The sequence below is a fragment of the Cupressus sempervirens genome, chromosome 2 (genome assembly GCF_028749045.1).
Source record: "Cupressus sempervirens isolate cs-2001-9-10 chromosome 2, ASM2874904v1, whole genome shotgun sequence".
Lineage (NCBI taxonomy): Eukaryota > Viridiplantae > Streptophyta > Pinopsida > Cupressales > Cupressaceae > Cupressus > Cupressus sempervirens.
Window position 1 is genome coordinate 382718598 of NC_143119.1, and position 288358 is coordinate 383006955.

At 34.1% G+C, this 288358-nt stretch overlaps 1 protein-coding gene across 1 annotated transcript; it reads left to right on the plus strand.

Annotated features, from left to right (window-relative positions):
* The first annotated feature begins 174211 nt into the window (after positions 1–174211).
* LOC149572728 (7-deoxyloganetin glucosyltransferase-like) lies at positions 174212–176027 on the plus strand. The gene is made up of 2 exons (XM_089813824.1): positions 174212–174920; positions 175003–176027. Exons 1-2 carry the CDS (start codon positions 174434–174436, stop codon positions 175947–175949), a joined length of 1434 nt encoding a protein of 477 aa, XP_089669950.1. The 5' UTR covers positions 174212–174433; the 3' UTR covers positions 175950–176027.
* Positions 176028–288358: the final 112331 nt, after the last annotated feature.

Genomic DNA, 288358 nt, shown 5'->3' on the forward strand with positions numbered 1-288358 from the left:
CCTTAAGACATGTCATTAAATATAGTTAATTGTATACTTAGATTTTAAGGCATTAAAAATTTAACATATACATAAACATGATTAAATTGAAAACATACATGTCTACATTTAACATGGACACATTTACATGTATATTTATGAAATAAAATATACATTAATCTACATTCTTATGTATAATTGAGGATCTCCCCTTAAGACATGTCATTAAATATAGTTAATTACACTTAGTTATAAGACAAATTAAGATCAATAGTTAACATATGTACATATAAAAATGTGAATATTGAAAACATGTACATGTCTACTTTTAACCATGAACAAATATACATACATCTATGTTCAAAATAAAAAATACATTTTAATCTACATTCTTATGTATAGTTTAGGATCTAGACCCTTAAGACATGTCATTTAATTACACTTAGATTAAGACATTAAGATGAATTTGACATATACATAAACATGAATATTGAAAACATACATGTCTACATTTAACATGAACATATATTCATATATCTATGAAATAAAATATGTATATTTTAATCTACATTCTTATGTATAATTCAGGATCTCCCCTTAAGATGTATGCCATTAAATATAGTTAATTACACAATTTAGATTAAGCCATAAAGATGAATAACATATACATAAACATGAATATTGAAAATATGAATAAGGCATTAAGATGAATAATATACGTACAGAAACATGAATAAAACATATACGTAAACATAAAAGATTAAGATGTATTAAAAAATCAATAACATGTACATTAACATTAATAAATTTGTATGAATATTGAAAATATTTTTCTAAATTTTATTTTCTACACTATTGTGTTTTAAATGTTTTTAAATATTCTTCTAATGTTTTCTATTTTCAAGACTAATATTTTTAAAAATATTTTCTAATGTTTTTTCTAACATTTTCTATTGTTTAAATCCTAATTTATTTTCTCATAGTTTTCTAATATTAAATTCTAAACTATTTTTTAAAATACATTTTCTAATATTTTTCTAATATTTAAATGTAATGTTTTTTTCTAATATTTTTCTAAAAAAAATTTCTAATGTTATATTATTATAAATTTTCTATTTTTTAAAATGTTTTTCTAAATTTGTTTTCTAAATTTTATATTATTATAATTTTTCTAATGTTTTTTCTAATATTTTTCTAAATTTGTTTTCTAAAATTTATATTATTATTAATTTTCTAATTTTTTTCTAATATTTTTTTTCTAAATTTATTTTATAAATTTTATATTATTATAAATTTTCTAATTTTTTCTAATGTTTTTCTAAAAAAAATTTCTAAAATTTATATTATTATAAAATTTCTAATGTTTTTTCTTAGTTTGTTTTCTAAATTTTATATTATTATAAATTTTCTAATTTTTTCTAATATTTTTTTCTAATGTTTTCTAAATTTGTTTTTAAAATTTTTTTATAATGTTTTTCTAATGTTTTCCAAATTTGTTTTCTAATATTTTTTATATAATATTTTTCTAATGTTTTATAAATTAATATAATTAATTTTAACATAAATAAACAATAAAAATATTAAATTAACATTAAAATATGCTTTGAAAACATTAAAAAATGCTTTAAAAATATTTAAAACTTAAAAAATATTAAAATAATAATATATAGACATACCTGAAGATGAGAATCTCAAGGAAAATGACAAGGCAATGCTGACAAAAAGCACACGTTCGCTTCAACCCTTGCTTGAATAGGAAATGCCATAAAAAATGATGAAAATAGGAGAAAAATGACGTTTTAAAACACCAAAAGTCAATGTTTTATATGTTTGTAGCGAACATATTTATTATGTATGTTCACTGCGAACATAGGAAATTATTTTTAAATATGTTCACTACAACATTGTTTAAAAATATGTTCACAACGAACATATTAAGTATGTTCGTAGTGAACATATGCTAAATTTGATTTTGCATTTTGCAATTTTTTTCCATTTTTGTTTGTCCCACTAAAGTGAAACCCATTATTGTGGGTTCACCCCATGCATGAATTGTACCTTGAATCCAATGTTGATTAGTTGTGCTACACTTGGCAGATTATGTTCAACCCAATAGGCATTGTCACATACAAGTTCATTGGTTAATGAGATTCGGTCTTTCCCTTTTATGCAACAAGGTTCATTGTTTCCAAACCTTACACCATCTCCATTATAATGTTCAAAGTGTTCAAATTTTGTTCTATCTTTAGTCATATGATGTGAACATCCACTATCTATGATCCATGTATCATTTTTACTGACATGAGAGATAAGTGCCATCTTATCTTCTTCTTCATCATATTCATCTTTTACAACAATGTATACTATTTCATCCTCACTGTTATTAGAATCCTTAGCCATAAAACAAGTTTTCTTACCTTTTTCTTTGAATGATTTGTGATTTTTGAAATCTTTTTTGCCTTTGTACTTGTGACTCTTCTTCTCATCCTTGCTCTCTTTATTTGGGCACCTGACAACAATATGACCAAATTCTTCACATGAAAAATAGATTAGGGGAATTTTACCTTTGTATTTTCCTCTACTTCTAGAATATTTCTTTGCAAGTAAAGCTTCAACAACTTCAAGATCACTATTTGAGCTTTCCTCTATTTCCTCTTCAGTGTTTGACTGAATGTCCTTTATTTTCTTGCCTTTTTCTTTGAGTCAAGAAAGTTTAGCTTCAAATGTAGACTCAATATTTTTGGAAGCTGAAACATAATTGTCAAAGTTGTCTAGCTCAAAAGCTATCAATCTTCCTACTAAGGCATCCAAACTTAACTTGTGATTTGGATCACACATCTTTTCTTGAATAGCAGATACTCTAATTGTATAGATAGGAAGAAATGTTATGAGAACTTTACTCACAATAGTTTGTTCCTTGATTTCTCCTCCAGAAGCTTTGATTGCATTGACACTAGCTTTGATTCTTTCCATATATTTGGCAACATTTTCATCTTCTCTTATTCTCATTGGGTCAAACTGTCCTCTAAGGCTTTTTTCTTTGGCTCTCCTTACATTGTCATCACCACCATAGATGTCCTTTAGCTTGTTCCACATATCAAAAGTAGTTTTATAGTCTATGATCTCATCAAATTCATTATAGCAGAGAGTAGATGCAATATCAATCATCATGATGTTATGGTTCTTTTTCTCAGCAAGATCTCCAACAGATAATGTACCAGCAGGAGTTTTATATTCTTCATCAAGGTATTTATAGCTTGAATCACTAATGGCGGCTAGATGAAGTCTCATGAGTCCCTGTCATGCTAAAAAGTTGTCTCTATTTAGCTTTGGAATCTCTCTCTTGTAAGACATCTTGATCTTTAGCTTAGGTCCTTGAAACCCTCCTTGCAAGAACCAAAAGCTCTAATACCAATTTTTGGAAATATAGGAGTAACTGAGAGGGGGGGTGAATCAATTACCACTAAAATCAATTTCAGATCCTTTAGATGTCAACAAAAGTAAACTGATAAAACTGATTACTGCTATAGCTCGGTAAACATATAAAAATTGTTGTAACTTGGTAAATCTAGAATGTCTATTACTTTAGCAAATCTAACATTAATAGTAGTAACTTGCAAACATGAGAGAAAGGAAATGAACACATGAGACACTAGAATTTAATGTGAAAACCCAATATGGGAAAAATCACCAAAGTAACTAGTTACTATTTTTCACTCTTCTAAGGCGAGTCCTGTTAGGAGCCAACTCTATTAAAGGTTACAAAACACACTATTAGGTGTGACCTTCTTAGAAGATTTAATCACCTTGTTAGGAGTGGCCTTGTGAGAGGTCTTAAAACAATCCAATGGAACTATCACTTTGTTAGAGGATTTACATCTGGCAGTTAAACCAACTTTGTTAAGAGATTTTATATCACTGCTACAATGGTTAGAGAGTAACAATGAAAATACCTGATTGTGATGCAACTGAATTGCTAAATCCAGATCTCTATTCTACTTAAAATTTGATCCTTCCTAATCAAATATTACTTTTCTGCTCCACAAGGATATATGCTTATCCTTCAAGTTTGCTCCCTCTCTTTCCTTCTTAATCCAATCAACACACTTGCAAACACTTGAAAACCACAACTTAGCCTTACATTTATATCATTCATATTGTCAAGCTAGCTCACTACAAATTAAAATGGCCACTAATCATTACCATAGTCGGCTAGAACCAATACTTAAAATAATTAAGCTTCTCATGCCAAAACAACAAAATTCTTTATTAGCCAACCCTACTCGGTAAACCCTAGTTCTGAGATGAATTTCTATGTTAACCAATAGAAGCTCAGTTAACACTATGAACTTGCAAAAATCCTTTGGTAACCAAGTGAACTCCATTAGCGCTAACTCTATCCAACTTTCCGTTGTTAACCATGTGAACTCAATTAACATTATTTTATGCCATAATTTCCTTTGACGCCTGAGTGAGTTTGATAAACACTATCTTCGTAGAGTAAACTTCAAGATTGCTCTGTGGACAAGGAAAACTGTCTAGTTGACCAAATGAGCTCGGTAAGCACTAACTAACAATTGATATGACATTTGTGTAACATCAAAGACAACACAAAATTAATCAATTGTATCCAACAATTTTCATCATGCATGAATCCATAAGATTATGCAATCACTTAAAACTTATATGTTACTATCAAATTAATCTGCAAAAATGTAAACATGAAAGATAACAGATTCAATTACACACTTGACACAATGATTTACATAGAAACCTAATTTGGGAAAAACACCAGTAACATGCTACTCTTTCTTACTCTTCGAAAGAGATGCCCCGTGAAAGGCCAACCCTATTAAAAGTTACAATACACACTATTAAATGTGACCCTGTTAAAGGATTTCAATCACCCTATTAGTAGTGAACCTTGTTAGAGGACTTTAGACCATTCAATTGGAATGTCACCTAGTTAAAGGAATTAAAAATGACTATTAGGTCAACCTTATTCCAAAGAATTTACCCTAGATTGATAAAATTATTAGAGAGTAATAGTAAGGCTTGATTTGATAACAACTTACAACTCCATTTGCAAATTATAGATCTATGTTTTGGTCCTCCATTGCACTTGGCTTTCACACAATTTAGCTCTGATAGCTTGTTCACCCTTTAAGCATCCCTACCCTTAAGCCTTCTTGCTCAACTCACTAATGCATAATCTTCTCTTAGATCACTGAATGAAGCAATACTCTAGACTCTCTGTCTTCCTTAGGTTTTCACACATGACAACCTTTTCTTCTAACTAGCCATCTCTATAAATAGTGAATTAAGATAATTTTTCATTCATCCTCCATCATCCAATTTAGGGCTATGAAAAATTAGGTAGGATTCAATGAATCTACCGCTTATTTTGTTTTATTCCCTTCTAAAAACTTCTCCTTCAATCCTCTTTGAATTCGCCTAAAAATGGTTTACCATGAATTCTGTGCCACTAGCTCATCAATCTTATCTTCCACACTATTCACATAATCCAAGAAATTAACTTTGACAACTTAGATTCATTAAACTTATGATCTTTCTAATAATATTAAAACTCAACATTAACTAGCTTTTGATGCTCGACACATACAACATTGCTCTACATCCACTATAAAATCACTCAACACTAACTAAAGTTTGTTGGTGCTTGGCATCAACTAAACTTTAGTTGGCATCAACTGTTTCACTTAGCTTACACTAAAATAGACTTTTTCTTGGCTCCAACTGATTTTTTTCTTGACTTGCACTAACATTGGTCAACACCTACCATGCAAATTGTCAAGCTTAGCATACTAACTTCGTTTAACTTGTTCTTCTAAACTTGCTCAATGTAACCAACCTTTGTAAACTTAAGTATATTATCAATGCACTATAATATCACTGTCTTAGTTGATTCTTGTACACCTTTTCTATAACTCAACCTTTCCTCTAGGTGTTGTTGTTACCTCATTTGATCAAATCCTCTTCATCAATCAAAAAAATGATAGTAATTTAAATCTTATAAGAAATTGTCTTACTAGTAGATAACAGGTTTGACATCAATGAAAAAATAATATTTGAAACATATTTATCATACTTGTACCTATCTATTTTCAATAATCTCCCTCTTTGGCATTGATGAAAAACCAAACCAATTAGCCAAACTAACTAGGTTTAAATAGTAAGGCCAACAAAATACCAAAAAAGAAAATTATTCCTTGTATTGAAATCTCTCCCTCTACCAACAACTTTCATCTTATAAATAGGTTAAAAAGTTTTGTTCTTTCATAATAAATAGAAAATCAACTCATCCTTATGACTTCTCAATAACTTCTTATATCTCTCTCTACATTATCTCCCTCTTACTAGGCAGATGTAGTCAGCAGATACACTTTCTCTTTTAGTAATCAGAATTTCTCCCTTATATTGTGTGTTAGGATTTGTCCCTCTTTTTAAAGTTCCTTTATGTGCTTTCACCAATGTCTCCCTCTTTGATAACAATCTCTATCTCCCTCATAGGATTTCTCCCTTCAATATCTCTCAGGTTTCTTCTTAGTTTCCTTGTATATCTTCCTCTTTGACAACAATGCCAAAGACTCATCATCTTAAATATGCAGATATGAACAATTTCAGTTTCTCCCTCGATCACTTTGCTTGTGACTAATTTGTAAATCCAACTCTTTGATTACCTTTGGCAACTCCTAAACTAGGATGCACTGCATCAATGTTTAACATATGTTAATCAACTTGTTTGATGTAGGGTACTCCTCTTGTTTCTTAGATAGCCTTTGATAAGGGTGTCATTGCTAGTTTACCTCTTAGATACTCATGAGCATCCTTGGGAAATTCTTTTATAAAGATATCAACAATTTTTTCTTCTGTGTTAACATATTTCATCTTCACCTCTTTATCTTGAACTAATACCCTTAAGTAATGATACTTGATTTCAATGTGCTCAGTCTTTGTGTGCATCACACGATTCTTTGATATATGTATACCACATATATTATTACAATAAAGTATCACTAGTTCAGTGATCTCTTCCTTCATACCTTTGAGTAGTTTTTTGATCCATACAATATTTGTACAATTTACTAGAACAACAACATATTCAGATTCAATAGTAGTTTGAGAAATGTAGTTTTGTTTCTTTCTAGTCCATGTAACCAACCTCTTGCATAATAAAAATGCTCCTCCACTGGTGCTCTTTCTGTCATCAATATTTCCAGCCCAATCAACATTAGTATAGGTTCTCAATTCAAATTCATCATTTTTCTTATAGTATAGACCATATTCCTCTATTCCTTTATGATATCTCATTATTCTCTTTACAACCATCAAATGATTCTCCCTAGGATTAGCAGAGAATTTTGCAACTATCCCTACAGATAATGCAATATTAGGTCTACTATGTACTACATATTGTAATTTGCTAATCATAGACCTATATAATGTTTGATTCACCTTAGTTGAATTATCATTCTTTGAAAATTTATGTCTTGTCACCATAGGTGTACCTACTAGCTTGGAATCTTCCAATCCAAACATTTTTAGTAATTCCTTAACATACTTTGACTAAGTGATGTATATACCATATTTGATCTTATGTACTTGCAAACCCACAAAGAACTTAATCTCTCCAAACATAGACATCTCAAATTCTTGCTTCAATTGATTTTCAAAAGCCTTACATAAAGTATCTTGACCTCAAAATATTATATCATCAACAAAAATTTTAGATAAAAAAAATACCTTTGCCTTTCTCTATCTTCAAGTACAAATTGTTGTCATCAATGGTTCTCTCAAATCTAGTCTTCACAAGAAAATTATGAAGTCTCTCATACCATGCTCTTGGTGCTTGCTTCAAACCATATAAAGCTTTGTGTAATCTACATACGATGTTTTTGTTGTTGGCATCAACAAATCCTTCAGGCTATTCTATATAGACTTCTTCCTCTAATATGAAATTTAGAAATACAAACTTAACTTCCATTTGATAAACTTTGGAACCTTTGTATGTGGAATAAGAAAGCATAGTTCTTACTCCTTCCAATCTAGCAATAGGGGAAAATGTTTCTCCATAGTCAATCCCTTCTTCTTGTGCATATCCTTTACAATCTAATCTTTCCTTGTTCCTTGTGACTTCACCATTTTCATCTAACTTCCTTTTGTATACCCACTTGGTGCCAATCACATTTTTTATCTTTTGGTCTAGGAACTAGAGTCCATGTTTTATTTTTCTCAATTTGTTCAATCTCTTTTTCCATTGCTTTACTCCAATCCACATCTTCTAAGGCATAATTTCACTATTTTGGGTTCTTTCATGCTCAAAAAACATAAATCATTTCTCAACTTGTTCCTTATCATTGGTCTAGCATCTTTATCTCAAATGGTTTGTGCAGTAGGATGATGTCTCTTTATCTTGACATATTTAGGCAGTCTCGATTCAGCTCTGGTTTCTTCATTTAGTCTCTCAACTTCTAAATCACTATATACATCTTTGTTAGGTAGTTCAACATATCTTTCATTTACACTAATCTCATAATCAAAATGTGCCTCAACTTCATTCTATAACTCAGCACTTGAATGTAACTCGGTTCTTGAATATAGCTCGACATTCATATTATGTGACTCAAAAGTCACTAAAACTTGTTGTTGGTTGGTAACTTGAATTGCAACATCTTCTTCAATAGGCATAACTTCATAAAAGTATACAAATGATTTGAATTCTTCTAGTTCCTTCATAGGTTCAACCTCATATACTTTTGTATATTCATCAAATTTCACATTTGCACATAGTTCAAAAGGTGTTGAATGAGTACCTTTCTTGACTTGCACATGATTCAAGGTATAGACAATTGTACTTACAATTTCTCTCTGGTATTTTAAAGTAACATTTTTTCCATCATAAGTGTCCTAGCACAGTCCATTATAGAGATGTTCCTCCTTTTAGTAATTCTATTTTATAGAGGGGTTCTAGGAGCAGATGTCTATCTTTTGATTCCTTTTTCATTATAGAACATCTCAAACTCATTTGATGTGAATTATCCTCCTCTGTCAAATCTCAAACATTAATTTTACCTATTTCCTTTTCAACTCTTGCCAAGTACCACTTTAACATTTGAAAAGCATCAAATTTTTGTTTTAGAAATATAACTTTCATCATCCTAGAATAATCATTAACAAATAACATTATGTACTTATCTCCCTTGTAGCTTTTCACTTCAATTGATCCACACAAGCCAATATGAAAAATCTCTAGTGTTCCTTTAGAGGTATGAGTTTTACTTTTTAAAATTGACTTTGTCATCTTTCCTAACTTATATTGTTTGCACATTATATTGTTAGGCTTCTTCAACTTAGGCATACTCTAACCTTTCTCATGTTACTAATACTAACCAAGTTATCAAAATTAACATGACATAACCTCTTTTTCCATAACTACACATAATAAAATTCTACAACTAAATAAATAGCATCCTTTAAATCAAGGTAGAATAGATTACTTCTAGTTTGGTCACCCTTTCCAATCAGTTTTACATCAATATCATATATCTTAGCAATTTTGTTTTCAAACTCAACCTTACATCCTAAATTATTCAGTTGTGACACACTCAACAGATTATAGTTAAGTCCTTCAACATAGTAAGAATTATCACGTAAAATATTTTATGTGAGTTTGATATAACCTTTTCCTTTTATTAAACATGGTGCATCATTGCCAAATCTTACATTATTTCCATCATAAAAATTCAAGGTAATGGACTTACTTTTATCTCTAGTCATGTGATGTGAACATCCACTATCAATGATCCATCTATCATTCTTGTTCATACAAGACATAAATTTAGTTGCCTCATCTTCATTAGATTCATCCTTCATTGCAACATACAACACTTCATCATCATGATCATCAAATTCATATTTTTTTTCCTCTTCAACAATGTAGCAAGACTTCTTACCTGTTTCTTTATAATCTTTGTTGTCTTCATCTCTTCTACTTGTGTAGTTGTCATCATCTCTAAAATTCATCTTCACTAGGTATCTAGCAACAATGTGATCAGCCTCATTGCAATTGAAACAAATGATAGGTAATTTACCTTTGAACTTGCCTTTACCTTTGTGAAATCTCCTTGCTGGTAGTGCTTCAAGTTGATCTACATCTTCCTCATCTATATTACTATCACTAGACACACAATTTTTCTTTTTCTTTTTCTTCTCATTTGATTCCTTCAATGACATCTTAGCTTTGAAAGAAAATTCAATGTTTTTAAGTTTTTAATTGTCAAAATTAGATAGTTCAAATGTAGTGAGCTTGCCTACTAGACCTTCAAGAGTTAGGTCATTCCCTAGCACACATTTTAGTTCTTGTATTGCAAAAACTCTAATGACATATATGGGAAATAGTATTCTCAAAAATTTTCTTAGTATAATATCATCATCTATTTTACCAGTAGCTCCTCTTATTGCATTAACATATTTTATCCTAGATCAATATTGAGCAATATTTTCACCTTCTTGAACTCTCATATCATCAAACTTACCTCTGAGAATTTCATCTTTGGCTCTTAAAATATTCTTGTCACCTCCATAGATGGTTTGTAGATCATCCCACATTTTCTTTGCACTATCACATCCTTTGATATCAATAAACTTAGCATAGCTTAGGGCAGAGGCAATCTCCAAGATTGCCTAGTTGTGTTTTTTCTTCTTTTTTTTCAGATCTTCAGTAGTTAACTCTCCAAAAAGATCAATATGCTCAATAGAAATGGTAAATTTTGCATGATCTCCAAGTCCTCCAACATATAGCTTCATCAAAATTTTCCATGTAGGAAATTTATCTCTATTAAGCTTGTGTACTTCTCTTTTTGACATCTTGATCTTTGTGCTTCTAGTACCTTCAAACTAGTACTCTTAAGAAGATGGCTTTGATACCAAATTATTGGAATTCTTTAGAATAACTGAGGTGATAGGGAGGGGGTGAATTATTTATCCAAGGTCCAAATGTATAATCATAACTTTTCAGAGCTTAGTGAACCCATAAAATATTTTCATCATGCATGCATCCATAAGATTATGCAATCACTTAAAAACTTGTAGGTTACTGTCAAATAAATTTACTGAAATGTAAACATGAAGCATAATAGATTCAATAACACACTTGACATAATGATTTTCGGGGAAATCCAATTTTGGAAAAACCACTAGCAACATGCTACTCTTTCTCACTCTTATGAAGTAATGCCCTGTGAAAGGCCAAATTTGTTAAAGGTTACAATACATACTGTTAAATGTGACCCTATTAAAGGATTTCAATCACCTTGTTACGAGTAAGCATTGTTAAAGGACTTTAGACCATTCACTTGGAATGTCACCCAATTAAAGGATTTACAAATAACTGTTAGGTCAACCTTAATCCAAAGGATTTACTCTAGAATGATACAATAATAAGGCTTGATCTAATAACAACATACAACTCCATTTGTAGATTACAAATCTCTATTTCAATCTTCCATTTTTCTTTCACATACCTTAGCTCTGATAGCTTATTCAACCTTCAAGCATCCATATCCTTAAGCCTTCTTTCTTAAGTTTTCAATGCAAACTCTTCTCTTAGGTCACTAAATGAAGAAATACCCTAGACTCTTTATCTTCCTTAGGTTCTCACACATGAAAACCTTTTCTTTAGACCAACCATCTCTATAAATAAAGAGTTAAGAGATTTTGTCATTCATCCTCCATCATCCAATTTAGGGTTAGGACAAATTAGGTAGGATTTAACAAATCTACCCCTTATTTCATTTCATTCCCTTCTAGACACTTCTCCTTCAATCATCTTTGAATTCACCTACAAATAGTTTACTATGAATTTTGTGCCACTAGCTCATCAATCTTATCTTCCACATGGTTCAGATAATCCAAAAAAATCAACTTTGACAACTCAAATCCATCAAATTCATGATCTTTCTAATAATGCTGACACTCGATATTAACTAGCTTTTGATGCTTGGCACATACTATGTTGCTCAGTATCCACTATAAAATCACTTGGCATGAACTAAAATTTACTGGCACTTGACATCAACTGTTTCACTCAGCTTACACTAAAATAGACTTTTTTTTGGATCCTACTGATTTTCTACTTGGCTTGCACTAACTTTTCTTGGCACCTACTATGCAAATTGTCAAGCTTGGTAGACTAACTTTGTTTAACTTGTTCTTCTAAACTTTCTTAGTGTAACCAAATTTTGCAACCTTAAGTAGATTATCAATACACTATAATATCTCTGTCTTAGTTGTGATTCTTGTACACCATTTTCATATCATTACTCAACCTTTCCTCTAGGTGTTGTTGTTACCTCATTTGATCAAATCATCTTCATCAATCAAATAACTGATATTACTTTAAATCACATAAACAATTTTCTTACCAATAGATAGAAAGTTTGACATCAGTGACAAAATAATGATTGAAACATATTTATCATACTTGAATCAATCTGTTTTCAATACATATGAGTCCCTTTTAGGAGAGTTTGAATCCTTAGTAGAAGATTCTAACCCTGATAGGAGTTTTTCCAACCCTATTAGGAGTTGAAAGGAAGATAGATGGGCCCATTGTCCAAGAAACTTCAATACTATCTTCACTGAATAATACTTGAGTGTACATCAACAACTATTCAATGAAAATTTATCTTGCCAAATATAGTTCCTTGTAAGTTCACTGTGCCTCAACTACACCAATCACTTCTTTGATCCAAAAGATATTCATATTCAAGGTCACATAATACATCACATAGGTATAACTACATATCACATTATCCACTATTGGATACAATTGATTAATTCTATGTTGTCTTTGATGTTACACAAATATCATATCAGTTGATAGTCAGTGCATGCCAAGCTCACTTGGCCAATGAAGACAATTTTCCTAGTCTATCGAGCATTCCTAAGTTTACCCTGTATAAAAGGCTCTATCAATCAAGCTTACTTGGGCATCAAAAGAAGTTATGCAAAAAAGAGTGTTAATTGAGCTCACTCGGTTAATGAATAGAAAGCTGGATAGAGTTAGTATTAACCGAGTTCACTTGGTTACCAAAGGGACTTTGTAAGTTTGCAATATTAATCAAGCTTCTATTGGTTAACACATAAAATTACTTTAGAATCAGTTTCTACTGAGTTGGTTCAACTACCAAAGGATTTTTATTTTGGTGTGTAAAGCTTGATTATTTTACTTATTGATTTTAGCCAACTATGGTGATGAATATTGGTTATTCTAATTTGTAATTGAGTCGACTTGACAATCTGGAAGTTATAAGTAAAAGGTCAAGTTGTGATTTCAAAGAATGTGACATGCAAGTTGAATAAGTTGAAAGAAATAAGAAGAAAGGAAGAAAACTTGAAGGATAAGTAGGTATCCTTGTAGAGTAGAAAAGTGTTATTTGATTAGGAAGGATCCAACATGAACCAGAATAAAGATCTCTAATCAGCAATTTAGTTGTATCACAATCATGTCATTTCATTGTTACTCTCTAACCATTGTAGTGATGAACTAAAATCTCTCAATATAATTGGCTTAACCACCATTTGTAAATCCTCTAACAAGGTGGCAATTTCATTGAATTGTTTCAAGACCTCTTGTAAGGCCACTCCTAACAGGGTGATTAAATTTTTTAATAGGGTCACACCTATCAGTTTGTTTTGTAACCTTTAATAGGGTTGGTCCCTAACAGGGCTCACTTTAGAAGAGTAAAAAACAATAACTAGTTACATTTGGTGGTTTTTCTCAAATTAGGCTTCCACATTAAATCCTAGTGTCTTATGTGTTCATGTTATTTCTTTCATGCTTGCAAGTAATTACTGATAATATCTTAAGATTTGCTAAACAATACACACTCTGCATTTATCGAGTTACAACAATTTCTCTATTCTTACCAAGTATCAACAGTAATGAGTTTTATCAGTTTGAATTTTATTCGACATCCAAGGGATCTAGGATATATTTTAGTAGTAACTGATTCACCCCTCCCCTCTTAGTTACTCCTCTTATATTTCTAACAATTGGGATCAAAGTTTTTGGCACTTTCAAAGAAGGTTTCAAGGACCTAAGCTAAAGATCAGAATGTCTTACAAGATAGAGATTCCAAAGCTAAACAGAGATAACTTTGCAACATGCCAAGGAATTATGAAGCTTCATCTAGCTACCATTAGTGATTCAGGATGCAAATATCTTGATGAAGAATATAAAATTCCCACTGGAACATTATCATTTGAAGATATTGCTAAGAAAAAGAACCATAACATCATGATGATTGACATTGCATCTGCTCTCAGTTATGTTGAATTTGAAAAGAGAAAATACTATAAAACTACTTTTGATATGTGGAATAGACTGAATGAAATCTATGGAGGAGATGACGAGGTAATAAGAGCCAAATTAGAAAGCCTTAGAGGATAATTTGATCAAGTGAGAATGAGAGAAGATGAAAATATTGCAAAATATGTGGAAAGAATCAAAGCCAGTGTTAGTGCAATTAGAGCATCTGGAGGAGAAATCAAAGAAGAAACTATTCTAAGTAAAATACTCAGAGCCTTGCTTCCCATCTATGCAATTAGAGTATCTTCTATTCAAGAAAAGAGATGTGATCCAAATAACAAGTTAGGCTTGGATGCCCTTGTAGGAAGACTGATAGCTTTTGAACTAGACAACTTTGACAACTATGATCCTGCTTCCAAGAATATCGAGTCTGCATTTGAAGCTAAACTCTCACTCAAAGAAAAAGGAAAGAAAATAAAAGAAAATAAATCAAAAAGTGAGGAAGAAACTAAAGAAAGTTCTGATAGTGATCTTGAAATTGTTGAAGCTCTACTTGCAAAAAAAATTCTAGGAGCAAAGGAAATTACAAAGGTAAAATTCCTCTAATCTATTTTTCTTGTGAAGAAATTGGTTATATTGCTGCTAGGTGTCCAAACAAAGAAAACAAGGAAGAGAAGAAAAGCCACAAGTACAAAGGAAAGAAGGAATTCAAAGGTCACAAATACTACAAAGACAAAGGTAGGAAAACTTGTTTTATGGCTAAAGATTTTGATAACAGTGAAGATGAAATAGTGTATATTGCTGTAAAAGATGAATCTAATGATGAAGGAGATAAGATGGCACTTATCTCTCATGTTAGGAAAAATGACACATGGGTCGTAGATAGTGGATGTTCTCACCATATGTTTCGAGACAAAACTAAGTTTGAACATTTTGAACACTATGATGGAGGTAGTGTAAGATTTAGAAACAATGAACCTTGTTGCATAAAAGGAAAATGTCATATCTCATTAATCAATGAACTTGTATTTGACAATGCCTATTGGGTTGAAGGACTAAAACATAATTTAATAAGTGTGGCACAACTGAACAACATTGGATTCAAGGTAGAATTCATGAATGACAAGGAAAGATTACTAGATAACCAGGGAAATCTAATTGGATCAGGTAGGCAAACAAAATGTAATCTATTTTATCTTGATCTTGTTGATTGTTCATGCTTTATTGCTCAAGTAGAAGAAAGCTAGCTATGGCACAAAAGACTATTCCATGTAAAATTTGATAATATGATCAAGATAAGAAAACTCAGAAGAGTAAGAGGTCTTCCTAGTTTGAAGAAACCTGATGTTGGATTATGCAAAAATTGCCAAATTGGTAAAATGGGAAAGACTAGTTTTAAAAGCAAAACTATTAGTCAGAAGATGTCTTGGAAATTATGCATACTAATTTATGTGGACCCATTGGAATAAAAACTTATAGTGGAGAAATTTTTTTCATTCTTTTTGTTGATGATTATTCTAGAATGATGACTATTATGTATTTGAAAAAAAATCAGAAGCGTTTGAGAAATTTAAATGGTATCTGGCTAGAGTAAAAAAAAAAACTAAAAAAGGATTGAAATGATTAAGATCATATAGAGGTGGCGAATTCATCTCAAATGAATTCAAAAATTTCTACATTGAAAAATCAATCAAAAGACAAGTATCAACCCTTGGTACTCTTGAGCAGAATGGAATAGTTGAAAGAAGAAACATATCCATCATGGATTGTGGAAGGACACTAATGATTGAGAAGAATGCTGCTATCAAATACTGGAAGGAAGCTATCAATATTGTAGTTCACACTCTAAACCAAGTTTAGTTAAATAAGGACTCAAACAAAACTCCCTACGAACTATGATATGGCTACAAACCCAATGTAAGTTACTTGAAAGTATTTGGCAAAAAATTTTATATCTTAGAAGAATCTAGAAAAAGGAAATTTTGATATAAAAAGTGATGAAGGTATATTTCTAAGTTATTCCTGCAGAAGTAAAGCATACAAATGTTTAAATTTGTCCACTCACAAAATCATAGAAAGTACACATGTGAGAATTGATGAGTTTGCAGAAAAGACTAAAGAAGAAAGCAAAAAGGAGCCAGAAGATTACAAAAGATTTGTCTATTATGAATGTAATACATTGCCAAACACATTTGACAAAAAAGAGACTTCATCTCCCAAGCTCTCCAAGTCTCCATCAGTTACCGAGTTGCAAGAAGTGTAAACCGAGCCACAATGACCCGAGTCACATTCAAAGGCTACCTAGTTAGTGCATAATGAGTCTGAGGAACCTGAGCCACAAATAGAAGAACCCAAGCCTAAAGTTGAGATTCAAAATGAAGACAGTACAACTCATTCAAAAATCAAAGAACTTTTATTGGCTAAATATGTTAGAAGGTATCATGCACTTGATCATATCATTGGAGACAAATCATATGGAACAATGACAAGAAGAAAATTAAAAGGTACATGTTTACTTGCTGAATTTGAACCTAGAATTGTTAAAGATGCACTAGAAAATGAAAGTTGGATTGAGGCTATGAATGAAGAAATCAAATAGACAGCAAAGAATAAAACTTGGACTCTTGTACCTAGGCCCAAAGATAAAAAATGTGATTGGAACAAAATGGGTATTTAGAAATAAGCTGAATGAAGATGGAAAAGTGTCATAAAAAAAGCAAGGTTGGTATGTAAAGGCTATTCTCAAGAAGAAGGTATTGATTATGGTGAAAATTTTTCCCCTGTTGCAAGATTAGAAGGTGTTAGGACTTTACTGGCATATGTAGCTCATAGAGGATTCAAAGTACATTAGATGGATGTTAAATATGCATTCTTGAATGGAATTCTTGATGAGGAAGTCTACATTGAACAACTAGAAGGTTTTGTTGATCCAGACAAAAGGGACATGGTTTGCAAATTACACAAAGCCCTATATGGTCTAAAACAAGCTTCTAGAGCCTAGTGTGAAAGATAACATAACTATTTGATACAGATTAGTTTTCAAACAACAAATGATAAAAATAGCCTATATATCAAGGAAGGACTAGATAAGAAGATTTTGTTGGTAGAAATATTTGTGGATGACACTCTATTTATAGGAAATGATGACTTATGCAAAGCATTTTTAGAACAAATGAATAAAGAATTTGAGATGTCCATGTTTGGTGAAATAAAATTATTTGTTGGATTGTAGATACAATAGAATAGAAATGGAATCTATCACTCAATCTAATTATATCAAAGAGATACTCAAAAAATTTGGAATAGAGGATTCAAAACTAGTTGGAACCCCCATGTGTACTAGACTTAAGCTTATCAAATATGGTGACTCTAAAGAAGTAGATTAGACCTTATATAGATCAATGATTGGGAGATTATAGTATGTGGTACATACAAGGTCTAATATTGCCTTAGCAATCGGGATAGTGGCAAGATTCTCAGCAAAACCCAAAGAAAATCACATGATGGCAATAAAAAGAATCTTGAGATATCTAAAAGGTACTAAAGACTATGGCTTATAATACAAATTTGGAGGCAACCTTGACCTAAAAGTATTTACTGGTGCTGATTGGGTAGGAAATCTTGATGATAGAAAAAGCACTAGTGGTGAAGCATTTTTTTTTTGGTAAAAGCCTGGTATCTTGGACAAGAAAGAAGCAAAATTGCACATCTCAATCCACATCAAAAGCAAAATATGTAGCAGCAATAGTGAATTGCACTAACATTGTTTGGTTCAAATAATTGTTGGAAGGAATGAAGGTTGAAATTAAAAAGCCAATAGTCATGTATTGTGATAACACTTGTGCACTCAACATATCAAAGAATCCAGTGATGCGCTCCAAAATAAAACACACTGCTAGAAAATATCACTTTGTAATAGAATTAGTACAGGACAAAGAAATCGGATTAGAATTTGTGCCTATAAAAGAACAAATTGCAGATATATTCACCAAGCTATTACCTAAGGATGCGTTTTTGTATCTAAGAGGTAAGCTAGGGGTCATTCCCCTATCTAAAGTTCACTAAATAAAGTTTAGTGATGCATCAATAGGAACCAAGTTGAAAATCAATCAGCTGATGCAGTATTGACAAGGACATATTGTAGATGAATCTTTACTCAAGGTACATTGATACTAATCAAAATTATCTTTGGCATGTGTTGTCAAAGAGGGAGAAGTTTACTGTCATATTTTTCTAAAATTTTGTAGAGGGAGAAGTTAAGTAGTTCCTTCATAGAGGGAGAATACTATAGGAGAAATTTTCTGATAGATGGAGTCTTGTTCTCAAAATTTTATTGTGCTATGACATGTTGTGTTGCTATCAATGCCAAAGAGGGAGATTGTCAAATATAGTTGATTAATTGTGTGTTGTCTTTGATGTTACACAAATGTCATATCAATTGACAATTAGTGCATGTTGAGATCACTTGGTTAGTGAAGATAGTTTTCCTAGTCTACTAAGTGTTCCTAAGTTTACTCTATATAGAAGGCAGTATATACCAAGCTCACTCAAGTGTTGAAAGAAGTTATGTAGAAAAGAGTGTTAACCAAGCTCACTTGGTTAACGAAGGGTAAGTTGAATAGAGTTAGTATTAACTGAGTTCACTTGGTTACCAAAGGGATTTTTTATGTTCGTAGTATTAAGTGAGCTTCTATTTGTTAACACAAGAAATTGCTTCAGAATCAGTCTCTACCAAGTTGGGTCAACTACCAAAGGATTTTCTTATTTTGGTGTGTAAAGCTTAATTATTTTACCTATTGATTCTAGCTAACTATGGTGATGAATATTGGTTATTCTAATTTGTATTTGAGCTGAATTGACAATCTAAAGGTATAAGTAAAATTTCAAGTTGTGATTTCAAAGAGTGTGACATGTAAGTTAAATAAGTTGAAAGAAATAAGAAGAAATGAAGCAAACTCGAAGGATAAGCAGGTATCCTTGCGGAGCAGAAAAGTTTTATTTGATTAGGAAGGATTAAGTATGAACCAAAATAGAGATCTCTAATCAGCAATTCAATTGCATCACAATCAGGTCATTTCATTATTACTCTCTAACCATTTTAGCAGTGAATTGAGTTGGTTTAACAACCATTTTTAAATCCTCTAAAAAGGTGGCAATTCCATTGAATTTTTTCAAGACCTCCTGAAAGGCCACTTCTAATAGGGTGATTAAATCATTTAACAAGGTCATTAGACAATGTGTTTTGTAAACTTTAATAGGGTTGGCTCCTAACAGGGCTCACTTCAAAAGAGTGAAAAATAGTAACTGGTTACATTTGGTGGTTTTTTTCAAAATTGGGTTTCCACATTAAATCCTAGTGTCTTATGTGTTCATTTTATTTCTTTCATGCTTGCAAGTAATTACTGATAATATCTTAAGATCTGCAAAGCAATACACACTCTGCATTTACCAAGTTAAAACAAGTTTTGTATGCTTACCAAGTACCAAAAGTAATCAGTTTTATTAGTCTAAATTTTATTTAACATCTAGGTGATCTAGGATAAATTTTAGTAGTAACTAATTCACCTCTCCCCTCTTAGTTACTCTTCTCATATTTCCAACAATCCACACTAGATCTCATTGATCTCAGAATCAGACAATCACACTCTACCACAAGTAAATTGTTATCTCAGATTGGTTTTGACAAGGTAGTGACAAAACTTAGTCATTATCTATTAGAATTATAGTGCAAGCTGAATGATCAAAGCAAGGAAAGAAATCAATGCGAGCTGAGTGATCAAAGCATGTCGAGCATCAATTGCTAGACAATACATGCCAAGTAATATACCTAGTCAGTGTTGAACACCAGTATGTGTCAAGTAGATAGTTAGTGTCAAGTCACTCAAGAGTTGAATAGTGTATGTAGAGTCATTTAGAAGATGAGTTACAACATTGAAGATATAGTGGATGCTGAGCATTAAATACTTCAATTTTCTAGTCAACAGTTTTGGACATAGTTTTTTGTAATGGAAAAAACTTCTATGTAAACCATTTTTGGGCTGACCTAATGATTTCTATATGATTATAGAAGATTATACAGATGTATATTACAAATTCTTATGTAGTACATGCAACCAATCAAATTGATGGATGTTTTAAGCAGTAAAATTGATCAACTTCAGCCATTGATTCCCGTGTAACCCAAGCCCACTTGTGTTTACTTAAGGAGACAAACACTAAATAGTTTGTATGCATGAAGGAAGAGAAGGAGACACAAGAGAGATGAATGCTACGTGCAGAGATGGTATTGATGGTGCCTATGGAGGTTGCAATAATGTTATGAATTATAGAATCAGTTACAAAGAATAGAGGAAAGCAGAGAGAGGAAAAAGGAGTCATATATGATCAGAAGGATCAAGTTTACATCAGGAAAGAGAAGATATGACATCTAGGAATAGAGTGCTAACCAAAGGATCATGGTGCTAAATCATTCTAATAGGTGATGCAGAGAAAATATCCTAACAGAGTAGTCTTAACTGACTTGTGTAAATCTCTTAATCGAGTGCTTATTTTATTCCAAGTTAAAGTCCTCTAACAAGGCATACTTTTAGCATGGTGTTTAAATCCTTTAATAGGGTGAGACCTAATAGTCTTTGTATGCCTTTAATAGGGAAAACCTTTCACAAGGTAGATCATAGTTTATGGTAAAACTTCTTGTAACCTTAATTGGCTACACTTTACACCTATAGTAGTGAAGATTTGTGAGTGTCATCCCCACCCTAGTTTTACCTTCTCATTGGAGGGTTTTTGGGTAAAAAATTATTGTGTTATGTGTTATTTGTTTCATGCTATGGATGAATATGTGTATTTAGCTATTTCGATTTACATGATAAATTGTGAGATGGATGTGTGGTGAATGTTTTATAGTTAAAGTTTTGAAGTGTTGATTCACCCCCCCCCCCCCCCCATAGAGTTTATTTTTCTATTGTAATTTTCAACAATTGGCATCATAGCCTTATTCTCTGGAAAGAAAAGCTTTACTCTTTAAGGAAAGATCTTGAAGATGGAAGTCTACAAGTTGAGAAAGACTATTGAAAACCAAAATATTGAAATCTAGCTTTCCCTATGACAACTCATCGAAGCCTTATTCTCTGGAAAGAAAAGCTTTACTCTCTAAGGAAAGATCTTGAAGATGGAAGTCTACAAGTTGAGAAAGACTATTGAAAACCAAAATATTGAAATCTAGCTTTCCCTATGACAACTCAACTTTCGATTTACATGATAAATTGTGAGATGGATGTGTGGTGAATGTTTTATAGTTAAAGTTTTGAAGTGTTGATTCACCACCCCCCCCCCCCATAGAGTTTATTTTTCTATTGTAATTTTCAACAATTGGCATCATAGCCTTATTCTCTAGAAAGAAAAGCTTTACTCTTTAAGGAAAGATCTTGAAGATGGAAGTCTACAAGTTGAGAAAGACTATTGAAAACCAAAATATTGAAATCTAGCTTTCCCTATGACAACTCATCGAAGCAAGAGAAGAACTATAGCGTTCGTTGAGGAGAAGGAAAGAGAGAGCTATTGAGAAAAATGACACTACTGAATTGTTTGAGAATGGGAATTCAAGTGATTTTGATGCAGTAGTTGTAGATCTAATGGGAAAGAATGGTGTCCTAACTAAAGAGGTCAAAAATCTTAAGATAGAACAAGAAGTCCAATCTGTATTGCTATGTAAGGTGACCAAGAAGAAAAAGAAAGTTGAACAAGAAAAAGTCATAATTGAAGATGACAAAAGGACATTGACAAACATATTGGAAGAGAAGACATTAGATGTGAAAAAGATTGCTAACATGCAATTAGAATGAATTAATTGATGATTGTAAACCATGAATTGAATGGAAAGGATATTGAGATCACAATCTTGAAGTTATAGAATGAACAACTAAGGAATAAATTGAGAAAAGAAAAAGAAATTGCTAAAATTTTCAAAAAACTTAGTGAAGCCATCAAATACTTTGAGAAATTGATGAGATCTACTAGATCTAACAATGATACTGTGGACTAGGATACACCAGTACTAAGAAAGGAGAATCATCTAAAAGTGGTGAACAAAGAAGCAACAAAGGTAAGAACTACAAATCCACTTGCCATAATTGTGGAAAGTTAGGTCATACAACACATGTTTGTAGGTGCAACAATGCAAATCAAAATCCTAAGCAAAAATTTAAGGGTTACTATCATAAGTTCAACAAACAAGGACATCAAGCACATGAATGCAAAAGCAAGACCTTAAGCACATAGAGATTTGAAGAATATTGCCACAATTTTTAGAAGTATGGACATAAAGCATATGAATGCATATCTAATGCCAAGTGGACATCAAACAAGCATACAAAGGTACAAAAAAATGGAAAATCTTACAATTGGGATTACAACACAAGGTACAGTTGTTACTATTCTTAAGAAAATGGGCATTTTCTTGAGAATTGGATTAGAACACATTTCAAAGGCAACTACAATAGATGCTTGAGTGAGACTACATACTTTAGTTGTTTGAAGACTGGTTATATCAACAGAAGCTGTCCAACTAGATCACCAACATTGAGTAATGGAAATAATAAAGGAAAAGAAAATGTCAATGTTGAGAAGGTCAAAGTGCAGATGAATAGAACATGGAAGAAGAAGAAAGATTATGGCACATTAAGTTTAGATGAGGTCACTTCATCCAATGGATCAGGTGATCACATCACCTTTAACTAGGCAATCAAAAGGTATGTGTTAGACTAATATTTCAAAGTTGTATTATACATCAGTTCCAAGAATCTAAGTTCTAAAAAAATAATATATGCATGAATTAAGATGCAATGCATGGGTTAGAACCTGGAAGAAACCTATAGTTTTGTTTGTTTTCATGCTGTTGCCGAGCATAAAAAGTTCCATAGTAACTATCGAACATGCATGGAATTTTAGTTGTTGCTGAGTAATGAAAGTATGGTTGTAATGGATGAGTTTTCTATGTTAACCAAATGTAGTGGAAATCATGTGTAAGACAAGTGAGTTGGAAACCCTATAGTAGTTGAGCTTACAATTATGTAAGCATTGAGCATTTATTGTAGAATTCTAATGGTTATATAGTCATTTTTTGACTCATTTGCATTCACCAATGATCAAAGAGAGCATGAAGAGGACAAAGGTGAATTACAATAGGAGATTCTTACATTTGAAAACCAAATTCAACTACAGCTTGACTTGTTCATCAAATTGAAAGATATTTTACTGGTGCTGAGTTTTGTTGTTTGAATTTTCGTGAACCCTAAGTAGAAAATATGTCACCTAGCTCTTCTGTGAGTATTAGGAAAGAGGCAAAGGAGGTTTTTAATGTGCAATTCATTAGTAATGATGTAAGACAACCACCTTTCTGAGCCATACCTAAAATTGCATATAAAGGAGACATGTTTGATGTATGCCTAAAATGTGAGCACACTTCTATGAGTCATTATATCCAAGATTGTTTAAGAATGAGGTCTCAAATGGTGGCTCATAGCTCTCTATTCATGAAGTGCAAGGGTTTGTGTTGGAGACCCTCAGTTTGACCTAGTTTGTGTCCATGCACCATAATATGAGAGATTCAAAGACCAAAATATGAATGCAAATGAAGATGCAAACTAATCTAAATGATGACAATGCAAAGCAATGTAAGAAAAGAAATCTGATCTATGAAAGGAAATACTAATGTAATATTAATCTATGAAAAAAAACATGGATCTAAGCTAATATGAAAATTCAAGGATGGATCATGATGATGGAAGCCATGGATGCATGAGAGAAGAAGACAAGAAGATATAAGTTCTCCACAAAAAAATTAATGCTCAAACTCCTCCAAAATCGCTCTCCAAACCTACAACATAACAATAGCATAATCGTGGATGTCACAAATGAGGAGAGGGCTCTCCCTTATAAAGAAGAATGGATGATTAAGATTAAGAGGCAATAATATTTAATTAAGGGTGGAGAAAGAATGATCTGTGTGAGACAAAATTCCACCAATGAGAAAAGAGGAGGAAAATTAAATGGAATCCCACTTAGAAATATGTACATTTAATTGTAGAGGAAAAAAAAATTATTTAATTTTTATTTGTTTTATTTCCTTTTTAAAGTGAGATTCTATTTAACTAAAAGAGGAATTTTCTTTTAATTCAAAGGGGATTTTATTTAATTAAAAGGGAGAAAGTTCTTTTAATTAAATAGGAAATATTTAATTAAATTAAAAGAGGGGTTTTTCTCTTAATTAATTAAATGTGGATGAACTATTTAATAAAAGAGAGGTTTTCTTTCAATTAAATAAAACTTAGGATAAAAATGATCAACCTTAGGAAATGTTGAAATAATTGAACTAATTACAATTTGATCAAAGAAATTGCTTTGGATTGATTTAATAAAATATTGCAAACCATTGATTGAGGAAATTTGATAAATTGAATAATTAGCCCATAGTCTAGGTGACCATTTTAGGGTGCATACATTTGCCCCTCTTTGAATAATGTGTGATTGATTTGGCAACACATGTAGTCAAAGAAAGAAATTGAAGTGTGAGATCAATTTGGGATCACAAAAGAACCCAGATGTGTTGTCGATTTAGGAACACGCCAGGACAAAGAATACAAATATATTTTGACTTTAAAAAGTTGAGGATAAAATTAATAAAATGGAATCAAGGATTGAAGTTGATAGGTATTGCCCCCTCATGGTAGAAATCAAAATGAGATAGAGAAGAAACAAAAAATTGATAAATTTTAAAGTTCTTGATGTAAAATGTAAAATATAAGAATCACAGAACCAAGGTAGATCATCAAGCATGAAATATTATGTCCGAAAGGGGAATTCAAAGAAAAGAAGTGAGGTGAGAGAAAATGAAAGGTAGAAATTTGGAAGATATGGAAATAAATAAAAAGAAGAAAAGAAAACTTTTTGTAAGAAATAGAATGCACCAAAATCAATCAACTATTTAAGATAGAAATTTCGATTGAGATAATGAAAGAAGATAAGCAAATGAAGATCAAAACATGACCATTGTTGATTAAAAGTCCACAAGAAAGATGAAGAGAAAACCCTCTCAAACTCATAATGCGGCCTAAAAATACAAACTAACATGAAGTCTAATAATGCAAGCTACATGAAAATGCAAAGGTGTACTTGCAAAACATCAATTGTAACATAGGATTTTGTGTTCATCATTCATTAGAGAATGTTAAAGAACTTATTTTCATCATTGGACCATTATTAACAGACATCAAAAAATCACACAATCATCAGTAGCCACAAGCACAACTATGAAGATATGAATGCAATTTATATCAGATTGGAATATGGAAAGATTTTAACATAAGCATCAAAGACATAAAGGTCAAGATGACTTTGATGTTAGCTTACCCAATTTAATGTAGCAAAATCATGCTTGCATCAAGGCATACATGTTAGGATGATCGTAAGAATAGTTGTGAAAAAAATAGTCAAGAATGATGCCTCAAATCTCCTAAGTGTTTCAAGGGGATAACAAGAGACACTCTAGAGTTTCAAGACCACACCCACAAATGGAAAATAAATAAAAACATGCCCCATGCCCTAGGTCCCCTAGCTATGCATCTCGAAGAGACTTGTCAAATAAGGACACTCAATGAAAATTAATAATAGTCAATGTACAAAGAAAAAAATATGACATAGGTCAAGCATTAAGTGTTTGCGTTAAAAAATTTAAGTGTTAACTAATACTGAGTTCTGAGGATAAGCATCAAATGCTTGCAAGTAGGTAAGATCACATAACAAAATTGGGTAAGATCAAACTGATAAGTGCTTGAAAAACACTCGATGTCAGGGGTTGTATTGAAAAATATAGTTGAGGTGGTGTCAAAAAACACCATTTGCAAGGTGTTCTAAAGATTAACATAGCCAAGAGACCAAAGCAAACATAATTATTCCCCCTACATAAAGACCAATTTCAAACCAAGTCAACAAGGACAAGGGATGATGAAGAAATGCCAAGTGTTGAGGACACACGCTAAGAAGCAAGGGTGCAAATGTCTCAAGTAGCGGCCTTTTCCAGGTTTTCACCACTTGGATTTTTTGTTTTGTTTTTGGAATATATAATTGTTTTGGAGATACATCAAAGCACTTATTACTAAAATGATCATTTTTTTAGGACATTTTCCAATTTTTATAATTTTGAGAGTATATCATTTTTTTAGATTTTTGAAATATATCATGTTTTTGTATTTTTGAGACATGCCATTTTATTTTTATTTTTTTAGGATAATAAGTATGTACACAGATGCCCCTAGATAAAATAGTCATCATGGATAGAACTTCTTCAGGTGCACGACATTGATAGAATTAGGGAGCTGCTCTCCCTCTACTGTAGATAGTAAATAGGCACCAGACCCAAAAGTTGCTATAATAATGTAAAGTCCAAGTCAATTAGGTTCAAATTTACCCTTTTGATCTTTACTATGTTGATTCTTAGGATTTTCACGTAGAACAAGATCTCCCACCTAGAATTCTCTAGGGTGAACCTTTTTGTTAAATGTTTTTGACATGCACTTTTGATAGATCCTCATATGGTCAAATAATGCTTGGCATTTCTCATCTAGAAGTTCTAACTCTTGAAGTCTAATGGTGTGGTAGTCTTCCTTTGTGACTAGACCTTTGAGGGAAACTCTGAGTGAATGAGTCTTAACCTTTAAAGGTAACACTGCTTTAGCACCATATCTAAGGGCAAAAGGAGTAGCCCTAGTAGGAGTATGAATACTCATTCTATAGGCCCACAAATCCAGATTTAGTTGTAAGTGCCAATCCCTACCATTCTTATGAACTGTTTGTAATGCCCCGCCAAGGGATCCAAAAGAATTAACCTAAAGTTTTACTAAGTTTGCCAAACAATTTTTTTTTTTTTAAAACAAGAAAGTATAACGTACACATCAAACACATAGTAGTGGAAGCAATAATATGTAATCATCAAAAAACATACCTAACAGGTTACATTCCTTAAGGATCCCAAGACGTTGAGTCACATTTAAATTTAATTAATACTAACTCTAACAACTACCACATCCACATGAAAGAATAATGAAAAGTCCAAAGTCCATATTATAGATTTGTTCCGAATGCCTCTTGGCAAATTAATTTGGAATGCTCAATCATCCATTGTACATGTCACAGGGTATGAAAGGCTAAAAGAATATACATATGTAGAAACAATAAATATACATCATCCCCATTGAATCCATGATACAAATGCAATAAGGTAACTAAATCTAATAACATACATGATACATCTATCCATCATAAAGATCATAGCCATCAATAGCATCATTAGACCATCGTGGGCCCTAGCCATCCTCCACACGTAACATCCCAAGTCATCGATAAGATCATCAGTACTATGGTAATAGGGACATCACTACTAAACATACTACAACATAATCATAAGGAAGTCTAATATGCTAATCATCAATATAAGAAAATACATCAGTAAATAACATCATCTAATCATGATAAACAAGCATCCCAAGAAGCTCTAGCCACGGTAGCAATGAGCGGATGGATCTCAAATGGTAAGAGTGAAAAGCACTACCACCCGACCGCGTGAAACCTAAATGGTCCACTCCCACCGCGCTAAGGAGATTATCTCAAGTCCCAAACAGGATATCAATTCACATAATCACAAATACTCTCTAAGTCTAGGAAATCCTAAAAGTATACTAACTCAAAGGTTCCAACACATAGATCGACATCTAGACCCAGAGGCACCACAAAGATATGTAGGAAACCTACTATGCAAGTGGGAAAGTTTCATCGCAAAAGTCACGTAGAAGTTACCCAAGCAATCCCTTAGGAATCTCGAGTCCCTAATGATCCCTGCGGCCACTAGTATCCTCTCATATTGACGAGGCATACTACAGAATGCAAAGTCGTAACCAAGCATTCTCTCTACCCCATCCTAGTTTGTACTAGCACTCAAGGCATGGGAGAGAACATACAATTATCTTATTAGGTTCATTTTAATCCCCATTTAGTGTAAATGTTATCACTTATTAAAACAACTTACAATGGGTTTCTCCAGGCAGCCTCTTAGGGCTCCGACCCCCATTGCAAGCCACTTCCCGACACTACACATAGATAACCTACCCTAGGCTCATGAAATATCAATCAAAGAATCATAATAAAATCACCTCAATCCTATACAAGCGACTGAAAAAATATCATAAAAGATAAGCCACAGTAATTACATCAGTTCTTCATGAGCAACTGATAATTATCAAATAATAATCATATGATCACAACAGTTCTATATTAGCAACTGAAGGCATCAATGATAAATCACAATATCCATCGGTTCTCCAATGAGCAACCAAAAAGTATCCCACAATAAAACACAATACTGATCGAAGACTCCAAAATGGTCAAGTCAAAACATGTCACCACATGACATCATCAAGAACATAACAAACATTTCAATCCTCTCAAAGCGAATGGAAAGTAACCCAAGTATAACTGATCGAGACTCAAAAATGGTTATCAAATATGATTGATCGAGACTCAAAAATGGTTAAGTCAAGTAACTCAATTACATACACTTTAGCTTCACGCAAGGAAACTAGAAAGTAATAACAACCAGTAAAAACATCCATCATAGAGCATATCACACATCACCATGGTTGAGTTTTAAAGATCGAGACCAACTCATCATACCATCACATTCACATAACCCTGAGCCTTTGGTAACATCCTAAGACTAGTCAACGCTAAACCAACCCCATAACACTCAAAGCATAAACAATATATGGAAAACATCATAGTCTCACAATTGGGTTTGATTGATAATATATATTGTCGAGTTAATGTAACGTTTCAGTTTTAGTTTCAAGATATATTTCAAGTTCAAAAGATTTCTAGATAACCCTACAGGTTGATCCATTCACTTGTTCGAATGAAACTACAATCACCCTCCCATCATGTTTTAAATAAATAATATAATTTTACAATTTTCATCAAATAATATCCATTATTAATTAACTTTAATTAAACTATTTTTAATTAAATTAATTAATAATTACTTGATCTAAAAACTTATATTAATATCTTCATTAATTATCAATTTATTAATATTTGACCAAAAACTATTAATAAATTAATAATTACAAAAAAAACTATATTAAAAATGCATTAATACTTAAATTGACAAATAATACTAAAATCTATCAATAAATATTATAATAAGTTTACATTATAAAACTTATTAATAAAGTATTATTAATTAAAAATATATTTAATATTAAATCTATTAATAAAATTTATTAAATAATAATAAATTTATTTATAAATTATATTAATTAAAAAATTATCTAATAAAAATAAATTTATTTTATATAACTTTTAAAACATTAATACGTAAGAAACGTACTAAGCTTATAACTTTTTAAATTTTTTTAAAAAAAAACGTTAGACATTAAATATAATTTATAACTTATTAATATATTCTTATTAAAATAAAATATAATACGTTTTGTAACCTTTTAAAGAAAAACAAACTCTAAATTTAAAAAAAAAAACCACATGAAACTAATGTCGTTGGTTTGTTAATACAGCCGTGCGGACATTATAATGAACCCCACACAATCATTGTACGTGAAAGTGAAAAAGGTAAGTGGGGGAGTGGGTCGAACCCCTCCCCACAATATATTATTTTTTTAATTTTAATTTCTTTTAATAAAATTCTTTCTAAAAAATATTTCTTCTTGTTTTTATAAAACGTTTTCATAAATATTTATTTATTTATTTATTTATTTTTTTCCTTTTTTAAGATTCACTTGTTTTATATTAATCTTGTAATAAGTTAAAACACATAAAACAATGTATTTAACATTATTTATTTATTATTATTATTTTTTTAAATCTTTTTTTTAATATAAGTGTTTCTTTTGCATTAAAACATTTCTATTTATATATGTAAATATATTTAAATTTACATTTTATTAAAGTTTAATAAAATTAAATTCAAACATGATATTATATTTATTATTATTGTTATTATTATTATTTTATATTTTAATAATCGATTTCAACATTAATCTGATTGGAAGAATACATTTAACGAATTCATTTCTAATTTTAAATTTTTTTCTTTTAAATCACAAACCCTTCCCATATTAACTACATTTTTCTTTTACCTATGGATGGAGTTTCAATTTGGTTATTTTTCTATCAATCTTAGCGTACAGATGAGATACAATACAAATATCATAAGATTTAGAAGGAGAACGAAAGATTCATACTACGAAATTTAGGAAATTCGATCGCAATAACCACAAGCACGACGAAGACAGGATTAGCTAAGTAACATAATTTTAACTAGGTGCATAAAACTCAAGAACCTACCTAGTTCTGATGCTAAATCATGATGCCCAGAAGATTTTGAGAGAGAATTCGCTTCTATCCAGGAACTTTTCTCTAACAGTTTTCCCCAAAATTCCTTTCCAAAATTCGCTTCCAAATTTGCTCTCCAAATTTGTCTCCCAATTCCTCTCCCTCAAAAATGAACCCTCTCATTGTGATAAAGAGTTCTCTTCTTAAATCGGGGAACTGATTGTGCGTTCACTCGGGAGAACTCCTTACTCACAACTCTTAACTCCAGATTAACTTTTATTAATCTTTGCTTTATCTTTTAATGCACATTAAATGAATTATTAAATAACTTAATTTAGTTTTTCTCTTGACTTCTATTTTAAATTAATTTATTACTTTAATCTCATGCGCACTTCATGCAATAAAAAAATATCTTTATTAATTTCACTTATATATTATCTTTTAATCAATTTCTTCTATTTTAAACCTATGCACGCATCATGCAATGTAGAATCCTTTTAATAATTTAATATCTTTTCCACTTCTTAATTCATTTTAGAAACTTAATTGATAAAATATTTATTAATTCAATTAATAATAATATTTAGCATTTATTTAAAAATGAACTCTAAATATTTTATTATTAAATTAAATAAATATTATCACGTTCTAAATTTAAACTTTTAACTTTAATCTCCAATTTTAATTCTTTTCATTTAATTAATTTTTCAATTAATTAAATATAATTAACTATTAAAATTTCATAATAATCTTCTATTAAATTAAATCATTAATTAATCTTTTTAATTAAACTTAATTAATAGAAAAATACACCAACGACTCATAAAGACAACATACGAAAACCCATCATAGCAAAACACATACTAAAGTAAACAAAGGGTTATAATCATGAATTAACGTCTTTTGACGCATTCGGAGGGTACTTGACTTAGATACTTGTCCTAATTTTTAATTAGGACAATGGCTTAAAGGGTTGGGGTTTGGACTTAAGAATTTATCTCCCCTCTCTTACCATTGAGATAATGCGATAGGGTATGCTCATCCTGGCAATTCAGGGAAGTCGATACCCGGTACTTGCAACCTGCATAAAATTCACGCATGTAAAAACACAATATTCTAAGCTACACAGACAATGGCAGGAAGTGGTGCATCGTGTAGATCCCGACTAGCAAGTGACTATGACTCCCTTCCTTAACCACATCAGAGACGCCATACATAAAGAAAACAAACACACACACTATACACATGCAAGTATGGGGTAAGTATCCATAAGAAAACACATAATAATCCATCTAACTAATCATCATCGAAAACTGAAAACACTAAATAATCATCAAACATAAAATTGGCCTAAAAAGGGTTAAGCAATGATAGCAAAAAATACGAACTAGGGGCAGGCACTACACTGTTCTATGCAAGATTTTGAGAAAGGTTTTATTTGATGCTTCTACTTGACCATTTCCTTGCAGGAAGTAAATGGAGGACCAATATTGTTTTGTCTTGAATTTCTTACAAAGTTGTTTAAGGTTAGGTTATTTTTAAACTAGCCTCTATTGTCAGTGATAATCTTGGAAGGAACTCCATATCTATAGATAGTATGATTCAAAATAAACAGAGAAACTATCCTGCTTGAGGCAACAGAAAGTGGGACAACTTCTACCCATTTAGTGAAGTAATTAGTAGTAGTAATAATAAACTTGTGTCCACATGATGAGTTGGGATGAATCTACCCAACAAGATCAAAGGTTCAATGCTGAAATGGCTAATGAGAGATAGAAGGAATGAGTTCCCTACCCAGAGCATGTATCAGGTTACCATGTTTTTGACACTTTTCACATGACTTTGTAAAAGCTACTGCATCAATCTACATCATGGGCCAATAGTACCCTACCCTAAACAACTATCGAGCCATGGAAAGACCATTGGAATGTCCCCCACAGATGCCCTCATGAATGTCAACTAACACTTGATCAAGTTATTTCGTTTCTAAGCATCTAAGAATTGTTCCATCTAGACCCATCCTATAGAAATCTCTAGAGATAAGGGAAAGGTGAGAGGCATTTTGAATAAGTTTTCTTCATTCATATCAGTTAAAGGTGTCAGGTATAATGCCATCATGAAGGTATGAATAAATGGCACCACAGCAAGATGACTCACAACCAACAAAGGTACAAATAACATGCCTTTCTTGGGAATCATAGATAGGGTGATGTAGCTCTTCCACCAAGAATTCAAATCTTGATTCATGTTTCTCTAATTGAAGAAGTGAAACAAGTGTAGCCATAGCATTAGTTGCTTTGTTTTATACTCTAGAGATTTGTTAAAATGAGACAAATGTGAAGTAGTGTCTCAAGGAATCAACCATTTGCTTGTAAGATACCAATTTCTCATTTCTTTTAAAAAAAATTGTCATTGACTTGGTTTATTACCAACTGTGAATCCCCATAGATGTGTAACTCTATAATTCTCCATTCTATAGCCATCTTAAGTCCATTTTTAAAAGCTTCATACTTAGTAATGTTATTTGTACATGGAAATAATAACTTGTAAGATTTAGGAATTGTGTATCCATGAGGAGAAACAAACAATACACTAGCTCTGAAACCATTTTGCATAAAGGACATATCAAATAATATCTTCCATGTTCTTTTAGTCATATACATGAGGTGCTCATCTAGGAAATCAACTTGAATAGGTGCATTATCTTGTAGTGGGAAATTGGCCAATTAATTTGCTTTGGTTTGCCCTTTGATTCCTTTACACTCAACGTACTCTATGTCAAACTTTGAAAGGATCATCATCCATTTAGCAAGTCTACCCATGAGGGCATCCTTGCCTAGTAAATACTTGAGTGGATAAATTTTTTCTATGAGATGTATAGTGTGCACAAGCATATAATGTCACAACTTTTGGAAAGAAAACATAACTACGAGGCAAGCTTTCTCAATATTAGTGTAATTAACCTCATATGAAACAAGAGTATGACTAATGTAGTATATTTCTCTTTCTTTCCCATGTTCATCTTGTTGAGATAATAATACCCCCAAGGAAGAATTTGTTACTAAAATGTATATAATAAGTGGTTTCCATGTGATAGGAGGCATTAAAATAGGAGGATTTGCCAAGTATTTCTTGATTTGATCTATGCTCTTTTAACACTCTTCATTCCATGCACATTTGAATCCTTTATGTAAGCTCTTGTTGAAAGGTTGAGCTCTATTTGCCAATTGTGAAATAAACCTCCTTATAGATTGAAGATGTCCTTGAAGACTACTCATTTGACTAATATTTTTAGGAGGTGGCATATCCATGATTGCTTGAAATTTTTTCAGGGTCCACCTCTATTCCTTTAGCTAAATAATGAATCCTAGTAATTTTCTAGAGGTGACTCCAAATGTACACTTTTTAGGATTTAACCTTATTTGAAATTGTTCCATGTGATCTAGAATGACTTCTAAATTGTTTAAGTGTGTATCTCTTTTCTTACACTTAGCCAAGGTTTCATCCACACAATCTTCCATATTTTTATGCATCATATCATGAAAAATAGTTGTCATAGCTCGTTGATAGGTGGATCCTATATTTTTTAATCCAAAAGGCATAACATTCCAACAATAGGTACCCCATGTACAAGTGAATGTAGTCTTTTCTTGACCTTCAGAAGCTATCTTAATATGATTATATCCAAAAAAACTATCCATTAAGGAATAAATCTCATAACCCGTAGTCATATCCACTATCATGTCTATATTAGGAAGTGAAAAATTATCCTTTTGGCATGCTTTATTAACATCTCTAAAATTTGTGCAAACTCGAATGGTTTTGTCATGTTTTGAAACCATTACAATGTTTGATATCCATTTAACATAGTCAATAGCTCTTATTAATTTGGCACTAAGGAGCTTCTCTAATTCTTCCTTGACAAGGAGAGCTATGTGAGGATGCATCTTTTTCAATTTTTGCTTAACTAGTTTAACACCTAGAGCTATGGATAACTGATGCATTATAAGATTAGTGTCCAACCTTGCATATCTGAATAAGTCCATGCAAAATTGATCTTCTTTTCTCATAATAACTTAGTGTAGGATTCTTTTTCTTGTGATGACAAAGACTAAGCCAAATGTACCATTTGTGGAGTTTAATAAGAACTGGAGATCTATCTTGAAAATAACTAAGAAGACAATCAAGTACCTCATCCTCAAGCACCTCAAATAGCTTTTCACCCTTGGATATGTCCTTTCTTTTTACTTTTTTTGGTTCTAACATTGCCACATAGTGGTTTTCTCTGTCAAAACTCTTATTCTTTTTATTTTGTGACCAAGGTACTTGATGTCTGGCTCTACCATGTTGGTAGCTAGTTCACTAGTGGAAGAGACTACAGATTCAATGGCATTCACATAGCAAGCTATCTCATAATCATTTTGAAACATTAAAAGCTTAGGTTCATGATTGCATTGGGACCAATCAATCAAATTAGGATGAATAAGGGGTAAATCAATGGCTAGTTCAAGGTTATGAGTATGAATGATATCTTTGGTGAACAAAGAGTCAGAGTTTGTCAAGTAACTTCCTAAACTACCCAAATCAAGATTTATCATAACAAGGAAGAATCATCCACTAAGGTAACATGTGAATTATCAAGTCTTTGAGCATAGTTTGCACCCAAGGCCTTGACCAAGGGCACATCTACTTGGGCATCACACTTGTTTTGGCTTACTTGGTTGGTTTGAACTAGGTCTTTTGATGACAAGAGGACCTTGACTTTGCATAACAACATTGAGACTTTGGGAAGATACTTGCTTAGGTTTACTTGACTGGTTTGAATTGGGTCATTTAATGACAAGGGAACCTTGAGAAGACTCTCTAGAATGAGCACTCCTTAGCACCAAAATAGATTTTTCACCAAGGATAGGAGAGCTCAAATTTAAATCATAACCACTAGGATATTTATCTTCCATCATGTTGACACTTTATTCTACAACCTCAAGCATATTGACAACATTTTTTGCATTTTCATAAGTGTAATTGATTGCAGCCTTGCCATTCTTAGGTTGGGAAGCTTCCCTTTTCTCATATTTGGGCAAAGGCTCTTTGAATGTTGTGTGATCAGCATTGGTATTTAATCCATTTATTTCAAGTTTTCCATTCTTAATAAGATCTTGAACAATATTCTTAAATCTCCCACACTTTTCAACATTGTGTCCAATGCCATTGTAAAGTTTGCAATAGGCCTTCTCATCCTACCACCAGGGCTTAACTTTAGGTATGTAAAACTTTGTGGCATCATAAGGGTGCACAAGATTACAAGAAAGGAGCTTCATGAATATCTCTTCATATGACTCACCTAATTGTGTAAAGTTATGTTTCTCTCTTTGAGGTCTTTCTTGATATCTTGGCTTGTTACTTTGTTGATTAGCACTAGCCAAATGGAGAACAACTTGATCTTTAGGCTTAAGGGAATCCAAAACTCCATCATTAACCACTTGTTTGTTTTTATTCTAGTATGTGTTCTTTCCTTTATCCTTGTTATTGTTGTTATTCTGACCAATGTTGTTGTTGCTTCCATTTTTTTGTCAAAATACCTTGCTCTCTCAAAACATCCTCAATTCTAAGTGCAACTTCAACCATGGTATCAAAGGACTCAAAAACCATCTTATTAACTTTGTACTTCATCTCAAGAACCATGTTACTAATGAGGATTTCAATCTTTTCTTTCTTAGGAATAGTCCTAGAATAGCGAGAGCATTTTTGTCTCCATCTTTACAAGAAAGTAACAAAGGATTCTCCTTGATTTTTCTTTGTGTGACATAAGTCCAATAGTAAGATAGATCATGAAATATTGTATGCAAAGTGTTGAACAAATCTCTAAATTAACTCAAGGAATGCCTTAAGGGGGGAGTTATATTGGTAAACCATTCCATTGCTTGACCCTTAAGACTCCTTGGAAATAATCTCATAAGGTATGAGTCCTCATAATGAAACTCAAAAATCATAGTATTGAACTGATGCACATGATCATTTAGATCCCCATTTCCATCATATTTGTCCTATTGGGGGATCTCAATTTTTCTAGGAAAATCTTTCATGTCAACTCTCTTATCAAAAGGATTAGGACAAATTGAATCAAGTGAAAAGGAACTCTTGGGTGCTGATATTTGCTTCAGCTATTTCTTCAATTGGTCAATTTCATCTTTCATAGAGGGATCATGCTTTTGAATATTTTTGTCTACATCAAATTTGTAAGGGACCTTAGCACCTTTGTTGATTAAATGTTAAAAGAACACATCTCTGTTTTGGTCCATATATACTTCCATATGTTGCTGAAAAATGTGGGTCTGGTTGCATAGCTAGGAAATCATAAGAATTACAGTTAAAGTTTGAGCTACTACCTCCATATTGTGAACTATGATGAGCTTGTTGTAAAGGATTTCTTGAAACTCAAGGAGGGGTTGGTCTCCTATAACAATCATGTCTTAAAGCTCTCCTTCCTCTAGGGCTAGGAGATCGTGAAGGTGTTCTTGAGTGTGTTCCACTTTGTGGAGTATTAGGAGGTGTGGATGGAGGAGAGTTGTTTCCACCACCAATGTGCATATTGTTGAATTATTGTCAATTTGTGAAGCCACAAGAAGGTCTTACACTTCTTGATGGGCTTTCCTTTCTATCTCAATCATAACTTTCCTTTCTTCCTCTAGGTGTCTAAATTGTTCTTCCTTCTTAGCTTTTTCTTCTAGAAGGACTTTTCTCTCATGCTCAAGTACTTTGAGTCTACCACTAGCATAACCTAAAGGTGTCATGAGTGGTATATATGGTCTTGATTGTCTAAACTGGTTACCAGTAAATATTGCATTCACACGAGTGCTAGAAGGCACACTAATTTGATCATCATATTTGGATTTCTCTTCTTGATAGGTATAATGCTTATCTTTCTCAACCCTTTCGTGTGCATCCAAATATCTATCCTCAATATGGGGTGAGGTTGGTCTATTTTCATGAGTGGGAAAACCACTCAAAAGGTCAACATAGTATTCATTGTTGGAAATGATTGAAAAGATCATGAGGAAAATTGTTGGAATGATCATATGGAATTGGTAAAGAATGTTCTAATCATTATTTTTTCATTGATGTCAAACTTGCTACTTGCAGGAATGATAATTTCTTTAGTGATCCAAATACTATCAATTGGTTGATTGACAAGGAGGAGACAATCAATAAGATGTAACTAGAACACCTAGAGAAAGGTTGAAGTTATGATGTTGTAATGAAGTCCAAGGATTAGCTAAGTCATTGATGAAAAAGTTTATTTGTGACATACTCTAAGACACAGAGAATAGGCACATTGAAATATATCAAAGATGTAAGGTTTTAGCTAAGTCATTTGTAAAGACTAACTGAGGTCATTAAGGAGCTAAACAGATTCCTAGTTGAAGTCAAGCAAGTGCCGAGTGAACTTCAGATGCCAAGCAGAATCAAGTGTCGAGTGCCAAACATAATCAATTGCTGAGCAGAATCAAGTGCCGAGTGCTGAGTAGAATCAAGTGTCAAGAAGATACAAGTGCCGAGTAACACAGAGATGCTGAGCATCAGTAAAAAAATAGTGCCGAGTTACTGCATTATTTCAAAAATTGAAGATTCGCCAGATCTAAGCCGACAAGGTTGTTATCTAGAAATTTGTAAATTAAATGGAAGATAAGAATGATGAGCTGGTGGCATAGAACACCATGTAGAACATTTTTGGAGAATACAACTGGACTCTAGACAAAGTTTTCTAGATAAGAGCAAGATATGGGGTAGATACATTGTATCCTACCTAATCCATTTGAAAACCTAAAGTTGGAAAGGGAGAATCGAGCGGCAAAGGCAAACTAGATTTCTATTTAAGGAATCATAAGGTCATGAAGAGACAGAGAAGAGGTCAAGCATGAAAGCATAAAGTGTTGAAGGAGGTGCTAAGGAGGAAGAAAGCACAGTTACTCTGCTTCAACAGATGACCACATATATGGATGCATTGGTATGATGAGTAAGAAGACTCAAGGAGACGAAGCTTGAGATGACAAGTTGTAAGAACTGAAGTGATTAAAAGCCAAGCAAAAGGACTGAACTGAAGAGTGATCTAAAATCTGCAAAGCATGTTGTAATTTGTATCAAATCAACAATCCATTATTGTTACTCTCTAGCAATTGTAACAGATAGTTTAAATCCTATGGACTTAGGTTGGTTTAATAGCCATGTTGTAAATCTTTTAACAGGGTGACATTCCAAGTGAATGTTCTAAAGTCCTTTGATCAAGCCCATTCCTAACAGTATGGTGAAATCCTCTAACAAGGTCACATTTAATAGTGTGTTGTAAGCCTTTAACAGTGTAGGCTTTTAACAGGGCATCAATTTAGAAGAGTGAAAATCAAGTAGCATGTTACTGGTGGTTTTTCCCAAATTGGGTTTCCACATAAATCACTATGTCATGTGTTGATCTTGCATGTTTTATTCCTGCATGTTGATTTGCTATAACTTGCTAAGATGGTTGATTTAAGTTTGGATTGATGAAAAGTTTATAGACTCATTATAAGTTGTGAAAAAGTATTATTAGGGCATTTGGACCTTGAATAACTGATTCACCCACCCCCTCTCAGTTATTTTAAAGAATTCTAACATTCATCACTTTGATTCTTCTTTTGTGGAGCCATTATAAAATCCATATCCATATCCAAGTGAGATGATCCTAGGGGTCTACTCAACTCAATAAGGCCTCTACTAGGGTCAAACAAAAATTCTAGAATATTCAAGTGATTGAGCAAACCAAGTTCTTCTCCCTTACATCTTTGATGAGTTTGAACTAAAGGTAATTGTTTAAAGATAACTTGAGGTCACTTTCCTTGATCTACTTGATATCTTGCTATAACCTGCATGAAATAAAATTTACTAGGTGATAGGATAACCCTAAGAAAAATTGGTACCAAACTAGGATAGTAAAAGCACTCACTTGTCCAAAAGAGATATGATAAAATAGAATTTTGTAATCGGAATAACCAACACTACTATAGAGGTGCCCACAAGTTTGGGTGAATAACCTAGCACATATGGACCAGAAGGATAATTTACCGAAATTATAAATAATTAAAATTGAATTTTTATGAAAGTGGATGGACAAGAAATTACTGACTCTCCAAGCATAATATCAAAGAATCCAAAGGTATATTTTTCTCAACAAGGACAGTCTCTAACTCATCAATTCCAAACAAGCTCACTTGTGAAATAAAAGATTACTAATTCAAGGGATCAAAGCACAATAACCCAAGGTGAAAACAAGCTTCTAACAATGGGGTAAGTAGCCTAATCTAAATCAGCTTAACTTAGGAAGATTGGAAATAACAAGATAGCAAAGTAGTTTGATCATAAAATCTCAACTTGGGAACTCAAATTTTATTCATTTTAAATATCCAACTAGTTGTGATAAATTTTGAATCAAGAACCAAGTTTGCAAGATAGTAATCTAGGATTTCAAGAAAACATCTTCAAACAATGAGAAAGGGACAAAGCAACCTTGCACATGAACAAGAATAGTGTTGCAGTATCAGTCTAATCCTTAGAACCACCACTATGTATATTCTCAAAATATTTTCCAATCACATACATAGTCCTAGAAAAGAAAATTTAGCAACATTATGGTTCCTAGTAATGTTCAACTCTACAGATTTTGCAATCTAGAGTGGATGAAATCCAATCCCAGTACACCAGGGTTTTGACATATTCTGAAAATTTAATCAATCAAAGATACTCAAGAGATTCGATAACAAAAGACTACATCCATGAGGATTTCCCCCACAAGAACATTTATATAGTGGTTGCTACTACCATGTCAAAAATGGCTATTACTACTTGAGGTTCTATCTACAGTTGACCCAATAAAAGAAATGTTCACTACGGTTAACCCTCTCTAATCAAGGAAGACTCACAAAATTGTACCATATGGGGACTTATTTTGGATTTAAGGGTTCCAAGTTTCAGACGTGCTCGAAAGAGAATAGAGCATACTCCTCTAGCCTCTTCACCTTACCCAAACATAGGAAACAAGATTATTTGACATGCTAATTCAAAATCACCCCATGAAATTTTTAGAAAAGTAAAAAACAAACACCACCAATCTGAAAAGAGAAATTACTAATGGATGTTGAGGACAAACCCAAGAAAAAGAGTGAGATAATAACAAATATCCTTACCTACAAGGGGATCTATCGTCGAGAAGAGCTTTACATGTAAGGCAAGTGAATGTAGCACAATCCCTCAAGAACTCCATAAATAGTGTTCATAGGGCCTATATAATATGTGAAACACATATGCGTGAAAGTAAATCTAGATCTAATTTTAGAGCACCAAATGAAGTTTGAATCTATGAAAGCATGTAAAACCACTCAAGCCAAACAAATGAGAGGGTTCATTTGATTGCCAAATCCAAATGTTATAGAGATCTGAAAAAATACCTAGTAATCCTTGCAACACATCTTTTCTCTATTGTACCATTTTTTTATGCTTGAACACTCGCTCGTAATGAACAAAGCAACAAGCAAACACAAGCAAACCTAAGACATGCAATATATATCCAACTTATGCAAAACTAGGGTTAGACCTAAAAATATAATTTTTAAGAGTGATAATAACTAGAAAATAACCCAAATGAAAGCTCACATCATGCATTGATCCATGTGAAAATTAAATGCAAGCAATTCATCAAAAACCCATTTTTTAATATTGATTTTTGACCTAGTCAACAAGATTGGACCTATATGATATGAATTTGGATCCAAAACCATAAATGCAAAAAAGAGACTCCTATCAAAAATCAAAGAGCTTTTCAAAATTATTAGAATTTTGAAAAGATCTTTTCATTTGTGCCCTAGAGAGCCATTTTATCAATATAGACTAGTTTTTGTAAATAAATTTATTAAGCCTTAATGTGATCTCTAAAATCAAAACACAAGGAATCAACCCTATTTAGAATTTAGAGACCTTTCCCTAAAATTCTTTTTCATGAAAAATAAAGAAAAAATTATATAAAATTGAAAATACCTTGAATTTTTTTTAAAATTTCACTGAAGCTTTTCTAATATGTCGCCACCTGGTACAAACAAATTCAAACCAAAACACCAAGCCATTTGGGAGATATGATCAAATCTTTAAGATCTAGGGTTTTTTTTTTCTCTCCAAACAAATCCACATAAGGGGGTTACCTCCAAAAATATCTAAAACCAGCAAGTAAAGGTGGGTTGTCCCATGGTGGGTGGAAAAAATGTATGACTAAAATGTGAGCACACTTCTATGAGTCATTATATCCAAGATTGCACAAGAATAAGGTCTCGAATGATAGCTCATAGCTCTCTATTCATAGAGTGCAAGGGTTTGTAACAGAGGCTCTCAGTTGGACCTAGTTGTGTCCATGCAAGTACACCATAAAATGAGAGATTCAAAGACCAAAATATGAATGCAAATTAAGGTGCAAGCTAATCTAAATGGTGGCAATGCAAAGCAATGCAAGAAAAGAAATCTAATCTATGAAAGGAAATACCAATACAATATTAATCTATGAAAACAAACATGAATCTAAGCTAATATGAAAATGCAAGGATGGATCATGATGATGGAAGCCATGAATGCATGAGGGAAGAAGACAAGAAGATAGAAGTTCTCCACAAAAAGCTTTAATGCTCAAACTCCTCCAAAAATAGCTCTCGTAACCTACAGCATAACAATAGCATAAACATGGATATCAAAAATGAGGAGAGGGCTCTCCCTTATAAAGAAGAACGAATGATTAAGATTAAGAGGGAATAAGATTTAATCAAGGGTGGAGAAAGAATGATCCATGTGAGACAAAATTCCACCAATGAGAAAAGAGGAGGAAAATTAAATGGAATCCCACATAGAAATTGTTAGAATTATGATATATTTGTCATTAGTGCAAACACTTATTCTATCTTGAATGCTTATCTTTCTCATCACTTAGCCTCAAGTATATACTGAGCATTCAGTGGTTACCTTATAAGTTCAATAGGCAAACAGTTCTCACCGAGCATTCCAGAAGATACCGAGTGAAAAAGGTAAAGGAAGTTCAACAGTGTTTACCGAGTGAAAAAAGGTAATCAAAGATCAACAGTGTTTACCGAGTAAAAAAGATAATCAAAGATCAGTAGAGTTTACCGAGTGAAAAAGGTAAACAAAGGATTCAGTGTTTACCAAGCTAAGCAAGGTAAATGAAGAAGATAGTTTCTACCGAGTAACACTACATCTACCGAGTCACCAATGGCTACCAAGTTCCAAGAAATGTTTTATGACTAGTATGAACCAAATATCTATTTCTACCAAGTGCATGATGATGCCGAGTAACGTAGTCGATGTCGAGTATCATAAGGTCACCGAGTCAGTTTAGGGAACCCAAGTTTACTAATGGGATGACTTAGTAATGTTTTGTTCACTTGTGTTTTGGCCAACCTTGTAACTGTAAAATATTGAAATGGTATATATGTAATGTATGATATCATTTTTGATAAATGAGATAGAATATGAACATATTGGCATGAAATAAGAAAGTATTGGTCACATGAAAAGAAGGTATTGCCATCAGCAGCAGAGCAAAAGGAATACAACAAGGTCAGCATAAGGAGCAGAAAAGTTATATCTATCACATCAGGTGATCAATGCAAAAGGATCTTATCAGGAAACAAGTTGTAAGTAGATCCACTGTTTCATCCTAACAGGTGAATCAATTTTTTAAATCCTATAACAAGGTAGACTTAACAGTCTTTTGTAAATCTCCTAACAGAGTGCATACTTTGTTGTATGTTTGTAAATCCTCTAACAAGGTGGATCTAACAGTCCTACTTGCTCCTAACAAGGAAGATCACTAAAAGTGATCATTGTAAGCTTTAATTGGCCAACTTCATACTGTAGTAATGAAGTTTTGTGGGCATCATCCCCACCCCAGTTTTACTTTCTAATTGGAAGGTTTTTGGGTCACCAAATCATTGTGTTCATATGTTATGAATGATTGATCTTTTATTTATGCAGTAGATTAGATGAACGAATGATAAATGGTTAAAATACATAAAATTTTATATATTACTGATTCACCCCTCCCCTCTCAGTAACACATTTCATCCTGAATATTTCCAACAATTGGTATCAGAGCATTTGGTTCTCAGGACAAAGTTTGACAGCTTGAGCAAAGATCAAGAGCAATGGAGATATTCAAACTTAAGTGCATTTGAGTGTAGAGGAAAAAAGAATTTATTTCTTTTATTTCCCTTTTCAAGTGGGGTTTATTTAATTAAAAGAGGGATTTTCTTTTAATTCAAATGGGATTTTATTTAATTCAAACGGAGCAAGTTATTTTAATTAAATAGGAAATATTTAATTAAATTAAAAGAGGTGTTTTTCTCTTAATTAATTAAATGTAGACTGATTATTTAATTAAAAGAGAGGTTTTCTTTCAATTAAATAAGACTTAGGATAAAAATGATCAACCTTAGGAAATGTTGAAATAATTGAATTAATTACAATTTGATCAAAGAAATTGATTTGAATTGATTTATTAAAAATATTACAAACCATTGATTTAGGAAATTTGATAAATTGAATAATAGGGGCCCATAGTCTAGGCAACCATTTTAGGGTGCATACATCTAATGCATTGTCAATGATACTACCAAAAGTTCTTATGGTTCAAGATGTTAGGTGTTGTTATATTTGTAAAGTTGGAAGTATAGGAGACATGAAGATAAAGGATTTTTACAACTAACTTTGTGTGGATGGAGTCTTAAGGGAAGAAAACAAAATTGTAGAAAAGAAAGGGTTGGTGTGTGCCCTAGATTACTCTAATGTATTCAAGACTGAATGGGTAAAGATCGTGCTCAGTAGAATACATGATGACTTTATAGGCTTAGAAAATGGACCATTTAAGATCACCAAAAGGATCATCAATCAAGTGATAGGGTATCCTACCCTAGAAATATTTAAGAGCATGTGAAGTGATTCAAAGGAGATAATTGAGAAGAATATAGCTGCAGTATGCAACAAATAAGGGATGTCTATAGATTCTATCTCAGACCCCCTAATTGCCTTTGAAGTGGTAGTTATTGCACATAAGTTCTTTCAATCTAGCAGACTGGATAGTGTATCATGTATGGCAGTGGATTTGGGATACAAAATAGTGAAGAGAGATCACACCTATGACGTTACTAAGTTGCAACTTCAACAACTATCTAAAAATTTGGAGTCCATAAGGAAAATAAAGAGTGCATCTTAAAAATTTGGTTCTTTATTGGTCTTTATATCATTTTATGTGCTAAATACATTTCCAACCTTTCAAAAAGTTACTTGGAAGACCAACAGGTCTATTACAGTTTAGATTGTAGAGTTCATAGAGAAACTTGGAGATAACTTTGAGTCAATTATGACTAGTTATTTTGAGCATTTTAAGAAATCCTTGAAACAAAGACTAAGGATTCCTATGTCACTAGTGGAGAAACATTACAATATTGTTTGCTTCTTAGTTGATGCATATTATGCATATGTGTAGGTAGCTATTTCTAGGGTAGTATGGCTTAAGCCCTTGCCATATGAGATTAATGTAGATGAGGATCATAATTCTACTAGTAGAAGAAATTGATAAAAGTGCCACCTCATTTGGGAACTATGAGGAAGCCAAGTCTAGGATTACAATTGACTTGAAAATAGCTACTATTCTTAAGAAGAAGAACAAAATTATGGAAAAGCTAAAGGAGAGGTTTGGTGAAGGGGGAGAAGAAGAGGAAGATGAAGATGATGAAGAGAATGGACAAGTCCATGCCCCATTGGTACTCACTCAAGGACAAGGAAAAGATGAGGAAGTTAATGAAGAAGGTGTTAAGGAAGAAGAAGCCGAGGAAGAACCTAAACTAGTTAAGAAGAAGAAGAGGAAGGCAAAGGAGCCTATAGTGGAAAAAACTAAGAATCTTGTGAAAATTTCACAACAGAAGCCAACAGTACTTACTACTAGGTCTAACATAAGGAAAACCACTAAGAAAGTTAAGGTTACTAAGAAACCAAAAGGAAAAAAGGACTATTGCCTCAGCAAAGCTGAGCTAGCTTGCAAAGAAGACATAAATGTAGAGAAAATACACTCTAGTAGCCAAGTCAAATGAGGAGAAAATAGAGTCAGATGACATGATTCAATTCAAGGTGGTAAGCCACAATCCCTCCTGTAACTTAGATAATTTGTGTCACAATGTATACTCAAATGCTGATTTATTTGGTTTTGTACACATTGATTTTGATAAACTAGGGAAAGTTGAACAAAATAATATTGAGGAAGCCATATATATGTGATGATGGCTACATTCAAATCAACTCCTATTGATATTTCCAACTCACTACCCAAGAGTCTATATGATTGAGTTGAGAAAAAATGGCAATACAACTTGTAAACAAAGAGACAAATTAGGGGATCCACTCTAGGCCAAGTTATGCTAGAATTGGGCAAAAGGAAGATTGTTGAGGCTATGGAAAAGAATAAGTCTAAATTTGCTCCTAAATATAGAGGTTTTTGTATCTTGAACAAGAATATTGAGGATGTGTTGACTAGGAGTACACAAATCTGGAAAACATATTATGGGTCATCCACGCTAGCTATAAAAGAGAAAGGTGAGCAAGTAATGCAAGACCTTAAGCAAGTTAAACAAGTGACAACATAAAATGCACAAGAGGTGTCAGTTAAGGATGGTAGTGTGGAAGGCACTGAGGAAGAAGCAATATCATATGCCATAGCTAAAGAAGAGCAAAAAGATTAATAGAATATACAAGATGTACAAGTGTCGAGTAATAGTCCCCCACATGTAGACCAAGTGAGTTAATGAGACTCAATAGAAATAAAGGATGTTCCTAATAATTCTTTTCAGAACATCAATCATTTGACTAATGATGATTTGAAGAAAATATTGAAGGATTCCATGTAATGCCCCGCCAAGGGATCTAAAGAATTAACCTAGAATTTAACTAAGTTCGGTAACATTTAAAAAAAATAAAAATAAATGAAAATAAATACCACATATAACTTGTACATATTAATGGAAGCAATAGCAATGTCCATCTACAAGTAAACATAACATACATATCCGATTTCATTCTTTAAGAATCCCTTAATGTTGAGTTACATCTAAATTAACTAACATACATGAATCCATCTAGTACAACTTCCACATGAAATAATAATGATAAGTCAAATGTTCGTACATTACATTTCCAAATTCTCAATCATCCACTGTACATGTCACAGGGTATGAAGGCTTAAAATAATATACATATGTGAAATAAGGTACATCATCCTATTCTAATCCATGATACATCAAAGACAATCACATGATACACATGATACATCATCATAGAATACATATACATACATCATAAGATCAAACAAATAAACTAAGTGCACGGTTCCTCCCAACTGTTAATAGCATCATTAGACCATCGTGGGCCCTAGCCATCTCTCCGTGCATAACATCCCAAATCACCGAAGAGATCATCGGTATTAACATAGTAGGAATGTCACTTCTAACATATACAATATCATATGTAGAAAGTAATCTAACATGCAAATATAAGCATAAGATAACATCATCTAACATATGCTAATCATTATTGAAAGGATACATATCCACCATCACGAAGGACGCATCAGCCATGATGTCTCAATGAATCTCAAATGATAAGAGTGGAAAATACACTACCACCCGACCGCGTGGTACCTAAGTGATCCACTCCCACCGTGCTAAGAAAATAATCTCAAGTCCCAAACAAGTTGTCAAAATCACATAGCATAAATCCCTATAATCCAAGAATCCCAAAAGTATACTAACTTAAAGGTTCCAATCACAAAACTAACATCTAGTCCCAGAGGCACACAATGACATGTAGGAACCTACTATGCAAGCGGGAAAGTGTCATCGCATTTATCACGTACAAGTTACCCTGGCAGTTAGCTAAACTCCACGGGTCCATACTGATCTCATGTGGCCACTAGTATCCTCTCATACTGACAAGGCATACTATGGAATGCAAGGTCGCAACCATGCGTTCTCACTACTCCCATCCTAGCCTATACAAGCACTCAAGGCATGGGCGAGAACCAAAACACTTATCTTTTTAGGTTCATTCAGTTAGTATTAGGTGTGAATGTTATCACTTATTAATCCAACTTACAATGAGTTACCCTGGTAGCCTCTTAGGGCCCCGACCCCCATTACAAGCCACTTCTCGTCACTACATGCAGATATCCTACCCTAATGCTCATGGAATCATAAATCTCAAGATTACAAAAGATAATCCATAAAATCATCAAATATGCATAAAAGCGTCAAATCTCCATGAGCAAACATCCATAGAAAATCATGAACACAACAGCTCTCTATTGGCAACTGAAGTATCACTGATAATCAAAAGTATCCAATGGTTCTCAATAACCAAAATATATCTCAAACATACTGATCAAAGAATCCAAAAATGGTTGAGTCAAACATGTCACAACATGACATCATCCAGAATAAATCCACATTTCAGTCCCATCATGGCGACTAGAAAATAACCAAGGATAACTGATCGATAACCAAAAATAATGGTTAAGTCAAGTGTCTCATACACAAGAATCTCAACTATAATAATCAGTAATCACATCCAAATACATAGAGCATTCCATCACAAACCATGGTTGGGTTTATAAAGATCGGGATTAAAACATCATCATGACATCACAATCACATAACCCCCAAGCCTCTAGTAGACGTCCTATAACTGGTCAACACTAGTCAACCCAAAACCCAAAAAAAAAGCATAAAGAATACACAATGTAAACACATGTTTTGGTTTTGCTAAGATTTTGAATTTTAAAAGTCTCAGTTTACGTTTTTCCAAATTATATCAAGTGGAGAAATTTCACATTTTTCCTAACCCAAGTATTCGTTTGATAGATAAAAGTTTCTCCATCAGACTCAATTTTCTAATTGATTTATATGACATTGTTTGAAAATTGACATTCTCAATGAATCAAAAACTTCAATTATATATTCTAATTATTAATCTTAATTAAAAAAAAAAAACTAAGTTTAATTAAATTAATTGTTAATATCTCTTCATAATTGACAAGCTTAATAGCAATATTTCAATCATTAAAAGAGTGATCCATTAATTGAGAACTTTATAATAATCATTTATAGTTAATAATATATATATATATATATATGTATGTATACATATATACATATATATATATATGTATGTATGTATACATATATACATATGTATATATATGTATACATATATACATATATACATATATGTATATATGTATATACATATATACATATATGTATATATGTATATATGTATATATATATATATATATACACACACTTGTATATATATATACACATATAAATATACATCTATACATATAAAAAAAAAACATTTTATAAAACAAAATATAATAATCAAATCGCAATTCACAAATCACAAATTGCAAATCGCAAAATTGCGTCACAACCTTGGAATTCAATTCATATATATCCATATCACTGCACAGAGGAGGTACCGTGCGGGCCTGCTGTCGCAAGCCTACGATAGTGTCGCAGAGCCTGCGACAGCAATGCCGCCGGCCTTTGCCATATATACGTAGTGGGGTGGGGGTATGGGCTCGGCCCTCCCGGCCCGCCTCAATTTGCATTAAATTTCTTTTTTTTAAAAAAAAATTGCTTATGCGATTTCCATTCGCGAGTATGCGATTCGATTTTTAAATAAAGTTCAACGTTTTTCAAAAAATGTTTTCGATTAATGATATTCGTTTTAAAAAAAATAAAAATAAATCCATGCATATAAAATTCTCAAATAAATTTAATTGCCCAAATTGAAAATGCATACAATAAAAATATGAAATTCCTCAGAAGACATATGGAAGACACGAAGAAGATAGGAATGCATGATGCGAAAATAGCATAAGAAAAATTACAAGAATCTACCCAAATTCTGATGCTAATTCGCTTTTCCTTAGAAAACCTGCAAAGCAAGCTCCCTTCTTCAAAGTTCTTGAGTCCTCCAATGCTCCAATTGCTCTCCACGCTCTCTCTAAGCTTCTATGAATGCCTGAATATAAAGAGCTCTCAAGAAACCTTTGGAATGCTTCTTGAAATAGCTGGAAGGTGTCACCAACTAAGCATGGGTCTTTTCCAACCTTTTTGATGAGTCATAGAATTGTAGACACCTTGTGCTTAATTGATGCACTAACCCCCGTGTTGTTGACACATGTTAATTCCCATGCAAGCTTATAACTCCAATTTACTTTTTAAATAATTTCTATTTAAATTTTATAACTTTCATTTTAATTTTTATAACTTTTATTATTATTATTTTATTTATTACTTTATTATTATTTTATAATTATTATTAATTTTAATTTACTAATTTTTTTTAAATTTAATTCTTTTTCCTCAATTAATTCTCATTTAATTAATTACAATCAAAATATCAAAGATTATGATATTTTATTAATTTTCTCAAATAAATAATTTATTAATTAAATCTATTTATTAAGACTTAATTAATGGAAAATTCACCATAGACCTTCAAGATAAAATATGAAAACTCATCATAGAACAAATCATACAAAATCAATCTAAAGGGTTAAAAATCATGAAATATGTCATCTGACACATCCAGTGGGTATTCAACTCTGATACTTGTCCTAAGTCACTAGGAAAAATAGTTTTTAGGTATGGGATTTGGACTTGAGAATTTATCTCCCTTCTCTTATCATTGAGATAGTATAATAGGGTACGCTCATCCTGGCAATTCAGGGAAGTCAATACCCAGTACCCGCAACCTGCAGAAAAACCATGCATGTACATACAATATATAATGCTAAGCTAAATAGACAATGGCAGGAAGTGGTGCATCATGTAGATCCCGACTAAGCAGGTGACTACGACTCCCTTCCTTAACCACATAAAAAATGCCATACAATAAGAAAACACGAACACCATACACATGCAAGTATGGGGTAAGTAACCATAATAAAACACATGAGATAATAAACCATCTAACTAATCATCATTAATAACTGAAAACAATGTAATGATCATCATACATACATGAAATGTAAAGTCTAAATGATCTCATCATCTATCAACTGAATCCATATCATAATATCTAATAGTGTCAAAACAACACCACTAAACCATCAACATAAAACTAGTCTACATAGTTTGATAATAATAGCAAAAATAAGTCTAGAAAAGATGTGAATGAGGGTAGGCACTACATCCACCCCCCCTTGAATTAGGCTTACTCATGGAAGCCTACAAAAAAATAGGGATATAACTCCCTCAATCTAGCTGCATCCTCCCAAGTAGCTGAAAATTCATCAGTAGGGTCCCATTGGACCCTTACCTACTCAATGGTTCGACCCCTGAGGGTCAACTCCCGCTGCTCCAGAATACGAAGCGGCTCCAAAGCCAGCTGCCTGTCCTCTACCTACAATGCATTCCAATCAAGAACATGCACAATATCAGGAATATACTGCCTAAGCACTGAAACATGGAAAACATCATGAATGCAAGCTAGACTGGGCAGTAGAGCAAGATGGTAAGCAACCAGGCCAATCCTCTCCAAAATCTTGAATGGTCCCACAAAGCAAGGTGCTAGCTTAGAACCCTTTCCGTACCAGATTGGACTCTTTCGTGGTCGCACTCTCAAGAAAACCTTATCACCCATAGCAAACTGCTTATCAATCCTATGAGCATCGACATACTTCTTCTGCCTATCCTGTGCCATAGTCAAATGCTCACGGATACGCACTACCTATTGCTTCATATCACAAAGGATCTTAGGACCCAATAGGATACGATCCTCAAGGTTGTCCCAACTCAAGGGTGTACGACAAGGACGACCGTATAATGCCTGAAATAGTGCCATGCCAATAGAACTATGATACCCATTGTTGTAAGCAAACTCCACTAGGTAGAGATAGTCCTCCCAATGTGTCTGCCTATCCATCACATACATCCGTAACATATCCTCCAAAACTTGGTTCACCCTCTCTGTCTGACCATCAGTCTTTGGATGATATGTCGTACTGAAGTTTAACTGCGCTCCAAGCTCATGCTACAGTGATGTCCAAAATGAAGATGTAAATACAGGATCCTTGTCAGAAATGATCTTTCTAGGAATACCATGTAATCTCACAATGTCACGCATGAAGACATTAGCTACAGAAGCTACTGTGTAGGAAGACTTGATGGGTGAAAAATGCACCACCTTAGTCAACCGATCAATGGTGACCATGATAGCATTGTAATGATGAACAGTCATAGGTAATCCTACAATGAAATCCATGGAGATGATATCCCATTTCCAAGAAGGAATGAGATTTGGCTGCAAAAGTCCAGTCGGGTGCTGGTGTTCTGCCTTAACTCTCTGACACTCAAGACACCTAGCCACAAAATCAGCAATATCTCGCTTCATCCCGAACCAAAAGAACAAATGTCTCAAATCAGCATGCATCTTCTTGACACTTGGATCTGCTGAGTAAGGTGTATGATGGGCTTATGCCAGAATCAAGGTGCGAAGCTCATCCAGTAATGGCACATAAATCCTCCCCAAATGTCTCAAAAGACCATCTGATTCTCGAATGTAACCTACAAACTTACCTTCCAAGGGTCTCCCTGAATCTATCTCTCTGCACACTTCCTGATACCAGGAATATGTAGGAAGTGCCTGAAGAATTTGACTCCTCAAGTCCACACTAAGAGTCATCGATGTTACCACATGTCTCCTGCAACTCAAAGCATCTGCCACCACATTCTCCTTACCCTGAATGTACTTAACCTCAAAATCATAATCACATAAAAATTCCATCCATCGCCTCTGGCGAGCATTCAAATTAGGCTGAGTAAAAATCTACTGAAGACTACGATGATCACTATGTAACTCAAATCTATGCCCCAACAAAAAATGTCTCCACCTTGTCAAAGCATGAACTACTGCTGCTAACTCAAGATCATGTGTAGGGTAATTTAACTCATGATCCTTGAGCTTGCGTGATTCATATGCAATCACCCGTCCATTCTGCATCAACACTACTCCAATTCCTTCAAGAGAAGCATCTGTACACACCATGAAATCACCTTCTAGTTTAGGTACAGCTAAAATCGGTGCACTAGTCAAAAGCTCCTTGAGCCTCTGAAATGCTTCCTCAAATTTCTCTGTCCACGCAAACTTCTTACCTTTCCTCTGGAGAGAAGTGATAGGATGTGCTATGCTAGAGAAGTTTTGGACAAATCTGCAATAATAACCAGCTAAACCCATGAAACTACGAATCTTTGACACATTAGTCGGGGTAGGCCAATCTATTATTGCCTGAATCTTTGCAAGATCCACTGAAATACCATCACCTGAGATAACATGCCCTAAATACTGAATCTCTGATTTGAAAAATTCACACTTAGCGACATTGGCATAAAGCTGATTGCCTCTAAAACACTGTAATACCAACCGCAGGTGTTCCTCATGCTCCTTCTGAGTCTTAGAAAATATCAATATGTCATCAAGAAACATGAGAACAAACCTGTCAAGATATGATCAAAAAACACCATTCATCAAACTCATGAACACTGACAAAGTGTAGTGCTTGAGATTATGAAACTCATCTACCCTTTGTAGTTTCTATTCCTCTGGTAGGAATCGTTCACGAAAACTCTCTAAGAATAGTTCCCATGTGACACTGCTCATATCGATTCCCAGCTTCTTCTCCTCAATCATCCACCAAGTGGCCCCAAAATTCTCTAAATTAGTGATTGCAAATCTTGCATTAACATTGTTGTCAAAATCTTGCATGGCAAAAATTCTGTTGAGGGAAATCAGCCACTGCTCGGCCACATAACCAAAACCTTGCCCATTGAAAGACTTGACCTTGGATCTTGAAAGATCCTTCATCTGAGTGGACACAATGGACCTCTGATGATCCTTCCGAGGACTTCTAGATCTGGGTCTATGCTCTTGTTCTGTCTGATGCACTTTAGGCTATTCTTGAATAGGAGGTAAACATTCTAAAATAGTCTACATCATCTGTCTCAAACCAACCTCTTCAGACTCAGCTTGGTCCTCTCTACGGCTCTCTTCCTGCTGCCTATTAGAGTGCTCTTCCCTGCTCTCTACACGAGCCGATCCCTCATGGGAAGACTCATGGGCACTGATAGCTCTACCATGACCACGGCCTCTTCCTCGGCCTCTACCACGACCTCTAACAAAAGACATAGTCCCAGACACCATCTTACAATAGAACAAGGTACTATTACAATCAAAAGACACATGTTTGCAATAGACTAAGTTCAATTCTATGTTTAGGTTTAAGTAAAATCTCCAGTTTTAAAAACTAAGTGTTGAAGTATGAAAAATATTCAAGTAACAGTTCAGGTTCTGTTTCAGTTCACCTAGTTTCAAGTTGAAGAGATACACTTAATAGTTCACACTTCTAGTTGTTCCAAAATACCCAGAGCTCCCAATGTAGAAACTCGGGCTCTGATACCAAATGTAATGCCCCGCCAAGGGATCCAAAGAATTAACCTAGAATTTCACTAAGTTTGGTAACATTTAAAAAAAAAAAAAAAAACATGAAAATAAATACCACATATAACTTGTAAATAATAACGGAAGCAATAGAAATGTCCATCTAAAAGTAAACATAACATACATAACCGATTTCATTCTTTAAGAATCCCTTAACGTTGAGTTACATTTAAATTAACTAACATACATGAATCCATCTAGTACAACATCCACATGAAATAATAATGATAAGTCCAATGTTCGTACATTACATTTCCAAATGCTCAATCATCCACTATACATGTCACAGGGTATGAAGGCTTAAAAGAATATAAATATGTGAAATAAGGTACATCATCCTATTCTAATCCATGATACATCAAAGACAATCACATGATACACATGATACATCATCATAGAATACATATACATCCATCATAAGATCAAACAAATAAACTAAGTGCACGGTTCCTCCCAACCGTTAATAGCATCATTAGACCATCGTGGGCTCTAGCCATCCCTCTGTGCATAACATCCCATATCACCGAAGAGATCATCGGTATTAACATAGTAGGAATGTCACTCCTAACATATACAACAACATATGTAGAAATTAATCTAACATGCAAATATAAGCATAAGATAACATCATCTAACATATGCTAATCATCAATGAAAGGATACATATCCACCATCATGATGGACGCATCAGCCACGATGTCTCAATGAATCTCAAATGATAAGAGTGAAAAATACACTACCACTCGACCGCGTGGTACCTAAGTGGTCCACTCCCACCGTGCTAAGGAGATAATCTCAAGGCCCAAACAAGTTGTCAAAATCACATAGCATAAATCCCTATAATCCAGGAATCCTAAAAGTATACTAACTCAAAGGTTTCAATCACAGAACTAACATCTAATCCCAGAGGCACATAATGACATGTAGGAACCTACTATGCAAGCGAGAAAGTGTCATCGCATTTATCACGTACAAGTTACCCTTGCAGTTAGCTAAATTCTACGAGTCCATACTGATCTCATGCGGCCAGTAGTATCCTCTCATACTGACAAGGCATACTATGGAATGCAAAGTCGCAACCATGCGTTCTCACTACTCCCATCCTAGCCTATACAAGCACTCAAGGCATGGGCGAGAACCAAAACACTTATCTTTTTAGGTTTATTTAGTTAGTATTAGGTGTGAATGTTATCACTTATCAATCCAACTTACAATGAGTTACCCTGGCAGCCTCTTAGGGCCCCGACCCCCATTGCAAGCCACTTCCTGTCACTACATGCAGATATCCTACCCTAATGCTCATGGAATCATAAATCTCAAGATTGCAAAAGATAATTCATAAAATCATCAAATATGCATAAAAGCATCAAATCTCCATGAGCAAACATCCATAGAAAATCATGAACACAACAGCTCTCTATTGGAAACTGAAGTATCACTGATAATCAAAAGTATCCAATGGTTCTCAATAACCAAAATATATCTCAAACATATTGATCGAAGACTCCAAAAATGGTTGAGTCAAACATGTCACAACATGACATCATACAGAATAAATCCACATTTCTGTCCCATCATGGCGACTAAAAAATAACCAAGGATAACTGATCGATGACCAAAAATAATGGTTAAGTCAAGTGTCTCATACACAAGAATCTCAACTATAACAATCAGTAATCACATCCAAATACATAGAGCATTCCATGACAAATCATGGTTGGGTTTATAAAGATCGAGATTAAAACATCATTGTGACATCACAATCACATAACCCCCAAGCCTTTGGTAGACGTCCTATAATTCGTCAACACTAGTCAACCCAAAACCCAAAACAATAGTATGAAGAATACACAATGTAAACACATGTTTTGGTTTTGCTAAGTTTTTGAATTTTAAAAGTCTCAGTTTACGTTTTTCCAAATTATATCAAGTGGAGAAATTTCATGTTTTTCCTAACCCAAGTATTCGTTTGATAGATAAAAGTTTCTCCATCAGATTTAATTTTCTAATTGATTTATATGACATTGTTTGAAAATTGACATTCTCAATGAATCAAAAACTTTGATTATATATTCTTATAATTAATCTTAATTAAAAAAAAAAACTAAGTTTAATTAAATTAATTGTTAATATCTCTTCATAATTGACAAGCTTAATAGCAATATTTTAATCATTAAAAGAGTGATCCATTAATTGAGAACTTTATAATAATCATTTATAGTTAATAATATATATATACATATATATTTATATATACACACACACACACACACACACACACACACACACACACACACACACACACACACACACACACACACTTGTATATATATATATATACATAAATATACATCTATACATATAAAAAAAAACATTTTATAAAACAAAATATAATAATCAAACCGCAATTCACAAATTGCAAATCGCAAAATTGCATCACAACCTTGGAAGTCAATTCATATATATCCATATCACTGCACAGAGGAGGTACCTTGTAGGCCTGCTGTCGCAAGCCTGCGACAGTGTTGCAGAGCCTGCGGCAGCAGTGCCACCAGCCTTTGCCACATATACATAGTGGGGTGGGGGTACGGGCTCGACCCTCCTCACCCGCCTCAATTTGCATTAAATTTCTTTTTTTTTAAAAAAAAAATTGCTTATGCGATTTCCATTCGTGAGTATGCGATTCAATTTTTAAATAAAGTTCAACGTTTTTCAAAAAATGTTTTCGATTAATGATATTCATTTAAAAAAATAAAAATAAAATCCATGCATATAAAATTCTCAAATAAATTTAATTGCCCAAATTGAAAATGCATACAATAAAAATATGAAATTCCTCAGAAGACATATGGCAGACACGAAGAAGACAGGAATGCATGATGCGGAAATAGCATAAGAAAAATCACAAGAATCTACCCAGATTCTGATGCTAATTTTCTTTTCCTCAGAAAACCTATAGAGCAAGCTCCCTTCTTCAAAGTTCTTGAGTCCTCCAATGCTCCAATTGCTCTCCACACTCTCCCTAAGCTTCTATGAATGCCTGAATATAAAGAGCTCTCAAGAAACCTTTGGAATGCTTCTTGAAACAACTGGAAGGTGTCACCAACTAAGCATGGGTCTTTTCCAACCTTTTTGATGAGTCATAGAATTGTAGACACCTTGTGCTTAATTGATGCACTAACCCCCGTGTTGTTGACACATGTTAATTCCCATGCAAGCTTATAACTCCAATTTACTTTTTAAATAATTTCTATTTAAATTTTATAACTTTCATTTTAATTTTTATAACTTTTATTATTATTATTTTATTTATTACTTTATTATTATTTTATAATTATTATTAATTTTAATTTACTGATTTTCTTTTATTTAATTCTTTTTCCTCAATTAATTCTCATTTAATTAATTACAATCAAAATATCAAAGATCATGATATTTTATTAATTTTCTCAAATAAATAATTTATTAATTAAATCTATTTATTAAGACTTAATTAATGGAAAATTCACCATAGACCTCCAAAATAAAATATGAAAACCCATCATAGAACAAATCATACAAAATCAATCTAAAGGGTTAAAAATCATGAAATATGTCATCTGACACATCCGATGGGTATTCAACTCTGATACTTGTCCTAACTCACTAAGACAAATGGTTTTTAGGTTTGGTATTTGGACTTGAGAATTTATCTCCCTTCTCTTATCATTGAGATAGTATAATAGGGTACGCTCATCCTGGCAATTCAGGGAAGTCGATACCTTGTACCTGCAACCTATAGAAAAACCATGCATGTACATACAATATATAATGCTAAGCTAAATAGACAATGGCAGGAAGTGGTGCATCATGTAGATCCCAACTAAGTAGGTGACTACGACTCCCTTCCTTAACCACATCAAAAACATCATACAATAGGAAAACACGCACATCATACACATGCAAGTATGGGGTAAGTAACCATAATAAAACACATGAGATAATAAACCATCTAACTAATCATCATTAATAACTGAAAACAATGTAATGATCATCATACATACATGAAATGTAAAGTCTAAATGATCTCATCATATATCAACTGAATCCATATCATAATATCTGATAGTGTCAAAACAACACCACTAAACCATCAACATAAAACTAGTCTACATAGTCTTATAATAATAGCAACAATAAGTCTAGAAAAGATGTGAACGAGGGTAGGCACTACATTCCACCATGAGAATACAATTATGCACAAATCCTATATTGGTGAGAACAGATGAAATTGGAAAGGTAGAAGTGGCATCAACAAGGGAGTAACAAATTAACACATCTGGTATGCTCACTCCAACTATAAAGGTAAAAGAGACAGAGATCAAAATGGAAGCACTAAACAACTAAATGTTATTACTACAATAAAGGTTGCATTACCTCTAATGCCACTGATTTCAACTAAGCAAGCCTTAGTTACAATTCAGAAAGATAGAACTGAAGTTAAACTAGGCCAGGAATCAAGTCCTACACGTACTCCACAAACTCAAGGTGAAGCACAACAAGAAGTGAGACAAGATGATGAGTCTGAAAAGTTGAAGGTGACTACACCCTAGAGGAACAAATTACCATACAAAATCTAGTTACCTTACTAGTTTCTGTTACTCCTACCAGTAATCAAGTTCTTGAGAGGCCAAGCACTCATGCCACACCCTTGCAGATATCAAGGCCAAGTACATAAACATCAAGGAGATTAGATGAAATATATTATGGAGATGTAAGCCTAGATCAGGTGATTGAACTACCAAAGTTTGAACTTAATACAATCACCATTGAACAGATGAGCACTCATGCTACACCCTTGCAAATATCAAGGCCAAGTACGAAAACATCAAGGAGATCATATGAAATATCTTATGGAGATGTAAGCCTAGATGAGGTGATTGAACTACCAAAGTTTGATCTTAACATAATCACCATTGAATAGATGAGAACTCATGCCACACCCTTATAGATATCAAGGCCAAGTACGAAAACATCAAGGAGATCAAATGAAATATCTTATGGAGATGTAAGCCTAGATGAGGTGATTGAACTACCAAAGTTTGATCTTAACACAATGACCATTGAAAAAATGAGCATTCTATAGGAAGTTCTACAGAGGAAGCAACAACAAGAGTTTCTAAGAAGGGAGTATAAGCAAAAGAAAGTGCTTCATGACATCAAATATATCTTTCTTGATGCTTTCAATCTTCTAACTACTAATGAAGATAAATGAGTTATTGAGCAACTAGTATATATTGTTGATAAATGAGTTATTGAGTTATTGTCCAATACTAAACTCTTAGAATGGTTTGAAAGGAAATTTCACACTAAGCTACTTGAAAAGATATCTAGTGTCATTGCTCTACAACAAGTTGATTTAGCAACCAAGATGGAGAGTATGAAGGTGTTCAACAACATTTTCTCTCTTTACATCAAGTTATGTGATGTGAATCTTTTCACATAGGAAATTTAGATGGATGTTGACCAATTGGAGGGAGGTCTAAATATTATAGGTAATACCTTAAAACTATCTTCTAGCAAAACTTGGTCACATTTTTAGAGACTTCTATCCACTCAAGGTAGGCTTGCCAAGCTAAAAGCACAAGATGCCAACATTTGAGCTACCTTGATCAACATATAATCCATGTTGACCCTACACATGGAAGTATTGCACAAGGAACTAGCCTATGCTGAGACCTTGATGAAGAAAGATTTTCATCTTTCCACTCATGATGGCTTAATTAACCTTGCTATTGAACTAGACATTTAGTATCAATCTATAGAGATTGCATGCAACAATCAAGATGCAGCATTGAAAATCATAATGGGGATCCTAAAGTAATTTTTAGATAAACACACTATCAGTGTACCACCCATGACATAAATCTCAAAAAAGGGGGATAGTGAAGTGAAGGGGATTATAAGTTTTGAATAAAAGGGGTAATTATGCAAAAACAAGGTACAATAAATATACTCATTAGGAGTATCAAATTCAGATATAATAAGGAAACATTTATTTAGGGGGAATAATGGAGTATTGAAGTTTGAGATGTATGACTATTAGTCATCCATTTTGCAAAATTTTGAAGTTTTAAAATTTGGTATATGAGTCTAGTCACATATATTTATTGTCTAAGCTATGCTCATAATAAGGATTGAATTACATGACAACACGTTTTTGCCACTCATGTCAAAGGGGGTGATTGTTAATCTAATATTGGTTTTGACAAGGTAATGAAAAAATACTTAGTCATTATCTATCAAAATTATAGTGCAAGTTGAGTGATTAGAGAAAGCTAAGAAATCAATGCGAGCTAAGTGATCGAAGCATGTCAAGCATTAGCTGCCAGACAATACATGCTTAGTAATATACCTAGTCAGTGTCAAGCACGAGTATGTGTCGAGCAGATAGTTAGTGTCGAGTCACTCAAGAGCCAAGTAAATAGTGTATATTGAGTCATTCAAAAGGAAAGTTACAAAATTGAGGATATAGTGGATGCAAATACTTCAATTGTTGAGTGAACAATTTTGGAAATAGTTGTTTGAAATGGCACAAACTTCTATGAAAACCATTTTTGGGCCAACTTAATGACTATTTTACTATTCTAGAAGATGTATACATATGTATATTATGAATCCCTATGTAGTAAATGCAACCAATCAAATTAAGGGATTTTCTAAGTGGTAAAATAGATCAACCTCAGTCATTGATTCCTACCTAACCCTAGTCCACTTGTGTTTACTTAAGGAGATAAACCCTAAATAGTTTGTATGAGTGAAGGAAGAGAAGGAGATGCAAAAGAGACAAATGCTAAGTGCAGAGATGACATTCATGGTGGCTATGGAGGTTGTGATAATGTTATGAATTGTAGAATTAGTTAGAGAGAATAGAGGAAAGCAAAGAGAGGATAGAGGAGACATATCTAATTAGAAGGATCAAGTTCACATCAGGAAAGAGAAGATCTAACATCTATCAAAAAAAATTTAACTGAAGGATCATGGTGTTGAATCACTCTAATAGGTTATGGAGAGAAAATCTCCTAACAGAGTAGTCTTAACAAAATTGTGTAAATCTCTTAACCAAGTGCTTGTTTTATTGCAAGTTAAAGTCCTCTAACAAGGCATACTTTTAGTAGGGTTTTTAAATCCTTTATCAGGGTGAGACCTAATATTATCTGTAAGCATTTAATAGGGAAGACCTTTCATAGGGTAGATCATAGTTTATGGTCAAAATTCTTGTAACCTTAATTGGCTACACTTTACAGCTGTAGTAGTGAAGATTTGTGGGTGTCATCCCCACCCTAGTTTTGCCCTCTCATTGGAGGGTTTTAGGGTAAGAAATTTATTATGTTATATGTTATTTGTTTCATGCTATGGATTAATATGTGTAGTTAGCTATTTAGATTTACATGCTAGATTGTGAGATGGATGTGTGGTGAATGTTTTATGGTTAAAGTTTTGAAGTGCTAATTCAACCCCTCCCCACCCCCCCCCCCCCCCCCCCCCCAAAGTTAGCTTTCCCAATTTACAATAATAATATAAGACCAATTTAAGATAATACATTACATGTTACATTACAATATTACATCTTTTTAGAATTACAAGCAATTTGTTGGCTCACAGTCTTCATAACTTTTCATTGATTGATCATCTGATTATGCGTGTTTAGCCAGTTCATCTTCAGCATGTCTTCAACCTTTGCCTCATCTTTCTCAACTAGATTCTATCTCTATTAGAATATTAGATCAAAACAACAATACCCACTCCTTCGAAATGTTGTCTGAAAGCTTCCTTCACCAAATTCTTCACAACTCTATCCAATCTTCATTTTCAATGCGCTCTTAGTTGTAACATATAGATATACTATAGAACATAATCCCATGTTCACATAAGTGGATCTTCAATCCTCAAACCATGTGAAGCCAATCATTATCTATTTTTCTGCTAGTCTTCAAATAATAACAATTATATTGACATCAATGAAAAAATCTATGATGAATGCAACATATAACCAATGAATCATATTTTCAACACCAATAGGATACTCCTTCATAGGAATATCATCAACGTTCATGCTAACATCTTTTTCCTTTACAAATTGTGTTGCAATTTCATGTAGGTCTTGAGGTTTCATAATATGGTCTTAATTGTTGTTGTTATCAAATGTACACCTACCAAGAATATCAAGCTTATTTAGGATAATTTCATTTAATAAGATATTGATGACCAAAATTCATATTCATTCATATTTTACATGTCGCACATGTTTACATTATTAATATCACTCTCTTCTCCTTTTGCGGCTGGATTAGGGAAACTTTTAGTGGTAAATATTAACCAATTAAAGAATATCTCACGTTGATGACTCAAGATTTGGTGAATAAAAATTGTAACTATGTCACCTAGACTTCATAAATATTGGATCCAATGTACATGAAATTCTCCCATTTTTAAATGTAATTATCTCCATATGTATCACATTTTTTGAAGTAGAATATAATTTTTGGACATGTTAAATTCAAGATTTTTGCCTATAATTTCAAAAATTTGTGTTAATTAACAACCATAATTTACTAATATTCTTATAAATATATATTTTAAGGAGGACCCAAACTCTCCTTATATTTCATAGAAGCATGTCTCAAATCACCATAATTTTTGTTGATCAATTTATAATAGTCAGTTATTGGATGGTCCTTAATCACCTCATATATTACATAAGATATGTAGTATTAAGCGGGACTTGCTAAAAACATGGATACCATATAATATTCTCTTTGAATTCATCAAATAAGAATTAGTATAAATACATTCAAAGTTCAAGTTTTTAAACAATATTTGATCAATTTTGATCTCTAAGTTTGTGTCAATAGAAAAGTTCCAATCAAGGAAAAAACATTGTTTTTTTATTACATTGGTGACTACTATTGATTTACAGGTAAGTGCTTATTATTTTTAAAGTGTTATTGCACTATTATAAATTCATCTCAATCTTCCTATAACCTTGATTTTATTCTTATTAATTAGGGACCCATTAGTGGTCATTCGGGAATCCTCAGGCATGATGACATCTAGATGTTAGATTTCAAACTATAGGGTTAAGCATATTATATATAGTGAATAGTTTATATAACTTCTTCAACAAGTTAACATTTTTTGCAACCTTTATTTTGTTGGAGATCTGAAATAGGAAGAAGAGGAAGACTAGACTACATTTCCCAAAAGCCAAGAGAGACTAGCAAAATATAGAACCTTGTTATCATACTTTGGCAGTGCAAAAGTTTTTAGTGAAAATTAGAAAGTCACATCATCACAAGTACATTTACAAATACAAGATTCACAACATACATGGCATATTAAGGAAGGAGCAAACATGATATCTCAAATCATGATGAACTTAAAGAATTTTTTTTTGGTAGATACCTAAGGTAGCTAGAATGATATAATCAACTTGGGTGAGAATACTACTAGCACAGATACTAAAGATGATGCATGGATGGGGAAAATAATAGCCAATTTTAAAAATGATAGGGAATACAAAAAGGATTGGGAGTGGGATCTATCCATGAATTTTCAAGGTAGATTTGGTGTCTATTATTATTATTACCACTTACCCATACTAAATCACTTTAGGCACTACAACACTATATTTATATCATTCTTTCTACTACATGATTTAGAGGCCACTATGATGGATTTTAGGGAGAGGAAAAGTAAGTGGAAAACATTCTTATTTTACACCAATGATTCATCCTTCATCTTTATAATTTTCATTTATCTATATGCCCTCTCAATTGTGTTTCTATGCAATATGTCCAATGCCCACCTAATCCACCTAGAGATGTGGGAGGGAATTATTCCCCCCCCCCCCCCCCTACTCCATAACCATCTCCATTTTCTACCCCCTCCAAGAGCTCCAAAAAATAAAAAAAGGACATTGGTAGGGTCCATGTAAATGTTTAAAAACCTAAAATTGAAGCCTATTTTTTATGTTGAATTGGTGGAGTCTAAAGAGGAGCATGGGGGTGTTGACATAATTGATTAATGTTGTTGATTTATAAGTTAGTTGATGAAGATTGAATATAGAATAGAATATGAATTGATAACAAGAAAATTAGTTATACTATTGTCATTAATGTCAAGCTATCTGACTAAGTGTTTTGAATTGTTGCCATATATTCCTAACATGAAAGAGTAAGTCACATAAGGATCCAAGTATTTCTATCATACATAAATTCTTAGTGATGAGTGCAGATGTTATTTATATGATAACATCCATTTATATAAATATTTGAGTAAGTTATGGAGTTAGGAATCAAATTGGATAACAATTGAGACAATGAATAAAGAATAATTGAATGATTTGAATGATTTGTCAATTCTATAAAGGAGGTAGTTTTGTTAATTATTCTACATGATTCATGAGGATGTTGAGATGGCATGGTTAAGATAGAACCCTATAGTGAGAACATGTAAAGGTGATTTGATAAGTTGAAAGTGATGCAAACATGAAAAGTTAAGTAGGTAAACTGGATAGTTGGATAGGTAAAGGAAAACTCCTATTAGTAAATTAAGGTCTTATTGGTAAACTGGAAAGAGATATCTTATTGGTATATAGGATTGATAAGTAAATAGGTTAACAGTTGTTAGAATATTTAGAATAACTGAGTAGGGGGTGAATTAGTTACTCAATATCCATCAGTACCACTTGAACAGTCAAACATTAAACAATATGTATTCTTCTTATCCTATTGTAACTCGGTCTATATTGTAAATGCAGCAACAAAATTAATTGGTTGTCCATTTTCCTAAGATAATAGACTTTTCCAAATGTAAGCATCTAAATGTAAAACACCATAAAACATTCAACACAAGTTTAACACTAGGATTTAATGTGGAAACTCAATTTGGGATAAACTAAAAGCAACATGTCACCACTTTTTCACTCCTTTGAAGTGACCCTTATTAGGAGCCAAACATGTTAAAGGTTACAATACACACTATTAAATGTGACCTAGTTAGATGATTTAATCACATAATTAGGAGTGAACTTGTTAGAGGACTTTAGAACATTCCATTAGAATGCCACCTAGTTAAAGGATTTAAATAAACTATTAAGTCCTTCAATGACTGTTAGGTCAAACTTTGATTAAAAAGATTTCAATAAAAATTGTTTACAATGATTGAAAGACAACAATAGGGTTTGGTTTGTTTGATTATAACTCACTTTGTAGTTTCATATATATTTTTAGTTCATGTGTTGATTCTCTGATAAGCCTTCCTTGTCACCTTTGTCCTTTATTATTGTGGAAAACCTTCAGTCATTCACCCCTCTCTTTACAACAAGCTTAAGCATTCTACTTAGAATTTCTTATCAAACTCTGCGGATTTGTTTCCTCTTACTAGAAACACACACAAATTATCTATTATGTTCTCTTCTTCTCATATCTCATTCATGCTCATACTAAATTTCATCTTTGTACCTCCTTAAATAGGTAATTCTAGTCCTTTTTATTTTCACAATTACCATAGATCTTAGGGTTTGTGATTCAATTCATCAATTTCATTCTATCTGTACATCTCTTGTTTTCTAGAAACCTCTCATCAAATTAATCTATGAGATCATTTACCTAATCCTCTCCTTAAATTAAATGATTCAAATCATAAATCCTTATCTTCAACAAGGTTTCCATATCCCAAGAAATCAACTAAATCAACTAGAAAACACAATTTCACATACACATTCAAAATACTATCACTTGACCATTACTAATTTATGACACTCAGTCATCATTGAATTGCTCAACACTTACAGTGGCTCGTTTGATACTAGCATCACTCACATGAACTTTAAAATTCCTTGATCTTTACTCTATTTCTTAGTCAATTCTTACATGAGTGATCTATCTTGTCTTGTACTACCAAGACTTGAACATCAACATGACTTAAACAATCACTTTGTTTTCTCAAATTCTAACTAATCATATATCCATTGTAGCTTCCTTTTCATAGCTCAACCTTTCCTCTAGGTTTTTTTTTCTATGAGAAAATTCTCAAATCCTCTTCATCAATCAAATAGATATGATATTTAGATCAGATAGTAACATGTCTCATCGGTAGATTTGAGACCAATAATAATGCACTAATTGTTCCAATTATAGTTTCCAACAATCTCCCTCTTTGAAATTTATGGCAACACCACAACACCTCAAATATGTTTCTTCATAGGAATAAAATCTCCCTCTTTGTTACCATGAAATCCAAAAAGTTCAGTTCCAATATCCTTAGTTTTCTTGTGGTTCTCATCTTTGCAATTTCAGAAACTCCCTCTAGGTTCTAAGTTTAGACTCCTCCTGTATACATATTCTTAAGTTCTATTCAAATATCGCTCTCTTACATATGTATCTCTCAAATATATTTTTTAATTCTCTCCCTCTTTCATAAATTCTCTCCCTCTTTGACAATAATGCCAAATGCACTATCTTTGTTGGCTTCATTTTCTTCATGCATCTTGATTATGTAGATTTTTGCATGTCTGGCTGAATTTTGTCATCTATCTATGACTGATCTATCATGTTTTTATCCTTCTTCTTCTTTACTTGAATACCTTAGGCACATCCTTAAGTAGGACTATTTTCATAAATGTGTAAGGTATTTTTATTATCACATTTGATGCAATGCACCATTTTTCCTTAAGTTGCTTTGCTCAGGGGAATTACCACTAGTTTACTTCTAAGATATTCATGAGAATCTTTAGGTAAGGCTTTAGTGAATATGTCTGCAATTTTTTTTTTTGGTGTGCACATATTCTAACTTTGCTTCTTTGTCTTGAACTAGTTCTCTTAAGTAGTGATACTTGATAGTAATGTGCTTTGTTTTAGTGTGCATCACTGGATTCTTTGATATTTTTATAGTACTTGTGTTATCACAATAGATAACCACTAGATCTGTAATTTATTCCTTTATTCCTTTCAGTAATTTTTTGATCCACATAATGTTAGAACAATTCACTACAACTTCCACATACTTAGCCTCAACTGTTGATTGGGAAATATAGTTTTGTTTCTTTCTTTTTTGTGACACCAATCTCTTTCCTAGAAAGAATGCACCTCCACTACTTCTTTTTCTATCATCGATATTTCTTTCCAAATCAGAGTCAATGAATACTTTCAGTTCAAATCTATCACTTCTCTTAAAATACAATCCATATTCTTATGTACCTTTCATATATCTTAATATCCTTTTCACTTCCATCATATGATTCTCCTTAGAATTTTCTAAAAATATAGCAACTATCCTAATAGCTAATGAAATATCAAGTGTGCTATGAACAACATAATGCAATTTTCCTATCATTGATTTGTATAGTGTTTGGTTCACATCAACATATTCATCATTTTTAGATAACTTATGTCTTGTAGAAAAAGGTCTCCTTATTGGCCTTAATTCTTCCATTCCAAAAAAAATTAGTATCTCTTTGATATATTTGTACTGAGTAATGAAAATACCAAACTTCATTTGATATACTTGCAAACTAACAAAGAATTTGATCTCACCAAACATTGACATATCAAATTCCTTCTTCATTTCATCAGCAAATGATTTGCATAATTCTTCTTTTCCTTCAAATATAATATCATCAACAAAAACTTCAGATAGCAATACTTCATTTTTCTTACTAGTCTTCAAGTATAGATTACTATTATCATTTATCCTTTCAAAACCAATCTTCACCAAATTATTGTGTCATCTTTCATACCATGCTCTTGGGCATATTTTCAATCCATATAGAGCTTTTTTCAGTTTGCATACCATGTTCTTCTTGTCTGTGTCCACAAATCCTTCAAGTTGTTCTATTTACACTTCTTCCTCAAGTATACCATTCAGAAATGCAAATTTGACATCCATCTGATATACCTTAAAGTTTTTGTAGGATGATTATGCAAGTAGAGTTTTGACTCCTTCCAGTCTTGCTAAAGGAGAAAAAGTTTCAACATAGCCAACTCCTTCTTCTTGAGCATATTCTTTGCATGCTAATCTTGCCTTATTACTTGTAACTTGACCTTTTTCATTTAGCTTATTCCTAAAAACCCATTTTGTTCCAATTACATTTTTTCATTTTGGTCTAGGTACTAGGGTTCAAGTATTGTTCTTCTCAATCTGTTCAATTTCTTCATTCATTTTTTGGATCTTGTCTTCATTGTCTAGAGCATCTGTAATGCCCTGCCTAGAGATCCTTGGAAACAAGGATACAAATCAATCCAAGATATTTATTTTTTTACAAGTATGAATGCACAAGACAACATCATACAGGGATCACAAAGATCGCAACGGAAGACTTCAACACAATCCTGACAACCAACGAATCTCCAAATGCCACTACCAAATAGACACACCCGAACAAAAGCCAACAAGCACCACAAGAAGATGAGGGCACAAGAAATGACCACTCATCAACAAAACACCAAGCTGGGGTAAAATGTAGAATCCCAAAATTTGGCTAAGCTTGAAATCCTGAAGCCCTGCAAATTGGCTAAGTCTAGATTTTTGAAGCCCTGGAATTTTCTAGAATCCATAACTTATCTCTGAGAGGTCTAAAACCTATCTCAAAAGATTCATCGCATATATTAACATATATCTTAAGTATGAGGAATTAAATATACGTCAACTTATACTTGAACGATATATTTTAAACCCCAAGAGATAACAACAGAACATGAAAAATTGCATTGAAGGGAAACCCCTAGAAGTCAAAATGCAACAACATAGGGTCGAAGAACGCCCAAAAGGGTATCCAAGACCACTCTCAAAAAGTTTGAATCACGAAGAAAAGTGCCCGCTGAAGGCACGCACAGGTTTTTCAAAAAAATTGTCTGACACTTTTTACTAAGGGAGGGCGACACTTCTCCTTAAGGCATGCGACACTCTTCCAGTGTCGTACGACATTTCTCAAGAAGGCATGCGACACTTTTCAGCATTGTACAACATTGCTCAAGAAGGCGTGCAACACTCTTCCAATGTCGTACGACATTTCTTGTAATGCCCCGCCAAGGGATCCAAAGAATTTCACTAAGTTTGCCAAACAATTTTTTTTTTTTAAAACATGAAAGTAAAACCATACACAACACTTGCAGAAGCATTAGTAACATCCAACTAAAAATAACATAACATAACAGATTACATTCTTTAAAGATCCCTTAACGTTGAATTACTTCTAATCATAACTTATTCATCTAACATCACATCCTTATGAAATAACAATGATACATCCAATATACAAGTGTCCTTTGAAATTTACATTTTAGATTAGCTCACTCATCCACTGTACAAGTTACAAGGCATGAAAAGCTTAAAAGAATAAAATCCATGTAATTAAAGTACATCATCATCTAATATTAATCCATGGTGCAACTAAAGTAAATGAAACCATAAACCAAACATGATACATCATCATAAAAAATATAAACATCCATCATAAAAGATAACCATACATCACAAACATAACTAACTAAGTGCACGGTTCCTCCCAACCGTAAATAGCATCATTAGACCATCATGGATCCTAGCCATCCCTCCATGCGTAACATTCCAAAGCACCAAAGAGGTCATTGGTATTATCTTAGTAGGAATATCACTCCTAAAAACATCCTACTAACATGCAAAGTAAAGCATAGGATACCATCATCTAACATATGCAAACCATCAATATAAGAAACATACCAATCAATACATCCATCATAAGGTATATCATCTACCATAATGCTCCAAGAACATAATGAAGATAAATACCAACCAAGAATGCTCCAGCCACGGTGTCTCGGACGGATCTCAAATGATAAGAGTAGAAATACACTACCACCCGATCGTGTGAAACCTAAGTGGTCCACTCCCACCATGCTGAGGAGATAATCTCAAGTCCCAAACAGGCTATCAAAATCATATATCACAAGTCTCTAAAGTCCAGGAATCCTAAAAGTATACTACTCAAAGGTTCCATCACACACAAAATCGACATCTAATTCCCAGAGGCACACAATGACATGTAGGAAACCTACTCTACAAGCGAAAAAGTTTCATCGCATTTATCTCGTACAAGTTACCTTGGCAGTTAGCTAAACTCCACGGGTCCATACAGATCTCATGTGGCCACTAGTATCCTCTCATACTGACGAGGCATACTATGGAATGCAAGGTCGCAACCATGCGTCTCACTACTCCCATCCTAGCCTATACAAGCGCTCAAGGCATGGGAAAGAACCAAAACAATTATCTTTTTAGATTCATTTAATCTCCATTTAGTGTGTAAATGTTATCACTTATTAACCAAACTTACAATGAGTTACCCTGGCAGCCACTTAGGGCCCCGACCCCCATTGCAAGCCACTTCCTGACACTACAAGTAGATTACCTACCCTAATGCTCATGGAATCATAATTCACCACAGTCCTGTACAAGCGACTGTAAAGAAATCCAAAAGATAATCCATAAAAAGAATCATCAAATATCCACAATATAAGCATCAAATATCCATAATAAGAATCATCAAATCTCCAAGATAAGAATCATCAAAATCTCCATGAGCATCTGGAAAAACATCCATAGAAAATCATGACCACAATAGTTCTCTATTAGCAATTGAAGGCATCACTGATAATCATAAGTATCCATTGGTTCTCAATAACCAAAATATATCACAATATCCATTGGTTCTCAACAAGCAACCAATAATATCTCAAAATCATACTGATCGAAGACTCCAAAATGGTTGAGTCAAACATGTCACAACATGACATCATCAAGAATAAATCCACATTTCAGTCCCATCATGGTGACTAGAAAATAATCCAAGGGTAACTGATCGATGACTCAAAAATGATTAGCTCAGGTGTCTCATACACATACATCTCAGCTTCACACATGAAGACTAATGAACAAATACAAACATTTTATAGAGCATATGATCACATAACCATGGTTGGGCTTATAAATATCGAGGCCACATAAGATCAACATGTCAACACATCTCATAACCCCCGAGCCTCTGGTAACAACCTAGGACTGGTCATCACTAGTTAACTCAAAACCCAAAACAAGAAGCATATAGAATACACAATGCAGACACATGTTTTGGTTTTGCTATAATCTCATAGTTGAATAATGTGTATAGTTTCATTTTCCATTTTCAAGTGTAGGGGTTTCAGTTTCCATTTTCAAGTATACTTCAAATGTCTAAGTTTCATCATTTGACCTACAAGTCAACCCAATTGTTCCTCGATAGCATTATCCTTCCATTATTAAGAATTACATTCTAAGAATAACTTAAGGATAAATATTTACTCATTAAACTGATCATCATTGATCCTTAATTAAATTGTTCTCTTTATTTGACCAAGATCCATATTACTAATTGAATAACTCTTCCTTAATGTTATTTCTACATTTCAACATTATCAAAGGATTATTATTCTTTTATAAAAGAACCAATTATCAATCCTCAAATAAGAAGAATTATAACTTAATTTAAATGATCAACTAAATCAACCGATTAATATAGGTACACATTCCATGACCTATTAACATCTAATAGTTTCCAATTCAATATTACTAAGTCTCACCATTAAAACATCTAAGGTCATATTCAAGTCATGAGACTTATCAACTTCAATATAGATAATCTACAATCTCGTTAAAAGAATTATATCAATTAAATCTCTATTACATAACTTAATTGTTAATTAAATTCAATTAACTCCCATTAATTGATTTAATTAATAATTACATAATTATAGCAACGTTCCAATTAATATCAGTTAACTAGAATTTCTGTAAGTTAAAAGTCATACACAAATATTCATGTTCATAGATCAATAATAATAACTTGTTAATATTAATAACAAGCTATATTGAAAATCTTAATAATAATTCTGTATGACCACATTCGTCATCTTTCAAAGAATACCGACATTCTCTTGATTACTTGTATTATCATTAATCATTTCTAATAAAACTCTATCGCACAACTTTATTATTAATATCATAGTTATAATATCAACTCAATGAATATCAATTGATTAAAAATCAATTATACTTCAAAACTTTAATCATTAAATAATCTCCACTAGATTAAATCTAATTGAATTAACCATTTATACCATTATTTATTAATAGTTTGTTAGACCCAACAAACATTAATAAATAATAACTCATCAAAACTATAGATAACCGGTCTTAAAGAAACCTTACAGAGCTTCATTGGTTAATATTTAACTAACTCTTAGCACAATTAAGGTGTATAATTATTTTATTTAATAATACAAACGTATTAATAATTCAAACTGTTGCTATATTATAACAAGGTTATAAGGTAACTATGACTACTTGTCAATATAATAATTCTTATTTAAATTTAAATCCAATATCATTAAAATTTGAGGCTCTTAATAATCATTATTAAACACCTTTGTAAATTACCACCTCTTAACTACTTAATATATATTAAATAGTATTGAATATACATTAAGTAGTTAATATTAAAAATTCGGTCTTCTCTATTAACAAAATATTGAGAACCTCAAAATAATAGATAACTTGAATATTTAAAACTCGTTCTATTATCACTATTAGAAATCTTCTTAAGTTAAATAACTATATTAACAACTCCCTTATCTTTTAAAATAATGCTCTAGAATTTCCACAATTCATCTTAACTCTATTAAATCAATTTCACATTAATCTTAATAACTTAATCATATTAACTAAGTTGATTAATAATGTACATAGTTCCACGATCCTCCCTAGTCATTTTAATCTTACTTAATTAAATTTTATTAGAGTTTAAATCATTTAATAATTATTTATTAAATCTTCACTAATAAGTATTACAATATCCAAAAATAATTTATTAACATTCATAAATCATCATTCCTTATAAATATTACATATATATTAAATAGTGTTTAATACATATTAAATAGTATTTAATATATATTAAACAGTACTTAATATAAAATTTACACTACGATTTAAATATTATACATTACAAGAAAGAGCAAGCGATTACAATCGTTGCGGCTCATATGAATATATGTAGCCGTCGGCTTAATAAGCCGTGCGGCCTTTGCAATATTTTCATCGCCGTGCACTGCATACGCAGTACAGGCATGCATAAAATATGCCATTACAAAATGCGCAGCCCACAATTATTAGTACTGGTACCGCCGGGGGTAATAAGGCAGGTGGGGTGCGATGGGTGATAACCCCACCACCCCAAAATATATAATCATTTTTTTAAAAACATTTTCAAAGACGCTGTTTAACATATGCGATTCAATTTTTAAAAAGTATTTCGACTGTGATTTACATATATATATATATATGTATATATGTATATATATATATATATGTATATTCGTATATATATATATATATGTATATATATGTATATATGTATATATATGTATGTATATTCGTATATATACATATACATATATATATATGTATATTCATATATATACATATATATATATATGTATGTATATTCATATATATATATATGTATGTATATTCATATATATACATATATATATATATGTATATATATATATGTATATGTATATATACGAATATACATACATATATATACATATATATACATATATATATATATATATATATACAAATATATATATACATATATATACATATATATACATATACACATATATATATACATACACACACACACACACACATATATATGTATATATATATATATATATATATATATATATATATATATATATATATACGAATATACATATATATATATATATATATATATATACATACATATATATACATATATGTGTGTGTGTGTGTGTGTGTGTGTGTGTGTGTGTGTGTGTGTGTGTCCAGTTTGCCATCCATCATTATTGCAACATGTATCCAGTTATTATATATATATTTTAAAAAAAAGACACATATATATAACTTTCGAATAAGAAGGACTTTCAAATTTCTTAAATTAAGAATTTTTTTCTTTTAAAATAATTATTTTCTAAACATATCCTTTAATCCATCCAACAGGTTTAATTATAAATTTGAAATCACCTTTCTCAATTTAATTCTAATTCGAACCCAAACCCGTTTAGATCTAATTTCTCTTTAATTGGATCTAGGGTTTTCTAATGTTTTCTTCTCAACCAAATATCTAATTACCAAATTTCAATTATAGATTCAATCACAAGAGTATTCAGACACATATAATAAACATGATGAAGACAGGAAGAGAAATAGTGCAAAGAGAAATATGCGATTATCACGAGTGCACCTGGACACTGATGCTAATTTGCCTTGCCTCAGAAGTCCATAGAAAATCCCTCCCTTCTCCAACATTTGCAATTCCTTCCAAGATCCAAGCTAACCGAGAATCCCCAAGTGACTAAAAATGCTAGAAGGAGCATAGAAGCAAATAGAAAATATACGAGCATATGAATCTTCTCCAATGCATGTAAGCTTTAAAGCTTCCTTTAAGATTGTAGCTTCCATTTAGCTTTCATTTAAGCTTGTCCAAACACACTAAGAGAGCCCGTATTTAAAGGCCTCTAACATGCATCTAGAGTGTCTCTAGAAACAACTAGAAGATAAGCATGACAACCAAGCATGAGCCTTCTCCAACCTTCTAGATGAGTCTTAAGGTTGTAGACACCATGTGCTCAAATAAAATGCTAGCTTCTAAGTGTAGACAACTTGTGCAAACTCCAGTGTTGTCTACATGACAACTCTCGAGAATTTGCCAACTTCTATGTGAGCAAATATTAATATAATATTTAATTTACTCTTTCCAATTTAATTTATTTATTTATTAAATCTCATGCACTAACTTTAATAATTCCACTTTTCAATCTTAATATATTTATATTTTAGTCACATGAAATCTAGAATCTTTTAATAATTTAAAATATATTTTCCACTTTTAAATTTCATTTCCGAAACTTAATTGCTAAAATATTTATTAGCTTTAATAATATTATTATTTAGTCATTTATTTAAAAATGAACTCCAAATATATTATTATTAAAATAAATATTGTCACATTCCCAATTTAAACTTTTAACTTTTTATTTTCAAATTTAATTATTTTATTTAATTAATTTCCCAATTAATTAAATAAAATAAATATTAAAATACCATATTAATTTTTCATTAAATTAAACCATTAATAAAATCTTTTAATTAGGCTTAATTAATAGAAAATACATCAAAGACTCATAAGGTAGAAATATGAAAACCCATCATAACAAAAATACATACAAAATCAAACCAAGGGTTAATATCACGAATTACGTTATCCAACGTATCTGGAGGGTACTCAACTCAGATACTTGTCCTAATTTTCCAATTAGAACGAATGGCTTAAAGGGTTGGGATTTGGACTTGAGAATTTATCTCCCCTCTCTTATCATTGAGATAATGTGATAGGGTATGCTCATCTTGACAAATTCAGGGAAGTCGATACCCGGTACCTGCAACCTGCATAAAAACCATGCATGTACAAGCACAATCCATAGTAAACTAAATAGGCAATGGAAGGAAGTGGTGCATCGTGTAGATCCTGACTAGCAGGTGACTATGACTCCCTTCCTTAACCACATCAAACACGCCATACAAAAGCAAACACGCAAAGAAAACACACACACCATACACATGCAAGTATGGGGTAAGTATCCATAATAAAACACATATGATAATAAATCATCTTACTAATCATCATTAATAACTGAAAGCAATGTAATAATCACCATCAATGATGGCAAACACTATCATACATACATGAAATGCAAAATCTAAGTAATCTCATCACATAATAAACTGAATCCATAGCATAATATCTATTAATCTCATAACAATGCTGCTAACCATCAACATAAAACTAGCCCTAAAAGAGTTCAGCAACGATAACAAAATGCGAACTAGGGGCAGGCACTACATTTCTCAAGAAGGTGTGTGATACTTTACAGTGTCATACAACATAGTTTGCATGGGCATGCGATACTTTTTTAAAGTGTCGCACCATGCTAAAAAAATGTCGCCCATAGAAAACAAAGACACTTCCAGAAATCAGAAAGGGGGAAAGCATACCAAAGAACCTCCACACTAGGGAGTATCAAAATGACATCTTGAGGCATGAACACTCGAGTGAAAGAACAAAAGAAACATCGCAATGAACTGAACAAACAAACTAAGTACATGGATCCTCCCAACCGTCAATAGCATCATAAGACCATCGTGGGTCCTAGCCATCCCCCATGCGTAACATCCCAAGCCACCGACCAAATCATCAGTATTGTTGTAATAGGGACGTCACTACTAAAATATGCAACAATAAAAACATAAAAAAATCTAACATGCTAGTAGTAAAGCATAAGATAATCCTACAGTAGATAACATCACCTATCACATGCTAAACAGCAGTAAGCAACATATATGCTAATACAAAAATTCACATCATCTAATCATATGCTAAACATCATAATATGAGAATGCATCAAGTAAACTAACATCATCTAAACATGATATACAAGCATCCCAATGAAAGCATAAATCACAAGAAAGCATACTCCAGAAGCCTAAGTACCAAGTGAAAACATCCAGCAACGGTCGCACTAGGACAAGACCATCTCTATACACTGGTCCCTAGCAGTGGTGAAGGTAGCTATGCCTCCCAACCACGTGGCACCCGTAGGTCCCCACCCGCCATGCTGATGGAGATAAAGATCCAACCACAAACACACATAAAGCACAACATCCAAGGCTAACACTCACGCCAAACAGTATGATGGCTACAACCAAGAACCTAAGACAATGCAAGGAGTACAGGTCCTGGTCAGACACTCAATAGGCTACTAAGTAGGGACTAACATCATGGAGATTTGCTTGGCATCGAAAAGCCCAAGCTCTGATCTGTGTAGCTGAACTCCCTCAACGAAAGGCCAATACACAAAAGTACCATTTTATTATCTTAAGTTTTATTACCAGTCACACATTTTGTTTAGTTATCACTTATTTAAAACTTTCTATCCTCTGCCAACCCTATAGGACTAAGGTCACCAAGCTACAAGATAGAAACCCCCTCCATATGCTACCCTACCCTACCCATGCTCATCCTATGACAAGTGCTCGTGGGCATCCATACTCCCATCCCAACCCCAATGATCATAACTTCCAACACTACCACGAAAGATCGGGCCTCACAAGTCACCCGACAAATGTACGGGCACGTACTCGTGTGTGGCACACCACCATCACAAAAATCACAACACAAGGATAGGAATGAGAACACAAAGCAAAGAAAACACCCAACTAAAAGCAACATGAGAAGGATGGATTCTACACGAATCCCAAAGCCAATAAAATCACTCAACCGACCTCAATCCGAGAGTATGGATTCTACACGAATCCCAATGATGTAACAAAACCAAACATCATGAACTCACTCAATTAGCTTCAATCTGAGAGTATGGATTCTACACAAATCCTAGCACTCATGAAACAAAAGCAAAGGTTCAACAAAAACCATAACAGGTATAAAATCACTCAACCGAACACGTCGAAAGTACAGATGCAACATGCATCTCAATGCAACATAAAGGTACAATAGTGGTCTGACTGATATCCAAACAGATCATCTACGTCCACAACCCACATTGTGCCAAGAAAATTGGAGAAAATAGGGTGGCACGCAAAATGAGGTAAAAACCTCTAATTTTAAAAAATTCCAAAATTAAAACCCATTTGAGCTTTGGGTTTAAAAACCCCAAAAATCCAAAAATAAATGAAATCAGACATCATATGCAAAAACAGCTAGCATAAGGGCGTAAAATCCCAAACCCTCATTACAAAAAATAAGGAAATGTTTATACCTGCCCAACCGAGTAGAACTAACATACAAAAACAGAGGGGAACACTAGTTCTCAGCCTCCAAACAAACAACTACCAAAAATAGAAGTAGAAACGAAGCACAAACAACAAAATAGCAAAGACCTACCTCACAGCCAAAAGGGCAAAACAAAAATCTAAACCATAAAATAAATATCCCATAGAAGTAGCTGAAAATTGTGGCAATCCAAAGTTTTCCCGAGCTAGATCCAACGAGCCCAACCTTGCGACAATCCCACACCCGTAGCTCCCACAATGAACAAAACAGTAAATCCTCATGAAGAGGATTTTGGGTTTTACTCTCCAACTTTCCAATTTGAAAGTGAGAAGTGAGGAATTAAATTCCTTGTTGGATACTTGTTCACTTTTTGGGTGAATAATCAATTAGGGCAAATCACTAGCCAACCTAGTTAAACCCCAAATCGACCCAAATGAAAACAAGCTATTCCTATAAATAGGAATTCATCTATGGCAAAGCTGCCAGAAATTAAAATAAAATAATTAAAAAGCTCGAAAACCCAAAAACACATAAATCTCCTAATAACTTTCGCGACAATGCGAACCTCTAAATGCACAAACACGCTCACTGGTCTAATCACATAATGCAAATGAGTTCATATTTAATCATCACCGAAAGGTTTAAATTAGACATTTAATTAAGGATACATTGACCATAGAAGGACGACATTGGTAAAATATGAATGGTTGAATCACTAACTCCATGTGCCACTGCCAGGGATATAAATCTCGCATACTAAACAACACGATCAAGTGCAATTGCATATAATAACGTAGCCGAAGCAATAAATGCATTAAATCACCTAATTTAACCATTTATTTAATTATATTAAAATAATCTATTTACATCACTCACATTCACATAAAGCATAACAACAGAGGGATGAAGTAAATAACCATAGCATTAAATCCATCACCTAACATAATTAGAGGTATGTCCAAATACTAGATAACCAGATATCATCATAAAACACACTGTCATCTCAAAATGGCATCATCATGGAATATGATTAACTGAATAGCATAGTAGTCTAATATCTATGATACTGAAATCAAGGAGTAACATCTGACCCTCAGGTCATCTCAAATGTAAAACATCACATAAGAATAGATATCTCTCAGATCAAAATAAAACAAGGTAAATGTCCGCAGCACATAACCAAATAATCCAACAAGAACAATCCATTCTAATTACTTAAGCATTTAATAAGGCACTTAAAACACATAAGCAAACATAGTCATAAACATGACTAACCACTGCTATAGGAACCTAGTCTAGTGTAGCATGGTAATAGTACACAGTGCAATCTCTGCACACATCTGAAGGTAATTAAGGAACAACCTCATGATACCACATCGATCCTAGTAACCACTGGCACAAACCTCAATTAACCAAAAATCACATCATAATCTCAAAGATCAGTCAAAAGCATAATCAAAGCAAATGATAAAGAAACATAAATCCAAACACCTCAATGGTATAGACCACTCAGGGTCACAATCATGATCCCATCACAACAAAAGATCATCAAGGTTGCATCCATCATGATGACTTACAAAATTCAAATGGGAGAGGCACTACATCATCCCCCCCAAAGACTAGGCTTACTCCTGGAAGCCTGCACTCCAAGAATAGAAACCAAACACACTAAGAACAAAATCAAAAGTGAGCAATAGGAATGACTCAACAACTCTCTACAAGTCAAACCCAAATCACTCTAACATTCTCAAACCATCACGTTAACCCCCAAATAGGTTAACCACAAGAGCTAGGAAAAACCCATCTAGCCAAAAAAGTCAACAATACAAGGTAAGGAACAACCCTCTCTACCTTGAAAATAGGTGCCCAACTATGACATGCACCAACCACATGACCACAAAACCAGGTCAAAACAGTAAGCACTTCCAAAAAAAGTTGGAATCATGGGGAATAACCATCCCAAAATTCTCAAGAATACTATCATGTCACACATGATCATTCTGGAATCCACGCAAACTCACCCTTAGAACAAAAAGGATGACAATTTACAAACAAAAAGACACATTCCAAAAGACTACTCACCACTAAGAGTAGGAGCACAACACCTCACCAAGGCACAAAAGCTCAACTAACACTGGAAACTAGGGTAACACAACCCAACCAAACAAGATATCACCTTTCCACAAGGTTGCACAGACTTTCGTCAGTGGACACAATCATGAAATGTCTGCATACCAACTCACGAGATGGTAAGATGTGTCCAACGATACCATGTCCCTCCAACACCATGCTAGGAAAACTACACCCAAACTATCGCTAAACTTAATCTCTAGCCTCAAGTCAACGGTTAAAGAGAAAACTTGACTGAGACAATCCACATGAAGATATAAGCTTAGGGAGAAGGATACTATAGAGTATAGGAATGAGAGGGAGTCTCTCTCAACCTCTGCACAAAATCAGCCCAAGATGCATTAGGGAACTCACAATTCCCCCAACCATCAACATACTCACAAGAGAACACTAACTGAGCTAGTGGCATAACCACACTAGCCTACTCTCTCAAGAGAGAAAGAATACGAAGATGTGCCAAGGTCAACATCTAGAAAGGAGAATGTAGACTCATCAAAGAACTGAGTCACTCCCAAATGACAAGGCAACATCATCCTCAAACAAGGAACGCTCACAAACCATACTACACCTCACAAGGGCAGTTCAGTGCAAAAGGAAACACAAAAATGCAAGCACGAACTCCAACAAGTACCTAGTAGATTATGAAGACAAGATAACTCTTCCATTATGAATAACATGAAGAGTTAAACTTCTCCAATGGCCATAAATATGATATGTCATGATTGAATTGGCCTCTACTCGAAAAGGTACTCGAAAAATTGATCAACAACTCCAGAAGCCATAGCTTTACATCTAGACTCAGGTTGGCTCCATCAGAAAAGCGCCAGAAAGACAACGACAAAAACTACAACAAGATGGAGCTTCGAGATTCCTAAGACCCAAGATTTGAGTCACCACTCAAAACAAAACCACAAAGGCAAAACAACAGTCTTGGCCACCAAGACAAGCGACGGACAAAATGTCCAAATCCACACAAGAGAACACATGTCCAGAACAACATAAGGCATGGAATGAAAGGTAATCACACATTGAAACCATCATTACTCTTCTTTCATAATTTCATTAATTAAACATAACATAAGCACTAATACATAATGAAATTGAAACTTTAATTTCTCCTTCTATCAGAAAAATTTTTTCTTCAACATCTTCTTCTGATAGAAAACTCTATCTTTGATATTAGGCCAAGCTCATTCTCCTTTTTTCACATCTCTTTCTCTTTATCTTTATAAAAGTTCTATGAGATATGACAGAAAACTTCTCCCTCTTTGACATATCATGCCAAAGACAATATTCAATGAATATCAATGTACTTTATGTACTAATTTATTTGCAATATGCTCTTTGTCAATACTACACCAATTAATTGATCTTCAACATGCTCTAGTTGATGTATCACTAAGCTTCATTTAGTTAGCTTTAGATAGGGGAATGACCCCTAGCTTACCTCTTAGATATGTAAATGCATCCTTAGGTAATGGCTTAGTGCATATATTTACAATTTTCTCTTTCATATTTACATATTCCAATTGACTACTTTATCTTGTACCAATTCTCTCAAAAAATGATATTTTATAGCAATGTGTTTTATTTTGGTATTCGTCACTAGATTCTTTGCTATATTAATTGCACTGATTTTATCATAGTATATGACCATTAGATCCTTGATCTATATCTTCATACCTTCCAATAGTTGTTTGAACCAAATAATGTTAGAACAATTAACTACTACTACCACATATTTGGCCTCTTCTATGGACTGAAAAATACAATTATGTTTCTTGGTTGTCCAAAACACTAGTCTTTTATCAAGAAAGAATTCTCCACCACTAGTTCTCTTTTTGTTATCAATACTCCCTACCCAACCAAAATCTATAAATACTTTTAAATCCTAATTGCCTCATATTTTGTACCATAAGCCATAGTCTTCAGTACATTTAGGATATCTCATGATTCTTTTGATTTCCATCATGTGATTTTCTTTGGGATCTGTTGAGAATCTTGCCACAATATTCACTGCTAATATAATATTAGGCCTTGTATGCACTACATACTACAATGTAATGTAGATACTCTCTTTCTTGCTATATTTAGATTGATTAATGTAGATACCCTCTTTCTTCTATTGGATCTGTAATCCAACAAAGAATTTTATCTATCCAAACATAGACATTTCAAATTATTTGCTCATTTCTTCTAAAGATGCCTTTCACAAGTCATCATTTCCTGTGAATAAAGTGTCATCCACAAATATTTCTACTAATACAATCTTCTTGTCTAGTCCTTCTTTGATATATAGACTAGTATTATCATTTAAAAAAAAACTAATTTGTACCAATTAGTTATGAAGTCTTTCATAACAAGCTCTAGGAGTTTTCTTGAGACCATATAATGCTTTATGTAATTTGCAGACCATTTATCTTTTTCTAGGATCTACAAAACCTTTATGTTGTTCTATGTAGACTTCCTCATCAAGAGTTCCATTTAGGAATGTAGGTTTTACATCCATTTGATAAATTTTAAACAATTTGTGTGTTGTATATGCTAGTGAAGTTATAACACCTTCTAATCTTGCAACAAGAGAAAAGGTTTCACCATAATCAATGCCTTCTTCTTGAGAATAACCTTTACATACCATCCTTGCTTTATTTCTAGAAACTTCTCCATCTTCATTTAGCTTATTTCTAAATACCCACTTTGTGCCAATTACATTTTTATCCTTGGGTCTAGGAACAAGAGTCCAAGTTTTGTTCTTCTCTATTTGTTCATGTCTATTTGTTCTATTTCTTCTTTCATTGCTTCCATCAAACTTTCATTATGCAAAGCATCCTTAATATTTGTAAGTTCAAAATTAGAAAGTAAAGATGTACCTTTTAATTTTTTTCTTGTCATTGTTCCATCTGACTTGTCTCTAATGACCTAGTCAGGTGCATGATTCCTTTTGACATATCTTGCTAAGACAAGTACTTTGGATTTGGAGTTTGTTTCACTAATTTATTCATGATCTTTTGTGATAAGCTTAGGTCCCACTATTTGTGACTTGGGTCCATTAGACTCAATTTGCTCTAGTAACAACTTGGTAGCTTCTGATTATGACTTGGGTCCTTCAAACTATGACTTGGGTTGCACTGATTGCAACTTAGTAGATTTTGGAGATTTTAAGGACTTAGGAGGTGAGGCCACCTTTCTTCCAAATATATTCAGTAGAGTATCAGGTTCATAGTAAACAAATCTTTTGTAATCCTCAAGCTCTTTGTTTCTTTCTTCTTCACTCTTTTTTGCAAACTCAACAATTCTCACATGTGCACTTTCTATGATTTTATAATTAGAAAAATTTAAACATTTTTATGCTTTACTTCTATAGGAGTATCTTAGGAATATACCTTGATCACTTTTGACATCAAGTTTACCTTTACTAGATTCTTTCAAGATACAACATTTATAATTCCAACTAAATTACATTAGATTTCTAGCCATACCATAGCTCATAAGGAGTTTGATTTGATTCTTTCTTCAAGTGTACTCTATTCAAGATATGCATTGTAGTAATGATTTCTTCCTTCCAATATTTGATTACAACATTCTTTTCTATCATCAATGTTCTTGCATAATCCATGATGGATTTATTCCTTTTTTTAGCTATACCATTCTGTTGAGGTGTACCAAGGGCTCATACCTATCTCTTAATTCCTTTTTCAATGCAAAATTCATTGAATTCATTGGAAATGAATTCACCACCTCTATTTGATCTTAAACATTTCAGCATCTTTCCAATTTCCTTTTCTACTCTTGCCAAATACCACTTGAATTTTTGAAAGGCTTCATATATTTATTTTAGATACATTATACTTATCATTCTAGAATAGTCATCAAAAAAAAGAATGAAAAACTTATCTCCACTGTAACTTTATATACCTAGAGGTTCACATAAGTTTGTGTGTGCAAGTTCTAAGACTTCTTTAGAATGATAGTTCTTTCTTTTGAAACTAGTTTATCCCATCTTGCCAATTTGACAATTTTTGCATAGACCCATACCAGGTTTTCTCAAGCTAGGAATACCTCTTACTCTTATGTATTTTCTTATCTTCACCATATTATCAAATTTCACATGACATAATCTTTTGTGCCATAACTAGCTTTATTCTACTTGAGCAATAAATGTGAAATTTCACTAAGATCTAGATAGAATAGATTACATTTTGTTTCTTTGCTAGATCCAACCTCATTTCCTTTTCCATCTAGTAGTTTGACCTTCCCATTCATAAATTCCACATTGAATCCAATGTTATTCAACTATGCTACACTCAGTAGATTATACTTTAATCCTTCATCCCAATAAGCATTGTCACATCTAAGTTCATTAGTTAATGAGATACATCATGAATTTTCCTTTTATGCAACAAGGTTCATTGTTTCCATATCTCACACTACCACCATCATAATGTTCCATGTTCTTAAACTTTGTTTTGTCTCTAGTCATATGATGTGAGTAGCCACTATCAATAATCCATGTGTCATTTTTGCTAGCATGAGAGATAAGTGTCATTTTATCTTCATCATCATTAGATTCATCTTTTACAATAATATATACCATTTCATCTTCACTATTATTAGAATCTTTAGCCTTAAAACAAGATGTATTACCTTTTTCCTTGTAATCCTTGTAGTTTTTGAATTCTTACTTTCCTTTGTACTTATTACTTTTCTTTTCATTCTTGTCTTCTCTATTTGGGCACCTTGCAGCAATGTGACCAACTTCTTCACAAGAAAAATAGATTAGAGGAATCTTACCTTTGTACTTTCCTCTACCTTTTTAATATTTCCTTGCAAGTAGGGATTCAACAACTTCAAGATCATTATCTGAGCTTCCTTCTTCTTCTTCACTTCCTAATTGATTGGCCTTTGATTCCTTACTCCTTTTCTTGAGTGAAAGCTTGGCTTCAAATGTTGACTCAATGCCTTTGGAACTAGGGACATAGTTATCATAGTTATCCAACTCAAAAGTTGTCAATCTTCCAACTAGAGCATCCAATGTTATTTTTCTATTAAGATCACATCTCATCTCTTGAATAGAGACACTCTAATTGCATAGATAGGAAGAAGGGTTTTGAGTACCTTTCTTACAACTATTTTGTCCTTAATTTCTCCTCGAGATGCTTTGATCGTGCTCACACTTGCTTTAATTCTCTCAACATATTTTGTAATGTTTTCATCTTCTCTTATCTTCATCTAATCAAATTTCTCTGTAAAACTTTTAGTTTTAGCTCTTCTCACATTATCATCTCCTCCATAGATATCTTTCAGTTTAATCCACATATCATAAGCTGTAATATAATTTTTGACTTCATCAAATTTAGCATAATTAAGATGAGAAGCAATGTCAATCATTATGATGTTATGGTTTGTGTTTTCAACAATATCTTCAACTGATAATGCTCCAATAGGATTCCTGTATTCATTATCAAGATACCTACAACCTAAATTACTGATAGTTGCCAAATGTAATCTCATAAGTCCTTGCCATGGTACAAAGTTGTCTTGATTCAATTTGAGAATATCTCTTCTATAAGACATCATGATCTTTAGCTTTGGTCCTTAAAACCTTCTCTACAAGCACTAAAAACTTTGATACCAATTTTTGGAAACATAAGAGGAGTAACTAAGAGGGAAGGGTGAATCAGTTACCACAAAAATAATTACGAGATCCCTTAGATGTCAATACAAAAAAAAACTATGTGAAAATCCAACTCTATTGGAACTCAGTAAACACACAGAAAAATATTGTAACTCGGTAAACACTAAAATAGATCGACAAATTCTTAACATGAAAATATTTAAGATATTATCTATGATTATTATTACTTTAATTTAGTTGCATACACATAAAATAAATAGCATGAACACACTTGACACCAAGATTTAATGTGAAAACCCAATTTGGGAAAAACCACCAATTGCAACTAGTTACTGATTTTCACTCTTCTAAAGTGAGCCCTTTTAGGAGCCAACCCTATTAAAGGTTACAAAACATGTTGTTAGGTGTGACCCTACTAGAGGATTTAATCACCCTATTAGGAGTGGCCTTGTTAAAGCTCTTGAGACAATTAAATAGAAATTTCATCTTGTTAGAGCTTTTACAAATAGCTGTTAAGTGAACTCAGTTAAGAGATTTAGATCACTACTACAATGGTTAGAGAGTAACAATGAGATGACCTAATTTGCGATGCAACTAAATTTTTGATTATAGATCTCAATTCTAACTTGTATACTTGATCCTTCTTGATCGAATGCATCTTTGCATCTCAAAAAGGATATTTGTTTATCCTTCTAATTCACTTCCTCTTGGCATCATCAAGTCTTAAATTATGTTCCACTATTACATTTTATAACCCTCAACTTGACCTTATATTTATATCTTATACATTGTCAAGTCAGCTAGAATATAAATTAGAATAATTAATAATCATATACTTAGTCAGCTAGAACCAATGGACAAATAAATTGAACTCAATATGCCAAAACAAGAAAATCCTTCATTAATTGACCCTGCTTAGTAGACACTAACTTAGAGATGATTTTCCTATGTTAACTAAGTGAACTTGGTCAACATAGCATATTCACTAAGTTCCTTTGATAACCAAGTGAGCTCAATTAACACTTGTTTCGTCCAACATTTTCTTCATTAACCGAGTGAGCTTGGTTAATACTTGACTTCCACAAACTTTTCTTTGATGCCCAAGTGAACTTGGTAGACACTTTTTTCTAAACTAGGCAAACTCTAGAATGCTCAACACACACAGAAAAGCGTCTTGAATGCTTGAGTGAGCTTAGCACACACTGATCGGTAATGATATGACATTTTTGTGTAACACCAAAGATAATACACAAGTAATCAATTGTATTCAATAGTAGAAATGCTACCTCATTTGGTGCATTATATTTTGTAATCATCACCTTCAATTTTGGATAAGCATCAATCTTGATTTGATTATTCAACCTTTTCCAAGGTAACCACAGTTGAGTAAAATTAGTTGAAAACCATCCTCTTAAGAATTTTGTCCACTATCTACTTAGTAGAAATCGATATGTTTCAAGAATTTCAACCACATTTATATCTATGATGAATTTGAGGGTCAACTATTAAATGTATCCAAACATCTTTCAAAACACCAATAATCTTTACTTCCATTTTATCGAGTTGTATCACTATTCGATTAGATAGATGAGGAGTGACTCCCAACCTTTGTGCTATCCAAAGTGGCATAAAATTACAAGAAACTCCTGAATCAATTAAGAAATTGTGAAGATTCTTCCCATATATTATGGTGCTAAGAAAAAAGAGAGGCACCTCAACCTTGTCTTTAAACATAGTTGGCATAGCCTTTGAAGCCTTAACTTGTTGTGACACTGTCTTTTGAGGGACAATATTCACATTAAGGTTTGTCTTAGTATGATCAAGATTTTTCATTAGTGCTTCACATTGATTAGAGAAATTTTGTACCATGTTGAACATGGACATGTTGGCATTGTTCATTTCAAAACTTCCACTACAGTATACTTTTCAATAGACCATGCAAGATTCTTCAAGATTGTAGGTGCATTTCCTTGGTTCTAATATTTTTGTCCTCCATATAGGGGTCTGATAGGTATTGTATTTTTACTTGTTCTTAGGTCTAGAGGAGTTGGTTTTAATGCAGGAGGAATACCAATGGTCATGGGTTCCTTCTAACTTCACAAATTATAAGTATTTCAATTATCATCCAGGAAAGAAAACACTTCTTCAGGTTTGAGTAGTTCTTGACTGAATGAAAAAGAAAATTATTTGTTGGCTTTTTGTTTCATGCCCATGTTCTGTGAAGAATCATAAGATTCTAGAAGCATGACATTGAATTGCATAGGGGGCTCATTACTATTGCCTTGTGAAATTTAATTCACTTGCTAATTTCCATTCTAATATGAACCATCATTGTTAGGTACATTTTGATTATTGTCATATTGATTCATGTCCACATATTGGGCATTATTTATTTTATTATCTATAGGATTGCTTCCATTATTTGGATAATGTTTCATTATCAATTGTCTTTGGAAATTGTTGTTGTGATCAGGAGGATGTTGTTTCCTGCATTACTATTTCTGTTACAATTCCTATTGTAGTTATGACCATAATTGTTATTGTTGTAGGGACAAACATTTTTTCTCTAAAAGTTGTTATTCTATCCTTGCAAAAGCCTCAAATGGGTCAGCTCATTAGTATTTTGAGACATGGTTTTCTTCATTTGACCAAGCTTAGATGCAACATTATTCTTTATTTCAGAAAATGCTGCTACCTTTTAGTTGGTACTCGATATGGACAAGGTATTAAAATATTTAATTTATGTTTTTGAACTTCTTTGAACTAAAGTTCAAAGGAGTTCAAATTGGTTCAATAGTTCAAATGGGCATCTTGCAGGTTCAGTTCAAGAAAAGTTTAGATTCATGGTACCAAATGTAGATTTGTTGGTTAGAAAAGTTTAGAATCCTATTCCTGTTCATAATTCAAGTTCTGACTCTATCAGCTCAATGGTTTCAGAAAAAATAAGTGCAAATCAAGGTTGTGAAGATTCAATATAATTTTCAATTGGATCCATTTGTTTGGTGTGGCATAACAGGTCATCAAAAGCAATAAGGATAGACCTTTGAAGTCCATATGCATGTTTTTTGATGGACTAATTAAGGCTTTGGAGGTGGAAGTCATGCATTTGAAAATATTGTTGGAAGAAGCTACTATAATTTCTATGACCACGAATTTGTAGGAAGCCAGAATATTTGTCTCAATGCGGGGGATATGAATCCCAAGCTAACCATTGAATCAATCCCATTTTTAGATATGTTTGAAAAAAATAGTTACCTGAATCTCCTCCAAGTGGTTTGAAAATATTCTTGATAGATAGAAAGTTACACATGTTTTAATGCAACACTATCAAAATGATCCATGACACCCAGAAAATGATACAAAAAAAAAAAGATCCTATTTCGGGGGTCATATCTAACAATACAACCTATGGATTAGTTTAAATTTTAGATATTTGTGGCCAAACATAGTTCTCTAAATCCTTTCCAAATATTTTTGTCAAATTATTTATGGATCAAAAGTTATAGGTTTATGAGTGGAGCACTATTGGATCAGCAATGACAGCGACAAAATACAGAGCACAGTAAAATAGTTATGTTGTGGGGGTTGTATCTTACAATAAAACTATTTGATTGACCTAAATTTTGGATATGTGTTTTAAATCCTAGTTTTAAAAATCCTCTCCAAATGGTGTTGTGATATCCATTATGGATCAAAAGTTATGGGTTCCTATTTGAACCTTTGTCGGATCAGCAATAACAATCACAAATGCAAATGATAGAAAAATTGGTCTTGGTACGGGGCCCATAACTCCCAACTCCATCATTGGATCTTTTAAAATTTGAGATATTTTGGAGTAATTCTAATTTTCTAACTTCCCACCAAATAAATATTTAAAATATTTTTGGGTTCATGAGATACATGTGTCTGTTTGCACCTTTATTGGATCAACACTCTATCACCAACAAATGCCACCTGTCAACATGCATATATTATAGGGGCCTCATATTAGCAAAAATATAAGACAATGTTTATAATGATATAAACACATTAAGAAAGGGACGATTGAAAATATTAAAAGAAAAGGGGAAGTCATAAAGTTTTTCAAGATTCAGTTAAGAAAACTGAAAGGTTCTCATGGAAGTGAGAAGATAATAAATATGCCAATAGAAAATGTTGAGAGGGTTCCATTCTTTCCTTCTTCTAGACTGTAGACTATGTGCTACAACAAGGAGGTAATTTTTTTTAGATTATTCCATTTTCTTGAGAGATTGTGAGAGGCAGAGCATGGGCTGATTTTCTTTTTCTAAACTATGTGTTAGAGATAGGAATAAGATTTTGATTGTTAATGTAATATTGAAAAGAGTTTCAGTTTTTATTTAGATAGTGATTTTGGTTGTAAATGGGTAAAAGAGTCTTTATGGTCTTTTACAATTAAGGAAGGGAGATCGGAGGTTAATCACATTAGAATTTTGATTATGATGTATTTTCCTTTCGCTGATCATGATCTTTGTGTCATTTTTAGTTTTCTCTAAAATACATCCTAATGTCACTATTTTCTTATTACACTATCATTTCAAAATATCTTTTAAAAGCTTTGATTTTTAATTCTCTCAAGAGGATGGAAGATATATTTTTATTTTCATTATGTAATGCATCATTTGGGCGAGTGAACTTTGTGTCATCTACTGTCATTTGTTATTCTTTTTCAATTTCTTAAGTTTTCACATTTACTCTGTGTCTATAGGTGGATGTTTGTAATCTTTTTGTGCTTTCTGGTTAAAAGCATCTATAATTAATTCATTGTATATCTTACACAAGGAGCTGTACTCGATAAAATTTAGAGGAAGGTTATTAATCCAATAATAACCTATCCAACTATTAGTGCTGATTAGTCTTCTCACTTGGGCATTCAAGGTTAATTTGTATGTATTTCTTTGGAGAAAAATCTATTCACTAACAAATTTTTGGTGACTCTACTAGGGATAATAAAAAAGATAATTTCCTAACATTTGTTTCCTCAATTTTTTGATTATCTCTATATGTAGGAGATTGGTGACTCTATTATAAGCTTTCAAAATCTTTGATTTTAAGGAGTCCAATGGTTTTATTTTCAGAATTCAAGGTATCTCCCTTAGGATGGAGGTTCATGGCTCAATTGAAGAAGGATTCCTAGTGGTATTCATTTTATATCAAGAAATATTAAAAGAGTGGGTTCCAGCAAGGAATAAAGATACCTCAAATATCTTCATCTTTATCCCACCTTTCAAAGATAATCCCATCAGAGAAGTTACAAAAGAAGTAGCAAAGCAAGTGAGTTGGTTGAAGTCTTTCTATGGTGCTATTCTCATCAAGAAGAAACCCCAAGGGCAAGATCTAGAAAAAGAAGCACATGCATGGGAAAAAGAAGAAGTAGTTAAAGTAGAATACAAGCAGAAGAAAGATCTTGGTGAAGAAGGAATGAGAAGCCAATAAGATGATAAAGATCTAGATTCTTTTTAGCTGCATGTGATTACCATCTCCACAACACCTCTAGTAAGTCCTGAAGTTGAGGTAAAGACTTTAGATTTCCCGTCATTATTTTCATCTGATGAAAATTTTGAGTGTATTTAGAAAGAGGATGATGCATCTTTTCATTTGGCTTCTATGACTATGGAGACCAATATCAAGTCTTTTCCTATGATTTCATGCCATGAAGTTAGTTCATCTTTCAATGCCCAAGAAGTGAGTAAAAGGTCTAATTTCCCTCTTATGTGCCAAAATGAAAATGCGGACAACATTACAATGGTAGGGAATCAATTAGAGTATGTAAATGATGAAAATATGCAGGACAACGAGAGTATATTATGCTCATCGGTAGATATCATGGAACATTTCAACAAGGAACTATGTTCAAAGAATGACAGTCCATTAAAATCTTTCCTCATAAATGACTCTTGGCTATTCAAGGAGATTGAAGAAATGATGGTTAGTGGTTTCCAAGAGACTACAAAGAAACATGATGAAAACCATACCAACATCTAAGGTAAAACATAGTTCCAGTTTAGTACCTTTGATTTTTGTAGCTAATGATGTAGATGTCTACTTTGTTGATCCTAAAGTTGGTCATAATATGCTAATTGATAAGTCAAGAACTAAGCTTCATGCATTCTATAAGAAGTATAGGATAGAGGTTCCTATGCAAGTATTTATGTTTGATGATGGAGATGAGTTCATTAAAAGTAATCCTATGCTGGATGAGGCATCTCTTTTCTCACAAGTTGACTATGATATCAAATTCCATATACAAATGGTGTGTCTTTATGATAGCATTTCTAGATACTTTGCATCTTTTCTTGAAAAGGTTTCTTCTTTTCAAATAATTTAGTCCGAAGTGAAACCTAGCTAGATGCATGTTGAGTATCATTTCTTGAATGAAAGAGAATGCTATGATGAGATGTGGTTCTTTGGAATAGAATTTTGGATTGCCAAAATTTTGCATACTATGAGATTGAGTTTCAACATTAAAGAAGTTGCCATTAAGCAATGTTATGGAGCTACTCTATTGAGGCATAGTCTGCTAATGCAGAAAGGCTCCTACTTCTCCCAACCGATAAATGGATTTACATAAATTCTCATTTCTTTTGGTTCTAATGGTAGGTTCTTTTCCTACCTTTTTAAATATTATAAATATGTTTTGGTGTGCATAGTGGTAGTTTGAATAATGTCCAAAGTTTGGGCTTGCTAGTATCTTTGGTGTTTTTGGGTTTCATTGGTTGGCTTTTCCCTACTCCCCTCCTCCCTCTCTACAAGCAGCTCCTAATTTTCTTGCTAACTCTATCTACCCAATGGATAAGGCCCTTGTCTTTTTCTAGAGATTGTTGGAGTTCTCTAATTTTGCATCAAAATTAGTCCTATAGTTAGAGCCCCTGTTGGTAACCGATATGGAAAAGGTTTTAAAATTTTTAATTTATGTTCTTGAACTTCTTTGAACTAAAGTTTGAAGTAGTTTGAAGTGGTTTGACAGTTAAAATGGGCATCTTGTAGGTTCAATTCAAGAAAATTTTAGATTCATGGTTTGAAATGCAGATTTTTTGGTTAAAAAAGTTTAGAATCCTATCTCTATTCATAATTCAAGTTTTGACCCTATCATCTCAATGGTTTCAAAAAAAGAAGTGCAAATCAAGGTTGTGAAAATTCAATATACTATTCAATTGGATCTATTTGTTTGGTGTGTCATGAAAGGTCATCAAAAGCAATAAGGATAGACCTTTGAAGTCAATATGCATGTTTTTTGATGGATTTACTAAGGATTTGGAGGTGTAAATCATGCATTTGCAAATATTTTTGGAAGAAGCTGTTGTAATTTCTATGACCATGAATTTGCATGAAGCCAAAATATTAGTCTGCATCCGAGGGGTATAAATACAAAGATAATTGTTGAATCAATCCCATTTTTAGGTATGTTTGAATAAAACTAGTTATTTAAATCTACTCTAAGTGGTTTGAAAATATTTTTTATGGATAGAAAGTTACACATGTTTTAATACAACACTATTGAAATGATTGATGACACTCAGAAAATGATCCTAGAAACAATAGATCCTATTTTGGGGGTTATATCTAACAATAAAACCTTTGGATTAGGCTGAATTTAAGATATGTATGGAAAAGCATAGTTCTCCAAATCATCTCAAAATAATTTTTTCATATTATTTATGGATCAAAAGTTACAAGTTTTTGAGTGCAGCACTATCAGATCAGCAATGACAGTGACAAAATGCAGAGCACAGTAAAATAGTCATGTTGAGGGGGTTGTATCTTACAATCCAACTATTGGATTGACTTTAATTTTGGATATGTGTTGTAAATTCTAGTTTTAAAAATCCTCTCCAAATGGAATTTTGATATTCATTATGGATCAAAAGTTATGAGTTCCTATTTGCACCTCTGGCAGATCAACAATAACAGTCACAAATGTAGATGACAAAAAAATTGGTCTCGATGCGGGGGCCATATCTCCCAACTCCACCATTGGATATTTGAAAAATTTAGATATGTTGGATTAGTCCTAATTTTCTAATTTCTCACCAAAGAAATATTTTTAAAAAATTTGGGCTCATGAGATACATGTGTCTATTTGCACCTCTATTGGATCAACACTTTGTCACTAACAAATGCCACCTGTCAGCATGCATATATTATAGGGGCTTCATACTAGAAAAAATATAAGAAAATGTTTATAATGATATAAACACATTAAGAAAGGGAAGATTGAAAGTATTAAAAGGAAAAGGAGAAGTCATAAAGTTTTTCAAGATTTTGTTAAGGACACTAAAAGGTTTTCACAAAAGTGAAAAGATAATAAATATTTCAATAGCAATGGTTGAAGGGGTTCCACCTTCTTCTGGACTGCAGACTGTGTGCTATAGCAAGGAGGGAAAATTTTCTAGATTATTCCATTTTTTTGAGAGATTATGAGAGGCAGAGCATGGGTTGATTTTCTTTTTCTAAACTGTGTGTTAGAGATAGGAATAAGATTTTGATTGTTAATGTAATATTGAAAAGAGTTTCATTTTTTCTTTAGATAGTGATTTTGGTTGTAAATGGGTAAAAGAATCTTTGTGGTCTTTTACAATTAGGGAAGGGAGATTGGAGGTTAATCACATCAAAATTTTGATTATGATGTATTTTCCTTCTGCTGATCATGATCTTTGTGTCATTTTTAGTTTTCTCTAAAATACATCCTAATGTCATTATTTTCCTGTTACACTATCATTGCAAAATATCTTTTAAAAGCTCTAAATTTTAATTCTCTCAAGAGGATGGAAGATATACTTTTATTTTTATTATGTAATGTAACATTTGGGTGAGTGAACTTTGTGTCATCTAATGTCATTTGTTGTTCTTTCATTTTCAATTTCTTAAGTTTCCACACCTACTCTATGTCTAGAGGTGGATATTTGTAATCCTTTTGTGCTTTCTAGTTAAAAGCATCTATAATTAATTCATTTTATATCTTACATGGGGAGCTATACTTGATAAAATTTAGAGGAAGGTTAATAATCCAATAATAACCTATCCAACTCTTAGTGTTGATTAGTCTTCTCACTTGGGCATTTAGGTGGCATTTAGGTTTAACTTGTATGTATTTCTTTGGAGAACAATCTATTCACTACCACTTTTTCTCAAAGAAAATAACTTTTGGAGGTTCATATCATGGGTATGTTATAACTAGACCTTGTGTAGTAGGTGTCTAATTTAGTGGAGTTTTATTCATTGTTATGAATTGGCTAGGCATCACTGGTGCTCCAACAGGATATGTTGGTATTGTGGTAATGGCTTGAGTTGGGGGCATCAATCCTCCTCCATTAGGATTGGCTTGTTTAATGAGGGTAATTTCTTCTGAGGAGACTTTTTCTAATGTGTAGATATTTGTAGTAGGAATTCTTCTTAGGAAAATAGCTATAAGGTGATCCATAGAATTCAGATAAATTTGAATCATAGCTTCAACCAGTATAGCATATGTCATTTTTAGCTTGCGATATGCCATATGAAAGTGATTATTGAATTGTGAAACTATTTTAGTTGGGTCCCTTTTGGTTTATATAAAGTGATTATGTATCATAGCTAGGTTGATGAAAGTTTTGAATTGTTCCAAGAATAATTCTTCGAAAGTGTCCCAGTCTTGGACACATCCTGGCGGTAAATTGACATAACGATTAAAGGAAACTTCTCCCAATGAGTATGGGAATAAGAAAAGAACCACATTTTCATTAGAATTTTCTTTTGGTTGCAAATTTCTTTAAAAACCTTGATGTGATCTTCATCTATTCTTGTCTCTTCATGGATGAAGCTTGGGCAAAATTTCTCAAGATTCTTAGGAAGGTCATTGAGTACCCATGTCAATTTGATTGTTGAGTCTTCATAATTTGCAAAAATGCCCATTGGTGGAGGATTTAGTGGAACAAAGGGTGGTTGGTTTGGAGGAAAAACTGGGGAAGATGATGAAATGTTGAATGGAAGTGAGAGAATAATAGGAAATCCTTTATTACTGCAAGGCTTATGAAAATTACTAAGTTTTAAGAACTCTGGCTCACTACCTAAAAATGTTAAAGTTCATTAAAATAGGCATGTCAGATCACGATCTTCCAATTTGCATCAATTCTAGAAAAAATGCACCTTTGTAGAAGCATACTTTCTCCAAAACTATGGCACACCTTGCACACCTTTGGATAGTGACAAACAGAAATTTTTTTGAACTTGTAAAAAATGCAAAATTTTAAATTTTCAAGTTGTTTTTTCTATTCCAAATGGTTCTTTGGCCCTCCTTCTAGGGTCACCTCTTCTTTCTTTATTTTAAGACATGTAATGGCTCATGCACCCATTAATTGACCTAAACAAGGGTGGAGTCCTACTTAGCACCATTTAGAGAGTCAGTTTGTATATAATTAGATTTGTTTTATTAGTTTAGCAGCATATGTCTGCAATAAGAGATCTCTCACTCTCAACACAAATTGAGGAGATGATTTCTTATAAATTCAAGGATGTAACATGTATTCCAGGCCATTATTCTAATACAATAATATATGCTATTGGTGCTCTCATTCTAAGTGTAGTTATTCTTGCTGGAGTGTGTTATTTTTGTGGATTCTTTTTTATGATAATAATGGAGCCAATGGTTTTGTTGTGTTGAGTCGATTGTGTGATCTTTTAGTTCTAGTGGGTTTCGTGTGTTGATGAATTCTACTAATGTGTCAAGTTGGAGAAGGAATCACTGTATTGTTGTCATGCCTAAAAAATATAGGGAAAAACAAAATTAATTTAAAAAAGAAAAAGAAAAAAACAAGGTAGCGTTTAGGACATAACATAGGGAACCGAACGTTCCTTACTAGGTATAGATGACGAAGGTTTTGGAATGCTTAGTCATGATTACAGGGTTGCAACATCATTCCAAATCTTTAAACAAATTTGTCTCTAAGAGTGTGGTGGAGGTTAGACACCCAAATGAATTTGATAATAGATCGGTATATTTCTAAGAGGGTGGTGAAGACATAATTTACTTGATCAAAAGCCCTATTCTTTCTATAGGGTTTTTCAAATAGTTTGATGATCCTTAAAAGAGGCTATCGATTAATATTCCTAACTAGGTTTTTTTTATGTTATTACATAAGGTATGTTAATGTTATTTCCACAAGCTTTCACATTTCATGAAGTTGAATTTGAGTTTTCTTATGAGATAATCTAATAAAATTATAAAAGTAATGAATTAGGTCACCCTCTTAGGAATCCTTATAAGATCATGTTTCAAACAAACATATTAGAAAGATAGACAATTGATGATATCAACTAATGATTGGCACATATTTTTAACTCTTTCCATGTATTCTATATAAGGAAGTACAATTATATTGAGTTATTGAATCCATGATATTATATGTATTTTGATCATATTGGTTAAAAATTATTTATTTATTATATTTATCAATAGTTTTCACTTTAGTATGGACTAAACAAGTAACACAAGGATACTAAGGCTAATCCCCAACTAGCTATTATTAATTTAAAAGAAAATTATATATACTACTAATTCTAATATGTGTATATTACTTATATAACCGTCCTAACTAACATTATGTGATATATATATATATATATATATATATATATATATATATATATATATATATATATATATATATATATATATATATATATATATATATATATATATATATATATATATATCTTACATACTACTTTGTTTTCACAATATACTAATTGCATTACTAACTATCCAACTTAAATCTTCTAAATGATCTTCTAACTAAAGATCCTTACACTAAAACTAACTTAAGCTTTTAAGCCTCTATTATCTTAACCACTAGTTTGACTATCATTTAATCTATACTCACTTTCCACACAAAACCCCTTCACATTATCCATAACATAAAATAAATAATTATAGTAATATACATCTTAATCCTACTTTATTTTAAATCTTTTCTATGTTACTAGCCACTACCCTACTTATTAACCTAATAAATATTCCTAAGTGCTACCATACACATCCTACCCTCCCCCCCAATAATCTTTTTTAACTAACCCTTTTGGTAACATGATTTCCCCTTGTTAAAGGTGTGGTCCCCTCCAACTCATGTGGGTCATGAGAGAAGAGGCACCTTCTCCAAGTGGCCCACTTTAGGCACCTTACCCAATGCAACAAAAGACATCCTAGTGTTTTTAAATTTGTTTGGATACTTTCCTTCCCCTCTCCAAATGAATTTTCTATCTCCCATTATCCCACATGAACTCCATGAATTTAGATGACCTTGGAAGTGCCTAAGGAGGAGTAAGAGGTGGGATAGGTGGGAGTCACATGACTTCACTCTCCCCAAGACAAATCACATGCACCTAGTCCAATATGATGGGAAGTCAACTTTGAAAGGATGTTCCTTTTTTTTCTTGTAGTTGGTATATAAGCTTTTCATAGGGAAGGGCCACTTACCAAGGTACAAGGTCATAAAGTGGAATTATATATATATATATATAAACATGTTTTGGGGTCTTGCACTTTTGTGTTCTTTGAGAAACTCCATGACACATCACATCAAGTCACATGGAAACCATGGTTTGAAAAGTGCTTACACATAATTCAATACTTAATATGTTTTATGGATTTTTTTTTAATGAAGGTTCCAATGGGTAGTCTCTTGTTTTTTTTTTTTTTAAGTTTTTTTTTTTAAATTTTGTAATTCTAGATGGGGACTATTTTATGCCATTGTATTTGGGAGGGGAATTAATTGCTTCTCCCATACAAAATCTAGAGAGAAAATGTGCATGTACAGGCATGCTCTCTCTATGCATTTTATTATTATTTTTCTTCCTTCTCATTCTAGGAGACCATCAGTATGAGTTTGTTGGTAATCTGATTTGACTTCCCTATATCTTTAAATTGTAAATTTGGTGTTATTATTGGGCATCTATCTAATCTATAGAATCATTTATAACTTACAATGATCAAAAGCTTAGTACACAAGATGCAATTGCATAGGACCAAATAAACATTTCCCCATGATGCATGAACTCTCTATATAAAATTTCTCATTTAACTTGCAATGTAATGAAATATATCTAATACATACATATGGCTATTGCAACACAAAAATATTCTTTATATTGTATCAGATACATAACGTATAATCTTACAATGTACTCACTTAATATTTGAATTGAATTAGCTATTAGAACAAATGTCTCCTACACAAGAAAACTATGAAATTTTCTATTGTTTGATTCATAAGTCTTCAAGAAAAGAATTATCCCATTTGCATAGCTTCTACATGTAATTCACAACAATGGTTATTCCTTTACATGAATTTTTTCTTTCTTTCTTAAACAATTATGGATATGATATCATCTTTTCCTACAATGTCATTTATATGCATAACATCCAATTTTAGCTTACTCATTTACCTTTATATACAGTAGGATGTAAATCCCTCTCACAATACATAAAACCACAATGGATATTTTTACATCACCACACATTACAAAATGAAATGAGAAGGATTGATTCCTTCAACTACATGTTACAACTACACAAAACTGGATTCTCCAACATTGCTAAGGGGAGAAACCTAACTTCTTCATGATGTTCATTTCCACAACCTGCACAAAATAGTACAAAGTGAGAACCATGGAGGATCACCTCTCATCCTAGGCTTCTATGAAGCCACCCACCAAGCAAGGGAAACCAAGCCCAAAATAAAATACACACAAATGTTTACAAATGCATAAATCCACACCATACAAAACACTTAGCAATCCCTCCCATGGCTTACACAATGATTCACCGTTGGAATCATGAATACATTGGGTCAAGGTGGACTCTTCAAAGAGGAGAATTCTGTATCCATAACACAAAAATCAAATTACAATTGCATCTCTTGCTTCTCAAGAATATCATAAAATCTTCTCTCATTCTTACACATACACTTACACCTTCCAAAACAACAAAAGGCATATGGCTTCAATGAAGCCCATACTCCATGAAAGAAAGAACAACTTCTCATCATGAGGTAGATTTTATCAACTACAATGTTGAGCCCAACTAGCCCCTTCACCCAAGGCTTCTCTTCCCTCCCAACGGCGAGTGAAGCCTTCACACCCATGAACAAATTCAACATTCAATCAAAACAAGGAAACCAAGGAAGAAAAACAACAAATAAAAAAATGCATGAACATAATGTAAAATCACAACACAATACAAGATTATAATAACAATACACGATCCCATAACAACACCCCATAATTGCATACTCATTATACAATGCTAAAACAAAATGGTCATGGTTTGAGCACCAACCTTGGTCCAAGCTAAAGGCAGTGATAGTTGATGAAGAACTCCTTAGCCTCCCCCAAAACCCTAGCTGTCTCTAAACTTAGAGAGTGGGTGCACACCCACTAGTTTGTATAAACTCTCTTAAAAAGGCTTTCCCAATTTCTATTTTGGCAAGAACACCAAGCCACTCCCTCTTACAAACTTGTCCTCCCCCAATTTTCTATATTTGATTTAGTGAGAAGATGGGAAAGAATCCATGTGACAACTCCATTTTTGAATTAGTGGAAGAATGCATGGGTAAAGGGCCCCGCTAGGCTACCTAGCCATTAACATGGTCAAAATTAGGTCCCTAGCATGTTATACTATCACATGGGTAGCTTATTTTCACATAAAAGACACTTTGGGACCACCTAATGACCCTTCAAAACCCTAGTCAAGTCTAAATTCGGATTTCCTTTGATAATGACCCATCCTACCCCTTGTCAAGTGGTTTTATTTAATCATTAACAAGATAATTATTTTTAGGGTAAAATGCTACCATGACCAAAACCTAGATGACATTTCATTAACACGCAAAATCCACAAGTGTTAAGTGACACCTAAAAGCACATTCCACATCATCATGACATGTCCCTAATGCGTCTTTGTGATATAAAATTTCACACACAAGAAAACTTACATTTACAAAATAAAATACATCACAAAGAGGCTTTTGAATTTCCAAATATTTTCCTTGGCTAACTGTGTTCACATAAGTTTGGAACTTGTTTCCCCCAAAGATTACCATGGTTCCACTTCCTATACACTAAACTTGAGCATCAGTAGTCCAAGGAGGTCGTATAAAATATGTATCATAAATGCATATAAATTTAAAAGTTACATAATCCATATTAAAATAATTTAATGGAATTCCTTTACTTAATCATTTCAAATAAGACATTCAAAACATTAAAATTACCTAACACTAGTCAAAAATAATTTAATAGAATTCTTTAATCACCCTAGTCAAAAGTTACCTAACACTATGTAGTTTATCCTAGATTTTTCAGGTAATTTTATGATGTGTATTTTTTTAATGAATTTTTTAATTGGACACATCCCAAAAATGTGAAATATCTATGTGCTCCCCCTGGAAATGATTGAAAACTAATCTAAAATCAAAACTTCTTTTTTTCAAAGTGTGTAGAATGGAGTCTAGTTTCTAAAAAACTAAGTTGTACATATTGATTTTTGACAAAAAAATAGACATACATTCAAAATAAATTATAGTTGAAAGGCTTGAAATAGTTCAAATAAAAATTAAATTATATGGTTATATAGCTAACACAGAGACCTATAATGTCATGTAACCTGATTTTATCGATGCCCAACCACGAGGAAACTTGAAGGAGAGCACACAAGAAAAATTAATCATTTTTTGTATGTTTACAACAAAACATGTATTAGACTAGTTTAGAGACTCCAAACCTTTGGGTTGGATCCCCAAGGCAAAACCAAGCCTTAGGCTTGGTATAATATGAAGCTTTAAATAGTGCATGTGCACTATTTAAAGCATTTTAAATTTGCATCTTAATAGTGTATGCACGCTTTAGTGCATATTCACATTAGTGTGCATGCACTATTAAGACCTAAATTTCAACAAAGAGGGAAGGAGAGAGGTAGAGTGAGAGCAAGAGAGAGAGAGAGGAGAGGGGGATGTAAATGTGTGTGTGTGTGTGTGTGTGTGTGTGTGTGAGAGAGAGAGAGAGAGAGAGTAGGGGATGGAAGAGAGAGAGTGAGAGTAGGGGATGGGAGAGAGTAGAGAAGGGCAATGGGAGTAAGAGAGAGAGTAGGGGATGGGAGAGGAGAGAGAGAAGGGGGATGGGAATGTGTGTGTGTGTGTGTAGGGGATGGGAGAGAGAGAGAGAGAGAGAGTAGGGTTGGGAGAGAGAGAGAGAGAGTAGGTAGTGGGAGAGGGAGTGGGAGAGGGAAGGAGGGAGTGGAAGAGGGAGGGAGAGAGGGGGATGGGAGTGTGTGTGTGAGAGAGAGAGAGAGAGAGAGAGAGTAGGGGATGGGAGAGAGTGTGAGAGTGTAAGAGAGAGAGTAGGGGTGGTATAGAGAGAGTACAGGATGGGAGAGAGAGATCAAGAGTAGGGGATGGGAGAGAGAGAGAGAGAGAAAGAAAGTAGGTGGTGGGAGAGGGAGTGGGATAGGGAGAGAGAGAGAGAGAGGATGGGAGTGTGAGAGAGAGAGAGTAGGGGATAGGAGAGGAGAGAGAGAGAAGGAGAGGGGGGTGGGAGTGTGTGTGTGAAAGAGAGAGAATAGGGGATGGGAGAGGAGGGAGAGAGAGAGAGTAGGGGATATGAGAGAGAGAGAGAGAGAGTAGGCGGTGGGAGAAGGAGTGGGAGAGGGAGAGAGAGAGGGGGGATGGAAGTGTGTGTAAGAGAGAGTAGGGGATGGGAGAGAGTATGAGAGTGTGAGAGAGATTAGGGATGGTAGAGAGAGAGTGTGTGTGTGTGAGAGAGTAGGGGATTGGGAGAGAGAGAGTAGAGGGGGGAGAGAGAGTAGGAAATGGGAGAGGGAGTTGGAGAGGGGGAGAGAGGGGGTATGGGAGTGTGTGTGATAGATCTAGAGAGTAGGGGATGGGAGAGGAGAGAGATAGGGGGCTGGGAGTGTGTGTCTATGAAAGAGAGAGAGTAGGGGATAAGAGAGGGGAAAGAGAGAGTAGGTGGTGGGAGAGGGAGTGGGAGAGGGAGAGAGAGAGAGGCGAGATGGAGTTGTGTGTAAGAGAGAGAGTAGGGGATGAGAGAGAGTGTGAGAGTGAGAGAGAGTACGGGTGGAAGAGAGAGTACAAGATGGAGGAGAGAGAGAGAGAGTATGGGACGAGAGAGAGAGAGAGTAGGCAGTAGAAGGAGTGGGAGTGGGAGAGTGAGAGTGAGAGAGAGAGGAGGATGAGAGTGTGTGAGTAAGAGAGAGAGTATGGGATAGGAGAGGAGAGAGGGAGAGAGAGGAGGGGAAGGGAGTGTGTTTGTATGTGTGAAAGAGAGAGTAGGGGATGGGAGTGTGTGTAAGAGAGAGAGAGAGTAGGGGATGGGAAAGATTGTGAGAGTGTGAGAGAGAGTAGGGGGTGGCAGAGAGAGAGTATAGGATGGGAGAGAGAGTGAGAGTAGGGGATGGGAGAGAGAGAGTAGAGAGGGAGAGAGTGGGAGTGAGAGAGTGAGAGAGACAGTAGGGGATGAAAGAGAGAGAGAAAGAGTAGGTAGTGGGAGAGGGAGTGGTAGAGGGAGAGTGAGTAAGATAGAGTAGGCAGTGAGAGAGGGAGTTGGAGAGGGAGAGCAAGAGAGAGAGTACAAGATGGGAGAGAGAGTGAGAGAGAGAGAGAGTAGGCAGTGGGAGAGGGAGTGGGAGTGGGAGAGAGAGAGGGGGGATAGGAGTGTGTGTCTATAAGAGAGAGAGTAGGGGATGGGAGAGAGAGTAGACGATGGGAGAGGGAGATAGGTAGAGAGAGTAGCAATGAGAGAGGGAGTGAGAGAGGGAGTGAGAGAGAGAGAGGAAGGGGATGGGAGTGTGTGTAAGAGAAAGAGAGAGAGAATAGGAACTAGAAGAGGGAGTGGGAGAGGGAGAGGGAGAGAGAGGGGATATAAGAGTGTGTATCTATGAGAGAGAGAATAGGAAGTGGGAGAATGAGAGAGAGATTATGGGATGGGAGAGAGAGTAGGCTATGGGAGAGGGAGAGGAGAGAGAGAGAGAGAGAGAGAGAGAGAGAGAGAGAGAGAGAGAGAGAGAGAGAGTCGGCAATGGGAGAGGGAAAGCGAGAGAGAGAGAGAGAGAGAGAGAGACAGAGTAGGTGGTGGGAGAGGGAGTGGGAGAGGGAGAGGGAGAGAGAGAGAGAGATTAGGGGATGGGAGAGGAAGTGGGAGAGGGAGAGAGAGAGAGAGAGAGAGAGAGAGAGAGAGAGAGAGAGTAGTAGTGAGAGAGGGAGAGGGAGAGAGAGGGGGGATGGGAGTCTATGTAAGAGAGAGAGAGAGAGAGAGTAGGGGATAGGAGAGAGGGTGAGAGAGAGTAGGTGGTAGGAGAGGGAGTGGGAGAGTGAGAGTGAGAGAGAGAGGGGGATGTGAGTGTGTGTCTGTGAGAGAGAGAGTAGGGAATGGGAGAGGGGAGAAAGATTAAGGAATAGGAGAGAGAGTGAGAGAGAGAGAGAGTAAGCAATAGGAGAGGGAGATCGAGAGAGAGAGAGTAGGGGATGGGAGAGAGAGTAGGTGATAAAAGAGAGAGCGAGAGAGGAAGATAGATAGATAGAGTAGTAGTGGGAGAGGGAGTTTGAAAGGGAGCGCGAGAGAGTAAGAGAGGGGGGATGGGAGTGCATGGAAGAGAGAGAGTAGGGGATGGGAGAGAGAGCAAGAGAGAGAGTGGGGAATGGGAGTGAGAGAGTGAGAGATAGAGTAGGTAGTGGGAGATGGAGTGGGACAGGGAGTTAGAGAGAGAGTAGCCCAAGAGAGAGAGTAGGTGATGGGAGAGAAGAGAGAGAGTGAGAGAGAGTAGGGGATGGGAGAGGAGAGTAAGAGAGAGAGTAGGAGATGGGAGAGAGTGAGAGAGAGAGTAGGCAGTGGGAGAGAGAGATAGATAGAGAGGGAGAGAGAGAGAGAAGGAGTAGAGGATGGGAGAGGAGAGAGAGAGTGGGAGAGCAGGGGATGGGAGAGGAGAGATAGAGTGAGAGAGAGTAGGGGATGGGAGAGTAGAGAGAGAGTGAGAGAGAGAGTAGGGAGAGAGCAGGAGGTGGGGGATGGTGGGATAGGGAGATATTATTTTTCACATAGTGTTTATGCACTTTATAGTGCATATGCGCTATATGAAAACACCAAAAAAAGGTCATAACACAAGTTTGGGTCCCTATTGATCCATATTCTTCTTTTTTCTATTGTGTATTCTATTGTTCTAATAGAAAACATGGGTTTCAAGCTATTGGAAGTTAGCAAATACTATTTGAAGGCTTTTTGAATATTCTTTCATTCTATTTGAAGCTAGCAAACACCAAATTCAATCATTGGATACACTATTTGAAGGCTTTTTGAATATTCTTTCTATAGAAAAGGTTAGTGCAGTCCTTTTTAAATATTCTTTGTTGTTATATAGAGACAAATTTGATTATAATTTGACATGTTTAATATATAGTGAATTCATTGAAATTTGTAAGTTTGAATGAATTGTTATTTGGGAATGGTTAGAAATTTGACAAGTTGTTTAATATATATTATGTATTCATTGAAATAATTGTAATTTGTATATATATTTGAATGATTTGTAATTAAAAAATTGTAAGTAATTTGGATGTTTGAATAATTTGACATATAGAAATCATCATCATGCAAAGGAAGAAACCAAAAACTCAAACAATGGAAGAAAGGGATAGAGATTTGGCAATTAAAAGAGATAAAATAAAACTATTACGTGAGCAAAGAAAATTGAAAAGCAATAATGAAGAATTGATTTTTGAAGAGGAACAAGAACCATTGATATAAAGAAACAAAGAGGAAGAATTAGAAAAAAAAGAGAATGAATAAGACTGTTATGCTCAAGAAGATAATTGAATTGTGAAGCTACACCATCTTCATATGTTGAAGTCATATCATCATCTCATGTTGAAGATATGCTAATTTGTAGATCTGATGATGTACAAACTCCATCATGTCATGTTGAAGGCACAACATCAACATATAAAGTAGGTGATATTCTATCTGTTGCATCTTATTTCCAAGGCACATCATCTTTAGTTCAAGGTACAAAAAGGACTCAACCTTATGTTGATGTTCAAAAGGTTGAGAGAATGGAAGAGATTATAACACCTAGAATTTATTTTAGAAGACCAAAATATTTGATTGATATTGATACTGACATTTTGAAATCAATTTCTGACAAGATTAGCAAGCGTACTTGTCAAAGAAAAGTTAATTGTATGTGGAGATTATTCTTAAAAGAATTAAATATTATAAGTCAATTCAGTAGGCTACCGTGAAGGGATAAATAAATTAGTAAAGCTTTGAAATCATTGATTGAAATTTTTTGGACAAATAACACGTGTTTCCCCTAATCAAAGAGATGTTGTAAGAAGGAGGATTGGTAGCCAAAAGCATGACCCACATGCAAAACATTTTTTGGACTCAATTCATCCTCAAATTTGAATAAGTCAAAGATTCTTTGAGATGGGTAAACTTTTTTATGTGAAGATAAATCACACACACACAACTTGTTGTTGTAGGATACACATTGAATTTTCTAACCATTTTGATGTTTTTAGGCATATATGTGTGTTTTTGCATTCTAAGTTTGTTTTGTAGGATTGTGACATGAATGAGCCACCTAGATCTTCAAGTGAATCCATATCCACCATTTTATGTGAAATAGGGGACGGCCAACAATTTTACAAGACATCTTGCTTGGTTGGTAAACTCTTATTTTGTAGTTCTTTGCAACTTTTATGAACTTATGAACATATGGATAGTACACATGCAATTGAAAATGAAATAGTAGATTATGAAAATATAAGATAGTGACATATGCTCTAAAAGATGGGGAACATGGTAAAAGATGTGATTTAGTCATTGAAACAATTCTTGTGTATGAGTTCATGAAGATTTTTTGTGAAAATATTATTTACAAGTATGCAAGGCATACACATAGAGCTCGATGGCTAGATTTTCAATTCAAGTTGTGCAAGGATACATTTTTATTGGATACCATTGTTTCGATTGTTGACTTCACAAAGAACTACACACTATAATCACAAAATGAGGTGTAAGAAAAGTATTATACTTCTCAATAGATTTCCATATTTGTTCACATAACATTCATGCATTCACCTACAAGTATAGAGGATGATAGGAAGATTTTGAGAGAGTACCATTTTACATCAGTGATGATCGATCACATTTTATAGAGTTTGTGCATGGTTGTTTTCAACTTTTTTATGGAGATTTGGCTAATAGGGGAATACCATATCATTAGCACTTTATTTGGTTAGACAATTGTGCATTTCAATTCAAGAATGCACAGATGTTCTATTGGTTGAGAAGGATGCACAGGTTGTCTAGAATTCAATAAATGTGGAATTTCAAAGAGGTTGGTCATGGACAAGGAGAGCATGATGATGCAAGCACATGCATCAAAAGAGCCTTAGCTTGTGAATAATTAAAGTACAAAGATGGAGCAATATTGACAAATGAGAAATCCATCATCCAATGGTGTAATACTATAATGGGTCTAGGTAAGGAAGGTGAGTCTATGGTTTATAAATTTTTTTGGTTGATAGATAATACTAACATTGAATCATATGAGGATTGTTACACACTAACAAGATCAAGTGAGTTGCACTCTTTTAGAAGATCAAATGAAGGTTCATGGAGTATCCACACATGAAAAATGGCATGCTATTGTCTATCATGTGCAGAGAAAAATTGGGATGACTATGAGTCGACTGAATGGGTCAACAAATGGGATATATGGGTTTTGTACCCAATTAACACCTATCGTGCCCCACAAGTACTAAAAATGGTAGAGATTGATTCATCCATTGACTTTGATCACTTGTCTGATCTAGTGCAAGCTATTAATATTTATATTTATATATCTTTTTAATTTCAATATGTAACATTGTAACTTTTACCTAAGTATTTTTTGAATTAATGACCACATTTTGTACATTTATCACTGCAGACCATGTTTTCGTTGTTATTGAATCTGAAGACAATGAAAAAGGGACAAATTATTATTTGTGTCATTGTGTCCAAGCCAAACAAAAATTGGATAACTTAGTTATAGATGGTGAAGGTTTAGAGTATCATATTAGTGTAGTGGTTGTAACTGGCACATGGCTTAGACGATATTGTATGAAGAACCCTAACTTGTGGTTATTCGAAGATTGGAAAAAAGAGAGGAAGATTCTTCATTATTTGGATCTTGTTGTCACATCAAATGTCCACTTGATAAAATATGGCAAAAAATCACATAATAAGACTCTTTGGAAAGTTTGTGAGTCAAACCATGAGGCAATACTTGAGACATTAAAATGTAGAGCAAATCTAGTTGGTTCATTAGATTGAATAGGGAGAGAGAGAGAGAGAGAGAGAGAGAGAGAGAGAGAGAGAGAGAGAGAGAGAGAGAGAGAGAGAGAGAGAGAGAGAGAGAGAGAGAGATGTACAGGGGCATGTTGAATCATAGGGCTCATTTTCATTTTTGTTGTGGTATGCTCCAAGTGAGCCTTGTAAGTAGAATAAGGGTCATTGGACCTAGGTGTTGTAGTTATGGTATTGGATGCCATTTGATGTCCTTAGAAGAGTCACCATTTTGGCCTAAAAATCAAGGCATACATTGCCATAGGGAAATGAGTAACCTAAGGGATGATTCATTAGCTTAGGTAAGGGTCCCTAGCATGGAATTGCTAAGGGATAGCCTAAATAATAAGTTAGAAGTGTTAAGAAGAGAAAGCAAGAAAAATCCAAAAGTTGCTATATTGCAATTTTGCATTTTTTGCAAAATGTTGATTTTGCAACAAATTGTGGATTTGCCTTCTAAAACTTGAAAAATGCTGAATTAGACCATAAGGATGAAGGGGAAAGACCTAGGAGGAGATATAAAGACTTTCCAAACCCTAAAATGAGAGAAGTTAATATCATTGTGTACAGTCAACATGCTATAGCATTATATTTGAAGGCAAAATTACTGAATTTTTGAGTTTTAAGGTATTTATGACATTGTTTTTGTAGATTGTACTAGTTTCCATCATAGATTGGGTTGTTTAGAATAATTTTGTTTTAAGAAGTTTGGTTTGATTTTCTTTCTTTTCATAGTTGCTCAAAAATTTGCTTGACAACTTTTGAGCAACTTCTTAAAAAGTTGTTAAACTTTCAAAAACTCTTCCCCAAACTATTAGTTGGTTCAAAAAAACCTTATAGCCATTGGGGAAAACCTATATTAGCCCTTATAGGTGGGTGATAGGTATGATGTACTTATTTTGACAAGAAATCAATAAAATAACCTATTTTACCCTCAAAATTTTATGTTCTAGAGTGTTGTATGGACTAGTATAGATGTTGGGACATGTGCCAATAACCATAGGAGTTAGAGGGATGAGTTACCTTTAATTTTCACTTGGTTTAATGTTTTGATCATTTTTACTTTGCAAGTTATTCAAGTTTTTCCGAAGGTGCCTAGAAATCAGCTTAAACCAAGGGTTTCACCTAGGGCCTTGTTGTTTTGGCACTTTCCACCATGCGCATTTGATGCCCCTTAGTGGAATGCAAGCCCTATTAGTCTACTTCATTATTTTGTAAGTTTTATAGATGGCCAAGAAGGGAATGAACTTTTCCACCATACCCTAGTGTATGGCTCCATACATGCATCATTCAACATTTCACCATAGTCACTTTAACTTTTGCTCCAAAGTGATCCAAGATCTATAACTTTGGATTTGGACTTGTTTCACATGCCCCTAGATGTTCAAATAATTTTTTTGCAGATTGGCATGTGTGAAAGGGTACCTATAGTGTAATTGTAGCCTAATTAGGCCTATCAACACTTTCTAAATGTTGTTACAGCAGTGGCTTTTAGTCTCTTCCAATGTGTGAGGCTTACATATGTTTTATATGTCCTAAAAGAGTGTTTGAATCTCACTTTAAAATATGTCTTCATGTGGCCTTTTTCCATATTATGTTCAATTTATAGTTTGAAGGGCTACTAGCCTTTTCAATGGCAAACTACAAACATTCTCGGGCATGTCGAATTGAAATATCCCAAAGAATCACTAAATTTTATAGGGTAGCGATCTTTGATAGGGCATATATTGGAGCTTGTGTGAGGTATGGATGAAATTCTAGATGCTATAGGACTACATTGTGGAGACCTACAATAACCTCTCTCACTTTTTGGAGATCTTACTCTATTTTTTATTTTGCGATGCCATCTTGGGTGATGTTGAAACTTGTAGTGTTGGCTAGTACAAAGTTGCCAACTACCAAATCTCCCGCACCATTCGTCATGGAATCAAACTGTCTATTTCATTAGCTCCAAGTGGCCAAGTAAATTCTTTCCCAAGCTTGTCCTATCTTGTTGAGCACTCGAACATTCTTGGGCATGCCAAACCAAAATGTCCCTAAGAGTCACTAAATGTCATAGGGAAGCAATATTTGATGGGGCATATCTCAGAGTTCCTACGAGGTATGGATGTGATTCTAGGTGCTATAAGACCATGTTGTGAAGACCTACAATAACTTATCTCTCTTTTTGGAGATCCTACCTATAATAACCTATCTCTCTTTTTGGAGATCTTACTCCATTTTGATTTTGCAATGCCATCTTGGGTGATGTTGAAACTTGTAGTGTTGGCCAATACAAAGTTTCCAACTATCAAATCTCCCTTATCATTCATCGTGGGATTGAACTGTCTATTCTGTTAGCTCTGGGTGGCTAAGTAAACCCTATCACTAAGATCATTCCATCTTGTTGAGTTCTCAAACATTCTCAGGCACGCTAAACCAAAACATCCCTAAGAGTCACTAAATGTCATAGGGCAGTGACCTTTGACAGGGCATATCTTAGAACTTGTACAAGGTATGGATGTGATTCTAGGTGCTATAGGACCATGTTGTGGAGAACTACAATAACCTCTCTCTTTTAGGAGATCTTACTCTATTTTAATTTTTTGATGTCATCTTAAGTGATGTTGAAACTTGTAATGTTGGCCAATACAAAGTTACCAACTACCAAATCTCCCTCACCATTTATCATGGGATCAAACTTTCTATTCAGTTAGATCCAATTGGCTAGGTAAACCCTAGCCCCAAGCTCATCCCATCCTGTTGAGGGCTCAAACATTCTCGAGAATTTCAAACTGAAACATCCCTAAGAGTCACTAAATGTCATAGGGAAGCGATCTTTTATAGGGAATATCTTAGAGCTCATGCTAGGCATGGATGCAATTATAGGTGATATAAGACCATGTTGTGGAGACCTAGAATAACCTCTCTTTCTTGTTGGATATTTACTCTATTTTGATTTTGCAATATCATCTTGGGTGATGCTGAAACTTGTAGTGTGGCTAGTACAAAGTTGTCAACTACCAAATCTCACTCACAATTCATTGTGGGATCAAACTATCTATTCTGTTAGCTCTAGGTGTTTGGGTAAACCCTAACCCCAAGCTCATCCTATCACATTTAACACTTGAACATTCTCAGGCACACCAAACTGAAACATCCCTAAGAGTCACTAAATGTCATAGGGCAGTGATCTTTGACAGGGCATATCTTGGAGATCATGTGATCTATAGATGTAATTATAGGTGCTATAGGACCATGTTGTAGAGACCTACAATAACCTCTTTCACTTTTTGGAGATCTTACTCCATTTTGATTTTTTGATGTCATCTTAGGTGATGCTGAAACTTGTAGTGTTGGCTAGTACAAAGTTGTCAACTACCAAATCTCCCTCACTGTTCATCATGGAATCAAGCTATCTATTTTTTAGCTCCATGTGGCTGGATAAACCCTATCCCCAAGCTCATATTTTCCTATTGATTACTCAAACATTCTTAGGCATGCCAAACTGAAACGTCCCTAAGAGTCACTAAATGCCATAGGGCAGTGATCTTTGATGTGCCATATCTTGGAGCTTGTGTGAGGTATGGATGTGATTCTAGGTGCTATATGACCACTTTGTGGAGACCTACAATAAATTCTCTCTCTTTTTGGAGATCTTATTCCATTTTGATTTTGTGATGCCATCTCAAGTGATGTTGAAACTTGTAGTATTGGCCAGTACAAAATTGCCAACTGCCAAATCTCTCTCACCTTTTATCATGGGATTGATTTGTCTATTCTGTTAGCTCTAGGTGGACAAATAATCCCTATCCCAAATTTCATCCGATCCTACTAAGTACTCAAACATTCTTAGGCATGCCAAACCAAAATGTCCCTAAGAGTTACTAAATGCCATAGGGCAACAATCTTTGATGTGGCATATCTTGGAGCTTGTGTGAGGTATGTATGTGATTTTAGGTGCTATAGGACCATGTTGCAAAGACCTACAATAAAATATCTCTCTCTTTTTTAATATCTTATTCCATTTTAATTTTGCGACGCCATCTTGGGTGATGTTGAAAATTGTAGTGTTGCCTAGTACAAAATTGCTAACTGCCAAATATCTCTCACCTTTCATCATGGGATCAAACTATCTATTTTTTTAGCTCTTGGTGGCTAGGTAAATATTGGCCCTAGGCTCCTCCCATCCTTTTGAGTGATCTAACATTCTTAAGCATGCTAAACTTAATCATCCCTTAGAGTCACTAAATGCCATAGGGTGGGGATCTTTGATTGTGGCAACTGGATATGTCATCTCATCCAATGATGGAGACTTATGATAGAAGGTAAAGGGATGATCATACACATAATTTTGAACATGTTATTTTTTAATGGTAATAAGGTAATCCTTTTTTGTAAGGTCAAGGAACTTGAGGTCACCTTTAAACCCAAGTTGTCTTAGTCCTAACAATTTTTCTCTCTTTTTTTTTGTTTTTGTTAAAAAATTGACTCAATAAGTGTTTTGAAAGTCATTACACCTTATATAGTTACATCTTATCACTAAATGGAGTTAGTGGAAGATGTTAAGGATATTCGTGGTTTTCTTAATAGTCATTTCATGGGTTTGAAACATAATCACTTCCTTTTGTGAAAAGTTGTTTGAAAATTGACAAATTACATGTTGCGAAGAAAATATAGTCATAGGATGTTGGAAGATTGTTTTCACTCATAAGATGTTGAAGAATCTCTTAGAAGGATGGAATATATGACAAACTAAAGTTTGTGAGATAGTTATTAGTTGTTCCTTGAAGTGTTTAAGATGTTAGTTTGAAGCAAGAAGTTGATTATGATCCATTTCTCAAATTTGCTCATTTTTCCCTTATTGCTTCCCAAGTCTTGAATAGGGAAAGTGATCAAGTAGTTTTGTGAATTTGGGTAGAAGTTTGTTCAATTTTGTAACCAAGTTGAAAAGAGTCTTTAAAGACACTTACGAAGGTAGGAAAGGTAGTTTTCCTTAAAAGTGTTCTTGTTGGGAATCCACTAGCTTTTGGTATGAGCATTCTGCATCATTTTGGATGTAATTTACATTAAAATGAAATATATAAAATGTACTTAAAACTTAAACAATAAAAACAAGATATATAGTATCATAACCAATAATGTCATACATGAACAAACATATAATATATTATGATAACCATTAATGTTATACATGAACGAACATATAAGATATTATGATAACCAATAATGTCATACATAAATGAACATATAATATATTATGATAACCAATAATGTCATAAATGAATAAATATATAATATATTATGATAATCAATAATTTCATACATTAACAAACACATAATATATTATGATAACCAAAAATGTCATACATTAACAAACATATCATATATTAACCAATAATGTCATGAGTTTAATAATGTCATGCATCAAATATATGTCATACATCAAATATAAAATGTCATATACACATAAAATGTACATCAAATATGTCCAATGACATAAAATACAACATATATGTCCACTAATGCCTATACATGTGTGTCTATCAACTATATCTTCTCCTTCCCATGAGGGGAAGGAAACAAATCTCTAAAGGTCTTTGGTTGTCATGTGGAGGGAGATGATGGGGATGATGGGGTCTTCTTCACATGCTTGTTTGTCCTCTTGTTTAGGCTCTTCTCTAACTTAAGCTGATACAAACAAAGTAGATATGAATCAATAATTATTATACATTGAAATCAAATATATATACACAAAATTAATTATTTTATTACCACTATCAAATAGTCATTATGTATGTCCACCTCAAAGGCTCGCAAATGATCGGGTGTAAGAAGGCCCTACAACAATTCAATCAATATAATCACTGATAAATAACATTAGAAATTTGGTTACTAACTATTATAAACAACAACTAAAATGAAAAAAAATTATTTCATACCTCGGTCAATGGCTCTAAACTAGTCATCGTTGTAGCAACTCCATGATCGATGGACTGGCAAAGATGAGGAGGAGTCTCAGACGTCAATAGCTGCATGTCATATAATACAATTTATATGTAACATGAAACATGAAACAAATATAATTAAATGAATTAAATTAACATGAAACAAATGTACCTCTATGAAGCTTGTATGACACCTAAGCTCAAAGTCCCTTGTGAATGTCGATGGTCTAGTAGAGAACTGATGCACATGCATAATTTTTTTGTCAATCCTTCATATGATTACGTAATAAATATATGTATTAATTTAAATTATTAAATTGATACATACCTCTCAACTCATCAACGAGACAAAAAAATTGGCTTAGGGAATCTGTACTAGGGCCGAAAAACTCTTACACTGAATTTTAAACAATGTCAATACATGCTAATTAATTAATCATTCCATATACATATGAAATGTGATCCAATTAGTTTATTATAATTGAAATTACCTATGTGTCAATACCAAATGTGTCACTCAGGAACTCATTAGTGACTAGCCCATCATCTATACTATCTCCAACATGACTACCAAATGTGCATAAGGATCTACATTGTGTGCACATGTCATTGTGATGCACAGAAGGCTCCTCCTCAACTAATGGACTCGTGCAATGAATGAGGGTCTATGTCAAGCATTAATAATCCCTAGAGTGTTGGTCTCTACATGTTCCTTCACAACTAAAGGAATAATCACATGCTCACCTTGTGGCTTAACAATAGGTGTCCTAACTACAATAGGATCATGACATGCCTCTAGCCTCTCAAATGATGACCCCCCACCTCTACCCTGAGATTCTAATATATCAAAATAATTGGACATCTCCCCAAGGACAAATTTATAATACAATTTCTTTAAGAAATACATTGGAACCTCACAATTATTGCAGGGAGGGGCATTATCCACCATCTATCCCAAAAGTTATTTCTAATACCATCACGTATGCACCAATGGATGGGGAACCTTTTAGTTGTATGTTTAACAGTATCTTGTTCTCCAGGCTTTTTTAAAAATGCACAAATGCTACCTTGTGCTATTTCCTCTTTTTTACATCTTGATATGATAATTTGTTTGCATAATATTGTTTTTGTTCATCCCTCTTAACAAACCAAATATCCAACTAACCACTAACAAAAGCTACATGGGTCATAATGGACACAAGGGAGGATGCCAATTGTGCTCTCATTAAATTGGTTTCTCTACAAGCTTTCACCCTACCAATGGGTGTTTTTAATTCATTTTTCCCTCTTTCTATTTCATTCATGATGTTGTCTTGGGTTCCAAGAGGAGGTCTTCCAATTGGTGCAGGTTGCAAAATTTTTTGCTCTTGTTGTGGGGGGATTTAATTTTCATCTTGTGAAGGGTTTTCATTTTGATTTTGTTGATCCAGCTAGGGATTTGGTGGTTCATTATTCACATTTCCTAATAAGAAATCAATTGCAATCTAAATAAATAAACAAATTTAAAGAAAAATTGAAAAAATCCACAAAACAATGTAAAAACTTACAAAACAATGCAAAAACATATAAAACAATGCAAAAACTAGAGTAGAAAACACAATACGCGATCCCAATCTTGAACTTCGACGACGAGGAGGCATTTTGAGGAGGCAGGTGACAAAATTCTTCAACTTCTTCAATCCACGAGCATATTGTTGAGGAGAAATGGAAAAGCCAAATGAAATGATAAAATGGTCTGCAGGTTTGCAACCCATTTATTAAAAAAATTAATTTTGCAAAGCATGTACAGGCTATAGCATGCACGTGCTTTGCAAAATGTTTTAAAAAAAATTAGGTGTAATTTTTTTTGCACCACAACTTGGTGCGCATACCCATATGGTACTAGGGAAGGGACCTTACAATTATTCCTACATAATTTCTTGACTCACATGAGTGCAACTTCCATGGCCTTGTGATTCAATTAGAAGTGAAACATCTTTTAGTTTTTACTTAGTTTCCATCAATGATTGCATTAGTAGATTTCAGGAAGTGCTGCTCCTATTTTTATTGGTTTCCTACCTGATCTTTTTGATGATTTAACTCACATACATGTTGTTACCATGGTTTATGTCCATTAGGAATTTCCCTTTCATGTTATTTTCTTTCATCTCTTGTTACCTTATCTTCATTAGTTTCTTTACTAACTCTTGGTTAAATTAGGAATTCATATAGTTGCATTGTTAGATTGCATTCATTATAAAATAGAAAATACTAAAAACATATCTCTTTTGTGGCTAATTTTGAAACAACAAGCAGATTGAACATCTTATCTAAAATAGGTCAGAACCAGCAAAAGCCTCCTTGTAATGTTGATCCCAAATTAGTTTTTCAAGAGAGGAGTTCAAAAGGATTCTTGTAGTTAAGCATCATCCAAAATGACAACTAAATACCTCTGAGTCTAATTAGGCTCCACATTACAACACAAGCGATCACCATGCCACACACAATATTTTTTTTGAGTTCATTTGTCTCCAGTTTGCAATGATTTGATTTTTTGTGTGACCTATATCTATCAAAATGTTATTGAAATGCTTGTATTGGATAAGTTCACTCCAACAAAATATCTCAAATTGTTATGAATACTCATCTGGAACAATCTAGTACCAAGGAAACACATTGACAATTTCTTTGTGTTCTTTCTTTCCATTTGCACCCTTTGTGAGTGGCTAATATGAAAAGTATCTAGCAAGTTCAATCAATGGTATCATTTCCAATTCAACAAGATGTTGTACGTATGAGAGAAAATAGTTCAATAGTAATATCCTATCATGTAGTATTTTTGTATCCAATGAAACACCTTTTGTCCAAAATTAAGTATTATAAAAGAGCGACTACAAATAAAAGTGGTAATTTTTGCAACATATGGCATATCTTGTGCACCAATATCACATTTTGAAATAATCTCTTCCATAAATTTTTGATATTTTGCTAGTGTATGGTCTTCACTTGCTTCTTGTTTATATATTTATGTTAGCATATCAATACAACTCTTAGATTCTCTTTCTACTTTTGATGCATATCAAACTATATATTTAAGAATGGGCATTTTTTTTAATAAAAATAGTTGGAAAACCATATTAGCTCTCCATATTAAAATCATGTGTACATTATAAATGTTTAATTTATCATCATTACATGTAGGGAGATATACATTTTCTTTCCAATTGCATCACATGTTAAGGATAAGTTGGCACATTGAAGTCATGGAGCTTTGTATTGATACTTTGAAATGTGACCTTGTTTATGCAACATGTTGTTTTAGTACGTTTTGTGTGTCTTTAGAAATGAGTGATCAAATATTCATAGTCAACAAGTGTATCCCTAGAAGATATATCAAATGTTTCAATAAAGAAAGGGTTTTCTTGCATATTAGTGTCATTGTTTCTTTTAGATTGTGTACAAGGATTCCATGCATTGGCATATTTGTCAAAGAACATCTTTGCTTTTTCTACATCACCATGGTCTTCCAAATTGAATTTTTCCATGTCTGGCATGTTAGGAAGCCAAACTAACCCATGTGTGCACCTTGATCCTTGATGTTGCCACTCATATCTATACTACTAGTCACTTGCACAAAAGATCTTCTCTAAGACTTCTTCATAGAATATTGTGAATCATTGACGCAAAAATAGGGATGTGGTATGTCATTTATTAATAATTTTATTGGTACAATCTTTGTTTTCTCCCATACTATATTGCAAACCATTTGGAAATAATCATTGTAGTTCTAGTCATTTAGTATCTCCAACATTAAATGTGAATGATAAAGTTGGGGTTCCTATTTGTTTGATTATATTTGAAATCTTGCCATGACATTTTTTCCAATATGAGTGGGTTCCCCTCAAGGAAGACCAAAAATGTATCAATTCTTCTGCAAGTTGAGTGTTGGGGAATTGTTGTAAGTGGAGACAAAAGCTATAAATTATTGACAATATAGAAACCTCTAAAAAAAAATTGACAAATACATTAGAATGTCCCTGGCTTCAATGTTGTATCATTATAGTCAATACAAAATAATGAAACCTTGGATGACTTTTGAAGTTGTTATCATGGAATCTCATTAAGTGAAACACATATTCATGCATCTCAACTTTCCAATAACGAGGTTGCATTTCTAATGGAATCTCATGTGGGAAGAGTGTGGAAAAAGCCATCTCTAGAAGACCCTTAGTATTCTATTCATGTATTGGGTAAGAGTCAAGATCTGGTCAATTAATGAGTCTATCATTTGCAATGTTTCTTTGATAATATCTATCTCATGTAGTTTATTTGGGAATCTAGCCATAAATGATGATGATTATTTTATATAATTTTCAAGTTGATCCCTAGCATGCATATATATGCTCAACATTTGGTGGGGGAACATGTTCATGGTCAACATTAATGGTATGAATCATGCTTGAAATGTCTACACTTGTTTTAGGGAGTTGTTTTAGAGATTCACCATCTATTTGAAAATCCTTGTAGTATGGGTCATATTTGATCTTATACTATAATGCAACCCATACATGACATCTACTTACATAAAAATCATAATAGTTTCCTTGTGTATGGAATCTTTGAACTATTAGGATATCAAGATCTGTAATTCTATGTGGGAGATATTTTCTATTGTTTTAATATTTTGTGAAAAACTACTTGTGTGACCACATTATTTGTATTGACAACAATGAGCATGGGTTACTTGCAATACTAGATTAACCCACACAATGAGCATCTCTTTGACCTAGGTCAAATTTCTTAATACCTCTAGATGTTTTGCTGGATCCATATTGTTAAGAGTTTGAGAATTGATGTCTTCCTTTCTCATGAAAGCATCTACCACAAATTACATAATTTTCTTTTAAAATGTTATGCATTCTACAATATCATTCTCTACATATTGTGTGTGTTTGCAAGTTTGACAATGCATCTATCCTATTTTAAAATCCTCTAGAAGCTATGGCAAAGTCATTATCAAATTTTCTTATAGGGTGCATATTGACATCTTATTTTTTATTTTTTTTCTTTGCATTGTATATGATGTTGAGCACTTATTCTTTCTTTTTTGGAAGCACAATATTCTTGACTTCTTTTATGAATTTTCATTCTTTGATGTTTAGTTTTAGAGGAGCTAGGTTGACACTTTTGTGGGGTGGAGATAGGCATCTACAACTAACAAAGTAAGTCTCAATGTTCATATAGAGGGAGAAAAAATGAGAACACTTGTCAATTACAACATGCAATTGTCAAAAAAAAAAAAGATTCTTGTCATTTTTTATACAATTATATTTGATTAATACATATATTATTTGATGCAAGAGCATCGAGCTTGATTTTTTAGGACCCTACATCCTGCGAGCCTGGGTTTATGTCTAGTGTCTATATATGGACTATTCCCTATGTTGATCACATAAGGCTTGGATTGATCCTATTCGAGTTAGAGATCTTTTGGTCACTATTGGTAGCATGTTCTTACTCTGTTGGATAGTTGTTGGAGATTTTTTTTGTGATCTTTGATCTATGGGAGTTATCTTATGCAATCTTAGATCTAGATCATTGGATGGCATGCAAGCCTATGTCTAGGGTCACATGATTTTATTTTATCATGCGAGTTAGTTATGTTTGTAAACTTAGGGCTTGTCCTAAGTGTTACTTAATTTAATTCTCTAGTTCGACTTGTGGCTTGAGTCTATATTTATGTAATTTTCCTGGATGACATTACTACAATTGGGCCTAATTTCTGATAGCACCTCATTGTTATTTTTGGCACATTATCATCAGATCATAGGTAAATACAATCATTTGTAAAATTTCATTAAAACTACTGATGTGGGGAGGAGTCATCAACCACTCGATGCTTATTTTCTAATAATCTAATTTAGAATATATATACATATATATACATACATATACATATATGCATATATATATACATATATACATATATATATATACATATATATACATACATATACATATATGCATATATATATACATATATATATACATATATATATATATATATATACATATATATATATATATATATACATATATATATATATATACATATATATATATATATATATATATATATATATACATACACACACACACACACACACACACACACATATATATATATATATATGTATGTATGTATGTATGTATATATATATATGCATATATGTATATGTATGTATATATATGTATATATATTCTAAATTAGATTATTAGAAAATAATTCATTTGAAATTGGAGTACAAAACATTAAATAATAATATCAAATGTCAAAAACTCTTTTTAAGTTTGTGTTCTTTCATATCTAATATACTACACTTCAATTCACATCATTTGTTTTAGATTGGTATAAGGATACCCTCATTAATGCATCTAGTTTGTAAAAACCTATCTTTGACTTTCTAACATATTTAATAATATTTTGTAAGTCTTCTTTCACAATCAACAATACTTACAAGAATAGCAAGTGTAATCTATCAATACTTCATCATTTTAAGATAAGTTCTATGCCAATATTCATGTTCCAGAAGACTTTATAGGCATCTTCTATTTTTTAAACCCTCAACTCAAATGTAATGAATATTGATAAATGAATTTCTTTGTTTTGCAACCATTGACATCAAATGTGGATTTAAACTCATTAACATTATTTGAAGTAGTATGTTGCAAATATTGAAGAAGCTTACCAAGTCAATGCTCTAAGATGCTATATCAAGTTTGGCAGATAATGGATAATAAGAAGGGCTACAAAGGTTTGTTGCATTAAAAGGAGTTAAAAAGATTGAAAATTCTCAAGAATATTTCTCATAAGAAATGAAAATTCTTATTGATATAAATTTTTCATATAGATACAAAGAGTGTAAAATTAGAAAATAAGTACACATGTAAAACTCTGAAATTTACAAGAACAAATTTCTAAATTTATATATTTTTGTTAGAATTCTTTAGAATAATTGAGGGGGGCGGGGGGGGTGTGAATCAGTTATCCAAGGTCCAAATGCCCTAATAATACTTTTTCTTCAATTTATAGTGAGCCCATAAACTTTTCATCCATCCAAGCTTAAAATAATCATCCTAGCAAATTATAGTAAATCAATATGCAACAATAAAACATGCAAGATCAACACATGACACAATGATTTACGTGAAAACCCAATTTGGGAAAAACCACCAGTAACATGCTACTTGATTCTCACTCTTCTAAAGTGATGCCCTATTAAAAGCCTGCACTGTTAAAGGCTTACAACACACTGTTAAATGTGACCTTGTTAGAGGATTTCACCAAACTGTTAGGAATGGGCTTGATCAAAGGACTTTAGAAAATTCACTTGGAATGTCACCTTGTTAAAGGATTTACCTCATGGCTATTAAACCAACCTAAGTCCATAGGATTTAAACTAACTGTTACAATTTCTAGAGAGTAATGATATGGCTTTTTGATCTGATACAACTTACAACATACTTTTTAGATTTTAGATCTCGCTTCAGTTCTATCCTTTTGCTTGGCTTTAATCACTTCAGCTCTAACAGCTTGTCTTCCTCTCAAGCTTTGTCTCCTTGAGTCTTCTTACTCATCATGCCAATGCAATCATCCTTGTGGTCATCTATCCAAACAGAGTTTTTGTGCTTTCTTCTCCTTAGCACCTTCTTCAGCACTTCATGCTTTTGTGCTTGACCACCTTCTCCTTTTTTGCTTCATGACCTTATGACTCCTTAAATAAAAATTTGGTTTGCCTTTTTTTCTCAATTCTCCCTCTCCAATTTTAGGGTTTCAAATGGATTAGCTAGGATACAATGTATCTACCCCATATCTTGCTCTTATCTAGAAAACTTCATCTAGAGTCCAGTTGTATTCTCCAAAAATGTTCTACATGGTGTTCTGTGACACCAGCTCATCATTCTTATCTTCCATTTAATTCACATATTTCTAGATAAAAACCTTATCAGCTTAGATCTGGTGAATTTTTGATTTTTGAAATAATGTAGCAACTTAGCACTATTGGTTTACTAATGCTCGACATCTCTATGTTACTCGGCACTTGTATCTTCTTGGCACTTGATTCTGCTCGGCATCTAAAGTTCACTCGACACTTGCTTGGCTTCAACTAGGAATCTGTTTGGCTCCTTAATGATCTTAGTTAGTCTTTACAAATGACTTAGCTAAAACCTTACATCTTTGATATGTTTCAATGTGCATATTCTCTGTGTCTTAGAGTATGTCATCAATACACTTTTTCATCAATGACTTAGCTAATCCTTGGACTTCATTACAACATCATAACTTCAACCTTTCTCTAGGTGTTCTAGTTACATCTTATTGATTGCCTTCTCCTTGTCAATCAACTAATTGATATTATTTGGATCACTAAAGCAATTGTCATTCCGGCAAGTAGCAAGTTTGACATCAATGACAAAACAATGATTGAGAATATTCTTTTCCAGTTCCATATGATCATTCCATCAATTTTCCTCATGATCTTTTCAATCATTTACAACAATCTCCCTCTTTGGCATTGATGGCAAAACCAAATTGATCAATTGATCAACTTAGTTACCATCAAGATTGTATACGTTGTCTGCTACTTTTTTTGGCTTCTTACATCCTTACTACTGATCTCATATATCTCCCTCTTTCATATATATCTCCCTCTTGCTTTGTATTGATCAGGTTTCTGCATATTTCTCCCTCTTTGACATAAATGCCAAAGATGTAACATCTTTAACATGCAAAGTATAAGCTTTGGCTTCTTGATGTCTTCTCCCTCTATCACCATGCTTGTGACTGATTTGGAGTTTCTGCTCCTGCTGTCATCCTCTACATCATTCTTCTGATATTTCAATGATTTTTTCCTATTGATGCAGGGCAGCATCCTTGTTGCTTTAAACTGCTTGAGTTAGGGGTATTACCCCCAACTTGCCTCTAAGATATGCATAAGCATCCTTGGGCAATGGTTTGGTGAAGATATCTACAGTTTGTTCCTTTGTGTGAATGTATTCCAACTTCACTTGTTTGTCTTCTACCAATTCTCTGACATAGTGATACTTGATTGCAATATGCTTGGTTTTTGCATGCATTACTAGATTTTTGGATATGTTTATAGCACTTGTATTATCATAATACAATATCATAGGTTTTGTTACCTCTTATTTCATTCCTTTCAATAGATGTGTGAGCCACACAATGTTTGTGCAATTGACTGTAGCTACTACATATTCTGATTCTGCAGTTGACTGGAATGTGCAGGTTTGTTTCTTGCTAGTCCAAGTAACTAGCCTTTTACCTAAAAACAATGCACCTCCACTTGTGCTTTTTCTGTCATCAATGTTCCCTCCCCAATCTGCATCTGTATATGCATTGAGTTCAAACTTTCCATTCTTTTTGTAGTATAGACAAAAGTTATCAGTTCCTTTAAGATATCTCATTATTCTTTTTACTGCTATGAGATGATTTTCTTTGGGATTAGCAGAGAATCTAGCCACTATTCCAATTGCTAATGCTATGTCTGGTCTACTATGTACAACATATTATAGTTTTCCAATCATGGATCTGTACATTGTTTGATTGACTTTAGCTGATTCATCATTTTTGGATAGCTTATTTCCTATTGCCATTGGTGTGCTGATTGGTTCGGACTCCTCCAATCCAAACATTTTAAGTATCTCTTTGATGTACTTTGATTGTGTCACAAATATACCATGTTTTAGTTGATGTACTTGCAATCCAACAAAAAATTTGATCTCTCCAAACATAGACATTTCAAACTCATGTTTCATTTTGTCATCAAAGCCTTTACAAAGCACTTCCTTTCCTCAGAACACTATGTCATCCACAAAGATTTCAGATACAATAATATCCTTACCTTCGTTTGATTTGATGTACATTTTGCTATTATCATTAGTTCTTTCAAATCCTATTTGTACTAAATACTTGTGAAGTCTCTCATACCATGCTTTGGGTGCTTGTTTTAGACCATAGAGTGCTTTATGTAGTTTACAAACCATATCCCTATTGTTCTCATCAACAAATCCCTCTGGTTGTTCAATGTAGACTTCTTCTTCCAGTATACCATTTTAAAAAGTAGACTTTACATCCATTTGATAAACTTTGAAATCTTTATATGCAGCATATGCAAGTAAAGTTCTTACTCCTTCCATTCTAGCAATAGGGGTGAATGTTTCCCCATAGTCTAGTCCTTCTTCTTGAGCATAACCCTTGCATGCTAATCTAGCTTTGTTTCTAGTAATCTCACCATTCTCATCTAGCATTTTTCTGAATACCCACTTGGTGCCAATCACATTCTTGTCAACTAGTCTGGGAACCAAACTCCAGGTTTTGTTCTTCTTTATTTGATCAATTTCTTCTTCCATAGCTTTATACCAGTCATCATCTTGTAATGCACCATATATTGTCTTAGGTTCAGATTTTCTGATCAGACATGATTCATGTCTTAGTCTATTTCTTGTCATTGGTCTTGCATATTTGTTACCAATTATCTGTTCAGCAAGGTGATGTCTTTTTACATATTTGGATAATCTTGGTTCTGTCCTTGTTTCCATGTTTGATCTTTCTAATTTAGGATCACTATACACTTTGTTGTCAGGTTGTTCTCCATCTCTTTCATGTGTACTAACTTCAAGATCAGATTGTGCATTTCCTTCTTTTTGTAACTCAGCTTCTGAATGTAACTCGGCATTTACTGGTTGTGACTCAATCGAGACTGAAGTTTGTTGTTGGATTTCAATTTGATTGACATCATCCACATCAACAGGAATTCCTTCAGAAGAATACACAAAGGTTTTGTATTCATTTGTTTTTTTTGGTTGTTCAGCTTGGACTTTTGTATGCTCATCAAAGTTTACATTTGCACTTTCCACAATTTTGTTAGTGTTAGTATTCAAACACTTATATGCTTTACTTCTAGTGGAGTAACCAAGGAATATGCCTTCATCACTTTTTGCATCAATTTTTTTATTTCTAGCATCTTTAAGGATAAAGCATTTACAACCAAATACTTTGAAATGTTTTACATTGGGTGAATGACCATACCATAATTCAAAAGATGTTGTATTTGTACCTTTCTTGACTTGTACTCGGTTCAGTGTATGAACAGCTACACTTACAACTTCTCTCCGGTACTTTAGAGCAACAGTTTTTTCCATCATTAATGTTTTCGCATAGTCAATCATAGATCTATTTTTTCTTTTAGCAATTCCATTCTATGGGGGAGTTCTAGGAGCTAACGTTTGTCTTTTGATTCCTTTATCATTACAAAATATCTCAAATTCTTTTGATGTGAATTCACCACCTCTTTTTGATCTCAAGCATTTCAAGCTTTTTCCGGTTTCCTTTTCAACTCTAGCCACATACCACTTAAACATTTGAAAGGCATCAAATTTTTGTCTTAAGAACATAACAGTCATCATCCTGGAATAGTCATCAACAAACAACATTATGTACTTATAGCTTTGTACTTCCATTGGACCACATAAGTCAGTATGAACTAACTCAAGTACTTCTTTAGATGTATAGTTTTTGCTTTTGAAACTTGACTTTGTCATCTTTCCTAGCTGACATTGTTTGCACATGATATTATCAGGCTTCTTCAATTTTGGTAAACCTCTGACTTTCTTCATTTTACTAATATTGACCAAATTGTCAAAGTTGACATGACATAGCCTTTTGTGCCATAACCATTCATCATCAAATTTTGCAACAAAACAAGAGACATCATCCATATCAAGGTAAAATAGATTACTCCTTTGTTTGATCTCCTTTTCCTATCAGTTTACCATCAATATCATAGATTTTTGCAGTTTTGTTTCCAAATTCTACTTTGCATCCTATATTGCCTAACTGTGAGACACTTATCAAATTGTGGTTTAATCCTTCAACATAGTATGCATTATCACATGAAATTTTTTCTGTAAGCTTAATGGAACCTTTTCCTTTGATTTGACATGGAGCATCATTACCAAATCTAACACTATTTCCATCATACTGAGTAAAGTTAACAAACTTACTTTTGTCTCCTGTCATGTGATATGAGCATCCACTATCTATGATCCATCTGTCATTCTTGTTCATACATGTTACCAATGGTGTAGGCTCTTCTTCATCAGATTGGTCCTTCATGGCTACATAAACAACTTCATCATCATTATCATCAGAATTTTCTTCAACAATATAACACTTCTTGCCTTTGTCTCTCTTTTCATCATCTCTTTTGAATTTGTATTTGTTGCCTTCCTTGTAATCTTTTTTCTGTGTACATCTAGCAACAATATGTCCTACGTCATTACAATTGAAACAAATGATAGGCATCTTACCTTTGAATTTTCCTTTGCCTCAGTGAAATCTTCTAGCTAGCAAAGATTCCAGTTGTTCCACATCTTCCTCATCAGTGCTACTGTCACTGGATACATATTTCATCTTTCTTCCCTTCTTTGATTTCACCTATTCAACATCTTTCAATGATAGCTTGGCTTTGAAAGTAGATTCAACATTCTCAGGTCTGTAGTTGTCAAAGTTAGATAGCTCAAATGCAGTGAATCTACCCACTATTCCTTCAAAACATAGATTGTTTCTTGGTACACATCTTAGTTCTTGTATTGTTGATACTCTAATAGCATAGATAGGGAGCAAGGTTCTTAAGAACTTACTATTAACAGTATCTTCATCCAATTGACCACTCAAGCATCTTATTGCACTTACCACTTCCTTTATTCTTGTGCCATACTAAGCAACATTCTCATTTTTCTCCATTTTCATATCATCAAATTTTCCTCTGAGGCTTTCTCTTTTTGCTCTTTGTACATTCTGATCTCCTCCATAGATGTCTAATAGGGATTTCCACATTTTGAATGCAGTGTCACATCCTTTGATGTCATCAAATTCAGCATAGTTGAGTGAAGAGGCAATTTCCAACATTGTCTGATTGTGTTCCTGTTTATTTTTCAAATCTTCTGTAGTAAGAGTACCAATTGGATCAACATGTTTAGTAACAATTGAATTTTGGGCATAATCTCATATGGATCCAAGATGTAGCTTCATCAAACTTTTCCATGCAACAAATTTGTCTTTGTTGATCTTGGGGACTTCTCTCTTAGGCATTTTGATCTTTCCTGCTTATAGTCCCTTTAAACTGAATCAACAGTTTGGATCTAATACTAATTGTTAGAATTCTTTAGAATAACTGAGAGTGGGGGAGGGGTGAATCAGTTATCCAAGGTCCAAATGCCCTAATAATAATTTTTCTTCAATTTATAGTGAGCCCATAAACTTTTCATCCATCCAAGCTTAAAATAATCATCCTAGCAAATTATAGTAAATCAATATGCAGCAATAAAACATGCAAGATCAACACATGACACAATGATTTACGTGGAAACTCAATTTGGAAAAAACCACCAGTAGCATGCTACTTGATTCTCACTCTTCTAAAGTGATGCCTTGTTAAAAGCATGTCCTGTTAAAGGCTTACAACACACTATTAAATGTGACCTTGTTAGAGGATTTCACCAAACTGCTAGGAATAGGCCTGATCAAAGGACTTTAGAACATTCACTTGGAATGTCACCCTGTTAAAGGATTTACCTCATGGCTATTAAACCAACCTAAGTCCATAGGATTTAAACTAACTGTTAAAATTGCTAGATAGTAACGATAATGGCTTTTTGATCTGATACAACTTACAACATACTTTGTAGATTTTAGATCTCACTTTAGTTCTATCCTTTTTCTTGGCTTTAATCATTTCAGCTCTGACAGCTTGTCTTCCTCTCAAGCTTCGTCTCCTTGAGTCTTCTTACTCATCATGCCAATGCAATCATCCTTGTGGTCGTCTATCCAAACAGAGTTTCTATGCTTTCTTCTCCTTAGCGCCTTCTTTAGCACTTCATGCTTTTATGGTCGACCACCTTCTCCTTTTTTGCTTCATGACCTTATGACTCCTTAAATAGAAATCTGATTTTCCTTTTTCACTCAATTCTCCCTCTCCAATTTTAGAGTTTCAAATGGATTAGGTAGAATACAATGTATCTACCCCATATCTTGCTCTTATATGGAAAACTTCGTCTAGAGTCTAGTTATATTCTCCAAAAATGTTCTACATGGTGTTTTGTGTCACCAGCTCATCATTCTTATCTTCCATTTAATTCATAGATTTATAGATAACAACCTTGTCGGCTTAGATCTAGTGAATTTTTTTATTTTTGAAATAATGCAGCAACTCAACACTATTGGTTTACTAATGCTCAGCATCTCTATGTTACTCGGTACTTGTATCTACTCAGCACTTGATTCTGCTTGGCATCTGAAGTTCACTCGGCACTTGCTCGGCTTCAACTAGGAATCTATTTGGCTCCTTAATGATCTTAGTTAGTCTTTACAAATGACTTAACTAAAACCTTACATCTTTGATATGTTTCAATGTGCCTATTCTCTGTGTCTTAGAGTATGTCATCAATACACTTTTTCATCAATGACTTAGCTGATCCTTGGACTTCATTACAACATCATAACTTCAACCTTTCTCTAGGTGTTCTAGTTACATCTTATTGATTGCCTCCTCCTTGTCAATCAACTAATTGATATTATTTGAATCACTAAAGCAATTGTCATTCCTGCAAGTAGCAAGTTTGACATCAATGACAAAACAATGATTGAGAATATTCTTTTCCAGTTCCATATGATCATTCCAACAATTTTCCTTATGATCTTTTCAATCATTTCCAACAATTTTATATTTAAAACAATCTAATTTTAAATTCATAAAGTTTTATTTGAGATAAAATATAATTGTTATAATAATGAAAAATTACAAATTCTATGTATATATATATTGATAGGTAAGAGTAGAAGTCAAGGTTGATTATTATAAGTTGTGATTAAATATTATTATTTGTTAAGTAATGGTAGATTTGAACCCAAGACCTCCTAAATAAGAGACTTATAATTTACCATTGTGTCGTAGACTCTCGTCTTATATTTGTCATATATATTATGTAATTTTATTCAATAAAATGTTAATAACAATTTATTGATAAATTTAAGAATCAAATTTACTATTTTCTAAAGATTTAGTTGTCAATATATACAGTCCAATAGTTTTCTACTTATACCACATCATCTCTTCTACATGTTATATTATTGTATGTAAAGTCCTATAAAATACATAAATGACCTTATTAGTCCAGTTTTGCTGTGAACTCCTTGCAATTAATTTAAGATTTAAAAATATCGACTACATGTTGATCCTATGGTTTGGGCTGAAATATTTCATTAAACTATTTCATTTATTTTTTCCCTATTTTTCATTGGCCAATTTATTTTTCTTGGTGACTTTTTATTTTTATTTTCTATATTAAAATTAAAGAAAAATATGATTTAACTAATCAATTTTCACAATTAATATTATTAACATTTCTATCTTCTAAAGTTTTGCATTAGAAAATTATATTGGAAGGTGTTGGTCATTTCTTTTTCACAATATGCCTTTAAAAATGGAACAAAGTCAAGACAAATTAATGGTTCCATCATTTTCAAATATATGCAATGGGATATTGAAATTTACTAAGATTGATGTGGAATGTGGCTTCTTTGAGGTTCAATTAAATGTTTATGAGTATGGTTTCATTTTCCATGTGCTAGTGTTATTTGATTGAGTTTTAGAAATGGTTTTTCTAATCCAAGATTTACTCATATCTCAATCTTTTAAGCAATCATTTTACGTATTGTTTTAGAGCTCTCCTCATAGTTGGGCCCTTGAGATCGATGGTTATTTGCATCATTTAATGAAGATTTGGATTTTCTAGACAAATTCAACCTTCTTCAGGAGATCTTGCTGCCCAACAATTTTGCCAAAATAATGAGAGGTTGAGAGCAAGAGCTCGTGCGGCTTAAAACTCACACATTGAGCTTTGACTGCTTAGTGTGGTACTTTGGGGTCCACTCAACACCTCTATCACCCATCTACTCTATAACATTTAGAGTTATTTTGTAATGGTAAAAGGGAAAGGAAACCATGACTATTAAGTTTTAAATCCACCTACTCCCACCCACTATTCATTAAACAATTTAATCACTTTTGTGTCCCATGCACTACACCAAATGTGTGTTTTTCTTATTTCTTTTACCATGATTTCAATTTGTTTGACAAGGGCATTGTTCAAGTTTTTGGCCAGGCAACTCAAGTTATGTAATTTTAAACCATATTCTCCATTTAAAATTCTTGTATTCCAAATGAATTGCATAAACATGTAATCCTTATCATTGTCCTTAGTTTAAATCTTTTAATTTATATTTTCAAACAATTTTTACCGATATTAGTTACTATAATCTTATAATCTTATTTTCTTGATTTAACTCCCAAACTTCAAAGTATCTTTTATCAATGTAAAGACAAATTAGAAGTAGCTTAAATTATAGTCACTTGTTTTTGTTTCTACTATAACACTCTACAAAAACATAATTAATTTATAATACAAATCTTTTTAGAGTCATGAAAACCATTAACATGATAAAGAAATTTGTATGTATGGATTAAATAAATAGAATTTAAAACATCTCTAGCATGCAATCTATGAAAAGAATCAATAACAGACATAAATGTAAAATTCAAATCATTCTTGGGAAAACAAAGTTGAAAACACAAAACAAAAAATTACTCTTTTCATTAGTAAAAAAATTACAACTTTGTGGGGTTTAGAGGAGCTCTCGATGATATCAAATCAAAGAAGACAAAGTCAAAACAATTCATCATCCATTTCATCTTCTCATCATAGGGAGTGGAATTTTTTTTAAAGAATATCCCCAGATTTAATGCCTCAAAATTGATTGATTATCAAGGTTGAAATTGTTTGATAGAATACTTGGTATTGTAGTGGTTGAAGGATATAGAACTATTTTTAAACAAATATGACTTTTTCTTACAATCAGGCCTATGGATGGACATGTCCATATGATAACAAAAAATTTGGAAGAAAAAATTGACAAGATTGTCTTATTCTCTGACACACACAATTATAGCTAAATTTTTTCTAGTTCACAATAGTAGTAAAGCTTTATAGTGAAAAAAGGTTATATAGAATGTGTTCCTATTTTCTACCATAGATGGTAAGAAGTATTAATGATATTAAGGGTAGCTAAATATTGATAGCAAATTTGAATCACACAACCAATTCACCTATAGTAAACTAGAATTTTTATTACAATACACTATCTAATAATAAATCTATATTATTGTAATGACAACCTATAATTTTGCCTTTTTCTAGCCTATCTGAACCAATTTTTACAAATTGAACCAAACTATTATGCACCTTGTAATATTATATTATTGATTTGAATGGAGCTTAAATTATTTCAGCAAACATTTAGAAACTAGAATTTATTGATGTGAGCAAGTATCTAATGTTTTGGCTATGAGTACAAAACATAACAAAGACTTTCTATACTAATTAAGCTTGCCTCAAAATCTCTTTGACTCGCTACTCTACCATTGTAAAGTGAGGATTAAGGTTAAACTAAAGGAATTTAAAGGGAAAGTTTGTTAGACCACACTTCACTTTTAATATTAAGGTGTGACAACACGATATTAAGAATCAACAAGGGTTATAAATTAATGATAGATGAATAGATTAAAAAAATGGGACATATGAATTAGTAAGATTACATGTAACAACATGAGGTTCTTTGTTGTGTAATACTTTCTTTTGTTTGTCCACTAACTCCATGGTGGTTGATAGCATTGCTATGTTTACTATTGTGCCAAAAGCTCGAGCTATCAATGAATGTCACAAACACAAATTTACACAGATTATTAAGAAGAAGATTTTATTATTAAAAAGGAATTTAGTTATAACATAAAGAAATTTGATTATACTTATTCCACCTGCATCTTTTTATAACTAATTCTTTAAGTACTATATATGTATTGCATGCTTGCATGCTTTGTTATGTTATCAAAAGTGTATTGATTTTCTACCAAGTGTATTATACTATGTCCAGTTATTTTCTAATCGAATTCTAATATTTTTTTGTTGTCTATTAGATGGATGTTGATTGGTCTTGCATCATGGACAAAGCAGTTCAATGCCCATGTAGCGAAAAATATTCTTAAATGGATCTTTGATGGAAAAAATATGTACTTAAATATTCAGAACTATTTTTTAGCTTGTATTGAAGCTAATAGATTGAAAGATTTTATTGAGGGACAATGTTCAAGGGACTCATATCCAACATGCTTTCGCATAAGTCATTCAATGAATCCCTCTCAAAGTTTTGATACAAAAAATAGGATTAATAGTTATCTGGAATACAACATGTAAGAGTAATCTTCTAACTAATATTGTTTATACTTTCAATTCTAAAGTAAAAGATTATCTATAATCATTTTTTAATTATGTGTATTATTAATATGAAGACTATTTATGATTTCCATAGGTATTGGTGTACATTTGGACCAGAGGACCATAAAGAAAAAGATGCAACACCATTTGATCCTTCCTTTGTTCCCAATCAAGGAAAGGTAGTAGACCTAGTTGTAAACATACACAATGTGGTTGTACCTATCATTTTAACATGAAAATCATGGCTTGTAGGCCAAACCATGTATTGATATGGTACCATCAAGTTCAACATGTGAACAAGAGTGGCATACCTTGTTACAGTCAAATGAACAATGCATTTTTTGTATCAAGGTCCTTCTTTGCACCATTTATTAGTAAGCAATTGCATCAATGGGTTGAGTCATTGCTATTACTTGGCATGCCTATAGATGCAATACATAAAAAACATAAGAAAATGGTGCATGAAAAGATGACGATATTTGAGGGTCAATCTTCTAGGCATGATTTTCTTACAATGGATGATATTGCAAATATTGATCAAAAAATTAAGTCACTAAGACATGTATGATAGTAGTGATGCTCTTTCAGTGCAATAATGGGTTTTGACAAACCCTGATAAATGGTTTGCATATCAAGAGTATAGTGCCACTATTGATGGAGATGGAGAGGTCCCATATGTGCTAGGGATTCAATTGCCAGAACAACTTGATTGGATGCTTCAATATGGTCATAACAATATATTGGCCATGGATTCTACATTTGGTATGGATGCAATGAAAGTATATAGTTTGTTGCTTCATAGATTTAACTTCAAAATATTTACCCTCAAAGTATAGTATTGATACATTATTCTGATGTCTTATGATAGTTTCAATTGTATACAATGCTTGCATTTGACTCAAAGCATATGGGGTACATGTGACATGGATTATTATGAAGCAAGGATGACATAGAACAAATAAGGCCAAAGATACACCTAGCAATCCAAACCAACCTTGTAGAGTAAACACACAAAGAGAACAACACCACAGAGAGAGAGAGAGAGAGAGAGAGAGAGAGAGAGAGAGAGAGAGGACAATATTATTTTATTGATTCATCATTGATTAGCATACATGCCCAATTGTAATGCCTTCTCAGTTATGGCTAGATATAAAATAAATTCAAGATCTAAGATTGAGCATCCAATTCACACCTACAGACACATATGCAACAAACTTTCCAAACTTTCACATTCTGCTCTAGACTCTCCAAAATCTCTCTACAAAACTACCTAACTCTAAGCCTAAACACTCTATTTATGCTTGCCAAAATGTCTTACAAAACATTCTACAAAATTACACAATAGAAAGGCCGATCCAACAACAATCTGGAAACATCCCAAGAAAGGATCTTATCATAAATATCACTATCAAAATAAATCTCGCAAGTTGGCTCACACCAAAAATATAGAAAACACATCGAAAATACTGATGCTTGGCATCAACGGGATAACTTGGCATATGAAGAATAACTTAGCACATGAAGAATAGCTCGACACACACTTTGGAACTTGGCACGTAGTGCAAAGTGAGCTAGAATAACACACAAACCTGCATGTTAACATGACATGGGATAACCTCAACTCTACTTAAACTACAAAATTATTGGCATTCAACAATTGTTGCAACTTGGTAATGATTGTAACTCGACAATAATTAGTATAATGAACACAAATGAGAAGAATAACATGTCAACCCAGGATGCTCCTGCATCTGACAACCAGCATAGAAAGAAATGATTCTCATGAATCATGCAAGTGTCACAACCTAAACTGAATCCAACTAATATTGAGAAATCCATGTAGCATCTTCGATCGGTCTGTTCTTCTATTTTATCAAATATTCATAGTATTCATTTCCTCTTGTTCTTTTACCAACTCTTTGATCTAATATCTGTTCAACCTCTTCAATCTTCTTCTTAGGATAATCATCAAGTACAAAAAATTTATCATCTAACTCATGATACTTATACAGATCAACAACATTGAATATAGGAGATATATCCATATCATCAGGTAACTCAACTTCATAAGCATTTCCATTATCAAACTTCTTGAAGATCTTACAAGTTCCAAACTTCTTCATCTTTATCTTACTGCATGTTCCAACCAAAAATCTTTGTTTCTTCAAATGAACCATCACCTTATCACCAACTTCAAAAACATGATGTCTTCTAGACTTATCAGCATTCTCCTTGTATTTTTTATTACTTTTTTCCAACTCTAGCTTCACTTCCTTATGCAAAGACTCCATAAAATTAGAAAATTCTTCTCCTATAGCACTTCCCTTCTCTTCACTAGTAACATCTCTTAAATCTGATACTCCTCTAGGCTTCATTCTAGTAACAATCTCAAAAAGTGTCTTCCCTATACTCCTATTCATAGAATTATTATATGCAAACTCATCCTGTTCCAATACTATCTCCCAATTATGTGTTTCATCTCCAACTAAGCATCTCAACAAATTACGCAAGCTTCTATTCATGGCCTTTGTCTATCCATCAATCTACACTAAAACTCATTACCCATATTCTTCCACAAAGTTTTTCAAAAATAACCAACAAACTTATTGTCTCTATAAAAAATAATACTTTTTAGTAATCCATGCAATCTAACAATCTCTTTGAAGAGAAGTTCAGCAACATGTTCAGCATCTAATGTCTTCTTACATGGTATAAAATGAGTCATTTTAGAAAATCTATCTACAACAAAAAATATATAATCATACCCCTTTGTTGTTTTAGGAAATCCAAGAAAAAATCCATACTAATGTCACTCCAAGGTTTCTCAGGAATAAAATTAGGAGTATACAATCTAGTATTCTAACTTACTCCTTTTGCAACTTGGCAAACTCCACAACTATTCATAAATTTCTAAACATCCTTATACATTTGTGCCCAATAATACTTCTCTTTAGCACACTCAATGTCTTATCAATTCCAAAATGTCCAGCCAATCCAACACTATGTTTTTCCTTAATCAAATTCAACCTCATAGAACTTCTAGGGATACATAACTAAATACCTTTGAATAACATACCTTCTTGACTAAAATATTCATCATACTTACTGATGTGATTTTTAAGATTTGGTGCTCTACACTCTCTCTATGCCTCAAACAAATTAGGACAAGCATCATACAACTCTATCATTTCATCAAAACCAAGAACTTCAACCTTCATTTCAATCAACAAAGAATGTCTTCTACTCAATGCATCAACAACTCTATTAGTAACTCCACTCTTATGCTCAATCACAAATGTAAAACTCTGTAAGTACTCAACCCACTTCATATGTCTCTAATTCAATTATGTTGACTTTCCAAGTACTATAAAGCTTTATGATCAGTATACAACACAAACTCCTTAGGAATCAAATAATGTCTCCACTTCTTCAAAGCTTGATAGCATAAAACTCTTGATCATACATAGAATACTTCCTTTTAGCATCATTCAACTTCTCACTAAAGAAAGAAATAGTTTTACCTTCTTGACTTAACACAACTCCTATTGCACTACCACTTCCATCACATTAAACTTCAAATACCTTATTGAAATTAGGTAAAGTCAATACGAGTAACTTAGCAACCTTTTGCTTCAAATTCTTAAAACTTTTATTAGCTCCATGTGTCCACTTGAATTCCTTTTTATCTCAGTCATAGCATTACAAACAACACTAAAATTCTTTATAAACTTTTTGTAAAAACTAGCAAAACCATGAAATAATCTTACCTCACCCACATTCTCAGGTGTAGGCCATTCAAAATTTTCTTTAACCTTCTTAGGATCCATTCTTAAATCAAAAATCCCAAATACACCATAACCTATTAAGGATATTGATGAAGTTATTGCAATGCGAGACTAGAAGGTAGATCAACCTACGAGCATACCAATAGTATAAAGTTATTTCTTGGTATTGAACATCCAATAATCTATTAGTCACTATTTATATTTGAATTGTAGACATCCCAATATTTTGTATCATTAGTATATTTGTCTAGGCTATGTTTGCAAAGGGAGCACTGACGCTAGGATAAAGCCTTATGCCCTTTGCTTCAAGACAACATCAATTCTATCAAGAAATTCAATTAAAGATTTTACCCAAGTGGAAACATGGGACAAAATAATGGTAATCTTGTTTTAAGAAGTGGAATTACAATAGTTTGGCAGACAAACACATCCAATCAAGGTGTGGCATCTATAGATATGCAACACAATGGAGACTTTGTATTGTAAAATGGAAATTCACAAATGTTTTGGGCTACCTTTGGAAATCCTATAGATGCATGGTGGATGAGATGGAGTTCTCTATTAGACCAATGTAAAGTCTATAGATTTTGTGGTAATTTTGGGGTTTGTATTTACAATAAAACTAATCTATATTACAAATTTCCAACTACATATTTTGATTAGATCCAAATGATGCTAGGACAGGATGTGATGTGGCAAGGTACATAAATACGGAGCCTCCAGAAGGGAAAACTAATTACAAAATTGTAGATTGGATGTCATCATGATGCAATGCAAATAACATTCCAATGCAAGGACACAATATATTATTTCTATAACAATCTTACAATCACAAGTTTAAAGATCAGTAATTTTGTGGTCAAAACTTACTTATACATACACAAACTAAATTTTAAGGAACAACAAGATTTTTTATGGTTTTAGGGGCTAATATTCAGCTTTTCATTTCTTCTTCTTTCTGGTATTTCTTAAACCACTATTTCTCACAAAAATATTTGTTCAATGCATCCTAGAGAGATTTAACCAAATAATTATTTTTTCAATGTATTCTAAAGAGATTTAGTCAAATTGGTAAATTTTCATTATATTTTAAAGATTTTTTCTTGATAGATGCTTTCATGTTATGAAATTACAAGAAAAATCATTGCAGAGATTGAAGTTCATTGATGAAAAGCCATCAATTTTGAGTCATGAAAAGTTGAGGATATTATTTGAAGTCATTTTTATCCCATACAATGAAAAGAGAAAGGAGGTCTTATATTGTGTGCAATCCTTGGATGAGAAATAAGATTTGAATTGCCTAACATGGTAGGTTGAGTAAGGATTGCCCTAAATAAATTGGAATTTTAATGCATAGAAATATCACAATGGAAATCCTAATCTTGTGAAGTTCTATATTAATAGTTTTTTACAAAGTTCATGCATTCCATAGCCCCTGCCTTAAATTTTTATATTGGTTTAGATGTGAAAATGTTGTGTAGACTGTGTCTACATGACAACAATTAACTGCAGTTAGAAAGGGGAACAAGACAAATAACCAACAATAGAAAAGTGCATAAAATAAACAAAGGGAAAAGATAATTAAATGAATTGCATCCACATCTACCTAAGCAATCAAAGATTAGTATGTGATGTTTAAAGCTCATTGCAAGAACTAGTTGACATTAGGATTGATGTGCCTTAGCTAGGAAATGACTATGCAACCAATTATTTAGATAACTTACCAAAGGGAGTCTTTTTTTAAAAATAACTAAGTGTAGCAATTTCCCTTGGTAAAGTTATCTAAATAACTAGATGCATATCCATTTCCCCCCAACTAGACATTTCACCTTACAACTCACATGAGAGTATCGACTATACCATTATCCTCCAAATGCCATGTTTCCTCATTTTGCATTTCTACCTCATGCACCTTATCCACATCCCTCAAGTTCACTAGTTTATTTAGATCATGAAGCCCACATAAAATCCTCCTCTTGAACACAAGAACAAAAAATTAGTACATTTTTTGGACAAAATCTTGTAAAAAATCATGAATTCCTTTGACAATCTTTCTTATTGCTTACAAAAACTTAAACATTAGAGATAATTTTGACAGAATCTTTTTAAAAATTGATGAATTCCACCAAAAATTCTCTTATCAAATACAAAAACCTGAACATTAAAGAAAATCTTGATGGAAACTTTAAACAATCTCGACAAAATCTTTTAGAAACCAAAAGTCTCTATAGAGTGGGTTTAACAATCGAGGAAACTTTGTAGTTAAGCATGCTCAATCTGGAGTAGCACTGGGATACATGCTCGAATTGGAGTAGTAATGGGATAGGTGACCTCCCAAGAAGTCCTAGTTCTTCACCTATGTGAGCATCACCTAGAGCCAATGTGTGCTAAGTGTTCCATTTATTCTCATGAGAGCTGGATTCATATGTGAATCACTAGTCATGAAACATGAGTCAATCAGTTTAACTCAAAAACTACATATTTAAATCCATATAGAAAATCTCTTTATTATTTGGAAAAATTAAGCCTTACAAAGAATTTTGACAAAATCTTTAAAAAAAATAAATGAAGCCCACTGAAAAACCCTCATGTTGCATATAAAAACTTGATCATTAGAGAATATTTTGACAAAACTTCAAAAAATTCCTCACATTCACATTTGTAGTGCTACTCGTGCTTAAGATTTGACCTAGGGAATTGCGATCAGGGAACCCAACAGTTTTGTGTTCAAGAACATGCTCTGGTTGGGAGGTCAGATTGACGAGAAAATCCTCATGCATAGCAGTAGCTCTACCCTCCAAGCTTCTTAGGGCACTTATAGTCACTAGACCAATTTGTTTCTCTAAATCCACCTTAGCTACTACTGCAAGCGCCTACACAATCTGCACACACCATAACACCACATGACTCTTTTAAAATGTTTGATTTTGCTGGAAAACAAAATTGGAATTTACCTCTCATATAGTTATAGGGCCAAAATTCTTCAAGTCTTGACCTCTAATCTAGTTCATGCTCAGAACCAGTATTCCCCTTCAGGCTATGCCTTAGATATTTCTGTTACTCAATGTTAATAATACCTATTATCTACACACAAATTCTTAGAGATTAGAACAAAGATTTGAATAAAAAATTGAATGAAAAATACAAAAATGTCTACTTTATTTTGTCAGAGTTATGGCTTGAATTAGCAATTGCTTGTCTCATTTTGGTCAAATTATTCTTTTGGGTATTCATTTTAATATGTATATATCATGTCGAACCAACTAGAAATTTTTTTTCAATCTATGAATGATTTGTTGATGATGGGTAGTATAATTATGGCACTGGCTAATCTCTAGATAAAATGCGTCAAAGATAAAATAAAGTTAAACATGTTTGTTTGTTCATATTCACAAAACCACCATGATTTTTTCTCAAATTGTTTTTTTCGATCACAAAATATGGAGATCATGAAGATCAAATGGTGAAAAAATCTTAAAAAATTAGTGTGCTTTCTATTTTTTGAAATTTAGTCAATGGTACATTTTTTAGGGAGGATAGCCGCGTCCTATAATTATAGTGTATGCATCTCCTTACACCTTTAACCATGGAATTGAATGTTATAAGCTATATGTAACCAATTTAGTACTAAAAGTGGAATATATTATACTATTTTGCTTGCTATTTTAGAGTTGGTAATTACTAAGTCATTGTGGAAAATATCTCCTACTTATCAATTACTGATTTAGCATCTATGAGATGAAAGGAGGTTGTTGGGAGCATACTAGCACAAACTCTTTCAATTTTTTAATGGGAAACATTATATTTTAGTGATATACAGATGTGACATGTAATAATACAAATTTTTTGTTCGGGAACTTACATCAACACCAACAAACATATGTATTTTCCAAGTTTATATGTATTATTTCAAGTTGTGATGGGCATCAATCACAACTACACTGAATGTATGTAGATAATAGGTTCTTTAAATTCTAGAGTAGTCTAGTTTGTAATAAGGCTTTGGCTTGGAAGTTTCATTGTATATAGTTTGGAATATTTTTTATATGCTGTCTACATCAATTTAAAATAAAAGATTAAAATGCTTAGTAAATTTTGATCTTCTATTTTTACACTAGGCAGGACTCAAGCTGTAACAAAACTCTTGTTAATGATACAAATTAATATAACAAACAAACATAATTGTCTATTACATTGTACCTACATTACCAAATTCAGACCCTAGAGCTTGGGTTTGGATCTAGATTCATCTGGGTCTGAATTTGAGCCTAGGTTCACCTAAGTCCTCACGTCCAAACCCACCGTAGACTCAAGAAAATTTGAGCAGACTCATAGCTTATGGGGCCATAAAGTGGTCAAAAGAATAATAAAATGGGTTTTTTTATTAAAAAAAAGTTCTAACCCTAAAAGAAGGAAAATAAGATACTTTTCATTCATCTAATCTCTCATTTTCTTTCTCATTTTAGTATGGTCATTTTGTTGGAATTATTCAGGATAAGACAGGTTACTGAGAGGGGAGGGGTGAATCAGTAACTTACAAAACTTTCAAACAATTCAGCATTTTAACCATTCACCATTCATTCATCTAATCTACTGCATAACTGAAAGAACAAACATCCATTGCACATGTACACAGAAATTTGGTGACCCAAAAACCTTCCAAATAGAAAGTAAAACTGGGGTGGGGATGATGCCCAAAAAACTTCAATACTGCAATATAAAGTTAGCCTGTTAAGGCTTACAATGATCACTTCTGGTGATCTACCCTGTTAGGAGCAAGTAGGACTGCTAGATCCACCTTGTTAGAGGATTTACAAACATACAGTAAAGTATGCACTCTATTAGGAGATTTACAGAAAGACTATTAAGTCTACCCTGTTAAAGGATTTATAAACTGATTCACCTGTTAGAATGAAGCAATGGATCTGCTTACACCTATTTGTTGATAAGATCCTTTTTGCATTGATCACCTGATGTGATAGATATAACTTTTTCTGCTCCTATGTTGACCTTGTTGAATCCCTTTTATTTTGCTGCTAATTTGCAATTCCTTCTTTTTATGTGAACATCAATCTCTCCTTTTCATATCTTTTTCACACCCCTCATATATATCATCCTACAAATGATATCATATATTACATATATACCATTTCATTATTTACAACTGCAAGGTCGGCCAAAACATTAGTGAACAAAACATTACTAAGTCGGCCAAATAGTAGAAAACTCGAGTTCCTCAAGCTAACTTGGTGACCTTTTGATACTCGGCATCCACTACATTACTCGACATCATCATGCACTCAGTAGAAGTAGAGGCTCGGTTCATACTAGCCACACAACACTACTTAGAACTCGGTAACCATTAGTGACTTGGTAGATATAGTGCCACTCGGTAGAAACTAACTTCTTCATTTACCTTGCTTTGCTTGGTGAACACTGAGTTCTTCATTTACCTTGCTTTGCTCGGTGAACACTGAGTTCTTCATTTACCTTGCTTTCCTCGGTGAACACTGAGTTCTTCATTTACCTTGCTTTGCTCAGTGAACACTGAGTTCTTCATTTACTTTTCTTTTCTCGGTGAAAACTGTTTACCTACTGAACTTATAAGGTAACCACTGAATGCTCGGTATACACTGTAAACTAAGTGATGAGCTAGATAAGCATTCAGAATTGAATAAGTGTTTGCACTAATGACAATTATATCATAATTCCAAAACATTTTGCAAGTTTGAAGAGAAGGTTGTAGAGATTGTTTGTGGAGTCTCAAATCCTTCAAATAATCAGTGTTGAGTGTTCCAGGCATGCATTTGATTATTCCTTTTCTTCTTTCATAGTTTTTTTTTAGTGTTTTTGTTGTTCTAATTTTTCATCAAGGCTTTTATAATTTTTGAAATATGTTTTATTTTATTTTTGTTATATATTGCAAGAATCATAGAATGAGTAGTAAGAGTTCAATGGGTGGGGGGGATTCCAAACATTTACAATTGATAAAAGTTCTCCTTTTTGGAAGTCTACAACAAGAATTGAGCAATGTGATGGAGGGGGAGGGTATATATGGAAATGCAATTTTTTCCAAACCCAATATAGAAGCTCATATTATTGGGTTAAACATTGTTTCATAGGCCTAGCAGGTCAAGGGATTAGCATGTGTGAGGGTCCCCAAAGGGAGGTAAAAGGGGTTGTCGAATTCTCAAATAGCAAGCATGTTTAAAGAACAACAAGAGGCTGATAGGTCAGTGTCAAAGGCGAAAAAAGATAGATCAAAGCAAAAACCACCAACACTACCCTCTTAAACAACCACTAGAAAACATCCCTTCCTACCTACCCCATCTATGGATGAAGATGAAATAGAAACACCCCCATCCTGCAAGAGAGGCCCATTAGATAAGGCATTTCAAAATGAATTGAGAGAAATTGCTAACATAAAGGTTAGATGGTGCCTCATTATGAATGGCACTCCATTCAATCTAGTGAGTTTGCCTTATTGGAGAGAGGTGGTGCAAGCAATAAATGAAGCACCTTATGGTTACTGAGCCCCTGGATTTTAAAATTTGAGAACCACCATATTGCATGATGAGAGAAAGAATGTAGAAAATCTCTTCAAACCAATAAGAGATTCTTGGATCCAAATGGGGTTAAGCATTGCCTCTGATTGGATGGAAAGATTGCAAAATCCATCTATTAATAAATATTATTGTTTTTTGCCCCAAGGGGGCAATTTTTTTTAGGGCAGTTGATTGTGAAGGGCAGGTAAAGGATATAAATTTTACTGCCCAACTTTTCATTGAATCCATAAAGTCTGTGGGAGTTGACAATGTTGACCAAGTAATAACGAGCAATGCTAAAGTTTGTAAGCCTGCAAGAGCTTTGGTAGAAGTGCGATATGATCATATCTTTTGGACACTATGCACCGTCCACTCCTTGAACTTGGTGATGAAATAAATTGGCACCCAAATTGAATGGGTGGAAAAAGTGTATGAGGAGGGTGAGGAGATCCAAATGTTTGTGACAAACCACCATATGTCACAAGCAATTTTCAAAACTTTCTCTCACTTGTAACTATTGAAGGTAAATTTTAAACTTTATTTAGTTTCATTTATCATTTTGTGTCATAATTTACATAATTGAATATAAAAAAATTAACTTTTTACTTTTTTGTGTTGTTTACATATTTGATATTTGAAATGTGTTATTATATTAACTTACAGTTTGAATTAACATGGCAATAGTTTGCTAAAACAAGGTTTGCTTCACACACAATCATCCTTAGATGGCCTGTGAAGGTGAAAGAAATATTGTCCCAAATGGTTATTAGCAACAAATGGGGTGGATGAAAGCAAGCTGATACAAAAAGGGCTAAAACTATAAAGCCAGTGATGATTTTTGGAATAGGGTAGAATATGTATTAGAACTCACTGAGCCCATCATGTATATGTATATGTATGAGCCTTGTTTGGGGGGCATATATGATGCCATGGACTCCATGCTAGAAATAGTGAAATCAATAAGTTAAAATTTTTATACAATACTTTATGCTTATTTATTAAAAGATTTTTATTTTTTATTTTAATTAAGTTATTAATACTACATCAAGATAACTTACATGTATATCATTTGACATCCCTAGTCATTCAAAGGAGAGAGTGGGATCCTAAGGAAACCCTTGTACAATAAGATGAAGAAAAAATTTCTACATCTCTAGAACAAGATTTCTACATCTTTACACCTCCTAGCATATGCACTTTCTCCTAGGTATTATAGCGGTGAGATACATTCTATTCCTAGTAGAGTGGCACCATACAGAGATCCAGAGGTTGCTAATGGGAATAAGAGGGCATTTAGAAAACTCTTTAGTGATCGTGATGTGGCATTGAATGTTAGGAGAGAGTTTTTAGATTTTGTCTTAGGCAAAAATGTAGGCCTTGATGCAATCAATGACCAAAGTAGAATGGATGGTCACATTGGATGGTGGTACTTACATGGGAAAAGTTACATGTACCTCCAACCTCTTTCCATTAAGATCTTGTCACAAGTATTTAAGTTTTTTTTTTTCCTTTTCTTATGGTCACTTAACTTGTAAAATTAGCACTCTTAAATTCCTATTGTGTTGTAAAATTAAAATTTATAATTATTTTTAATTGTGTTAGTTGTCTCTCTAGGTTGTGAGAACTTCTACTATTGAGCATAATTGGAGTACATACTCCTTTATCCACTCAGTGAAGTGTAACCGATTGGTTTTGAAGAAAGCAAATGACTTAGTATTTATTCACAATAACTAGCACCTCCTGTCACACATGGATCCGATATAAGAAGGCGCCAGAGATGTTGTGTGATGTATTACCTGAGACTTTTGACTAGGATATGACCATCCAGGATATATCTAGGATTGCCTTGCTAGATGTTAAAGAGGATGAGCAGTAGGATGTGACTACACCTGGGGCTAGTGGAACGATTTGGGTTTCAATGATGATCCCTCATATTTTGATGACCCATTTGACCCTTTAAGGGCATTTGTATCTTTGATACTATTAGTCTATGATTGATAAACTATTAAACATTTTTCAATGACTCATTTATCACTATGTTTCAAACTTTATTAAATTATTATATGTTAATTGATGAAGTAGTCTATGTTTTGAAATTTCTTTTGCATTTTAGTAATTCAATGTATGATTTTATTTACAATATTAACATAGATTAATGAGTGAGTATTTAATGTTTATCTTTTACATGTGGCATTGATCAATACTCAAGTAACATTGATATATTCATATCACGAAATGACTCAGTAAGTTAGTTTTACAACTATACAATATCTATATATATATATATATATATATATATATATATATATATATATATATATATATATATATATATATATATATATATATATATATATATATATATATATATATATATATATATATATATATATATATATACACACACACACACATATATATATATACATACATACATATATACATATATATACATATACATATAGATATACACATATATATACATATATACATATACAAATATATATACATACACATGCACACACACACACACACACACACACACACACATACATATACTCATGAAGCCATCCCATGAACCCAAATGGGGAAAAAAATTGCCTGAATCCACTAACCTGAACCTGAATTCATCCTCAAACCCAAATTGACAACTTAACATTATACACATCTCAAAAAAATTACCTAACATTGTTCTACTTCAATTTGGACTTACATAAGTCTATGTGATTCCTACATTAGATAGATTATTCCCTGTATTACTCGACAAACCATCCATTGAACATTCAGAAGTGATTCCTTCGATTATAAATTAGCATATAAAATAATTTAAGAAAATGTTATCAACATTCCTAAGAAATAAATGTAACCCAAATCAACTTCAATATGTATCCATACATTCCAAGCCCAAGGGAGCGTCCATATGAAAGTGCTCTCTTCTTGATGAGTTGCATACAATAAGTTAGCACAACAACAAAAACTTACACGCGTTAGAGCAATAATAGAGCCAAACAACCAAAAGAAATACAATAACAACTAACCAAAAAATACATAAAACTTCCATTATTCTAAACGAGCTCCGAGTGCATGTGGATGCTGCTCAAAGGGGCATCATGATGTTAACATTAAGAGTGTTGGTTGTGAAAACATGACCAAATGGGAAGGGAAGCCTCCCTTTATATTTTCCAATAGGAGATTGGATAAGAAAGATGTAAAGTTCAATGGAAGGCTATGACATTGTAACAATGTCACAATTAAAAGAAGCTTCAAGATCAAAGGATGAAATTTGATCAAGATGCAAGACTAAATGAGAAAAAGGGACAACTCTAAAAAATTTCAAGAAAATATTGTTTGTGGGTGTCAATGTGATAGCATGGACTACCTTCCAATGCCAAAATCAGAGCTCTCAAAGAGGGATATAAGCATCAATGCCCAGATATACCTGTACTAAAATATGTTGCAATTATTTAGAATAATTGAGAGGGGTGGAGGGTGGTGAATCAGTTATCCAAGGTCCAAATGTATAAATAAAACTTTTCACGACTAAGTGAACCCATTAAACCTTTGTAGTCATGCATGCATCCATAAGATTATGCAATCACTTAAAACTTGTAGGTTACTATCAAATCAATTTGTAGAAATGTAAACATGAAACATAACAGATTGAATAACGCACTTGATACAATGATTTATGTGGAAACCGAATTTGGGAAAAACCACCAGTAACATACTCCTCTTTTTCACTCTTCTAAAGTGATGCCCTATGAAAGGCCAACCCTATTAAAGGTTACAATGCACACTGTTAAATGTGACCCAGTTAAAGGATTTCAATCAGCCTGTTAGGATTGAGCCTTATTAGAGGACTTTAGACCATTCACTTGGAATGTCACTTGGTTAATGAATTTACAAATGACTGTTAGGTTAACCTTAATCCAAAGGATTTACCCTAGACTGATACAATTATTAGAGAATAACAGTAAGGCTTGATCTAATAACAACTTACAACTCCATTTGCAGATTACATATCTCTATTTTAGTCTTCCATTATGCCTGGCTTTAACACACTTCAGTTGTCATGCCCAAAATATCAGGGCAAAACACACGCAACAATTATTATTATTATCTTTTAAATCTAATAAGGGACAATGAAGATTAACTATTTAAAACATAACCATTAACTTTCCTTACCAATCTTAACATCTTAATTGACAATTAACTCCAACATACTTATACAATCTGATTAATTAATTCATTGTTTATCATTAACATTGATGACAAGAATAATTTAATACTCTATATTTTAATCTAAGCTTTGTTTGAACCATCATAAAATTTAAGTCCATATTAAAATTGATCTACAAAGCTCACAATAGTATAGAACTAATTAATAAAACGTTAAAATCATTCTAATTAAAATATTCAAATTCCACATTTAAAACTTTTTAAATTAAAATGAATTTAATACTTTAACATCCAAATCACTATTTAGTATTAACATCATTACTTAACAATTAATACATTTCCTCCTAATGCAATCAAGATTACTAATCTAGTTTATCGATTAAAGCCATACTTAATTTAAAATATAATCAATCTATAACTGGACTAAACATCTTTACCTACCTATACTAAGATACTACCCTTATGCAACATATACTATCAGCTAAATATTCAAAGAACTTGTTTAATTCTTCTTACAAATCTAATTACAATTTAATGCTTAAACACCTAAAACATCGATACACTAACATAGAATACTAGGTACTTTCTAATAAAATATAAAACACTACTGATCAAATTAATAATAGCAACTAATCCTAATTTAAATTAAACATACATCTAAAACTAACTAAACATAAATATTAAATTAGAACGAACCTTGGCCAAATTAAATACTACTTAAAAATAAACTATCTTAAAAATAAAATTTTAAACTAACAATAAATTACATACTAACTTAAAATAACTAATACACTAATTAAACTATATAATCCAACTATCCTAATACTAACTATACTCACTAACCTAATTCCCAATTAATGAATTTATCTAACAACAAAATAAGCTAAAACAAATACTAACTATTTATATACTAACCTAGACCCTCTAACTCCCCCTAGACTATGACCTACCCCTCAGACCTCATCCTAGGGCCTACCCACGCACTGCCCAAGGCCTGCGCATGGCAGGTCCGTCCCCTATCCTGCGTGGGGGAGAAGGTACGCAAGGCCTGCAAAGGCTTTACTAGCCCGTGCCCTCTTTTTTCATAAAACCAACTTCCTCCACTTGCCCTACACGTCATCGCAGGGTCGACATTAAGTGGGGAGGATTCCAAATAGGTTTAGTCAATAAAAAATAAGTTTTAAACATTATTCTGCCCTTCCTTATGATGAATCGGCCCTTGTACTTGCTGACAGGTGGTTGGAAGTTTAATTTTTTTAAACTTTTCTATGTGATTCGACTAGCATCATAAGTCCTATGGAATTAAATACCAAAAGTTTTATCGTTGGAAAGTTGAATTTACAAGCTTTATCATATATATATTTAGATGTTATATGTTCAAATTTATTTAAGGCATATTATTTAATGAATTAGCAATGATTTTTGATTTGCAATTCAAGGAGAATATCTCATAGAATATTCTCTGTGGCATGGGTAAATTTAAGACTTCCCCATACATTTTCCAGAGAGGGTTTTTAGACCTGGAAGTGCTCAATTTTGAAACAAATTCCTTTTCCCAAGTGCTAGCATGTTTTCTTGCTAAGTTCATTGTTATGCAAGATGAGTTTAGATATTTCTAGAGTTAATGGAGTTCCTATGAACAAGCACTCTAATGCAACAGGATGCAAAGGATCATAATTCTCTTTCTACTATAGTTCATGTTAATTCAATCATCTAATGACAAGGATGTGTGGTTTGTATATAATCATCATAAAACAAGGCATGTGTTCTTTCTTATTTATTTAAATTCAAAGAAATTCAAAACCTCTTAATCAATATGCTCTTGCTTTTTTTTCGAATCTTATCAAGGAATTATGATCCTAAATTCAGAATTCAAAAAGGTGATGAATAATTCTTATCAATTTTAATTGTATCACTATTGTAACTTAACAATGAAAGTGCTAGTTTGGTGATCACAATATAGGATTGATATTATAGCATGTTAATGTCCAAAACTTTGAATTGAAACTTCAACACATCCATTTGCCTTTCATTATCATAATTGAAACTCAAAATTTCCCAATTCAAGACATTTACTATCATTCTATTTTCTCATAAACATATGCAAAAATTGAAATCACATGAGGGCAATACAAGGAGAATTTCATAATCTTTTCCTTTCTCTATTATTCATCCTGGTTCAAGGCTCCATCGGGAAAGAACCAGTAAGAAAACCCGATGTCTTTGCCACTACATCAAATTCAATTACAACTTACATAATATTACAATTCATGGAGTTTTCTTCAAGGCTTCCACAAGAGAACTTTTATCAAATGTCTTCATTGCATCAAGGAAAAACATGGAAGAGACAAGAACCAACGTGGAGATAAACAACACAAGGAGATAAGAAAATTAAACATGCATTCCCACCCGGTTGCACAATAGGTCCAACAATGAACCAATATAGGGGAAAGGTGGATTTTCTCAATAGGAGAAGTCAATCACCATACCATCACATAGCCCTTTCGGGGCTAAAACTTCAAGAACTTCCATTCTTTCACAAGGCCCTTTCGAGGCTATATCCACAAGGATTTTCATTCTTTTCCACATTCAAAAATTCTTAATAACAACAAGGTACGGGATGACAAGTAGGGGCCCATACACCCTACCTTTTTTCCCTCCTCTCTCCATGAGAGGAGACTCTACACTATTGCGGTCCAACTAATGCCATTTCCCCGAGCATGGCCACTTCTTCCCTATCCAAGGGTGAGTGTTGCCAAAAACATCCCCATGAAAACCTCTCAAAAACAATCAAACATCAAGAAGCCCTATGAATAACATCAAAAGAAAACAAGATAAAATCCCTCCCAAATCCACCCCCAACACACAAGCAAGGAATGCATAACTACACAATATCTCCAACATGATTCAAGCAAGATTCAAAACATGAACACACACAAAAACCATTCATGGAGTGAAGAACTCCTACCTTCATAAAAGAGTTATGGAAATGGTGGTTTGAGAAGAGCTTCCCTTTTCTTCCTTCAATCTTCAAGACTCCCTCCAAAACTAGAGGATTGGGTGACAAAACTAAACTCCCCCAAAAATGCCTCTAAGTATGGTCCTTAACTCCACTAAGCTTCAAGTAACTCAAGATGGAGGTTTGGTTTCACTAACCCAAGTAAAGAGCAACCCATTTCCGAAATCAACCTATAATAGGGTTTTTAAGAGACCCTAAGAGTCAACCTAGGAGGCTAAAGGGTTGGAAAGTACCCTTACCCATAGGGGTACTTAAATTTAATGTTTCTAAGCCTTTAAAGACTTATTAGGAACAATTAAAAGTTAGAAGAATAGTAAGATCAAATTACAACCTTTGAAGAATTACAATACAAGTTTAGCATAAAATTAACAAGTAATTTAGCTCCATTTTTCCATTGAGTTGCCTCGGTTCATTTTCTTGCACACTCATTGCACACATCAGTAGGTCTAAAAACCACATGCATAATGTGAATTACATATTAGAGGAATTATATAAATTAAAGCATCCATTTCTTAATAAATAGTTGTTTATCTAATTCTACTCATATTTCTAACCTTTCGACTTGCATAACCAAATGTGTTAGTGTTGCATACATTTTCTTCATTGTTATACATATTTATAAGCATTAAATGACAAAACCAATTAACTAAAGTAAGCATCACACATCGTAAAAATAGCTTAACAATGTTCAATGTATCCAATAATGTTCTGACATAACAAAGCATGAGCATCAAAATAATAATGTATCCTCGGTGCTAGGATGGGTCGGGGTGAGGCCTCACATCAGCTCTAATAGCTTGTTCATCCTTCAAGCATCCATACCATTAAGCCTTATTGCTTAACTTGCCAATGCATACTCTTCACTTAGGTCACTAAATGAAGCAATATCCTAGAATCTTTGTCTTCCTTAGGTTCTCGCACATGACAACCCTTGCTTCTGACCAGCCATCCCTATAAATAGAGAATTATGATATTTTTTCATTCATTCTCCATAGTCCAATTTAGAGTTAGGACAGATTAGGTAGGATTCAATGAATCTACCCCTCATTCCATTTCATTTCTAGAAAATTCTACTTCAATCCTCTTTGAATTTTTCTCAAATCGATTTACCAAGAATTTTGTGCCACTAGCTCATCAATCTTATCTTCAATCCAAGAAAACAAACTTGTCAACTCAGATCCATCAAATTCACAATCTTTCTAATAATGTTGACACTTAGCATTAACTTTCTTTTGATTCTCGGTACAAACTACATTGCTTGACATCCTCTATAAAATCACTTGGCACAAACTAAAGTTTATTGGTGCTTGACATCAACTAAACTTTACTCAGCATCAACTATTTTACTCAGCATACACTAAAATAGACTTTTACTCAGTTCCAACTGATTTTCTGCTCGGCTTGCACTAACTTTGCTCCACACCTACTATCCATTTGGTCAAGCTTGACAAAAAAAAATTGTTTAATTTGTTCTTCTAAACCTTCTAAACTTACTTAGTGTAACCAACCTTTGCAACCTTAAGTAGACTATCAATGCACTATGATATCATTGTCTCAGCTAATTCTTGTACTTCTTTTCATATCATAACTCAACCTTTCCTCTAGGTGCTATTGTTACATCATTTGATGAAATCCTTTTCATCAATCAAATAAGTGATAGTATTTAAATCATATAAGCAGTTGTCTTACTAGCAAAATAGTAGGTTTGACATCAAAGACAAAACAATGATTGAAATATATTTATCAATATGTTTTCAACAATATCCCTCTTTGGGATTGGTGGCAAACCAAACTAATCAACCAAACTGACTCGGTTAAAACAGTAAGATCAAAAAAATACCAAAAAAGAAAATAATTCATTGTATTGAAATCTCTCCCTCTATCAGCAATTTTAATTTTCTGAATAGGTTACGAAATTCTATCCTATTCTAATCAACATACAATAAACTCATCCTTATGACTCCCTTTGAATTACTTCTTATATCTCCCTCTATATTATCTTTCTCTTACTAGTAGATGTAATCATCAGATACACTTTCTTTCTTAGCAGCCGAAATTTCTCCCTCATATTGTATGTTAGGATTTCTCCCCCTTTGTTCAATGTCTATCTCTCTCATATCTCCCAATCTCTTGTATATATCTCCCTTCAATTATATCTCCCTCTTTGATAATAATGCCAAAGACTTGTCATCTAAATATGCAGATATGAACTTCTTCAACTTTTCTCTTTATCACCTTGCTTGTGACTGATTTGTAGTTTCATCTCTTTGATTACTTTAGGCAGCTCCTAAAGTAAGATCCACTGCATTAATGTGTAACATATGTCAATCAACTTGTTTGACGTAGGGCACTCCTCTTATTTCTTAGATAGCCTTTGATAGGGATATCTCCCCTAGTTTACCTCTTAGATACTCATGAGCATCCTTAGGTAATGCTTTTATGAAGATATCGGCAATTTTCTCTTTTGTGTTAACATATTCCATCGTCACCTCTTTATCTTGAACTAATTCTCTTAAGTTATGATACTTGATTGCAATGTTCTTAGTCTTTGTGTGCATCATAGGATTCTTTGATATATTTATAGCAATTGTATTATCATAATAAAGTATCACTAGTTCAGTGATATCTTCCTTCATACCTTTGTGTAGTTGTTTGATCCATACAATGTTTGTATAATTTACTATAGCAACAATAGATTCAGCTTCAACATTAGATTGTGAAATGTAATTTTATTTCTTGCTAGTTCATTTAACCATCCACTTGCCTAAGAAAAATACTCCTCCACCAATGCTCTTTCTTTCATCAATGTTTCCAACCCAATCAACATTAGTGTACACTCTTAATTCAAATTTCTCATTTTTCTTGTAGTATAGACCATATTCCTCTATTCCTTTCAAATATCTCATTATTCTCTTTACATCCATCAAATGATTCTCCCTAGGATTAGCACAGACTCTTGCAATTATCTCTATAGATAATGCAAAATCAAGTCTTTTATATACTACATATTGTAATTTTCCAATTATAGACCTGTATAATGTTTGATTCACCTTAATTGAATCATCATTCTTTGAAAATTTATGTCCTATCACCATAGGTGTACTTATTGGCTTGGAATCCTCCAATCTAAAAGTTTTTAGTATCTCCTTGACATACTTTGATTGAGTGATGTATATACCATATTTCATCTTATGTACTTGCAAACTCATAAAGAATGTGAACTCTCCAAACATAGACATCTCAAATTCTTGCTTCATTTCATTTGCAAAAGCCTTACATAAAGCATCTTGACCTCTAAATATGATATCATCAACAAAAATTTCAGATAGCAAAATACCTTTGCCTTTCTTTGTCTTCAAGTACATATTATTATTATCATTAGTCCTGTCAAATCCAATCTTCACAAGATAATTATGAAGTATCTCATACCATGCTCTTGGTGCTTGCTCCAAACCATATAAAGCTTTGTGTAATAGACACATACCATGCTTTTATTGTTAACATCAACAAATTCTTCTAAATGGTCTTTGTAAACTTCTTCCTCTAATATAACATCCAGAAATGCAGATTTAACATCCATTTGATAAACTTTAAAACCTTTGTATGTGGAATAATTAAGCAGAGTTCTTACTTCTTCCATTCTAGCAATAGGGGCAAAATGTTTCTCCATAGTCAATTCCTTCTTCTTATGCATATCCTTTGCAGACTAATCTTGCCTTGGTCCTTGTGACTTCACCATTTTCGTCTAGCTTGTTTCTATATACCCACTTGGTGCAAATCACATTTTTGTCTTCTAGTCTAGGAACTAGAGTCCATGTCTTGTTTTTCTCAATTTTTTCAATCTCTTCTTCTATGGGTTTACTCCAATCCACTCTTCTAAGGCATCTTTCACTATTTTGGGTTCCTTCATACTCAGCAAACATATATCATTTCTCGACTTGTTCCTTGTCATTGTTCTAGCATCCTTATCTCCAATGATTTATGCATCAGGATGATGCCCTTGACATATTTGGACAATCTTGGTTCAACTTTAGTTTCTTCATTTGGTCTTTCAACTTATGAGTCATTGTGTACATATTTGTCAAGTAGTTCAACATCTCTCTCATGTACACTAATCTTTGAATCAAAATGTGTCTCAGCTTCATTCAATAACTCGACATCTGAATGTAGCTCGGTTCCTAAATGTAACTCCACATTCATAGTATGTGACTCGACAATCACTGAAACTTGTTGTTGGTTAATAACTTGATTTCCATCATCTCCTTCAACAGGCATACCTTCATAAAAGTATACAAATGATATGTATTCTTCTAGGTCCTTCATAGGTTCATCCTCATGTACTTTTGTATATTCATCAAATTTCATATTTGCACTTCCCACAACTTTGTTAGTGTTAGTATTTAAACACTTATAAGCTTTAATTCTTGTGGAATAACCTAAGAATATACCTTCTTCTCTTTTTGCATCTAGTTTACGAAATATTTATTTTTAAATACTTTAAAATATTTTACATTGGGTGAGTATCTATACCATAGTTTAAAAGGTGTTGAATGAGTACCTTTCTTAATTTGCACATGATTCAAAGTATAGACAGTTGTACTTACAACTTCTCTCAAGTATCTCAAAGCAACATTTTTCTCCATCATGAGTGTCCTAGCACAGTCCATTACAGACTTATTCCTCCTTTTAGCAATTCTATTTTGTGGAGGGGTTCTAGGAGCAGATGTATGCCATTTGATTCCTCTGACATTACAGAACATCTCAAAATCATTTGATGTAAATTCTCCTCCTCTGTTAGATCTCAAACATTTTAGACTTTTACCTATTTCCTTCTCAACTCTTGCTAAGTACCACTTAAACATTTGGAAAGCATCAGATTTCTATTTCAAAAACATAACTGTCATCATTCTAAAATAATCATCAATGAGAAACATAATGTACTTATCTACTTTGTAGCTTTCACTTGAATTGGTCCACACAAGTTAGTATGAACAATATCTAGTATTCCTTTAGAGATATGAGTTTTACTCTTAAAACTTGACTTTGTCATTTTGCCTAACTGACATTTTTTGCACATTATATTATCAGGCTTCTTCAACTTAGGAAAACCTCTAAATTTTCTCATGTTACTGATACTAACCAAGTTATCAAAATTAACATGACATAACCTCTTGTGTCATAGCAACACATCATCAAATTTTACAACTAGACAAGTAGCATTCTCTATATCAAGGTAGAATATATTACTCCTAGTTTGATCACCCTTTCTAATCAGTTTTCCATCAGTATCATATATCTTAGCAGTCTTGTTTTGAAACTCAACCTTACATCCTAAATTATTTGTTTGTGACACACTCAACAGATTATAGTTAAGTCCTTCAACATAGTAAGCATTGTCACATAAAATCTTTTATGTGAGTTTGATAATATCTTTTCCTTTTATCAAACATGGTGCATCATTACCAAATCTTACACTATTTCCATCATAACAATTCAAGGTAATGAACTTACTTTTATGTCCAGTCATGTGATGTGAACACCTACCATCAATGATCCATCTGTCATTATTGTTCACACATGACACCAGTGCAATTATCTCATCTTCATCAAATTCGTCTTTCATCACAACATACACCACTTTATTATCATGTTCATCATATTCATCTTTTATCTCTTCTTCAACAATGTAGCAAGACTTCTTTCCTTTGTCTCTATAATCTTTGTTGTCTTCATCTCTTCTACTTTTATACTTGTCACCACCTCTAAAGTTCTTCTTCTCTGGACATCTAGCAACAACATAACCAACTTCATTGCAATTGAAACAAATAATAGGTAGTTTACCTTTAAACTTGCCTTTACCTCTATGAAATCTTCTTGCTAGAAGTGCTTCAAGTTGATCTACATCTTCCTCATCTGTATCACTTTCAGTGGACACATAGTTTTTCTTTTTCTTCTTCACATCAGATTCTTTCATGACAACTTAGCTTTGAAAGAAAATTCAATACTTTTAGGTTTGTAATTATTAGAGTTAGATAGCTCAAAAGTAGTGAGTCTACCTACCAGACCTTCAAGAGGTAGAACATTCCCTGGTATACATCTTAGTTCTTGAATTGTAGAAAATCTAATAGCATATATAAGCAATAGTGTTATTAAAACTTTGCTTAATATTGTATCATCATCTATTGTACCAGTAGATCCTCTTATTGCATTAACAACATATTTTATCCTTTAGCAATATTGAACAATATTTTCACCTTCTTGCATTCTCATATCATCAAACTTACCTTTGAGACTCAGATTTAGCTCTTAGAACATTCTTGTCTCCTCCATAGATGGTGTATAAAGCATCCCACATTTTCTTTGCATTGTCAAAACTATTGACATCATCAAACTTAGCATAGCTTAGGGTAGAGACAATCTCCAACATTGCATGGTTGTGTTCTTTCTTGTTTTTTAGATCCTTAGCAGTTAGGGCTCCAATAGGATCAACATGTTTAGTAGTAATGGTAGATTGTGCATAATCTCCAAGTCCTCCAAGGTGTAGCTTCATAAAACTTTGTCATGCATGAAATTTATCTTTATTAAGCTTGGGTACTTCTCTTTTTGACATCTTGATCTTTGTACTTCTAGTACCTTCAAACTAGTCCTCTTAAGCAGATGGCTCTGATACCAATTATTGGAATTTTTTAAAATAACTAAGAGGGGTTGCATTAGTTATCCAAGGTCTAGATGTATAAATTAAACTTTTCACGGCTTAGTGAATCTATAGAACATTTGTCATCATGCATGCATCCATAAGATTATGCAATCACTTAAAATTTGTAAGTTATTTTCAAATCAATTTGCAGAAATGTGAACATGAAACATAAAATATTTAATAACACACTTGACACAATGGTTTATGTGAAAACTCAACAATAACATGCTACTTTTTTCACTCTTCTGAAGTGATGGCCTATGAAAGGCCAACCATGTTAAAGGTTACAATGCACATTGTTAAGTGTGACCTAGCTAAAGGATTTCAATCACCCTGTTAGGAGTGAGCCTTGTTAGAGGACTTTAGACCATTCACTTGGAATGTCACCCAGTTAAAGGATTTACAAATGATTGTTAGGTCAACCTTAATCCAAAGGATTTACTCTAGATTGATACAATTATTAGAGAATAACAGTAAAGCTTGATCTTATAACAACTTACAACTTCATTTGCAAATTATAGATCTTTGTTTCAATCCTCCACTCTACTTGGCTTTCACACACTTCAACTCTGATAGCTTGTTCACCCTTCAAGCATCCATACCATTAAACCTTCTTACTTAACTTGCCAATATAGACTCTTCACTTAGGTCACTGAATGAAGCAATGCCCTTAAATTTTTTGTCTTTCTTAGGTTCTCGCACATGGCAACCCTTGCTTCTGACTAGCTATCCCTATAAATAGAGAATTAAGATATTTTTTCATTCGTTCTCCATCATCCAATTTAGGGTTAAGACAGATTAGCTAGGATTCAATAAATCTACCCCTCATTCCATTTCATTTCTAGAAACTTCTCCTTCAATTCTCTTTGAATTTGCCTCAAAACGGTATACCATGAATTCTATGTCACCAGCTCATCAATCTTATATTCCACCTAGTTGACACAATCCAAGAAAATAAACTTGTCAACTTAGATCCATCAAATTCACGATCTTTCTAATAATGTTGACACTTGGCTTTAACTTGCTTCTGATGCTTGGCACAAACTGCATTGTTTGACATCCTCTGTAAAATCACTCAACACAAACTAAAGTTTATCAAGTGCTTAGCATCAACTAAACTTTACTCGGCATCAACTATTTTACTTGGCATACACTAAAATAGACTTTTAATCGACTCCAACTAATTTTTTGTTTGGCTTGCACTAACTTTTCTCAGCACCTATTGTCCATTCGATCAAGCTTGGTAGAGAAAATTTGTTTAACTTGTTCTTCTAAACTTTCTTAGTGTAACCAAACTTTGCAACCTTAAGTAGATTATCAATACACTATGATATCATTGTCTCAGTTGATTCTTATACTTCTTTCAATATCATAACTCAACCTTTCCTCTAGGTGTTATTGTTACATCATTTGATCAAATCCTCTTCATCAATCAAATAAGTGATAGTACTTAAATCATATGAGCAATTGTCTTACTAGCAAAATAGCGGGTTTGACATCGGTGACAAAACAATGATTGAAAGACATTTAACATACTTGTATCAATCTATTTTCAACAAAATGTGGAACCACCATACACAAGTGCAGTGATCAATTTGACAATAATTTTTTTGTGATATTATTGTTAGGATTAACTATGCAGCTTTTAAGTCAAACTCATTGATTATGTTTTATGAGTAATGGTTTACAAGAATCTATTTCTTATGAGAATGAATAGAACCAAGGTTTCTACATAAGTCATCCATCCCAATACTACTCCAGTTCAAACGAACTTATTTTTAAAAAAAAATTAAAATCCACTTTGCTTGCATTTAGCAAAAGATACAGGTCATTAGATGCAATCAAAACTTTACAATTCTTCAGCCTACATATTTCCACTACAATGTTCAACTGTTCCTAAAATGAAGATGCTTGGACATATTAAGGCTCAATCAACTTCTCTTAAACCATGTTATGGGCTACATTATTCTTGCTTTAATTCATAGCCTATTCAATTCAATAAACATTTTATGAAGGTTGGCCATAAATGCACAAATTTAAAATTGAAAGAAAATTGTTGATTATTAAATTCGACTCTTAGAATCAGTTAAGATACAATATCAAATTATTAGAAAAAAAAATTAAAGGTTCACAAACCAATGAAGTTACAATTCAATTGCTTGAAAAAGAAGCCACCAACAAAACTATCCAAACATGGATATTTTATATTCAATTGCCATATAAAGCTTTCAGCATTGCCTTTGATGACTTGTATACTCCTTATTTATGATGTGTTGTATACATAAAGAATAGTGAAGTATTTTGGAACATAGCCAAACAATATGCTAATTACAAATTAGGCCCCTTAAAAAAATTGGAAGTCTACCAAATGTTAATCACACAGCTAAACACAAAGATTGATTATACTTTGCCAACCTAATCAGCTTACATTCAAGGTTATAAAATTAAAGAGATTCTAGAAGCACTTACAATGAACCATCCAAATTAGTTAGTAGTATTATTCCAAATTGTTTTGTAGTATATGTTTGCAGAAATTTAAATGAACCATCAAAAATATCATTGATTGTTTTGATTTAAGATTTAGTCATTAGATTTGAAGGCAGGGATGTCTTAAATAAACTAGCAGTGTTATACAAAGGGAGACTATATGGTAATGAAACTAATAAGACCCAAATCAAAAGACATTATAAAAAACAATTGCCAATTTATCTTCAAAGCCTAAAAATAGAAGAGATGATTTATATAGTTCTGTAGGACCAGGACATATAACAATATATCTATATATTTTTAAAGAATAATGCTTCTACGATTATCTAGTTTTACTAAAAACTATACAAATGTAGTAATATAGCCTGATTTTTTTATAACACTATATCTATATTTTTTAAAGAAAAATGCTTCTAAAAACTGAGAATTACACAAATGTAGTAATATAGTCTTAATTTGATTGATTTCATCTATTGGGATACGATAAAAAATTATGTGTAAACATGTCTGAAAGGAAATTCTACCAATTTAACAATCCTGATTTTTATGTTATATTGATTTAATCTTATAAAATATAATTGTAAAGGTATGCAAATATGCCTCAAATCACCAATTTTGCATTAAGAAAACTCTCTTGTTTGAATCCAAAAGTACATTTATTTTTATTAATCTTATCTACTCTTCAAAGTTATTAAACCTGAGTATTTTTTTGTTGCAAAACTCAACAACTTAAATCACATATATATCTGTCTAAAACCTCACTACTCAACAAAGAGGTGAAAATTAAAAAATAGAAAAGATAACATACATAGTATAATTAATTAGCTAATAGGCTATTATAGGTGAGCATTTCATAAAAAACTGCCTGTTCAAACAAATACCATTGATTCTTTTAGTCTCAGCTAAAACTACTTATCAAACAATAAATGAAGATCCTTTTGCAATCTCATATAAAGTCGACCACATTAAAGCTAAAGATATCAACGAATCTATGCATGATCATTGAAATCTTCTAATAGATTGCATTTTAGGAAGATATATATATATATATAATTAGTTGATATATCAACTATTATAGTTGGGGATTTCAGTCAAGACTTGTCTATGTGAAAAATCAAACTATTGCAGTCACTGCTTATTAATCTCCTATAATAAATGATTATTAAACTGCTGAAAACAAATTCCCAGCTAATATTGAAAAATAACACAACTGCAATTTCACTTATAATACGGAAAGAAATGAACAACACAATGAACACAATATTTTTGAACAAATTGTCCCTAGAAAAACTCCTAAGGGAAAACCAGTTCTACAGATGAGGAATTATATTAAACTTCAGTAAATCAAGAGATACAAAATTCCTTGCCTCTCACTGGCAGAACTCCAACAACCTCCTTATTTCTCCCGCTGATATTCCCCACTGTTATCTCCACGCTAACACTGCAAGACTCTTTGCTAACACTACAAACGTTTCTCCAAAACTTCTTATCCAAATGACCCAATGACCCCTTTTTATACTACTCTTGTTGGTAAACCAACAACCGAGATTAAATCAAACCAACGGCTGAGATTAAGACAACTCGACAGCCAATAATAGAATTGGTTGCAAGGTGTCCAAAAGGGAATCTCTAAAATTAGTAAATAATAACCATTTACTAATTCTTGGCAAGTGGACAAACAGCTGTCCAAACCACCCATAAATACAACTGCTATTCATAGATAAGGACGAACAACTGTCCAAGCTACCCATAAATACTACTGTTATTTTCGGGTCAGAAATAACAGTTGTCCAACTAACAATAATTAACACTCCCTCTTAGCGAGGAAGCTTTTCTGCATGACACCCATCTTATCTCTGAAGAAGATAAATTTGGCCTTTCCCAAAGCCTTCGTCAGAATGTCTACTACCTACTCATCTGTAGGTATGTATTGTAGTCGAACAACTCCTCTTTGTACACAATCTCTAATGAAGTGATATCTGATATCTATATGTTTAGACCTATCATGAAACACTAGATTCTCAGACAACTTGATGCAACTCTGATTGTCACAATGTATCACAGTAGTCTCAACCTTCTAACCAAACGAGGCTATTAACAACTTCCAAAGCCATATAGCTTCACATGTCACCATGCTAGCTGCTATGTATTCTGCTTCTGCTGAACTTAGAGCCACAGACTTTCGCTTCCTGCTGAACCAAGATACAACTTCTGATCCCAAGCTGAGACAACACCCTGAAGTGCTCCTTTTGTCTGTTGTACTTCCTGCCCAATCTGCATCAGTGTAGCCTATCAACCTGATACCTTCACCTCGAACATATCTGATCCCATACTCGACTATACCACGCAGGTAACGTAGCACATGCTTAGCCGCTATCCAATGCATTCTCTTTGGTTCAACCATGAATTGACTAAGAGAGTTAACTGCAAATGCTATATCTGGTCTAGTGTTGACCAAATACATAAGCGAACCAATCAACTATCTATATAAAGTGGGATCTACATCTTTCTCCTTAGATGTATCTACCTTCCTCCAATTCGTGATCATGGGTGTAGACATGGCTTTGCAATCCTCCATCCCGAATTTCTTCAAGATTTCAATGCAATATTTCCCTTGACCAAGGAAAATCTCCCCATCTGTCTGCCACACTTCCATGCCTAGAAAGTAGTGCATAAGTCCTAAATCCTTCATCTCGAACTCTTCTGCAAGGTTCCTCTTGCAATCCACTATGAGCCCTAGTGAACCTATAAGAAATAGATCATCCACATAAAGAACAAGAATGAGAATCTCACCCCTAACCATCAAGTAGTAGAGGTTAGCATCTACTTCACTCTTAACAAAGCCCATTTTCTGCAAGTATGTATCAATGCGCTCATACCACGCTCTAGGAGCCTTCTTGAGTCTGTATAATGCTTTCTTCAATCTGCACACGTGGGTCTCTTTGTCATGTGCTACAAAGCCTTCTGGTTGTTCTATGTATACCTCCTCCTTCAACTCACCATTGAGGAATGTTGTCTTGACATCCATTTGATGGATTTTCCATCCCATCTGTGTTGCAAGTGAGATTACAACTCGTATAGAAGTATACCTGGCAACTGGAGCAAATGTCTCCTCATAGTCTATTCCCTCCTTCTGAGAGAACCCCTTTGCCATGAACCTAGCCTTGTATTTCTCGATGCTACCATCTGCACCGTGCTTTATCTTATAGATCCAGCGTGATCCAACTACAACCCTATCTGTTGGTCTAGGTACTACCTCCCACACATCATTCTGCATTATTGAAGAATATTCTTCAACCATAGCATCTCGCCATACCTGATGTTCTGCAGCTTCTTGATAGCTAGAAGGCTCACTATCTACCAACTGACTAACTAATGCCACATAGTCATTGAACTTGGTTGGTTGTCTTCGCTGTCTAGTACTCTTCCTAGGAGCTCCCACAAACTCTTGAGTATCCCTTTGTGTATCTGGAACCACATGGTTCCTGCTGCCAACTGTAGAGGATGAAATGTCAACCTCTAAGTCTTCTAGATGCATTTCCTGTTGCACCTATTGCTCCATACTCTGTGAATCTTCACTAACTGAGTCTACACTTGTACTGGTAACTGTACTTGAGCTTTGTTGCCCTTGACTTGGTCTTGGAGCTTCTGTTGGCTGCTCACTCTGATCATCTGTTGGCAAATCTCTGGATCTCTTGAATGCCTTGTCCTCCATGAACTTGACATCCCGTCTAACAATAACTCTTTTAGTCCCCGAAATGAAAATCCTATATGCCTTTGAGATCTCACTGTACCCAACAAAGTACCCCCTCTCTGCAGTCTGATCTAACTCTGTACATGTATCTCCAGGAATATGACAATATGTCAAACTCCCGAATATCCTGAAGTGACTAACATCTGGCTTCTTCCCTGTGAAAGCCTCCTCTGGTGTCATCTTCCCTAGCTCCTTGTGTGGAACTCTATTCTGAATGTAGACTGTTGTATTACATGCCTCTGCCCATAAGTAACTGGGTATGTCCTGGTCATGTAGCATAGCTCTTGCTGCCTTCGATATAGAACAGTTCTTCCTCTCAGCAACTCCATTTTGTTGTGGATTGTAAGGAACAGTCCATTCTCTCTTGATTCCTTCTCTGGTGCAGAACTCCTGGAAGACATTTCCTTTATACTCGCCTCCATTGTCTGACCGAAGAACCTTTATCTTCTTTCCTGTCGAGTTCTCCACAAGAGCCTTGAACTCTTAGAATCGACTAAAAAGCTCATCCTTAGTCTTCAAGAAGTATATCCAGGTCTTTCTAGAGAAATCATCAATAAAAGTAACATAGTACTCATATCCTCTGAGAGATTTCGTTGACATTGGTCCACAAACATCTGAATGTACTAGATCAAGAACACCCTTAGATCTGGTGTCACTCCTTGGAAAAGATGCTTTCGCAAACTTCCCCAACACACATCCCTTACATACATCGTCATGCTCTGTGCTCACCTCTGGAACACCTGTCACGGTCTCACGAAGCAATCTAAGTGCTCCATGATGAATATGGCCCATCCTCCTATGCCATAGCTCTCCAAGATCTCTAAGATTACTGTTGCTCATAAGTGCCTTGGGAGTATCAAACTACAATCTATAAAGGCGACCACTCCTAACTCCAATAGTTATGGGTGATTTTCAATCCTTGTGCTTAATCAACACGTGTCCCTCTAAAGAGTACATTATACCCCCTATCTTGAAGAATAGATACAGAAATCAAATTCATACCTAAGCCTAGCACATATAACACATCATGAAGTGGAATTATCTTTCCATTCTCCCTCTGAAACTGAACAGTCCCTTTCCCAACAGGGTTGAGTTTGGACAAGTTTCCCATAGAAATCTGGATGTTGGTGTCCTCCTCCTTGTAACTAGAGAAGTACTATCTAACTCCTGTCATATGAAATGACGCCCCACTATCTATATACCAAACACACTGTGAGGTTGAGCTAACCATACAAGCTATGAGTGCAAACTCATCTTCCATTCTACTGGAGAGTTCTTCTGCACTTGCTGAAGCTGCCACCTGCTTCTTACCCTTCTTCCTCTCTGGGCAATCACTGACATAGTGGCCAAACTCGTGACATCCAAAGCATTTGACCTTATAAAGGTCCTTCTTCTTCTTTTCACTTTGTGAATTTGATCCTTTGCTAGATCCCTTCTTTGCTTTCCCTTTACCCACTAGGGCAACGTTCTCTTGTTCCACCTCATTTTTCTGACTCTTGTTGGCCCCATTGACAAGAATTAGTATAAACTCCTCCTGAGTGAAATCAGTCCATAGTCGATCCCAACTCGGTAAAGTATCTCGTCCACTGACAACTTGAACAAAGACACTCCATTGTTTAGTAAACCCATTTAGGGCTATTCTCACTAGCTCATCATCACTAGGGCTATCTCCAACAACTGCTAACTCATCCTTGACAAGTCTAAGCCTAGTGAGGTAACTTGTGACGTCTTCTCCCTGATTCATCCGGGTATTCTTTAGCTTCTCTCTGAGAATGAACTTCCTGTTGGTGGTAGCATTCTGGTACAGATTTAGAATGATGTCCCACATCTTCTTTGTTGTATCTAGCTCCAAGATATGTGGAACAATATGATCCTTGACACCATCAAGGATAATCCTCCTCACTTTGGCATCATCCTTCCTATATGCTGCAAGCTGTGTTGCATCCGTTGGTACAGGTACATCACTGGTAGCATAATCCTTGATACCATTCTCTTCCAACAATAAAGAAATGTTGGCCTTCCAGACACCAAAATTTGAGGCACCATCCAATCTATCATGACCTCTCAAACCAGCTGAAGCCATCTCAACGGTTTAAAGCAATAATAAATCTAAAGAGATCAAAATTTCTTTCCTAGGGAAAAACTCTTCTACCGTTAACAATGCTCTGATACCATGTGAAAAATCAAATTATTGCAGTCACTGATTATTAATCTCCTATCATAAATGATTATTAAACTGCTGAAAACGAATTCCCAGCTAATATTGAAAAATAACACAACTACAATTTCACTTATAATACGGAAAGAAATGAACAACACAATGAACACAATATTTTCGAACAAATTGTCTCTGGAAAAACCCCTAAGGGAAAACCAGTTCTACAGATGAGGAATTATATTAAACTTCAGCAAATCAAGAGATACAAAATTCTTTGCCTCTCACTGGCAGAACTCCGACAACCTCCTTATTTCTCCCGCTGATATTCCCCACTGTTATCTCCACGCTAACACTGCGCCCTTGCTAACACTGCAAAACTGTTTGCTAACACTGCAAACGTTTCTCCAAAACTTCTTATCCAAATGACCCAATGACCTCTTTTTATACTACTCCTGTTGGTAAACCAACGACTGAAATTAAATCAAACCAACAGCTGATATTAAGACAACTTGACAGCGAATAAAAGAATTGGTTGCAAGGTGTCCAAAAGGGAATCTCTAAAATTAGTAAATAATAACCATTTACTAATTCTTGGCAAGTGGACAAACAACTGTCCAAACCACCCATAAATACAACTGCTATTCATAGATAAAGACGAACAACTGTCCAAGCTGTCCATAAATACTACTGTTATTTCCGGATCAGAAATAACAGCTGTCCAACTAACAATAATTATCAGTCTGTTCAAACTAGATAGTTTAACCTTCGCTAAAAACTGCTCATCCAACAATAAATGAAGGCATTGGAGGCCTGCCTGCACAACACACTGCAAAAGGTTTGTTAGGGGCTCACGATTCATTTAATTTGGAGGTGACATATGATGCTATTAATTGTTTCCAAACCCCATAAACCGACATTTATCTTCAGATGTGACCTCCAATTAATAAAACATCTAAATTCTCTCCACGAGTTCCCGGATTCCCATGTTGTCGTGTAAATCGAAGCACGGGTAGAAATAGAAAAATCTTGTGCATCAGTAGAAAGCGTCACAGCCGCCAATAGTGTTAAATGAGAAATTAGTGGGACTCAACGACTCCCATCTAATGATCATGCCAATATAATCCCGTCTAACGAATTCTTATGTATTCAGGAGCTTAGGGCATTTCAACAATGGTGAACGACGCAGTATCAATTATAACGTACGATGCGGTGTTTTTCTACTTGATCTTGAGACTGAGGAAGAAAATGCGAAGAGGCCGAACCTGCCACCTAGACCGTCGACATGGTCGGTGCTCGGCAACTTGGTTGATGTGGCACGACCGAAGAAGCCATTCATGTGTGGCATGGATGAGTTGCACAAGCAATACAACCCGATCTTCACACTGCAAATGGACCAATGCACCATTATCGTTGTTTGCAGTGTTGAGCTAGCACACGAGGCACTCATCGACAAATGCCACATGTTTGCCAACTTACCACCGGAGACTCCAACGTGAAACGTCTTCAGCTGCAACAAGTGCACTGTGAACTCGGTGGAGTACGGGGCCCTTTGGCGAGCTTTTTGCCAGAATCTGGCTTACAAGTAACAATTGCCATGAAGAGACTGAGGCTATCATTAAGTTCCTTAGTTTTCTTTTCTTTTCATGTGAGGGAGAGGCTAGAAATTATCAAATTCTCAGTCTAGATGCTAGATGGTGTGAATTTATTGATCTTTCCCTCAACCTCCAACCATTGAATTCCTACCATTCCAAAATTCACAATGCATGGATTTGGTTTATGAAAAAAGAACTTTCATGAAAACATATATTTAAGAACATACAAATAATTATGTAGCAAGTGATTTAGCTTTTCCAACTCCTCGAAGTAAGAGTTCCTTTGTGAAGCCTAGGGGCCAAAGTGTGATATGAGATGTACTTCACCTCCATTCAACAACAAAGTAGTCAGATGATCCTCTTCTAAAAATACAATTCAATTGCATTCTTAGTCACCAAAAAAATAACATCTTAAGATCATAATTCCATAATCAAGAACATGATAGTTTAGGCATTCGTTGTATAATTGAATCGTTATCAACAAGATAGACAACATTTTACCTATAGTGGAGACCAAAATCCCTTGGTTTAGGACTCTCTCCTCTATCATAGTTGCATCTTTATCATGTACTAGTTATTATCACATCTTCAATAAATCTCATTGTCATTCGGAACCTTAACTAGAATAATCTAGAATATGCAAAAATTGACACCTTAACAGATACATCCCTGTAAGAAATTATGTGCCTACACTTATTGGATTCAATATGGATGGGGGTAATTAATAAAATATCCATAGAATACGATATTTGGACTCATTTTCAATCTGACACTTGTTCGGTCTCAAGTACTTTGGTGGCTCAAGAAGAAATGTTAATTATTACATACTAGTCACTATTCTACACTTTTTTTGTGCCCTTTTGTAATGTCGATAATTTCTCTTTGAATGTTCATCCTTTCCACAAAATCAATACTATACATTTTTGCCTCTTGACTTTGATCTCTTTGCAAATTCAGATTGTCTCTAGTTATGGGACAAGTTTTCCAAAATCTATGTAAAATTGAATAGATTGTTTTTGAAATAAACTATAAATATTTTGTATCAATCTTGGATCAAGCCAAACAATCCATCAATAGGAAGTGAATGAAGAATAAGATTGTAGACATGGTCTAGAAAGAAGCAACATGTAAGACAGAAGGACTCTGAGATCAAGGGACAAAGGAGAGGAAGAGTCGCTAAAGGAGAATAAAATCAAGAAAAATGAATGATTTAGAACAATACTAAAAGAGAGTAATTTAAAAAAAATTTAAATTAAAAGTAATAAATAAATATGTTGAATATTCTTTCAAGGCAAAATATCACAATTTTATTGATTTGGTGAATATTACAATCATTAGAGTTAACCTTGATTCCAAATTGGACTAGCACTAGGCATATGTATTGAATTAACACGTTCAAAGTTATTTTTTTCCTTATGTAAAATACATGTTAAAAATTAACTAGGAACAAATAATTAACTTGAAGACTTTCATAATATCATGTCCGAAGGGTGATTTTTTGAAAAGTTATTTAATTGAGTGTATGATATCTATGGGGCTTATGAGTGTGTTATCCCAATGAAGTGTGTGGTTGTGTCTAGGGATTCTCCAAGTACAAAAATGAATCTCACAAATAATTTATGTAACATTATATTATATTTTTAGACCCACCTTGGAACCAAGATAGCCAATTTTTTTACCTATCACACTTATATCTTTGGAATATCATAGGAAAATACCACTATCCATAGCATGGGCACTCACCATACATAAATCTCAAGGATTAATGCATTAGAAAATGCCAGTTGATATTGGTAACATAAAATGTGACAAGGTTTGAATTTTATGGCTATATCAAGAGTTAAGTCACTAGACAAACTTCATATAGAACCACCATTCTCCTTTTATTGATTTGCAATCTATAAAAACAAATCCACATACAATTATTAGGCAAAAGGAAGAGTCACAATTGCAACAACTATCACTATAGTGTAAAAGGGTACACAATATCATTCTTTCCTTTATTAGTTCTTGCCTTTGGCAGGATACTTTTGTTTTCATTCAATTCAATTTTTCAATTTAACCAACCAATCAATTGATAAGATTTAAAAGATTAAAAGAAGCTTCAAATGTTTATATTTTTTTCTAATTTTTCATTATTTTGTAAATCACATTTTTCACTCATTCTATTGGACCATTCTATTTTTGGCAATGAAAAAATTCAATTTTCTCCAACAAAAATACAAATATTTTTCTAACAACTCTATCATGTATTAATGAATGCATTAATTACAACTTTATCTTTTCCACATTTGTGACAAGTGGATTAACTTTTTAAAAAACTTTTTTTTTTTTATCTTCCACCTCACAAATGAATGTCTAATCAATATTAATTATCACTATCTATTTCTCTTACCAAGTTCAAATATAGAGTTAAATGTTTTATATTTCCTATTTTAAATATATTTATTATTATTTTTACATTGATGTGTATTTTTGTAATTTGTAAAATGTCATTTCTTTAAGTTTACACTATATTTTACTAGCTATCTTACCACGTTCAAATATAGAGTTACATATTTTTATTTCTTATTTTATATATATTTCTTATTAGTTTAACATTGATGTTTATTTTTGACAATTGTAAAATGTTTTTTTAGAGTTTACATTATGTTTTACTCTAGCTACTATTTTACAATTCTGCTCAATTTTTTTTAATACCATTAATACTACCTCTCAAACTTACTACATATTTCGGTACTCTGATTGAAGTAATCAACAATTTTTTTTAAATTAAATATTTTAACTTATAATTGAATTGGTAGAAATGAGTAGTTCATTCATATAATATAATTTTTATTGTTATTTATATATTTCTTAAAATAATAAAATTATTAATTTTTTTAAATTCTCTTCAACTCTCTCTATTATTCTACTTTTACTTGTTCTTATAATAACATATCATTCTCTCTTTTAGCTCTCTCTTCGTATACTTCCTTTCTATCTATAAATCCATATTTTCTTTCTTTTCCAATTATATGATTGAAGTGTTTGTGTGAAAGCTATGTGCTTTTAGGCTCAAAGTAGCTGAAAAAGTTTATCGTCACCAAGTTTTTGCTAAAAATTGTAACTAATTTAATTTCCCCTTCATGCAATACTACTTCAATCAACCATAAAAACATGAAGGCAAGAACTTTGGCACATGTGCCCCTTGTTATATATGACTTTACATGTGTTCCCATGTGTTCCCTTCATCGCTTTTTAATTGGCTACATTTAGCTTGCATTTTAAGGTCATCTTTCCCTTTTGAGTAAAGTTTTTCTATTACATGTATGGTGAGAAGATGCCCATTGTCACAAAGTAAATCACATTTTTTAAAAATCCATTTCTTTTTGTTTGAGAAATAGCCTAGTCATTTCATTTTACTTTATTCATTATATTAAAATTGTAAACAAAAAGTAGTTACAAGCATCGACTATTTTTTGTCCAATTTAGTTTAATTTGTGAGCAAAACATATACCAATCAAACTATCTTTGTGTTTTGTAAATATCTTCTACGTTTATTTTAGTTTTATAATTATTTATGTATATGAATTTATTATATATGTTTATCAATAAATGATTAATTTTTTTTCAAACTATTAAGTTTTCTTTCATTTTATATTAAATGTTTAACAAAAACAATAATATGTAGACAACCATCTTATATAGACATGCACCTTCTGTCACTGTTGGTGTACCCCTTGCTCCTTTGGGTGCAAGTGCCAGTAATAAATAGGCAAAAGTGGGGAGAATTACAAGTATAAAAATATCAAATGCTGGCTAATCTTCAAACAAATGTACTAAAGACAACAAAAAGTCAAAACTTTTTTTTTTTTTCAAATAAGGAGAAATCTAGTCATTTTTTTCCAAATTAGAGAAAATCTAGTAATTTTTTTTCCAAACCTATCATTTACAAAATATATAGATCATGAAAAACAAATGCTGGAAAACAAAATTTAATGATTATAGAACATTTTATCAATAGGATAACCAAGAAAACATCAATCAGCCAGACTATGACTATGCATGACTATTCATCTGGCTTTTTCTCCATGCAAGGAAACATTGATGTCTACTCAGATGGGCTTCTACATAAAAGAAACATGAACTGACACGGTGCCTGCAAGAAATATTAGGAAATTACACTAGCATTTTCCAACACAACACCAAACATTAGTAAAATGTGAATTTTTTTAACCCTATTTTTTTAATTAAGCTATTTTCCCTAATTTTAACAAATTTTAAAATTCAAAATGTTAGCTTCCTAATGCAAGTCAACCAGAACATTAGTTTTTTTTTTTTTTTCGAAAAAATGCGAGTTACAAATTTGAAGTTAGAGACTATGAGAAAATTGGCAAGAAACACAAAAAATAGCATATGACATTGTTGTAGCAAATCAAATAGCAGCATCAATACAAAATATCATAGTTGGAGCAAAACAAGAAGCAACTGTATGCCAAATTCAATCCCGTAGTAATGCAGCCATGTGATGCCCTATGTTGATCTCTTTCTTGCCAAGAAGTTGATTAATCTAAGCCTTAATTTGTTGAATCTGAAAATCCAATCTCAAATCTTTTCCAACAGCAACCTGAAGCTAAGAGAAAAGAGATATCAAACAATAGAAAATGTCTGAATAAAGCCTTAAAATTACAAATTCCAAATGATTACTATTGTGATTACTAAAGACCGTTGTACACCTTGTCCTCCATATATGGAATAATATAACCTGTCGCACACGATCAACAATAATATTTTTATGTAGACCCACCCCTAGAAGAGCCTCTTTCCAACTTAGCTTGTGATCAAAAATAGCAATCAAATCATTCAAAACAGAATTCCACTACTTCTTCACAAATAAGCAGTCCCAAAAAATATGTCTCATACTCTCTGGTTTATAGCAGAATGGGCAACTAACCGGCTGGACCATTATACATTTCAACCTATCCTCAATGGGAAGCTTGCAATGTAGAATCTTCCAAGCGAGCAATTGAGCATCTACATTGATCTTTGTCTTCCAAATTTGAGTAGACAATTTTAGCCAAAAAGATTCATTGAATCTACATTTCCATTTAATATTCAATCAATCTTTCACATGCACCAGAAGAAGTAGACGTAAATAAACCTTCTTTAAAGGGAAATAAAAAAAGGGATATGAAGACAACCATCACCAGTCCTTGAAAAAATTACATTGTATTGGGGTACATAGTTTCATGGACAATTCCAAAGGGACAAGAGATTGGACAAAAATTAGGAAAGCTTTATAACCATTACTCAAACCAAATTTAGTTTATTAGTTAATCAATGAGAACATTAGTTAATGAAATTTCTGAAATCCAGAAATGAATGTAGATAGATTTCTAAATTACGGAGACAGAACATTAGTTTTCAATTTCTGGAATCCATAAGGGCCCGTTTGGTTGCTGGAATACAACTGGAATAGGAATAGGAAATTAGAATATGATTTGTATTCTTTGTTTGGTGCGTGGAATAGGAATAGGGAATAGGAATACGTATTCTCATTTTAGCCCCAAAATGAGCTTTTGTCCATTCCAAAAAATACCTGTAATTGGAATTGCTATTCTTGCATTCATTTTAACTTTCTCAAATTTGATTAAATTTTCAAATCCGCTTTGACCTGGGGTGAGTGCTGGAACTTTGTTTTCAATATTTTCAAATATTTCAACGATTTTCCAATGGCACCGATTGCATCTTCAGAAATATTTTCAAATGGCACCAATTGCAAGTTAACCCTATTCCAATTTAAGCTTGCATAACCAAACAAGGGATAAACAAGATTGGATTGCACTTTTCTATTCCTATTCTTCGTTCTCCATTCTCATTCAAATTTTCTATTCTAATTGTCAATTCCTACGCTCGGGCCCGTTTGTTTGCGAGAATAGGAATAGGAAAATTAGAATTGATTCGGTATTCTCTGTTTGCTCTACAAAATCAAAATAGGGAATACAAAATTCTATTTCAATTTTACCCCAAAAACAAGGATATGTCCATTCCAAAAAAAAGATGTTATTGGAACCCATTCCTATTCCCATAATACTTTTCAAAATTTGACAATTATTTGAAATCCGGCGTTTTCATTTTAGCGCTCGAGAACCATTATTTCACAATTCTCACCTAGTTTGTTGAGAGCCATGGTGGGCATCATGAGGAAGCTCATCCCTGACCCTCCACTCAAAGGCGACTACGAAGCCATGGCAAACACAAAGCTTGTGATAAATGAAACTACCGACTCTTTCTCTTCATGCACATGGCCTCCTGAAAATAAGCGCAACCAATGAGGCGATTGGAATTATTTGAGACGCAGATTGCATTGGATTGTATTAAGGCATCTTCAATACATTTGATTCTACGTGTGGCGTTGAAGCGGTTGAAGAGGAAACTAGTTCTCTCAACTGCTGTAAGAAATATTGAGATGCATAGAATCTGCATCCAAGTTTGCATCGTCACCACTGAATTAGCTTTTTCCTAAGCAATGTTTCTTCCTTCATATGGGAAACGAGAATTGGGGAAAAGCAAGATTTTATTTTTCTTGACTTGACTGCAGATATTAATTATGATGCACGACTTTCCTTGTGAAGGCGTCGCTCATTCCAATCAAATACTAAGGGAACCAAACAAGAATGGGAATGCTCTTTTCCATTCCCATTCCACATTTCCATTCCTATTATAATTTTCCATTCTAATTTTATATTCCTATGCCAACAAACAAACGGCCACTAAATGAATATACATAGTTTGCAATCCTAAGACATCATGAAATCGAGGGTTGTCTTGCAGTGAATTCAAAATCCAAAGCAACTTTAGAGGGTTGTCTAGGTGAGCATCACCTAGATCCAATGAGTGCTAAGTGTTCCATTTATTCTCATGAGAGATGGATTCATGTTGAATCACTACTCATGAAACATGGGTCATCGAGTTTGACTCAAAAATCACACAGTTAAATCCTGATATTCACATCACAACTTTAGATGTTTGCAATTCAATGCTCTTATAAAATAATGTAATGCCAATTTTAGTCAAAACAGCGACTCGTCATTCAGCTCCTCTCATCTAAAACCAGGGATGTGACAAAACCCTTTGCCCTCCGGCAGGAGGAAACAAAATATGAACATATTAGAAATGTCACATCTCTCATTACATTTCAAGAAAATGAAGGATCAAGTCAAAATGAACCCAACTTGTAAACCACACAACTCTTCCATAAAAACCAGAACAAAGTTATTGCATAGCAGTTGCAGTCTGCAAATCCTCATAAATTCAAGAATCACAAAGACCTGCACGTTATGATTTATTGCATATAATAGCATACCATAAATCTTAGTTAAACAGTCATATACGACGACTCTGTTTGTCGAGGACGATTTCTGGTTGATTTAATACACTCTTCTTCTTCTGAAGACCACAAGCTATGGGTAAGTCTCTGCACGCCGTCATGGTGCCATTTCCTGTACAAGGGGGCATCAATCCTCTCATGCAATTGGCCCACCTGCTCTCTGAAAGGGGGTTTTTCATTACAATCATAAACACAGAGTGGTGCCACCGCCGTATGTTAGGTGCCGGTGGACAAGATCCTCAGCAACCACGAGAGGGGTTTACCTTTCTGACCGTCCCGGACGGCCTACCGGCGGAGCATGAGCGTTACAGTGATCTTGTTAATTATTTGAGAGCACTGGAAAATTTAGCCCCTGTTTTGGAGCAGCAACTTCTAGCCTCTCTTTCGAAAGACGTCCCTCCCATCACATGTATCATCGGCGAAAGCTATATGTCTTGCACTTACCAGCTAGCCCTAAATCTCCGAGTTCCCAGAGTCGTCTTCTGGACAATGTGCGCGGCATTGTCTATTTCGCAGTTGAAAGCAGAGTTACTCTTCTCGCAGGGGCACATTCCTGTGAAATGTAGGGTTTTCTAGCTTCCTAATTACCCCTCAATTAAATCTTTTTATTTTGCCCTAATAAAATCTGTGGTGTGTGATTTCAGTGGGAGAAGCGAAGAGGCCGGAGAATTTGATCACCTGTTTGCCGGGTAATCTTCCACCTCTCTTGCCCACGGATCTCGTCTCCTTCTACCGCGCTGAGAGATCCACAGATGCTCTGGTCCAAAGATTTCTGTATGAAAGTCGAATGCAAAACAAGGGAGATTATGTGGTGGTGAACACAATGGAGGAGTTGGAAGGAAAGGAAGCAGTGGCAGCTCTATCAATAAATGGCCGTCCAGCAGTGGCAGTGGGTCCTCTGTTTCTTCCCAATTTTCTGGCGCACAGAGATGTAGTAAAATCCACCAGTATGTTTGCAGAGGACGAGAACTGTCTTAAATGGCTGGACGCACAGCAACCGGGTTCTGTGATTTACGTTTCCTTCGGCAGCACCGCCGTCAAATCGAAGCAACAGCTCGAAGAGATTGCGCTAGGGTTAGAAAACAGCCGGAGCCCTTTTCTGTGGGTTCTGCGAAAGGACAATGCACAAGATGAGTCTGGTATTTTGCCGCAAGGGTTTTCAGAGCGAATCAAGGATAGAGGGCTGATTGTGAGATGGGCACCACAGGTGAAAGTTCTGTCCCATTCTTCAATTAGGGCATTTCTTACCCACAGCGGATGGAACTCTGTCATGGAGAGCTTCAGCTTCGGGATTCCCATGCTGGGATGGCCTTATTTTATGGATCAGTTCTTGAATTGCAGATTTGTGAAGGATGTGTGGAAGATTGGGATGGATTTTGAGGGTGTGGATGTTGATGAAAATAAGTTGGTTACCAGAGAAGAGGTGGAGAAGGGGGTGAGGAGGATTATGGAATGTGAGGAAGTGAGGCAAAGGGCGCTGAAATTGAAGGATGCAGCAATAAAAGCAGTTAGCCCAGGTGGATCTTCCTTCCTCGGCTTGAACAAGTTTGTCCAAGAGATTTCTCAAATTGCCAAATCATTTGGCCGTTGAGTAATTAGCTCCGAGTCCGTAACGGAGAAACCATGTCGTCTATGCTCCAGGACATAAAAATTCTGTTGTTTCGGTGCTTAGCTTTTGTGACTAGTAGGTTTCTTCATGGCTTTTGGTAACTGTTTGGTTTTTGTGAGTTATTAATGTGCTGACAATATAAATTTGCTTACTATCGTCCTTCGAGTATTGTACGAGGGACAATAATCTAGTTTTGTTGTTTTCAATATAAAAAATTCAAGTATGTGGACGAAAAAGATAAATGATGAGATGAAAACTAAAAAGGATGAGAGGGAAATATAACAAGAGAGGAATGAGGTGTAGATACAAATGGAGGAGATCGAGAGAGGTGATATATAGAGAGAGATGAAGATATGTAGGGATATATAGAGATAAAATGATAGTGAGAGAGAGAATTTGGAGGGTTGGATATAAAGGGCGAAGAATGGTAAATATAAAGGCATAAGAAGAAGGGAAGAGGGAGAGGGAGAGGGGAGAATAGAGGAAGGAAGAAGATAGCAATATAGAAGGTCTTCGAGTAGGGAGAGAGAGAGGGGAGACACGAGGAGAGAGGGAGGGAGGAAGGTGGGGACATGAGGAGAGAGTGGGGGTGGGACACATTATATATTGCTATCGTCCCCCTTCCTCTATTCTCCCCTATCTCTGTCTCCCTCTTCCCTTCTTATACCCCCCACCCCCCCTCTCTCTCTCTCTCTCACACACACACACACAGACAAAATATAATAACTTATTAGTTGTCTTTCTCGTAATAATTAAAATTCATTTTGAATTCAAATTCCTTAAAAGTAATAGAGAGAGAAGGGAGAGAGACAAAGATGGTGAGAGAAAAATACATTGTGTGCATGTGTCATGTCCCCAATTTTCTGGTGACAGTTCGATTTAATTAATTTAATTAATGGTTGTCCAAGGACGACTAATTAGTTATTTTAATTAAATAAATAAATATTAAAAGATGACTTTGTATTTAATAAAGTGACCTTAGTATTTAATAAAGTTACTTGGAGTATTTAATAAAGTCACTTGAGGGATAAGATCAAAAGGGTTCTAGAAGTCTCTGGAGAGGATGGAGGGAAAAGAATAAATAGGCACCCCGGGGCTCCATTCGAATCATGAAGTTGATTATCTCTCTTTGTGTTTCAGATTGTGATTCAATCACGGGTGCATTGTGGAACCTAGGGTTTCTACAATTGTCACAGTTGGCCATTGAGAACGATAACTCTCAATTGGTACGCAATTTTGAGGGTGTGAAATATCATCTGAATTATTGCAGATTGGAGGTGACAGCCAGTCATTTCATCAGGGCGTCTATTTGTGGCTTAAGGCCAATTTGTGGTTCTTGCAGCACTATCTTTTGAAGGATTGGATTCAGATTATCAGGTTAATAGCAGAATTGAAGATTCAAGGGAAAAATTGAGGAATTGTAGAGTTTTTTTGGAGGATCATTCTGAGAAATAAGTTAAGGGTTTGTAGAGTTGGAGTTTTCTATCCAGGAAAGACGACTCCATAGGAAATTGCAGTGTGAAGCGGATTGAAGGCAAAAACGAGTTTCTAAGACTTCCCTTTCAGCCAGCTCTTTCCGAATACTGCTGAGGACGAAGTCTGAACCAAGGGCGATTACAGAGATCAGGTTACAAAGTAACGTCATTGAAGCCGGGATTAGGAGTGGGACCAAGTCGAATCGTTTTAAGGAATTGTTGAAGTCGAAATAGCTGCACAAAGCCTAGCGGAATTGGAAAATCTGCAAGCCAGGCGTTTGCTGATCGAAGGTCAGAGAGTTCGAGGGATTAATTTAAAGGTGGCGGCAAACAATGAATTAATTCCCCAAGAACCAAATCTGTGGCGTCTTTCTTCTCCTGTCAGCCATTATTCGAAGATCATTAATATTTCCGGAGTTGGGAACTCTCGCGTTTCAATCATATATTTGAATATTTAAAGTAGTCGCAGGATTGAAGTGGGAACAACCGAGCAACCCATCAGCGGCAAAACATCTAACCGGCCAGCAGCGTGGGAAAAGGAAGACGAAGGGGATTAATGCATGCTCATACACGGACTGCAGAATCGGGATACGAAACCTACACGGAGTATAGGCAATAAGGGAAATAAACCGCGGATTACGGGTTGAATCACCGAACCAAGGAAAGAGGGCAAGTCGGAGACCTGGTGGAGTTTTGAGTTAGCAGATAACGTGTTTTTACAGGATCATATTGCCATCAAGGGTATAGTATTAAGAGGGTGTGTTGCTGGTATTGTGAAACCCAGATCGAACTCAATGTATTTCAAATCGGTCTATCTTAGCAATAAACATATGTCCTCCCATAATTGGTCGATCCCATTGTCAATATAGATGAGATCTTGGACGGTCAAAGCCGCAGTCTTACAGCAGATTAAAACACAGATCCGCATTACAGGAGGTCCGGGAGCTCATCACAGCTGATCATATTGCATGCGGGTGCATTATTTATATCAGTCGGATTCAGGTTGGACTTTATTTGAAGTGGTATCGAGATCTGTAAATGTACGAAGGCAGCAAACTATCAGCTGAACATCGTCTTCAGCATCGGCATCTCTATCGGGTTTGTAATCATTGCATTACTACGAAGAGTTTAATAGTATTAGTGTTCCAATTATCATAGCATTCCTTGTATTACCATCTTAATTACAAGTAGTTCCAGAGACAAAACCATTCCAGCAGTAGTAAGACGATTGCTAATTGTTTGACGAAATGTTAAACCTCTGAAGTTTAAGAAATTTAGTGTTTAAGAGGCAAATATCCTGTCGGGGATATTTCAATGGTATCAGAGCGGTTTTCTTGCCATCCTGTGGGGTGAGTACCGACTTACATGAGTGATCAGCACTCTACTTCAACCAAGATGGACAGGTACAGCACAAAGTCTCCAAGGACACAATCTCGGACAAGTAATAGACAGAGTATTCAGAGTCGGAATTGTGGAAAGGAGGACTATTCAGGTATTCAAGATGAGCTCAGAAAAATCAAACATAACATGTCTGAACTGTTGGTTAAACACCACCGTATGCTTGACAGGCTGTCCGTCCCAGCTAAGGTGAATAAATCAACTGGATTACGTTTTGGCAAGTCTTCTCACGAAGCGTTGACAGATACAATGAGAGATGTCACGAGGAACCTTAATGAGGAGTTCGAGAAACAGGTATGCAATCAGCTAGAGGTTTCAGTTCAGCCACAGGAAGAAGCAGTGAAGGACATTACGCTGATGGATAGTAACTGTCAACTTGACACTCAAGTTGAGACAGTTGAATATGAGCTTTCCGAAGGTGATGTCTCATGTACTCAAGGTGGTTTGGTTCCGACAAGCAATGATTACAGTAAAGTGAGTTCAGATGATGATGATGTCATTATGCATGATGATGAGATACCTGGTGAAAATGAGCAGACATCGAGCATTTATGACTTTGTTGACAGAGAGTACCAAGCTCAGTTAGATGCTTCGTCACATGAGGATGAGAATGGCAGTACTTCACATGATTTGTCCAGCCAGCTGAAGGTAAGCAAAGATAGTATTGTGGCTTCTTTATCTCATCATGACAGGATGCGGGAGATGTTAGAAGAGCACATCCAGAAGATTCAGTTACAAGAAAGACATAAGGGAGTTCAGGCAAATTCTTCCTGCTGTGACTTACATGCAATTGGTGAAGGAATGGGGACGACGAAGCTGAGCTATTTACATCTTCTATCAGATCGTGACCATCTTCTCAGCCTCGCCAAAGACTATTCAGATGCCTTGAGGAGGAAGGAAGAAGAAGTTGTCAAGCTATCTCGCGAGCTTGAGGACACTCGAGCAACTTTGGCATTACAGGACTGGGAGAGACATGGGAATGAGCACGACATGGAGCTGAGCTTAAGTTCATCTCGCACTCAGTTTTTGACCGAAGAAGGATCATGTGAGGTTGCTGATAATGCTACGAGTTCATCTTGCATTCACATCCAGGATACAAGTACAATGGCAGACAGGTATGTGAAGTTAGTTGGTATTGGTCACATTACTTAGGTAAGGAGTTTGCTTGAGTTACCAGTTGTCCCTTGTTTACGAATATGGACTCAAGGATGTTCCAACAGCGTTTGGGATTCAATTGACTGGAGAACACTTAATAGTAGCAATGTTTGTTTGAGTACTATCATGGATTTGATTAGCAGAATATACGGTGTTATCTTTCCTTGTGCCAGCAGAACATCCGATGTTGGTATTAGTTTTTATGCACCGTTGTTGGGTTTGGTTCATATTTCCAGTCGACCATCCTTGCTAAAAGGTGTTGAAGGGTTTTCATATTTGGAAGCATGTACAGATGAGTTCCAGGATCGTTTTGATCTTGATGACATCCGGGAGAATGAAGTGAACAGTTTTGAAGACTTAGCTTCCTTGACAGTTTCTTTAGGTACAGAAGAGCTTGACAGCAGAACTACAGGTTTTGACACTCTGGATGTCGATATGAGTTTTGAAGTTGATTCGAAAAATATGGACGGTAATAATCCAGAGACCAGTATCTTTGAAGATACTCTTTTAGACAATGCGTCATAGGGAGTTTATAGAAGACAGTCTAGCCAGAGCCATCATGTGGTTAGCCAGTTGAAAGTTAGTGAGCGAGACGTTGCTATCGCTTGTGAGCATTTTGATATTGCTCGTCAGTTGTTGGCGGTTACTGGTTGGGGTACTTCTATGACAGATGAGTTTAGCGGTGGTCACTTTTCTTTGGCAGAGATTCATGCCTTGCGTGAAGCTGTTCGGATTTTGAAGCAGGATTATTTACGATTGGTAGCCGACCGCGATCACTTGGTTGAGTGGGGGAGTACAGCCTATGAGGCACTCTTGGATCGTGAAGAGGAGGTGAGTGAGCTTTCCCAAGAGCTCATAGCGACTACTGAAGCATTAGAGGACACACAGCGAGATCTACAGAAGTCGCAGTTTCAGTTGAAGGAGGTGACCGTGGAGTTGGAGCATTTGCGGTCAAAACCAGCCCCAGACCCAGTTCATTTGACTTATGAGGTAGATGACGGTAAGTACACTCCTACAGTTGCTTTTGAGGAGCTTATTGTTGAGACTGACACACATGTTCAGGGTTTGGAAGAAGTCGGTCTTAATGAGTTCGGGATACCGGTAGAGTCAAGTTTCCAGATTGATTCTTCTCAGTTAGTTGATAGTGTGGTACAGTGGGGTATGCCACCTTCACAGGAGGATCAGTTGTGGTGTGCAGGGAAGTATATTGATGCTTCCTCATATAATTTTTACTGCACTAAACCGTTCATGGAGTATTTGTTGGATAGTGCATGTGTTCATTTGGACCCGTATAAAGTGACAGAAGGTGTTCTCGTTCGAGATACTAGTGTTATTCGCGGATTGGTTGAGAAGATTATAGGGGTCCTTTCTACTATGCTACCTTACAGGGATCTTGAGGAGGGGTTTGTTGAGCAGAATGCACGGGATCCTAGCCAGCCTACAGTCATTTGAAGTCAGAAAATGGAGCCAACTGTTGATTCCCAGTTCAGTGATGATGAGCCAGCAGCAGAGTTTGGAGGTTCTTACCGGCATTATACGGTAGGGTACGCTCATCATTTCTCTTTTGACACAGAGGTAGAAGATTTTATTTCACGCAGATGTAGATTGGTTCCAGTTTCTTACCATCCATTAGGGGATAGATTGGCACCAACTTTTGAAAATAAAACTGGTAGTAGCAAGTTACTCAGCCTGCAGCATCGACACACCTGGAGTAGTTTTTCAGAGATTGGATTTGATGGCAATGATTCAGGTACCTATAGCTGTTATCATATCTACAGTACAGTTGGGTGCAAGTGTCATTCTGACGGGGGCTTGAGTCTTGATAAAGTTGATGTTTCAGTTGGCTTGAGTTCCGCAGAATGGTTTCTTCTACTGACATCTATAGTTGGTTTACAGATAATTTCATCAGAGTTGTCAGTTGTTTGGATGTCGAGTACAGTTTCTCAGATACTGGTACTGATGATTTCTCCACAGAAGTATGATGAGGATTGGGATGATACACAAATTTACATTTGGGATCCAGGCAGACTGATTGGTTCATGGTTCAGCCATTGCTTGGGGACAAGCAATTTCAGGAAGGGCGGACTGTCATGTCCCCAATTTTCTGGTGACAGTTCAATTTAATTAATTTAATTAATGGTTGTCCAAGGACGACTAATTAGTTATTTTAATTAAATAAATAAATATTAAAAGATGACTTTGTATTTAATAAAGTGACCTTAGTATTTAATAAAGTTACTTGGAGTATTTAATAAAGTCACTTGAGGGATAAGATCAAAAGGGTTCTAGAAGTCTCTAGAGAGGATGGAGGGAAAAGAATAAATAGGCACCCCGGGGCTCCATTCGAATCATGAAGTTGATTATCTCTCTTTGTGTTTCAGATTGTGATTCAATCACGGGTGCATTGTGGAACCTAGGGTTTCTACAATTGTCACAGTTGGCCATTGAGAACGATAACTCTCAATTGGTACGCAATTTTGAGGGTGTGAAATATCATCTGAATGATTGCAGATTGGAGGTGACAGCCAGTCATTTCATCAGGGCGTCTATTTGTGGCTTAAGGCCAATTTGTGGTTCTTGCAGCACTATCTTTTGAAGGATTGGATTCAGATTATCAGGTTAATAGCAGAATTGAAGATTCAAGGGAAAAATTGAGGAATTGTAGAGTTTTTTTGGAGGATCATTCTGAGAAATAAGTTAAGGGTTTGTAGAGTTGGAGTTTTCTATCCAGGAAAGACGACTCCATAGGAAATTGCAGTGTGAAGCGGATTGAAGGCAAAAACGAGTTTCTAAGACTTCCCTTTCAGCCAGCTCTTTCTGAATACTGCTGAGGACAAAGTCTGAACCAAGGGCGATTACAGAGATCAGGTTACAAAGTAACGTCATTGAAGCCGGGATTAGGAGTGGGACCAAGTCGAATCGTTTTAAGGAATTGTTGAAGTCGAAATAGCTGCACAAAGCCTAGCGGAATTGGAAAATCTGCAAGCCAGGCGTTTGCTGATCGAAGGTCAGAGAGTTCGAGGGATTAATTTAAAGGTGGCGGCAAACAATGAATTAATTCCCCAAGAACCAAATCTGCGGCGTCTTTCTTCTCCTGTCAGCCATTATTCGAAGATCATTAATATTTTCGGAGTTGGGAACTCTCGCGTTTCAATCATATATTTGAATATTTAAAGTAGTCGCAGGATTGAAGTGGGAACAACCGAGCAACCCATCAGCGGCAAAACATCTAACCGGCCAGCAGCGTGGGAAAAGGAAGACGAAGGGGATTAATGCATGCTCATACACGGACTGCAGAATCGGGATACGAAACCTACACGGAGTATAGGCAATAAGGGAAATAAACCGCGGATTACGGGTTGAATCACCGAACCAAGGAAAGAGGGCAAGTCGGAGACCTGGTGGAGTTTTGAGTTAGCAGATAACGTGTTTTTACAGGATCATATTGCCATCAAGGGTATAGTATTAAGAGGGTGTGTTGCTGGTATTGTGAAACCCAGATCGAACTCAATGTATTTCAAATCGGTCTATCTTAGCAATAAACATATGTCCTCCCATAATTGGTCGATCCCATTGTCAATATAGATGAGATCTTGGACGGTCAAAGCCACAGTCTTACAACAGATTAAAACACAGATCCGCATTACAGGAGGTCCGGGAGCTCATCACAGCTGATCATATTGCATGCGGGTGCATTATTTATATCAGTCGGATTCAGGTTGGACTTTATTTGAAGTGGTATCGAGATCTGTAAATGTACGAAGGCAGCAAACTATCAGCTGAACATCGTCTTCAGCATCGGCATCTCTATCGGGTTTGTAATCATTGCATTACTACGAAGAGTTTAATAGTATTGGTGTTCCAATTATCATAGCATTCCTTGTATTACCATCTTAATTACAAGTAGTTCCAGAGACAAAACCATTCCAGCAGTAGTAAGACGATTGCTAATTGTTTGACGAAATGTCAAACCTCTGAAGTTTAAGAAATTTAGTGTTTAAGAGGCAAATATCCTGTCGGGGATATTTCAGCATGCACATGCATGTGGTATAGATGAAATAGGAAGGGAGGAAGATGGAAAATGTTTTGGCCAATGTGTATAGGGATTGAAATATAGAGTTAAAGAGATATATAAATAGATATTGAGGTAGATAAATAGATACTTGAAATAGATATAGCTAGGTAAATACATAATTAAAAAATTGTATGCATGGAAACAATTTGTCTTTCATAGGAGAGAGAAAGTTGAAAAGTTAGTGACATTTGATTTGTTTTTATTGGATCTTAAAATTGTTACATCTTGCGAACCCAAAACAAACTTTGAGAAAAAGAGCAAAATATAATAACTTACATTATAGTAAATATAGTATATAATAAGAGTTGTATATTATATTTTATATTTTTTCAATCAACACAACTCATTAACATCTTTTATTTTTTTGTCTATTTATCCACTCATCCAAGTGATGTAACTAAAGAAATGATTTACTTTAGAATGATAAGAAAATATAAAGCAAATTATTAGAGTGTATCTTCAAAATAAAAAATAGAGTACAAAATTAAATTGCAAAACCCAAAATGGTGCTTCTATTAATACTAACTTGAAATGCCCTTGGTCTCACAATTCTACGCATATTTACTTGCCAATTAAGCTCTTTATAGAAAAAGAGAGGAACACATAATTTTTGAATGCAATTGGAATATGGAGATGAATATGTTGAAATGTAATTAGCTTGTACAAGATTAAGTAGGCATTGTTGGAATGTCATACAATGGCCATAGATTTTGTATTTCTTGTGTAGAATATTGGTGGAATGTTTAATTTTGTCATGTATTTGACTAGGGAAGATTCTTCAACTATCATGATTAATTATGTCTATTTGGGTTGCACATCAATTACATTGATCAAAATTTGGATGGATAGATTATTGAATAACTCTTTTGCATTACAATCTTTCATGTCACCTCTAGGGATAACTTTAACAAACACCCTCCTCGAAAAATATAAATTTGTGGTGAATCCATCTTTATTTTCGAGGGGGAAAATTAATTTTTGTTGGCAAATTTTTTTTGATGTCACGAAAAGTTTAATGTTAGATGCAATTTTTCTTCAACAATTACAAAATTTCATAAAATTGAGGTGATTTTGTCCCTTTTGATACAAAGGGTATATATTGTATATCGCAATTTTTCCCATTCATTGGATATATATATATATATTTCCCATTTGTTGGAAAAAAATAAAAAATTGGTTAGGCGATTTCTCTTGTTTATTGGAATATATATATATATATATATATATATATATATATATATATATATATATATATATTTGATTAGGTGATTATTCCCGTCTAATAAAGAAACATATATTATGCATTGGTGAATGTGCTAGAAAATGATGTAATTACTCAATGAATCAACGACAAGAAATTAATTGTATGTTTTTCAAATCAATGTTCAGATTATCAAAAGATTGCACTTAGACATAAATCAAAGAGTGATAAGAAAGTGAGGTTTCTATAAGATGACACATGTGGAATGTCCAATAGCATTTATGGCATAGTGGAATTTGGTTGAAAAAAACATTCTTTAAATTGCAGACATCCTACTCAGTGGTTGTCATTATCAGACAAATAGTTGGTTGCCAAAAATGGGGCTGCCTATGGAAAAGGGATCGTTGAATGAAAATCCAAGCCTTGTTGTTAACCCAGATTTGACTATAGAGGAGGATGAGGAACAAAGTGATGTTACTACTGTGATTATTGTAGCTCCACAGGTTCTATCTGCTAATTGCGGGGATGTCATCAAAGAGCTCAAAAAGGAGTAGGAAAAAGCAGACCTTCAAGCAATGTTTGTTGAAATGGGTCTTGATCCTGCTAATTTTGAATACTAAATTGCAAATGCAGTGGAACAACAAAACTGGAACTTCAACGCTTTTGGATGTTTTGAAGGATAAAAGAAGTGTTACACAAAGAATCGTCGATTTAGTTAGGGTTTATTTTGTAAAACATATTGTCGATAGTGTATGAATTTGAAATGTAATGGTTTGAAGCTTCGTCACTTCCCTTTTTGAGGGAAACGACAACCATTATTGTTATATTTATGTGTGTGTGTGTGTGAAGATGAAATTTAAAGCAGATGCAAAGAATATAATGTAAAGTAAAACATTTTTTGTTGACATTTGATATTTTAGTGGACATGCTGTTTTCTTTTGGGCTCTAAGCCTCTAGTTATTTTATAGTAATCGGATGATGTATTTAATTATTACTTTCTAAATTTGTGTGAATCATAATTTCATTTTCTAGTAAGTACTTACCGGTTAGCAGTAGTACACAGTACATACTACACATTTCATATCTCCAACATACATGTGTAACAAGTAACGTTGATTTGCAAACTATCGTTCGATGATAATATATCAACGGTTGAAGGTTTATTTCAGTCCAAACATCTCAAATGAAGCCTCGACCTTGTTCAAGTCTCTAGAATGGTGACACGTTCCTTCTAGCTTGTACCATTTGTAGTGGATAGTAAATACATGTCTTTTCACTATTAGTAGCATTCCCTCTGCCATTGGCTTCACACACATTACAACATTTTCGGCATGAACTTGCATTTATGTTGAAGATTTGCGAAGATTTAATAATTTAAAACAATTGAACTAGAAGTCAGACGAACAAATATGTAGGGACCAGTTCTTAGCCACTCAGCTTATTTATCTATAGGCAATTGAGTTGCTTCTTTATTCATTGCTTATCTTATTTTTTGTAGTCAATAGTCTGGTAAGAGGTATACTTTTAGTGCTCATTTACTTCTAGTCTGGTTTATTTGGTGGTAGAGTGGTAGGCCCTGCTCTGTAGTCAAGATGGACACTCCAATTCACTTGACATGCAAGTTGGAAGATGAACAAAAGGCCTAATAGGTGATGTCCCTGATGAAAACCTCTTGTGGTGCAAGAGAACCACAATAAATGATGAATCACCAAGATCCTAAGAACACCTAGAATAGGTTAGATCAATCAGTTAGGCATCTACCAAATTGTAAGACCTAGTTCCAAGATTGGCAAAATTATAAGCCCTTGGCCAACTATTGTCAAACATGGTCAAAGGGCCTAGAATCTTAGGATTTTGTTTTATTTCATGTTTCAATCATATTTAGGACCTATTTGGGTCATTTGGTTTAAGTTTTCATAACTCTTGTTTGTAGTATGCAAAAAGTGCAAAAAATGCAAAATTGCTTAAAAAGTTGTCAAGCAACTTCTAAGTAATGTTTTGCAAAATAGTGCAAAAAAATCCCCAATGGCCATAAAATGTTTGAAATTTTTTTATGACCATTGGAAGGCCTATAATAAGCCCTTTCAAGTGGGTGATAGCCATAAATAATGTACTTTCACTTTTCAGATCAATAAAAATACCCTATTTTTACTACAATCAGTGTGTTGTCCTTTGTTATACGGATTTGTACGGATTCATCTAGTGGTCAAACTCACATTTTTGAATGGGTGGATGAAGTAGTTTTCCACCTCATCTAGTGTTAAGTCTCCATCTATCTCCTAACTCAAGACATTCATATTTTTGCACAAGTAGGTCCAGATTTCTTGCTAACCTAGGGTTTTGAAGAATTTTCAAGCATAGCGAAGGATTTCACCATGGAAATCTAATAGCCATTGGTGAAATAATAGAATTTTTAATGTACTATAAGATGCAAGTGGTTTTAGGAATGTACTCATAGGGACCCATTAGAAATTTGATGACCTAGGCATGCAAGACCCATGTAGAGGATGCAAGATCTCCCACAACTTCAATCAGACTTGGCATTAAGGCTTGAAATAGAGTTTTTAACTTTTCTAGGGTTTCCCACACATTTTCCCATCGTTGGTTTGTAGGATGGAGTCTTAGAACATGTACTTCATTTGTAAATGGAGGCCTAATTGCCCTAATTGCCTAGGCAAGAAATTGAGCAAAATCCCATTTGTTTATGTCATAAAACCTTGGTGCCTTAGTATGTTTTGTGATTCCCAAAAGGGTGTCCAAAGCTGAATTTTTTTCCTTGGGTTGTGTGGAGATATTTCCTTTTAAGTTAGTTTTTCATCAAAAAGGGCTACTAGCCTTTCTGAGTGGCTTAACAAAGAAACCATATGCTAGAAGTTGCATAGTTGGATTTTAATCATTGGATCATTCCATTTATGACTTGAATAGACTAGTTACATGAGCATGAGTCTCCCTTGGTCATTTCATGAATTTTAGGATTTTTTACCGAATTGGGTCAATTTGTGCATTGTGAGCAACTTGTGATAACTTGTCTTGTTTGTAGGGTTACCTAGTGATTATTGTTTTCCTTGTTTGGATGAGTGGTTATGATAATGTAATATCATCTTTGGAGCACTTGTAATTGGTTCTTGCACATTTGGTCATCATACCAATACATTTGGTTAAAGGACTTTAATGAAGGGCATTTTTGGACTAGTTGATCATCATTTGATCAATCTCACTAGGCTCCATTGTATCAAGTAGTATTAGAGCCATGTCTCTTACTAGAGAAGATGAAGAAATCCATACAAGGGTAACAAATGTTGAACTAGAAAAGTTGATGAGAGAGAAAAGGGCAACTAATGTTGCTCTTACAAAGAGGTTGATAGAACTTGAAGGCAAAGTGGACAAACAAAAAGGGGCACAATCTGAAGAAGATCAGTATATTGAGGCTGAAGACCTTGAAGAGGATGAAGAAGTTCCTATTGAACAAAAACCTCTTTTTAATTCTCTCAAAACCATGGAGAAAAGAACCATGGAAAGGAAGTTGGAATTGGCAACATTGAATGGAAAAATGAATGTTGATGTAGCATTGGATTGGATAGAGGCCTTAACTAGCTTCTTTGTGTAATGACATACCATAGAAGCAAAGGGTAAAGATGGAAAAGTCCAAGTTGAAGGGAGCAACCCTAACTTGGTGGAACTTCATCCAGACTGAGAGGGTGAAGAAAGGAAGAAGCATGATTTCTTCTTGGGATACAATGGTGGCACTAGTCAAGGAGACCTATGTGCTTGAAGACTATGGGGTACAACTCTATAGAATCTTAAAAAAATTGAAACAAAAGGATCTGGATTTTAGTTCCTATACAGAGTAGTTCTTGAAGTTGTGTATGAAAACTAGCACATCAGAGGTTGGGGAAGAAAAGATAACAAGGTATATGAATGACCTTAAGTTACCCATCCAAGAAGAACTCATCCTTCACACCCCTACTTCAATGAATAATTGTTTTCAATTAGAACTCAAAGTGGAAGAAAAATGGAAGAGGAGGGCAGGATCAAAACAAAGGCAAGGAGAACAATAATAATTTCAAGCCCAAGAACAATTCTAGGAACAAGGGGCAGAATGGTGGAAAAAACCTACTAATTAGAATATGGATCAGGGAGAACAAATATCTAAAGGGAAATATATATGAGTAAAGTCTTTTAGAGGAAGAGGAAGAGGCAATGGCCCTCTCACATGCTACAACTATAATCAAGTTGGACATCATGCAGGAAAGTTCCCTGAGAAGAGAAACAACAACCAAGGGGAAAGAAGAGCACAAATTGTAGAGGAAGAGTAACTTGACTACATAGATCTTGAACCTGATGAAGGAGCATGTCTAATGATGAGGCAATCATTTTTGTAGATCCCTCACACCCAAGAGCCACCCCAAAGGAAGAATCTCTTTAGGAAAAAGATCAATTGCCAAGGCAAGGTATGTAATTTGTTGATTGATTCAAGCTCAATTGAAAATATCATTACCTCTGAAATGGTAGAAAATTTGAAATTACCTAAGAAACTCCACCCCTTTCCATATCATGTTTCTTGGTTAACAAAGGGTCAGAAAACCTTAGTGACAAAACATGCATGTGTAGAATTTTCCTTGGCAGATTTTAAGGGCAAAGTACTTTGTGATGTTGTAGAAATGGATGCATCTCATATACTCCTAGGAAGGCCCTAGGAATATGATGTTGATACTATCCACCATTGCAAAAGAATACATATTCTATAACTAGGAATGGTGTAACTTTCACCATGAAACCCATGCCTGATCCTAAAGCAGAGCCTACTACTATAACCATAGGAGAGAAAGAAATGATTAAAGCCTTGAAGGAACCTTATGCCCAATGTTTATATTGGTCTCTAAGCCAAAGGAAAACATAACTTCTAAGGACAAAGATCCTATCCCCCAAGAGATAAAGACCTACTACAAAAGTATAGTCATGTTACTGCTACTAAGCTGCCCACAAGCCTCCCTCCCATTAGAGATATCAATCATCAAATTGACTTGATTCCAAGATCTTCTCTACCTAACAAGGCACCCTATAAAATGACTCCAACTCAACATGCTGAAATTGGCAAGCAAGTGAATGTTTTTTTGGAAAAAGGCCTAATACAAAGAAGCCTAAGTCCTTGTGTTATTTCATTTTTCCTTGCTCCCATAAAGGATGGAAAATGGAGGTTGTGTACTGATAACAGGGCTATCAACAAGATTACCATAAGGTATAGATTCCTCATGCCCATAATTGAGGATCTATTGGATCAACTAGGAGGAGCTTTCTATTTCTCCAAGATAGACTTAAAGTCTGAATACTATCAAATCAAAACTACTAAAGGTTTATTTGAATGGTTAGTGATGTCATTTGAGTTAAGCAATGCCCCTAGTACTTTTATGAAGCTTATGAATGAGATATTCATTTTGTTGGCAAATTTGTTGTTATTTACCTTGATGAAATACTAATATTCAGTCATAGCAAGGAGGAGCATCTTGATCATGTTGAATAGGTATTAAGAAGACTTCATCAACACAAGTTGGTGATCAACTTGGAAAAGTGTATGTTTATGAAGAAGGAACTTGTGCTCCTAGGTTTTGTGATCTCACAAGGTACCCTAAAGATGGACCCTGAGAAGGTTGAAGAAATCATCAATTGGCCTCCACCAAAGAACCAAGGTGATGTAAGAAGCTTCCATGGTCTACTCACCTTTAATAGAAAGTCTATCAAAAACTTCAGTCATGTGCATGCACCAATGCTTGACACCATTAAAGAAGGTATGAAGAATAAATTTTCTTGGACAAAGGAAGCCAATGTTGCATTTTAGTATTTGAAGAATAGAGTCTCTAAATACCCAATCTTGGTTCTACCTAATTTCAACAAGGTTTTTATTGTGGAAACTGATGCAAGTAATCTGACCATAGGTGTATTCCTAAGTCAGAAAGGTAAGGCAATAGCTTTCTTTTTTGAGAGATTAAATGATGCTAAGAATAATTTTTCAACTTATTACTTAGAACTTTTTGCCATGGTTCAAGCCCTCAAGAAATGGAGGCATCGTCTAATCCCAAAGGATTTTGTAGTATACACTAATAACCATGCATTGAGTTTCTTCAATTCTTAGGAAAAGCTATCTGTTAGACTTCTGAAATGGATGGAGTTGTTGTAGGCTTATACTTTCAACATCAAACACAAAAAAGGTGTTCCAAACAAAGTTGTTCATGCTCTTAGTAGAAGGGTTGGTCTAGTTGAGGAGGTACAACTTCAAAGTGTGGGAATTGATTCCATCGAGCATTTATATGTTGATGATCCTAATTTTGCATAGATCTTTCAAGTTTGCACAGAGATGGTTGGAAGATACCATACTAATTTTTCTAAATATCTTATTTAGAATGGACTCCTATTCAAAGGAGCTCAACTATGCATTCCTAAATGCTCAATGAGGAAAAATATCATAAGGGAGAAACAATGTGGTGGTCTAGGAGGACACTTTGGCATTGAAAAGACAATAGACATGGTGAAAAGAAGCTATTATTGGCCAATAATGAAGAATGAGGTAAAGAAATTCATAGAGACTTGTACCATATGTCAACAAGCCAAAGGTGTTTCTAAAAATTAGTGGTTCTATCAACTCTTACCAATCCCCACAAGACCTTGGGAATCAATCTCAATGGATTTTGTCATGAGGTTACCTAGAAAAAGAAAGGTTATGATAGTGTTTTGTGGTAGTGGATAGATTCAATAAAATGGTTCATTTTATATCATGTAAAAGCACAAATGATGCTTCTCATATTGCACATCTTTTCTTTAAGGAAGTAGTTAGGATCCATGGTTTACCACAAACTCTTGTATCTAATAGGGATGTGAAGTTTCAAGGCCACTTTTGGAGAACACTCTTCAAGAAACTTAGCACTAAACTAACCTATATCTCTACCTACCATCCACAAACTAATGGGTAGATTGAGGTGGTGAATAGATCCTTAGGAAATCTCCTGAGATGCCTAACCAAACAATATGCTCAAAGTTGGGATCTACTCTTTCCTCAAGCAAAGTTTTCATTTAATGACTCCATGAATAGGTCAATAGGCAAGACACCTTTCCAAACAGTGTATGGCCTTCATCCCAGGGACCATTAGACCTAGTAGAAGTACCATTTGATTTTAAAATCAGTGCTCAAGGAGAATAATTGGTAGAACTGATTGCAAAATTGCAAAATGAGGTCAAAGAAGCATTACAAATATCAACATTGAAATACAAAGAATATGTTGACAAAAAGAGGAGGGAAATCCACTTCAAAGTTTGAGACAAGGTTTGGGCATATTTGAGAAAAGAGAGACTACCTAAGGGTAGATATTCCAAACTTCAGATGAAGAAAGTTGGACCATGCAACATACTCAACAAGATGGATGAAAATGCATATGGGATCTCTCTCCCCCCTACCTTCCAAATTTCTCCAATCTTCAATGTTGCAAACCTCACCCACTACAAAGACATAGCAGATTCAACAAGTGAACAAGGTGAGCAAGAAAACATCAATGCTGAAGACTATGTAACTGATCTCCCTCAAAGAAAACCCCTGGAGTTAGAAGAAATTTTGGACACTAGTTGCTGAAGCAGACTAGAATAAAGAAGTACATGTAGTACTTAGTAAAGTGGAAAGGGCTCCCCAATATTGATGCAACTTGGAAGACAGAAGACCAAATCAAACAACATGGTACTTCTATGGAACAATTATCCTCAAGTAGGAACTTGAGTTTAAAAAGACAAGGGGGGTATGGTGCAGGAGCACCACAATAAATAATGAATCACCAAGGTCCTAAGAACACCTAAAATAGGTTAGATCAATCAATTAGGCATCTAGACCAAATTGTAAGACCTTGTTCCAAGATTGGCAAAGTTATAAGCCCTTGGTCAACTATGTTCAAACATGGTCAAAGGGTCTAGAATCTTAGGATTTTGTTTTATTTCATGTTTCAATCATGTTTAGGACCTATTTGGGTCATTTATTTTAAGTTTTCATAACTTTTGTTTGTAATTTACAATATATTTTAAAATTATATATTACAATATATTTTAAAATTATATATATATATATATATATATATATATATATATATATATATATATATATATATATATATATATATATTAATGGAGATTGAGTTGTTTTCATCTCATCCCTTTTAGATGTAGAGGGCCTTGCACTCAACAAGACTTGATCCTTGGTGAGCTCATTGTGAGCCTTTCCACTTCACAAGTAGACCAAGGGCCCTTTGACTAAAATTATATTTTAGACAATTTTAAGAAAATAGACAATATGTAATAGATTTATGACTAAAGTGTGTGAGTTTTTTCCATCAAAGTTTTGACCTATATTACATGACCTTGTTGGAATATTCAAAATGGGAAGAATACTTCTGAGAGGAGGGGTGGGGGGTGGGGGAGGGAGGTGGGGGGTGAATCAAAAGTAACACACTTTTAACCTTTTCAAATCCTTTAAGACAAAAAACTGAAAGTAAACTACATGCATGTAAACATATTAAATGAACATGGAATGAACACATGCATCAACACACATAACACTAGATTTGATAAACCAAAAATCCTCCAAGAATAAGAAGGTAAAGCTAGGGTGGGGATGATACCCACAAAAATTACTGCAACAATAAATGTTTGACCACTTCTGATGGTCTGCCTTGTGAAAGGCTTGCCCTGTTAAAGGCTTTACACTGTGTCAATAGTAACCTAGTTAAAGGATTTACAAACACTTTACATGAAGTGTCACTCTATTAGAGGATGTAGTCACCTTTTCAAAGGATCTACAAAATAGCTGTTAAGCTAACCTATCAATATAGGGTTTTTACTATCTAATACAATTGCTAGAGAGTATTAAAAACCTTTGACCTGATTGCTTACAATCTTCAATTGCTGATTTCAGGCACTTGATCTACTCACTCTGATCTAATCCTTGCTTGATCTAATATCTATTTGTATCCCTTGCTTTGTTTTGATTAACTAGATGTGTAATTGCTGTTGAATTCACTAAGTCTGTGATGCCCATGTTGTTTGCTCTGTTCTGCTATTTGCTTAGCAACTTCCTTAATTTTTCTTCAACATAAAATCATGGGGACTAAGCCTTCTTATAAAGAATTCGTAGACTTAGGGTTAGGTATGGATCCACGATCCATATTGAATCTTGAATTTTGGCTCATTCCTTGCATTTTTATCATTGGTTGCATGCCTTCTCCATTTTTCTGATTGGTTGCATGTTGATTACATAGGAAATATAAAAGATTCATCCTTATCCTTGTTATCCTTCGAAATCCTTCTATATCGGCTCCAAAAACAATTTACATCTGAGTTTGTGAGGGCACAAACTCATATGTTGATTCTATGTTACTCAACACATACTGGACTATTGGTGCTCGACATATATTTGATCCTAGTTTGCTCAACACCTATTGTATTATGTCTTGCTTGGCATCAACTGTGACTTAGCACCTATATACCACTCAGCATATGTATGATGCTTGGCACTTGAAGTTACTTGAAACCTACTGTGGCTTGGCATACATAGTGTACTTAGCTTCAATGTAGAAAGTGGTTAAGTGTGTTGACACTCAAATGTCAAAACCATTCTAAGACCAATAATCTCCTCCTTTGACATGAATGTCAAAAACACTTAACTACACATTACTAATCTGTCCTTATGAGTACCCTATTCAATTTGTTCTGCATATGTACAAAATTTCAAAATTTGTTCAAAAATACCTTATAACTCCCTTGAGTTGATTGTGATGTTTCATTCTTGTACCTCAAAATTCTGTGCTAGATGTGTCTGATACTCTTTTGCCATTGTCCTGTTTCTATAATCTGTACATGTGTGTTGATTTCTATCTTTAAACATCATTTCTCCCCCATATTATTTACACATTGTGAATTATCTCCCCCATAGTCATTTCTTATTATTATCTCTCCCCCTATCTCCTTTATTATTTCTCCCCCTTTTTGACACTTATGACAAAGGGTTCTAAGGAGTAATATCATATTTAACCAAAAATGTGTTGTTTACCTTCATTATCATTTTCAGGGTTGCGTCCCAATTTTCCAAAGCAATATCTAGTGACTTGTGCTGGATGGCAATTTCTATAGCAAGATGTACAAGTCCATCTAATGTAGAAAGATTAGGATCTTTCTTTAAGATGATTTTAGCATAGACTTTCTCTTTGTGGAGGACCTCCAAATGTGGGGTTAAGGAGGATTGAATCTGCATCAATTTGGCCTTTATATTGGTCTCTTCACTTGTTAATGTAGCTAACTCTCTTTGAGTGTGAAGCGATTAGGAAAAATGCTTCTCAATTTGAGCTAGATTTCTTTGAAATTGCATGCTAGAAATCTTCAAATTTCTTTCCAAGCTCATTATTCTCTAGCCTGTCTCTTGTGTGAAGTTGGAAAAATCACACAACTTTTTGCACAGTGAGAAAATGTTCTCAAGTACAATTTTGACCTTGTCAATTTTCTTGGCCAATTCTACTTGTTTAAGTGCTATGCCACTGGATATTTTCTCATTTTCCTTCCCTTGAAACTTCTTTTTAGACCATTCCACAAGTTTAACACTTGTATCCTGGTCTTCACTAGTCACCTGGTCAACTATATTAGATAACTATTCCATTATGGGCTTTGACTCATCTGGTGACTGCAAGCTGAAGGCATCTATAAAGATGCCCGTAATCTCATGTAGTGCTTGCTTATGTTTATACTCTTTTCTGATTATTTCTTGTCTTTGCCTCCTATTTAATGCATTTTGCATTTCTGTAATCTGCTCTATTGTGATAATCTTTGAGTCATAAGAAGGAATGATTATCTCTTCATCTAACTCAAGGTATCCATAATGAAGTACCCTAGACACTTTGATTGAACTCAAGCCTGGTGTGGAGATTTGTAAAGGTATGGCTTCAATGCTCGATTTCTGAGGAGTCTTTATGGAAGTGCCTATTGTAGTTCTATCAATGTTTGAATTGAGGCCCGCTACTCTTCTTTTGATGTTTCCTCCTTCTCATTAGACTTCCCTTCTTCTACACTTGGCTTCTGAATGGTGTCACCTATTGCTATTGCAATTGTTGGAGGTGGTGGAAGCATTAAAATTTTAGTGCTAGTAGTTGTATAGGAAAAAGGTGGTTCTTTTGGTTTCACCTTATCTCCTTTTGGTTTTGTTATTGCCTTCTATAGCTCATCTATACTCACCAATATAGGGTTTGTGCATAACTGTGCCTATAGAGTGGATTGGCAAAGGATGTTGGAGAGATCCTCTATAGTTAGGGGATTGATGTTTTGAGCTAAATTATCAGGAACATCCTTGATAGTTATTGTATCTATAGGTGTGATGGTTACATGAGGAGGGCTAGGAGGTGGCATTTGTGTGTCTTGCACACTCTTTTCCTCTTCTTGCTATTGTTCAACTGCTATCATGTCTTCTCCTTCATGTGTTTCTTCCTCCTCACCTTTTTCCTTATCTTCTTCCTGTTTCTTCTCTTGTTCCTCATCTTCTTTTGCTCTTGTTTCCTTCTCCTTCTCTTTTTCTTGCTTCTCTTCCTCTTCTTTCTTTTCTTCTATTTTATTTTCCTTGGCACTAGTCTCTACCTTGTTTGCTTCTTCATCCTTGCCATTAGTTATCTAATAGATTTTCTTCCACAATTGTGTGGATTTATTTACTACATCCTCAATCTTGTTTTGTAGGATGTTGAAGGCTCTGTATTTGGGTGCAAATTTTCCACCATGTTTCTTATTAGCCTTTGTTATTTGACCTCTTGTTAGGTCAGGTTTCACTTGTGCTAAGGTAGATTCTCTGATCTCCTTTTCCATTTTCAGACAATAATGCCATTTATTTTCAGTTATGTCATATAGTTCTCTAGGCATGGTATTGTCTAGCTCTAGAGGTGTATTATTAAATTCAGCCATCATGGCATATATTGATTCCTCTTCTCTACTTAGCTTGTTGAAATCAAGATTTTTCAAATCATTCAATTTTGCATTCTTAATATTCTCACAAATCTTATCTATGGTAGATTTGGGAGGATGACTTACCACTTTGAATTGGCTAATATCCTTTGATTATGTTCTCTCCTCATCATCAATGCCTGGCTATGCCACATAACTTCTTCTTTTCTTTGGCATTTCATCAGTCTATTCAGTGGCCTTTTTCTTCTCTTTTACTTGCCCCTTGGCCTTTTGTGTAGATTCCCTTGTGCTAGCTCTTACTAATGGTGATGGTTTGGCTTGTGCAAGCTTGGTCACCTTCTTGGGTTTGGGTTGAGTTGGAGATTGAGCTTTTTCCTTTCTCTTCTTTGACTCAGCTTCTACCTCTTTTATACCTTCCTCCTTGTCTTCTTCTAAGCCTTAGGTCAACTCCATTGGGCCTTGCCCTTGTTCTTCTTCTTCTTCACTCTCTCCTTCTTCTTCTCCAGCACCTACTTCTCCTTCAATATCTGCACCAAAGCTCTTCTTTATCTTCTTCACTAATTCGTCTTTTTTTTTTTTTATTACAGAGGCTGTCTTCAATTTTGTTTCAACTTTGGATTTGACAACATCATATGTGCCAAAGTGAGGAGCCTTCTTATCCATCTCTTCTACAAGAAATGTTGTGATTATTGTTGAGGCTTCATCTACATCAAGTTCATCACCCAATGTCCTTAGCCATCTTACTCTTGGAATTGTTGCCTAGATATAGGTATAGTCAATGTCAACCAAAAGGCATATTTCATTGATTTTTTTTCCACTAGGGAAATTGGTATCCTTATTCTTTATTTCATGGATTTCTTGAAATCCTCAAAATAGCTTGTCATTTGGGCCTCAAAATTGTCACCCATTTGATCAATGAACTCATTGATTTGTGTAATTTCAGTTTTGTTTGGGTTCCAATTCACCTTTCGGATAGAAGGAAACTCTTCCATGACATAAAAGAATATGCACATAAGAACTGAACCAAACTTGCATTGAGAACCTTTTGATCTTCTTATTGCTCCCAGGTTTTCATTTATTTGCTGCAACATCAGTTCTGACAGATCATATGTGTGATCTCTCTTCACAAGCTTATAGGCTACATCCACACAATACACGGTACACTATTTAATCTGCTTGACTGGTAGAACTTGTGAGAAATGATTCTCATAGCAAAGTCTAGAAGAGGATCTATGATTGTGTCAATTGACATCCCTCTTTTATTCCATTTAGCCCCTGTGTTCTTTTCAATTACCTCTTTGGAGTCACTTCGCAAGGTCTTAGGCTGATCTAGGGTTGGGAAACCTGTAACTCTATGTACTATCCTCTTGGTAATCTTAATTGGTCTTGTTGCAAACCACAAATATCTATTATGAATTATATTGAGGAAAATCCATATCCATTCTATTTTGAAACCTGTAGGGTAAACAAGGGCATTTATTAAACCCTTTTTCTTGACTATTTGAAATTAGTCCTTCAGAATTTTGTTTTCACACAGTTTGTCATAGGATTGAAATATTTCAAGATCACCTACTGCTCCTAATTTGCAATTATAACACTTTCTCACATCTTGTAACATAACAACCTTTGGTGGAATAATGGACAGTGTTCTAGCAAGGTCGTTTCTATAGGCGACTTCGGGGATTGGCTTAAACTTAGGTTGTTTTACCTCATTACTAACTAACTGGACCTCATGAATTTCTTTTCCTTTAGGGTTTCTTGAACTAGAGGCCATTATACCAAACTAGGGTTTTAATATAAAAAATTTAACACTACGTAGCTCGACACTTGATAAATACCTTAGATCATCAAAATGTATGCTAAATTGTTGTTGAGATCGATGCAAATGGCTTCAAGGTTGTTGTATGATCACTCCTACACTCTTTTTGTCTTTTCTCTATGTTCAAATGACGTGAAAATGAGCAAAATTTGACCTTATACCTTTCCAAACCTAGCATTAAATGCTTAGTACAAACATAACTTAGCTTCCACTAGATTTTGTTTTACTCAGCTTCAACTATCAACTCAGTCACTATTAGCAACTTGGCATCCATTGGAGCATTTCTCGACATCTGAGGACAGTTTGACAGTATTTGCAAAAACTTCAAATTTTGTCTTGTCATCTCTACTCATGTTGATTTTTTCTTTGCAATACTTCTTTGTCTTAGGACTAACGTATGATATAACTTTGTATATCAGTCCTATACACTTGTTCTCACTTAGTTGGATGAGATGTGATCACTTGACCTCTTGGGTGAAGTGATCTCTCCATTTGATGTGCTACACTCATCTTTCTTCTTCCAAGTTTTGTTCATTTGTCCACTTATTTTTTCAACATCAACCTTCTCTTTTCCTTTGTTGACTTCTATCTTGGGTGCTTTTAATTTTGTTGAGCAATTCTTGTTGATATGACCAATTTTCAAGCAACCAAAACATGTAGTTTGACTTAACCATCTACTATAATTCCCTCTAAAATGTGTCTTTATACAATTTTCAAGAATGTTTCCATACTCTTGACAATAGTGACAATGATACCTGGTGTTGTAATCCCAGTTGTAGTGATGACCATGGTTGTTTCCTTTTATAGGTTGATTAGGTGTCCACATAGGCTTTGATCTGCATTCAAATGCTCTATGTCCATACTTTTTGTAGTTGTAGTAGTGACCTTCAAATCTTGGTGTCCTCATGGTCTTGGTTATGCATTCATGTGCTTGATGTCCTTGCTTTTTGCACTTGTGGCAAAAGCTCATACTTTTAGGCTTATCATGTTGATGATCATTCTTTCTTCTGCATACATTAGAAGTACATCCCTTTTTACCACATAAATGACAAGTAGGTTTAGTGTTCTTACCTTTGTTACTCCTTTCTTCTGCAGTCTTGGATGGTTCTCCTTGCTTAGTGCTGGTGTAACCAAGTCCTGAAGTATCATTACTAGCCCTTAGTAGTTGCTCAAAGTACTTGATAGCCTCATTGGGTTTGTTGAAGCTTTTTTCTATCTCCTTCTCTCTTTTCAATTCATTTTGTAGTTGATCATTTTATATCTTCAATGTAATGATCTCAATGTTTTTCATATTCATCTCATGATGAGCATTCATCATCTAGCTTAAAGTGTCAAGTTGCATGTTTGAGATTCTTTCAAACTCAATTGTCTTCTCTTCCAGTCTATTGGTAAGGCTTCTCTTGTCATTTTCTATCATGGCCTTGTCTTCAATGACTTTCTTCTTTTGTTTAGTTACTTCATAGAGCATTATGGGTTGTGATTCTTGTTCAAGCTTGAGCATTTTGATTTCTTTAGCTTGTTCTTTGTTTTTTTTACATCAGTTCAACAATTGTTGCATCAAATTCTTTGGAATCTCCATTGGAAAAAACTTGTGTGGTATCAATCTCCTTCTAATGTATGTCATTTTCAGCTATGGCTATATCCTTCCTTCTTTTCAAGCACTTTCTCAATTCCTCTCTGGCTTCCTCCAATTTGTGTAGAGCGAGATGCACATTAATCACCTACTTGTCTATGATCTTCCCAAGTTTGAAGACTTCCATCTTTAGATCTTTTTCTCTAAGCTATTAGACTTCTCCTTGTGAGAACCTTTGCTCTGATGCCAATTTTTGGAATATTCAAAATGGGAAGAGTACTTCTAAGAGGGGGGGTGAATCAAAAGTAACAAACTTTTAGCCTTTTCAAATCCTTTAAAACAAAAAATTGAAATTAAACTACATGCATGTAAACATATTAAATTAACATGGAATAAACACATGCATCAACACACATAACACCGGATTGGATAACCTAGAAACCCTCCAAGAATAAGAAGGTAAAAATGGGTGGGGATGATACCCACAAAAATTATTGCAACAATAAATGTTTGACCACTTCTAATGGTCTATCCTATGAAAGGCCTGCCTTGTTAAAGGCTTTACATTGTGTCAATAGTGACTTGGTTAAAGGATTTACAAACACTTTACATGAAGTGTCACTCTGTTAGAGGATTTAGTCACCTTTTCAAAGGATCTACAAAATAGTTGTTAAGCTAACCTATCAATATAGGGTTTTCACTATCTAATACAATTGCTAGAGAGTATTAGAAACCTTTAACCTGATTACTTACAATCTTCAATTGCTGATTTTAGGCACTTGATCTACTCACTCTAATTTGATCCTTTCTTGATCCTATATCTATTTGTATCCCTTACTTTGTTCTGATCAACTGGATGTGTTATTGCTGCTCAATTCACTAAGTTTGTGATGCCCCTACTGTTTGCTCTGTTCTCCTATCTACTTAGCAACTTCCTTAATTTTTCTTCAACAACATAAAATTGTGGGGACTAAGCCTTCTCATAAAGACTTCATAGACTTAGGGTTAGGTATGGATCTATGATCCAGATTGAATCTTGAATTTCGGCTCATTCCTTGCATTTTTATCATTGGTTGCATGCCTTCTCCATTTTTCTGATTGGTTGTATGCTGATTGCATAGGAAATATAAAAGATTCATCCTTATCCTTGTTATCCTTCAAAATCCTTCTATATCGACTCCAAAAATGGTTTACATCTAAGTTTGTGAGTGCACAAACTCATATGCTAATTCTATGTTACTCAGCACATACTGGACTATTGGTGCTCAACATATATTTGATCCTAGTTTTCTCGGCACCTATTGTATTCTATCTTGCTCAACATCAACTGTGACTCAACACCTATGTATCACTTGGCATATGTATGATGCTCGACCCCTGAAGTCACTCAGCACCTACTGTGGCTCGGCATACATAGTGTACTCGGCTTCAATGTAGAAAGTGGTTAAGTGTGTTGACACTCAAATGTCAAAACCATTCTAAGACCAATAGAGCTATCATTTTGCATGATAAAAATTGTACAGATTTTATTTAATAAACTTACAATAAATGCTTTTAATATAAATAATCTTCAATCTATAACTAGCATCTTAAATTTAAACCACCAACTTACTATTAGTTTTTGGTGAGTGATCATGGAAGTATTATACCCTAAAGCGGAAAAAATACTTGTATAAAATGACTTAGGGTTAGCATGTAATGAAATAACTTGAACAATAGAAGAAATAATATGAAATATTATATAAATACTTGATAATAACTACGAGTAATAGGCCACTTCAAGGGGGCAACCTCCAAATATCTCTAATGAGAACACACTTCACAATATGATGTTGAAATAAGAATCACAACCTCCTATATATACCTAATTATGCTTAGGTTGAATAGACACAACCCTACATAACACCTAGGTTGACCAACCTAACTAAACACTAATTTAATAATGATAACATGACTTAATTAAGGATTAAGCTAGCCCCAAGTTGACTATCCATAAGCCTATATACACCAATATTAAGGGCATAGCATGCCCCCTCTCTTGAAGGAAGCATTGTCCTCAATGCTAACCAAGTGTGGATTCTTTTGAATGAACTCCTCACCCTCCCATGTAGCCTCTTCAACTAGTAAGTTCTACCATTGGATGAGATACTGAATCAAGGTTATGTTCCTCAGCTTCTTCATGTGTGTTTGAAGAATGTACTCTAGTTCCAATATTATTCTTCCTTCTTCATCAAGTTCTAGTAGTACTGTTTGAGTAGGAATATTCTACCCAATTACCTTCTTCAAACAAGAAACATGAAAAATTGGATGTGTCTTTATTGTTGGTGGCAACTCAAGCTTGTAGGAAACACTATCAATTTTTTGCATGATTTCGGATGATCCATAATATCTTGGAGACAAATTATTATTATTTTTTTGTTGCTTCATTAAGATTTGTTTATAAGGCTGCAATCTCAAGAAGCCCAGTCCCTAACTTCAAAATTTCTTTCACTACAATATTGGTCGTCTTGTTCTTTCTTTTGATTTTGTGTCATAGCTAAATTCTCTTTGAGTCCTAAGAGTACCTATTGTTGATGAAGCAAGTGGTCCTCTATTTCTTGAACTCTTGGTGGCACCTTTAATGATGATGTGATGGAAGGAGGAGGATATCCATAAAGTGCCAAAAATGGAGACATTTTTTATCAGCTATGAAAAGAAGTATTCTACCACCATTCTACAAGAGGTAGCCAATCTACCCATTGAGATTATTTTTCTAAAATGAAACAACGTATATATCCTTCCAAACATTTATTAACAACCTCAATTTTCCCATCTGATTGACAATGGTATGAAGAATTATGAGCCAACTAATTACCCAAATATGAGAATAAATCTTTCCAAAAGTGACTAGTAATGATAGGATCACTATCACTAAAAATAACCTTAGGTGCATCATGTAGCTTTTGGATATTCTCTAAGAAAACCTTTGCAACTATACATGTTATAAAAGGATGTGATAATGTAATGAAATGTGCATATTTAGTGAGGCGGCCAACTACTACCATGATGACATTATGACCTTTAGATTTAAGAAGCCCTATGATGAAGTCCATGGATAACTCTTCCCAATGTTGGCTAGGAATAGAAAACGGTTGCAAGAGACTTGGTGTCTTAATTGTTTCCCCCTTATTTCTTTGACAAGCCAAACATTCAACCACAAATTTTTGAACATCACCTTTTAGCCCTTTCCCAAAAAAATACTGCTTGACCTGATGATATGTCTTCAAAAATGTTGAATGACCACCAATTTGGAACTCATGTAATTCTTTGAGAATCTTGTGTTTAAGAGTGGAATTCTTATAGAGATACATGTCTCTTTATACCGAAGAATACCCCTCTTTAAACAAAACTTATCTGAACTACTAGGGTCACTTTTTATTTTCTAGATGAGATTACTTGTTGCAACATCATTTTGCCACTCTTCTTTTGCTTCCACCACCTAATTTTCTTGTAATATTGAAAGGGAACACAATAAGGCTTCATCTTTTTCATCCTTCCTAGAAAGTGCATTGGACACAATATTTTCCTTCCCTTTATTGTATACAATTTCAAAGTCATATCCCAACATCTTAGTGACCCATTTTTGTTACTCTTCTAACAATAGTCTTTGCTCCAAAAAAATATTTTAGGCTATCATGATCTATCTTAACCTTGAAGTATCGACCCATTAAATAAGGCCTCCATTTTTTAACTACATGAAGGATTGTTAGCATTTCCTTCTTGTAAATAGGTTTGAGTTAATTTTTACCTTTTAATTGACGACTCTCAAAAGCAATTGGTCAACCTTCTTGCATGAGAACTATTCCTATCCCATTTCTAGAAGCATCACATTCCATAATGAATTCCTTGGTGAAGTCTAGAGTGGAAAGCACTACAATTGTACATATAGTCTTCTTTAATTTCTCAAATGATACATTAGCAGATTCATTCCAATGAAAAGAATCCTTATTCAATAGAGTGGTAAGGGGTGCTGCTATACAACCATAATTATTCAAAAATCTTCTATAGTATCATGTCAATCCCAAGAAAACCCTCGACTTCTTAATAATTTTTGGAATAGGCCATTCCATGATAGCCTTAATTTTGTTAGGGTCCACCTTTACTCCTTTATGTGAAACTATGTGTCCCAAATACTCCACCTCCTTAAGACCAAGACCACACTTGGATGGCTTAGCATATAGTTGACGATCTTCAAGAAATTGTAATGCTTGATCTACATGTTGCAAATTTTCTTCCCAAGTCTTGCTATAAATTAATATATCATCAAAAAACACTAACACAAGCATTCTCAAGAACTTCTTTAAAATGGAATTCATCAAATTTTGGAATGTAGATGGTGCATTGGGAAGACCGAATGACATCACCAAAAACTCATAATGACCCTCATGAGTTTGAAATTTTATCTTACAAATATCTTCCTTCTTAATCTAAATTTGGTGATAACTTGATCTAAGATCTAACTTGGTAAATTACATAGCTCCATTTAATTCATCTAGAAGATCATCAATGACTAGATTAGGAAACTTATCTTTAATGGTGTACTTGTTGAGCACTCTATAATCTAGACACATGCACCAAGTTTCATCCTTCTTATGCGCCATCACAACAGGTGAGGAGTAATCACTTTGGCTATGCCTGATAATTCCTACCTCTAGCATTTCGTCAACAATTTTTTCTCTCACTTTTTTGTATGTGTGGGTATCTATAAGGCCTAATGTTTGGTGGCTATCTCCTTGGAACTAGTAGTATGACATGGTGATGATCCCTCTTAGGAGGAAGTCCTTTAGGCATATCTCCAAGAATAACTGAGTGACGATCAATTATTGCTTGTAAATCTAGATGAGTAAGAGCATTAGATTGAGAGGCTTCTAATGAACATATATAGGCCACAAATCCATCAGAACCTTTCTTAAGAAACTTTTGCATTTGATGAGGGCTTACCATCTATGGGAATTTTCCCTTCAATCCCCTTAGCTCCACTACCTTTCCTTTTGATTGAAATCGCATGAATAGTTCTTGGAAGTTCATCTCAATTTTTCCTAATGTAGTAATTCATTATACTCCCAAAACAATATCCGATGCACCCATGGATACCACATACATTGGGGTATCAAGTTGATAATCTCCCATTGATAATTTGATGTTATGACACTTCCCTGAACAACTAACTACACCCCCATCTGCAATCAAAACCTGAAACTTTGGGGCTGGATATATAACAAAATTTAGAATAGTTGTCAACTTTTTGTTTATGAAATTATGAGTACTACCTAAGTTGATCAACACTGTTACTTTCTGCTTCTTTAAGAAGCCCACTAGCTTGAGAGTTTATGGTGCACTGAAACTTGAAAGTGCATGACAAGAAATGATTGGTCGAGAATCATGTGATTCCTCACCTAACTCCCTATCCTCCTCTGATATGGGTTTATCCTCTTGTTCCTCACTTGGACCTTCAATATAGAATAGTTTATTTTCACTAAATTTATGTCCTTGACTATATTTTCTATCATAATTGAAACACAACCCTTTTTTCTCTTTTCTCCTCAATTTGTTGTGGAGTCAACCTAGTAGGTTGAGGAAGAGAAGGTGTTGAATAACCTTTTTCTCTTATCACATTAGCCCCTTGCTTTCTAGGAATCAATAACTTCTCCTCTACCCTATCTGCCAATATAAAAGACTCATTTACTAAACTAGGACAAAACATGTGTACCTCATGTTGAATGTAATCCTTGAGATCACCAAAGAATAAATCATTCAATTTCTCCTATATAATTGTATCCACTCTTAAGGATATATTTTTCAATTTTTGAATATAATCCTTAATTGATCCTATTTTTTTAAGCTTAGCAAGTTGGCTAAATAAGTTTTTCGTCACACTATTGCTATATTGTGCTTGGAGTTATTCTATACAAATTGACCATGATATAGTGAGACCCTATTTCTTCCTATGAGTACAAAGCCAACAATACCAAATGAATTGATCTAGTTCTAGATATAAGGAAGCCATCATGACCTTTTTTCCATATGGGATTTGATGTACTTCAAATAAATTATCCATTTGATTTATCCATGTTAGAGGATCCTTGCCATCGAATTTGTGCATATCCACCTTTGGAAAAAATTTCTAGATCATCACATAGGATTAATAAAATTTGTCATTATTAGTCAACTTGAAGGTTTCACCTTGATTTTTTGAGAGCTCCTTCCTTGTTTCATTTACATAGGTGCTTAACATGCTTTGTATATTGGATATATCTCCTCGTAGGTCTCACATATCCCTCTTAACCTCTTCCTTAAACTTACTAAGTTCCTCTTGGAATTAGTATCCTTTGTTGCTTCCCAATCTTGATCAGAAGATTTCCCTGGTGTGGTAGATTTCTTTTTGCCTCTTGTTGAAGGCCTTGTCATGATGGAAACCAATATTTTTGAAATAAATCACACAAATGAAATGTAAATTATCTTATTTATTTATCACTGTAACTTGCTAGGGCCAAGATACCCTTACTAAAAAAAAATCCCAAAAAAAATAGCAAATTTGCTACCTTGAGAGAGAATTTTCCTAATTTTGCAATATCTTTATTTTTCCCTTTTCCAATTTCTCCAAGCTTTGAAATTTAGGCTCCTCTACTATGTATTCAAAAACCCAATACAAGTTATACTCCAATTTAGCAGGATATGAGAGATATGAAGATCTCAATAAATTGTGTAGAAATAGTAATTATGCAATAATTTTCTCAAATTTGCTTTAATTGCTCTAAGTTTTGGACTATAGCTTCTTCAATATGGTCTTCAAAAACCCTTTAAAAATATTTGAAAATTTTGTTAAAATCTAAAAGCTATGGTCTTCCCAAAATTTCCCCAATGTTGAGAAAAATATCTTGCCTCTATGGTGCCAAGATCATGCTCTGATACCACTTGTAATGAAATAACTTGAACAATAGAAGAAATATTATGAAATATTATATAAATAATTGATAATAACTAAGATTAATAGGCTAGTTCGAGGGGGCAACCTCCAAATGTCTCCAATGAGAACACACTTCAAATATGATGTTGAAATAAGACTCACAACCTCCTATATATACCTAATTATGCTTAGGTTGAATAGACACAACTCTACATAACACCTAGGCCGACCTAACTAACTAAATAATAATAATATAATGATAACATAACTTAATTAAGGATCAAGAAAGCTACAAGTTGAATATTCATAACCCTATATACACCAATATTAATAGTGTAGCATAGCAATTTTATAACGTGTGATGCACTAATTTCTTCTTGCGACAATATTGAGTTGTAAGTGACTATGGATTGTAATCAAGTTGTAATCACAAGATAGTAGTGATATTGGACTCATTTTTTGGTAGACATAGTGCCAGGATCGGGTGAACCACGTTAAATCTTGTTGTCTTGTGTTCTTTTCTATGCAATTTATTATTTTCTGGTATTGGTTATATTTGCATGTAATTGTTATTTATGTCCTTGTTTAATCCTAACAAGTGTTATCAGAGCCTAGTTATTTTTTAGTTATCCTCTATAGAAAAGTCTAATGGTTGAGTGGGAGTGATGGAAAATGAGGGTAAGCTAAAGGTTGATAAGTTTAATGGAAAGAACTTTTAGTTATGGAAGATGCAAATGGAGGACTATATTTATCAGAAGGATTTATGGAAACCATTAGAAGGAAAAACCAAGAAACATGGAACTATGACATAAGAGGATTGAGATATTTTAGACAGAAAGGAGCTTGGAATAATTTTATTATGCTTGGCACCATCAGTGACATTTAACATTAAAAAATCAAAGATGACAGAAGAGTTGATGTAAACTCTAGTGAAATTGTATAAAAAGCCCTCTGCTTCAAATAATGTATTTCTCATGAAGCATTTATTTAATATGATGATGGAAAAAGGTAGATCTATTGTAGGATCATTTAAATGAGTTTAATAATGTTACTATTCATTTATTTTTTGTAAATGTCAATTTTGATGAAGAAATTAGGAGTCTCTTGATTTAGTGTTCTTTGTCAAAAAGTTAGAATGGTTTGGTAATGATTGTGAGTAATTTTGTTTTTGGACAGGTAATACCTTAAAATTTGATGATGTGATTGGTGTTATTCTGAGTGAGAAACTCATAGGAAAACTTCAGGTGGATCTACATTAGGAAGTGCTTTGAACACACACACAAAAGGCAGAATGACTAAGACAAGAAACAATTATGGCAATCATGGGAAATCAAGAAGAAAATCAAAGGGGAAGAGGTCTAAATCTAGAGGACCAAGAGATTGATGGTATTGTTGAAAACTAGGCATAAGAAGAAATATTTTTGGACTTTGAACAATGAAGGAAACAAACAATATGGAAACAAGGAGGCAAATGTGGTAAGTAACAAATCTGAAGAAGATGCTTTGCTTCTTTCTTTAGAAACTGTTGATGATTCTTGGGTTTTAAATTCTAGGGTTTCATTTCATGCTACACCCCATAAAAGTTATTTTATTGATTATGTCCAAGGGGATTTTGGGCTTGTCTATTTGGGGGATAAGGAACCATGTCAGATTATTGAAAAGGGAAAAATTAAGATTAAGTTGTAGAATGGGAATCATTGATTACTACATGAAGTAAGACATGTTCCAAGGTTGAGTAGGAATTTAATTTTAGTAGGAAAACTTGGTGATAAGGGTTGTGTAGTTATGTTTAATGCTAAAAAAATAAAAGTTTCAAAAGGTGCCCTTGTAGTAGGAAAAGGTGTGAAATTAGGGACCTTATATCTTTGTACAAGCCATATTGTTCCTTCTACTTTAATTGTTTTAGAGAAAAATAATGTTCAGGGACAGTTGCTATAGATTCTAATACATGAGTGAGAAAGGTATGAAATTACTTCAGTCAAAGAAAGTTTTACCAAGTTTGAAATGTGTCAATATGGATTTCTATGAAAGTTGTGTGTATGAAAAATAAAAGAGATTGAATTTTGTGAAGAGTGGGAAGGAAAAGAAAAATGAGAAATTAGAGCTTGTGCATACATATGTATGAGGACCAAGTCATGTATGTTCCCTTGGTGGCTCTCATTATTATGTTACATTCATTGATGATGCAACTAGAAAATTATGGGTATATTTCCTTAGACATAAATCGGATGTATTTCAAACTTTTAAGAAATGGAGATGCTTCATTGAAATTGAGAGTAGTAAGAGATTAAAATCTCTCATATCTAATAATGGTGGTGAGTATTGCAGTAATGAATTTGATGATTATTGTTCCACTAATAGTATTTGTAGATTGAAAATTGTTCTAAGGACTCCACTAGAAAATGGAGTGGTTGATCGCATGAGCAAGACAATAATGAAGCATGCAAGGAGTATGAGGTTGCATGTTGGGTTGCCCTGAAACATATGGGAAAATATTATTAATAATGTTGCATATTTACTTAATAGAGATCTCTCTACTCCTTTAGGTTGTGGTATTCCAAAGGAAGCATGGATTGGTAAGAAGGTAAGCTATTATTTTCTCAAAACCTTCAGTTGTAAAGCATTTGCACATATAGATTTTTAAAACAGAATGAATTTGGAAGCTAAGTCAAAGAAATGTATATTGGTTGGTTATGTAATTGATGAATTTGGTTATAGGCTTTGGGATTTTTAAATTTGTAAAATTTTAAGAAGCAAGGATGTCATATTCAATGAGAGAGTGTTGTTCAAAGATCTGTTGTAGCAACATGAGAAGAAAGAAAATGTTTATGAAGTGTTGGATGATACTCAAAATGAAGATGTTCTAGCAGTCCCTCATGCTCTACAACAACCACAGCAACAAATACCACACACCCTAATGAATGTTAGATGGTCAACCAAGCTAAGTAGACCTCCAAAAAAAATTTCTCCATCTTTGTACTCTATTTTACTAACTAATGTTGGTGAAACTGAATGTTCTAATGAAGTTATGCACGTGGATACTCAGATTTAGTAGGAATCTATGATGGTATAAGAGATGGACTCTTTGCTGAAAAAATAGACTTGGGACTTATGTAAGTTTCTTGTAGGTAAAAGGGATTTACATAATACAGGTTGAAAGAAGAGGATGAAGGTAAGAAAAGATTTAAAGCTAGGTTAGTTGTAAAAGGATTTACACAAAAAAAGGGTTTTGATTTGATGAGATATTTTCTCTTGTTGTTAAAATGACTTCTATTCACATTGTTTTAAGTATTGTGGCTACTAAATATTTGCATTTGGAACAACTTGAAGTTAAAAGAACCTTTCTTCATGGTGATTTGGATGAAGAGATATATATGGCACAACCATAGGGACTTGAGGTCAAAGGTAAGGAGAAGTTAGTGTGTAGATTGAAGAAAAGTTTATATGGCTTAAAGCAAGCACCTCAGCAATGGTATATGAAATTTGAGAATTTTATGCATAATTATTGATGTAGTAGGTGTCATTCATATCATTGTGTTTATTTTAAGACGTTGGATGATGAAAACTACATTTTTTTACATTTATATGTTAGTATTCTTGTAGCTAGGTCTAACATGGATCACATTAAGGGGTTAAAAAAGTTAGCACATTTATTTTCTATGAAAGATTTGGGGGAAGAAAACAAATCGTCAGTATGAAAATTTGCAGAGATAGGAAGATTATAAAATCAACATTATCTCAAGCTAATTATATTGAAGTGTTTCAACATTTCTCTATGGAGAATGCTAAAGTTGTCATCACACCTTTAAGTGGTCATTTGAAGTTGACTAAGGAGATGTGTCCAAAGACATAAGAAGAGGAGGATAAGATGTCCAAGGCACCTTATTCTTCAGTTATAAGAAGCTTGATGTATGCTATGGTATGTACACAGTTAGATATTGCACATGCAGTGGGAGTCATTAGGAGGTATATGAGTCAGCCAAGAATTGAGCATTTGAATGTAGTGAAATGGCTTCTTAGATATTTGAGAGGAACATATAGTAAGTGTTTACACCATAGGAGGAGTACTACAAGGAATATTTGAGAGGAACATCTAGTAAGTGTTTACACTCAAATTTAGCAAGGGATATTAATACTAGGTGGAGTATTACATCTTATGTATTTACTGTTGGTGGGGAATTATTGAGTTTGGCTTCTTGATTATAGAAGGTGAATGATTTATCCACTATAGAGGTAGAGTATATTATTTCTATAGAGGTAGCCAAGGAGATTATATGGCTCTAGTTCTTCCTAGAAGAATTAGGACACCGACAAAGGAATAGTTATTTGTTTATAGATAGCTAGGGTGTCATTCATCTTGCAAAGAATTTTTCTGTGCATTCAAAGAAAAAACACATCTAGTTGTGGTACCATTTCATTCAGTTAGTTTTGGATGATGGACAACTAAAATTGGACAAGATACATATAGATGGAAATTTGATAGATATATTTACAAAGGTAGTGATAAGGGAAAAGTTGAACTACTCTTAAAATTTGGTTGGTCTTCTCAACTAAATAGAATAAAAAAACATCTGAGTCCAAGGTGGTTTGATCTAGTGGGAGACTCATGGAGTGGCAACATTTCTATAGGATCAATCTCCAAGTGGGATATTGTTGTCTAGTGTGGAGCCTGATTAGTCCAAAAGTGGGGATTGTTAATTTGTGGTGTTTGATCAGGGAAGTACTATACATACTCCATAATTCATCGACAGATTTTGGGGCCAAGTTGGGCCCCAAGTGGGAGTTTTTGGATATTTTATTGATATTTTTGGGCTGACATATTGTAACTAATTATAACCCTAAAGTAGAAAAATACTTGTATAAAATGGCTTAGGGTTAGCTATTTCATAAGGTGTCATGCACTAATTTTTTCTTGGGTGGTATTGAGTCATAAGGGATTACAAATTGCAATCAAGTTGTAATCACTAGATAGTAATAATATTGGACTCATTTTTTGGTGGACATAGCCCAGGGATTGGGTGAACCACGTTAAATCTTGGTGTCTTGTGTACTCTTCTATGTGATTTATTATTTTCTGATATTGGTTATATTTGCATGTAATTGTTATTTTTGTCTATGTTTAATCCTAACACTTACTAGATCACAAAAATAAGTTATAATAATACTTCATATCAAATAAAAATTATAAAATTATATTGCTATAATTATTATATAAAAAATCAATAGGTGGTGGAGGAGGCAAAGAAAAAGAATAAGGTAAAGAGGAGGAGGATGAGGATATATAGAAGGAGAAGACCAAGAAGAAAATAAGGAGGAGAAGTCAAAAGGAAAGAGAAAAAAAGTACGAGAAGAAGAAAAAGTAAAAGAAGAAGATGAAGTAGATTTCAAATAACATGGTATACTTTATGTCAGCATAATCATTGCACCTCTATAAAAAATTACAAATACAATTACATATGAGTAATAACTTGATGCTAAGTATTACTTTTCCAAGGTCAAATGATCATGCTTACAAAAATATGTGGACATGAACAAGTTTTTGTAAATGATGAATTAGGTGAGGTAACAAATATTCTTTAGAACATTGGTTCAAAATCGATAGATGTCCCATTGTATGTTGTAATATGGATAGATAACTACATGGGACCACCATGGAACAATGAAAACCCAAAAATTGTATCAATAATACCAATATCCTTAGGTAGAAAAAGATAATTACCAATTGCAATTCAAGAAATTAGGGGATGACTTTGAAGAAAGTAATGGTTGAGACTAGCAACACTGAAAGGTGGGGATTAAGATTCATTGCTTCATCTAGAGTGAAGTCCTTAGATGTATTACATCTCTAGCATCCATCTTTGAAATATTTGTAAAAATGTGAAGTTGCCCATATATGGTCCTACAAAAAAATGAGGAAATAAGACTGGAAAACATGCCTCTAGAAATGTATGAGGATGATGTAGAACTCTGTTGTTGTTGTCATGGCATCAAATGATTCATTTGAGTTATAAGTATATATAAAATTGGAATATTTCTCTACTTCATTAAGTCTGCATCATGTCAATAAGCATATCTCAGGTGACTTTATGATCAAAACATAATGATTCGTAATCAAAATCGGCCAAAACCTTACATTACTTGGTGCAAGTGCTAGTATTTAATGACTATTGTGTTATCTATATTTTCTAAACTTTTTCTTCCATATATTGTTCAATTTATCTTATTGTCTTATTATATAGACCTAATTGATGTCCTTTTTTTCCTTAGTTTTTTGTACCATCAACTAATCCTTTGTAATTGTCACAAAGCTTAATCTATGTGGGTTTATTATTTGATGTCTATTATCAACATAGGTAATATTGGTCACTTATGTGAGTACTAAGCATTGAACCTTATGGTTTTGGGTAAATAATTATATGATTAATTATTCACCTCTTATCTATATGAATTATTTGATAACTATTACAATGGTTTTTGATTAGCTATATCTGTATGTAGGAATGAAATCTCTTTACCGCATGCTTACCATACGACTCTTCTTTACACCCTTTTGTATGACTAATCATTAATTCCATATTAATATATAAAAACAAAGTCCCTTTACTGCATGCTTACAAACTCTTCTTTGCACCCTTTTGTATAGCTAATCAATGATTAGTTAGTAAGTGATCATAAGCCTTTTTGCAACGATATTTGTACTTTCCTGTTTGAGTTGATACACTAAGTCTTAACAAGGAAAGTAAATTGATATTGCAATGATTGAATTGCTTGTTCCTTGTTAGAGATAGATGTTTATAAGGATGGTTATGTACTAAAAAAGTAATATATATTTAATAGATTTTATAATTATTAACGTAGAATAATTTACAAATGATAGTAATCATTTAATTATAATTGTCATTATTTATAATTTAAATGATTGGTTTGAAATTGACTGATAAATAAGACAATGTCTAATTTGTCTCAAATGTATATATAAAGAAGGAATTATATATATGTTGGAATATTCAAATGGGAAGAGTACTGCTGAGAGTGGGGGTGAATCAGAAGTAACACAATTTTATCCTTTAAAAATTTTAATTGAAAATGAAATGCATGCATGTAAATATATCAAACAATCATAAAGTAAGCACATGCAAGTAAACACGTAACACTAGAATTTGGTAACCTAAAAACCCTCCAGGAATAAGAAGGTAAAACTGGGTTGGGGATGATACCCACAAAATCACTGGAACAATAATGTTTGACCACTTCTGATGGTCTACCATGTTAAAGGCTTGCCCTGTTAAAGGCTTTACACTGTGTCAATAGTGACTTGGTTAAAGGATTTAAAAAGAATTTTCATGAAGAGTCACCCTGTTAAAGGATTTAATCACCTCTTCAAAGGATCTACAAAATAGTTGTTAAGATAACCTATCAACATAAGATTTTCCTCAAACTAGTTATGAAGCTAACCTATCATTATAGGATTTTTCCTTCTAATACAATTGCTAGAGAGTATTAGATTCATAAACTTGATAGCATGCAATCATCAATTGCTATATTCAGGCACTTGATCTACTCTCTTTGATGTGATCCTTGCTTGATTTTATGTCTAATCTTATCCCTTACTCTGTTCTAATCAACTGGATATATAATTGCTGCTCAATTCACTAAGTCTGTGATACCCCTACTACTTGCCTTGCTCTATAATTTTGCTATCTGCTTAGAAATTTCCTTAACTTCCTCTTAGCTATTCCTTGGCAACTCAAAATTGTGGGGTTTATGCCTTCTTATAAAGGCTTCATAGACTTAGGGTTTGCAATGAGTTCATGAACTTAACTTTCCCACTCAAATCCTTAGATTTAGCCTATTGGTTGCATGTTGTCTCCAATTTTCCTATTGGCTGCATGTTGGTAACAAAGGTAAATGAAAAGATTTGATCTTATCCTCTAATCCCTTTGAGGATCATCCAAAAATAGTTTTTCATCTAAGTTTGTAAAGGCACAAACTCATATGTTGATTCAATGTTACTTATCACATACTGGATTACTGTGCTCAACACATATATAATTTTGCTTTGCTCAACACCTATTGTGTTATGTTTTTCTTGGAAAATATATGATTCTGGCTTACTCAGCACATGTTGCATTCTGACTTGCTTAGCATCAACTATGACTCGACACCTATATATCACTCGAAACCTGTATCATACTCAGCACCTAAAGTCACTTGGCACCTATTGAAATTCTGGCTCGACACATATTGTAGCTTGGCATACGTAGTGTACTCAACATCTATGTGAAAAGTAGTTAAGTGTGTTGACACTCAAATGTGAAAACCAATATGAGACCAACAATCTCCCCCTTTGAAATGAGTGTCAAAAATACTTAACTAGACATTATGCTTGATCTTATGAGTACATTTTTCATTCTGCTTGGCATATGTACAAAATTTCAAAAACTTGTTCAAAATTTTGTAAGGAACAAAATACCTCAAAATTCTTATAACTCCCCATGAGTTGATTGTGCCATTTCATTCTTGCAACCAAAATTCTTGTGTTGAATTTGTCTCCTGCTGATGTATCAGATGCTCTTTGCCTTTTCCTTGTTTCTATTTCTTGTGCCTATGTTATCTTCCATACAATTCCCAAAACACTGTATCTCCCCCACACTATGTCTTATCTCTTATCTCCCCCTTTTTTCCTATCTACAATCTTGTAAATACTTAGTATTCTCCAAAAGAATGGTATTCTCCCCCTTTGTTATTATTTCTCCTTATTATTTCTCCCCCTAAATATTATCTCTATCTCCCCCTTTTTGACACTTATGTCAAAGGGTGCTAAGGAGTAATACCATATTTTTCCAAAAATGTGCTATTTACCTCCATTATCATTTTTAGAGCTACATCCTGATTCTCCAAAACAATTTCTAGTGACTTATGCTAGATGGCTGTCTTTGCAACAAGATGTACAAGTCCATCTAATGTAGAAAGATTAGAATCTTTCATTAAAATAGTTTCAGCATAGACTTGCTCTTTATGGAGGACCTCCAAATGTGTGGTAATGGAGGACTATATCCGCATTAATTTGGCCTTTATATTGGCCTCTTCACTTGCTAGTGTAGCTAATTCTTTTTGAGTGTGAAGCAATTGAGAAAAATGCTTCTCAGTTTGAGCTAGATTAGTGGGTAGCTACATGCTAGAAATCTTGAGATTTCTGTCCAAGCTCAATATTCTCTGGCCTATCTCTTGTGTGAAATAGGAAAAATCACACAACTTTTGTACAGTGAGAAAATATTCTCAAGTACAATTTTGACCTTTTCAATTTTATTGGCCAATTCTACCTGTGCAAGTGCTCTATCACTTGATATTTTCTCATTCACTTTCCCCTAAAATTTCCTTTCAGACCACTCCATAAGTTTAACATTTGTATCCTGGTCTTCGCTTGTCACTTGGACAACAATTTTTGACAATTGTTTCATTATAGGCTTTAACTCATCTGGTGACTGCAAGCTGAAGGCATCCATAAAGATATCCCTAATCTCATGTAGTGCTTGCTTATGTTTATACTCCTTTCTAAGTATTTCTTATCTTCTTCTTCTATTTAATGCATCTTGCATCTCTATAATCTACTCAGCTATGATAGTCTTTGAGTCATATGAAGGTATGACTATTTCCTCATCTAGCTCAGGGTCTCCATAGTGAAGTACCCTAGCAACCTTTATAGAGCTTGAGCCTGGTGTAGACATTTGCAATGGAATTAGCTCAGTGCTCAAATTTTGAAGAGTTTTTGTAGGAGTGCCTATTTTTGGTAACTCTACTAGTGTCTAAATAGCGGCCTACTCCTCTTCTTTAGATGTATCCTCCTTTTCCTCATCAAACTTCTCTTGATCAATCACAATTGGTGGGGGTGTACCTATTTACTATTCTATAGAATCAGATGTGGCAATCTATCTTGTTGGCCCTGTAGTTATATCTTTCTCTACTTCTCCACTCAGCTACTAAATGGTGTCACTTACTCCCGATGTGTCAATTATTGCAATTGTTGGAGGTGGTGGTGGAAGCATTAAAATTTGAGTGCTAGTAGCTATAGAGATAGAAGGTGGTTCTTGTGGATTCACCTTGTCTCTTGATGATTCAGCTACTACATTTTTTATCTCATCTACACTAACCAATACTAGATTATTGTATAATCTAGCTTGCTGTGTTGATTGGTCAAGGATCTTTGGGAGATCCTCTATAGTTAGGGGATTGATGTTCTGACATGATTTGTCAGTAACATCCTTGACAGTTATTGTATATGTAGGTGTGATGGTTACATGAGGAGGGGTAGGAGTTGGCATTTATGTGTCTTGCACACCCTCTTCCTCTTATTGCTACTATTCAGTGGTTTCCATTACATCTCCCTTATTTGTTTCCTCCTCTTTTTCTTTCTCTTCTTCCTCTTTCTTCTCTTCTCCTTACTTCTCTTCCTCTTTCTCTATTTCCTTTCCCATTTCCATAGTTTTGTCTTCCTTTTCCTTTACACTAGCCTCAGCCTTATTTACATCCTTATTTTGTCCCTCTTCTTCATCTTTATCATCAGTCAATTGATAGATTGACTTCCATTATTTTGTGGATTTATTTACTACATCCTCAATTTTATTTTATAAAATACTAAAGGCTCTATATTTTGGTGCAAATTTGCCACCAAGTTTCTTATTAGCCTTAGTAATTTGATCTCTTGTTAGGTCAAGCATCACTTGTGCTAAGGTAGATTCTCTGATTTCCTTCTCCATTTTGAGACAATAATGCCATTTGTTCTCATATAATTCCCTAAGCATCGTATTCTCTAACTCTAGAGGTGTGTTCTCATGGCATACACTGATTCCTCTATCTTGTTTTGGTCCTCTCTACTTAAATTTATTAAATTCAAGGCTCTTCAAATTAGTCAAATCTGCATTCTTAACATTTTCACAAATTTTATCTATAGCAGATTTGGGAGGATGACTTACCACTCGGAATTGGTTGATATCCTCTGATTCAATCTTCTCTTCATGAAAATCTGGTTGTGCTACATACTTTATTCTTTTCTTCTGCACTTCACCAGTTTGTTTAGTGGCCTTCTTCTTCTCTTTTGTTTCCTCCTTGGCCTTTTGTGTAGATGCCCTTGTGGTAGCTCTTGTAGAAGGTGTCTTTGGTTTGTCTTGTACAAGATTGGTTACATTCTTAGCTTTGGGCTGAGTTGGAGGCTGTAATTTGGCCTTTCTTTTCTTTGACTCAGCTTGAGTTGGTGCTTCCTCAATTTATTCTTCCTTGGCACCTTCCTCCTTATCTTCTCCTAAGTCCTGTGTTAATTCCATTGGGCCTTTCCCTTGTTCTTCTGCTTCACTCTCATCTTCTTCTTCCTCCTCAACTGCTCCCTCAATGCCTTCACCAAATTTCTTCTTAATTTTTCTTACCAGTTTTTCTTTTCTCATCATTATAGAGGTTGTTTTAAAATCCATTTCCACCTTGGACTTCACAACATCATATGTGCCAAAAGGTTTGGAAGCTTTGTCAATGTCTTCTGCAAACAATGTAGTGATTGTTGGAGTTGATGAAATTCAACTCCGAAGATGCCCAACATCACCTGCATGCAAAAACCTGTCAAAGAGAAGCCAAGGAGAGAAGAGCATGGAGCAAGGGAAAAACCCTAAATGGACATGAGAGATAAAATATGCAAACACAAGAAAAATATGTATTTACAATATGCAAGAATTGATATGATGTGTTGTTACAATGAGGGAGAGACCGCTTATAAAGGCCTCAAGGAATCTCCTAGAACAAGCTAGAAGATGCTAGGAGCTAAGTGTGACAACTAAGCATACATCCACATGAGGTGGAAAGTCCTCGAACAATGTGAAAGGATAAGTATGACTTAGGAGAGAAAAAACTCATGTATTTTCAACAACTTATAACCAACTCCTAGACTACAACTAATAAATAAAATGCATTTACCTAAGTAAGCTTAAGTAATAGAATAAATAAATAATTATTAATTATTTACTCTAACACCCCCCCCTTAAGTGCAACTTAGGGAAATTCCTTAAGCTCACAAAACTAAAAAATGCAGGAATGGGTCCCAACAACAAGGCCATGTTAGGTACCCATGTACAATGCAAAGAGATGAAACCTCTGAAAATGGAGAAAGAGAGAAAATCACGTGGGAAAAACCCTCCCCCAAAAAGAGGTAAGAACATAGTGAAGAACAGAAGAAGCCTCCAACTTAGGAAATGTCCCCTAACATAGGAACAAGGAGTGATCATGAAGAGGATCACTAAAGCATGAAGAAACCACAAAACTCTGCCATCAAAAAGAAAACTGCTGATCTCAAGAACCTCCAAGGAAGAAGAAGGCACGAACCAAGCATGTCTATATGGTAGATGATCCATCTCACCAAAATGCATAGGTAGCCAACCACTGCAATTGCCTTGTATATAGGATCAACCACTGAATACATAGTTCACACTATCGAACCATCAAACCATGGATGCATTAGAACAATAGCATAACCCCCCCTTAATGCAAATGGGGTGAGATGATAGGCAACTAAAAAGGTGGGCCAAAGTCTCCTACAAATGAACCAAGAATGACGAGAGAGGGAAAGAGGTACGAACACCCATAAAGACACGATCAAACTGACTCTACATGAGGCTAATTTCATGGAAAGGACACTCACTTGACAAAGGGAGAAGGCCTAAAATAGCAGACAACTATCCCCTCCATGGTGCTTTATAAAAATAGTACATGTACAACTGACTCAAAACAATGTTCATGACCCTCAAAATGCAAGAGTGGCACTTTATCTCAGTTTGATACATAAAAGTGCTTCAAAATGATAGCTACAATGATAAAAAAACAAAAACAAGCTGCAACAAAACATAGTACAACTCAAAACAAAGGATCCCATACCAAGAAAATGATCCTCAGACCTAAAACAACCAAGATATCTACCATAGAGAAAAAATGTCACAACAATGATAGAAAGAGCATGGACCAAAATTTAAGGAAAAGAACCACATTTTTGAAAAGATGACAGAACGAACTTTTCAAAAATATAACGGTTTCAAAAAATGGATATGGGACCCAAAAGAAAAGCTTGCTGGAGTAAAAAATAAGACTTCAAACTTTGACTACAAAAAAGTACAAAACTACATCAAAACCTAAAAATACCTACACCAATGTCTCCATCTTGGAACTAGCTTTCTGGCACTTCTTTTAGATCGGAAAAATACCTCCATATGCTCAAGTTATGGCCAAAAAATTGAAGGTAGGTCCAAAATGACCCTAGAGATGTGCAAGCAAGGTGTGCTGATGCAGTGCTGACATCATGTTGATCTTAGCATATCACTATGCTAAATTTGACAACCTGGGACCTGTCGGCACAAAAAAGTGCCATGTGGTAGATAAGCTGACGTGGCAGGGGTGATGTGGCAGGTCCACATGGTAGTGTGCCATGTGCCACCTAGGCCACATGTCATTGCCACATGCTGCCAACTATGCAATAAACTGTGGCTAGTGCTGAGCTGGCTAGGTGATGATGAAGCGACAAGATCAGGCTTTGTAGGATAGCAAAGGTAGATAAATTAGCAGAGGAACTGGGTAGAGCAACAAGGCTAAGTGAAGAACGTAGGAGGCACCATCGGGAGGAGTGGCGTGCGAGCTGCGACTGAGGTGGAGCACCAAGTGAGCGGCATGACCAGTCTTTAGCGGGGTACGAGTGGAGCATGGTGGCTGCTAGGTGGTGCTGCGATGGTGCACTTGCACAAATAGTTTTTGTTTTTGCCAAAAATCATCCATACAATTCGTATGGTAGCTTGCAACCAAATTTTTTTTTCCTCCCAAAGCCCTATCTCCAAAATTGACAAATTTTATATGGATCCTAGCTGAAAAGCACCTTTTGAATCTAATGGAAACATTTTTTTGGGCCCAAAGTGCTCCAAAAAATTGTTGTTCCCCTGATTTGAAGAAAAAATGCACAAACAAACTAGGGTTTGTGACTCCAAATAACGGCTTCAAAAAACCTTCAATGACGCAGCAACAGGAAGGCTCTGATACCATGTTGGAGTTGATGAAATCCAACTTCGAAGATGCCCAAGATCACCTGCATGTGAAAACTTGTCAAAGAGAGAAGAGTGTGGAGAAAGGGAAAAACCCTAAATGGACATGAGAGATAAAATATACAAACACAAGAAAAATATGTATTTACAATATGTAAGAATTGATATGTTGTGTTGTTACAATGAGGGAGAGACTGCTTATAAAGGCCTCAAGGAATCTCCTAGAACAAGCTAGAAGATGCTAGGAGATAAGTGTGACAACTAAGCATACATCCACATGAGGTGGAAAGTCCTCGAACAAGGTGAGAGGATAAGTATGACTTAGGAGAGAACAAACTCCTGTATTGTCAACAACTTATAACTAACTCCTAGACTACAACTAATAAATAAAATGCATTAACCTAAGTAAGCTTAAGTAATAAAATAAATAATTAATAATTAATTATTTACTCTAATAGCGATTTCTATTGATGCTTCATCCACATCTAGTTCATATCCTAAGGGTCTGAGCCATCTTACCCTTGGAACTACTACTTGAATGTATGTGTAGTCAATGTCTACCAAGAAGAAAATATCATTGACATGTTATTCTACTAAGGAAACTGGTATCCTTAGCCTTTGTTTCATGGATTTCTTGAAATCCTCAAAGTAGCTTGTCATTTGGGCCTCAAAGTTTTCACCCATCCGCTCAATGTACTCATTGATTTGTGTAACTGCAGATTTGTTTGAGTTCCAGTTCACTTTTCCAATAGAAGGAAACTCTTCCAGAACATAAAAGAATACATAGACAAGGACTGAACCGAACTTTCATTGAGCTCCTTTAAACCTTCTTATTGCTCCTAGGTTCTCATTTATCTGTTGCAGCATCAGTTCTGCTAGATCGTATGTATGATCTTTCTTTACAAGCTTGTATGCTACATCCAAAGTAATGTATGGTACACTGTTTAGTTTGTTGGATTTGTAAAATTTGTGAGAAATGACTCTCACTACAAAATCTAGAAGGAGATCTGAGATTGTGTCTATTGTCATACCCCTCTTATTCCATTCAGCCCTTGTGTTTCTTTCAATGGCCTCTTTTGAATCACTTCTCAAGGTCTTACGTCGATCTAGGGTTGGAAAACCTATAACCCTATGTACTATCCTTTTTGTTATCTTCACTAGTCTTGCTTCTAGCCACAAACATCCATCATGAATTCAGCTCAGTACAATACAGATCCATTATGTTTTGAACACCTTGGGAAAAACTAGGGCACTTGTCAAACCCTTTTTCTCTACAATCTAAAACTCATCCTTCAGAATCTCATTGTCACATAATTTATCATAGGCTTGGAAGATTTTAAGGTCTCCTATAGTACCTATCTTGTAGTTATAACACTTCCTTACATCCTACACCATGACAACCTTGGGCAAAATAATGGACAATACGCCAAAAGGGTCATTCTTGTAAGCTACCTCAGGTATTGGCCTAAACTCGGGTTGTTTTACCTTGTTACTGACCAACTGAACCTCATGAATTTCCTTTCCCTTGAGGTTCTTAGAACTAGAAGCCATTATACCGATATAGGGTTTCAATATATTTAAAAATTTAACACTACATAGCTTAGCACTTGATAAATACCTTAGATCGATGAGTTTGGTGCTGAATTATTGTTGAAATCTGTGCAAATAGCTTCAAGGTTGCTCTTTGATCTCTTCTGCTCTCTTCTCATCTTTTCTTTGCATTCAAATGGTGACAAAATGGTCCAAAATTGACCTTTTAACTTTCAAAACCTAGCATTAAATGCATAACACATACAAATGTACACTCGACTCTTGAAGGTTTCAACATGACTCAGCTACCATTTGATTTCATTCACTCAGCTTCCGTTAACTTTTCCAACTTAGCACTAACTATCAACTCGGTCACTACTGGCAACTTGGCATGCACTAGAGCTTTACTCAACATCTAAGGACAACTTGACAATATTTACAAAAACTTCAAATTTTACTTGGCATCTTTTCTCATGTTGATTTCTTCATTGCAATGCTTTGTTTTCTTGGGACTAATGTATGATATAACTTTGTATATCAGTCCCATACACCTACCTTTTTCTTAGTTGGATGAGGTGTGACCACTTGACCTCTTGGGTGAAGTGATCCCTCCATTGGATGTACTAGTTCCATCCCTTCTTTGCCATGTCCTATTCATCTCTGCCTTGATATGTTGCACATCAACTTTCTCTTTTCCCTTGCTAACTTCTGACTTGGGTGCCTTGGCCCTTATTGGGAAATACATGCTGATATGGCTAGTATTCAGGTAACTGAAACATGTGATTTGACTTAACCATCTATTGTAGTTCCCTTATAAATGTTTTCTTATGTAGTTCTTAGGAACATGCCTATACTCCTGATAGTAATGACACTCTACCTCGTATTGTAATCCTAGTTGAAGTGGCATGCATGGTTATTTCTCCTTGCAGGCTGATTAGGTGTCCACATAGGCTTTATTCAGCACTCAAAAGCTCTATGTCCACACTTTTTGTAGTTGTAGTAGTGACCATCAAATCTTGGTGTCCTCATGGTCTTGGTCCTATAGTCTTGTGTCAGGTGTCCTTGCTTGTTGCATTTGTGACAATGACCCTTGTTATTGGGTTTTTCCTACTGATTGGTCTTCCTACTCTTACATACATTAGTAGTGTGTCCCTTTTTACCACAGAAATGATAAGTGGGTTTTGAGTTCTTACCTTTGTCACTCCTTTACTCAGAACTCTTTGATGACTCTCCTTCTTCAGTATTGGTAAAGCCTAGTCCTGAAGTGTCATTGCTAGATCTAGGTGATTTCAACAATTGCTCAAAGTGTTTGATGGCTTCACTTGATTTGTTGAAGCTCTTTTCTATCTCCTTCTCTCTTTTTAATTCATTCTGCAATTTTTCATTTTTCATTTTTAGAATGGAGATCTCAATGTCCTTCATATTAAGCTCATAATGAGCATTCATCATTTGGCTAAGGGTATCTAACTACATGTCAGAGATCTTTGTAAGCTCTATGGACTTCTCCTCCGGTTTGTTTGCAAGGTTTATTTTGTCATCCTCAAGAATAGCCCTATCCTCAATGGCTCTTTTCTTCTATTTAGTTATTTCACATAGCATCATGGCTTGTGACTCTTGCTCCATTTTAAGAGATCTTATCTCTTCTGCTTGAGCTCTGTTCTTTTCCATCAGTTCTTCTATTACTGCATCAAATTCCTTGGAATCTCCATTGGAAAACACTTTTGTGGTATCAATCTCCTTGTAGTGTGTGTCATTTTCAGCTATGGCTATATCCTTTATTCTTTTCAAGGGCTTTCTTAGTTCCTCTCTAGCTTCATCCAAGCTATTTAGAGCGAGGTGCACATCAATCACCTGATTGTCTATGATCTTCCCAAGTTTGAAGACTTCCATATTCAGATCTTTTCTATAAGTTGTTAGGCTTCTCCTTGTGAGTACCTTGCTTTGATACCAATTGTTGAAATATTCAAATGGGAAGAGTAATTCTGAGAGGGAGGGTGGGGAAGTGAATTAGAAGTAACACAATTTTATCTTATAAAACTTTTAACTGAAAATGAACTGCATGCATGTAAATATATCAAACAACCATAAAGTGAGCACATGCAAGTAAACACATAGCACTAGAATTTGGTAACCCAAAAACCCTCCAAGAATAAGAAGGTAAAATTGGGGTGGGGATGATACCCACAAAATCACTATAGCAATAATGTTTGATCACTTCTGATGGTCTACCCTGTTAAAGGCTTTAACTATGTCAATAGTGACTTGGTTAAAGAATTTAAAACACTTTACATGAAGTGTCAACATGTTAAAGGATTTAATTACCTCTTCAAAGGATCTACAAAATAGTTGTTAAGCTAACCTATCAACATAGGATTTTCCTCAAACTAGCTGTGAAGCTAACCTATTAATATAGAATTTTTCCTGCTCATACAATTGCTAGAGAGTATTAGATTCATTAACAGGTGATATCATGCAATCATCAATTGCTAGATTCAGGAACTTGATCTGCTCTCTCTGATGTGATCCTTGCTTGATCTAATGTTTGATTGTATCCCTTACTCTATTTTGATCAACTGGATATATAATTTTTTCTCAATTCACTAAGTTTGTAATACTCTTGTTGCTTGCCTTGCTTTGTAATTTCACTATCTACTTAGCAACTTCCTTAACTTCCTCTTAGCTATTCCTTGGCAACTCAAAATTGTGGGTTCTATTCCTTCTTATAAAGGCTTCATAGACTTAGGGTTTGCAATGAGTTCATGAACTTAACTTTCCTGCTCAAATCCTTAGATTTAGCCTATTGGTTGCATGTTGTCTCCAATTTTCTTATTGACTACATGCTAGTAACATAGGTAAATGAAAAGATTCGATCTTATGTTCTAATCCCTTCATGAATCATCCAAAAATGGTTTTTCATCTAAGTTTGTAAAGGCACAAACTCATATGTTGATTTTGTGTTACTTGACACAAATATAATTATGCTTTTCTCGACACCTATTGTGTTATTTCTTTCTTGGCACACGTATGTTTCTAGCTCACTCGACACATGTTGCATTCTGACTTGCTCGACATCAACTATGACTCAACACCTATATATCACTCGACACTTGTATCATGCTTGGCACTTGAAGTCACTTGGAACCTATTGAAATTCTGGCTCAACACATACTGTAGCTCGGCATATGTAGTGTACTCAACATCTATGTGAAAAGTAGTTAAGTGTGTTGACACTCAAATGTCAAAACCAATCTGAGACCAACAATATATAAATTATGGCTCATAATATTATTCACTCTTTCATACAATTATAACAAAATCTACAACCATATCAATATAATTGCTTAACTATTCAAAAATGAGAAAAATAAATAGATATAGAGAAAGTTGAACCGTACACTTTCAACAATATTACAATTGGCAATAGAAACTATGAGAAAAGTAGAAGAGATAAGAAAGTAAAGGTGTTTGGCTAGACAACTTAAACATCAAACACAAAGGCTTCATTCCTAGACTAAAAGTGAAAAGTGTTGATATATTACATGAAGAAACTCTAATTTTTTGGAATGTCATAATTATATGATTTGCACAAGCTAGTATTTATAAAATGTTACTAGCTCTCATTGAGGAAGACTTATGTGACACTTTGGGTGGAAAGAAAGAAATAGGCCAAGTTGTAAATGTTGTAAAATAACATGATGAAAATCTTATAAATGCAGTAACAATCTCAACAGATTATTATAACTATGATTTGTTGGCATCTGGTGGGATTAGAATCATAAATTCTTTAAATCAATGTAATGGCCTTCCTAGTCAATTGGAAAAACAACCTTAGTTATCGGGCATGGTTTTCTGTACAAATGTGAACTTTTTATAAAACTACCATCTTTATACAACCAACAAGAAGATTGGGATTAGTTGGCATCAAGTGTAATGAAGCCATTTGTAAGAAACTTAAGCAACTTTCCCTTTAATAATCCAATAGAAATCTTAGGGAAAAAATGAATGGATGAATCGTGGTGATATAAAATGGTGGTGATACTCTCAGATTATGACAAGTCATCAAAAGACTAGAGAAAGCATGGATAGGTATGTGCACATAGTCATGGTGTCATTCCCTGGGTACCAAGGAAGTATCAATTCTTCATAGTTCTTATGCTAGGATGGCCATATTTTCTAGATCAGTTTCTAAATTGTAGATTTGTGAAGGATGTGTCAAAGATTGGTATGGAATTTGGGATGTGTGGAAGATAGTAGAAATGGAAAAGTGAGGAAGGTATATTCTTAGGCTATTCCATAAGAAGTAAAGCTTATAAGTGTTTGAATACTAACAATAAAAATATTGTGGAAAGTGAAAATGTGAAGTTTGATGAATATATAAAAGTACATGAAGCTAAACCTATGAAGGAACCTAAAGATTACAAATCATTTGTATACTTCTATGAGGACATGAACCAAGAGGAAGTTGTGAACACAATTGTTAATCCACAACAACAAATTTTAGTGACTGTTGAGTCACACACAATAAATGTCAAGTTTCCTTTAGGAGCCAAGTTGCATTTAGAAGCTGAGTTGCAGAATGATGCCCAAAAAAATTTACAAGGAAGGAATGATGAGTTATAGGATAGAGATGAACATAGTGATTCAAAAGATGAAAGATCCATTGTTGAAAATATAATAGAACCAAGATTGGAAAAGTATGTAAGAAGACATTATATTGAAGAGAAAATCATTGGAGATAAGGAAGCCATACCAATGACAAGGAATAAGTTGAGAAGTGATACATTTTTTATAAGAATGCATGAGCCTAGGTCAATGAAGGATGCATTGGAAAATGATGACTAGTGTCAAGCCATGAAAGAAGAGATTGGCCAAATTGAGAAGAATAAGACTTGGTCACTTGTACTTAGACTAGAGGAAAATAATGTTATAGGAACCAAGTGGGTATTCAGGAACAAACTAGATGAGAATGGAGAAGTAACAAGGAATAAGGCAAGAGTAGTCTGCAAAGGATATGCTCGAGAAGAAGGTATTAACTATGGGGAGACACAACTGGAAAGAGAAAGAAATTTACTTTCTTACTCTGCATACAAAGATCTCAAAGTTTATCAAATGGATGTTAACTCAACATTTATGAATGGTATACTAGAAGGAGAAGTTTACATAGAACAACCACAAGGATCTTTTGATGCTAACAATAAGAACATGGTATGTAGATTACACAAAGTTTTATATGGTTTAAAGCAAGCCCCAATAGCATGATATGAGAGACTTCATAATTATCTTGTGAATATTGGATTTGAGAAGACTGATGCCAACAATAATTTGTACTTGAAGACTGAAGGAGGTAAGGTATTTTACTAACTAAATTTTTTTTTGATGATATCATAGTTGGAGGACCAAATGTACTTTGTAAAACATTTGCTCATGAAATGAGGAGAGAATTTGAGATGTTCATCTTTGGAGAAATTAAATTCTTTATTGGTTTGCAAGTATATCATATGAGGTATGGAATTTACATCACTTAGTCTAAGTATGAGAAGAAAATATTGAAATTTTTTGGGATGGAAGATTCAAAACTAGTGAGTACACGTATGATTACATGACATAAATTGTCTAAGTCAGATGATTCTGTTGAACTAAACCAAACTTTATACAGGTCTATGATTGATAAATTGCAATATGTTGTTCGTAGCAAACCTGATATTGCTTTAGCTATTGGGATTGTTGCAATATTTTTTGCAAATCCTAAGAAGAATCATTCGATGGCTGTCAAAAGGATAATGAGATATCTAAAAGGAATAGAGGACTATGGTTTATACTACAAGAAAAATGATAAATTTTATTTGAGAGCCTACATAGATGTTGATTGGGATGGAAATGTTGATGACAGAAAAAGTACAAGTGGTGGAGCATTTTTCTTTGGAAAGAGACTAGTTTCATGGACTACTAAGAAACAAAATTGCATATCTCAATCTACTGCTGAAGTTGAATATGTTGTTGTTTAAATAAAGTCTACAAACATTGTATGGATCAAACAACTACTCAAAGGTGTGAAGGAGGAAATCACTAAACCAGTGATACTTTATTGTGATAACACAAGTACTATAAACATATCAAAGAACCTTGTGATGCATAAAAAGACAAAGCACATTGCAATCAAGTATCATTACTTGAGAGAGTTAGTTCAAGACAAAGAAGTGAGGATGGAATATATGAATACTAAAGACCAAATTGTAGATATATTCACAAAAACTTTACCTAAGGATGCTCATGAGTATCTAAGAGGTAAACTAGGGGTGATACCCCTATCCAAAGCTCATTAAGAAGCTAGAGTTGAGCCCTACATCAATTGAGTTGAAATGTTCTATTTTACACATTGATGTAGTGAATCTTACTTTAGGATCTACCTAAAGTAATTAAGGAGCTGCATAAGATGATCACTTACAAGCAAGGTGATAGAGGGAGAACTTGAATTGATAACATCTGCATGTTGAGATGACAAGTCTTTGACATTGTTGTCAAAGAGGGATATAGAGAGAATACACATAACAAACACATACCTAGTAAGAGGGAGAAATATCATAGCAAAGAAGATACATTGAATAGAGCAGAGATATAAATACAAAAGGAAGATAGAGATCTACAAAAGGAGATCAAAGATCATAAAAGTCAAAACATCAAAGAGAGATAAGGAAGTGATTGATTGGCACTATGAGGGAGATATGAAAGAAAATTAGAAAGAGGGAAACATAAGAAAGGAATAGATAGAAGTCACATTACCCTATATAGAGGAAGGAAACATACTGATAGAGGAAGAGATTTTCAACACAACCTTGGGGATAAAATATAAGACCTATGAATCTTGGGGTGAATCCTGCTACTTTACCTAAAGGCACAATTGAGATTTTTCCCAAATTCAGTGGTGATGGCAAAGTTTCCACAGATGATCATCTGAGTGCTTTTCATATAGCATGTTGTGTTATCAGTGTACCTACTTAGGAGATAGTGGTGAGACTTTTTCTCTGGATACTCATTGATGCAATGACCAACTGGTTTAATCATTTGCCTCAATCTTCCATAACCAGTTGGGATGATATGAAAACAACTTTTGAAACTAGCTTTAAAACTCCTAATAATGAATGTATTCTATTGCTCCAAATAAGTAAGTTGAAAAAGGAAATTCATGAACCTATGAGGGAGTTTGTAGCCAAATTCAATAGGTTGTTACTGAGAATACCTGTAGCCTCCAGAACTAATGGTGAAAACCAAAAGATTTTTTTTGTAAATGTCATTCCACCTAAAATTAGTTTTCATTTGCTAAAAGATGTAGTAGTTGATCTAGCTACTACTCAGAGATAGGCCATTCAATTGGGAGATGCTCTAATTATAGTAGCCAAATGGAAGAGAGAAGTACAACATTTGGGTCCTATTCTACATCTACTCCTACTAATCCTTTCATGCAAAGGTTGATGAATGATATGGCCATGCTCAAAAGGCAACAAAATAAAGCCAGTACTTCATACCAGTCACCATACTAAGACATTAATCAAACACAACACCATCCAGTTCATGAAAACAATCATTTTCTAACCACACCTCAACAAAGGCTACAAATTGAGGAAGTGCCTAAAGAAACAATGTGTTCCTTTCACTTAAACATGAACCATGATGGTCAGACATGTCCTAATTGGTTGAGATGCATTCAGATTAACACAATGAGGGGTGTCATTATTGAAGAACACCCAATGAAGAGTGAAGAAGTTGAAGTTGAAGGTTCTGGTTCTTATTTCTTGGAGTATGAATTTGATACAGAAAGAGGGGGAGATATCTTAGTGACACTGTAAGACCCTGCATGTACTATTCTCACTTGAAATTAGAGAAGTAAAAAATTAACGCAAGTGCTAATACTGTTGGCATAAGTTCTAAAGGGAAGGATTAGATGCATAATGATCCCCCCAAACACTAAAAGTTCATACTTTGGAATTCTATCTAGAACAAAATCAACCGCCGGTTCTTCAACACTCAATATTGTTGAATTTTGTAAATCCTCCACCATTTCTATTTCCCCAGTTGAATACTTGAGGATGAGTCCTAAAGAATTAGACAAATTGGCTCAGTATGTAAAAAGGGAGCCTCTTTCAAATTCCCAATTCATTGAATCCAATGCAGCTAAAGTTGTAACAGCCCCTAAGAAGCCCACTTTTGTATTAGAAGGCACAACACAAGAACCTAATGTTGGACCTTGTGTCTATGCTATGGAAAGAAAAATAGAAGAAAAGAAGCCTAATCCTTTTTACATTTCTTTGTTGCTAAATACGAAGAAGCTTAGTAACTATATTATTGATTTAGGAGCCTCCAATAATATTATTCCTTCTCTTGTTGCTAAAGCTCTTGGTCTCCCTCTTACAAAAACCTTTGGGCGATGTTACTTCATGGATGAAAAGTAGGTGTCACTCATGGGAAAAGTTAAAGATGTGCAAGTTATTCTTTCTATATGTTCAGAAAAAAGATTAAAATTGACAATATTGGTGGTTGATATCCCTACAAGCTATGAAATTCTGTTGAGGAGAACCTTTTACAAAGATATGGGAGGAGAAATTAAAATGGAATGGTATAAAGAATTGATGCCAGTAGGAAAAAAGAAGATAAAATTGGAACCAAAATTGGAAAAAAATATACTGTGGTACCTTTAGATATTCCCAAAGCTCAAATATTGTATGAAGAATGTAAATTTTGGAATGATGTGATTTTTCTTGATAGCCAACCTAAGGTAATTATTGATGATTCTGAGGCAAAGAAGCTATGGACAATGGAGTTCGATGGTAGTTTTTCCAACTTAGGATCTGGTGTTGGAGTAGTTTTGATTCCTCCTTTAGGAGAGCCTATTCCTTTCTCATTTGAATAGGATTTCAAAAATACCAATGACGTAGTGAAATATGAAGCCTTTCTGTTAGGACTACAAGAACCTAACTCAAAGGGAATAAGAAAGTTGTTAGAAAAAGGTGATGCCGAATTGATAGTAAAATAGGTAAAGAACCAATTTTCTTTCAAGAATGATAGGCTAAAAATTTATAGAAATTTGGTTTGGGATGAACTATAATCTTTCAATGCTTTCTCAATTGAGTTTGTCCCTTAGTCTCAAAATTCTAGACCTAACTCTTTGGCAGTTTTTGCTTCATTTCTCCTACCTCACCCTAATTTTAAAATAGATGCTTATAGAATAGAAATTATCTATAGACTGAGTGTTCCAAATAATATTGATCATTGAAAAGTTTTTGAAAATGATTCACAGTTGAAGGACTTTATTGGGCGTACTCAAAACTTTTTTGATTTTTTTCAAAAGGTTCATAAATGAAGGGTAAAAAGGTTGGTTAAGAACTCAGTGAGTCTAATGAAGTAATTCAATTAAAAGGAAACAAAATTACAAAGGGATTGGTTTCTCTTGAACACCTTTTCTGAAGGAGAGATGATAGTTCCATTAAGAAAGACACAACCCACAATGAATTTTTGAAGGAATATGATAAAATTGATATTGGTAATGAAGGCGACCCTAAATGAGTCTCAATTGATAGACTTTCTCCACAAGAGAGAAATAAAATCTAGAGAGATTGTTGGTGAAATAATTTTTTTTCTTGGGGATATGAAGATTTAAAAAAAATTAGGAATGGGGAGTTCAGACATCATATACTTCTGAAGCCTAGAGCAATGCCCTATCATCAAAAACTTGGGAATTACAATCCAAAAGTATTTGAGGTCATATTGAAAGAAGTGGAGAAGATGCTAAAGGCTAGAATCATCTACCCTATTCACCATTCAACTTGGATAGCTAATATTGTGCCCGTAAGGAAGAATAATGGAAAAATTAGAATTTTTGTGGATTTCAAAAATCTTAACCAAGGCAGCCTGAAAGATAATTATGCACTTCCAACAATGGAGCATGTCCTGTAGTTTATAGTTGGATCTAAAGTCATGTTAATGCTTGATGGCTATTTGGGATATAATCAAATAAGTGCGTCTCAAGAGGACAAGCATAAAATGACTTTTATCACATCATGGGGTACCTATGATTACAATAGAATGCCTTTCAGACTTATCAATGTAGGAGCAACATTCCAAAGGGTTATGAATTCTTTGAATTCAAATATTTGCAAGATAAAATCATTGTGATCTACGTGGATAACTTAATTGTTTACTCTAAGAGGAGAAAACATCACTTGAGGGATCTTGAAGCAGTATTGCATAGGTGCAGGCAACATGGCATATTCTTAAACCTTAAGAAGTTAGTTTTCTTTGTAGAAGAAGGTAAACTCTTGGGACACATTGTTTCTAGAAAGGGGATAAGGATTGATCCTAACAGGATGAAAGAAATTCTAAAACTCTCTCTCTCCCTACGAATAGAAGTGATTTGAAATCCTTCTTTAGCCAAATAAATTTCCTGAGAAGCTTTGTACCTAAGTTCTCAGAGAAGGTAAGGCACATGTTAAGTATGATGAGTAAAAATTGTCCATTTAAGTTTCTCAAAGAAGGGAGGAAGGCTTTTGAAAATATCAAAATTTTCATTTCCCATGCTCCAATGTTGGTCAGTCCTGACTTCATAAAAGACTTTATCATATATTGCTATGTCTCAAAACACACTCTATTTGGCATTCTAACTCAAAAAAATGATCAAGACAAAGAATCTCCTATTGCTTTCATGAGTATACCTCAAAAGAAACATGAGCTGAATTATTCTCAGGTTGAAAAACATGTATTTGTTGTAGTTAAAGCATTAAACCAATTCAAGTATTATATTTTACATTTGCATTCAACTACATATGTACCAACGACTATAGTTAAAAGTGTGTTGATTCAACAAAAAATCAAAGTAAATAAAAGAGCATTATGGATAGCTAGGATTCAAGAGTATGACCTTACTATTAAACCCATTAAATTAGTTAGAGGGTAGGGATTATGCAGATTAATAGGAGAAAATAAGGGTCCAGTGTAAAAAGATGCACATGATGTTCCCACAGTCTTACTAGTCAGCTTGATTGATCCCTAGTTCTCAAATGTAGTATACTATCTAACCTATGGTGAATGCCCTAAAGACTTGAGTTAAAAATAAAAGTGTAACCTTAGGTTAAAGGTAGCCAAGTATGTGATTTCACAAGGTACATTGTACAAAAAGGGGATTGACGAAACTTTCTTAAGGTGTGTGGATAGTGAGTAAAAAGAGAAGTTATTGAAACTATATCATTATGATGTATTTGGTGGACACTTCTCTTCTATGGTAACTACTTTCAAGATCATCATTAACTATTTATATTGGCTAGGGATGTTCAAAAATGTGTACCTATACATCAAAAATTATGAGAAGTGTATACTTTTCATTGGTCATCCTCAGCTTGTTGTGTTACATTTAAAGCCTCTGGTGATAGATGAGCCTTTTCACCAGTGGGGCATAGATTTTATAGGGTCATTGAACCTATCATAGTGTTGGCCATATGGTTAGGACACTTTCCTCAAAAGAGCATTTAATGAAGAAACATCATGATTTCTTGAAGTGTGTGTACTAGCCTATAATAATATTTCCATTAAAACCACATCATTCGGTGGTACTTTCCCCAGTATGTTAGTCTTTCTTTAAACCAAGTCTAAAGCTCATTTCTTTTTATCCTACATTGTGAGAAATCAAGAGCAGAACAATGGGAGAAGAAAGAGAAGTATTTTGGTTTTTCAACAGCTTATAGGTGAGGGTTGAAAAATCTTCATTTTTTTCTTTTGTTTTGTCTTCTTTTTTTCGGATGAAAGTTTTGGGAAGTTTGTTTTTATGTCAAAAATGAAGTCTGTTATGCACTTTTTTAGAAATACCTCTAGTCTCGAGTGTCAAAGACCTATAATTTCTAATACTAATGTAATGGGAGTTGAAGTTAAGAAATTATAAGAAAAATTCTTAGAATAAGATCAAGTTAAATGATGTCTAGAAGTCCTAACAAGTGGTCTCCTCGAAGCAATTATTTTCCCTTCCGCATTGCTAAGCCCAAAATTGCTTCAATATTGTGTAGACCATTATGACGTCAAAGCTAAGAGTATACTAAATAAAAATGGGGAACCCTTGTTTTCTATTACCAAGGAAACCATCTCGTCTGTCCTAAAACTACTAGAGTGTTCCTTTGCTAGTTTCAGCCCTACCAAGTCCCTAGTTCAATTCTGGGAAGATCCTTCAAAACACCTTAACCAAATGGTCAGGAAGTGGATAGATACCTTTCATAGGGGAGGTTCAAGATTGCCTAATGTGCTCACTAAGGATCACATGAAACCCCATACACATGACTTGATGGTTTTTTTTCACAAAGGAAGAGGGTCAGCTGATGTTTTTATTTTTGAAGAATGGATGTTTCATTATATAGACAATGTTTTGACTAAACAATTTCTCAATTGGGCCGAGTTGATAGCTTGTTCATTAAGGAACTAACTTAAGAACTCACAAGCTTTTAAAAAAGAATTTTATATGTCTTCCTATATAAATTATTGTCTTGCATGCATGAGAAATCTCATTGTTGTCCCTCATGGATGTTGGAGTGAAGACATAACGATATATCAGTATTGTCCCTTGCTAAGGAAGGATAGAGTATTAAAGAGTATTTTAGGAGAGTACATGATATTTTTCTAGGAAATGCACACCTTAGCCTTGCTAAAGTCCTCATGCAGAGGATGTCCCTAGAAGCTCAAAGGTTCATTCAAAACTATGAAAGTTTCTAAATTCAGTTCCCTAGGTTCACCTATTTGAGAATAGGGGGTTTTGTGGAAGAACTAATTAAGTTACTAGGGTATGCTTTTGGACTGCTTTGTCCTAGAAAAAATATGCAAACAATTTTTTTTTGTAGTTACAGACAACCTTCTTGAAGAGAAATGGGAATCTGTATTTCCCAATAAACTCAACTCCCTAGCTTGCAACACAATGATCAATGCTTTAGTAGTTGAGAATGACCTATTAAACTTTAATTTAGGGTTCTACCAAGGAAGAAGGGGTTTTGATAATAAAAGATTTGCAAAACTAGTATTTGATATGGGAGATCATGTTTAGCCAATGCCTCACCTTAAAGATTTGTGGGAAGACTATAGAAGTGAATGAAAGGTTGCTAAAAGAGACCACTCAAGGTTGGCATTTTCTCAGATCACCTCACTGTTCAAAGTTAAAGTTCAAGCTAGAAGGGCTTGTTGAAGATGGTTCAGAAGTCATTGAACTAGGTTATAAAGAAATAGGATAATAGATTTAGCTCGAGGTTGATTGGAATAGAGATGAGGATGATGATGTAAAACTCAAGTCTAGTTCTGTATTGGAGTGCACAAATAATTAGTTACAAAGAAAGAGAACCAAGCTACCCAGTGTGATGCAAATTTAAAAACCTACAAAGGTTGTTTCTTTCTCTAAATCTTTGATTTCTAATATTCCACTTTCATCTAATAATGCAGGTTATGTTTCTATAGTTAATAAGAAAAGAGGAGCGGTACTACCAAACCGATTGACAACCCCTAGAACCAGGTCCACAACTAGGTCTACGATGCTGGTTCATATAAGATTTCAAAGGCCCAACCTTATGGATCAAGAGCAGGATAAAGGAGATGATCTTGCATTTTCAGATTATAAAGAGATGGATACCAAATTGGTAGGTACTATGAATGTGAATCAATCAAGCTTCATGACACCCCCTAGAACCAATGAAAGGGTGATAGTTGCTAGCACCATACCTCCCTAGCTTTCTAATTTTGCGAACAAGAAGTGTAGCTTCAAGCTAGTTTCCATGCTAGTTAAAGATATAGTCACCAAATATGTCACTTGCACTCCCAAAAACAAGAAGGTAAAGAATGATGCCCTCCTAACTAAAGATCATATCATGAGGAAGGTAATAGCAAAGGTGGCCACCTATAGGCAGAAAGAGGGTTGAGGTGAAGTAGAAGTAGAAGATTTTAAGGTCGCCAACATGGATTTGGGAGTCCTTAGTAGGGACACTAGAAATCACATCTTTAAGTTCTCAGTCAACCACATGTTGAATCAATTAGAAAAAGATAACAAGGAGAAGAGAGAGTTGAAATGACTAGTCATTACTATGGCCAAGTATATTGATTCCCTAATGAACGTTTGTGCACTTCCCTTTATCCAAGTTCCATAATCTTTTGATCCCAACTCCTCTGATAGCCAACAATTGGTCAAACAGATGCAAAGAGGGAGACTATTTCAAGAGGCAATGAACGATTGTATCAGGTCTGTCATGAAGGAAGGAGGTAAAGTAATCTGGGATTTTACCACTATGTATGCAGAAGGAGAGGTGCTACTTGGGGAAATCCAAACTCTCATTCCTATGTGGAAAATAGATAAAAGTTGATGTCAAGCAATTGTTTTCCAAGTGCATGAGGTAGAAAAATATGGCATGATGAAATTCCTCTCCGAGAATCCCATGAAAACTATGGATCCATGCATGCTTTTCATATTGAAAAGTAATATGAGTAAGAAAAAATCCCTATATAAAGCTGCTTTAGAAGAAATATGGGCGATTGAGAATGAGATTAGAGAAATGCATAAAGGAATCCTAAAGGATATGTAAATAATCAACCCTACCAGTATCTTGTAGTTTGAAGATGGAAATGCAAATTCAAAAACCTAAATAAAAGTTTCCAAGATGCCATGTTCAAGATCACGGACAGAGACGTCCCTACTTCTTATGATTTCACTACTGTGGCCAACAAGGAATCTATGTTGTATTTGAACAAGGAGCTCATCCCTAGACAAAGAAAAAGGATTAAAGAGCTGAAGTGGAAAAAGGATGCATGAAGGGCGGAACTGCTCAGCCTAAAGAATCCACACTTTCATGCAGCCTAGGAGTTCATGAGTGCTTTTCGGAGCTGGAAGTTGGTTAAGCAGGCCACATCAGAGGATGATAAGCTTGAAAAAGAAACTTAGTTGTGTGGCACTTGTCCTTTTTTATTTTTCATTTTAAAAATGTTTTTACTGGTCATGTTTAGTACCTGTTTATAACCGAGATGACTAGGTTTTGATGGAGGCCTATCAGATTTTAAGACTATATATGTTGGGGCATAGAATTGATTAAGGGTTAGCTTTCAAATAGAGCTAAGATAGTTGTAATAGTAGTATTACATTTTGTCTTTTTGGATGGTAATCAGTGGAAAGTAAAGATTATAATTTGAATATTGTTTTTAAGACTTTGAGCTTGGAAATTTACATTTATATATTATAGTTCAAGACTTTGATTTTGAACTTAGATGTGGCAGTTACTTTGTGAGCCATTGTGTCGATTATTTACGACATTGATTACTGTTTTGAATTGTTGTTCTTAGTTCTTATTTTGATTTATGCATTTAGAATATTTTAGTTTTCCCTGAAGTTTTGTTCAATGCTAAGAGAACTTTGTGTTTCTCAGTCAATTTATATATCTAAAAATTGTATATTTCACCTCTGTACCCAAGAGTGTGCCAAATATCCTTAGGCACTTTCATGTAAAAATGTGTGTATGTTTTGTTTTGCTTTACATATAAAGTCATTGATAATCTATTAAAGGGAGTTGTAACTCTTAGAATTTAAAGGGAAATGGTTAAAGAAACATTTACCCAACTATTGTGAGATTCATTTGTTTCCCATCCTAGGTGCAGAGCAAGTTATTCAACTTTCAAAAGGGGAAAGCAATTTTTTCTTCAACATATACGAAAGGAAAATATTCCACAAAAGTATTACAAGGAAAGATTTCTTATGTCTATCCTAATCTCTTCCTGCATAGACTACTATGACTTTGAATCAAGCATTAGTTGCAATCAAGAGTAGACTTATATTTGATCTCAAGATCATTGCAATGTCTAGTGTCACTTGACATTTGTTTTTATGATTTATATTAAGCAGTTGTCTTTGAATTATCCAGTTACATGTACATAATCTTAACAACATTATAGTAATTGTTAAATCTATGTTTATGTAAAACTAATATTTCCACTCCTTTTCTTTTAGGAAATGTTAAAGGCTAACTTCACTGACATTACCAAAATGTTTCAGACCACTACAATCTTTACCTTACATTGCTTCAATAGAATGTATCATCAATGAAACCACACTTTTCATATATGAATAGTGATAGTTATTATCCACTCTTGACATATTTACCAGAGACAAAACGATGTAACATATTTGACATTGAACAAGTGAAGACCTACAAGCCTTTTTTTGGGTTCTTAGTTTCGACAGCCAAGAAGGAAATTTCATGGTCTTCGGGGATAAATTACTTCAAGAACTTGCACAATGCTTACTATACTTACTAAATCATAGTATTCTACAATCAAAATTAACCAAAAAAACCAATTATCATTTGATCTATTTATCCAAAATGATGTTATCTTCATCCAAATTGTCTTTTTTATATATATTGTGAGTCTTTTGTTAGCATAGAACGCCATGGAAATTGTCTTTCATAACTGTTGAATTGTCCAATTACTATGTGAATTAGACAATTATATCCTGAAATTGAACGGTTCCTTGCACGAATACACTGTACAAATTTGAGCACACCTTGAAACGGTGAAGATTTCTCCTGGTCCCCCACCTTAGGGAGGCCTTTTGACTCTGCGTAACCGTTGTTCACATAATTTTTTTTTTTCAATTAATTGAATTGTTTATCTGATTCATGACAGATTTCATCACATATTTGAATTAAAAAATAATACAATAATTAAATGATTATAATGAGTTTTATAGATCCCAATAATGGGCTCACGTTGAAGTAATTAAAGTCAAAGATTAGTAGGTGAGAGATTAAAATTAACAAAATTTAAATTATCATTTCATTGGTTTTAGGTTATTAATAAAATAATAATCAGATTCTTTTTATCTCAATAATGCCAGCTTTAACAAATGAGCAGCACATGTCGAACCGATTATAATGGGAACACTAGTTCTAGACTTTGGCTAATTGTGCAAGTTGGTAGGTATAATCAACGGACCTTCGGAAAAAAGAGTTTTTATTTAAAACAATCAGTAATAAGATGTAACATGCAGTGAGCTGATGCACGACAATCGCCAAGCACTGGTAAAATAAAGATGATAATAATAATAATTAAAAGAAAATTGTCCGGAGTGACACCCAGTGCGCTCATGAGGACTAGTCGATCCAGCTGATCAAATCGGGCCCCTCATCAGCTTCATTGAACATGAGCTTCAGAGGCTCAAGGTAAACAACTTCAACCCCTGTGTCTGCATGCAGCCATTTATCAATTGAAGAATCTTAATCAGACTGAAAAGGGGTTGTGTTGGCTTTTGCAGGGCTGTTCACAAGAAGCATCCTCTGATCTGTTGAATTCCGTAGCCTCCAACACACGTCTGGCTGCTCAGTTCATCGACTTCGTTTCAACAGATGCTGAGAAGCTAAAGAGCAGGGTACTGCTTGTTGTTTGCTTGACAATGTAGGAATTGAGAATTTGTAATCGGTCGACAGCAATATTGTGTAATTTAATGCAGGATGTAGCAAAGGAAATGGGAAGCTTAGCTTTGAGTGCGCTGAATAAGGTGGGAGAAGCCCACTGGGTATTCCTGGGGCTGTCTGTTGCTGCATCTTTACTGGAGAGATGTGTGACTGTCACATCTAATGTCTCAGAGTGCATCGACCTGCTGCAAGCGATTCTTGACCTCGCAAAAGACCTGAAGCGATTCAAGGAAGAAATGCCCGGAGATAGCGAAAGTGTGAGAAATATTAAATATTTCAATCACGAAAAAAACCCTAAACCTAAAATTCTGTTCGGCAACAACTATTACCGAGTACCAAAAATTTGTTCGGTAACATAAGAAACCAAGTGGCAGGAGAGTTTACCGAGTGATCTCGGTAAATGAAGGGCAAACAACTCGGTAGCCAAAGGATACCGAGTGAGCTCGGTAAACACACAACTCGGTAACCAAAGGATACTGAGTGAGCTCGGTAGTGTGATTACCGAGTGAACTCGGTAACCACAGGAAGGTGGAGCTCGGTAGAAGAAGGGACCGAGTGAGGTCGGTAGCCACTGCTGGGAGGAGCTCGATAGAAGACGTTACCGAGTGAGATCAGTTTGAATTGCAAATGACTTCTACCAAAGACAATATTGAGTGCAGACTTATGATGTGAATATGTTCACCATTAAAACTAGAGACCCAGAATTTGAAGCTTCCAAATAAAACTTATCAAATGTATTGAATAAAAGGAGACAAATGGATTCAAGTATGCCTGCTTACTTTCTATTCAACTTGGATTAAATCAATACAAAATCTGGGAGCATTCGGCTTCAACCAGAAAACCTTAAAATAATCCTAAAACTTCAAACTTTAAACTTCAAACTTACAGCTCTAATGGCTGCATACTACAATGCCTGGAGCAATCACTGCTTCAACAGGATGAATGAAACAATAAACTATGAACTTATAGGATGACACAGAAAGCACGTGCAACTGCAGTCATGGAATAAGCTTCCTGTGTCTCTGCAACAACTAGATCTGCTGATCACTTCCTTTCCACTTTGTTCTGCTCTACAACTTCTTTGCTCTGCTGAACTCTCTCTATCTCTAACTGGTCGAATGAATGTGAGACATTCTTTTTTTGTCATATTTTCCCTCCTCTTTTCAAATTTCAAAATTTTTCACCTACCATGCAATAAATTTATTTGATTGTTCTGCAAGCCGTCAAGGAGGTAGGTGGGTGTTTGGCTCCAAGGACAAATGACCAACCACAATTAATATTCCAACAGAAAGACTATGCAGAGCGATTCAGATCATTGTGGAGGGGGCGATCATGTGTTCCGATTACATCAACAATGGACGACTCTCCAGGTCTGGCCACACTCAACCCATTTCATTTTTATTTAATTAACTTATATAACTCTAGGCCGAACGGGCAAGGCGACCTAATTTTTTAGTATTTTTTTTATATGATCTGTATGATTACAAAATAACATTAAAAAATCACTCTATTTTCGTAGATCTAATGATTTTTTTTTATACTTTTAATACATTCTGTATGGAAGATAGCCAACGCCACTTGAATTAGTCTACAAGTTTTGTTAAGATGTTGGTTTAGGGCAGTCTTAGCTCATTTTTTGTAACTCTTCTTTTTTCTTCCCCTTGCTTGTAAATCGTGTTGTTCTATTTTCTCTACTCTATTCTCTCTCAATATACATGAGTCCCTGCCTAGATGGAGTGGTGTTGAAAATAAGTCTAATGGCAAAGACAAAGCCCCAGCATAATTTGAGCTTAAAGACTAACAAATTGTTGGGGACATTTGTGCGTACAGGTTGAGTTTGATAGGATAGATTGATTCTATCATGGGTATAAGCATATGTCAAACAATGATTAACTACCATGATTCTAACTCACATAGTTTTCATTTCATCAATGACAACTTATGTTGAATAGCTATTGATTAGAGCAAAAAATTCCCCTACAATGGCTGAGCAAAGTTTGGCTAGGGCGATCTTGAGAGTAAAGATTGTCTCCTATTCATGTCAACAAAGCCATTAGGAATTAGATGTGACTACATAGGTTGGGTTACATCCATGGGTGCCTGGTGTACACAACAAAAATAATTGGGTCAAATAATGTTCACCTTAGGCATACATTCTTGAGACTTATTATTATTTTATTCAACATCGATTTAAGAGATCGATACTCTTTCATGAATGATTTCTATTTTTAAGACTCTAATTGATAATAATTTTGACATTAGGATAGGTCGATGATATATTGTATCCCTGATACTACCATGTCTTCATGATGGGACGGCTTAAACATCACACACTAAGTTTTCATGAATGATTTATATTTTTAAGACTCCAATCGATAATAATTTTGACATTAGGATAGGTCGATGATATATTGTATTCCTGATACTATTATTTCTTCATGATGGGATGGCTTAAACAACACACACTAAGTTTCATTTCAACACTAAAAGTGTTAAATAGTTAAAGTTGACTTTTTTTTCAAACTTAATTTTCTCCTTAGTGTGTGATGTTTAAGGGTGGCCCTTCATGACAGGTGCTATAAACTTGAAGAGTATGAAAATTAGCTATAAACTTGAAGAGTGTGAAAATTAGGCACGGGTTAAGCTCTCAATAAATTCACTCTTGAAAATAAAGTGATTTTTTAAAAAAAAATTATAAAGTAGGCAAACTATGAAAAACAATCGTTCAAAATTTTGTGAATATTTATTATATTTTTAAATGTTTGAAATCTAGTCAATGAAACATTTTGTGGAGAGCTTAACCAAATCTTGAAATTATCTAGGTTTAATTATATGTCGTGGTCTTTTGTTTTTCCCCTCTCCAAACCACACAAGGAAAGATAGTTTGATTGTATGCCAAAAATGTTAACTTGGAATAAATTTTAATAAATTTGGAAATTAGCTAGCTTCTAGTTCATTAACTCTAATCCTGGATCTTTAAGATCCATTCAATACCTTACACTAATATCATTGATCATAGTGACAATGATTGATTATGTTAATCACTGCCATAGAGTAATAATGATTCTTTCGGTAGCTTGGTGATAAATCTATATCAATATCCAATATGAATTGAGTGTGTGATGTTGATTGTCAATTGCTATTGTTGCTATAGTCAACTATGTCTCTCGTCGAGTCTTCTTTTAAGTTTTGTCTCTTCTCGTTTGATACTCATCTTTTGTGTTGTAATTATTTTCTTACTATATTATGTTATTTTCTTATTATTATTATTATATTATGAATCATATTATGTTATTATTTGATATTATTTATATTACTTATTTGAGTAACATATTATAAACCACCCAGATAGTGGTGATCACAGCCACAGAGCATCTAGGGAAAATTTACTCTTCAATGCAGAAAAATATCGAAGACACTAAAGAAGATTTGGAGGATGGTGAATTCTGGGTGGATATTGTGGTGGGAAGGGATCGTCGATCCCCTACCATAAAGAACCCAAAAGACCCACTAAGCGAAGATCCTCAACCATTATAGACAAATGATTGGCAGAACGAAGGATTGCAGATGGAAAAATGGATGAGTTATTTGTCTCCTCAAGGTACCCTGATGGTTTCCATCCCATGTATGGATGATTCACTATCCTCAGTCCTAGCACCCACACTGATGGTCGATGAGGGTTGGAGAGAACTCGAGAAGAAGGCGCGTGGTCAACCTAAAGCAGATGTGGGCTCAGAGAAAAGAGTTGGATGGCCACCAATAAGAGTAGTAAGAACAAAGGTGACTTCCTATATTGCTCTTGGGAGGTGGAAAACCTTGGAAGACATCCAAAGAGGTAAGCAGTGAAATTCATTTTATGGAATATTAGGGGCCTAAATAGCCCGAGGAAACAATTTTCTTTGAAAACAATGATCCATGATCATAAGGTAGATACTATCCATATTCAAGAGGTTAAAATGAAGAAAGAAATTTTTGATAAGAGTTATAACTACATGTGGCAAGGGGCAAAGTATATTAATAGTGAAGTTGCTAGTGCATCAGGAGGGATAGCTAGAATGTGGAATCCTAATAGAATACATGGTAGAGAGATCATGTGCCACCCCCATATTGTGATAGTGGTTTTTAATAATGAGATACATAATTGGGTTCTCCTAAATTTCTATGCTCCTAACACCAAGGGGTAGACTTCAGGTTTGGAGGGAAGCATCAGTCTGCATGAATAGTTAAAAAGGAGCCAGATGCATTTATGTTGGGGATTTCAATGCCCCATTATATTCCGCATAAAAGATGGGTGGCCTTGATGATGTCTTAGAGATTATGGAGGATTTGGAGGAATTTCTTAGAAGGAATGATCTCATTGATGTGGAGTTACAAAGAATCTAGTTTCCCTGGTCTGACAATCATCTAGGAAGCAACCTTATTCAAGTTAGACTCGAGAGGGTGCTCCTCTCGACTGATTGGGACATTTTGCCTGCTACCTCACTTCATGGTTTCCCAAGATTGGTCTCAGAGCACTCTACACTTTTATTTAATTGGACATCCAACATCCAATAAAAGAGGAAACCCTTCTGCTATGAGATCATGTTGCACTCACATCCACTCATGATTGTGTTAATAAGTGGTGGAATACTTAGATCTAGGGGACTACTATGTTCTTCATAGTGAGGAAGCTTGAAACTATTTGAAGGGAGGTGATTTCAAGTAATAAAACCTCCTTTGGAGATATCTTCAAGAAGAAAAATGAAATTGAAAGTAAGCTTGTGGGATTTCAAGAATAGATGGCAGGAGGAGACCTTTCAATTACTACCCATGAAGAGGAACAAAGTTGGAGAAGGAAATGGAATCAAGTGATTGAAAGAGAGGAAATCTTTTGGGAATAAAGATCCAAGATTCAATGGCTCTTGGAGGGGGATAGGAATACAACCTTCTTCCATAGGTTGACCTTAAAGCATAAATAAAAAACACTATCAGAAAGCTTGTGAATAATGACAATGTTGATCTTATTGACGAGGAGGAAATTGAGAGGTGGACCACCCAATATTTACAAGATATTTACAACTCCCTTAAACCTCAAGTTGACTCATTGACAAAGAAGTACTTGGTGGAAATTATACACCTAGTGGAGGACTAACAAACCAACCAAGAGCTCGTTAGAAAAGTGATTGAAGATGAAATTAGAAAGATAGTCTTTGCTATGGGAGCCTTTAAGGCCCCAGGCTCTAATGGATTTTCTTTGGCTCTTTTTTCAAGAGTTATGGGAGATTATTAAGTATGATCTTGTTCATGCAACAAGGGACTTTGTTGGAACTAGTAGAATTCTTAAAGAGATATACTAGAATTTCATAGTTTTGGTGCCAGTTTTCAAGAAAGGGTTCAAGAGTCACCATAAAACAAGTACATACCTTTCAATTTCTTTCAAAAATAACATTAAGTTCATTCACCATTTAAACCATCCAATTACAATAACAACTTTAAATCTAACAAAGACACACTAGCATATTCTCCATGATATTATCCCTTGTATGTACTACCAGAGGTTTGAGATGAACATGATAGAGTCACAACAGACAATTGGGCAGCAGTGAAACACATCTAGAATAGTCATCATGAAACAAAATCAAAGAGCCCAAATGGGGGAATTATCAATTCCAACAGTAAATACCAAAAGAGCTCACTTCAACAATAAGTCAAATGTGACAATTGTCACAAAGAGAGCGATAGATAAAATTTGATGACTACTCCAAGAGAGGAAGAAACTAAAAACCAATGCTAACCCAAAAACATGAGGAAAGTACCTCCAACCAAATAAAATAAAGCATCAAACAAATCACACTATAGGTGATGACTGAGTATAGTCACACAAGAGGGATAGATCACCACACAATGCTAAGGAATACATCATCCTAGCAATGTTAGAGAACACACTCACACACATCAAATAGTATACCATCAGTAACCTCATGCATATGTAGATAACAATAATTTCCATGCAATTCAACATTTAGATATCCATCAAATTAATACAGTTCTACATAAGCTTAAGAAACAATAAGATTGGGGACTTAAGTCATTAACCTAATTATATAATGCAAACCTACTACTTTGCAATGATTCACAATAAACACTCATTTTCAATGAAAGGAACCATTTCATCATTATAACAACAAAATAAAGAATCACAATAAGATTCATTCATTTACTTACAATTAGGAGAAAACAGGGAAACAATGCACATACTCCACAAGGAGAACAACAAGAGGCACTCAAAGCCAACACAAGGACACCAATCAGTGGTTCCATCTAAAAAGGGTCACACAAGCAACCAACCAAACAAGGCACATTGATATTGCATACAAAACCAAGAAGACTCACTTCCTTCTCCTCACACAGATCTAATTACATCTACTGGACAAGAAAGTCCATCACGAGTGGATACCAAAGCAACAAAGATCACAAGTTCTCACCAAGACACTCGCACTCAACCAATCCAGCAACAACTACAAGGGCAACATAAACACAGAGATCCCAATGTTTGAACATGGGCTCTAATACCAGATGTAATGCCCTGCCCGGAGATCCTTGGAAACAAGATACAAATCAAGCCAAGATATTTTTTTTTTTACAAGTATGAATGCACAAGACAATATCATACAGGGATCACAAAGATTGCAATAGAAGACTTCAACACAATCCTAGCAACCAACGAATCTCCAAATGCCACTACCAAACAGACACACCCAAACAAAAGCCAACAACCACCACAACAAGATGAGGGCACAAGAAATTACCACTCATCAAGAAAACACCAAGCTGGGGTAAAATGAAAAATCCCAAAATTTGGCTAAGCTTGAAATCCTGAAGCCCTAAAAATTGGCTAAGTATGGATTTCTGAAGCCCTGAAATTTCCTAGAATCCATAACTTATCTCCGAGAGGTCTGAAACCTATCTCAAAAGATTTGTCGCATATATTAAAATATATCTTAAGTATAAGGAATTAAATATACGTCAACTTATACTTAAACGATATATTTAACATGAAGAAAAGTGCCTGTTGACGGCACGCGCAGGTTTTTCACAAAAATCATGCGACACTTTTTACTAAGGAAGGGCGACACTTCTCCTTAAGGCGTGCGACACTCTTCTAGTGTCGTACGACATTTCTCAAGAAGGCATGTGACACTTTTCAGCATTGTACAACATTTCTCAAGAAGGTGTACAACACTCTTACAGTGTCGTACGACATTTCTCAAGAAGGCGTGCGATACTTTACAGTGTCGTACGACATAATTTGTATGGGCATGCGATACTTTTTTAAAGTATCGCACCATGCTGAACAAATGTCGCCCATAGAAAAAAAAGACACTTCCAAAACTCAAAAAGGGGAAAAACAAACCAAAGAACCTCCACACCAAGGAGTATCAGAACCACATCTCGAGGCATAAACACTCGAGTGAAAGAACAAAAGAAACATCGCAATGAACTAAACAAAAAAACAAAGTACATAGATCCTCCCAACTGTCAATAGCATCATAAGACCATCGGGGGTCCTAGTCATCCCCCGCGTGTAACATCCCAAGCCACCGACCAAATCGTCAGTACTTTCGTAATAGGGACGTCACTACTAAAATATGCAACAATAAAAGCATAAGGAAATCTAACATGCTAGTAGTAAAGAATAAGATAATCCTACAGTAGATAACATCACGTATCACATGCTAAATAGCAGCAAGCAACATATATGCTAATACAACAATTCACACCATCTAATCATATGCTAAACATCATAATATGAGAATGTGTCAAGTAAACTAACATCATCTAAACATGATATACAAGCATCCCAATGAAAGCATAAATCACAAGAAAGCATACTCCGAAACCCGAAGTACCAAGTGAAAACATCCAGTAATGGACTAGGACAAGACCATGTATGTACACCAGTCCCTAGCAGTGTTGAAGGTAGCTACACCTCCCAACCACGTGGCACCCATAGGTCCACACCCGCCATGTTGATGGAGATAAAGATCTAACCAAAAACACACATAAAGCACAACATCCAAGGCTAACACTCACGCCAGACAGTATGATGGTTGCAACCAAGAACCTAAGACAATGCAAGGAGTACAGGTCTTGGTCAGACACTCAATAGGCTACTAAGTAGGGACTAACATCATGGAGAGTCATTTGGCATCGAAAAGCCCAAGCTCGGATATGTGTAGCTCAACTCCCTCAACGGAAGGCCAATACAAAAAAGTACCATTTTATTATCTTAAGTTTTATTACCAATCACACATTTTGTTTAGTTATCACTTATTTAAAGCTTCCTATCCTCCGCCAACCCTATGGGACTAAGGTCACCAGGTTGCGAGATAGAAGCCCCCTCCATATGCTACCTTACCCTACCCATGCTCATCCTACAACAAGTGCCCATGGGCATGCATACTCCCATCCCAACCCTAATGATCATAACTTTCGGCAATACCACGGAAGATCGGGCCTCGCAAGTCACCCAAAAAATGTACACGCACGTACTCGTGTGTGGCACACCACCATCATGAAGATCACAACACAAGGACAAGAATGAGAACACAAAGCAAAGAAAACACCCAACTAAAAGCAACACGGGAAGGATGGATTCTACATGAATCCCAAAGCCAATAAAATCATACATCATAAAATCACTCAACCGGCCTCAATCCGAAAGTATGGATTCTACATGAATCCCAATGATGTAAAAAGACCAAACATCATGAACTCACTCAACCGGCTTCAATCTGAGAGTATGGATTCTACACAAATCTTAGCGCTCATGAAACAAAAGCAAAGGTCTAACAGAAACCATAACAAGTATAAAATCACTCAATCAAACACAACGTCGGGAGTACGGATGTAACACGCATCCCAATGCAACATAAAGGTGCAATAGTGGTCTGACTGATATCCAAATGGATCATCTAGGTCCATGACCCACATTGTGCCAAGAAAACTTGAGAAAACAAGGTGGCACGCAAAATGAGGTAAAAACTTCAAATTTTAGAAAAATTCCAAAATTAAAACCCATTTGACCTTTGGGTTTAAAAACTCCAAAATCCAAAAATAAATGAAATCAGACACCGTATGCAAAAATGGCCAGCATAACGGCGTAAAATCCCAAACCCTCATTACAAAAAATAAGGAAATGTTCATACTCGCCCAACCGGGTAGAACTAACATACAAAAATGGAGGGGAACACTAGTTCTCAGCCTCCAAACAAACGGCTACCAAAAACAGAAGTAGAAACGGAGCACAAACAATAAAACAGGAAAGCCCTACCTCACAGCCAAAAGGGCAAAACGGGAATTTGAACCATAAAATAAATATCTCGTAGAAGTAGCTGAAAATCGTGGCAATCCAAGGTTTCCTTGAGCTGGATCCAATGAGCCCAACCTCGTGACGATCCCACGCCCATAGCTCCCACAACGAACAAAATAGTAAATCCTCATGAAGAAGATTTTGGGTTTTACTCTCCAACTTTCCAATTTGAAAGTGAGAAGTGAGGAATTAAATTCCTTGTTGGATACTTATTCACTTTTTGGGTGAATAATCGATTAGGGCAAATAACCAACCAACCTAGTTAAACCTTGAATCGACCCAAACAAAAACAAGCTATTCCTATGAATAGGAATTCATCTATGGCAAAGCTGCTAGAAATTAAAATAAAACAATTAAAAAGCTCGAAAACCCAAAAACACATAAATCTCCTAATAACTTTTGTGACAATGCAAACCTCTTAATGCATAGACACACTCACTGGTCTAATCACATAATGCAAATGAGTTCGGATTTAATCATCACCGAAAGGTCTAAATTAAACATTTAACTCAGGATATGTTGACCATACAAGGATGACATTGGTAAAATATGAACGACTGAATCACTAACTCCATGTGCCACTGCCAAAGATATAAATCTTGCACACTAAACAACACGATCAAGTGCAATTGCATATAATACCATAGCCGAAGCAATAAATGCATTAAATCACCTAATTTAACCATTTATTTAATTAAATTAAATTAATCTATTTACATCACTCACGTTCGCATAAAGCATAACAATGCAGGAATGAAGTAAATAACCATAGCATTAAATCCATCACCTAACATAATCAGAGGTATGTCCAAATACTAGATAACCAAATATCATCATAAAACACATCGTCATCTCAAAATGGCATCATCATGCAATATGATTAACTAAACAACATAGTAGTCTAATATCTATGATACTGAAATCAAGAAGTAACATCTGACCCTCAGGTCATCTCAAATGTAAAACATCACATAAGAATAGATATCTCTCAGATCAAAATAAAACAAGGTAAATGTCCGCAGCACATAATCAAATAATCCAACAAGAAAAATTTATTCTAATTACTTAAGCATTTATTAAGGCACTTAAAACACATAAGCAAACACAATCATAAACATGACTAACCACTGCTACAGGAACCTAGTCCCGTGTAGCATGGTAATAGTACATAGTGCAATCTTTGCACACATCTCAGGGTAATTATGGAACAACCTCATGATACCACATCGATCTTGGTAACCACTGGTACAAACCTCAATGAACCAAAAATCACATCATAATCTCAAAGATTAGTCAAAAGCATAATCAAAGGAACTTATAAAGAAACATAAATCCAAACACCTCAATGGTGTAGACCACTCAGGGTCACAATCATGATCCCATCACAACAAAAGATCATCAAGATTTCATCCATCAAGATGAATTACAAAAGTCAAATGGGAGAGGCACTACAACATCCTTCATTGATTTGGGCTCAAATTCACAAAGTAAACATGTATCATTTTTTTTGTTTCTTTCTTGTCATAACACCATATTCTACATCTCCAATGATTTGTTTAGGTTTATGATGTCTTCTTATATACTTGGCTAGCACAGGTGGTCTCCTTCTTTATTCTTCAACAAGCTCATCTTGAAAATTAATCTCAATCTTGTTATCTTTTCTTTTTAAGGTTTTGGTTTTGATTCTACATGTTTGACATTGTCTATCTCATGGTTGGTATTGTGTATATGTGACTTGACATCCACTATCTACTACTCAGCAACTAGTTGTCGCACCTCATCTTTTTTGCCTACTAGGAAAGCATAACTCTTTTACTTGCTTAGTAGGATTGCTGGGAGAACCATCATCCACATATATGAATGTACTATAATCTTTAGGTTCTTTCTTACATTCAATATCATTTATTTCTTCAAATTCATCAACTTTCACATTTTCACTTTCAATAACTTTGTTAGTGTTAGAGTTTAAACACTTGTAAGCTTTACTTTTGGTGGAATATCCTAAGAATATACTTTCATCACTCTTCGTATCAAGTTTTGCATTCCTATTATCTTTGAATCTGTAACATTTGCTTCGAAATATTTTTAAATATTTTACATTAGGAACATATCCATACAATAGCTCAAAAAGTATAGCATTTGTACCTTTCTTGACTTGTACTCTTTTAAAGGTATAGAAATCAATAGTGATAGCCTCTCTTTGATACTTTTGTGATATATTCTTCTTCATCATCAATGTTCTTACACAATCCATTATCAATTTGTTTCTCCTTTTAGCTATCACATTTCGAGGAGATGTCCTTGGTTCTGACATCTATCTTTTAATTCCTCTATCATTGCAGAATGTGTTGAGCTCATTAGAAATGAATTCACCACCTCTATCAAATCTCAAACACTTCAGACTCTTCCCAATTTTTTTTTCAACTCTGGCCAAATACCACTTAAATAATTGAAAAAACATCAAATTCAAGTTTGAGAAACATCATAGTCATCATCCTAGAATAATCATAAAAAAAAAGAATGAAATGCTTATCTCTACAATAGCTTTGAACAATAATAGGTCTACAAAGGTTAGTATGAAGCAATTCAAAAAATATCACTAGATGTGTATGTTTTTCTCTTAAAACTAGGCTTTGTCATTTTTCCTAGCTGACATTGTTTACACAACATTGTCAAGCTTCTTTCATTTTGGCAACCCTTTTACTTTCTTCATTTTACTAATGTTCATCAAATTTTCAAAGTTTACATGGCATAAACTTTTGTGCCATAACCAAACAACTTCTTGTTGTACAAATAAACATGTCTCATTAGATAAATCTAGATAGTACAACTTATCTCTCTTCTAATCACCACTTCCAATTAGATGACCATCATAATCATATATCTTAGCCTTTTTATGATGGAATTCAACTCTGTACCCTGACTTATTTAACTATGAAATACTCAATAGATTATAGTTGATTCCTCTCACCCAATGTATTTTTTTAGACAACTTAATTATACCTTTACCTTTCATAACACATGGAATATCATTACCAAATCTAACATGAACACTTTTGTATGGTCCAATGTCCTCAAATTTATTTCTATCACCAGACATATGATTAGAACATCCACTATCAATTATCCATCTGTCACTTTTTTTCACATATGAAATTAAAGAAATTTTCTCACTTTCATCAGAATCTTCTTTCATAGCAACATAGACAACTTCATCATCATTACTTTCTGATTTAGTGACAATTTCTTCTTTAGAAATATAACAAGATTTCTTACCTTTTTTATTCTTGTTCTTCTTGTAGTTGTGGTCATCTCTCCTTCCTTTGTACTTTCTTTCTTTCCTCTCATCCTTGTCTTCTTTGTCAGGAAATCTTGTAGCTATATGACTAACTTTGTTGCATGAAAAAATTTTTATTGGTAATTTACCTTTGTATTTACCTCTATCTCTTCCAAATCCTTTTGCAATAAGTGCTTCAAGTTCATCAACCTCATCATTAGAAGTGTCATTGTCACTCTTCCCATGTTTTCCTTTTCTTTTACTAAGAACCAATTGTGACTTAAAAGCCAATTCAATAATAGCAAGTTTGTAGTTATCAAAATTAGACATGTCAAAAGTAGTAAGTCTATCAATTACACCTTCCAAAGTCAAAGTGTTACCTAGAGTACATCTCAACTCTTGTATAATAAAAACCCTTATGGCATAAATAGGAAGTAGAGTTCTCAATACCTTGCTTATCATTGTTTCATCTTTAATCTCTCCATTGCACCTTGAATAGAATTGATAACTTCCTTGATTCTTGTGCAATACTACACTATGTTCTCACCTTCCATCATTATCATTTCATCAAACTTCCCTCTCAACATCTCTTATTTGGCTCTCAAAACATTGTCATCTCCTCCATGTATATGGTCTTTAGTTTGTCCCACATCTGTTTTGCACTATCACATCCTTTTAAATCATCAAACTCAACATAGCTTAGGGTTGAAGCAATCTGCAACATTGCCTGATTGTGCTCATACTTTTCTTTTAGTTGTTGAGTAGTTAGAGGAATAGTTTTTATCTTCACATATTCATTTTCCACAAAGTTTATTGCTACATCACTAATACTAGATATGTGTAGCCTCATCAGCGTTTGTCATGTAGGAAAGTTCTCCTTGTTCAACTTTGATACCTCCCTTTTGTGAGTCATGATCTATAGCTTTAAGCACCTTCAAACTATTATTTATAAGAACCAACCACTCGGATGCCAATTGTTAGAATGTTTAGAATAATTGAGCGGGGGGGTGAATTAGTTACTCAAGGTCCATAAGTACCACTTGAATAGTCAAACATTACAAATTATCTATTGTGCTTATCCCACTATAACTTGGTCTATACTGTAAACTCAGTAACAAAATTAACTAGTATTCCACTATCCTAAGATAACATACTTTTCTAGATGTAAGCATGTAAATGTAAAACACCATAAAAAATTCAACACTAGGATTTAACATAGAAGCCCAATTTTGGAAAAACCACCAGCAACATGTCACCACTTTTTCACACTTTTGAAGTGAACCCTATTAGGAGTCAACCTTGTTAAAGGTTACGATACACACAATTTTAGATTATAGTAAAAGTAGGTTTTAAGGGGACTTGAAACCCCTGACATCATAAAAAAATAAGATGATAAAAGTTCCCTAGGTTTTACAAGGACCTCAAACCTACAAAGTTAATATAGAAACTAAAAGACCAAGTTTTACAAGGACCTGGAACCTATAAATAGTTTATCAGATAAAAAAAAGTTGGAAAAAGGAAACTAACACACAAAGGACTAGGACTAGCAACCAGAACTAGCAATTAAGCTAGCTCTTTAATCTCCTTAGCTATCTCCTTACCAGGTGTAATAATACACATTGTTAAATATGACCTAGTTAGAGGATTTAATCACCATGTTAGGAGTGGCCTTGTTAGAGAACTTTAGAATATTCCATTAGAATGTCAACAAGTTAAAGGATTTACATAGACTTTTAAGTCCTTTAATGATTGTTACGTCAACTTTTGATTAAAAGGATTTCAATACAAAGTGATTACAATGATTAGAAAGAAAATAGTAGGATTCGATCTATTTGATTATGACTCACTTTGTAGTTCTAGATCTATGTTCAGTTCATGTGTTGATTCTCTGATAAGCCTTCCTTGTCACCTTTGTCCTTGATTATCTTAGCAACCCTTTAAGCATTCACCCTTCTCTTCACAAAAAACTTAAGCCTTCTTCTTAGAATTTCTTATCAACCTAAGCAACTTAGTTTCCTCTTACTAGAAACACATACAACTTCTCTGCTTTATAATATTTTTCACATATTTCATTCATGCTTATACTAAAGTTCATCTCTATACCTCCTTAATTAGGTATTTATAATCTATTTCCATTTTCACAATCACCATAGTTCTTAGGGTTCGTGATTTGATTCATCAGGTTCATTATATCTATACATCTTCTTTTTTTCTAGAAACTTCTAATCAAATTCATCTCTTAGATCATTTACCTAATCCTCTCCTTGAAAAAAATGATCCAGATCATCAATCCTAATCTTCAACACAATTTCCATATCCCAAGAAATCAATTGAGTTGGTTGGAAATCATGATTTCACATACGTATTCAAAATACTGTCACTTAACAATTACTAAGTTCTAGCACTCAGTCATTATTGAATTTCTTGGCAGTTATTGTGGCTTGGTTAACACTAGTATCACTCAGCATGAACTTTGAAATTTCTTGATATTTACTCTATTGCTCAATCAATTCTGACATAAGTGATGTATCTTGTCTTACACTATCAAAACTTAAACACCAACATGATTTAAACAATCACTTTGTTTTGTCAAAGTCTAACTAATCAAATGTCCATTGTAGCTTCCTTTTTCATAACTCAACCTTTCTTGTAGGTGTTTTTGTTATGCAAAACTTCTCAAAACCTCTTCATTAGTCAAATAGATATGACATTTAGTTCAGATAGCAACATATCTCATCACTAGATTTGACATCAACAACACTACAATAATTATTCCAATTGTAGATTCCAATAGTGAAGGCTTGTTGTAAAATAAGGAAAAATTAAGAAAATTTATGGCACAATCATAATATTTGAATTATTATTGGAAAAAGTGATTTGAATTGATAACCTTCTAGACCAATCCATGATTTAATCAAAGAGGTGATGACACAAAGATTGAGGTAGTACATTTGAGGAAGATTCTTTGAGAAGTTTCTACAATGTGAAAATGACTTATGGAGTTGGAAATAATTTCAAGGTAAATATTGAATATAAGGTCGATGAGGTCAGAGAGATAGATAATATGGAAGGTTAGGCTTGTAGTAGTTGATCTAGATCATTAGATCTTGGTTTAGGGTTTATATTTGAAGTGATTCTACTTAAGGAAGGAAAACAAAGAATTCTTTTTTTTTATGGTGGATGCATAGTGTGATAGATAATATTGTTAAAGAAAGTTGTAATTATAGAGGAAGACACAAAGTTGAGTGAGACCAGGATAGAGAGTCAAGTATGGTATGTTGATGTACTAAGGAACTTTATTAGATTTGATTTAGAAGAAAAATCTCTTAATTGGGTGACCCTAACAGGTTTTTGTAAATTCTTTTAACTAGATGGCATTCTCAAAAGTCTATTCAACATCCTCTAATAAGGTTTCTCCTCGTAGGGTAGAAGACTTTATCAGATTTCCAAAGAAATCCCTTAACCAAGTAGCACCTAACAATGATATAATAACCCTTAACTAGGAAGAATCTTAACATAATGTAATCCAAAAGAGTACAAATATTTTTGAGCATTATTCATGCATAGTATGGTTTTTATCCTAATCAGGTCTCATTGAGATAAATCTGGTGTTACAATTGTGTCAATTTATTTGTGTTGCATGTTACTTTAATACATACTTTATTGATAGTGTTGATGAAAAGTTATAAAGGGTTAATCTATTTGAATAAGTTTATAGGGCTTGTAGTTTTGATTGGGTTGGTGATTATTGATCCCCCCTATCATAATCAATCCTATGCTTAAAAAGATTTCTTGTAGGAAGTGAGATAGGTTGGCTAAGAGTGGAGCCAGGTGGAAACACATGGCTAATAAGAGAATGGACTTATAGGAAGAGGAATTGGGGTCTAGTATGAGTTCCAAGCAAGATAAGCTCTTCAAAAAAGAGAAAGTTGTTAGGGATAAATATGCTAATGAGGATGAGGAGGAAGGAAAATATTTGGATTCAGATGAAGAGAAGGTGAAGAAGGAGAAATAACCTACCTCAGACTCTACCCATGTATATACCTATTTTACCATTGATAATGCAGAATTTACCTCTCCTACCTCCCTTGTTAAGATTTCCATGCAATATACCTCCCCTATGATGGCTACATCTCTAGAGGGTGTTGTGAAAAAGGAAAAGAAAAGGTTTTTGATAACCCTATTATGATACAAGGCCAAGATGTTAACAAACCTAAGGGAAATTATGATGGTTGTTAGGATCTAGAAAACACAATGGATAAAGTCAAAAATGATATTGACTTTGTAGATAAAAATTTTCCTCTTTGGATGAGAGCTTCAACATGTTCACCATATTTTCTATGAAGGTTATGCATGTAGAAACAACTACACTGCAACTCCTACAACATGAGAAAGGAAACAAGTCTCTAAAGGGTGGGGAATTAAAGAGACTCTATGAATTTATAGTATATGAATGGAAAAGAATCCTCCTTTCAAGGTCAGGAAAGAATGCTGCAAAAACTAATACCTTTGATTACTATGTGTTAGTTCTAGTGTTGTGGATTTGCCAGGATGACCTAGTTGCTAATCTTCTAGACTGGGCCTACGTGGCCTTTTATGTTTATAAAAAAATTACTAGTAATTTTAGGAGTTTTTTTATTTCATAAATAACGTGGAAAATATTAGTTTTATGTTGGATATGTACTTTAATTTCAGATGGTTATCTAGGTTCTATGAGAATGAGTTTTTGCTATTATCTATTGGAGCTATGAATTCACTTGGTTTTTCTTTGTTGGTTGTCTATGTATAATGGGTTTCTCATTATTCTATACATATGGGCCATCCCCTAGTTTTGGTTGCTTAAACATCAAAGACTTCTAGCCCCCATTCTTAACTACCATTTTACCAAAGAATTTATGTAAATAATAAATCCAATAATAATTTTTTTGATATGCATACAAGACACCATGTTATATTTTTCTATAAATGTCAAAAATATTTTTATATGTGCATGGGATTTGAAGCACTTAATCTTATCCATTTAAAAAAAAAACTTAGTAGTTTAGAAACTAGATTATGAGTATAGTTCATTTTCTTTCAAAATTTTATATTTTTGAGTACATAACTCTCAAAATTATCTTCCAAGTTTAGATTTACCACATTTTAGAGAAAAATTTGCTACTTAGAGGTCCATGTTTGTACACCATCTTTGTGCACTTACCTTAAATTATATAATACTATGGTTGGAATGAGAGAGGGAATTTATCATCTAGTGAGTTGGATAATATAAATTTTATTAATTTTTTGAAAAAATAGGGGTAAAAACTTTATTGAAAATTAGAACAATTGAATACAAAATAGTAAAGGGCCAAAGCCCCCAGAATCACTAGAGACCACAAAAAAAGCAAGAACTAGATTGTCACTCCCCAATACCAATTCCATCTTCTACAAGAGTCCTCTCTAGGTCCTAACATAACTCATCAATCTTCCTGCCATCTATATCTTCTAATGCCCATTTTTCCAAACAATCAGCTGCCCTATTCCATTACCTTGGAATATGAGCATAAGACACTGAATCCATTAAAGAACTAACTTGTAATATCTATTGTACTATCATAGAAAACTATAAGCTAACATCAGAAATCTTCCTCTCAAGGAGCAAATTGATCAGGACCTGAGAGTCAGCCTCACAAATCACCTTCTGCCACCCTAGACCATAGGCCCACTTCAAAGCATATAGGATAGCTAGGCCTTCCATCCTATTAATAGTTTGCATCCCTTTATTAGCTGAGAAAATAAAAACCATTGATCTAGAAGAATCCCTTCCAATCCCACCAATCCCAGCCGAACTTGGATTACCCCTAGAAGAACCATCTGTATTAATTTTCAAAAAACTAGTAGGAGGGGCAACCATTTCCCCATCCTTTGAACTTTTTGTTTCACACATCTACCTCTCCTAATGTAAGATGAGGCCGGAGATATCCCTTGTATGCTAAACCTAACAACCATCTCAACATCACCTTTCACCAATGGAAACACAATCTCACTCTTAGCTTCAATAGTTTCTTGGATCATTCTCATAATTCTAATCCAAACTTGTTGAATCCCCATTTTTTTGCCTCAAAAGATTCTATGATTCCTTTCTAACTAGACTTGCCATAACAGAAAGATAGGACCAACATACCAAACATCATGCAAGAAGGGAGCCAAGGAGGGGGGCCTTCCTAAACTCATCCAAAACTCTGCCAGGAAGGAGACATGAATGCATGGGCATTTCCAAACATCCCACCAGAAATGCCATAATTGCAGGGTGAAGGAGTAGCAGAAGAATAAGTGCAAAGAATCTTCCTCTCCACCACTATAGAGAACACACCTCGAAGGACTTGAAAAGCCCCTCTTATGAATATTGTCCCAAGTCAAGCATCTATTCCAAACCAAAGCCCAAATAAAGAAATTACACTTTGGCCAAGAGAATTTATTCCAGACTTTCTTCCACCAATGAACCTCCCCCCCTATAATTTGCTAAGAGAGAAACTCCTGATAACCAAAAGACATAGTGTAGGCACCCTTAGGATTAGGGGACTGATGAGACCAAAATTTGCCTTTATTTTGTGATAGTTTTAAGATACTTTGTTGATACTCTATTTATCTTTGTTAAAACATTTTTGGACCTATGTTTACCGAACCTATGATAAACCTATGGAGAGAAACTATGCCATCTTTTGCTAATATTATATATAGTATGTAGTATTTCATATAGTTATCAAAATTTGTGTTCTTATATTTGAATTTAATTTGATAAATGTTTATTTGCAAACGTGTCTTTGTATTGAAACTAACCTGTTAATGAAGATTGAAAGATGATTAGAGGAATTCAAAAGCTAAGCGTCAACAACATTTAAGGAGAAGAGAACGCCAAGGAGCAACCATGGTGGAGGAAGTTGTAATGGTTTCAGAAGAAACAATAGCAAGTAAGGAGGAACTATGATGAATCATTGGCTTCTCTACATTTATTCTTTGTCAAGCAGATGTTCAGACTTTATTATTCCCACCTTTAGCCATTATTCTCTCTTCCCGCCTTCAGTTGTTATCCTCCTATTTTCTCTCTTGCAAATTTAAAGCTAGGTCATTTACTTTTTTGCTATGGAATAAATATTGATTTCCTATATATACAAGAATCAACCCAAGTGTGTTAAGTTTTTGAACAAGTTAGAAGAAATAGTTTAAGAGAATAGACTGTTAACTCTTACAGTTGTGTTTTTATAGTTCTATGTTATGTAATGAATTTCTAAATTAAATGAAATAGTTTTTGACTTTTATCTTGTGTTAGTAGTTTAAAGAAGTTGACCAAGGAGGCCCACTTGGAAGGTGGATTAGATTAGGATAGAATAGATTTATTTTCAAGCATTCATAGTATCTTAAGTAGAAGTTGTGAGTTCCTTCTTGTAGCATCGCACTTTGTGAATGTTCCTGTAGCATATGTGAGAATAATTTTAGTGGATGAGCCAAGTTGAAATATTTGTTATCTTTATATTATATTTCCAGTATTCATAGAGTTAAGCGTGTTAGTTCCCTGTAGCGATAGTGTAAGTTTTTTTCCTTGCATTTTTACTTTCCTGCAGCATAAGCTTAGTGACTCATTAAGAGACCTAGTGCACATATTGTGCTGACCGTTTCAAGTATATGTCCCTGGGTTGATAAGATTAAATGCACCTCATAATGGGAGAAATAGTCCTTAGTTTGAATATATTATTCCTAAGCAAGGCCTAGTGCATGACTATGATACACCTATTTTGAGGCGGGTCATTTTTGGCATCGTTGTCGGGGATGGTGTCAAGCTAGGAGCATTTTTGAGTCATAGTTCCTAGATAAAGTTTTTTAGAAATCTCTAGTTTGAAGTTTCTTCCACAAGTATGAAAATTTTAATTGCCTGCATCAAAGAGGAAGACAATGAGATGAATATGGTAGATTTCTTCCACAAGGATCTACTAATTTGAATGAAGAAGTTGAAGAAGAAGAAGTTGACTTACCTTTTGAAGATGCAAGTCCTATTTTTCCCATAGTATCATCATCAAGAGCTAAACCAATAGATACATCTAGTCTTCAACCTTTCACTAAAGTATTGGCCAATTTTCTTGATAACACTACTATGAATCCACCAGTTGTTAATCATCCAGTGCCCAACATCCCTTTTAAGTAGCAACCTCAAAATCTAATACCTCTAGTCATGGCATAACCTACTTTTCCATTTCCACTTCTAAGTCTTGTAACCAATGCCAATCTCAAGAACATACCTCTCACTGCTCTTCCAAAGTTCTATAGCCTTGCAACTAAAGACCCTGATACTTTCTTGTTTGAATTTGATATCCTTTTTCGTAGTTTTGAATAGAACATCAATGCCCATAAGCTTAAATTATTTCCAGCAATATTGAAAGAATCAACTCTATGCTGGTTCATGGGCTTAGGAACCAATGCAGCACAAAGTTGGGATGAGATACAAGCTCTATTTCTAGATAAATATAAAGAATATTGCAAAGCATCTAGTTCAAGAGGGGATGATACATTTAGGATATCTTAGAAGGAGGAAGAAACACTAGAAGATTATGTTTCGCATTTCTCATATACACTACAGAAGAACCCTTAGCACACGTTGTTTGAAAATTCACAAAAGCTGGTTTTTTTGAGAGGTGTGAATGATGACTATTTAGAAGCATTGGACCTGATGGCTAGTGGTGACTTATATCAAGCTTCCTAGGATGATCTCAAGAAGATCTGTCAGAATTATTCAAGGTCAACCATGAAGAAAAGCTAAGGACCTCATTCCACAGTCACTAAAGGAATTAATCAAGGTATTTCAAAGCTTGAGATATCTAACCTATTGTAAAATTTTAAACAAGATATCATCAAAAATGTTGATACACATCTAGACACAATGACTGCAAAGAAGAAGCAAGCTAAAACTAAGTTACAACTAGCTAAATGCTACCCTCATTGTTGGAAGCAAAAGAAGGATTTCCAATGTAAACTGGTTGCAAGCATGGAGAACCAGCATCTTCCAACTGAGTACATCAAGATCGATGGAGATGATGAGCAAGTATTCTTTGTTGCTCAAAGATGACCATGGGCCCAATGTCAAGGTATGCCTTAGGCCCCTTGTAAAGTTCAAATTCATATGGTAATCAATGGCAAAATCATAATTTCTAAGGTCCTCCACAAAATCAATCCAATTGGAATAATGCTGGGCAAAAAAACCCACAACAATCCCAATGGCCTCAAAATTTTGAACCACCTTGGCCTAATCAATAGAGTAACCAATGGCCACAGAACCAACAAAACCAACAGAGCTACTGGCAAAACTAGTAGAACCAATGGCAACTACCCCAAGGGAATTGGCAGTCTACGAACTAATGGAAGGGATCTCAACAATGGCCTAACCAAAATACTAGTTCTCCACAATTACCCCCTCCAGTTTAACAACTTCCTCTAATGCCACCACCTGCAAGTCCTAGACCTCAAAAGAAAACATAATTACCCGCACAACCTCAGCCAAATCTGAATACCCAATAGCCACAATAGCCTATGTATAGTGTTGATACTTAGCAGTATCTTGCTTATGCTTTGGGTGTTGTAGATATACATTTGAGATCTGGTATGACTTTACCAGCACCTAAACCACCTCTTATAACTGAAATACCAGACTCTCCTCTAGCATCAGAACCTTCAATTGTTGAATTTGTTGACTCACCTAATGTCACCATGTGAATACAAGTTCAACCAGTTGTGGAACCTCCTTTTCTAGAAAAACTGATACAAAAGAAACCTGAACAAACTAAGGAACAACCTTTTGACATCATTGATCAATTGAAAAATATACATGTCCAAATACCACTATTTCAAGCTATTAAGGACATTCTAGTCTATGGAAAAGCTATTAGGGAAGCCTACTTGAAGAAACCTGGAAGGAAGAAGAAGGACCCCACCACAGTCCATGTTGTGGGACAATTGGCTGACATCATGCTAGGGAAAGTGATTACACCAAAATACTCTAATCTAGGAAGTCTAGTAGTGAATGTCAGTATAAATGGTCAGTTTGTTAGAAATGCTTTAATAGATCTCAGAGCTTCTATAAATGTGATGACCAAGGATACTATGAAGAAGTTCAAAATAGAAGGATTAAGGCATACACCAACCATTCTGTAGATTGCAAATAGTTCCACTGTCACCCCTAATGGGATGATAGAAAACATAGTTGTAACCTTAGATTCTCTAGAGTATCGTGTAGACTTCATGATTTTGTCCCCTAAAGTTAATCTATCTAGTTATCCTGTCATCTTAAGTAGACCATGGTTAGCCACAACTAATTCAAATATAAGGTGCAGATAAGGGAATATGACCATATCAAATGGCCAAGAAATAAAGCAATTTTATTTATATCCTCTAGCCCAGCTATTACCAGATTTGAGTACATCTGTTTGGCCATATTTAGGAGATGAAGAAGAAGAGTTAAATTTTATAGTACAACTCATGATGTTGCATAGACAGTCTTTTCTAAAATTGCAAGAGGAAGATTTAGTACTTTAGAGTATCCTGACTAACACTTGTGTGGTAGAAAAAGATGTATCTGAAAGTTTTGTGTTAGAATTGATCACATATGAGGAATGTGATAAGAATTGTACTTTTTTCAAAGAACCTAAAATTATTTGTTCACTCCTACCTTGGGAATTAGAAGAAATTCCAATCTCTAAAGTTGTTATGATAGACTCCACTACTACTGTTGAATTGACTAAAGGTCACAAACATCATGTTAATCCCAAATTAACACCCACACAAATGGAACAGTTAAAAGGATTGCTTCAAAGGCATGAGAAGGATTTTGCATGGGACTATGGTGATATGAAAGGGTTGACTCCTACACTATGCACTCATAGCATATACATTAATGAAGGTTGTCTACCACTCTGTCAACCCCAGAGAAGGATAAATCCAAGCCTTAGAGAAATAGTTAAAATTGAATTGCAGAAATTGCTTGATGCTAGTTTCATTTATCCTATATCTAATAGTAAATGGGTATCACCTCTAGTCATAGTGCCTAAGAAAGGAGGTAAATGGAGAATTTGTGTATATTATAGAGAATTGAACAAGGCTACTAAAAAGGATCACTTTTGTTTACCATTCATAGACCAAGTTTTGGACACACTAGCTAGAAAGAAGTATTTCTCTTTTCTAGATGGGTATAGTGGTTATGACCAAATCAGTATTTCTCTTGAAGATCAAGATAAAACCACATTTACATGTCCATGGGTCACTTTTTCATATTCTATTTTACCATTTGGTTTGTGCAATGCTCTTGCAACATTTCAACGAGCAATTATTAGTATCTTTGTTGATATATCACATGATTGTATGGAAATCTACATGGATGACTTCACAAAATTTGGAGTCAATTTTAAAGAAGCAATGGCGAATCTTGAAAAGGTTTTGGTAAGATGTCAAGAACATAATTTGGCACTTAACAATGAAAAGTGTTTCATGCTCATGCAGGAGGGCATGGTACTTGGTCATTTCATATCTGATGTAGGAATACAAGCGGACCTAGCTAAAATAGAGGTAATTCAACCATTACCCATAGCTACAAAATCAAAAGATGTAAGATCCTTTCTAGGTCATGTTGGATATTACAGATGTTTCATAAAATATTTCAGCAAAATAGCTAGTTCTTTGTATAAGTTAGTCACAAAAGAAGCTAAATTTTGTTGGACATTTGAATGTGATGAAGCCTTCCTACAGCTTAAGAAACTTCTGACCACAACCCCAGTTTTACAAGGCCCTAATTGAATTTACCTTTTCACATATATACAAATGCCTCTGATTATGCCATAGGTGCAGTCCTAGCACAAAAATCCCAAAATCTTGAAAATGTCATCTATTACATCAGTAAAAACCTTCATGGACCAGAACTAAACTACACTGTGACTAAAAAAGAATTGCTAGTAGTAGTTTATGACCTAAATTTTTTTTGGCATTACATAACTACCTATTCCATATTTTTTCATACTGATCATGAAATGATTAAATATCTCATGAACAAACATGCTATAATAGGTAGGTTAGCAAGATGGTTACTATTGTTGCAAGAATTTGACATAACCATAGTTGATAAGGCTAGAAAAGCCAATGTTGTAGTTGATTATTTATCAAGAATCCATCATGATGATACTAACACTACTTTGGTAGATGATGCATTTTCAGATGAGCATTTGTTTCATATTGCTGTTCAAACTCAATGGTATAAGGACATTGCTAACTACATTGTAGCCAATAAAATACCAACACAATTTTCTTACAAGGAAAGGAAGCTACTTGTAGAGAAAAGTTTTTGGTTCTCTTGGATATATAATCTCTTGTTCTACACTGGACCTGATCAAGTTATGAGAAGATGTGTGAGAGAAGATGAGACACATGACATTCTACATGCATGTCATAATGAACCATGCACAGGGCACTTTGCAGCGAAAAGAACAGCTTTCAAAATCTTGATAACTAGTTATTATTGGCCTACACTTCATAAGGATGTAGTTAACTATACAAGAAAGTGTGACCAATGTGAAAGGATGGGTCGACCAACCTAAATAGATGAAATTCCTCTTAATCCTCAGATGCTGTTAACACCATTTGACAAATGGGGAATGGATTTCATTGGTCCAAGTGATCCTCCATCTAATGGGAAGTCCTATATTCTAGTGTGCATTGACTACTTGACAAAATGGGTTGAAGTTAAGGCTATGAAGCATGCTTGTGATGAAAAAGTTGTTGAATTCTTGTATGAAGAGATTTTTACTCACTATGGCATACCCAAAGAGCTAGTCACTGATCAAGTGCACAATTTACCTCTAATCTAATCTCAGAATTGATGAAATAGTATAACATCAGGCACCAAAAATTTGGTCCTCATCATCCACAAGCTAATGGACAAGTAGAGGTTACAAACTGGGAGCTAGAAAATATTCTAACAAAAGTAGTCCATTTGTACTATCAGGATTGGACCAGCAGCTTACAAGATGTTTGGGCTTACAGAACAACTTGGAAGACTACTGTAGGATTCACACCATTTGAGCTCCTGTATGGAAAGGTGGCAATGCTTCCAATTGAATTTGAACATAAAAATCTAAGTATGACCTTGGAATTGGATATTGAACTTCCTATAGCACAAAGAGAACATTTTCTACATCTTAACTCTTTTGATAAGATGCACAAAGCTACTTTGGAACATACTGAACTGGTACAAAAAGAAAGGAAATAATGGCATGATTCTCATATTATCAATAAACAATTCCAAGTTGGTGATTGGGCATTATTATATAATTTTCAATTCAAGGATATGTCAGGGAAGCTCCAGACAAGATGGCTAGGACCATATGCAATTAGTCATGTCTTTGAGAACAGAGTTTTTCAACTAACTACAATTGATCAAGTTTCTTTCAAATTGTTAGTCAATGGTCACTGACTCAATTTATACCAATAGCCACAAACAAAAGTAGATTTCTTGTAGAAGTTCCAATAGCTAGATTCAAATACAACTCAAGTAACTCTTCCTGTAGCCAAAGGTGTCAACCTTCCCACTGTTGCTCTTCAACATTAGTTTTTGTGCATGCTCATAATAATGACTTTATGTTTGCATAAAGTTCATTTTTTTCTATTCACTTTTTCTTTCCACCTCATCTCTTTACCTTCCACCCATCCACCTCATCTCATTTCTTTATCTTCCATCCACCCACTTTCCACGTCATCAAATTTTCCATGCTTTCAATAAAATTCTATGAAATGTTGATGGATGTTGCCACTAATATTATTTCTGCCACCTTTTGGTACGTGCAACAATCAAATTGACAAGTATAACATTTTCAAATTATATTTCATTTATAGTCCATAGATTTTATTAATTATATTTAATATTTCATAATCTATATAATGGCAGTGTTATGTCAGTCCCTTACCCATACTAGATCTGACAAGTGAGGACACTTGTCTAAATTTAGCAAGGGGTAGGGAAGGTCATAATATCCAAAGGCATGTCTATTTATCAATGATGAATTTCTAAATCTTTGAATTACCCTTCATTAATGAAAATTTATTTCCATAAGTACACAAAGTGAGGTGTTGTACTCCCTATTTTTGAATGATTTTCTATGTCAAGCTGTGATGTGACCTATGTTTAAATTTTTTTCGTCATTCAAACCCTGTTTCCAGATGATTCTCACACAAATTTATGATTTACCTTCATTCAAAGCTTAATTATTGTGCATAACAATTTGTTATGACAATTAATTGCTTTCTAAAACAAATAAGTGTGATGAGTCTTAAGAATAACACAACAGTTTAAAGCTTGAATTCAAAAAGGGAGAAAACAGAGTAAATAGAGGAAGTGTTAAGGAAATGGGTGGGAAGTTGCAAAGGAGAGAGCCGGTAGAGCACACTATGTTGCTCTCAGACGTAGAAGCTATGAGAAGGTTTAATGCATGCAGATGGCTAGGGTATTTTTTGAGTTTAACCACATATGATGAAGAGGCAATTGCAAAATTTAAAAAGACATTAGACAAGGGCGAAGCTCCTATTTGGGGCTTAATAGTAGTTTCAATAGAGGAGCACATCATTGAGGTAACTGGGTTACTTGTGGTTGGAGACACTACCCTAGCATGCATGATGCTAGGTCAGTGAGATCTCAATTTGCCAATCCATCTGACCCTCAATTGGATGTCACAAAACAAGGTTGCAAGAGAATGTCACTACCACCACCATACAATGAATTATCCATGCACATAATCAGGTATTTTACATGTGAAGGCAGATTTTCATACCTAAATGCACATCATTTCAAGCTACTTAGTTGTGTAAGGCATAATCTTGCTTTGAATATTCCAAATTTCTTGTATAATATGCTTTCCATTAGTGTGGAGGAGACTCAGAAAGGAAAAGAGAATTCTACTACTCATCATGCTTTAATTAAGTTGTTAATAGAGAGGTCGCTTAGGGATGTATCCCCCTTAATGTGGGATGAATTTGTGCAACTTAAAACTCTGCAACCCCAAGCTGGCGCTAGTGAACAACCTAGTGAGGAAAATGTAGCTCCAACTAGTGAGCCTGCCAAACAAAACATTCAAGAGGCTAAAATTGAAAAGACTAAAGGAAATGAACAAGAAACTACCCCTGTTCAAGAAAATGTGTCTCCACCTATACAAGAAATTCCTAAACCTGCTACCAGAAAACCTAAGAGGAAACAAAAACTACCAAAAGAAATTTTTGTTCAACAAGAACCGAGCCCTACAATTGTAAAACAAAAGAGAACAGAGAAGGGTCCTATAGCAACTACTCCTACAGTAGAAACACCTAAGGGGAAAAGTAGGCAAAAGGTTGTAACATAGGAAGAAACCCCTTTAAGGAGAAGCCCTAGAATGAGAGGGAAAGTTTCTAAGGATCCTAATCTATCTAAAACATCCACCAGGGAATCCCCTATTCAAATTGTTTCTAATCATTCTCCTCCTCATCCTAAGATTACAAGCACTCCTGATAATCTTATTGAAGAGTGTAGGGAAGAAATTAAAGAAAATCTAGATGATACCCTAGCAAACTTACCAGACACTTCTAGCTATAGGGATGAGACAATTCCTAAATATGTTGATCCAAACACTGCGTTAGTTACACATAGATCAACATGGATCACTGGTTTAGCAGAACATCTATGGTAAGAACAAAGAAAGAGGAAAGGGGATCATGAAGAAGACAACAATGCTATCACACTACAGAAGCTCCTCTTTCAATTGTATGGATAGTATTTGTTTGCTGAGGCATTGTGGAAAGAATAAAAGAAAAAGATGAATAAGATTATAGTATCTCAAAATGAGGAAATTGCAAAATTAAAGGAATAGCTAGAAAGCCAAAAATAGGACATGAACCATGCTCTTAAGGTAGCTAACCAAGCCCTTCCTTGTAGACCACCACCTAGAGTTTATGCTTTCTACTTGAAAGAGAAATTTCTTTTGCTTCAATTAATGATAACCCTCAAGAATGTGAATGCAGAGTTTAAATCAGCACAGGAATTTTATGGACTGTATCAGACTCTGCCACCATGGAAATAGAACTTATTGTCTAAATTATATGTTCATAATTTTGTTATTCCTTCAGATACTAAATGGAATTCCTTGCTTTACATAGGAGATGTACACCTAGAAGCGCTCATGTCATGGATGTCCAATGAAGAAAATTATGATAGGCAGTTGAATAACTACAAGGATGAAGAAAGAATAGAACCTTTACCTTTAAGAGCAGAAAGTAGCAAGCCTGATGAAATGCTCAGGGATTGGTTCAAATTGACCTATGGAAAGAAGAATCCAAAAGTGAGGGAGAAGATCTTTGCTACCAGAACTAAGGTTTATGCTAAATATGAAAATTTTCCCTACTTTGCATTTTAGAGAGCCATGACTGGTGCTAGGAGTAGGTGGGCCAAACTATCTAAATCTCTTAAGAAGTCAGAACCACACAACCCTATTAACATGGAAGTAGCACTTCACAGAGTTCAAAAATATTTAGAATTAGGGAAGCAGTCTAGACCAGAGTTGTGGTGTCCCTTAACAATGTAGCCTCCAATGTTCTTGTGGCCCTTGTATGACATTAATGTTGATAGACTTGAAAAGTTGTAGGAAGATCATAGGAGAGAAGTGTGGGAGAGAACCAGGGGATTTTACTACACTTTTAAGAGAAACAAAAAGGGAAGAACATAAATTGGAGAGTTTAGGTCATTAACAAGGAAGGGCAATGCTTGAGGACAAGCATTAGTTTGGTAGGGGGTAGATGATGAGGCCAAAATTTGCCTTTATTTTATGATAGTTTTAAGATACTTTGTTGATACTCTATTTATCTTTGTTAAAACATTTGTGGACCTATGTTTACCAAACCTATAATAAACCTATGGGGTAGAAACTAGGCCATCTTTTGCTAATATTATATATAGTATGCAGTAATTCATATAGTTATCAAAATGTGCGTTCTTATATTTGACTTTAATTTGATAAATGTTTATTTGCAAACATGTCTTTGTATTGAAAATAACCTATTAATGAAGACTAAAAGATGATTGGAGGAATTCAAAAGCTAAGCATCAACAACATTTAAGGAGAAGAGAATGCCAAGGAACAACCGTGGTGGAGGAAGTTGTAACGATTCCAAAAGACATGACAACAAGTAAGGAGGAACTATGAAGACTCATTGCCTTCTCTACATTTTTTCTTTGGCTAGTAGATGTTCAAACTTTATTATTCCTACCTTTAGCCATTATTCTCTCTTCCTGCCTTTAGTTGTTATCCTCCTATTTTCTCTCTTGCGAATTTAAAGCTAAGTCATTTACTTTTATGTTATGGAATAAATGTTGATTTCCTAAATATAGAAGAATCGACCCAAGTGTGTTAAGTTTTTTAACCAATTAGAAGAAATAGTAATCAAATTTACAAATGTTCATGCTCCCATGAAAAGCATAGTAGTTACTTGTGTTATTACTAAGAACAATAGTAAAATTTATTTCCCATGAATTGTCCAAATTAATTTAGTTAGTCTTGATGTATTACACCATTTTCATTCAACCCAAAATGGAGGGGTTCAATAATAAATTTCCTTGAATATAGTAAGGTGGCAGGAATTGAACAATATGACGATTTCCATAAAGACAATAAAAATTCTTATACCACTATGATTTATCTCTCTCTCTCTCTCTCTCTCTCTCTCTCACACACACACACACACACACACACACACACACACACACACACACACACACACACACACACACACACACACACACACACACACACACACACACACACACACACACACACACTCAATAATCAAAATTTAAAAATTATGAAATTCTTTGAATTATTTACATGTGTAAACATGTATTTGTAAGAACCACTCAATTATATACTTATCTTTATTCATATGTATATTTGTGTAGTATTTTTGCATGTATACATTTGTAAATGTATACATACTATATTCCTCATTCTTATAATCCATCATTATTATATATTATTTTATTTTATTTTTTAACATCTCTTCATCATAGTAGGGACAAGAATCCTTCTCTTTTATAGACATCATGCTTGTTCAAGTTACATATTGCATTTTCATAGAAATCTCTCTCTATACAAAATTATGAAATTATTGGGATTATCTACATGGGAAAACATGTATGTATAAGAACTACTCATATATACTTATCTATATTCATATGTATAAATGTGTAGTATTTATATATTGAGCATGTAGAAATCTACACACACACACACACACACACATTGACAACCACATAATTATTATTTTCACATATTTTCATATTGTTATAGTCATTGATGCTTTCTAGCCCATGTACATATCATACTTTTCATTTGACACATTTATATATTTGTACCACAATGCATTCTTTACCTTTCTATTTATCCTTTCATGGTTACATAAAGTTACTTTGTATTGATTTTTGCCCCCGCTAGGGCACATATCCTATTACTAAAGGTTTCATGTTTAGTTTTGCTAATAATTAAGTTCTTATCAAGATTTTTTTTTCGTATATCTATGTGTGTGTATACATACATATATATGTGCATGCATGTATATACATACATACATATATATATATATATATATATATATATATATATATATATATATATATATATATATATATATATATATGTCTACATGTGTTTTAATATACATATATACATATATATGTATGTATGTATATATACATATATATCTACACACACAGGCACGCGTGCGCGTGCACACACACACACATATGTGCTTATGTGGACCCTAATATATTTAAGATGCAACCACATGTCACATTCTTATGTATTTTTGAAAAAAAATTATGAACCACATGGTGGTATCCTATAACACTTGAATATTTATATTGCATGCATGTTTATGAATTTTGTATACTCTTGGATGAATGACCACACACACACACACACACACACACACACACATGCGCATAAGATGAAACCATGTGTCACATTGTTTTATTTAATTTTTTTTTATAAACCACATGGTGGTATCCTTTAACACTTGAATATTTATATTTCATGCATGTTTATGAATTTTGTATACTCTTAGATGAATGTCTATTGTGAAATTTTCATACCATATCATTTTCCATTTAGTTTTATACCTATTTAAAGAGAGTGCCTTGATATATAGACGTATTGAAAAATGCCATAATATTGTGGAAAACCAAGTCTCTTGCATTATGTTACACACACACATGAACGCACACATGCATATGCACATGCACGCACACACACACACACACACACAACACACACACACACAAACATTTTATTTTAAATTTATATGAACCACATGGTGGTATCCTTTAACACTTGAACATTTGTATTGCATGCATGTTTATGAATTCTGTATACTCTTGGATGCATGACCATTGTGAAATTTTCATATCATATCATTTTCCATTTAGTTTTATACCTATTTAAGAGTGCCTTGATATATAGACATATTGATAAATACCATAATATTGTGGAAAACCAAGTCTCTTGCATTATGTTACCCACCTACCTATTAGACCATTCATATACACTTTAAATTTACCCTTATATATTCACCCTATCTACTTATTCATGATACTTATGCACACACATTCCATGTATCTATTTTTTATATTAAATAAGCTAAAACTAGGGGGCTGGTCCTTAAGAAAAACAATAGCAGTCCAAAACCAAGAGACTACTGACCACTAGAAGAACATCACCAAACCACCCTTTACCCTTAATCATGATAATAATAATAATAATAAAAAACCCAAGTAACACCAAATATTAAGCTTAACATAGTCATAACATCTACACTACCAACATATAAACTATAGTTACCAAAAAAACCATACATACGATTATAGTTATACTACATTAGCATATATCACATAGAGTCTTAAAAGCATAAATTTTAAGGCCATACATGGCCAATTTAATTAATCATAGGTTGGAACATGCCAATATAACCAAGTAACCAACAATAAAATAGAAACTTGAGAAGCTCTAAGCTTTTTCCTTCTCTTTACCATTCCCTATCATCAATGCTTTAGCCTAATCATTAGTGAGGAACCCATACAACAACTTGGAGTCCTTCATACCATGATCTTCCTTCTCTTTATTTGATAATAATAGTTGAAGGGTAGTGGCTTTAATGTGATTCACTTTCACAAAAAAATTGGACAAGGTTCTGAAGCTCTCCTCCAAAGAAGAGAACCTAACTTTGAGCTCATTTAATTCACTATTTGCATTTGCCACATTACCAGACAAGCTTAGGCCATCAACGCAATTCCCTACGGGGGTACCCTTATCTTTAACCTACAACAAAAATGGGGTTAGAAAATCACTTTCCTTTCTCTTTTTTATCATTCCTCCCAAGGGAGTAGACAATCAAAGGCAAGATATCCCTAGAGGCTTCAGTTTTCGGGTGAGATTAAGGAATGAAGTTGTAAAGCTTCATGGTAAAGCTAGAAGAGACATGGGTAGGATCACTACTCACAACTTCCTTTATTTTAGGTTTCGCCTCCTTAGACTCCAAGCTCTCCTCCCCAACTTCCACATCCTTGAAATCAGGTGAACTTGTTCTTGGAAGACCCATTTGAGGGTCATGTAATCAAAATGAGAAAATTTGTAAAACATAACAATTGTATTAATCTAAGTCTAGTTTCTAAAATATTAAGGTTTTTAAAAAATTGATAATACTAAGAGGGTCAAACCCCATGTGCATGAAAAATCTCTTCCTATTTTTTGTTGAAAAACATAACATAGCTATTTTGTGTGCTGAACAAAACATATAGCTACACTTAGTATTTTGCAAAACCCTTTGATAGGATGATAGGTAGTAGTGAGATCTAGGATTCTTGTATTTTTTCATAATTATTTGACAAGTAATTTCTTTTTTAATGATTTTTTGAAGTGACTCCATCCTGAAATTCTAGCTCTTTGCATTGGGCATAATGTGCATCAAAATAATCTAAAATCAACACCAATTTTTTAAAGTATATAGAATCAAGTGTAGAAACATAATATGCAATTTATTTTTCATTTGGTTATGTAGATCAAAATTTATTAAAAAAATGGTCAACATATGTTTGAGAGGACTGTCAAGACACTAATATAGAAAATCCAACTTCACAATGATAATCTTGTCCAAAACTTTACAAATTATATGGTTAGAAAGGTAAGAAAATGTATGAGATTATAGTGGTAATTTTAGAGATACCCAATTCATCATTTGCAAACTTGATGAAATCAAAGATGACAATTGATCTTAGAAGATGAAAAAACATCTAAAGAAATGAAAAATAGAGGGAAGACATAAACCAATCCCTTAGGTAGTTAAACATGCCTATTGCCAAGGTTGAATATGATCACACTTTTTTGTTATCAAAATGTGATCATGTTATGCTTTGTATGACTAAACTATTGTACTAGACATAAAATGATTATGTTACATCCATAAAAGTATAGTTAATTGTTAAGAGGCCTAATAGGCCTAATTAGGTATAGTTAATCAAGAAATTACTTTAAAATGGATTAATTTCATCAAATAAATGATTGGATCAACTAGGGCACTATAAAAAAAAAAATTCTAAATCCTAAATTTCACACTTTGAATGGGCCATACATGGGACACATTAGAACCATCACATTTTTCAATAGCTTCATCATCTGGTTCAAAATATTGTGAGTGTAATTAGAAAAAAAGATTGTGAGAAAACCATGGGTATTACCAAAGGCTTCCCAAATCCCACCACATAAAGAGTGTTATGGAAGGATGATAAATAATGAGTTTTATACAAAGATTCAAATGCCATTCTATCAAGGAAATTTTAGCTTCTAGAACTTAGACTATGGATCTTGGAATCATTCAGTTTGTTATGTATCCAAATGGTGACCCTTACAAGGAAAACCTAATTGCAATGAAATAATATAATGTAAGATCTAGATATAGGAGAGAGATTCTTGTGGTTAAACCAAAAGATGAATCATTTTTTGAATAAATGATAGAGACTTCCTATGAAAGCTTTGTAGTATGTCGATTCATTTTACTAGAAATTCTCTTTGATTTTAAACATGTAGGAAAATTCAGTGATGGGTTTTTGTGTATATGTCAAGAATAGGAGGACGAAGGGTCTAAAATTAAGACAAGGGTGCATCACCATGAAAAACAAGGAAAAGAGTACAATAATATTATTGGAGCTCTTGGCAAGATGAAAGAAAAATGGATACTCAAAATTAATAGCCAATTTAGAGTAGCTCTTGAAACAATGAAACATGTTGATAAGTTCTCTGGCAAATGTATGGATATAATTTTAGAGGTGCCCCAATTTTCTAGTCTCTCTATCTCTCTCCTAATTTGAAACAAGACAGATAAAATTTTCCATGACATTCTAGTAGTTGGAAGTGTTGAAGTTGATGAAAGATCAACCCTACAACTCCCAAGAATCACTTGCATGCAAACACCTATCACAAAAAGAGAGAAGCAAAAGCTATGGAGGTTGGAATTCCCAGATCCATAGATGAGACATTTTTTATGAGAAAAAGAGAGTTTTCCATTGTCAAAAGTGAATCGAATAAATTAAAAAGAGATCAATTCTTATAAAAGGAGATCAAAAACCTAATAGGTAAAACTCAAATTGCATGATAATAATTAATATAAGAATTAATTATTATATGCCTAAATTGCACCTTCAGTAAACTAGAGATAAGAAGTGACTTAATAATTAAATAAATATGATTTAATTAATAAGAAAATACTTTATTACTCTAATACCCCCCTCAAGATAAACTTAGGGAGTAGTTAAAAACCTAAAAAATACTATTGAAAGTGAATTTGGGTATCGACGCAAGGCCTAATTAGGTACCCAAGCAAAACCATATCTCTGAAAAAGAGGAGAATTAGAAAAAACCACGTGGGCAAAACCCTACTCCAAAAAGAGATGGAAATAATGCTGAAAAGAACTAGTGAAGGATTGAAGAAGCCTCCAAATCTAGGGAATGTCCCAAAAGATAGGAACCAAAAATGATCATGAAGAACACCACTGAAGCACAAAGTTTCAAACACTGTCAAACCATTGATCTAAAAAAATTACAATCTATAGAATATGACTAGGTAGAGAAGATTAAGTATAAAGAGTTGATCAATCAAAGATGGAAGGTATCTTCATGGCATCCAAAAATAATAATGAAAGAATCTCTATATGGTAAATGATCCATCTCACCAAAATGCATAGCTATCTAGCCACAGCAATCGCCTAGTTCATAGGATCAAATATTGAATATATAGCTCACTCCATCAAAAAAAGAAAGCAATAGAACCAACATAACCCCTATATAATATTGAGCAGTAAGATATGAACACTAAAACTGAATGCAATATCTCCTATAGAAAGAAGAACTAGGAACATTGAGAGTGCAAAAGAAGCATAAACATCTATAATGGCATGTTCCATTGACACATCATGAGGCTAATATTGTGGAAGGAATGCTCACTTGAAAAAGAAAGATGGAAAATATGGCCAACATGAAAACCCCCAAGGCACTCTATAATGTAGTGCAAGTACAACAAAAGACAAAGATGTGCAAGATCACAAAATGTAGTAGAGTGACACTTTATCTTAGTGCATTTGCAAAAATACTACAAAAAGATGTCAACAAATATCAAAATAGACATAAGGTTGATGCAAGAGATAGTAGAATCCATGAAAATTTATTTGAAGAAACAAAATTGATCCTTGGACATGAAACAACTAACATATCTACTAGAATGTAAAAAGAGAAAAAGAAAATGAATGGCATGTGCTTGGAGAAAAATCTAGAAAATAAAATGTCTCAAGATATGTCTCCCAAAGTGTAACATAGAACCTCTAACATTGAATACATAAACTAACAGCTAAACAACATCAAAATTCCAAATAAATTGTGCCATTATGACGGTCTCAAAATCATCTTTCTGATGATATCTTGTTTGTGAAAAATGGTGTCTGGATGAGCAAGTTATGGCAAAAAAACCACATGTAGGTCAAAGAAGAGCTGGAAGGGAAAAATAAAAAAGACCACCTTAGGATCCATGCCAAATAATATTGATTTGGGCACCTAAAAATCTTGATTTTTGTGCCCAAAAAATCTTAATTTTCATGCCAAAAATCTTGATTTTCCTTCTGAAAAATATTCAAATCTCCACATCGAGAAATTTGCCCAATCTTAGAGAAATGTTTTTGCCTTAAATTCCAACTGTGTCCAAATTGGACAAATTTAATATGAAAATAGGGGTTTTTGGGCACAATAGTCTCAAAGTGCACTGAAAATTAGTGACCCCTAGATCCAATACAAAATTCCTTAGAAAAATGATACCCTTTGAAAGAAAAGGCACAGATCTCAAAACCAAGCCAAACCTCTCATAAATAGAACAAGGGCATGAAGATCTAGAGCTCTAATACCATGTTGAAGTGATGAAAGATCAACCCCATAGCCCACAAGAATCATCTGCATACAAACACTTGTCATAGAAAGAGAGAAACAAAAGCTATGGAGGTTGGAACTCCCAGATCCATAGAAGAGACTTTCTTGAAGATCAAAAAGAGAGATTGTTATTATCAAAAGTGAATTGAATAAATTACAAAGAGATCAAACCTTTAAAAAGGAGATCAAAACCCTAACAGGTAAAACCTAGGTTGCATGCTAATAATTAATAAAAGAATTAATTATTATAAGCCTAATGTTTAGCTTAAGTAAACTAGAGATAATACATGACTTAATAATTAAATCAATATGATTTAATTAATAAAAAATACTTTATTACTCTAACAAGAAGTTTCATCTTCATCCCAAGTTATTTATGACAGTCTAGTAGTTGTAGGCATCATCTTCATCACAAGTTTTCCATAATAGTCTAGTAAATGTAGTATCATCTTCATCACACAATTTCCATAGAAGTCCAATATTTGTAGATGCCATCTTCATCACAAGTTCTCTATGAAAACCTAGTAGTTACAGGTGCCATCTTTATCACAATTAGTTTTCCATGGCAGTCTAGTAGTTGTAAGTTCCATCTTTATCACAAGTTTTCTATGATAGTCCAATAGTTGTAGGTGTCATCTTCATCACAAGTTTTCCATGACAGTTTTTTGTTCATCCAAATGGAAACCCTTACTTGGGGTAGACCTTATTGAAATGCAACAATACAATGTAAGGTCAGGATAAAGGAGAGATATTCTCGTAGTTGAACAAGAAGATAAATCATTTTCTAAAGAAATGATAAGGACTTATTGTGAAGGCTCTGAGGTACGTCAATTTAGTATGGCCCCACCACCAAATTTGGAGGGCATGGAAATGCAGCAATCATTATCCTATGTGGTACACTTAATTTCATATGTAGCAATCATTTTGTTACTTTTGTACATGACAATCCAGTAGTTGCAAGTACCATCATCATCAGAAGTTTGGTTAATGTAGTAAATTTTGCATCATGGTCTTTAGTTGTTGCAACAACATCAGAAGACATCTTCAACACAATATGATCATTGAAAAGTTTTGTATGCCACTTCTACAATGTGATATTTTTTTCTTGTTTTATGAGTTGGGCAGTCCTTAGAATCCATATTTCATATATTACCTCAAGTATCATGTGTTAAGTGAAACCAAGGTCAATATCAATTAGGTCTTCCCAATCTCAACAATCTCAAGAATGATCATAAGATCCCTTAAAATATTATTTCTAAGTACATGTGCACTAAAGACCTTATGTCACCACTTGACCTACTAGTAGATAGTGAGTATTCATCATCAACAACATTTGACATCTAGGCTCACATGCATATTATGTGTTAAGTGTAACCAAGGTGAATGTTAACTAGGTCTTCTTGGTCTTAACAATCTTAGGAATCATCAAATCCTGTCAATATGTCACCACCACAAGATTTGGAGGGCATGGAAATGAAACCATCATTATCTATCTCAGAACACTTAATTTCATATGTTGCAATGATTTTGTCACTTATAGATAGGAGCTTTTTTCCATTAAATAACAAATATGTCTATAAGTATTTGGGTTTAAGTATGTAGTTATGACTCTATATTTTTTTGGGGTATGTAGTTATGCAATTAGTGATAGTTTGATTTAAATACTATTGATTTTTTGAAATAAATATTTGTTTTGGATTTCTCATGAAGCTTCTGTAAAACCAATGAATCCTAATTAAAAAAAATATTCACAATGGCAAGAGAAAGACCAAGAACAAACTAAATTAGAGATGGACAAAGGTATCAAGTCAAGATACAAATAACATTTTTGAATCAAGTTGGGTTTTATATCGTTTTTGATAACTTGAATACTTTATATGTTTTCATCCTTCCTATAAGGTCTATAGATCTTATCACAAAAATTTAGATTTATGTTTTCATGTAGGTTATATAAAAGGACAAGGATGTTTACTTGGGAGAAAGCTTCAGAACTGGTGACATCAATTTAGGTGAGATATCTAAGATTATTGCAAATCCAATCGGTATATCTCCTGGTGTATCTCCTCCATTAACAAATATAAGTTCTTCTAGAGACTTGTTGGCTCCATTGGATCGAAAGGGGTCATGAGGGGTCCTAGTGTGTCAAAAGGGACATTAGGACCTCTTAAGGTAACTTAAGCTACCATAAGATCCCTTAAATTTTTGTTTTTGAATGCATGTGCACGGTAAACCTTCTGCCACTACTTGAGCTACTAGTAGATGGTGAGTATTCATCATCACATTTGAAATAGGCTCACATGCATATATTACTTATTTCCTTTGTTTCTTTCCCCTTTCTTAATAGAATTCATAACCAAATTCTCCATAGCTAATTTTCTTCTTGATCATTGCAATATTTTCTCCTCAACTGAACATTTTGTGGTCAGCTAATATACAATCATAGTTTTATTTTGGTCAACCCTTTAGGCATGTAATCGAGCCTCATGTATATCCATAAAAGGGCTAAAATCTAGATCTATTAGCAGAATACTATTAGATCCACTTAGGGCTCACTTGATGGATACAATGTGTCAAAAGGGGCCATTAGGGTCCTAGAACTTCTCAAAGGGACATTAGCTCACCCCTTATGGCCCCTTGGGACATATTGCAACCATCAAGTGTTCATCAAGGGGTCTTACATCCCATTAGGGAATGCTTGATAGATCTAATACTATTCTTCTACCAGATCTAGATTTCAACTCTTTTGTGGATCTATAGACTCAATCACATGCATAAAGGATTGGCTAAGAGAAATTTGTGATTGTATATCAAATGATTACAAAATGTTCAATTGAGAAAATATTATAGTGATAAAGAAGAAAACTAGCTATGGAGAATATGTTTATGAACTCTATTAAGAATGAAACTATTAACCAGTTACTCAGGATTAAAAGACAAAGCCCACATGGTTAATGAAAAAAAGTGGGAAGAGCTTCTTGGACACATGAAATAAGTTACAAATAGGGACCTGAACATCTAGAAAGCAAAAATCAAAAAAGGAAAGAAGTAAGATTTGCAATTAAGCCTATTATTGTGGTTCCATAACATACACCCCATTTTTTGACTTTGAAAATGGGGATCCCCTTTTTTGGCTTAAAGAAGCTTGTTCCTTAGAATAGGGTGTCTTCCAAGGTGCCTCGGGGAGTGAAAATTTTATAGCTTAGGTTAGGAGTCTAGTTAGTTTCATCATTTTAAATCCTAGCACCAATATATTGATGTTTATCTTTTATATAGGTCATAATGGAATCCTCATCATTTGTAGTGCAAAAGATTACTATGGTATTGCATGTTCATGTTCAAGATAGATGCCTTGGGATTTCAAATATAAGAATTAGAAGTAGTTCAAGTATATGACAATGTTGGACTATAAAGAGAGCATAAAGTATCAAAAATATTTGGAATAAGTACATAAGAGTGCTCCTAGACCCTATCTGAGAATAAACCATAAACCATTTTCAAAACTAGGAAATTTTATTTTTGGTTGAATTGAGCACCTTGCACACTTCCCTGAAGGTGCAGATGTGCACAAGTGTGTAGATGTGCAAGGTGCATAGGTGTACATTGCAATTTTTAATACGCATAAGTTGAAGGACTCCAAAAGGTGCATAGGTGTAAATGTGTGCATGTGTGAAGGTGTGCAAGTGTACAATTCTAAAGTCTTGAAGATATCCAAAGTCCCCAACAATGCTAAGGTGCATAGGTGTGCAATTTTACAAGTTTTGAAGATGCATAAGTGCATAGGTGCACAAGGTGCAAAAATAGGCTTAAATCATCAAAAATATTAAAATTAAGTACACAAGAGTGGTCCTAGATCTCATTTGAGAAAAACCTAGAAATCATTTTCAAAACTGAGAACTTTGATTTTGAGCACCTTGTGCACTTCCTTGAAGGTGTGTAGGTGCATAGGTGCACAATTTGATGATTTGGTGAAGAAATTATCTATAAAGGTGCATAGGTGCACATATTTAAAACATCTAGAGGTCCCCAAGATTACCATGGCTTCCTCATCTTCTACAAAAACTAACATCATACTCAAACCCATGACTTTGAAGTTCCAAGAAGTCACACTTCATGATTTCCACAGGGAAGCGAGAGAAAAGTATGAAGCTTTAGACTTGTTAGCTCCTCAACAAATCATCTTTTCCATCCAAAAGTTCAAAGGGGAACATCCACACATAATTTTGGTTGAAGGTCAACAAGACTCAGATGATGGAAACTAAAAATTTTGGAGTTAGAAAAATTCTCGCTCTTGAAAATTTGTGGAGTTAAAAAGATTCTCACTTTGGAAAATTGTGGAGTTAGAAAAATTTAGATGAAATGAGAATTTGAGGGTACCCCTACTATAGGTAATCTGGATCCTTGTAAATAACCACATAGCATAAACACAACAAAAGATATTAAAATCTAATACTAAATGCAACTCTTTATTCATAAAATAATTGTTTACATCCAATATGCCCAGTTGTGAGGCCTTTCAGGTTTTGGCCGAATACAATAGTATTTACAAAAATAGTTCTACAAGATCCCTCAAGATCTAATCCCAATACTAGCTAATTAAGATCCACACTGGTAGAAACCTTCAAGGAAGATCTAAACTTGTGCTCACAAGCCCACCAAGCAATCTCCTTATTTCCCAAGCCTCTGCTACTAGCCCTTCTCAAGCTTTACCCAAGATCCAAGTTTAATTGCCTTACATTCGATGATCTATCCACACATTTAGGAAAACTTTGCTCACTCAGCTACTCTATCTAAACTCAGGATCCACTCCCCATGAAAATGAATGCCTAAGACTTCACAAGACCCCCGTACTTATACCCAACTAAGCCACAAGTCAGCCTAGCCCAATACAAATTAAAATAAACCCTTACATTAAATATTTACATAAGCCACAAGTTGGCTGCAACACTCATTAAATACCTACAACCCAAATTAAATGCCAAAAGGTTGGCTCATGGACAACTTGGGAAACATAGAAACCAAGAAATGACTAAGTGTCAGAAACCACCACCAAGCATCAACAACTCCTCAAGCATAACTAAGCCCCTTCATTGATGGAACCAACTCGAGCAACACTACTATCAAGTTCCTAGTGTAAATTGAGCCATAGTATACATCAAGTGTCACAAGTATCATTAAACATCTTCATTAATCAATTCCCTTCATTGACTAAGCAACTCAAGCAATGTTACAAACAAGCTTCATCAAGCTCCTAGTGTGTGTCGAGTTCTTGCAAGCAATGTCGAGTGCTTTTACTAACCAAGTTCCCCAAGCTATGTCAAGATCCTTCAACAACCAAGAACCTCTTCTTCAATTGAGTAATAGTCCAAGCACCCTTCAAAGCAACTACTAAGCCTCCTCCCATTAACTCCAAAGTAACCATGAAGCAAACCCAATATGCTCCTACATCAAACTTCCCAGGTAAATAGAAAAGTGTGTCCCACACTTTGATGTCGAAAGAAAGATCAACAACCATCTTCATCTTCACCAAAGGATTCCACTCCAATAGGGACAATAAAACCAATCTATACATCATCAAGACATGCATCCATCTATCAAACATGAGATTCTCAACTATCCAATCAACATGCTCACTCTTAGGAATAAATTGAACATAATGCTCCTTCAAAAAATTTGCATCCACATTTGCAACTTGTGAATCCACACCAGTAGTAAAAAATTCCATATCAACAACAATATGTAACCCGCCAGCAACATATTCCAAACTCTCAAGACCACCAATCTCATTTCTCACAAGAAGATGCTTTGCAACACATAACTCATCACCCACAACAACCTAGTCCTCTACAGTCAAGTGCTCTATAATTTCCATGTCAATCTCAATCGAATAATCATGAAAACCAATCTCCATCCCAACATCAACAAGGCTAGGAATATCCTTAGCAATAGCCTCAAGTTTCTTTGTAGGTTCTACATCAAACTCCACAAATTGATCAACAAAACCAACCTCTTCCACATCAACCTTTGCTATATCATCTTCTCTCTTGAACAAGTCTTTTAATCAACTAGAAAACTCTCTTCTAGATTGGTAGACTCTAGCTCTACAAACATGTATAGAATTCCCTACCCATCCCATCCTTAACTTAATCAGAAAAAATAACTTCAAATCAAGAAGACACCCTAAAAAACCTCTTCTCCACCACATCTCGAAGATTCACAATCATCCTAAGGTCCAATCTTCTTGAAGCCACCTTCCAAGATCTTTGCAAACTCTTTGCAACAAATCCAAAAATCCAAAAGCTCAATCAACTCCACAAGATCAACCTTCTCCAACCCAAGGTCTTGGTGCAAACTGTCTCAACTTTGGTGATTTGTCTACACACTCGAGAACAATTGCACTCTGATACCATCTTACACATAAGAATCTGAGGGTACCCCTACTAGAAGTAATTAGGATCCCTATGTTGGATACAATTGATTAATTGTGTGTTGTCTTTGATGTTACAAAAATGTCATATCAGTTGACAGATAGTGCTTATTGGGTTCACTTGGTCATTGAAGATAGTTTTCCTTCTCTACTAAGCATTCACATGTTTACTCTAAACAGATGATAGTGTAGATCGAGCTCACTCGAGTGTTGAAGGAATTGAGGTAGAAAAGAGTGTTAACCAAGCTCACTTGATTAACAAAGGGAAAGTTGGATAGAGTTAGTATTGATTGAGTTCACTCAGTTACCATAAGATTTTTGCAAGTTCACAGTGTTAACCAAGTCTCTATTGGTTAACACAAAGAATTGTTCCAAAATAAATTTTTGCTGAGCAGGGTCGGCTTGCAAAGGATTTTTCTTGTTTTGGAATATGAAGCTTAATTACTTTATGTATTGATTCTAGTAGACTATGATGATGAATATTATTTATTGTAATTTGAATTTGGGCCGACTTGACAATCTAGAAGGTATAAATAAAAGGTCAAGTTGAGTTTTCTAGTGTGTGTGCAAGTGTATTGATTGAATTGAAAAGAAAAGAGAGGGAGTGAACTTGAAGGATAAGCAGGTATCCTTGTGGAGAAAAAGAGTAATATTTGATCCAAAAGGATCAAGTTTAAGCAGAAAAGAGATCTAGATTCAACAATTCAGTTGCATCACAATTAGGTCATTTCATTGTTACTTTCTAACCATTGTAGCAATGATCTAAAATCTCTTAATAAAGTTGGTTTAAGAGCCAGTTGTAAATCCTCTAACAAGGCAGAAATTCCATTGAATTATTTTAAGACCTCTTGCAAGGCCACTCCTAGTAGGGTGATTAAATCCCTTAACAAGGTCACACCTAATAGTGTTTTTTGTAACCTTTAATAGTGTTGGCTCCTAATAGGGCTTTGGTGGTTTTTTCCAAATTGGTTTACCATGTTAAATCTTGGTGTCTCATGTGTTCATGTTATTTCTCTTATGCTTACAAGATTAATTACTGTTAATGTTTTAAGATCTACTAAAAGTAATTCACACTCTGCATTTATTGAGTTACAACATTTTCTGTGTTTACCAAGTAACAACAACAATCAGTTTTCTCAATCTAAATTTAATAATTGACATCTAAGGGATCTAGGATTTATTTTAGTGGTAATTGATTCACCCCACCTCTCAATTACTCCTTCTATATTTCCAAAAATTGGTATCATAGCATTTGGTGCTTGCAGAAAAGGTTTCAAAGACCTAAGCTAAAGATCAAGTGTCTTACAAAAGAGAGATTCCAAAGCTAAAAAGAGACAACTTTTCAGCATGGCAGGGACTCATGAGACTTCATCTAGCCACCATTAGTGATTTAAGTTGCAAATACCTTGATGAAGAATACAAAACTCCTACTGGTACATTATCTATTGGAGATCTTGCCGAGGAAAAGAACCATAACATCATGATGATTGATATTACATCTGCTCTCAACTATGATGAATTGGATGAGATCAAAGACTACAAAACTACTTTTGATATGTGGAAGAAGCTAAAGGATATATATGGTGGTGATGACAATGTAAGGGGAGCTAAAGAAGAAAGCCTTAGAGGATAGTTTGATTAGATGAGAATAAGAGAAGATGAAAATGTTGCCAAATATGTGGAAAAAATTAAAGCTAGTGTTAGTGCAATCAGAGCTTCTAGAGGAGAAATCAAGTAAGAAACTATTGTAAGTAAAGTTCTCAAAAGATTGCTTCCTATCTATGCAATTAGAGTATCTGCTATTCAAGAAAAGAGCTGTGATCCAAATCACAAGTTAAGTTTAGATGCATTAGTAGGAAGATTAACAACTTTTGAGCTAGACAACTTTGACAATTATGTTCCAGCTTCCAAAAATATTGAGTCTGCATTTGAAGCTAAACTTTCACTCAAAGAGAAAGGCAAGAAAATAAAGGACATTTAGTTAGAAAGTGAAGACGAAAGTTCTAATAGTGATCTTGGAGTTGTTTAAGCTTTACTTGCAAAGAAATATTCTAGAGGTAGAGAAAAATACAAAGGTAAAGTTCCTTTAGTATATTTTTCATGTGAAGAGATTGGTCATATTGCTGCCAGGTGCGCAAATAGAGAAATAAAGGATGAGAAGAAGAGCCACAAGTACAAAGGCAAAGAGGAATCCAAAAGTCACAAATCCTTCAAAGACAAAGATAAGAAGACTTTTTTTATGGCTAAAGACTCTAATAAGAATGAAGATGAAATAGTGTACATTGTTGTAAAAGATGAATTTGATGAAGAAGAAGACAAGATGGCACTTATCTCTCATGTTAGCAAAAATGACACATGGATCATAGATAGTGGATGTTCACATCATATGACTGGAGACAAAACAAAATTTGAACACTTTGAACACTATGATTGAGGCAATGTAATATTTGGAAACAATGAACCTTGTTGCATAAAAGGGAAAGTTTGCATATCATTAACCAATGAACTTGTATTTGACAATGCCTATCGAGTTGAAGGACTGTAACATAACCTACTAAGTGTGGCACAACTTATCAACTTTGGATTCAAGGTAGAATGCATGCATGGCAAGGCAAGACTACTAGATGACAAAGGGGATCTGATTGGATCAAGCAAACAAACAAGAGGTAACCTATTTTATCTTGATCTTGGTAACTACTCATGTTTTATTGATCAAATGGAAGAAATTTGGTTATGGCATAGAAGAATATGTCATGTAAACATTTATAATATGCTCAAAATAATAAAATTTGAAAAAGTAAGGGGTATCCCTAGTTTGAAGAAACCATATGTTGGTTTATGCAAAAATTGTCAGATCGGCAAAATGGGAAAGACTAGTTTTAAGAGCAAAAACTGTCAATCTAAAAATGTCTTGGAAATTATGCATACTAACTTATGTGGACCTATTGGAATAGAAATTTATAGTGGAGAAATTTATTTATTCTTTTTGTTGCTGAGTATTCTAGAATGACGATTGTTATGTATCTTAGAGAAAAATCAGAAGCATTTGAGAAATTCAAATGGTATCTAGCAAGAGTAGAAAAAAAAACAAGAAAAAGATTGAAATGCTTAAGATCAGATAGAGGTGGTAAATTCATCTCCAATGAATTCAATAAATTTTGCATTGAAAGAGGAATCAAAAGGCAAGTATCAACCCCTGGTACTCCTAAGTAGAATGGATTAGTTGAAAGAAGAAATAGATCCATCATGGATTGTGCAAGGACTCTAATGATTGAAAAGAATGTTGCTATCAAATACTGAAAGGAAGCCATCAACATTGCAATTCATACTTTGAACTGAGTATATTTGAAGAAGGACTCACATAAAAGTCCCTATGAATTATGGTATGGCTACAAACCTAATGTAAGTTACCTGAAAGTATTTGGAAGTAAATGTTATATCTTGAAAGAGTCTAGAAATGGAAAGTTTTATGTGAAAGGTGATGAAGGTATATTCTTAGGATATTCTTGTAGAAGTAAGGCATATAAATTTTTGAACTTGTCTACTCATAAAATCATAGAAAGTGCACATGCGAGAATTGATGAGTTTGTAGAAAAGACTGAAGAAGAAAGCAAAAGGGAACTAGAAGATTACAAAAGATTTGTTTACTTCGAAAACTAATACATTACCCGACATAACTAACAATAAGGAGGTGAAGATTACAAAAGATTTGTTTACTTCGAAAACTAATACATTACCCGACATAACTAACAATAAGGAGGCTTCACCTCTTGAGTCTTCCTCAGCTACCAAGTTGCAAGAAGTACAAACTGAGTCATAGGGACTCGAGTCACATTCTAAAGCTACTGAGCCAATGCCTACCAAGTTTGAACAACCTAAGCCTGAAGTTGAAATTCAAAATGAAGAAAGTACAATTCATTCAAAAGGAAATTTACCTTTATTGGTCAAGTATGTCAGAAGGCATCATGCACCTGATTAGATTATTAGAGATAAATCAGAAGGTATTATAACAAGAAGAAAATTAAAAGGTACATGTTTACTTGTTGATTTTGAACCTAGAAGTGTTAAGGATGCTATAGAAAATGAAAGTTGGATTAAGGCAATAAACAAAGAAATAGAATAGATAGAAATGAACAAAACT

Coding starts and splice junctions, on each gene's coding strand:
- LOC149572728 (XM_089813824.1), top strand. CDS start 174,434: ATGGGTAAGTCTCTGCACGCCGTCATGGTGCCATTTCCTGTACAAGGG. Junction 174,921..175,002: donor GGGGCACATTCCTGTGAAAT/GTAGGGTTTTCT, acceptor GTGTGATTTCAG/TGGGAGAAGCGAAGAGGCCG.